Source organism: Plectropomus leopardus, chromosome 4, assembly GCF_026936395.1.
Source record: "Plectropomus leopardus strain MGB_pleo_1.0 chromosome 4, ASM2693639v1, whole genome shotgun sequence".
In the NCBI taxonomy this organism is placed as follows: domain Eukaryota; kingdom Metazoa; phylum Chordata; class Actinopteri; order Perciformes; family Serranidae; genus Plectropomus; species Plectropomus leopardus.
This window is the reverse complement of record NC_142179.1, coordinates 13,273,276-13,483,000: the sequence shown is the minus strand read 5'-3', so window position 1 is coordinate 13,483,000 and position 209,725 is coordinate 13,273,276. Positions and strand designations below refer to the sequence as shown.

At 40.4% G+C, this 209,725-nt stretch overlaps 1 protein-coding gene and 1 long non-coding RNA gene across 7 annotated transcripts; one reads left to right on the top strand and one right to left on the bottom strand.

Annotated features, from left to right (window-relative positions):
- Nucleotides 1-23,508: 23,508 nt before the first annotated feature.
- Nucleotides 23,509-160,825, top strand: sema6a (sema domain, transmembrane domain (TM), and cytoplasmic domain, (semaphorin) 6A). 3 transcript variants are annotated; one of them, XM_088076600.1, is made up of 20 exons: nt 23,509-23,895; nt 81,199-81,355; nt 82,245-82,362; nt 96,155-96,215; nt 97,635-97,697; nt 98,315-98,416; nt 106,560-106,650; nt 108,866-108,985; nt 109,497-109,585; nt 113,233-113,450; nt 117,877-118,008; nt 119,889-120,044; nt 123,632-123,805; nt 125,440-125,580; nt 125,803-125,880; nt 132,934-132,992; nt 133,830-133,850; nt 134,064-134,084; nt 137,814-137,993; nt 155,766-160,825. In XM_088076600.1, the coding sequence occupies exons 2-20, from the start codon at nt 81,256-81,258 to the stop codon at nt 156,923-156,925; spliced, it is 3,084 nt and encodes a 1,027-aa protein (XP_087932726.1). In that variant the 5' UTR covers nt 23,509-23,895; nt 81,199-81,255; the 3' UTR covers nt 156,926-160,825. The 3 variants fall into 3 exon arrangements, with proteins under 3 accessions (XP_087932726.1, XP_042343808.1, XP_042343807.1); XM_042487873.2 differs by lacking the exon at nt 134,064-134,084 and having other exon boundaries at nt 23,510-23,895; XM_042487874.2 differs by lacking the exons at nt 134,064-134,084; nt 137,814-137,993.
- Nucleotides 133,005-196,664, bottom strand: LOC121944542 (uncharacterized). Of its 4 annotated transcripts, XR_015776416.1 has the most exons (9): nt 196,255-196,664; nt 195,676-195,751; nt 194,792-194,860; nt 193,486-193,581; nt 192,740-192,920; nt 190,805-190,899; nt 190,406-190,476; nt 144,194-144,268; nt 133,005-133,286 (listed from the first exon to the last, which is right to left on the bottom strand). It is a non-coding gene; the product is annotated as an uncharacterized LOC121944542 (long non-coding RNA). The 4 variants fall into 4 exon arrangements; XR_015776415.1 differs by lacking the exons at nt 133,005-133,286; nt 144,194-144,268 and adding an exon at nt 182,548-187,314 and having other exon boundaries at nt 196,255-196,659; XR_006105915.2 differs by lacking the exons at nt 133,005-133,286; nt 144,194-144,268 and adding an exon at nt 182,548-182,760 and having other exon boundaries at nt 196,255-196,657.
- Between the last annotated feature and the right edge of the window lie 13,061 nt (nt 196,665-209,725).

The following is a 209,725-nucleotide window of genomic DNA, read 5'->3' as shown; positions in this document are numbered from 1 at the left end:
GTAATTTAACCTTTGGGGACCCTTACTTTTCATTCTTCATTTTTTCAAAATTTTGGTTGTGTTAATGCAAATGGCATGAACTTCTATTTAATCTGTGAATTTCTAGCTCAGCTCCTACAATAAGTCTTAAATACACTGCAAACAAGTAGAAAAGATGCGCCATTGAAACCCATTCAAGCTTAAAAACATGCATTGTGTTATTTCTGAGTGTCTGCACTATCAACTAACTATAGCATTGCACCACCATAGTTAGATCACATAATAATGCTAAGCAACAGTCACCATATCCTACAAAAACTAAAGAAATGATTGACGGTTTGATTGTATTTGCATGACGCCTAGTCTTTTGAAATGAGGAAAAGGGAGCAAAAAGACATAACACTGTGAGCCTATGTTGGTGCTCAACAGCATAAACAGTCACTCACTATGGAGAGATACAGTGCAGGGGCAAACTAAACAGTTCTATGCCTTTAAGGTGTGAGACGGGTCTCAGAGAGCCTCTGTTATCTTTTTATTTAAAGTTCAGTCTTTTGGCTGATGTATTCAAGCTTTATGAAAGTAGGAAAAGCATTATATTGGTATCGCTATTGACGATTCTGGCCCTGTATTACTGGGTATCTGATCGAAACCTAAATTTTTCACACCTATCTGAGAAAAACAATAGCTGTTCTAAGGTGTAACCACACCCAGCAGCAATGTCAGGGTTTCACTGACAGACCATCAGGTACACTTCTACATCACCCCCAGCCAGGCGAGAAGTCAAAGCCCTTCAAATGTTTGGAACCACCTGTTATATATTTTTTTCTACTTTCCTTCAGTAATGGCTATTTTAAGAGCAATTAAAACAATATAATTAGGACACCAAATTTATTATTTACATTTGAAATAGTTTTTTTCCCCTGTAGAGGAAGAATGAAATGATTAAAAACTTCAATTTAGTGAATGTTTCCAAAGTGTTTTTTCCCCTCCAAATATACTTTGATTTTGAAATTGTTTTTCAGTCCACAAAAGTGTATGTGACCCTTGATAATTACTGAACCACAGTGGTGCCATTTAGCTCTATTTTGCAAAACTGTCTTTCTTTGGGCCCTCTGCAGTCAACTCAGTAGTTAGATTGGATAGATTTAAACTGTGATATGTCAGTTCTGATACCCCCTGTGTAAATCCAATGATACTAGAATAATTTTCTATTTCTGTTGTAAAATTTAAAGAACAGTTTTGGTAAAGCAACATGCCTGTTAATTTCACCTTGTCATAGGAATTATTGTGCACTTGACACTGAGTCAGGCACCTGTTCCTAATTAAATCTGTCAATCTGTGTTTTAAATCACACTTTCTACAAAAGCACGAAAGACCATTCAAAAGTATAGAGTGCTCTCAGCCATATGACTGTTTCCAATCAGGCTTTTGTGACTGCTGATTTCAAACTTTTGAACAGCAGTATATGTCGCTGTCTCTACTTTTCAGCTGTATTATTGCTGTGTGACACACTGTTTGAATGTGCTTTGCGTCATGTTGAACATTGAGTTGTTTACTATTCTGTTCAAGTGTTGTTGGGGTTTTTTTTATGTGCACTGTCACGCTCTCTTGATTTCTTTCTGAGGACCAAGATATACTCGTCGCTGCTATACCAAGGCCATTGAATCTATAAATTTTAACTTCTAATTTTATGATGTTAAATATATTCCACAATGCTGGTTTTCATGAGTAAATTGAATCTAAATTGATATTTTATACGTCATCCATGTCTGAGTTGAGGGGCAGGAGTCTGGTGGGGGGTGTGAAGCCCTCGCATTAAGCTCAAATAACCACACGGTGTCACTCTTGCTCAATATACTGGACTCCAATTTACTTTGACCAGTCCAAATGGTGGACTTGGACTATCACTCCTGCTCTTACCATTTGTTTGTGTTCTTTTCCTTTCCTCTCCTTTCCTTTTGTGGTATTTTTAAATATATTTCTCTTTTTTTCTGCAGGTGGGCATGTATGAATACTAAATAAAAACAAATTTAATTGTTTAGCATTTTCTTGAGGTTATTTTCTTGTTTGTTGAAAAAGGCGGGGGGGGGGGTCTCTTTATTTTAGGGTATTTTTCTTCTAACCTTTTATTAATTTCTTGCAAATGTTCGGGCCATTTCTTGTTAAGTTGCTCAATACCCTTTCCCCATGGTTTTGGAAAAAAATTAAGCCGCTAAGCCAAGTTGTTCAGGTTTCAAAGGGTTAATGCAAAATGATGTTTAATGAACACTGAATATACAGAGCATATGTGCTCTACACAATATTTGCCTGCAGCTCACTTCTTAATTTCTATTTGCACCTATTTCCACACATTCTGCTCAGGCTCCATTGTAATGTGTAAAACACTGCTGAATTGGGAGATGGATAAGGATGGGGGGTTGGAGGCTTCAAACTCAATTAAAGCATGTGCAGATAAATGGGACAGGCAGTCTCCATGAATAATTAAAATGGCTGACATGTCAGTGACATTAGGGAGGGTTGGCGACATTTATCGTCATGGCAGTTGGATGGTGGCGATGATGAAACTGTTGACTTCCCAGTCAGGAAGTAGGTCACAGCATTATTAAAGATGTAGCTCTTTAGTATTACTGCGCTAAATATTACATTGCTTTCATTTTTAACACAGCAACATACGTGACCACTGTATCACTAGAGGTTAAATTTATTTGCACTAGATGTAAAAAACTGACATGATAGTCTTGCACACAGGCTTGTGCACACACCTATAGACGCACATACACACACACAGTTCTTCCTGATGTAATAACATCACCCTATCTTGCTTTACCATCTCAGTTTTCTACCAGTGGGTTTGACTTTGAACAACAGCCACAGAGAAAATAAAAGAGAATTTTTTCGTAGACAAACTCTAGTCCGTGGTGTATAAAGGATATTGCTGTTCAGTGTGATATTGAATTCTCTGAGTGTGTGTGTGTGTGTGTGTGTGTGTGTGTGTGTGTGTGTGTGTGTGTGTGTGTGTAAAAGAGGGCCTCGTTCTTTGCCAGCAACAGTTTCTTTTCAGCACAGACACCTGAAAAGAAAGAAGGAAAACACTCTGTTCCACTCTCGCCCCTTTGAAACTAGAAATAAAGTTAAGTTTAGGTTAGTTTAAAGAACCCTCCTGTGTCAGAACATGGTCTCAATGACAACAGATGCTGATACTGTTACTGAATTACTGAATTACTGACTAAAACTATTGTGTTGTATAAAGCGCTTTTAGCTACTGTGAGCCATTCTTTCAGCCTTGGCTGTTATTTCAGTGGCAGGGCCAGAGAGCTAAAAGTTAGAAGAGGTCCTAAAAATATCATCTGTGTGCATGGTCCAAGATAAATTTGGCAGCAAGAGATGACTGATACTGAGAAGAAGAAGAAGAAGAAGGAGAAGAAAATGGGCATCGACATCATTCTAAAATAATGACAGTAAAAATAGACTGTGGACAGTACAGAGGCTGCACAGTCCATGTGATTGTTGATGGACAGGTGACTAGTTATACTGTTAGAAATGTAACGTTTCTTTAATTTTCTAACAAATGTTTTAAACTTGGCAATAAAGTCAAAAAGTCCAACAAACATAAGTGTCTAGCCTAAATGTTTCACTTAAATTAGTCTCAGTGGCTTTGCTGTCCTGTGTTATCCTAAAATAAGCCAAAGGAAAACATTCCCGCACAATGAAATGATGCAAAGCAACATAAGGAATGTTATATTCTACATGTAAGGTATGAAATTGCACTTTTTCACCTGCCAGCCCTCACACCATACTTAGTCTGTATAGAGACCCTCCAGTTCCCAAGCAAGTTCCCACAGACTGAGCCACTGTTGCCAACTCTTCACACCTGACACTGACACATATTGTATGAATGAATTATAACAAATAGTTTTTAAACATTATTCAAATGCTTTAATTTCACCAATATGAATGCAATAAGTAACTGTATATCATGCTGCTGACTGCTTTTACAGACATGCAAAGCAATACCACTTGCAACTTTGCAGCTTCCCTGCCTTTCCTAATTAATTTGTGACTTTTGTCACAATTTTCACTCGTGGTTTATGTGAACAGTATTTGGTACTTATTAATTTTGTTTTTCCTTATTTCATTTTGTGTATTGTTAATGCTCATGATGTGTACTAATTATAAAAAATCTAATCATTTTTTGATCAATACTCAGATGAAAAGAGTGTCTGGTACAGATAATGTATTTTTTTGCAAGTATCATCAAAATAAAATGTGTCAATGTCTGTACTCATTTGGGTAAATGTGTCCAGCTCTTATTGTTGTCTAAAGCTCAGTCCTGAGGCTGTTCTGTAATTAGTTTTCTGATAAATAATTAAAATAACGTCTGATCAATCTATATCAATTTCAAGTTTCAAATGACAACTTCAGATTAGACACCACCCATTTCTGGTTTGATGCACACCTATTTCCAGTTTAAACTGCCCGTTACGAGAACAGATATGCACACAGATAGTTTAGTTGATTGAACAGATACAAACACAGATACAGATAATGATGTACTTGCTCATTCCTAGAACTAAAAATATAGGGGGAAAACAGATAGCTCCTTATTTTTTTTTTAATCTTTTTTCATTTTTTGGGTGTGCAAAATGGTCGTATTTTGATATAACTGCGACATTAAAATAATATAAAGGAGAAAACAGGAAAGAGCACAATTTTGCATTGAAAACACAAGACACAAGAGGGCAGTATTGAAACATAAAAAATCTTATGCGGCCAGGTTGTCCTACCTATCAAGTGGCTGCAATTTAACCTCATGACCAAATACACACTTGACTGCTGCACAATCCTATTGTTACATGTGAAATAAGCTCATTGCAAATGCAAAACACAGGCTGGTAGAAAAAAAAAAGAACATGCCAAACCACTGGCCTGCTCAGTTTTAACAATCATGTCAGATTTATTTGCAAATTACACCAACATAAATCTTGATTATCAAGTTTGGGTCTCGCTCCAGTTAACATGAACTGCGCCCCAGCTGCTTTAAAAGGTTGATTCAGTCCTTCCTAATGCATAATCCATGAGTTTTTATTTTTCCCCTTGAAATGTGAGTTGTCTCTTTGAAGTGTTTTGTGGTATTATTATAATGTGGTTTGACGAGTAATAATGTTGATGTCTTGTATGAGCTGTAATTACTGGATCTGGAGGTAGGAGGGCAATGCCAAAATGGGCTTGAAGTTTCAGTGTGGCCACGCTTTGATGTTCTGTGGGCGGGGAGGGGGAGTATGGCAAGGCGAGGCTCGCTTTTCCACAGGAGAAAATACCTACAAGTTGCTGAACTTTGTCTGACAGGGACGGGAGCAACTAACCATAATGAAGCATAATGGCAAATAAAACAACTGTTCTTTTGAGGAGACTAACAGTTTAACATTTGGCTTCGGTAATCACAAAATGATAAATACTCTCATTTCAGGTAATTACGAGTATCCTTTAAACACTCATCAAATGATAAGCTGTCATTTTGGTATATACGTGTAAAACTGCACTGAGAGGGATAATGGGCTTTGTTTGCACTCAGTAAACCAAACCAGCTGCACTGCACTGCATGATAATATTGTTTTTGTTGGTGCCATCTCTGGCAGATTTTGTGTTTGTAATCCTTCCTCTTCTGTACTATAATTTCAACACTGTCCTCCAGTTCTGTGTAAAGCAGTGACCTGAGTAAAAGCGTCCTTGGCTGCAATGTTGTTGAGTCAACTGGAGGTGTGTTTGTGTGTGTGTTTTTGGCTGTCAGCATTTGCTGTACCGGCTGTGTATCCATCTGAGCGAGAGTGCATGTGAACATGTGTGCGTCACTGCACGAGGTGTCTATGAGTGTATCTCCTGTGTGTGTGTTTGTTTTGAGCTTCATCCTGCAGAGGTGACTGTGAAACGATGGGAACAGACACTACGGTCGGAGGAAGAGGGGTTAGCAGGCAGGCGGGCAGGATATCCCATCACATTAGGGCTTCTGCTGCGCCCACTTCCTTCAACTCTTCCCAGGAAGAGGTCGTCAGAGGTCAAGCAGGCTCCTCCCTCTGTCATTATCCTTCCATCACCTGCCGTCTTCTCCCTGCTGACAACAGAACTTTCTCTTCTGTCTCTTCAACCTTTCCTCTTGGAAGCAGCTTTAGCTCTTTATGAGCGCCCGCCCCCTTTTCTTTCTGTGCTTGTGTGACTCTGCCTTTATGATTTTCACATCTTTTTTTCCTCTCCATCTGTTCCCCAGCTCTCTTTTATTTGCCTCTTTTTGCTCTTTTGATAGCCCGACATCACTCCCAATTTTCCTCTGTCATTTGCTCTCACACAGCTGGAGAACTCAGGGGTCTCTCTTTCTGAGATCTTTTGTTGAGTCTGCAGCTGATCTCTAGATTGCAACAGAGATACGAAACACCCACTGCTGCTTTCACAGGCAGACTGGAGATTGAACTGAATTCTGTCAGAGGAGGATCTCTGGTGAGTTTTTAGCAAGAGGGGAGAGGAGAGAGGACTGCCTGTGTATTGTGAGCCTGAGAGCACAGCCTAAAGTGTGTCAAAAATACAGCTAAAATCTGGGGCAAGTGGTAATGCAATATAGATGTTATGTCATCATGAATATTTCATGATACACAACAATGTACCGTAATAGAATAATGTATGGGTATTGACTTAGCTGAGCAACAGAGGTGATAATTTGATGTCTTTATACTCTGTGTCATGCAAAGTGAAATCTTTCAGTCGTCTTAGCATGACAGCTGCCTGGAAACTTAATTTGCCAAATCCACGTTTTATGATAATATTGACAGAATGTCAATATTTTCAAAAAAAAAAAAAGTTAGGTTTGCCACTCAAAACCCCAAATTAATGAATTGCATCTTGCTTATCGGATTTGAACTCCATAAAGTTGTTCACATCTTTTTACCGCAGATCCCTCCTTGTTTTTCGAGCACTAAGACGCACCGTGGTTCACTTGTATTTGAGCTATATTTGCCTAGATGTGTTTTGACTTTGTTTGAGCTCAGGTCTCTTCATCATCAGATGCTTTGGCATCATTCTTTGTCTGCCTGCTTGCCTCCTGTCTGAGGGAATGTGGAGTGAACTTGCTTAATGAGGAGACAAGAATATTTTTCCATGATTTAAACAGAGATCACAGAGCAGACGTCCAGAACACATCTCTCTCAAACAACACACATCTGATAACAAATCAGATACAGTGTTGAGTCGTGGGATAAAAAACGCTTAGCACAGGCATTACTCTGTCTTCTGTCAGAGGAAACTAGACTCACATGCCCAAATTCAGCCCACAAGAAAAAGGTTGCAAATTTCTTAACATTTTGTGGCAGCTTCCCTTAAATTTAGATGAATATCGTATTACTTAATAAAATTCACTCTACTTGACCTCAAATCTAGAATTATATCATGTTTAAACACTAGACTGTCCATTTTTTCAACAACATCAAATTATCTGTGAAATGTGCAATCTGGCATTAAGTGTTGATGACAGATTGTTGAGTTATGGCTGTTAAATATACCTGTAATGGCTCCGGTTGGGTCATTATCCTCCATGATATCTGGTTATTATGCCTGTCTGATTTATACCGCTTCTGTCGACCCTCACCCACGGTGACCTACATTCACTTTCATCTTACCCATCAATCATTTAGCAGTTCAAAGCAAAGGTCTGTCTGTGGAGGAATGCAGCAGGTTTGATCATAATGGCATTAATTCTCCAATGGCACGATGAAAAAAAGAGTCCAATGTTATGTATCTAAAGGTGCTGTCGCCAGAGTGCTGCAGATAAAATGGAATACAAACTACAAATACATCAAGAGATGGTCAATGGGAAGCAGGTGGTTTTGATGACTTAGTAAGCCATTATCAAGGCTTGTGGGAGATGCAAATACTGTTTTTTTCAAGGTCAAGGTCCAATTTAAACAAATTCTTCTCCTCCCTGTAATATTGACCCCTTCATCCAAACAACCACAGTGCAGAGATAATGCAAATAGAAACAACCCCTGCAGACTCTTAAAAATAAAAGAATGACTCAGTGGACAATAGTGATGACTGAATATGTAGCTGAATGCAGTTGGGTGGCATTAAAACAGTCTATTTACACACAGCAAGGGTCAGAGAGAGATGCTGAGATGGATGGATGGGCAGACAGAATGGGAGTAAGAACGACAGAGAAATGCAATGGACTGAAAAATAGATGAGCACTATGGGTGTGTAAGGCTGGATGACTTATTCAGTAGGGACTGTGTGTACATGTCATTAAATCAGCTACTACCCACATGCAGCCACCCAGGTGAAGTTAAAGCTGGAGCTAAGTGAGACAACTGAGACACTGGGGTTGAATCTCGATCTGGATTTGGATCTGCATCGATGGGCCGGGATGGAGATGGGAATAATAATATGCAATGTCAGGGGAACATCTGCTTCCACTTTGTATGCCATTGTAGTTCTCCTGAGCTATACTGTGCTAGGTGGCATCATTTCCCTCATAAAATCAATTCAACTCAACACCTGATATGCATTCATAGGTGCAACAAGGTAAGGTGAGGTTCACTGTACTCCCATGGTGTGTACACAAATATCTTGCCAGCTCATGTAGCCAGAGCAAGGAGACAAAGGTCAGCAGTGCCTCCTGCAAAAATTTATTTTAGGTTGTAAAAGCTGGGCAAACATTTCAAATATTCTTCCCAAAAATCAGCAATAAATCATGCTGTTGCATTTATGCGTTTTATACATGTATCAACATTACTCAAGTGACATAGAATATGAGCTGACTTTCTCATCAGGAAGTGGCCTAGATGGTGAATAGCGTGCCAGCAAGGTGAGACACCTACCAAGCCACAGACCACTGGAGACAACTACTTCAGACCAACAAATAACAAAAGTGGTTATTTTTCAGTGAGTCATTGCTGTTACTAGCAACTTTTCAGCCCCCAAAACATTGGTGTTTTTAGTAACCCGCAACGCTTTCTCCATCGGCTTTTTTACACCCAAATATGGGTTTGTTTTAGCAACCCGCAGCTGTTTGCCAGTGTCTTTTCAGCCCCCAAATATGGGTGTGTTTTAGTGACGTGTCGCTGTTTTTCCATGGTTAGTGCCTTAAAAAGTAATTCTGAGACACTGCTGCTTTCCAGTAGCAATTGTGCTCCCAAAACCAGGTATTTTAAGCCAAAACATTATTTTTCCTAACCATAACAAAGTGTTTTTTGTGCCTAAACCTAACTACATGTTAATCACAGCAATGTTAAAATGTTAATATATACACAACACAATAATGTGCAAAAGTAACACATCTGAGGTTTGCAAAAACATACAATGCCAACATTTTTTCGAGTGTTTGGGTTGGCTATAAATTGACCTCCAAAATCATCTTACCTTCACGCTACTGTTGTGGTAAAATTAACAATAAATATACTTTTACCTTTATTTTATGAAGAGTAAGACGTATTGTCTGAAGTTATGTCTTACTGCACGTCTTACAATGAAAATGGGAAAACAGTGAAGTGTGGATGGATGAGGCTGTACTGAAGAGTTGGTTGGAGTGAGGACTGTCTGGCCTATACTCTTCACAGCTTGTCTGGTCTAAGGTCATGACTCTGGGCTTTGGCTTGTTGTGAGAAGAAGGCCTCCAGGAGCAGGGCCAAGACATTAGTGTCAGCTGGTTAAAAACAAAAGGAAAAAAAAAAGAAAGCTATTTAACACATGAATTTAACACAGTATTTTACAGGCTTGACACATGGCAAAAAAGGCAATTTAAGTAACTAATTTTGTAAATGTTTCTTTTGGTGCAAGAACTCCCCAAACCAAGAAAGTCATAAAGGGAAAAACACAAAGACCCAGATTCTTGAACAACAAAAGTCAAAACAAGATATTTCATCATAACAATGCCTAAACGCTGCTCAGATTCAGAGACACATCGGTGTTTACAGGTGATTTTGTGTTGACAGCACCACCAACTGGGAAGCAAATTACAAATGGAGCCCTTCAGGATTGTAGGAATCCAAGCAGGCAGGCATGAGGAGTCCCTGGTGGATTTTCAACGACAGGGTTTTTTTTTAACCAAAAAATGAAAAACAATTTACAAACATATGTTCTGGGCCAATAAAATGTGTGAACAGAAGAATTAGAGAACAGGCTAGAATAACATAAACTGAACAAACTGAATGACCACAAAGGGGAATATATATATAGATATATAGATAGATAGATAGATAGATATAGATATAGATATATACACTAGCAGATCAGACTTTTTTTCATTCCATCAGTATACATATTGTTATAGCAATCAAATAAAACCAAAAGACCAAAAAACTGATATATATCTATATATGTGTAAATAAACATAACCCCCACCCCCCATAATAACGGACACTTGGTACATTCTGATCGGCCCCTTCCTGTTTAAAAATAGCGCCAGGGTTTAAGGTGCGCATCTGGCGATTACGCTCAGCCCGGTTGCGAGTTATCATTAAAAAAAAAAAAAAAAAGAAGATAGAAACAAGAAGTTGCGCATCTTTTGCTTCGGCCTGGAAAGATGTCCCTCCAGTAGCAGCGATCTGCAGCAGCACAGGTAATTCAAAGAAATACAGTTCATTAGAGATGGCAATTTCGGCACCAAAGTTTGAACTGCTCATGTCACGTGATCATTTCAAATCCGGACAAAGGGTTTTAAACGAAAGGACCACAGGGAATGCTGGCGTTTGAGGTGTTGTGTTGTGTTGTGTTGTGTTGTGTTGTGTTGTGTTGTGTTGTGTTGTGTTGTGTTGTGTTGTGTTGTGTTGTGTTGGTCAAACTGAGAGAGATTTGTGAGGGCTGTGCTACAGTTGTCAGATATCTTGATAAATAGATAGATAGATAGATAGATAGATAGATAGATAGATAGATAGATAATTTAATCCTTGGTGACCCTCACTTTTCATTCTTCATTTTTTGATAATTTTGTTTGTGTTAATGCATATGCCATGAATTTCTATTTAATCTGGGAATTTCCAGCTCACTGCAAACAAGTAGAAAAGATGCAACATTGAAGCCCATTCAAACTTTAAATTTTTGATCCTATAGCCATCAAAGCAACAAAACAACAACAAAAAACATGCATTGTGTTTTTTTTTTCCGGGTGTCTGTACTATTAACTAACTATAGCATAGGACCACCATCGGTCACGTAATAATGCTAAGCAACAGTCACTATATCCTACACTACGGCTTCTGCCTGTGGATGCCAATGTTGAGCGAACAGGTTTTGAGACGTTTTAAAACATTGGTTTGAAAGTGTTGAAATGTTTCAAAGTTTTGAATTTGCCATTTCTACAATTCATAAACACTGAAGTCAAACTTATCTAAAGACAAACTAAAGTGAGACTGTACAGAAGTTCACGAAATGTGTGGGCTACAAATAGAAACTAATGTTCTGCCAACAATGCAAAACTGTGAGTGTGATGTATGAAACAAAAGCTGTGTGTCATCAGTTATCTGTTTGTGCGCAATGTGCATGAGGTTAAAAGATCGAACTCATGAGGAGAAAATTAACTTTTAAGTGTAAGCTGTTGAGAAAACTAAAGTGTGTGAAGGAGGGATACTAGCGTTTAAATTTTTAGTGTGTAAGGGTGGGATATAATAGCAGAGATTGAATATAACATAATAAGTGTGTTTTCTTTGTTGTATAATCACCTGAAAATGACAATCACTGTGTTTTATTACCTCATCTATTTAAAAAGGGAGCGTGTTCTTGTCTGTGGAGATCTACATGTTGCACTGCTGTGTTTCTTGTTTGGGGCTTTTTGCCTTTATTTGATAGGACAAATAAAGCATGAAAGGGGGATAGAGAGGGGATGACATGCAGCAGAGGGCCGAGACTGGAACTGAACCTATGGTAGCTGCTGCAATGACATGGCCTTTGTACATGGGGCACGCGCTCTACCTGGTGAGCTCTGGGCACCCTTGCTGCCATGTATCCAGAACAGACAAACTAAACACTGGCTCTAGATTGGGCCATTCACGTTTTTGTGTCAGCCTCTGTAGTTAGCAGACACTCTGTGATGAAAAAGTTTGCCAAAACACATAGTTTAGTTTAACAGGAAACTGCTGCATTAATTGTTTTTACAAGTTGAAATGATCAGGTAGGTTTCTTTGTTTTTTAGGGAAAGAGACCTCTGCACTGAATTTGGCTCCCTGTAAAAAAAAACAACAAAAAAAACCTGAACATCTTAAATTATCAGAGAAAAAAGGTGAGCAGACATTAGCAGGTGCTGGTTTAGCTGCCTGTCTCTGTCATGCTGAACAGTGTCGGAGAAACCTGAGAATGCTTTATTCAGTGTTTTAACTGTTTTTGGGTTTTGGAGAAGAGGAAACTTCTGTAGATAATTTGGCTCCCTGTTAAAACCTCCTGAACAATGAACACTGAAGGAGTTTGAGCTGGGGGAAGTTTCAGCTGGAGGCAGTCATCAATCTTCACCACTAGATGCCAATAAATCCCTGTAAACGTTCCACAAAGGTCCTTCAATCTGCTGAGTGGTAACAGGTCAGGCCATCAAAAGGATGGATAGAGCCATACATATTGTAAGTAACCTACATATGAGCAAAAAAAGAATGAATAAGTCATAAGTCAGGTTTAAAAAAAAATGATTTTTTTGAGGTCTCTCAGTGAAATTTTATCCAGCATATTGATATCCCAAATCCAAAACAACACTTAATAGACAATCAGAGACAACAAAATAAGATTTGTGCATGGGGATTCATTTTTGACTTTGCAATACATATCACTGTAACTATTTCTGAACCAGAAGTGATTTGGGTCTGACCTCCCCATATACAACCACTAGTTATCTGAAATTGCTTCCGCTGGATGAAAATTGAGTTTAGAATATTTCGTCCTAGATAAATGTATAAAAAATAATAATCCAACAATATCAGCGTTTGTTTATGTGATGACCCACTTTGTTTACCTGAACCCTCAGTAATATTCCCGCTTTACCTTATGGCTCCATTTGCAGCTGACGTCAAAAACCTCTTTCTCTCGTCTTTCAGACCTCATCAGCAGGTTGACGTCCATTTGTGTGGTAGATGAGGGAAGGGGGAGAACACAGGCTCACGTGCACAAGCACTCAGCCCCCCCACCCACGACACACACACACACACACACACACACACACACACACACACACACACACACAGAGTCCCATCTGAGATTAGAAAGACTATGCTCTCTAACTGTCACTCCTAGTTACAGACCTATCATGCAGAAATGCTGACTTATTCATGGCTTTCATGCAAACCTGGATGCACAGAGGAAACTGAAGCTGGCTGGGGCGAGGCCCGGCGGGGTGTCGGTTTGTATGGTGTGTTTTATCGTACTATGATTTGCTTACTGTACCTTACTCAGCCTTGCTTTACATCATTTTGCCATTACAGGTAAAGCACACATACAGTCAGGATATACTGTAAATGCTGACGTAGACGCCTCTGGCTCATGCTCTGAGCCAATTTGTAATAAGGCTAATAATATTTTTGGCAACCGTTGACTACATATTGATGACAGGATAAAAATACAGTGTTGTAGTAAGGGAGAATCCATTTTATCCCTGCATTATCTCGTCACATTTTCACATCACTCTATACATCACTCTTTCTGATAGTTTATAATTATTATTAATAATTAACGCAAATTCAACCAGTCACCCTGAATTCTGCGTGACCTTGCAATTTATCCAATCAATGCAACTTTAGAACAAATGTGACTGTTTAAAACAGGTATAATCTTATTTCATTGTAGAGCTGTGGACAGTGTATTGCCCAACTGGCAAAATATGACGTGTAGGGATGAGATCACGCTCTGTGTTAGGTCAGAGCAGCTCACGGAGATGGTCCTTCAGTGCTGCGTCGAATGCCTTCAATGGCTATGTGATACAATTTTGTAATTCTGTGGAAAACACTGAATGCTGGTGATAATAAGTTCTGAATTTGAGACAGCAGCACAACTATTTTTGCAAATTTCTCTTGCCTTGCAATGTCATTACAAAACTGCAACATACATCGCAATTATTTTAGTAAAACTGCACTGAAATCAGACACCTCACACCACAACAATCCCAAAAACAGCCCTCAAAATCTGGATAGTAGGCTACCTGAAAGAGTAGCCCTCAGATGATGGCACCTAGTTGGTTAAGAAACGCCTAGATCAAGACCCTGTTAGTAGCCTGTATGCATAGCAGCAAATAATTTACCAGCAGGTTAATTATTATTAATACCAATAAAGAAAAATTAAAATGGTTTAATGAACATTCACACATACTCACCAAGCCTATACGTGTCACTGTTTACAGGTGAAAATAGTGATAAGTGGCTGTTTTTTTTTATTAGCCTGTATGGAAGTTCAGCAGGTATCAGTCATCTCTGAATACAAATCAGTTACCCCAAACCTTTCGCGCCAGTAGCAGAGCTTTTTGAACTTGTAGAGCTGAAAAAAATCAGTCAGCTAGAATTTTCTTAGAGACCAATTAAAATTGTGTGAAAGCACCAGTTGCTTGCCAGTTGATGGTGCTAAAATATGTGAATGCTCTGCCTGTGACACTGGGTGATTCTTATTTCCTGTAAGTCATACTATTGCTACTAATTATCATAATATATAACCACAGACACTATGTGTATTTGTACTGCATATATGTGTTTGTGTGTGTGGGTGAGGGATCTTTACAGCATTGAATACATAACTAGGGCATCCAACTGTCACTCTACAAGGGTTTTTTATGATATATTCCAAGCTCCGCTTACAACTGCAAATACGGTATACATGCGTTGTGTGAGTTAATCTGTGTCAATGTGCACACAAACATGCATTTGAGTGCATGTCTGAGTGACATCTCCCTGCCTGAGATAACTAATGATCATTATTCAGCAGCTCAGGGGCAACAGTATCTCGGTTTAGTCTGTTATTTTTCTAGAAACTGACAGTCCATCATGCAGGATCTGTTGAATAGTGCTGTCTAGTTACCCACACACGTAGGTTAAAATGTACTCATGCACGCTGGAAATACACAAATGAATACACAGAATATCTCCCAACAAGTTCTTACTTTAATGCAGTTTATTTTTTTCTGCAACTTTAGTTGATAGGAAGACTTGTAGCTGGATCATGTAGACAGATGTGGATGTTGTCTGCTATTGTAAATATATAACGGGGCATCTGCTTTACCTGGTGTAACAATAGTTTCTGATTTGGCTTTGGTTGCTGTGATACAATAGCTTTTCCAAATTGTGCCCATGTGCCAAAATTGTTTAAAACACCAGTCAGAACATTCTTAAAAGGACAGTTCACCCTGAAACCAAAAATACAAATTTTTCCTCTTACCTTGCCATTTTGCTATTTATCAGGCTACATTGTTTTGCTGTGAGTTGCAGAGTGTTGGAGACTTGCCCGTAGAGATGCCTGCCTTCTTTCCAATATAATGGAGCTAGATGGCACTCCACTCGTGGTGCTCGAAGTGCCCAAAAATACCTTTGGAAAAACTCAACAGCAATGTCTCTTTCCCGAAATCATAACCCAGTTACTAAAGATTATTCCACTGACCTTGTTGTGAGCAGTTTCATGAGGGAACTATTTTCTGAACTACACCCAGCAACCATATCACTGCACAGAAGGACGCCAGCATCTTCTGCTCTGCTCTGCTCTCGTAGCACTGCTGAGCTATTCAAGTGACAGCTCAGTGAAACGGGACGCGATTCATGTTTACATCTCGTTGTGTTGTGTCTTCGTGTTGATACAGTTGGCAGGTATAATTTGGTAGTTCGGTACAAAAAGGAAGAGTTCCACACAACAAGTCCTGTGGATTATTCTGACTATCAGGGTCAAGATTTTTGGAAAGAGACATTGATGAGTTTTTTTTTGAGTGCCATTTAGTTCAATTGTAATCTACAGAAGACAGACATTTCTGTGACCAATATCTCAATCTAGACTGATAATAGCACTATGGGTTAGAGAAAAATATGTATTTTTTATTTGGGGGTGAACTTTTTTTTAAAAAAACTTCATTTCTAGCTGTTTATACACTCATGAATTTTTAGAGTTCAGTTTATTCATTAGTTTACTTTTGATTCTGTTTGATGAACCTCTGCTGCAAACAGACTCGAGGGTTTTGGAGTGAATAATGTACAGTGACAACAGCTAAATCATTTCCTTCTATCAAGCCTAAGTGCCTAAAATACAGCTGGGACACCTGTGTACACCGCTGAGCAAAGTGTCTAACTGGAACACACGCTTTATTTTCCTACCCTCTGTGCAGTTTGTACAATTAATTTCAAATTTCATGGGCTCTACAAACAATTTTTTCATGATGAAAAACTGTGATCCTTATACTGTAATATTATTCATTTCACTCTAGAACATTAAATTGAGTGTGGGGCTTTGTTGCCACACTAAAAACCAACACATTTAAATGGCAATTTCTATAAAATGTCCACAGTATGGGACACTTTTATGCAAAATTACATTTGAGCATGGGTGGATTAGGAGACTGCAACCTGAGCGACATGCACCATCTCGATAGTTGTTTTGCGTCTCTTTGCGTCTGTGGGTTTATCTCTGTTGCAGTTTTGTGTCTGTTTGTTTTGCCCCCATTTGTAGTCATTTTGTGTCTTTTTCTGGTGGTCTTGCCACTACTTGTGTTTGTTGTGAGCCTTTTTTTGTCTCCTTAGGGTCAGTTTGTGTCTTGTTGTGGTTTTTTTGTGCTCTTTCTGGTCATTTTGAGTCTCTTAATAATTTCTTTGTGTCCCTTCTCAGCTATTTTGCACACCCTTGTGGTCATTTTGTGGTTTTGTGTCTATTTGTGGTCATTTTGTCTCTGCATTTATTTTTGGTCTATTCGTAGTTTGTTTTTTCTTTTTTTGGTCATCTTGAGTCTCTTGTGGTTTTTCTGTCTCTCTGTGACATTTAGAGTCTCTTTGTAGGTGCTTTGCATCTCTTTGTGGTGATCTAGTCTTTTGTCTAATAAGCTTGTGTCTCTTTGAGGCTGTTTTGCCTTTATTTGGAGTAGTTGTGAGTCTCTTTGTGTTTCTATGCAACTTTTTTTGCATTTCTTTGTAGTCATTGTGTGTCTCTTTGTGTTCTTTTGAGACCCATCATGGTTGGCACATGTTAATCTAAGGGACATTGTGCAGATGAAGGCCAGGGGGTCCCTGACACTTTGAGCCCGTGCCCATCCATTTATCCATACATACATTTGGTCTTTGGTAAACTGTCTGTAAAGTGCTTTGGTTTTTTATTATGATTCCACATGATGAAGTGAATGAGTATTAGTATTAGAATCAGAATACTGGCTATTTCCAAGTAGATTTTCACACGCAAGGAATTTGCTTTGGTTTTTTGGTGCTTAACATAAACGCAGCAAGAGAAAACTGAAAATAAAAGCTTAAACTCATCTCTGGTGAAAGAGCTCCAGGTACTGTAGCAAAACACAGAATTAACAAACAAAACAAGAATAACAGAGCACACAAACACACCCAGGCAGCCATGCGTGCTGCTTACTTACAGTATTTATGATATGCACTTCATTATCTCCCAAGGGGGAAAAAAATCAATTCATACTTCAAAATTAACCACTGAGATGGAAGCAATTAAATCCCATTGTTCTTGTTATTTTCTGATTTTACAGTAGTTAAGCATTTCTTGTGGAAATGCAGTTTGAATTTGAAAATTGTAGCTTTTGGGATACCAGCTGTTTCACTTAAAGATTTTGTTCCTTTTCCTTAATAGTCTAGTTTAGTTTAGTTTTTAGTTACATTTATTCATCATGGACCATATACAACAACATAATGTCACATAAGAAGAAAAGAAGCATCCTGCCAGATTTCCCTACTCCATAATTCCCATCTGTAGTCTACTTTGTGACATATTACATTTAAGCAGATGGATTTTCTCAACTGTACAGCTGTCTAATATCATCACAGACTTCTATGTTGATAAATTGGCCTGGTGCCACTCTCAGTGAACAGTCCTATTAGAAATGCACATCAAACATTAATCTTCTGCAAAGAGTGTACATTTCCCCAATTTTATTAGACTTCTACCGTACTTTAGCTGTAGTAAAATGAATACCCGGCAAAATAAAGGAGCTTCTACTTTCATACAATACTTAAGTCCCTCTAATAGGAGCGCAGCAGACTCATAATACAGTGGACTGAACCTGGACCATGTTTCCAAAAACTCACGGTATCACTTTCAAGCCTGTGGCTGTTTACCAGTGTTGACTGAATCCTTATAATCCCCACTTTCCTGTCTGTTTTCAGCATGATCCAGAAGTGAGTATCAATTATGAGATGACAGAAACAGCAGAATACAGTCTTTGCTGTAAATGTGGCTACAGCTGTTGTGCTCCCAGAAGTCACATATGGAAAAGTTTAGCAATCAGCAGTATGTTAGCCACAATTTCTAGATGTTACTACATGTTTACTCTTTTCCACTTTACACCCTTTGGGGAAAATAAACAAGCTGCGGTGCCCATTACCAGTACTGAGAGGAGCGGTAGCAGACAGATTCAGTGATTGGCCTGCAACAGTACAATGGCAGTTACCACTGTAAATGGGCTCTGTTCCTTTCTCAGCTGTCGGTATGATCCACAGGTGAGCAGCAGCCATTAGGGCTCTGGCAGCAGCAGTGGTGGCAGTTTTAACAAATGATGCTCCTCCAGTGGTCCAGCTGTAAAACACACAGCTCAGCAGGCTTTGAATAGACATCCCATCACCTATATCATATTGTGATATAAAAGCACAACAAAACACCTGCGACTCCAGTGCTTCAGCAGACCCTGAACCTGCCGAGTCCCACAGACACACTGCAGGCTGTCTGTGGGTTTGTTATTTCTTAACAAGCTTATTCTAAGGTTTTCTTTTGTGTGTGGATGGAGATTGTCAGTGTTTGTATTTAAATTATGTCTTATTAAGTAAAAATGTATCCCCAATGGTAGAATGCAATTGTTTACAAGTTCTGTTTTTACAGAAACCTCAAATTTTGAGGTGTACTTTCTTGAGTATTTCCGTTATGCCACTTTATACTTAACTTCTCATTCACTACTTCTTTAAAAGGAAATTGATTTACATCGAAAGAAACTCATTACATGTACTTAATTACTTAAGTGACATTTTAAAGTACTTCTGTTTAATTGGATTATTTATATATCATGTTTCTAAATACTTCTACCCAAATTAAGTACTTTTTACTCCACTACATTTAGTTGACAGCTGCAGTTAGTTTACAGATTAGCACTTTGGCAACATTTTCTGTGACCCTCATGTATGCGATGCATTATAAACCTACTTATTATGCATTATATTTGACTTCTAGCACTGTATAATCATAAATTACAAGCACTAATAAATGTTTTTAAAGCATTACATATTTAATGACTTGTGAAATTTCAGTGAATGATCAGCAATTATGAAATGCTTGATAATTGTTATAAAGCATTTTGCATATTTGAGTGTTTATAACCAATAATATACATTGCTCTAGGCCAGTTATGACACAATATAGCTTTGTTTGCAATGCATTAAAGACAAGGGCTTGCAAAACAATACAGCAAGTTACCAGAAATTATGTAGCGTTATGATACTTGAGCTTTTAAGTCATTTTAAAATGTTTTATAATTTGCTATGATTGTTGTTATAAAACAAGCATTTTATTATAATATAATTATACACTGCTATTAGCAATGCAATCTAAGGCATTATTAGTATGTTTATATATTATAGACATGGGCATTATAGTAAGTGCTATCAAAATTTTATATAAAATTCAACACATTGAGATAAAACCAATGTCTCTCAACTTTATTTTTAAGCAACACTGAGTTGAATACTCTTCACATTTCACACACATGTTGTGATTAGTTCCATCAGAGACATTTTCCCATCTTTCCTGTCTAAACTTCTAAAATTGTGTACTCAATATCTTCTTCTCAGTGTGTGTCTAAGGCCCTAATCACACCTTTAACAAAAAAGCAAAAATTATTTTTTAAAAAGATGTAATAATGTCATGTGTAATAATCTATCCAGGGGGCGTTTATTTGCAGAAAAAAATGTTTGATATATAAAGTATATGTTGCTGATTACACTTTCATACTTTTTTAATGTATGGTTTTGAATACTGGACTTTAACTTGTTATACATTACTTTTTCATTAATGTACTATCACTTGAGTTTAAGATCTGAGTGCTTCCTCCATCTCTTGTGTGGGGTGACAGCTTCTCATCAGTAGGAGAAAGGAGGAGAGGAGGTGTGAGAGATGCAGGAAATTGCTGCATGTTGTGACAAAGATTTTCATTGTCTACAGGAAGGTGGGCGCAGCTCCTTAAGTATCCTCTCAGAGCAGCACAGAGGTGTGAATCAGTTGTGGGGAATTACTGGAGGCCAGTAAAATGAGCAGATGTGTGTGACACTGGGAAGGTAATATTCAGATCAAGATCCAGGGGTTACAGAGGAGACAGGCAGGTTTAAGAGCTGCTGTTTAGTCGAGTAAAGAGATGGAAATAAAAAAGCTCGGGTTTGGAGCTGAGCTGAGTCCCTGCTGGTGTGTGCCTGCTGTCTGTCCCAGTCGGGGATGTGATGGTGGCTCTATTTCAACTGCCTCCCCTCCACACACACACACACACACACACACACACACACACACACACACACACACACACACACACACACACACACACACACACACACAGTCCTAATGCGCCTGGGACAACTTTAGCAAGATAAGCGAGATAAGCTCTGACACGAGCATATTTCCACAGTTCAAACTAACTGGTGTGTATCTTGACATTATTGAGCTCGAATTATACCCTGCCCGCCTCCCACACTTAGCAACACTTCCACTTCAAAGTGTGTGTGTGAGAGCGTGAGAGAAAGAGCGAGCGAGAGAAAGAGAGAGGGAGAGAAAGAGAGATTAAAGAGTTGAGTGTGTGAAATACAGGAGGGTTGTTGTATGTAGTTTGTGTTGGTTAGAGGCTCTGCGCATTTGCATTGATGTTTGCAGATCAAAATGCTTTTCACATCTGGTTTTGTGTATAGTATCTATAATGATAAACCTGCATGTGTCACCAGCACACAGTTACTCAAATACATCACTCACACAGAATTTTAATGAAGCCTGATGTACATTATACTGTAAAATGAGATGTATGATATATGAACGCACTGCAGGCACTTAATTGCCAAAGAAGTGCTTGTATTTGCATATGCCTCAACCACATTTTAACTTGTCTGTTTATAAGATATGTTTTCAACAAACTGCACAAACAGAATCCAAATCTGCCTGAGAGAAACAACAGAGTGATTATGTTTCCTGCATAACGTGCACAGCCCTGCCTGATGCCTCAAGTGCATGATGGTAAATGACTTTTGCTTTTAAAGCAAATTAAATGATATCAGATGAGGAAAGGATTGGCAGGCATGAGAGCATTAGTTTACACTGAAGAACTACAGTATAGTGTTTGGCATCAGGCCTGTGGAGGCAGCACTGTACAGAGCTGTTACAGTAACAAGACAGCAATAGTGCCTGACAGGCCACTACTCAGGAGCAGACACACACACACACACACACACACACACACACACACACACACACACACACACACACACACACACTGCTGCTTTCACAGGTGGCCTGTTATATAATGATAAACCCAAAGACTCACACACATTACCTTTGTCCCTCTGCAGCTTCTATTGCTGTTTGATTTAGAGGGTGTAGGTTTTGTTTCAACATTGGTGGGTCTCACATATGAAATATCCTCCACCAGAAAATTTTTACATTCAGGCAAAGACTTTCCTGTATTATGGTGAATTTTTGTGCACTAAGACATGCCTCTCTGCATCAGTTTACAGTGTATATGTCTTTCAAGTTTAAGTGTGTAGGATATAGGCTATATTGATAGAAATTGAAAAAAATATATAAATGTATGTTTTCTTTCGTGTATAATCACCTGCAAATAAGATTCACCTTGTTTTTGTTACCTTTAAATGACCCCTTTATATCTACATAGAGAAGGGGTTCTTGTCAACAGAGTCTGCCATGTTGGACTGTAATGTTTCTACAGTAGCCCACAGCGGACAAACCAAACACTGGCTCTAGATGAGTCCATTCACATTCTCACATTGACCTGCAAAAACAGTTTTTTTTTAATGTTAAACTGCTTTATTCTGTGTTTTTACTGGTTTAAATTACCAGTTGTTTTTGAACAGAAAATACCTCTTGCAGATAATTTGGTTCAAGGTAAAAACCTCTTTAATGTCCGGATCTTAAATTGTTATAGAAAATAGGCGAGCACACATTAGCAGATGGGCTACCGGCCTGTATGCCATGAGCCAAAGAGAAAAATTAAAATGCTTTATTCAGTCTTTTTACCTGTTTTAAAATGACCGTGTGCATTTATTTTGGAGAGGGAGAGACCTCTCGCTCCCAATAAAAACCTCCTGATTGATAAACACTGAAGGAATCCTAACTGGGAGTTCACACTTGGCACATGGGAGAAATTTCAGCTGGTTGCAATCTGCTATCCTCACCACTAGATGCCACTTAATCCCACACACTGCTCCCTTAATTTTGTTAAATATGAAGTCCTCTTCTACTTTCATGTTTTAATTGGTGGTGGGACAAATGCACATATTCTAAATATTGAGAGGGACATGTGTCCCCCTAAATCTACACCTATGATGTCCACACAGGTGTGTGCAGCGCTGTGTGTGTTGCGTGTTTGAGAGCATGTGCAAGAAAATTTGTGTTTTGTGGCAGGCTTGCAGTTTTCCATCAGACAAATTGGTGTTGGTTTTGGCTGGGTTTAAGGAAAGTAAGTGTGCATGTTTGCATGTGAGAAATAAAGTATGAGGAGTGTGCATTCCTGACATCAGATTGTGGCCTAAATGTACCATAAAGCAACCACGTTTTTGAACTTTGCTGTCGTTTTCAGGCTTCACCTGGTGATGCCCTCTGATGTTATCAGTGCCAAGGAAAGTAAGGGCCCATTTGTTAAAAACTGCAGAGCATGTGTTCCTGTGTGCGTGCGCGCGTGCGTGCCAGCCTGGGACCACCAGGGACGAAAGGTCCAGTCCAGAGACCAGAAAGAAATGGACAAGAGAGGCTTTGAACCTGATCACATTCCGATCCGCATCGTCTGCACACAAAGCCTGAATCTTTATTGTGTCTTCAAAATCATCTCTGACAGGTTGCATGACATAGAGTCAGTGAAAGGCTACAAAACGCCACTTAATCTTATTAGAATTTAAAACTACCCTCTGAACATTTTTCTTTTTTTCCCTTTCCATGTCAAAACTATTAATAGCGCCCAGGCTTTCTCCTTCTTCAACGCGCATTCTTATGAAATGCCATTGCGTAAAAATAGAAATACAGTTGTCCATAACTGGCACCCATTGACACAATACCTCCCGTTCCAGGGCCGTAGCTCCTCCCTATGTATGTGTGAGAGCGTGTGTGTGTGTGTGTGTGTGTGTAGCGGGTGGGTGACAGCTGGGCTCGCTGCGCTCCGCTCCAGTCTGGTAAGAAGCTTCATCTCCAAATAGGATGACCGTCGGCTTTTGTGGAAGGGACTGCATTCAGCTCCGTAGCTAGTTGGGACACCCGGTTCGCCCAGTTGTACCTGAAGGGAGTTTAAAAGCCAAAACGTCGCTTATTTCTCTTCTAGAGTGGATTTCCGATGGATATTCCGATTTGAAGAGGTGTGATTTGAGCGCGGCATGTAACAAAAAGAAGCGCATGAGAGAGAAAAGTAGCGCTCGTATTGTTATTCCGAAACGAGCACCGTCTGAACTGCTTTTGAGAGCCGTACCTCATGGATTACTAAAAGACAGAACTGTAAAACCACTCCGAGGCATATCCATTCATGAGCTGAAGGTAAGATTCCTTTGTTTTTTTCAAACTTTAGGTGCGCTTAGAGCCTGTACCAGTCTTCCTCCAGCCCCGGAGGCTTGTTTTCTGTACAGCCAGGCTGCCGGGCGACAAGTGCACACGCTTCACACGGGTTACTTTAATAACTCTGTGTGATTTCGCGTATTTATACAGCAATTTGAAGTTAGAAAATAACCATAAAGTGCTTATTTTACAATTCAAATTAGATCGGCGATGCTTTCTTGCGAGGTAAAACACCTTCTGGTGATACAAACAGAGCACAATTTCGTGCGTAATCCCTTTTATGCTGTTTACCCATATGGAATAAAGAAGTGTCAGTCTCAGAGGATCAATTGCGGATCACATCTAGTCTAAACGCAAGCAAAATAATAACAGTATCATCTCGGGTAGCAGGTACATGAACGGCAAATAAGAAATGTGCTTGTGGGAACTTGCTCGGACCGACTGTTGTCCTCTTGGTGCTCCGTCTAAAGTGCTTTTTCCACCCACGTTGACTCTTAAAGATGTATTAAAACTGCAGAAAAAACAATTAAAAATAAAAACGAAACATTGCAGTATTTATATACTAGCCCAATAACATATTCATGCCTGATTTAAAACGAAACACTGAAGTGGTTGCTCCATTATTACAGTGCATGATGGGATTTTCATTTGCCATTAATTTTCACATGATTGGAAATTCTGAATTAGAGCAGCAATTTACATGTGGACTAATGATGCAGCCGGTGTTTACAGTCTTCCTCCCTGTTTTCATTCTTTCCATAAAACTAATCTGAAACAGAGATGTGCTGTGAATTAATTGGCCATTTTACATGCAGATTTTAATCGTTCTTAAGTGAGTTACTCTGCAGACTGGAGGCTTTCTCTGTGTTTTTCACACACACACACACACACACACACACACACACACACACACACACAAACACATACACACACACACTGGCTAGGGTGTGTTCAGGGATATCAAGCTACCGTGAGGCGGAGTGGTCACCATTACTCTGGTCCAAAAGATCAATCAAATGTTTGTAATTCTGAACCGGGAGACAAAATTGCACCGGTCTTAGAAGTGGATTTGCTATTAAATGAAGTGCTGCTACACATTATTTCTTTAACAAGCTGGGAGAGGAGATAGAGGCCTCACAAACCACATCCAGCAGCCCAACTGCCAACACCCAGTCACTCCCAGTGGTTCCTCTCCTCTCCTCTCCTCTCCTCTCCCAGTATGATAGACCCCTTTCCTCCAGAGGCACAGGGGAAAAGCTGGAAAAAGGATTCAGCAACTCTAAATGTAGGTTATAGATTACCAAGTGTGCAAGGAGTGATGATATAAATGTGTGAATCTAAGGAGTATTGAATGCCCACAGCAAAATGCATTTCTTGTTAGCTGACATAGTGTTTTGGAAACATGATTCTAGTATCAGCCTTTACAAAAAAAAGGAAAAAAAGAGAGATTTCAAGCCAGCTCTGGGAGGAAAGGCTGTTGTTTTTCATCTGTTTTTTCCTGAAATCGTGAAAATATTTGGTGCTCCTGTGCATATTATCTTCATCTGTGACCTGTGTTTATTGCAGTCAGCATCCATACTATGCTGGGTATAACACATAGATCTCGAATGTGAAATAACAGAATTTCACCGCTGCTCATTCTACAAGATCAGCCTGAAGGCATTCAAATGTCCTGGAGGCATTTTTTGAGATGTTGCCGGGGCTGTAAATCCCACCCCACTGTTTCATAAAGGCTACAACACCACAAACCAGAGTGCTAATCCTGCTGTTAACACATTATACATTGACATGTTGTGGTGCTGCTGATACATGAATTACAGCATGATTACCTTTGTCACAGCCGCCCGCCTCTTCTCCTCCTGGAGAGGCAGAGTGGAGCAGAGTTGTTGCTTGTATTTGGAGCAATGCTCCGTGGAGCATTTGATCCGCCGATCCCTTAACAATAGCAATGGGGATGGCATTGTGTGTGACTGATGTGGATTTGTCACACTGCATGTGTGTGCGTGTGTGAGAGAGGGAAAGAGAGGCAGAGTTAGTATTTACCTTTGCCAGTTAAAGACAGATGCGATGTGAATACAGTAGGTTTGAATAATTGATGAATGGCTTTACTCCCAAATTGGCCCTCTATTATAAACAATGAGAGCGGTCAGCTGCTGTTAACCATTGCTCCTCATTCACATAGTGTCAATACCCAGCATTCAATAGTGTGTGTTTTTATGCATATTTTATAAAAGCCATGTTTTATTGATGCTTGTCCTTGGTGTGTGGGCTGGCTGGTGAGGTTTTTTTTTCAAACAATTAAAGTGCGAGAAAGCATCAAACCACTCTCACTCATCTGGATGTGATTTATTGATGCTTAACCCATTTTCTAGATTCCGCATCTTTTCTAAATTGCAGTTGCTTCAATTATGCCGCCTATAAATGACAAATGCGCTCTAGTCTAGTGGAACATTTTAGAAAAAAAGGGATAATCACAAGGTTGTGTTTTAGCACATTTCGTTTCAGGTCAGCGTAATCAAAGAATTCTTTAATGGAGCTGTCCATCACAGATGTTACATTGCACATTTGCTGATTTTAGCTGCGCCCAAGTTGGCTCTCCTGGCAGAGTCAGTGGGAGTTTGTTGTGATTCAGAAGGTGAAAAAAAGAAACAGGAAGAGATTCTGACATGCTATAACAAATTACACAACTTCCTCTCTGAACAAACATTTTACTTAACCTTCTGCTGTTCCATCTCTCTTTTTTTTGGTTTTGATTTCCCTGACCCTCTGATGTTGAACCCATTATTTGATAAATGCTTTTCATTTCATCTGAGAAAACATACTGAATGATATTACAGCGGATCAGAGGAGATGGCACACCTACATTCAGATTTCCGTGCTTTGTTTATATATTTGCGCCAGCTGTTTATTCGCTCTATACCCACCATCCTTTCAAGTTAACTTGGAACATATCGCCCCCTTGTTTATAGCAGATGATAAATGATACTCCCTAGACCTAGACTTAATATATCTCACCGTGCTGTATGGTCCGGTGTGCTCTAGACACAGCATGGCTCATTGAAAATGTAATCACTCGCTGATCACTTGCTTCAGCCTGTTGTTTCATGCTCTCTCTCAGACACACACACACACATGCTCGGATGCACGGTGCTTCATTGTCTTCTAACTGGCTGCTTCCCTCCACTTAGCCTTAACCCTTCCGGCTCCCTATAAATGACTCTACTGTGCATCCATTGAATTAACCGCCCATGTGTTAAACACTCTTCATACTTGTTACATTAGCATAATTGATTGAGTGTGTTGTCTATGCCAAGAAAGCCAGAGGCATGAAGAAATGGGCGCAAAGGCTTATTTGGGCCAGGCGCTGCAAGTCAGTGGTAGAATTGGCGCCGTGTCTGTTGGTGTTTTGGCTGTTGCTCCTTTGGCAAAGCGTTGTTGTTGGAAATTAAGTGAATTAGAAAGTGATAGCCAGCCCATCTAGAGGAAGATTGTTGAGGAGCCAAACTTTTACCACGTGCGTGCCAAATGAAAACATTTAAAATCAGCTTATAACATCAGGTTTCTCTTCATGGGAATTTTAAATACTTGGGACATTAACGCCCAGTAATACCTTTGTTGGAGCAGAGTTTGGTCGCCTGTCATTACTCAAATGGAACAGATAGGAAATGCATTTGCAGGGATAATCCAAAAGCAGCAGGGCTTTGTGTGATTGCCTGGGAGATGGATGAATGACTGGCCTTGAAAAGAGCCGAGTCTTGTACTACGGATCAGATGATGTAAATCGCAGCACACAGCATTAAAATATGATGTCCTAGTTCCTGTCCTGCTGTTGTGCTTTTACAGGTGAGAGCGGCCAGCGGTGAGTCACAGAGGGAGCCACAGTCTGTTAAGACTCATTAGGGCTGCATCCGCTGCTGAGGGCTGTGGTTATTTCTGCGGTTAGTTTGCTTGTTGGAAGCCAATAAGGAGGCATGAGGATGTTAAACTTTTCCTTTTGCTCTTTTAGCCCTGCTGATCACTTGTGTGTCAATGTGTTAAGTCCTTTCCCATTTTCTGTGTGTATATTTCCACAAAGCACGCAGGGTGGCTAATGGTTGGGGGGTTTGAGTGTGTGTACTCAGTGTGTGTGACTCTGTGACTAAGCGTGCATGTTTGCGTGCCGTTGTTCGAGTGCATCTGTCCCTCCTCCCCAGGCCCCTGCGATTGGCACTGCATCTCTCATCTATTAATCATAGAGAGCGCTTGCTCTCTCATTCCGTTGCCATAGTTTCAGGACCTGAGACAGTGTTGGGGTGCCTGGCTGCCTGGAGAGAGGAGAAGTGAGAGGAAGAGGAGGAGGAAAGGAAACGAAAGGAAAGGAAAGAGGTGTGACTGTGGAGGAAATGAGGATGTAAACAGTGTAGCGAAGGGGGAAGGCAGTACAATTGAAATAGAACAGAGGAGGAAAAGAGGAGGAAGTGATTGAAAGAGCAATGGTGGGCTAACGCACCGAGCAGGTCCTTACACGGTGCACAAGTGTGTTTCAAGAACCAAAATGGATTCCATTTTTATCTCAGCAGTGAACCCTCTGTCTCCTTCTGTGTGTGCATCATCTTTCTCTCTCTCTCTCTCTCTCTCTCTCTCTCTGTGCTCTCCTTCTTAAAGAGAGCAGAAGAATATTTTCTCAGTAGGCATCATCTTGTGAATAGTGTGCTCGTGGGGCTGGTGCATCTCCAGTGTGTTACAGTACATTGAGCGGCTGTTATTTCACCTTGCTTTACAATGGGGAGAGCTCTTTCACTGAGCTGAGATGGAAGATAGGCCTCCTGTTTCATGCTCAGTTGGATGTGTTGATGGTAAATCATGCTGGATTCATGTGTTATTCAATGATGGATTACCACGGAAATAAACCACAATGGAAATTTCCAAGGCGGGGAACACCTCTTGCTGTCAGGCCATGTCTCTCCATCTCTGTCTCTCTGTACTTATCTGCCTGTCTTTCTCCCCTTTCCTGTCCTGTTTTCTTTCTCTCTTACATTTTTTGTTCCCCTCCGTGCAGAAGGAATACTGAATACACAGTGCTACTTTCAGAGAACAGCGTCTTGTTTTGGCTGTAGGCTTTGTACCTCCCATATGACCTCATAATCTCATTTGGGTCTTTTAATGGCTAACCATGCACTAATGTGGTGGTTGTATTATCGCCTTGTCTCATCACATCATACCCTGCTAGTGAGCATTTCCAATGGGAGCTTTTGGAGAGCGGGCAGCACTGTAATCATGGGATACTCAGGGCACACACACACACACACACACACACACGCAACCTCTTCTCGCTCAAACGCGTGTATACACAATTACACAAACTTGCTCATATGCACACAAAAGACACATGTAAGTGCACACATATTCGCGCACTGGGGCGGTTTCTTTCATGTCAGAGGAATAAAAGAAAGCTTGTCATTGTTGCAGTGGTGCACAGTGAGTGCCAATGGGCAGAAACCCAAGAGTACCTGATTGTAGAGTGTAATTCTCCCTTCACTGTGTATGGACTTTCTGCAGGGGAATTACCATTAGGGAGACAGAAGGACAAAGGAGGAAGTGATAGGGTGCGTTTGCTTTTTTGTGCTGATGGCACCAGGGTGCTTTTGTGCCTTTGAAGTGATGGGATTGCAGGTGACATCATAGCGGTCGCATTCTCAGGTGCAGCAGGTGAATTAATCCAGGTGGGGGGATGAGGTAAAGGTGTGTGTGTGTATGTGTGCAAATCTGCCGTGGTAATGCTCTTGAGTATCTGTGGAAGCAGGCATGCATGACTGTGTGTATGTGGATTTGGATTTGTGTGTGTGCATCAGTCATCAAAGCAGAGGAAAGCCAGTGTGTAAGGTGATCTGTATGCTCATGGCAGAGCGGCAGTCATACTCTCCCAGAGGCTATAAGCCTCGCTGAATGTGGAACAAGCAGCTTCTTCTTCCACCGACCCGCTGCTGGTTTCCACGTGCTGGCCAAACAAGGCTAGACAGACCTAGTTTATTATCCATGTTTCTGGATTTCCTCCAATGCAACATTTCTTTTCAAATTATCTGTCAGCGGGGATGAAGTTTCACATAATCTAATATTGCTTTCTATTTGGTGATGCAAACATTTATTAGCTGGCCCTAAACCTGGCAGGATGGGCTCGGCTCGGCTCAAGCATTAACTGATATCCTAGACAGCAGGTAATTTGTAACAACTGTCCCAAGCTCATTTGACACACTGATGATGATGATAAATGGCTTGTAATTGGCCCCTGGGTGAATATTAATTATTTCCAGGTGACTGGTAAATCGTTACAATGACCTGTAGTTATTCTGACACATAAACATGAAACGTAATAAGGAAAGAGTTTCACATTGAGACATACGAAAGCAATCAAAAGAAATTTAGATGCATTCAAGTTAGTCACTAAAATCTGAAACATTACAACATTATTAACATTATTTATATTTGCAGATTTCCTTACAGCTAAAAGACAAACACAGTCTACATGTGTTTCTGCAGTTTTCCTGAAACCTTGTTAAGAAACCAGTCTTCTCCTGGTCACAGTGGCTGGCAGACTACAAGTGATTCCCCCGAGGGTCCTCTATTTCAGAATCCAATCAGGCAGAACTCGGAACAATATTACCTCTGTGTGTGTGTGTACATTTATTACATAGCTAATGAACAAATTGCAGCCATGTGGCATGGCCTGGTGGCGTGGCCGCTGAAGAAAAAAAGCAGGCTCACACACCACACACACACTGAAGTCCCCAGCCACTGTCTACCCCTTTCCCTCTTTTCACCACAACACACACACACGCCCAACCACAAGGCCCCCAGTGTTCTTGGCCTGTCTGTCCATCAGCTCATGCGGAGCGCTGGGCTGGGAGTACTTATCATCACTCTGCTGAGTGGAGGCCTCACAAAAGACCAACTCACAACACAGACACACACACAGACACACACACACACACACACACACACACACACACACACACGCACACACACAATTCAGTCAGCACAGGCAGGCTGCTCGATGTAGCCAGGGCCGCTGGACTGATTAAATGTATGGTGTGACAGCTGCCTGAGCTGACACTGGGAGGAAAGAGGCCTGATAGGCAAACTAGCAGGTAGACAGGTAAAAGGGCAACCTTATCTCAAGTGAAATACATTTCAATACTTTAAATTTGCTTGGCCAAACACCTCATAGAGGAAATGCAGTTGCTGTATCAATTGTATTTACTGGTACTATTTTCACAGTCCAAGGAGTGTAACATCTTCATACCAAGCAGAAGTCACATAGAAAAGGTCAAGGTGAATGACTGGTATGCAAAACCCAGAATAAAATTGTGGTTTTGGTAAAGTTGGCTTGCACTCTCCACATCTAAGCCTCAAGTCAGCATTGACCTTTTCAGTTTTAAACCAAGAGCACACTTTTAACCTTAAGCCCTTTGAGTTGCCTCAACATAACTCTAAAAATGTGAAAGGAATAATTTGACATTTTGGGAAATAACAATTTACTTTCTTGCAAAAGCCAGGCATACACTGAATGATTTGAGCCAATTTTTGAACCACATGAATCATTTTAGAGTCAGGAAGAATTTTAGCTTCATTGGTCTTCGTTGGACGCCGTTTGCTGTAGTTCACAGTGCAGAGTACAGAGAGGAGCAAAAAAAAAAAAAAAAATCACAGAGCAGCTGACTGCTTCTGACTGGTCATCTGATGTTCGGATGTTTCTCTGACATATCAAGTTTTGGTCAGCCGTCTTCAGGCTCTAACACAGCAGAGCCACCAGTCGATTCCCCAAGATCAGTGCCTTTTTTTCTCACTGCAAGATTGACAAGTAGAGCGTTTGAAAGTGCCATGGCGACAAGATACGGCATGTGGATAGAAAATATGGAGGCGAAGTTAGTTGAGTTGTGGCAACAACAAAAATGCCTCTTTAATGTTTCCTCCTCCACCTCTCACGACCTATTTAAACCAGACATTATTGTGAACCATGCTGCCATGACATTATAGACCTCCACTAGCAAACATGCTTTTACCTGCCTGAAGCTTTCAAACAAATCTTTATTGATCTATTCATAAATCTAAAATTTCAATAGCCAGAACAGTTCTCAGGGGTCGACTTGCACAGTAGAAGTTGAAATTAAAGAAAAACATTTCTTCAACACCGTTAAATCGTACAGTGTGCACATTTTAAGAGTTAGACAAGAAAAACGTTACCACTGTTATGTCTGTCTGGCAAATATGAAGTTATAGCCAGTAGATAGTTTGTTTCCAGTCTTTGTTTGCACAAAAAGGGGGCTCAGTCTGAAGTTAAAAAAATAAAGTTTATCCATAGTGTTAAAACAACACATTGTGGTTTTATGGGGGTTATGTGCCAGACTGTTTTTTTGGCTAGAGTAACTTCCCGCAGCAGACACTTAAGGAAGTTCCCCGAACAGAACACTGTAAAACCACAAGGTGTCACAGGTTAAACACACAAGATATTAAGTAAACCTGTGAAGGTGCTAGGCGGATTTTGTTACTTTTGGACAAAGCTAAACGAGTTGTTTCACCTGTTTTCCAGTCTTGATGCTAAGCTAACTGGCTGCTGGCTGCAGTTTTATATCTACCATACAAACATGAGAGTTGTATCCCCCCCAAAAAATTGCAGTTTTATGGTATATGGTACAATATGTTCAATATGAACATTTCCTCTTATATCAGTATGTTTTCTTGAAAATGTGTTTATGTACAACTGTAGTTGTACAGCCCTGTGCAAAAGTCTTAAGTCTCCATAGATTTGTTGTTTAAGCAAAGTTGTAATGAGGATATTGACGTTTATGTCTTAGTCTCTTTTTGAAGATACAAACAAAAAATACAGAGAGCATGTACAATGCATAAAAACACTAAAAAATCAGAATAAAATGGATTCTTCAGACTGAAGTTAATATTTAGTGTGAAACATGGAATTGTACAACCGTAACAAAAGGTGGCTCAGGCAATCAATACTGAGCTTTGGACATGTCTTGAACGCAACTAGGTGTAAATACACCAGATGATTAGTATTGTATATCTCATATTGTCTGCCCAAGAGAGTTTAAGGCATGTTAAGTGGAAAAGGAGGTCACACTAAATACTTGCAACTTTAGCCTGTTGAAATTGTTTTTTTTTTTTACTATAAACTGTAATAAACTGTAATAATAAACTGTATACAGTTTCCTGTGCTTGTTGTATTTTAGTGACCACTAAGAAATAAATATGTATAATCATTAAAACCTTACTAAAATAACAACGTTTAAGATGGCCTAAGACTTTTCCACAATATTGTAACATTTTCAGGAAGCAGGAGGAAACATTTTGGAAAAGCTGGGAAAAAAGACAGACGGTGATGGAGATGTTCAGGGGTTAGGGGTGTGTAGAGGAAAGCCCAGACTCACAGAGGTAACTGGGACATTAAAACAGACAGGTAGAGAGGAAGGCTGCCTGTCAGACAGAGTAATAGAAAGAGGCTGGACGGTTAGCAATGGAGGCGGACGATTGGGTTTTTAGGCGCAAAGAGCAAAGGAACTCAACACATCTCCTTTTCAAAATGAATTCTTGTGAAAAGAAATAATATTTCACCTCGCCCCCATCCATGCCCCTTTAATCTGGACAAAAGGTGCTCTGTATGTGGGCAGGTAATCAGCCGAGCCGCTTGATAGGCAGGAAGACAGACAAGCTGTGAAGCAGGAAAAGAGAAGTTGTGCCTTGCATGATAATGCATTCATTCATCCCCCACTCTGATAATGTTCGCAGCATGCTTGGCTTGATTCATTCATCACAGTCTACTGGGGGCCTTTTTACATTATTTGTTAAAAAGCCTCTTTGCTTTTCTAAACCTGTTAAGGTTTTGATTTGTGCGCTGACTGGATTAATCAGGAGGTGATTGCTGCTGGCTTTTGTGAAGGTGTGTAAGGCTATGTGCTATGTTTTTAGCTAGAGTCTTATTTGTGTATGTATGCACACTTGGTGCATAAATTGGTGTGTGTAGAGACTGAGATTTCTGCAATGAGGCCTATTTTGGTCTCTGAGTAGTTTGGTTTGATTGGGCAGCGCAGCAGCTGCATACTGAAACGCTGTGTCTTTTGATCTACTCCCATCTTCAACTAATCTGGGACCGTCTCATCTGTTTCACTGATAAGTTCTCCGTGATTGTTTCTTGTGGGATCTGTTAAATTTCATCCAAATAACCAACAAATCCTCAGTTTTATTGATTGTAGTATTATACTGCAATTGAACCCTTGATTATTTAATTGGGTTTGGAGTCTGAGGAAGGAGGCATGGCTATGCGCCCAGCTTCTCTGAAGAGAGTCTGATGAGTCAAAACTGGTCAGACATCATCAAAGAGAATTATTCCTGTTTTTGGAGATTATTAGACTGTGTGTGTTTGAGTCCTGTTTTGCATAAAGGCTTGAAACTGCTGCTCTCAGCTGTTGGACAGGTAGGAAAAACAGAAAACAGCCAATTCATTAGCCGCCCCCTCTTCAGTTTCTCACCTATCTTTCTTTGTCCTTCTGCATGTTTGTCTTGGAGCACATGGTCTAGTAATGCTAGCTAGTCTAGTAATGCTAGCCTGGTAACTAGATAGGAACTCAGGACAGCAGGTGAGGCGATGTAGACTCACATCCGTAAATCATTTACAGCGTAGCTGGGTGTTACTTTTATAACTTTGCACAACTAAGTTTCTTTAGGTTATGTTTTGTCTTTTGTTTTTAATTAATATCCATATCAGGAGATTTTAACCATGTTTTCAGCTATTTTTAAATGTGAATTAGAAAACCACAATTTGTCCATGTTTTTCAACACCATTTCTTAGTTCCTCCTCTGTGACTCGGTTATTAGAGAGAGTAGAGTTGCTTCTGTCTTGTTTTCATCACATGATTCCACCTCGTCTCCATCTCGAGTTTACACTGCAAAGTTACAGTATGTTACATCACCTCACATGACAACAAAGAAATCAGACGGCAACGAAAGGAGGTGGGATGAGTCTTCAGAGGTGCAGCTCTGACCTAGATAAGATTTTGAGTTTGGAGCGCTGAGTTGATCCTGCGGTGTAGGCCTATTGTTGTCATTCAGTCTGTACCTGACTTTCATCTTCATCCTTCCCCCTGTGTGGTGGATTTGCGTCTCGGCTCGGTCCTGTGAGGCGCAGTCATCCAGGGCCGGCTGAATTCCCTCAAGCTGACTGGTGGATTGTTGCAGACTCTATCTAGAACAAACAGGTTTTCATGCAGCCAGCTGATAAGATGGGACATAGTGGTGTGTTCACACTGGCGCCGCTGCAGCAGTCATTTGTATCACACATTAACAGGTGAAGGACTTAGTGTGTGTTTGTAAGTGTGTGTGTGCTCTTGTGTTACTCAAGCTGTCCAACTCTGGGTGACCCAGACTTTGGTAAATGAACAGTCACAGATAGCACAGAGCACTCAGACAAAGATATATGCTGTCATTACAACACTGCGAAGAATGAGTATGTGGTTACAGATTATTAGATCACTTGTGTACTTTACTAATGACATGTACACAGACAGTGGAGGAAGTTGTCTCTCTTTATTTACAGGAATACTTCACCCACAAAATGCCCATTTGTATAACAGTTAGCCATGCAGTGTTACCTTGAATAGATGAAGGAAATCTGTGATTCTCACATGCTTCCACAAAAAACAGCTGACATATTAACTCTCCCACAACTTGTGCACTATGATCCAGATTATCCAGACATGTGCTCAGTACTTCCCAGACACATGCATGTTCACTAAAACCCCATTGTTTATAACTGTGCTGAGAAAGAAACTTAAAAGTACCTCGAATTTGTACTTAAGTAGAAGTCTTGAGTAAATGTACGAAGTTACATTCCAACACTGAACGCAGATCTACACAGTTCCTGCATACCGCTGCATACATGCATGGATTACTGAATGGGTCCACCAGGCACAGGCCCAGGGGCCCAAAGTGTCAGGACCCCCTTGATCTTCACCTACAAAATTTCACTCAAATTACCAACCAGGAATAGACTCAAAATTATCATAAAAAGATGGAGAAAGGCCACAAAGAAATACAAATGATCTGCAAAGAGACACACAGCAACTACAATAACAAGCAAAAGAATCACATATAGATGCAAAACTACAAAAAAAAAAGGAAAAACCACCTCAAAGTCTGTGTCTTGCACCTGTGTAGGAGAGGTGGTGGGGCGTCTTGCATGTCTGTGCCCAGGGGCCCCACTGTCTCAAAATCTGCCCATGCCTGCGTGTCCTGACATGCACACGTATGCACACAAGCATGTATAAATTAACACAAACACATGAACCACACCCATCTTCACTTTTTGCACACTTATTGGCACATTATTTAATCTTTTTATTGCTTTGTTTCTTTGTTTCTGTGTTTCTTTGTGCGCTGTACATACTGTACATATCTTTAATATTATTATTGTTATTTTATTTTATTCTATTCCATTTTATTCTATGTTAAGTGGCCTCCATTGTACATATATTTGTATTACTTTGCCTTTTTAACAAATATTTTATTCAGTTGCTGCTCTCTTATTTGCTGCTGAAACAGTTTCCCTCACAGGATTAATAAAGTATTTCTATTCTATTCTATTCTATTCTATTCTATTCTATTCAGCTGATAAACCTGTCAGCTGAGCAATTAAATGATAGGTTTGAAATACATCTCATAGCAGAATGTAGTGCGTAGCTGGGATTCCACCTTTTTATGGCTACCTTGGTTTTATGTGCTTCTAGTACATGTTCAGCACAATTTTGTACAATGTATATGGTTGCTTTAAGACTAAAAACTGAGATAAGCTTATTTATGAATAATTTGTCAGCCATTTCCAAGCATGTTATTTAAATTTCATCGAGGCAAGTCACTCACCTATAGTGTAACCCACTCATAATTCCCCGATTTCTAATATTTGAATAGTTCATATTGCAGTCTGAGCCGTGAGATATGTTGATTACGGAGGGCAGAAAACTGCGGGGCTTCAGCTATTTACATTTCCACTTTACACCAGCGTCTCAGCCTCGTTCAGGGTGATTGTCTGTTGGAAGCAACCTACGTGGCCTCAATTACCTCGGGAGGCTGTATTCCTTACCTCCACCACTTGCATAATAAGGCGTGACTTTCTATTTGAGTGCTCTCATTGCCTGTCCCACCCTGGAGGCAGTCAGATAGTTATTCCTTCATCACGGTGATTTCCATGCTTGTAACACTGGGCTAATTACTATAGTAAATACCGCCTGGGCTGCGACTACAGCAACAACTGAATGGGAAGGGTGAGCACAAGGGAGATGCATTTAATTAATTGATTTTTATTTGGGATCCTCTGCGAATGATTGGAGTCAGTCTGACACAACAGAGGAAGAGGGGCGCTATTTTTATCTGAAGCACCTCACCGGATGGCAACAGAGTGGGTTTTTTAGCATGGGTGAATCAGTCTCTTAACATACTCTTGTAGTGTGCAAACTTTGAATAGGTAGTAGGATGTACTGGCAGCGCCTCAGTCAATTTGGGATAACACAAAAGGAGCAAAGTCTCCCATTTTGTTCAGGCTGAGCAATTTCTCATCCGCTTTTCATCCTTAATTCTTTGTGCCACTATATTGAGATTAAATAAAGATTGTGGTTGGGGGAGATATCGATTTTGGTGGCTGGAACGGTAGCTGATTCTCTGGAGCTTTTTATAGCCATTAGCAATAGTTATTCATTCCCCGGGATGCATTGTGTTACATCAAAGGAGGGTGTAGGAGATGATCGTGCGATTGTAATCAATAGAAGCATTAATACTGTTGTCTTTCCTCTTCTCATGACCACTGCCTTCCTTCCTCTTTTATACCAAACTGCTGCTATCACGAGTTCAATTTATGGCTCAAATGTGCTGCGATATCGTCATCATATGATATGGTCATAAGAGTGCAGTAACAAAACCATTGCGGGAAGGTTAGTCATTGGAACAGCTTGCTGACTACAGTAGGCCTGCCATATGCCTCAAGTAAACAAAGCTAAAAGGAGATATTATTCACAGTGGGATGTAATGAGGAACTGAATGCAGAGAAAAGAGGGAGACCCGACAAGTGGAGAGGCTTTGGTTACCCCTTTAACTGATGGCTATCTCTCAAATGGACGGAGAAGAGCACACCTGTATTGCACCCATTTGTATAAGAGGACAAATAGTGTATTTCATTACCTGCTGGATGATGGAACTTTATCCTCCTCTGAGGGGGTTTTATGATTTTGATGAACAAATAAGTGTGAGAGATAACAAGCTTTAGACAAGCTTTTATGGCATTGTGACGGTTGGCTGGAAATTCTAGATGATGTGCATTCAAGAGTGCACGCACACATGCATGCATGAGCGCACATATGCGAACACACACACTCAGGCATGCAAGTATGTGCACACAAGCAATCGTATATCATAGATAGAGCCTCTCAATGTCACATATACATTGAGAGCTACACAGATATGCTATGGGCTTGGCTGCATATGTATCCCTCTCTGGTATCTACTCTCAGGGTTTTGGGCTGGGTTCTGTGTATCAGGTGTCTGTGAGTCGGACATGTGCTCGGGGTCGGATGACTCTGTGCTCAGATGAAGATCTGATCCGTGAGAAGCTCCATTCTCTGACTCAGGTTTTCTTTGTTTTGTTGGCATCAGATGAACACATTGAAATGATGAAAGAGGTGAGTCAGAACTGAACTGAAACCATTAGTGGATTAATTGACCAGGTGATCAATGGAAAGTTAATTGAGGAATATTTTGATAGCCAATTAATCATCTAGAAAATGCACAACTCTGTCCAGCTTCTCAATTATGAAGATGTGGTGTTTGTCTTTGTCATATATGATATTGAACTGAACATATGGGCTCTGGAAAATTATATTGGCTATTTTTCAGTGACAAAGTGATAATCTCTAAGGTAATAATCATTATTAGTATGTCCTCAAAATCATTAATGCATCATGCAATCACGCATCTTTTGTTTACACTTGGGACACAGGGGCGATGTCCCCTCAACTTTTTGAAAATACAATTTGTTAAAAATGTTCTTAAAAAAAAAGTTTACACAAAGACGTAAATTAACAATTATTTTTGTAGATTGAATTGTCACCTGGCACCTGAATTTTGTGGTTTCCAGCCATGAATACTGGCTTGAAAATTCACCAGAATACAGGAAATGAGGTGTATGACGGTCACTTTTTCCCACTGTAATAATGTACTCTGACCTCATACTGATCCCTCCATTACATAGCCTAAAATCACCCATGCTGAAGACCATCTAACAAAGTTTTTTTTTTCATCTGGGCCCTTACGTCTCTACCACTTTCTGACACAAAGTGTCGCCCTTCTGCAATCATCACCATCCTATAAAATAACATTTATCAAGGTAGAACATTTTATCCATATTACCCGCTCATAGTGCAGGACCGGTATCTAAAATGTAATCAATCTAATGCCTCAGTCACAGTGAGGATGGTGAATCTCGAACATTCAACACAATCAGAAGATTGTTCTGGCGGATGGTTTTTGGCACCATCACTCCCTACAACTCAGCTGGGAGCACTAAGGTATGACACAATGCTGCTGCATAATATAACACTTTGTCACACCATCTGTTGTTCCCAATTTCTTTCAATTACAATATGTTCGCGAATTTGAACATCAAAGTGCGGCCAAAGAAAGAACACTGAGTCATGGTTTGAAACAGCATGACAATTTCCTCAATTACAGCTTTTGGCAATGCGGTAAATATGGCCTTTCTCCCTCTTTTGTGATGTGATGAAAAGACATGTCATGGTGGGTGTAGGTAGATCTGATTGCAGGGTGCATTTTGTGTTTCCTGTATTGAAACATACCATAAATCTGATATTTTCATGTTCAGAAAGAGAAGAACACGATTCCTTTGAGTGTTCAATCGAACCTATCTGGTTGTGTTTCTGCCCACCCACCCTGCGGCCTGAGGATGTAAGCTATAGCGGTCGATCACAAAGAGCCATTCAAGAAACTTCCTCCCCTAAACAGATCAAATGTATAGATAAGAAAAACAAACCGGCATGATATTTCCTCCTTCTCTCTGACAGTCGATACGGCCGTTCTTTTGTATGTAGCACGCCTGTTTTCTTGGCTTTTAAGGTATAGAGATGCAGAGGAAGGTATCGAGTCGCGATAAAAGCAGATCTACCTTCCTGCAGGGTGTGAATTCCAGATTTGTCACCACAGGAAACATTACTCACATTTACCGTTTGCCCTTGCAGATATTTTGTGTAGGAAAGACAAGACAGGAACATTTAGCTTTACTGTATTTGAATGAAAAAATGTAGATTGGTCTTGTTCTTGTCTCATGCTAATTGCGCTGTTCTTTTTCTATTTTTTCTATACAAACCTATTGTCAGAATTACATCAACTGTGCACAAGAGGATGCTTCCAAGAAAAGGTCCGAATTCCACTGGGTCCTTAGAAAAGCAAATGGAAAAAGCTTTCACGAACAGAGCAGCAGCTGAATCACAATTCTGTTGTGATCAGCAATGATAGCAAAACAAACATCTATTTACATGAGAATGTCTGCTTGAAAATTGAAAAAAAAGGAGAGCAAGAAGTACCTGTTCTCCTCCCTCTTAAAGATTTCAGTTGTTGACATACTGTAAGATTTGAAGTGTTTCTGTGAGGAGGAGGTGGATGAGGAGAGAAGAGAAATAGATCTGCCTTTGGTGGAGGTTGGCCTCTCAAGTGCACAGTATGGTGCTCTTGTAGTTGAAAGTGTGTGCGTGTGTTAGTGCAAACATGTGTGCGAGTGTGTGTACATCAAACATTTTTTTGTTTCATGTGTTTTCTCTGTGCGTATGCCCGCCCCACTGTGAGCTTGTGTGTACTTAGGTGTGTGTAAGCGAGCGTCTTTGCTGCTCTGTCGACCCCCCATGAAGTAAATATTGCGGCTCTGGGAAAGCAGAGCCAGGCAGACTGGGCCGGAGCAGCGGAGCAGCGGAGCAGCGGAGGCAAAACAGGGCAGACAACCTGCACACAGACCCTTCTTTATACCCCATTAATAACACAGTTCCACGAAGGACAGCCTGAGGCCAGAGAAGGTCTGTCAAGGTAGTTCATTGTGTGGTAGGAAGTGAGTTGTTCATATGGTAATAGCTGCTGGAGCGGGTTCCTTCAAAGCCCGTTTGTTTTAGTGAAAGTTGTAGTCACTCATTGAGGGGGACTGGATGGAATGTGACAGGGTGCACTGCTGTTTAGTTACTGTAGCTTAATTGACCCTGAGAAAGGCGAGCGAAGGCGGGTGAAGGAGGAGGAGAGTGCAGAAAGAAGCAGAGGCAGAGGAAGAGGGAGGGAGCGAGAGAAATGGTCGGAGCAGTGGGGGACAAAAAGAAAAAGGATAAATTGAGAGAGACAGACGGAAAGAAAGAAAAGAGCGAACGCTTCATTATGGCAGAAGCAGCTCTCTGCTGGAATCTGTTTATCTGTTCAGTCGACAGGAAAAGTCTTATTGGTGAGCGCACAGCACAATGAGATGGATTCCTCTGAAGTATCTTCTGCTAATGAGCCAACTTGTCCAGAATCATCATCTTTCTAATTATTTACTTCATTTTTATTTATGGTTCCATTTATGCTTTTTCTGTTTATTGCATGCTGATCCGCTTTTTTATTTTCTGGGTCAGGAAAAAGCTGAGTCTTGTCTTTTCTCATTAAGCTACATTAAGATAACAGTCAAAAAGATGCTGTGGCTCAGCAGGGAAACATTTTGAAAGGTTTTTGGCAAAACAGAGATTTCTATGGGATCATGGACCTGTACTTATAGTATGTGGAGGTCTCCTTATTCGGAGCATCTCTTCATGGGGGTATTAACTGTACTTTAGGCACTTTAAAGGTGCCGACTGCTGTACTTTGGGGCGGCTGTGGCTCAGGCGTACAGCAGGTCCTCCTCTAGCCACAAGTTTGGCAGTTTGATCCTCCAGCCAACCTATCTTAGGTAAGATACTGACCCCAAATTGCTCCCGATGGCTTTTCGATTACTTTGTAAATGTGTACGTATGGTTAATAACTGAGTAGCAAGTGGCACCTTGTATGAAAACCTTGGCCACCAGTGTATGAATGTATGCATGAATGGATGAATGTGACTTGTAGTGTGCGTTAAACGGACATTTCCATGTATGTACCACATGTGTACCGTTAACTAATTTGCATTAATTAACCTCCCAATGATTGGCTAGTGCTTGTTGCCTTTGATGGTTGGTTAGGTTTAGGCTAGAGGAGTAATATTGGTAAGGGTTAGGAAAGAATTTCAGGATAAGCCAGTCAGAGGCAGTGTAAGGCAGACCATTCCTTTGTGTTTCCAGGAAATGCAAATTTGTGCTAGATTTTGTGATAATCTATCCAATACTGGGCGACGTCTCACTCAAAACCACAATCGTCAAATGGTACAAGGTGAAAAGTCAGAGGAGTCATTGGGATTATTCCTCTTGGGAATCATAATTGTCTGTACAGAAACACATGGCAATCCATCTAATAGTTTTTGAGATATTCCAGACTGACTGACATCGCCGTCATTGCCCAGAACGACACCGCTAGCATGGCTAAAAACAGAATTTAAATGTCCAACCTGGCAATCTAGCTGAGTTTAACTGAACTATTATTCACAATTTTGTGATGAAAGAGCCGTTACTGGGACTGCCGTACCCACTGAGATCATTAAAGTTTAATCTTAATGTGTACTCAGTCTCAGCTGCACCAGTCCCCATTGGAAGAAGCTTTGATAATACTTTATTTGTCTAAGCTTTCATATTCAATGTCAAGCTGTTTCTTTTCCTAAAGAACACAAAGTGTTAAGTGGACAGAGATACTGTGTGTGTGTTTTCTGTGTGTGTGTGTGTGTGTGTGTGTGTGTGTGTGTGTGTGTGTGTGTGTGTGTTTATGTGTGTGTTTATGTGTGTGTGTGTGTGTGTGTGTGTGTGTGTGTGTGTGTGTGTGTGTGCATCTGTGTCATCATCCATCACATCTGTCAGATTAGACCTACCTAGTAATGGCTTTAGGGGAATGTCAGACAGCTAAACACACACACACACACACACACACACACACACACACACACACACACACACACACACACACACAATAAGTCAATGCATGTGTATGTGTTTGTGTGTGTGTTGCACTGTCACCTTCCACCCTGATCTTTTACTCAAATGTTCTGCAAAACAGTTCAAAAAAGACTGTCAAGGCCGCAGACAGAGACAGAACGAGTCACATAATCAGTCCTGTGCCATTTTTCTATCACCTTAGTGTGAAATCTGTCTTCTGTCTCCACTCTACCCCGAGGTCATGAGCTAATCAAAAATGTAGACCTCCACAGACCTTGGTCAGCCTCCCCATTATTTGGGTTAAAGCTGAGCTGCAATCGGCGGAGCTATTTTAAGGCGCCGGCTGCTGCTTGCCCTGTACTTCCTATATCTCTCAGTGGGAACACGAAGTCATTGATCTATTGCCTCGCAGCCCTTCTGCACCCCCAGCCCCTCCTCCTTTCACTGAGAACCCACAAAGCATCTCTACCCTGCAGCTTTCACCTTCAGATGGCATACCAGCTATACTGTGAGGAAACAAAATATCAGTGTGAATAAAAAATCAGCTGAAAATGCGTTAAGTCCATCAGCCTGACATCACAACACCATGAATGATGGCTCTGCTTAGCGTTTGCAACGCTTGCTATGAATTGTAGTTCATAAATTATAGACCCTGAGACCTTTGCTCCATGCAGCGTCGGGGAATAGAAAAGTATTCCTCAGGTATGTGGAGTGAAACAAAGATAAAATGCTGCCTGACTCTCCAGCCAAGCATTAAATAGCCTGGCCGAGCACTACTGCTGCTGATGATGAACAAAGAGCACATGAGCCTCTCTGTGAGAAGTAGATATTTTTTGGTTTCTGTTTTTACTGTATTGCTGCTGTTCAGAGGGGAGCTGCTGGCTGTTCTTTATTATAAAGACTTTTTGGAGTGGATCATTTAACTGAAGAGTGACTACGCACATTTTCTGCATTGGATAACCCTTTACAGAGCTGCGGATCTGAAGCTGTGTCTATGGAAAATGCACAGTGAAATTACTGATAACGTCATAAGCTTTGGATGAGCCTTAGCACTACAGTCAGTCATCCAGATGTTGTGCAAATTTAAGATGAATTTCTCAATGCTGTAGATGACAATAGGTCATTTCCATTCCAGTTACGCTATATTAATAACATTTGGAAAAAACATCATGGTTTGGCTTTAAAAAAGTACTTTTCTTCTGAACATGATAATTCCTTGAACAGCCACTTGAGGCTGGCTCCAAAAGATGGTCAATCCCCATAGACACCCATGTTAAAATGCACAACTTTACAGCAGAAATAAACATGTTTGCAGCTTGGTAAACATGGTTTCTACAGTAAACTTTCCCATTCATGACAACTGTACTTGGGGTGAATTTTTTTAGAACTCACCTGTTTAAATTTAGGGCTTAAAATTACACATAATAAAGACAGCGGCTGCCTCGAATCTGCAAAAACTGTGAATGAATGCGTGGGAACATTAGGTGTTGAGGGCATCTAGATTAACAGCCTGTGATGCACATTGTCTAGCTGGGTGCCATTAAGCCACTGCAGAAGAAGGTGATCTAATTAAAGAGCACATTTCAAACCTCAAGTTATGGTAAACTGTAGAAAACCTGAGAGCAATATAGCATTTATGGTTATTTGAGTAACATGATTCATGTACATAATGATTTAGGCCCTAATTTCATTTCCATCTCACGTTGCTGCATTTTGTTTTCATTGATGCATCAACTTTTTGATCTCAGACAAACATCAAAACTTTTTTCTATCCTGTTTTTTTAGTGAACTAATTGCAATTGCACATAAAATTCTCTATAAATGTCACAATAAACGTCACAGTGTTTTTTTCCAATGACTTGTAAAGTTTATGTGACCAGGTATGAGGTCATTTTGCAAGCTTCACCTGTTCTGGCTTGTTGGCACTCAGTTTAGTGACATTGGGGGAAGATGGGGGAGCAGCAGTAGAAAGGATCCCTGCAGAAAATTAAGGCCCGCAAATATCCTATATTCATCCTCCCCTCTCTCTCTCTGTCTGACTCTTTTCTGGCGTTACGTTCACTGAGCTCTCTGCCTATGGTGAGTCTAGGAGGAGGTGAGGGGAGAAAGTGGCATAGTACATCCTGAACTGTGTGTGTGCAAATGTGTGTATTAGTGTCCTTAGAGAAGGTTGGTTCCAAACTGTCTGCATGTAGCTCTCACTCCTAATATCTCATATAAATAGTCAATAGAATCTGTTTTTCAAAAAGACAAGGAGACTTAAGGGATGTCTGAATGTTAAAATAGTTGAAAGGCTCAAGCTAAGTCATTCAGATGAAATCCTCTTGAGTCTTAGTCGAGACGTAATGGATCATTTTGACTCATGAAAGCATTTATCCAAACTACAGACGGGGAGAAATTTGCTTTTTCAGTGAATGCTGATATTGAAATAAATATAATCAGATGGCTTTCAAAAACCCTTTCTTCCCCTTAAATGCTAATCCAGCTTCAATCAGCGGTGGGGGAGGGGTTAGCTGTGGTAATGCAACTATTGAGACATCTCGTCACTTTGACATGTGTTTTGGTTCACCAGCAATCGTGCAAAAGTCCCCCCTGCGCCTCCTCAATCACCACTTTAGTTTACATAGCCTGTTCCTCCGTCTGCAGACTCTCCTGCTATGTCTTTGTTTGTTTTGGTAATGGATTCCAAGTTCCTATTGTTGTTTATGTCACTTGGTGATTGATGGGAAAAATTCACCTTCTCTTAACCCCCTCCCCTCCCAAAGCCATCCTTGTATGCCTTCCAGGATGAACACAGTGAGAAGAACAAGTTCCATCCTATTCTCCCGACAAAGTGACTCACTAGCATCCGGATGCTCGCTTTTTTGGTCCAGCGGGCCGTGCCTTTAAATCAAGAGGGAGACCTTTTCTGAAAACAAGGTTGAATCTGTGTGGCGATGACAGCGAAGCCTCCAAAGGGAAGGTTGAGATTATATGCGTGGACGGTTTGGAGGTCCCTCTATTCATCGGCCATGTCACCCCATGGGGGAGGACTAATTGGTGGCCCCAAAGAGCCCCCTGTTTTGTCCCCAGTGCTCACAAAGGCGTCGGGGTGCGGTCGCACACAGGATGGGGGTGGAGGGGGGCAGCAGCGGGGACGGAGAGAGGAGCAGGTTTCCCATAGAATACTTGGCTGGGATGAACCAGAGGGGGGCCTCGCCACTGGGTTGCAAGGGGACACGACACACTCATTCACTTGCTCATTCACGCACACACATATACACACTCTCAGTGGGGGACTCTGGTGCCAGTTGCTGGCCTCCTCCTCTACAAATGATCCAAGGCTGACCCACATAGTCAGCCATGTGTGAGGCTTCCCTTTATCCCGCAGCCCAGTTGAAACATTGAGTTATGGGTGTTCTCTGGTGCTCCCTGCCTTCTCGGCTGGGACTGCACTGGGGCCCCATGTGGGCTGACATTGTTCACCCCGACCCAAGGACAATGAAGCTGTTGGCTGGGCAGAGAGAGAGAGAGAGACAGGGAAGGGAGGGGGGAGAGGGAGAAAGAGATTGAGATGGACTGAGTGAATAATTGAGAGAGGATGGGAACGGTTGCAGATGGAGAGATAGAAAGTGTTTGGGGTAAACGAGACAGAGAGAGATTGCATCTTTGGTAGCGGAGGGGGACGAGATAAGAAACTCAGATGACAGAGGTGAAGGGTGAGCGAAAGATAGGTATGAGAGATAGAAAGAGTGAGACAGATGGTGAGATGGACAGCAAGCAAAACGGCTGGGCCGCTATGAGAACATATCGATTGCAGCGTGTGCTGGGTGTCTTCAGCTGTCGTAGCTGGATCCAGAGCGAGGTCGTTAGTGTCTGCGAAGCATGGAGCCACGGACATTAGTGGCTCTTTAACAAACTCTGTATTGATTGAGACTTAAAGGAGGACTTACATGTATACCATGGGATAATGTCCTGTATGTGATTAGCACCATTGCTCCAATAGTGACATTGCACAGGACATAGTAAAAGGACGAAACCATCAATTCGAATCAGAAAGATGTAAAAAGTAAAAGCTTAATTTCATAATTTCTATCCCAGCCAGTTTTTATGAGCCTTTTAGCCTGTCCGCCCTCACCAATATTCAATCAAGATTCCGGTGTTTTTGGCGGTTAAAAGCAGCTGATGAAGCTGATACTGATAGTTTATCTTAAAGGCATAAAAAGGATAAATCAGGGAATGGGAGCAACGACTGTATCAAGGATCATTTAACACATTCTCATTCTCTCCTCGCTTCCACCGTTTCTCCCTCTCCATTTGACCATGATTAGTGACTGGCCCAGCTCTCAAAGAGAGCAATATAATTGATAAATGACTTCAGCTAATCAAGTGATTGTGGTGATAATTGCTGAGAGAAAGTGTTACCTCATATGCAGCTCAAGCGCACACTCAATTAAAAAGTGCATATGCAGTGGCGCCCCCAGAAATTTATAGGGGTGGCTGGATGGGGCCACTGAAAATCTTGGGTTGGAACACCAAAACCAAAAGCCATTACTGAATTTAAGGAATCCTATACTGCTATTTAAGTATATTACTCATTGAAAACTATGTCAGTGTGAGAGTTAAGCAACCGTATACTTATAAATGTTATTTTCTTACAGTTTTACCCTTTTAACAGTAAGTATTATGAATAAGCTGATGTGCATGGACTAATACCGGTACAGATAATGTTTTGAGTTCCAAAACAATCATGTTTTAATGAGTTATGCATCTGTACATGTTTGGTGATTCATCGTTCTGCACAAATGTTGATTGTCCTTTTCCTTAAAAAGGCAAATAGCTCTAATTTAAAGGAGGACATTGATTGTTAGCAACAAAACATTTATTGGGAATAGGCCCGCTCAAATGTAGGGTAGACATGGGGGTACCCATTGAACCCATTTTCATTCCGATATCTTGAGGTGAGAGTTAAAAGGACCCCCTTAAATATAGCAAAACAAGTTGCTCCCTCACCAAAATTTAGTTTAGTTATCCAGTCCTGTTACCAATAAGCTATGCTGACATGGTTGGTACTAATGGTAGCTGTAGGGCTAATTTATACTCTCCCGTTGTACAGAAATAGATGTTTGTTCTGTTTCAAACTTTGTAAATGTCACTGCGTTCATACATTTTTTTTGCCGGCATAGATACAGCCGATAGATGGCACAAGAAGTCAGAGCCAAAAGTTTCAGGCAAGAACAAACGCGGCAACGGTGTAGGAGGTTGAACTAATGTACCTTTTAAATGAGGCAGTGATGTAAATGGCGGTGGTCTTTGAGGCAATTAAATACATAACATATGGACTGGGATCTCTTTTCACTATGTTATCATTTTGTTCTGTTCTGTCAATTTTTTAAATGTGTTCCTGCTTTCCTGGCCCTACCTTGCTTGAACTACGCTACATTGCACCCACAATATCCTGTGTCACTGCTCTGTTTCATTCGCATATGTAAGATTTCAGAAAATATACGTTTGTACAAAATGAATGCACAAGAGGCCCCATCTGTGTCCTTGCACGCATCTTACATTGAGCATAAATGAGCCCTTATGTTGTCTAGTTTCACAAGATACCACTGTCTTTTCACTTGCTTAAAAATTACCATGCCATAGTCTTTTAAAGATAGTAAAATTGCCCCATATTGTATGTATTTCATTATGTTCTTGCATGCATGCACACACTTACTGAAATAGATGTTTACATTACCCAAGGCAAACAAATTTATCTGTCAGATCTCCATTTCTTGAAGTAGTCCCTCCGAGCTATTTGTTTTGACGTTTTGCAGCATTGGTGTCCACAGTTATAGATGAAAAGATGGTGCTGAAAGGAATGATAAAGGCTTCTCACAGGCAGCTGATGTATGTCAGCTGTCATGTTTTTAGGTATATCTGTAAAGATCAAACGCTTGTTCATGTTGGACAGTAACGACTTTGTGGAAGCGTTAGGTGGCATCTTTAGATTATAGTTTCATATCAAAGGCGTTGTTGCAGTTAATTGTTTGTAGCGTCGAAGAAAGTATGGCTAAGTATTGATTTACATGCTTTGTCTGCTTCACTCAGCAACACTTTCATGTTGTTTCGTTAAAGCTTCTTTTCTTGGCTGATGTTCTTGCTTTTCCTTGACTTTTTCTTTAAAAACAAAGGATTACATGGTTCTGACCCAGTGTGTCATTGTGTGGGTTATTGTTGATGAACAATCTTCATATGCGTCTTCCAGCACACACACAAAACCAGTAGCATGTCATCAAAAGCTTAGACTTAAGCGCTGTGTGTGTGCTGCAAGCTCCCTTCTGCAACCCATTTTAGAGTGGGGTAAAACCACATGAAAGGTCTGCCCCTATCCTTCCGCCCATACCCCCATCCTTCCATCTCTTTTTCTTTTACCCTTGCCTGCTTCTCTCCACTGCTGTTAGAAGATTAGACAACTTTACTGGATCTTATAATCAGAGATGTCAACCACAGATGAAAATGCCCAGACAAATGCATTTTGATAGCTCCCAAGAAGAGGGAGACATATGCAGGCCATTACGCTTTTTCCTCAAAGACAGCTGCTGCCTCTGGATCTCAGGACTCCCTGAAAGTCTCTGGCATAAATGGAAGGTAATTACCATATCAGAGATCAAGACTCTGGGCTCTGACACCACTTTTTCAATTACTCAGAAAGGTTGTTAAGATGCAAATTCAACAAAATGGCTGAAACCCCCAGAGAGGGATACAGTTTCACACCCAAAGCTGCTTCTTGAGTTTCTTAGCTCATCACATTTTGACAGACAAAGAGAGAGAGGAAGAGACAGATAGAGGGTTGGTGGGGTGATGCGGGCTATCTATAATTCATTCTCTTCGTTAGCATGGCAACCTAACATCACATTCGAGCACAAACTCCTCTCAACTGAGTATTCTTGTTGGTGTGTGACCTTATTTGCATTGAAAATCACCTCATTCAACCTTGATTCAGGTCTAGTTTAGTGTTGGTATTATGCGTAGAGTATGAGATTGGGAATCTGGCATGTGGTTGTTGGTTGGTGCTTTTTTTGGAACCTGAACTTAAAATCTGTCCTCATGATGAAGTGGCTCATTCATAAAATATTCACAAGAAAGTTTGTTTGTCCTTAAACAAAGATCTGTGTCTTTTCCTCGGCACTGCTATTCAGAAATCACCTCATTCAAATTTAATCTGTAAGTTTGTTTTCAAGCTTCTAATATTTAGTTTCCTTGGATGATACCTTGTAACGGAGATGAATTATGCAGCAGCAATGTACAGAACGGTACCGTGCGTCTCCGGCCATAGTTATGCAAATCTTGTATTCTGCCTTCAGCAAAAGCTCACAGGAAATGATTTATATACTGGAAGATGCTAGAGAGTTAAATTACACAGACTACATGCATTCATGCTGCTCAAACCGCACACAGATGAAAGACAAATGTTTGTATTGGAGGACAAAAGATAACAAGACAGCTACTCATGCTCCTTCTTAGAACAAAAGAGCTCGAGCTGACCGCCCGACTGACCACGTAGCCGGCAGACCATCAATAGCAACCTTGGAAAAAGCCAGTGCTCTTCCTTCTGACCGACAGTAGAAAGATATGAATGGCATGAATGACGAAACTGGCATCGCTTGCCCTTGAATTATTTTACAGTTTCTAGGTAGTTAAATAAAAGTAGAAATCAAAGATATTTTATGATGTGCCAAACATGTCCTCAGGAGATATGACTGGACACTCTACTTAGTGTTTTATGTCTCTCGGTGGAATAAATATGAATAGAAGTAATGGCAGTAAAACAGATGAGGGCAGACCCAGAGGGAGCCAGTAGAGACAGTAACTGAAAGATGTGGAAGAGCAGCCTGGTTTGACTGGTGCTGCCAGGAACGCTGGGAACACTGTGTGTGTGTGTGTGTGTGTGTGTGTGTGTGTGTGTGTGTGTGTGTGTGTGTGTGTGTGTGTGTGTGTGTGTGTGTGTGTGTGTGTGTGTGTGTGTGTGTGTGTGTGTGTGTGTGTGTGTGTGCTTGTGCATGCACGTATTTGTGTGTTTGTTGGTGTGTGTGAGTGAGTGTGCCAGGGCCTGGAGGAGGGAAGTCTCTTGCTGAGGTCATGCCATGTAGGCCTCTACACTGGGGCCCACCCTGCCTGGCAGCCACAACCACAGACACACGCACACACACGCACACGCACACACACACACACACACACACACACACACACAGATAGAGACTTTAGGAGACTCCACAGCTCTGTGGTATGAATGGCTGTTTGTTAACTCTGTTGCCCTCATCATGATGGCCTCATTATGATGAGGCTGAATTGTGTGTGTGTGTGTGTGTGTGTGTGTGTGTGTGTTTGTATAATTGCAATTGAGAAAAAGCAAGAGAAAGGCAGATACAACGACAAAACCCTTCATCTCCATGTGTGTTCATGTGCAGCATGTTCATTCAGTGCGTGTGTGTGTGTGTGTGTGTGTGTGTGTGTGTGTGTGTGTGTGTGTGGCCTTGCTACTGGGGTATTCCTATGTGCAGGAGTGCTGGAGTGTATCATCAGGATGTTTCTTCTCAGTGAACTCTTATAGGATGTCTTCATAAGAAAGAGGACTTGTACAGTTTCTACGAAAGCACTAAAGGGCTTATATAATAATTCATCAGGACTACATATTATGCACATATACATGCAAGGTTGCTTGCTTTCCATTGTGCACAATTTTCCCTTGACAATCTATACACAGAACTCATGCATAATGCAGATCGCACAAGAGGACTAGTTTTCTGTGTGAGGAGACAAAAGTATGACTCCATAGTGGATTATTACAGCACACAATGTTGTTTACACATTCTTACATATTCAGAAAGAAAAGGCATGCAATGATTGGAGTTTTTTTTTTTTTTTTACTTCTCCCTCGCCTCCCTCCATCTTTCATGCTGCTTCTTAGACTTAATAAAAACACTTTGGTTGCGATGGGGACATGTTTGCATTTCCATGCCATGCTTTTCCGTGCCAGTCTTTGTTTTCCTTTAAGTACACATGAGTGTATCCTGTGTGCAGGGCCCTCTCTTCCCTAACCCCCTACCTTCACCATCCCTCCCTCCACCTCTCCAGTCTAGCACTTATCTCATTACTCCCTTGTGTAGATTATTTGTGGCGCCTCCTCACTTCACCCCCCACACATTCATAAGAAACCCTTATATTTACAACCGGTTCTCTGCTCCCTCATGCCCTACTTTCTCCTCCCTCTTCTCTCAAGTGGTGTCATCCCCCCTCGCTCCCCTGTATCCCATGAGTGCGCTTTCCTTCTTTCTCGTCACCCATTTGTGCTGCTCCCCTGTGGACAGAGCCCCCATGGCTCCTCGTCTCCCATTCACTCATTGGTGCCATCGTGGCAACTTTTAATCGTCAGTCCTCCCTTAGCTCACAGTGTTTCATTATGGCCTTGGCTGAGCTCCCTGCACAGGCGATCCTGATTGTTGCCGGAGCCGCTCTCAGCGAGCTTATGCCGGCCTCCTACTTGATTAGAAGAAAAGAGAGAGTGAGGAGGGAGAGTGAGTTGAGAAAGATAAAGACTGAGCAAAAGATGTGTTTGCTCTGGGAAGAGTGCAGACGAAGGAGAGACAAACAATCAAAGAAGAAAAACGGCGTCTCACACAGCGTTTGAGAGCGTTTTCCGGGCTGCACAGCGAGCCTGCAATAGACGTCACCTTTGCTTTTAAAATAGTTAATCTGCTCCTGAAGGGACAATGACTGCTTTAAGTCCCTCTCCTCTTCCCCTCTCCCTCTCTCACTCTCTCACTCTCTCATAAGTCCCTCCCATGAGCTAAACCCCTCTGAGGCACATTGCTCGGATTAGCTTGTGTTGTTGTTGCATCTCCTCAGCTCTACAGCACCAGCTCGAGATGCAAATGCAGCAGTTATATATACTAGGAAAGCAGAGCATATGAGGGTAAGATGCTTATCTGTGAGTTGAGTGTGGTGATAATCTCGGGGTGTGCATAGACAGAGTGAAAAGAAAACATAAATCTGGGGACGTTTAAGCTTTTGGCTAAACATATATTGCTTTTAAAGGAGCACACACAGCTTCCTCCTGCCTCATGTTACACTTGAGTGAAAAGCAACAAGAAGTTGAAATCACATTTTTATTGTAATCTGTGGATCTATCTCATGCTGAAGTCAGCCACCAGGGCTCTCTTAAAAATAGTATTCAGTGTTGCAAATAAAAGTCGCCCAGTGATGTTCTCTGGCTGCAATTTCTATGTCATTTCCCTCAGACTGTATTTAGGCTCTTGTTGGGAGGGTAATTTTACCCTGACCCATCTGAAAAATGTAAGGCAGATGTGGTTGGTTGAATTCTGATTCACATCTTACTGTAGTTTCACAGCACACTCCGCTGCTTGTGCTGTCATCTGAGAGACTGTAATATCATTGGTGATAATGAAATGAACTGTACTGACATATCCTGTGTTTTTGAAAGGGCTTAAATTTCACACAGCATCTAGATTATCCTGTCCATTTGGATTAATGCGATGCACTATATGCATTTTAATGATGTGGTCACACATTTATAGAGACACATGTAAATACACATAGGCGCCGTTCAAATCATGTTCTGACCTCAAGTGGCCCTCGTCCAACCCTGTCTCCTCCAAATTACATTTATTTAGTGCTAATTTATTTTTCCAATTATGCTTTGAACAGAAACGTAATTGCCGCCTGGATTATGTTTCCTGGCAACCCAAGTGCTACCTTTACGTTCTGCATTCAAGTGATAGGGGGGTGGTCAGGGAATGTTGCTATTAGGAGGTATTGTATGCAAGAGCCGATTTTACAAAAGAGCAGGGAAACAAATGAAAGTTGTCTTTGTTAATTAACAAAGTTTCCTCATTATGGTAATACAAAATGGATATGATATTTCTTTCTGTTGCAGATAAATAGTATATGAACATAACATTTCCAGAAGGCACCAAAATAAATAACCACAACAGGGCTGAGAGTGCGTATGAGGGTCATGTAGATACAATGTTTGACATTTACTTGCAGTGGTGGAAGTCGTACTTATACCATTTATGGTAAATGGACTTGTACTGGTATAGTGCCTTACTAATCTTCCAGCCACTCAAAGCATGTCACATTCACCCATTTATTCACACACTGATGGCCAAGGCTACCATACAAGGTGCCAGCTGCTACTCAGTTGAGCATTCACACTCAGTCACAATATTTGCAATTTTGGTTTTCAGTATCTTGGCCATGAATAATTTGACATGCAGAAGCTGGGGATCGAGCTGCCAGTCTTTCATTTAGTGGACGACCCACTCGACCTCCTGAGCCTCAGCTGAGCCTTTTTCTTGAATAAAAATAGAAGTACTCTGTTAAAAGTAAAAGTCATGCATTTGAAATTGTACAGTAAAATTGCAAAGTATTATCATCAAAATATAGTTATCAAGAGTAAAAGTACTCATTATGCAAAATGGCCCAATTCAGATTTAATACAGTAATGGACTGTGATTATTGATGCGATAAAAATCGCTGTGCAATAACCTTTCATCTCATATGACCCTATGCACTGTTTTTAAATACCTTGTGTAAATTTCCACATTGTTACGTTCGTTATCCTGTTTAAGTTTATCTCAGCATCTTTGCACTCCTTATAACGGAACTATTACGCACACAGACTCATATATATTAGCTGAAATTGTTTAATTAGGACTTGTACATACGTAAATTTAAAACTATAATTTTCTGTTTTTATCTGTTGTGATTTTTTAATTTTTTTATATTTAATGTTTAATTCCTGTACATTGAGAGCAAAGCGAACCAGATAAATAAATCCTAATTTATTTGTTGATTATATTTTGTATTACTAATCTAATTTACTTGTAACTAAAACTATCCAATAAATGTAGTGGAGTAAAAATCACAATTCTTTCTTAATAACTGATTATTTATGTTTAAGTATAAAGAAGCAGCACATGGAAATACTTGTACAAGTACCTCAAATTTGTGCTTAAGCCTAGCACTTGAGTAAATGTACTTTCCACCAGTTCGTTTTGGCTCATTTAATATTAAACTATGGTTCTTCGTATGGTTTGACCTCACAGTGAACTCTTGTGAGGCAAAAAGGTTTACATAATAAAGGTTAGAAGAGAAATTTTTAAATTGTCCCTTTATAAAACCATGCTACTTAAATGTGAAGGTCTCCTATACTTGTAGCAGCCTTTGTTTTTAAAACTTGTCACCTTTGACCTCTCTCCTCACTGGACCCACCTCCAGTGAGTCAGCTGTGTATCCTCGTGGCACGCTCTCCTGCTATGGCACGAGGGGATTAGCTGCTGCTGCCTGTTGGTGTTGTCTTGTTCACCAACAGATTTCATCAGCCAGTCAACAGACACCAAGGAGGCAGCAGTGGACTTGTAGTCGAGCAGTCCTGAAGGAGCATTTGACTTCACACAGACAGTTTTGACAGCACTTCAGTTGTCAGCTTCAGTCTTTTGACAGATGTAGAAATGGTGTCAAAGGGCAAAGGAGATGTCTGTGTGCTTCTCAAAAACATGCCAGAAGCAGGCATACCTGTGTGTCCTGGACTGTTTTTGCAGAAATTGCTTAGAGTCAGCATTTCAAAAAAATCCAGTGTCTTTTTATGTTTCCCTACACCCCAATAGAGGAAGTGCTTTGACCAAGTTTTAAAGGGTAACTATAAAGGGTACATTTTATAATGTGGACCCTATTTTCACTTGTTTTTGTGTTTAAGTGACTAATATGAACAACAATTTTAGAAATTCATCCAGTACAGAGTGAAGCCACAAAACAGGCTGCAATGTAAGCATTCAAGGCATGTTCTTATGATGATTTACATCCACTGAAAGTGCTTGTTTTTGTCACTGCCAGGCTCATATTGTTACTTTAAGTATCTGACAACATGATAGAAATGATCCCTACAGAGGTAGACTTTTTCTGAAGAAGAGTACGATTTTTTTTTTAACCAGGAACAGCCCAGAAATCATAATCACCAAGGCCACCAGACTCCAAATAAAAAAAGAGCAATTTTATCATCGTAAAATACACTTTTTTCAAAGTCAGCAGGAACAGAATAAAACTCACAAAAGTTGTCTTCATTCATCTTTTCGCTGTTCCAACTATCACCAATGCTGGTTTGGTTGAAATATACTTTTATTTCACCCAGTTAGATGTAAAAACGCACTGGCTCTATAAGCTTTAAAATGACAGTTTATTTAAATGGAGTCTGGTGCATTTGGCAAAATAATCAAAATAATCTTGCTCTTTAACAAAAATGTGTTTATGTATAGGGACACTTTCCAGTCCCTAAGAATAACAATCTGAGCCAGTCTGAGGCAAATAAATAAATAAATAAAAATCGCTTCTCGTGGACAAAAGAGGATGCTTATGTCCTGAGTTCCTGAGTGGCTACATGCAGTCTGTTTTGCAACATATGGCTGCAGCCTTCTTGCTCAGTCCTGGACCAACTTCAAAAATTGTTCCCATTAGTCACTTAGACACAAAACATGGGAAAATATTGTCCAGGTTGAAAAATACAGAAGTTACCCTTCCTAGAAAGATGCTGGCCACACAATATCCACACCAGCCTGTACTGTAGATAACATTTATCATGACACCAACTCTAATATACAATAATATTCCCTGCCGATTAAAAATATTTAAATGTGTAGTGTTTAAAGTTGAACTCCTTCTGCCAAATCCACCTGAATACTTCCATTAAATAAATCCTCATAACCATCGGTAGTAATTGTCTCTTAACCTGTCAGTGCCTGATTTTAATTCATCACATTAATATGCCACAAGAGAGTGAATCTCTACAGCATCATTTCACAGATGGCTTATCTTTGCAGAGGAAAAATGAAAATGAAAAATGAAGTCTTCTGGAAACTTAACACTGAATTTGTTCCTTCAGAAACTGCTGAACTGGTACGGATTAACAACCCGGGTTGAGAAAGAAACAAAAGATAGTTAATGATCAGGCACACAGTACATTAAATGTTTTTAACACATGATAATGAATTCTGTCAAAGTTCACATCTTCTGCAGTGGTGCTGGTGTATTTTGGACAACCTGTAAAATCAGGGTTACAGCTGAATGACATAAAATACTTTGTAAAAGACTAGTGGTTGTATTGTTACTATTAAGGACACAAAAGTGATGTTCTCTATACTGTTGCTGCAAATTCGGAGATTTTAATGAGTTGAGGTTTATATTCTAAAATTGCACACATGCAACACATGACACGTTTGGCTGGTCTTATTGCAGTTCTGGTGTTATTTATACTTAAGACCCTCAATTTCAATGTTTTAAGATGATATAATATTGGAACTAAATATAGTCAAAATCACTGTTTGTTTACAACAACTTTCAGTTAGAAAACCCCTGTGTCAAGTATATAAACCAAAACAGTGCTGAGCAAACAATGCATCAGTTGATTAGTTTTTTTAGCATTCGGATCAGATGCCCAAACCACCTTAGCTGGCCCCCTCGTGAATTGCCACTGTAATGTGGTGGAGGGGTTTGTGTGCCCCTGTGATTCTGGGGGCTTTAGGTTCCCCCAAGGCAAAGTGGTCCTGGGGGAGGGGCCAAACTAAGAGTAGTTCAGAGGAGATCATGTTCAAACGCCGTTTTCAGGATGTGGGTACCTCGTCCAGCATGGGGTCACCCCCAGCAGTATAGTGCTTCGCTTCCATGTTGGCAGATTGGGTTTATCATAGACACAACGCAGTACATAATATTTTCACAACAGAAACGTCTGGTAGGTCGCACCACCGTGTTTAAATATATATCTTCAGACGTTATGGTTATGGTTGAAAGTGACAACAGAAATCAACAAGTTTGTTGATTTTACAAATCTCTTTAATTCAAAACAATGGATATGTGTGGAGTGTTAGCACGACGTCATGATGATTCGGATTGAAAAGGTACAGTAGTACTGAGCTGTGTGAGACAAAGTCTAAAAAACCTCTTAGTTGTATTGCTAATTATCCCATTGTTGTACTATCCTCCATTTACAGATTTAGTTTCCACAGAGGCTTAAGATAGAGATAATAATCCGCAGATCCTCCTTAAACAACAAAGAGACTGGATGCATGTGGAGGATCCGTATGGCTGCACTACAGCTTATAAGTCAATTACACAAAGACAAAGTTTGCCTTCAGAGTAAGAGGCTACTCTTGAGTTTTGGTTTCAGGGAGCTTTTAGCTTTTGAAGTCCTTTTGACATAGTGGAAGAAATACACAAGAAAATTGCAACTTTATGACTGCTTGGTTTGTCAAAGTCCCTTTCACATAAGTAGTCTTCTAAATTCTGCCGGAGTATTTCCGTTAAGCCAGCTTGATCAGGGTATTAAGCCCGAGCATTGTCTGACAAGATAGCTCCTTTGCATTGTTTTCCATTTAAAAATTGCATGTCTTCGGAATTAAATGCACAAACAGTTAAATGGTTTAAGTTACCGGATGAGCAATTTGATCCTCTTATGTCTTCAGGGACCCTAACTCTGTCAGTAAAGCGCAGATCTCATTGTTGCAGCTAGCAGACTGTAAAGAGCTGTCTTGCAGGCTTTCTCTGTGATTGCGTGCACGTGAAGGTGCGTGTGCGATGCAGTGGGCGCTGTCCTTGGATTAGAGATGGTGGTGGTGCTGGTGGTAATGGTTTGGATGGGATCATATCTGGATGGATGAAAGGGAGGATTGGAGGGATGGATGGAAGGGAGGGGCAGGTTACCCCAGGGAGGGACTCATCAAAAAAAAAAAAAAAACAGAATGAGGGAAACAAGAAGAAAGGGGAAAAAAAAGAGGACATTGCCTATCCTCCCTTTTTTTCTCTCCAAGGCCGGTGTGACAGCAGCTGAGGCCTGCGTACTGTTTCTGCCTTTTAGCTGAGTGGATATTTGAACCCTGAACAACCCTCTCCTCCTCTCTCCCTTCCTCCCTTCTTCATTTTGTGTCTTCAATTCCATTAAGTTGATTTACATTATTCAGACAAACTCATTAATCACATTTTCCCCTGGATATAATCTGCTTGTCAATCTGAACTGCAGCGAGGGCGAGGGGAGGGAAGTGAGAGAAAAAAAAGCACGATTGAGGTAAGGAAAAACGAGGTAGACAGATGGATTATGTTCTGCCGGAGGGTCGCTCGGACTAAACAGGCAAACCAGCGCAGTTCACCGTGATTACCCTCATCTTTATAGATATTTTGTCTGCGTGAGGAGAGCCAGACTTTGTGTTTATCTCAAGAGCCAGATGGACATGAGAGAGATAGAGAAACACCGAGAGAGGAAGCGAGAGGTAAAGACAGAGAGGGGAAGCCAGAGACGGGGGCAGAAATGGGAATAGTGAAAGAAAGTAACAGAGATAGAGAGAGAGAGAGAGTGAGAGATGTGGAGTCAGGGGAGGCTCCAGCTAGAGTCTTTCAGTCGATGATGATGAATTACTTTGACAGAGACAATCAGGATGAAATGTTAATGCGAGTGTGCCAGAGGATGCAGTCACAGCCAGACTAAGTCTTCCTATGGGGAAATGAGATGGTTAGTTACAGCTCACAAACACACGGAGGACGACGCACTCAGACGCACACATGCTCGCCCAGATATCATGCAACAAATCACTGAGGAAATGGAAGTTATATTTGCTGTCTGCTTGTTCATGTATATATATTGCCGCAGTGAGGGATGAAATGTATGAAATGCCACTGCTCCGCTGACCTTTGTGCACAAAGTAGGTGTGTGTTTGTCTGGACAGTGTTTGCTTCTCGAGCTAAGAGGAGATATTCACACAGTGTACCAGAGACTGCGTGGGCTGCTGGCCTTACGTGCAAATCCATATTTTCAAATCTCAGGATATGCTGTCACAAAACAAAAGAAAACTTTTGGGCACGCTGTTTCCTTTCATTCGATCTTTTTTTAATGATGGGAGTTTTGCAGGAGCCTAAAGTCAGAAATAATGGCTGCATGTTTTCTCATGCCTGCTGATTCTTCTAAACAGGTTATCACTAAATAACCGCAGTCCAGGCCTGGACCGGGTTACTGTATCATCCAGACCCATGACCAATTTCTATTAAATTAATGATAATAAATGATCATCTTTTTTTTTTTTCCACGGTCGTGGCTATAGACCATGGCCACAGCTAATCCAGTTAATACCTTCACTCAATTGAGCCAATCAAATCAATTGTTTACCGTGCAAAGACAGTTCACTAGAGAGAACAACAGTGTAAGAGAGATGTGAGAGATGACGGCATGGTGTAACTGACCCTGCGACTTTGTGGCTACACACTGTGTTTCCTGGTCAAACCAAAGTAGCACCTTGACCATGTTTGGATTGATTTACAGCTGAGAGTCAGCTTTCTCCGCTATGAACACAAAAACATCAAGTACTGTTCCAGGATTACCTGATGGGTGTGTACACATGTGCATGAGAATGGCACAAATTCAAGCATTCAAGCCAAGATTCGAACAACAGGCAGGGCAATCACATGCACATTTCTCTCTTGAGAAAGGGAAGAAAGAAAAAAGAGGCACTTTACATTAATTTTATTCAGAGGATTGTCTCGTTTCATTTACTTGAAATGTAGGCCTTAAGTTAATTGTGGTAGGACTGATTTTATTTATGACAAGCTACCAGTATTTGTTTTCCATGCAAGTTCAATATGTCTATATAACAGTTTTCTCATATGAACGCCACACGTCGTCTGTAAAATCAAGTCCGGATCTTGTTTGGACTTTCTATTTCACACATGAATGCAGCAAACAGGCGATTGTCCATGACAGAAATGTTCTAACCAACTGGAAGAACTCCGTTAGGTGTTGGTGAGAGATGACGCCTCGGCAGACAGGACATGACGTAGATTACACCGCGGTTATGTAGCTTGTTCCCAGTTTATTCATAAATAACAGTGTTTCTTTACATTTCGTGAACATGTCTGATGATTTCAGCTTTGGCCGTTACCAGCAGAAGTTCCTAAACCTGGTTGGTCAGTTGGTTCAGACTGAAATATCTCAACAACTATCTGCTGTATCACTATGACATTTTGTACTAACATTCATTAAATACACCAAATTACTTTGAAGATCTTCTGCCTTTTTCTGTCTTTTCTGTATTTGACGTTTTGAGAGAAATATCTCAACAACTATGTGATGGATTGCCAAATCTGGTGTAGACATTCAACAAAACAACAATCATCAGTCATCTATAGAAGAATGTACTGCAAAATAAAGGTGTACAGACCTGCTGCTGCAGTCATATATCAACATTTTCTGGCTTTCAGTCATTCAGGTTCAGAAAGAGTAGCTGTTGTGTTGTCTCTTTCAAAAACTAGATTGTTTGAGACAAAAAAGGGGGCCTCCTTTTGCATGATTCATCAAACTCTCCTGAAAAGTGGACTGACATGACAACTCTTCATCCACTGAATAAGCAGTTATGATAGATGTGTCTGCTTAACCAAAAAAGGCAACTTTTTTTGTTGCTTTCTCTCTCTCACTTAAATCCGCCCCTTCTCTTGCACACTTCAGCAACCATTCCTTAACTTCTCTTTAAACTCTCTCTTCAGATCTCTCCATGAACCGCAAGAGCGTATAATTAAGAGAAGCCGGTTTAAACCATTTTCATACCTGACGCACTGTAGTTTTGTTGTCTGGCAGACAGAGCAGGAGACAGACAAAGAGAAAGACAAAGAGGCGGGCAGACAGAGAAATAGCTTGATTTTTTTCATGGTTTTGATTGAAGGGAAGCAGTAATCTTGGCATTAGCCTAACATCACAGTGAGTGGGCCTGACAGGCTCCGGTTTCCCCTCTCTGTTTGTAAAGCTTGGGAGCTGCAGGTAGGCACACGCCCACCATCTGACCGACTGACTGTAACAGAACACCTGCAAGGGCAAGCACATAGCCACATGCTGGATCGCAAAACAAACCATCACTGCAGTCTCTCTCCCGAGTCTTTTCACACTCCATCCTTCATTATCACTCAGACTGAGAACAATAGGTCAGGGCTGAGGCTCTCGCCACCTTCCCGTCTGGCTCCCTTTGCTTTCTAACCCCCCCCCTCCGTCCTTATGCTGACAGGAAGTTGTAAAAGCAGATCTTTAGATGTTGCCAGAGTAGGGTAACAGAAGAGATTAGAGGGTTACGAGGTTAAAGATGAAAGCCAGAGGAATTGAGTTTTTTTGCAGAGGTCTCGTGTGTGGTACAAGGCCGGAACCATGGAGTCAACATTTGGGGTGGGGATAGGCGCCAAGGGATCTGGGAAAAAATTCATGATTGGGAAAACTAATTTCCAACTTTATCATACTATTTATCATAACTTCGTTCGGCTATACAGTACACCATAAAAATATGCAATAAATAAAACTACTACTGTTTACACAAATTACATATGCAGTGCACCATAAATAATTGACACTTTACTCAGACTTAATGTGAGCTATCAGACAAATGTAACAAAATAAAGATAGCAACATTAGTTGAACACTTTGTGAGCCATGTTCTGCTGAGGTATGGCAACCCCACTAGGACAAACCACACACAAAAATATCAGCACATTCTCATTCCCAAATCTTCAAATATTGCTGCTTTGGCAGTGATTTTGGTATCAGACACAAATGCAAAAGGGTGCCTTTCACGGTGGTGTAATACGCAGCCTGGCAGCATGAATTTATATTTTCTGTGGTGGCATGATAGGTGACTGGGCGTCATTGGTTTATAACATGGCCGGACGGCACCTTTCCTGGCAGTATGATGCGCCACCGCTGGCATCAGTTTCAAACGCCATCAGTCACAACATAATATAAGGAGCCAAAAGGTCCCAATTGGGTGGGTGGAATGGGAGGTGGACAGGTCTAACAAACCCCGGACTTTGATCCAGGAGCCTGCTGTTGGCTTCCCATCTGAGTGTTGAGCTAAGCCATGATGTGTTTTTCTAAACCTAACCACATGCTTTTGTTGTTGAACAAGGAAAGGAACAGAAATACGAGATGAAGTGTATTTTGAAACACCACAATGCATTTAACGTAAGTTTAACGGCGTCCTGGAACGTCAACAACAGATGTTATATGTAGACATGAAATTCCAAGTGCTGATATTTGAATAGTTGGAATGAGAATGTGTTAGATCTGCAGTTCACCATAATACTAGATATGGTAGCAGTAAAGGCAATTTGGTAAGTTTATTGCTGATAATAATTAAATACCATTACTGTATTATTTATATTTATGTGTCTTATCAATATACTGGGAGAAATTTTAAGCATATTTAAATATTTGGCGGCATGTGCCCACCCAGTATATGTATAATTATGGCTTTGGTGTGGTGTATTCATATAAACTCTTTGTCTTCTGGCCGGTGGCTGAAATAAGTTAAAAAATAAAAAAGTAATCAGGATTTGTAAGCGTGAAATGGGAGGCTGTGAAAGCTTTTATCACTTTGGAGGAACAACACTTGGTGAGTTATGGTGTGAAAAAGAGAAAATAGATTAGAAAGAATAATTGTGTCCCCCACCTTCCAGATTGCAAGTTTTCAGCAATTATGCAGAGTTATCATAAACTGTTAACAGTGCTTTCTTCCAGTTCATTGCTCACTTGCACTCTGGAAATTATACTAATTCTGCAAAGTCCATTATCTTTGTTTAACTATTTTAAAAGCACTAGTTGTTAACTCTTGACCACACATATTTCTCAGTTGTTGGGTGGCAATATTACATTTCTAAAGTGTCAGCCATGATCAGCAAAGAAAAACAACCTGGTGTTCTCAAAATGCAGTTTATTTGAATGTAACTGGTATTAAAGGTTTATCTGATGATGAAATTATCCTAATCTTTTTAATCATGCAAGTGCTTCTCAATTGAAATCAGAATATGAAATTTTAAAAAATGCAGCTGGCATTCTTTTGTTTTTCATGAACCAGAAACAGCAACAAAAAAGTGTTTTTCTTTTCTTGAAGTGTGTGGGCAGCTTTTGTTTTCTATCTTTAATTTTTTGTGTCCTCTCTGGATACAAAGACAGCAGTGAGCTTTAAACACTCCAGACGGAGTCCTTTCATATGTGGCCTCTTCCTTGAAAGCTAACCTGGTTTGGCTTGGCCTGGTCCGACTCAGCCCTCGCAAGGGAAATTTACAGCCGTGATGTATAGCCGTAGCCGCTGAATTAATGCAACATTTCCATTAGAAAAATTGCATGACACAGCTGATATAAGAAGTTAGCGATCACAAAGACGCTGTGACACAGCATGGAAAATTACTTATCGGAGAACCGTCATCTGCGCTTTGCTGAAATTTGTGACGGGAGGCAGAGACACAGACTGCAATGTACACGTTCCTGTGGAAGGGCAGAGCCGAGGGAGCGAGATGCTGAGAGGGATCTTGTAGCTTGTAAAAAGTCTCATGTGACACTTCAAATAAAATTCAACATAAATGTCAATTAGGTTCTACATATTCTAACACTTATGAAATCCAAAGAAGTGAATTGGATGTAATTTCATCCTGCTCTCTACCAGTTTGTTCGGGACTTTGAAGTCTCTAAAGTACAACCAGTGCTCATTGAAACCTCACACTGTAATTATAGCATAATTACCGTGCACATGAGACACATTTCAGTCTCAAACAGCTGTTAAACAAACAGAAGGTCAGATTCTCTTTGTTTTCTCACCATACTGTACTATCTTTCTTCATTTTATAAAACGTATCTTTGTGTCAACTCTGAGACCTCAATGTTGGTCTGTTTCAAAATGACGCTCCTTAAGAAAACAACATGTATTTTTAGTTGTCACATGACTGTACAATTATAATTAACATGTGTGCATTTTGCTCATGCTACCCAAACAGCCAAGCGTTTAAAGTGCTATAGGCACTTGCATTACATCGCTTACAGTAGGCAGCAACAGGACGAACATATGGAGAATTGTATTTCTTTTCCCCATGCTGATCACATAACATTTTTTACTTGATTTACTTTTATCCTGGGGCTGTCTTTTACACTGCTGCATAAATGAACTGGTGTTGCTGCAGAGCTGCTTCTCTGTATTGATTTTGTGGTCTCATTATAGAGCACGTACCTCTCTTGTGGCACCAGTAGGCTATTCATACAGCCCATTACATAAACCTGTTATTCAGTGTTTATTAACTTATGCTTCGGTGCCAGTCATGCATGTAAAAACTCTTTGACATTAAAAAAAACATCATGTACTTTTTTTAACTTGTTTGTTGCAATGCTAATTGTAGTCAAATGAGTGCATGCAGGACCCAGAGTGCTGCATGCACAGCAGCCATAAACACATCTTGAGTTAACTGAGGTTAACTCATAATCCAGCCCCATGTACGTACTACCTAAAGGGATTTTGTTGCAGGCTCGTAGGTAATTGTTAATGGATAATTAGCCTATGCTACTAAGAAGGCTTTGTAGTTAATATGTTCAGCATGTTGCATATAGATTTGACTTATTTATAGCTTAATGGCTACTCTTTATGCTTGCTCATGATGTATTTGTAACACAGGTCACTGGCATATTGAGTTCATAAATTGCCTACTTTCAATGTATTGACAACATTTTGGATAAGAAAACTGCATTTTTTGGCAACATTAATATATCTGTTGCCTTTTAGAGACAGTTTGGGAAATACATTTTACTAAATATTTATTAAAATTGTATTTCCGGAAGAGAGTGCCCCAGTAATGGGTCCTAAAATGCAGAAATAAGTTAGTATTTCAGCACTTCCAGTTACCTTGTCTTGAAGTCAATGGGTTTTTTGAATGAGTTTTAGTTAGATGGCTAAACTAAGATCTATGGTTAAGTAAAGTTTAAGAGACTTTCAACATAAAATACATAAAATATCCAAGAATATTGTAAAATACCCCATTCATGAACTTTGAAGCTTTTATATGTCTTAGAAAAAGCGGTGGCAAATAAGTGGCTAAATGAGACAGACATAACATAATTGCGCCGAGCTGTGCCGAACATGGCTGTATAGCCTTGTTGTGGTGGCAATGTTAAATCATGTGACTGTAGTGTATTTGTTTATTGCCTATGTCTGTTGTGACAGACTATGAAAATAATAAAATAGAAACTATCTTACTTTGGCGATTTCATTTAGGCTTCAAAAATCTTAAAAGCAGCATTCATTTGTGCAAATGATCTTGCTGAACAAAGTGAGTAAGAATCAAAAATGTTTGTTTGACAACGAACTTATTTTCTACAAAAATCCAAAAATCTCACAGGCTTTTTGAAAAGAGAACCAGAGTGACATTAACTTCTTTGTCGGCCTACAAAAAAAACATCATCCCTGGGGCACCTTTATTTTAAAATATATCATTGTAATTTCACATGTATGAAATATTCCCGAATGATCACTTTAACTGTGTCTAAATAAATCATTTGAAAAGCGCATGGATTGTCAGGTTGGGCCATGGATCTTGTATCAGTAGGTCGGGCTGGGTTGTGGTACTAATTAGTCATATGTGTGGTTTTGGTAGGGTTGGCAGAGTGAGTCTTGATCAGACCCGTGCAGGACTCTGGCGTGGGGCCCTGTGAACATCTAGTGACACAATGAAACTGAACACAAGTGGTCAGCTGAAGAAGCATGACACAGGTGTGAACGCCGATGTGTCTTGGCTGTCTGCTTGTCTTCAGATAAGTGGAGAGCATTTTAAAATCAAGTGTAAACAGGGTGTGAGTGTGGGCTTGGCTGTATTCCTGTTGCCATGAGAAGTGACAGCTAGCTAGCAACACTCATGCTAGTCTGCAGCATTGTGTGTACAGAGACACGACTTGTCTAATTGCACTGATTGGCTTGGCTCTAATCAGGTTTAGAGACAGAGACACTGGTTTCCTGAGGGATTACGTGCTTATATCACTTCTGTTATGTGTCTTTAAAGGAATCTTTTTTAAACCTTGTCCCTCTGCTTCCTTCCGTTTCTTCCCGCCTCTCTCTCCTCCACATCTTTCCTCTTACAGTGTTATTTATTGGCAGTTAAACCAGCCTTCAAAAGTATTTCCCATGTTGATCACTTTGCTTCTTGTGTTGTGTTACCTCATCTTGTTGTGACATAATGGTAATGACAATCACCACTCTGCTGCAAACTGACAACATTTATTTGCACTGGGCTATACAACGCTGTGTAATACATTTTCTTTTCATACATTTTGTTTTTCACATTGGCGGGGTGTCTCGATGATCTGCCTGCCTGAGCATTGTCATCTCGTTCATTAGTTTTACAGCTGGATGCGAGCTGCATCACTCCTACAATATGGTCCGCGGAGATAACAACATTCAGACAGATTCATTCTGTACATTGGCAAGACAACAGCTACTGTGGTACAATGTGTTGTCAGTCAGTGACTGTGGCCCTGTGCAGCGGCGGGATTGAATGTCCTGGTTTATCGGAGATGATTCATAATGCTATTGGATATGATGCACTAACAGAAAACAAGATACTCTGTTATCAGTATCACAACATCAAGGGCCAACACAGAGCGTAATTGTGTTTAGTTTATTCCATCCTCCATTATAAATATATATATATATTTCCTGTCATAGAGGGAAATGGAGAGAAACGGAGTCTGTGGGATGAGGTTTTATTCCATTCTGAAGACGTATGCGGTGTTTAGCTGCAGGGTGAGGGCAGGGGGAGCTGAGAGGAGGAGGAAGAGTAAGAGAAAATGTAATGTAAAGAGAAGTGAATAAGCAAGAGACAGACACTAAGATGGAGAGACTGAGAATGTGTGTGTTAGTGGTGTGCTCCTGCTCTCTCCTGACCCGTGGCCAGCACATTACCTTAATAGAGATTAGCATCATGCTCAGTCAGATCTGATAGGCCCGTTGCTGTGGAACCGAAGGCCAGCTAGCCAGTTATCAGCGAGGACACAGACTCAATCACTTAGCATAATGGAACCTGCATCAAATGAACTGGTAGCTCAACAAGAAAAATGCCATTAACAGAGCTGAAATGATTTTCTGTGATGGCGAAACAGCCAACGAAATCATGCTGCATTTGCAGACTTTATGACCGAAACAGATGCACATGGTATCCTGTGTTATCAAGGAGTGTTACTCACAAAGTAACATGGCATTTTTATGGCCTTTTTTTTTGGTCACAAGGACGTGTAAGTAATGACGTGTACATGCTGATGTCTCTGGTACGCTCCTCGCTGTTTGCGGCATTACATTGCTAATCGTGCAGTTACAGGATTGATGGAAGAGAAGTGGCACAGTTCAACGCACTGCAAAGCTAGACGAACAGCAACGCAGAGAGGGTTGCATTAGGTACACAATGAGGCACAGATAGAGATTGTATCACACCTTGTAAAACTCTGAAGCACACCTATTATGAAGAAGCAGGCGGCTGTGAGATGTGAAAAACTACACCAGATGGATACAACGACAGAAAACCATCACACCTCTTATTCAATCCCTGCAGGCCACCCGCATACATCCTGTGTCTGCTTTTGCAGTTTAGCTGCAAGGAGAGGAAGAGAACAAAACAAAAAACAGCTGCATAAGTTGAGTATTGACGGTCCAGTGTGCAGGATTCAGGGGGATATAATGGTCGAAATGGAATAATGAAAGTTAGTAAGCATTTTTCTTTAGTTTATATCACCTGGAAATGAGAATAGTTTTGTTTTCGTTACCTTTGACTAAACCATTTCTATCTACATAGGGGATGGGTCTTTATCTACAGAGATTGCCGTATTGCACTGCCACGTTTCTACAGTAGCCCAGAATGGACAAACCAGTCACAGGCTCTAGATAAGGACACTCGAGTTTTTACATCAGCTACCGTAGTGAGTGGCCCCTCTGTAACGAAAGTGTCAGAAAAGTGTTAGAGTGACATTGCTTTTTTTCAGTGGTTATACCAGTTTTAATCACCTGACCTGTCTGTTTTGGAGAGAAAGAGACCTCTGTCAATGATTTAGCTTCCAGCAAAAACTTCAGAACACTGGGGGAATATAGTATATGTATGATTTGGAGGCATTTAGAGTTGGTGCCAGATGTCTTGACAGAACTGCCACAGAGTTGTACTGCAGCACAAGGTTAAACACAAGTGCTCTTTTATCATCAAAGCCTCTCTGCCTCTGTCCAAGAACAGAGGTCATGTCGGTTACAGATACTGATGTATATAATTTCCATGCCTTTATACATACATGCAGTATTGATTATAACTTTATGGCTACTTAGTCAAGGTCCTGCAAGGATAAAAAATTCCATTTATTTCCTCCAAATCTCCTTGAGCCTGTTAGATCCATAGTAAAAACCACTTAGTGAGCCGCTGTCGAATATTGACTTTGAGACTTTTCTCATTTACAGTCCGGGTCTGTCGAGGAAAAGGGTTTGTAACTATTAGTAACTCTTGAACCAGACAGCTATTGTTTTATTGATTGCGCATCCTCTTTTATTTGTGGGGAAAACTACCCCAGGAACACAGTGTCCCTCAGCTACTTCTCCCATACTTCTCTAAATACCCAATCTAATTTCTGCCATGACTCAAAGTACTTATGCATGAACTGCTGCAAGTCTATCAAGCTTTTCCCTCTTTCCCGCTAGCGAGCCAGGTTTTTTTTTTTCTCCTCCTTCTCCTTCTAGAAATTACATAAAAAATCATTTTAGGGCTCATGCATTTTGAATTTGGAAATACTTAACCAGAGACCCACAGAAATGGATTTCTCTGTTATGCTTCTCTCAACTGATGGCTTAGCTGATGTTTACTGAGGAAGAGACCCTGGGGACGTTGTGCTTAACCCCTTGAAGTATTATCTGGCCCTTCATTTAGTTCCTCCTGTACTGGACACACATTTCTAACCACACTGTCATATGTTTTCAACCCCAAGCAGCCTAATTTAAAGCATTAGTTGACTCACCAACCTTACAGGCTGGGAGTCCCAGGTCTGTATCATGACTAAGCATAGCATGGCATGGCACAGCATCGCCTGAAGGCACCCCGCAGTCGGCCTTCGTAAAGTGAGTTTCCAAGTAAAATGTGCATTATGCCGTGTGACAGTTTCAACACCCCCATCACTACTCCACAGGGCGCTGAGCTTCAGTCATTCCACCATCTCTCTCTCCGTGGAGTTAATGTGGCATTTAGCTCAGTGACATTCTGCCATTTTTTTACTGCTATTTCTTCTCTGCTGCACCACGGGAGAAACACAGTCTCAGTTTGTATCCTCCAGCTCCCTCTGCTCTTTTGACCAGGGTGAACACCAGACGTATGATCTTTACGCAAAATGACCAGCTCCTCTGTGGACTGACGAAAGTTTGGCCTTATGTTATGAGGTATATACACAGAATAAACAGAGTGATGTCAAACAATAAGAGAGGCAGGCGGAGTGCTGTAGCATCGGACCAAAGAGATAATTGGATCAAAAGAGAGACAGAGAAGGCCATGTGCTACCAAGCATGTCCTTATCAGCAGCAATTTTCTCTGCCTTGCCCACACAGCTCTGTATCAGCTGCTTCCAGATTGATTAAGTTGCCCCGCTTGTATCATAGCCAGCGATGATTGACAGGCCAGGAAAAGGTTCTGATATTTAAATGCAACCTTGTTCTTTTTTTGGGGTCAATCTCTTAAGCACCAGTTGTGTGTGTGTGATGTGAATTGGGCTTTGTGTGTGTGTGGTTGAATGTGTGTCACAGAGTGGGGGCTTGTTTTGATTCAAGCTTTTTCCAGACAAAGCTAAGAAGTAGCCTGCACTTTTACTTCTTTGCTGCCATTTTCGATGAGATTGAAAAGAGAACTAGGGGGATGAAGAGAGTAAAGAATGGCAGTAATGACAGTGATGATACCATAATGAATGTTTTGATTAAGTCTTCTGGAGGTAGAGAGGGGACAAATGGCTATGTGGGCCTGGTAGACAAAGAGTAAATGGGAGTAAGAGTCTACGGTGAGTCAAGAAGCTCTGGGAGGTTGTACTTTGGCACTGCAGTGCTTTGAGTTAAATGCTAATGTCAGCATTTTAACCTGCTGGTGTTTGACCTAATCATGCAAAAGATGGAAAGATAAGGGATCACTAAACTGATTACAAATTATCCTGGGAGAAGCATGAATGTCTTTATCAAATGTCATGGCAGCATTTATTGAAACATTTCACTTCCCCCCCTCCAAAAAAAATCTCAACCTTAGTTTGATGGAAGTAGTTCTGGGTATCGGTACTTGATACCTTTAGGATATTGAGTAAATCAACTTAGTACTAAATAGTATCAGAACGTCTTTAGTGAAACAATCCCTGCATGCAGTCTTTTACTCCCCACTGGATCAACAAATTTTCTGTTGCTGAAGTCTCCACTCTGCTCGGCGAATGGTCAGTTCATTGTTTGACCAGTTAGTGTGCGCTAACAGAGAAGCAGCAGCTAACATCCAACACCAAACTGTTAAATGGTCCCAGAAAATGTCTCAGGAGCTGCCATCCTTGGAAAACAGTCAATTCAGCGCCTGCCGGTTAGCATGAATTAACGTAGCAGCAATGGCTTAGCCTACATCCAACACTACAAATTCACATCAGCGCTAAACAGCTCACAAACAGCTGTATGCTGCTAATAGTAAAGCCTGTCACTTTGTGTGTCTGTGAGACACGACTGTCCTTATTGTGGAGCTCGCACTCCTGCAGCAGCAACTACAACCCAAACAGTCCGCTTGAGCGCAGTGGATTTGACAGAGCTGTCAGATATGAGCATGCCAGTATGCCACCAAAACGTTTGAAAATATGGCTACAAGCCACTCCAAGGGTGAACACCCATTGAGTTGAGCAGAAAAGCTTTGAAATAGAGCACTGGTTCATATTCAAGAATATTCTGCAGGTATAAAGGCATTAAAAATTCCCTTTATTCTTTGTTTGATTTGTTGAGTACTTCTTATCATATTTTAGGATAATCTAACTCAGTGTAATATTTTTAGTGTAGTACCTAACCTTGTAGCTCTAAGAGATTTTCCAGAGTCATTTCGGAGGCTCATCATTGCCCCAGCAGGCTAACAAGTTCTTGACCTACTTTCAAAAACAACGTAGTAAGTTCTAGGTGGTTATCTCCTCTCATCTTTCTCCTCAGTTGATTTCTGCTGGTGGCAGGGTTGGTGTGATGTCAGTTTACTTTGGATCATTCTCAGACAGAGAACACCCATAACTCCCCTCCTCTTCCCGTCTCTGCTCTGCTATCTTTTCCTCTGCTTTCCTTTCATTTCTCTCATCTGTTTTTGTCCTTCCAGTTCTTTTTTTTCCTCTCCTTGCACACTTTCATCCTACTTTTTTACTCTCCTCATTTCTAAATCTATGGTAATTTGCTACAAAGAGTGTCCCTAGTACATCCTGAAAAAGGATATCCATTGCTTTGCGACAGATAATTGTTTTTAATGATTAAGAAGCACAGAGGCATGTCCAGGCCTAATGGCTTTTAGATCACAGAGGCAGAGTTATAAAGATAGCAGCTTATCTCCAGTCACTGAATCTCTTTGTTAGGTTGCCGTTCTTCCAAGTTGGCGCTTTGCCTCTGTTCTCTCGCTGTTCTTCTGTCCCTCGTTCCCTCTCGTCTTTTTGAGTCGTCTTTGGCCCGCTTCCAGAATCAATCCGTCACCTCTTTAAAGGGAGACGTTCTTGCATTTGGGCTTCTGTTTCAGTGAAGGCCCTGCAGCGACAGGGTGCCTCATTCATGTCCACTTCATTGTCTTTTAATAATCAAACCATGATGGATTACCTCTATACAGATATCCATTCAAAAACAACATCCAAGGGTTGGAAAATGGGAGAGGAAAAGGGAAAACACCAGTATGCTTTTTGATAGCTGAAGGGCTACTTGTGGGAGTGTGTGCATGTGAGGGTGTGTGTCTGTGTCTGTGTGTGTGCTTATATTGGATGCTAGTTTGGCTCTTGTTTTCAAAAAAGACAGGCAGGTTCCTCCCTCCTGCTCCCTCTCCATTCCCTCCTCTTATCATGGCCTCCTGGGTTCAAGCAGACAGCTCCTCCTGTCTTTTCTCTCTGATTTATCAGGCCTGGGCTGACAAGTGTAAACACCTGCCAGAGGATCCTCCCCATTTGGGAGCCCTAGGTGGTTGGATGTGTTCCATTTTTTATCCCATATGGTGGATCAATACATTATTCTCACCTGGCTGTCTTTCTAACCTTCTCTGTACAATCTTCTTCTCTTCTGCTTTTTCACCTCATCCAAAACATCCTTTCCTCCAACCTGCCTGCTAACAGGTGTTACTATGGATGGTGGTCTAAAGCAGTGTTAGTTTTAGCAGTATGGTATTTATGCGGCTGAGTTGTAAAAGTGTACACTTTTAGTGTGGTGTGGCGTGCCGGGTGTTGTGTTCACACCCGCGTGTAAGGTCTGCTTCTGCTCTGTAACGCTGTTAGATTGTCACACAGCAGAAACTGAGTTGCTGAAATTCCCCTGCTGTCATTCATCCACCTGTAAAATCACTTTCCCTTTTATTCACTTCCAGCAATCATGAAAAGCAATACACAGGCAAACTACTCTTTTCTCTCAGGCATGCTTTTTACTGCTTTTATTCATGTTTAAAGCATCAGTTTATCACTTGTAGTATGGAGGCATACTGTGAGTTTAAATTGTTTTTGTCAAGGTTTTGCACTATCCCTTATTCCAAACAAACTCACTTGAATTGCAAAAATGATTACAAAAATTACTTAAGAACTTTAGGTTTGTTTACATGGTGCCCAATAGTCCAGTAATTGTCAAAATAATTGCCCAGTCTCACTTACACACCTCAAATGGAAAGACTGGTCTGACTGGATGGAATTCCCAATCTGGTTGAGAGGGGTGGTCCAAATCATTGATAATCCTTTCACCAGGAAAATATTAACACTTAAAAACCATGTCAGTAACAGTTGGAATCAATAAATTCTTCCTGGGCTTATTTGCCCCATGTTAGGGTAACATTAGGTGACATGGGTGTGTGTGCGCCACACGACGTGGCAAAAGCTTTTTTTTTTGACATGCCTCCTTCTTCTGACTTTGACATAAATTTTGATACATTTAAAAAATATTCAAGGCTCCGCTAATGCTATGTCCCTATGTGAAGGCTTTTTCATTTTTGAAATAGTACCCTTTTTAGAGATGGAATTGTCACTGGACATAACAATCGTCTTTTTTTTTTGACATGCCTCCTTCTTCTGACTTTGACATAAATTTTGATACATTTAAAAAATATTCAAGGCTCCGCTAATGCTATGTCCCTATGTGAAGGCTTTTTCATTTTTGAAATAGTACCCTTTTTAGAGATGGAATTGTCACTGGACATAACAATCGTCTTTTGGTATCAGTAGCAGTAGCCTGCAAATGAGACATTTATACATTATCGTGTTTACCCATAGTCTGCATGTGAGGTGTTTAGGGCTTATCTGTAATTTGTAGCTACAGAAAATAGCCATATTGCACTTACGTTACTTACTACTTCATTGTATTAACAGGCCACTTCTTCTCCTTATATACTTATTTACTGAAGGAAACTTTCTCAATATGGTTAAAAAAAACAACCTCTTTCTTCTTCTGTTACATTTCTGACAGATTAGATGCTTCACTGCCAGTGAAACTTTGCATAAGTCAAAAGTTACAGTCTGATTAAATTCTTTGGGGGTGTGAACACATATCTTATCTGAAGTAATATTGTCTAGTTAAACACAACTTGTGTCTTGATCTACCACAGAACATGTTGTCAGCAGTTTTTATGGAACTGCTTGAAATGAACCTATTGACAGTGATGTCTGTGGATCATCATGAGTAACATGGAAAAATATGTTTCCTCATAATTTGGTTCAAACCACACTTTTGTTAGCACACAAAATCCATGAACTGAAGCAAACACATAAACACTCTTTATGGTACTCCGCCTGCGTCATCTATTACAAAATTCCAATTAAAGATACAAATAGCAGCACCTCCTCCACATTTGGTCACTGGCCACAACTACAACAGAGCATTGCCAGTAAGTCACCCTTTCTCTTTGGCATTCCTGTCATCTGTAAACCCTTCACCACCAATCTGCGGACATTACCCAGACTGCCAAAAATAAACACAAGCAGGCTGCGCTCGTATCGAAGCTGTCAGACAGCATTTACAAGACGCTGCTACTACCTTTGGATTGAACACTTCCTTCCAGATCTGACAAGTACAAAAAGGACAAATCTCTGTTATTTTAAATAGTGACAGTGACATGTTCTGAGGACATTGTGTCCACTTCTGCACAATTTGATCTCGTGGGATGCGACACAGCAATGTATGAAAACAGAACATACAGTACGACTGAATGTGTCCTTAACCAACAGGTCAACTATTCCATACAGCTGTGCTATGTAAATCCATGTATATACATAGCAGCTATTCAGAACAGAACATGTGACAAGGACATAAGTATAGACAGATGGCCATGAAGCAAACAGTGATCAACACACAAACATAAACACTTGAGAAGTCCTCCAAGTTGTAACTGCCCTCCAGAATAACACTCAATCCACTGTGCCCATTGTCTCCAAAAGGCGTGCACTATTCAGAAGGTCAAAGAAGTGTTTTAAAAGGGCCATCTTCAATGCTTTAGTAACTTAGGGTACCAACACCACAAAGCATCAGCAAGTCTAAGCTGAGGTTCCAGATCCTGTTCCCAGTTTGTTGCCCTGTGTCTCAGGTGTGGCTCTACAAGTATCAATACAAAGTGAAAGGTGCTCTGTGACATACAAAAGTGATACCACTACCCATCTTCATCAGTATTTTTGAGGACCTGCTCACAAAAATCTGCCATTATTTACCGCATGCTGTACACGATGCATGTCGCTGACTGACACATATCCTGTACGTCACAGTACACGCCACTGCTATTGTGTTAAATTCAAATTTGTCTCACCTCTTTTGTTTCCGGGATACTGGCATACTATCTAAAATCACACACTGGAGCAGCATGATGCTGCTGTTTGTTGGTTCTGTGTAAAAATGCTAATGTATCATAAAAAAAGGGACTCTGTAGTGGCCCTACAGAGCAACCTCTGTGGACCATGGACAGGACTACATAATTAAACAGAACCAGTGAATCACCATTTTAAAGAAAATGGAACCATTGTCTGGTTTTACACATGTATGGTTGAGCTTTGGTTAGGTTCAGTCTCAGAGATGAATTGGTCAGGGTTTTAATAGAACAGCTGTCAGCTTATTAAAGTCTGACTTTTCACTTACGCATCCAACCACCCGACCTCCTCCCTCTGCGGACTTTGTGGCTGCAAAACCAATGTCACACTACTTCCTCTTTTCTTCCTGATGGACAAGGCAGCTAGATGGCTTTGTCATTTCAGCGTAAACATATGGTGTCTTGGGGAATTTGCTTAAATGACTCATGCTGACACTTTTCCTGGGAGAAAAGTTTCTCAATCAGAAACATCAGTCAACAGGTCTGCTCTGTTATAATTAAATGGCAGCCTCTCACTTCATTGCGCAGTCTGATGGCTTGCACAGTAGGGGCCGTCAGGAAATGAATAGCTTGGACCTTCTTGAGGTTAACTAGTTGTGAGTGTGTGTGTGTGAGTATGTGTTGCCTTACGAAGCTTGATTACTTGTGTCTGAACCTGTGTTTGTTTGCACACTTACCTAGGCAAACGAAACGTCGGTAACATTTCCTTCCTTTCCTCACCTGAGGCCCTGTGTTAGTGTGTATATTTAAGCTCCCACCACTCATAGTTAACGTGTTGATGCTACTGCAGCAATAACATCATTAGGCCTGATAATGTGTTTATTGTTAAAGCTAATGCAGTTTGGGGCGATTGCCCCCATGGGGCTGCTCCATCTGGGGAGTGAAAGTGGCTAAGTATGTGTGTGTCTATGTGCGTGTTTGCGAGTTGAGTTGTATGAATTTGTTTAATAGAGTTGTAGTTTTTCTGTGTTTTCTAGCTGCATTGGCTTCTTACAAGGATACAAGGTGACTGAAGAGTGTGTGTGTGTGTGTGTGTGTGTGTGTGTGTGTGTGTGTGTGTGTGTGTGTGTGTGTGTTCACATGCGTGTAAAGTTATTCATAAGATGGCGTGGGTATGTAGAGGAATTCTGGGGGGTCCTTGTGTTTTTATTACCTGCTGGTGGCCTCCTGCCAGCATCTAGCTTGATTAACTCTCCTGTTTCTGCTTCGACACACACACACACACACACACACACACACACACACACAAGTGCGCGTGCACGTGCACGTGCGCGTACACACACACACACACACACACACACACACACACACACACACACAGTACCAGCTACTTTATCACAGAGTGTGCGGGAGGTGTAAGGGAATAGCAGCTAAGGTTCTCAAAATGTTATCTATTAAAAGCCTGAGGAGGAGGCACAGGGCTCCACTGTTACGCTTTATGTCTTCTCTTTGGTTTCTTTTCAAGGAGAGCTTTTACAAGAGAGGAAATCCACACACACTTCCACCTGCGCAAGTGTGGTTTTTGCTAGTAGGTAATTTATGATTGAAGTTAGAACACATGCAAGCCTTGATTCCCAGATCCCAGTGTTCTCAGTTTGTGTGCATGTGTTTAAGCATGCAGTCTACACTGCTATGTAAGAAGTAGCAGTTTAGATAAAGCTTTAACACACACACACACACACACACACACACACACACACACACACACACACACACACACACATACACACAGTCACTCACACACAAGGAGGCAATTTGCTCTTCTACAAAAAGAGCGTAATTCGGTAAAGACAGACTGCGTCTCACTCCCTCCTGTTACCCATGTGTGGCAGCTGGTAATGAAAGGGCCACTGGAAGGCTTAGGAGTTTCACTTAAGTCGTTTTGTGCTCAATTTATTTCGTGTATCACAGGAGGCAGTGTGAGATGGATCGGCTAACAGTTTTTAGCATCCTATTACACTACATTGATATAGATGGAGGATGTGCCTCGCCTTCAGCTGCCGGCGACTCTCAACACGTGCGAGATAAATGTCTGGAGTGCGATTAATCCCATGAGACTCATTTCAATGACACTACAGCGACTGAATTCACATGGAAGACACAGCTATTATAGTGTCACATTTGATTCTGACATAATCAAGTCCTATCTAGAAATATAATTACAGAATAATTCCCGTACAGAGACAGATCACATTTTGTTTTCATGCTCAGTGCAACCCCCATCCGTCACTGACTGCGTTAGCTCCTGCAGGACAAACCTCCCTGCCTCATGCCACTTTCTGCTCATCAATCAGTCAATTACTGGAGGACTTCCGGGTCAAGGTTCAGGAAATAAACAAATCCTCTTCAGAGGTTTACTGTACTGAATAGAAAAAAATAATTATTCACAATTTGTAGAAAGTTGGAACGCACAGTGTAGCTGGGTCAATCTTCGCTGTATGATAAAGATGAGGGTGAGGGAAAATCCATTTTAGTATTTTTCTCTTCATAAAATATAGAGTGCTGAGCAAAAATAAAACAGTGTAAGGATAAGAGGAGTAGGCCAAGCAGGGAGAAAGGAGGGAGGAGAACGGAGCGGCTTGCGAGATCAAGGTCGTATCCAGGCTTTAGTATTGGTATTCTCCTCAGTGTTAAAGTGATTCTCCCAGTGAATAGTGTTTTCATTCCTCTCCTGAATGAGATTCACAGGAGCAGAGAGAGAGAGAGAGAGAGAGAGAGAGAGAGAGAGAGAGAGAGAGAGAGAGAGAGAGAGAGAGAGAGAGAGAGAGAGAGAGAGAGAGAGAGAGAGAGAGAGAGAGAGAGAGAGAGAGAGAGAGAGAGAGAGAGAGAGAGAGAGAGAGAGAGAGAGAGAGAGAGGAGACAAAGAAAAGAGAAAGTAATTCCCCCTCTCTCTCTCTCTTCCTCCCCCCGTGTTCGTTCCCCCCTCGGACATACAATAGTGAATGAAAATACAGCGTGGGATAAACAACTTTTATCAGACTGAAGCAAATGAAATCGACTATTTTATTCAATTCTTCATCCCCGAAGCATCCCTTACTCTATCTACCTGGCAACATCTCGCCCCTGCAGCTTCAACGGAGGGGAAAAAAAAAGAAGAACGTGCTTTATGCAAATTAAATGCTTTATTCTTGATTAGATTACAGACGCAATAATTGTCTAGGATGATTTATGGGTGTAATTTGTTTGCCACAAACTGCAGTGGAAAAAAGCTCAGTTGCCATGGTGTGTGCAATAAAGACATTACATCAACACAATTTAGGACATCTGCTATAAAATCCACTTCAGGTGGCTCATACATATTACCTTAGAAAATTAGCTTGTTGAGAACACTGTTTGTTATCGAATTTAAAAGTAAGGAATCAAGAAAAAAGCTTCTGTTTTCTGTTTTCTATTGAGTAAGGATAAATAGTCAACAGTTGGTGTTTAAAGGTCCAGTGTGTAGGATTTACTGGCATCTAGCGGTGAGGTTGAACTAACTAAAGAACTAAAACTTCTTACATGTGCCAAGACTGGAGGTAAACTACAATGACTGACACAAAAATGCAAATGGCCATATGCAGAGCCAGTGTTTGGTTTGTCCATTCTGGGCTACTGTAGAAACAACACGGTGGACTCTGTGGGAGAGGACGTGCTCAGTATGTAGATATAAACAGCTCATTTTAAGGCAACAAAACACAACAATTCTTATTTTTGGATGATAATACACTAAAGAAAACATAGTTATAGAAACATAGTTATGAATATTATTAACCATTTTAGCCAATAGATGTTCCTAAATCATACACAATGGACCTTTAAAGGAACAGTGTGTAACATCTATGGGGGATTGATTGGCATCTAATGCTGAGGATTGCTAATTATAACCAGCTGAAACTTTCCCTGGTTAGAATCTCTTCAGTGTTCATTGTTTAGGAAGTTTTTACTGAGAGCCAAATAATCTGCAGAAGTCTCTACCTCACCAAAACAAGCGGACGAAATGATTAAAACTGATGAAGACACCTAATAAAGCAGTTTTGCATGACAAAATCAGTGTTTTTCCTAGAGTCAAATTGTTTAGGGGCTGCTAATTACAGTGGCTGATAAGAAAATTCAAATGAACCTATATTGAACCAGTGTTTGGTTCTACATAGGGCCATGGCAATGCAACATGGTGATCTCCAAAGACTAGGACCTGCTTTGTAGATACATATGGCTCATTCTAAGGTAACAAAAACACAATGATTCTTATTTCCAGGTGATTATATACTAAAGAAAACATTGTTATTATATTCAATCTCAGCCAGTATAACCCCCTAAATCACACACACTGGACCTGTAAAGACATTTACACCATGACTTGAAGCAGAAAGACAATTAATCGGTGCATAAAAATTCACCAGAATGCAGGAAAATCTGGCGTTTCATCTGTGTCCTCCCAAAAGTTGACACGGAATCTTTGCCCTTAGTAGAGATCATATATACGTATGCCCCCCTAAATCCCACTCACTGAACCCTTAAGGTAAAGACTGAGTGCAATAAGAAATGAGATTAAAAAAATAAATAAATAAAAATTAAAGAAAGAGAAAAGCCTGCAGGTGGTTCTTAAATCAACGCTGTAGTAAATTGGTGAGTTTAATAGCCAAACTGATGCACCATATCAGCCTGCGGTAGTCATCAGCCTGTAGGAGTGAAGATGTGGGATTGCTGCCCTTGTAGGAGACTGACAAGTGGGAAATTAGGTACTTGCCACACCATCCCGCTCCATCTCCAGGTACTGCTGATGCTTTACAGCAGGCTAATCTCAACAAGAGCTCTCCCACTTCACTAAGACCCTGTCACATACAGAGAGAGAGAAGCACAGAGATCTTCTCTGCCTGACATCGATCTATGACGTATATTACCAACATAATCCAATTAATTCTGTTTCGCTTGCAATGCGGCTCACTTGAGTCATCGAAAATGCATATATAAATATATCTCTGACAGATTGCAACGAGCCGTGCAAAATGCACAAACAGCTAATTCAGGTGGACTTGAATTTATTTGGCTAACTCCTTTCTTTTTCAGCCTGTCCTCGCACTCTCCCCCCTCCTCCCGGCTTCTGTGTTTCTTTGTTTCACACAAAGAATGCAAAAACCGCGGAGGGAAAGTAATTGAGAAGGCAGTCAGGTGAAAACACATTTGTTTGACGAACTTTGTTTTTTTTTCTTCCTGTCTTTTCCCCCCTCATGCTTTCCTCCATCTCTATCTCTTCATCCCTCTCCATCTCCTTCTCGTCTCCCACTTCTGTCTCTTTGAACAGGCTGAGGTAAATCTGTAGCAGAGGACCAGCAGCAGCAGCAGCAGTGTTGGTGCGACCATGAGGTCAGAGGCCTTGTTACTCTACTTCACGCTACTGCAAATAGCCGGGGCAGGCTTCCCCGAAGACAGCGAGCCTATTAGCATCTCACACGGCAACTGTAAGTATATCGTCTTTCTTTTTTTTCTTCCTTTCCCGCCTTCTTTTTTTTCTTGCTGTCTTGCTTTCTTTCTCCCTTTCCATTTTTCTTTCTTCCTTTCCTGCTTTCATTCTTTCTCTTCTTGTCCCTCCTCTCATTACAAGTCCTCTCTCGCTCTCCCCTTGCGCTCTTTTCGCTCTCCTCTTTGTCTTTCCCCTCTTCAGTATCTCTCTTACTTGTTCTATCCTTTTGCTTCTCCACACCCCTCTCAACCCTTGCTTCCTCTACAAACCCCCCTTCCCCCCACAGCTGAATGCATTTTGGTGGCATAGAGTGTAATTTGGCGCCCAAGGATAGGCCCTCTACACACACTAAAATGAAGGACTTAAAGCAGCATTTGAAACGGAGCCCACCCCACATCAAAGGATAATCCGCTATTTTTCTGTTGGGCTTCTAATGCTGTGTGTGATAGCGTAAACGCTGTTGCAGGCTACAAAGATACGGTCATTGTTTCCTCTGTTTCTCTCTGTTTCTCCTTCTGTCCTGCCTCGTTCTACTCTCTCTGGGCCTGACGCTGTACCCAACACTGCTGGCCAGGAGAGCTGAGCCAGAGCCAGCTCACATAGACCTGCTACTCTATCAGAGCGTCTGTTCAAACCAAACGCTTTCATCCAAAGCCACCAACAATAGAACGATTGCATGGTACGGCGCAGAACAGTTTTAGCCTACAATTACGGTCGCAAGAGGAGCTCAGCCAACAACTGTGGTGGCGTTTTTCTCATCCAGCTGAGACACATGGGTTGACATTTGACCTAAAACCCACAAGACACACTAAATGTTGTTATTACTGCAATTACTGCAGTTATAAATGCAACACATGCAAGAATTCATTTTTGTCCTCTCCTTGCAGACACAAAGCAGTACCCAGCGTTTGTAGGCCACAAACCTGGCAGGAACAACACGCAGCGGCACAAACTGGACATCCAGCTCATCATGATCATGAACAGGACGTTGTACATCGCCGCCAGGTGGGTGATAAGAGCTAATTGTTTAGATTTTTATGCCTCTGCATTGATATGGGTGAAGGCATGATTTTTTTTGGGCGGTCCATCAGTCTCCTTATTTTAAACACAATATCTCAATAATGTCTTGAGGGAGTTTCTTCAAATTTGGCACAAACATCCAGTTTGATAAATGGTTTAACTTACCTAATTTCAGTGGTCGAAGGTCAAAGGTCAAGGTCACAGTGACCTTGACCTTTAAAATTTCCATGTGGACTCAAGGATGAACTGATAACATTTTGGTGGTCAAAGGTCACTGTGACCTCATATATCACGTCTAATAAGATAAATTGATTAAGTGATGACATGTTGTATTCAAAAGGTCAAAGGTCAACTTCACTGTGACATCATAATGAAAACACTTGTCTGGCCAATACTCAATGTCAAACCTCAGGAACAGAAGGAGCGATATACTGAACTGGTTACCCTAATCTTGGGTGTCCACCGTGAAACTGTGTTGATTGCATAGATCCTCTGTGCTGTCGTGTTGAAGATGTGTGTGAAGCATCCATGTTTTAGAATTTGTAGCTTCTTTGCAGCAGCGTCCATGTTTATCAGAGCATTTTCTACTGTCATGGCTGCATGAGTTTGGACAGACATGAATGTAAACAGCAACTTAATTGGATTGTGAAGGCATACAACCATCAACCAATTCTTGCTCTGTTCTCCACACCAAGACAATACTTAAATACTGTTACTATTTCAGGCAGACACTGAAAGACAGATGTAAATTCAAGAAGACACTCCAAATTGCAAGTTTTACTATATTTCTTTGTGAAATAAAAGTGTGGGCCACTGTAGATTGGGATGAATTTAACTGAGTTCTAGCAGGATTATTGAATCTGTCATCGTCTCATTTCATATTACACTTGCTGATTGAAGTTTTAGCTCTGAATGATTTTCATCAGTTGTTGCCAGTTGAGCTTTGTGATCCTGTTTTAACGTGATGATAGCTGAGGGCAGCAAGATTCACAGAAGTTGGGTTATCGAACTGAACTTTGGAGCCCTGCTGTGCTGTTTTCTTTCAGAGTTTTTGGATCAGGGGGGACTAATTCGGAGCAAAATGCTGAGACTTTAAACACTTTGCAGTCTGGACTTTTTCTTCCATTACTCGCAGTCTGCCAAAACCCCCTTTACCTCGTACGATGTCCCTGAAGACTTGAGGCCTGTTTTTGCTAAACACCCAGGCAGACGCCTGCACACATGCACTTATATAGATGAGTTAAATACTAATATCAAAGAAAAGACTGCTTGACATAATCCACATGTAAGATCTAAATGCAATTTAGACAGCCTTAATGCTGTGTTGTCGATAAACAGTGATACAGGACCAATACAGAAGTTTTGAGTCTATTTGTTGGCAGCCCGGTTGCCCTCGCAAAATCGATTCTAAAAAACTCTCTGATTCTATGTCTGGCTGCTTTTCCCCTTCGACTGTCACCTGCCTTTATTGCTTCATGTCTATCCGTCAATGTGTTTTTCACCTGCATGCCTTTAATTTTCTGTGACTCATCTTTCAGAGATAATATAGCTCAATTCCACCATCTGGAGACATGGAGAAAACCGATATTGATTTTGTCTTCTCTCCTGTCTTAATTATTTTAGAAATGTTCATGTTGTTTCACCTCAAGGCAAAGCGAGGGAACTGTAAAAACAGTCAGGTCCACATCCAAAGCATCAAACAGGCGGATTTCCCTTCAAAGAATGTGCAGTATAATATTACAGCAGCATTGAAACAGCCTTACTAAAATGGATCCTTTTCTGTTTGTTCGGTGCCGTCCATGGCTAATTGAGTGGCAGGCTTGATTGGATACTGTTAAAAGCCACAATGGGGGTCTTTCTTTGTTTTTCTCCCAAGCATGTCAAATTAAGTGGCTGAGGGAGGCTGCTGCTTTAAGTGGCAGAGCTTTTTAACATATCTGTGGTCATTAAGAGGAGGTGTGTGGAGAGTGGAAAAGGAAACGGAGCGAAAGAGAGAGCCTGTGTTTGTGTGTGTGTGTCTGTGTGTGTGTGTTGGGGCGCCGGAGACTTTGGTCTGCCTGTCGCCCACCTGCTCCACATGGGGTGTCAGGGGCCTGAGGGGTAGAGGAAAGAAATGAGACAGAGGGTTTATTGCAGGGGTGTGTTTGTGAGAGTGTGCGTGTGTTGGCCAGTTTATGCCGACCAGTTGTTGCATGGATTTAAAAGTGATTTCTTGAGTGTGACATGCGGCTGTATGTTAGCATATGGAGGCACTTTTAGATGGCAAACATGTGTCGATGTGCCAGTTGGGTACGACAGCCTGTGATTGTGCCTCCAGTGTGTTAGTGTGTGCATGTGCGAGGTCACCTGGTGCGTTGGTGCCACACTTGCATACTTGCTTAAAGCAGACAGGAATGTGGACACATGGCCCGAGGTATGTGACCCCTGAATAACTGGAATGGCTGCCTTAGATTAGACCGAGCCGGACGACCGCCATTGATCCTGACACAGAGAAGAATGTCCGAGTCAATAACATGGACCCACAAAATGACAGCGAGATCCACCGTGGCTAGCAGGATATCGATGAAGACATGTAAAAGTTGAATGACAAACAGTTTAAGGCAAACAGCGGAGACAATCACCACTTCAGAAATCAATGTGAAAGCGTGCCAACAGTCAACCCAGCAAGTCCAGAGCTACGAAACAACGAACAATGCTGCAGAAGAAAAAAAAACTAGGCAACATCAATAGTTGCTTTTATGATGGTTGTCCAGTCAAATGACTTGTTTATTCTGGGGCCAGCATCACACAGCTTTGCCATCATGCCTCTAGACCAGTGAGCCTCAGTTCTTGGTGCGCAGCAGCTTGCAGATGGCCACTGTGAACGCAGTCCAAAGCTCAACACTGTTTCAGGCTGTTTTTTGAATGGCTGCTCAGTGTATTAAATCCCTTTGGCTCCTGTTTTGGCGCTGGCAATAAAATCACAAGATTTTTAGGCTGTGAGATGCATACAAACACAGCAACTGATGAAATTGTAAATAGACAAAAGTGGCTTAATCCATAGAGGGAAAGAGGCAAGTCTTTGGCAACGGGAGGAACTCAGCAACAGATGCAGTGATTGATAATTCATCCATGGGTTTGAGCCTTGAATGAAATGTATTGATTTGGTGAAATCAGGCACTCTTTTTGCAGTCCTGTGTTCAGCTATTATACGCGGGCAGTTATAGAGGAAAATGGCCTCCACTGATGAGGTCGTGGCTTTTCCAATATGTGTAAAATATCATTAGTTCTCTTAGATTCATATATATTGAGCGCTGATTATGAATTCAGTACATGAATAGTTTAGTTCCTCAATATTCTGATTCTTATTCCATGACTCACTTTCCATCAGGTGCGTTATCCAGAGGGACAGAACAGCCTGATAAGATGTCAGACAGCTGTCTTTTCATATGCAGGCGATCAAAAAGCCTTTTGTTTGTTCCGTTTTAACAAGACAGGCATCGGACTGCTCAGCCCAGTGTTGATTTCTTTCACTTTTTTTTTTAAATTATCAAATGTCGGCTCTGAAAAAGAGCAATTCATAACAACTTCTTTATATCACAGATGCAGTCGCACACAGAGAAAATAGTTATGAATCATAGAGTGTTTGTGAAGTCGCTGATGAACATGAGGTTCAACCTTGTTACCAAGTGGGCTTATGTGCAGCTGCTGTTTCATGCAATTTTATGGCAGTAATCAGCTGTACATTACCCATGATAAAATGAGACATGATGTGTGTTAAAGTATGGGTAATAAACATAAAAAACTTCTTCATGTATAAGCTCAGTGCTTTATGTGTGTCTGCTGTCATGCGTGTTTTAGGTGTTTAGCAGCAGAGTCACGTTCAGTAAAAGCAATAAACTGTTCTTGATGCAGTGAGAGATCGACGCAGGAGCATTCCTATCCCAGCAATCCATATTTCATGGTCAGGATACACTATATACAGCATTCAGAGGGAATTCATCACAGTGCAACGGGAGATTTATCATTCTGATCTCTGGAAAATATCTGTGTGTTTGAGTGTGATGAATATGGGCGTGAAGGTGTGTCTTCAGCTGAGACATAGCTAGTCATGTCATGTCCCTCTTCACTGTGTGTGCGCAGCCCTGTCACCAGAGGAAAATGTTGACTTTGTAGATTTCTGCAAACCACGGATATGTTACATTTGCATGTTTCATATGTATCATATTGACATTTCTGAAGTGAGATAGTATACGACCTGACCTTGTCGTAGGAAGTGGAGGGTATGGTAGACGGTGTGACACTGAGGCGAGACACCTAAGATGTAGACCGCTGTTCATGACCACCAAACAACAAAATCATTTCTGTGTTTCCTGTGGCTGATTTGATAATCCATTAATGAGTGTAAGTATTTTTTTATGAAAATCAAAATTCTGTGATTCCAGCTTCTTAAATGTGAATATTTTCTGGTGTCCTCTATGATTGTAAACTGAATGTCTTTGAGATGGTTTACAAAACAAGACATTTAAGGACGTCATCTTGGGCTGGAAACATTGATCAACAGTTACAGTAACATTTTATTGACCATACAAGTTATGAATTATCAAAGAAATAACCAACAGATTAATAGACAGCAGAAATAATCATGCACCCCTACTGGGGACACGGCTGCATAAAAGAGTCAAGTATTCAGCCAATCAGATGAGTTGTTAACAAGACAGTTGTTTCACCATGTTATGATAATCAATAATTAAGATAATTTGGTGCACTCAGATGTTTACAATAGAAAGATTTGGTAATCTTTCTTCTCTAAATACATTTGGCTTACATAGTGTTTTTATTTTGTTTAAACCATCATTATCTAGGTGAGGAAAAAGAGAAATAGTGGTTGCTCTGTATAGTCAATCATACATCAAAACATAAGGTTGGGTGCTCATGGAAAATGGGGACCAGTAGATACACAGGAAGGAAATCCAGGCACTCCAAAAAAATGTAAACGAGGAAGGAAATATTAAAAAGTCATTCTTATAATAGCTAAAACATTGTAAGAGCCAAATGTTATAATCTCACTGCACGTGTTTCTCTTCTTGTTTGACTTTTTCTCACACAATGTCACCACGTTCCAGGATCTCAGCAGCCTAATGTTATTGTTACAAATAAAAAAACCCAGGTTGTATAAAACTAGAAATTCCATTTAAGAGGACATGAAGAGAATGAGACAAGCAGAAAAGGAGACGGACACTCCTACATAATTATGCATGTGTGTGTGAATGTGTTACTGTATAGCCTGGCTAGTGAGCATGCCCCAGGTCTCTCCACATGCAGGGCATAGTCGCCATTCCCGGCCCTCAGTCGGTCTTCACCATGGTAACACCAACCACACTCTGTTTACACCCCTCTATGAGGCTGGGAAGCATGGGAACCAGAGAGAGAATGTGTATGTATGTGTGTGGGAGAGAGAGAAAGAGAGAGAAAGGGAGAGAGAGGAACAAAATTTGTGGTTGCCGTTAGTGCTCACACAGAGACACAAACATCGCACGGAGAAACACACACTCAAATATCCAGATTACCTTCTTCTCTCAGTTGAGTCCTCTGGAACAGTCGAGCTGCTGTGGCCACAGTTCTTCCCTGTCGGGTCTCTTTGGGTCTCGCAGTGGAGGCCACTAGAGTCTCCATTATTGTAGCTGCACCAAATCCTGTTAAAACCCACTAATGACTGGGATTACACGGTTGCCTCCTCTCCCTCTCCTCGCAGCACCAGCGACATCCAGCCACGTCCACACTCTGAAACAAAGCTTGCAGCTCCAGTAGTCGTAATCACCTGAATTAAAAGTTGGAACAAGTTTCCATTCAAAACCTAACTCTGAAAATATGTAAAATACCGTCTTTCTCTGAAGGTTTTGACATTTTTAGCAATTCATCCAGAGAAATGTTCTTATTATATTCAGGCTCTTGAATTAGTGTGAAGTTGTTGTAACAGCAGGAACTGAAGTTACAAGTTGTTGTGGCTCCGGTTAGTTAGAGAGGAGCACTCAGAGTGTTTGTGGCAGGCTAGATGATGTGTTTTGATATCGAGATTCCGATACAAATACTTCTTCTTCTTATACATACACATTGTTAGGTTATTGATTTTTTCCCTCATATACTTGAGACTTGCTTTCATCAGGCTGTGATTCTGTAGTTTGGCTGCTATCAGGACCTAAAACAGTAAAAGCTGTCAAGCAATGGACAATCTCATCTAAATATCAAAATGTATATATACTGAGGATATTGTGCATTAAACATTGTGGTCTAATCTATTACATCCCTTTACCATGAAATGGAAAATGTTAGTATTGCTTAAGGGCTTGTTCAGTTAGTTGTGGTGCACATAATTAATTCATTATCACAAATTAAGTTATTTAAACTCTCTTCGGGCATTGATTATACTCTTAAAAATTAATCTCTGTTCATCAAAATTACATGGACCCTATTTAGAACTTTTTCCATGAAAAACATCTTAAAGTTTCTGTATGCGACTTTCAGGACATTGATATAGTAGCAAACCACTATTTGCTGTGTAAAGATATAGTGGTGTTATGGTGTCCTGAGCAGATAACTTATTCACGCTACCTCTGTTTGTGTGCATCAGAGCGTCATTGTTTGTTGTTGTGGTAGAGTTTGTGTGAGTATGTTGCACAGGATAGTTAATCGCCGCCGTTCTGCACTGTGCTTTTATGGCAGTTACTGCCATCCCGGCCCACGGTGTTGTTGTGGCAGTGTAGTGTCCACGACAACATTCATTGCTAGGTTAACAGCATTAGCTCTGTTAGCAGTGTTGCCATTGTTAGTGCTGTTTGCATTGTTAGCACAGATAACTGCTAGCCGCCAGCCCAGCTGACGTCATTGGTACACTGCAGTTTCAAGAGGGAAATGCTCAGCCATTGCAATATTTCGCTCATGGTGCCTTGTAGTGTTTAAAAAAAACAACAAAAAAACACTGTATAGACATTAGACAGTTTAAATTTAATTTCAGGGGGGTCTTTAAAAGCACATATTATATATTGAGAGCATAAATTACTCATTCCCTTACTTACTGGGCTCTTTAGCACCCCACCCCAAAGAAGAGATGTGAATAATATTTTAAGACTAATGGATACATTTCAATCAATAAATGTAAAATAAGCCACCTTTTTACACGGTTGGTATGCCCAACTGTGCTAAGTGTGCATGCCCCTCACCCCACTGACCCAGCTACACTAAAACACAAATACAAATACACACTCACACACACACACATACACACACACACACACACACACACACACACACACACACACACACACACACAAAAGGAGATGTGGAGAGAATGTAAAAAAACGTAATGAGAACTTCAGCCTTCAAAAAGAACAACCTGCTTCGGCGTGGGGGTGAGTGAACTCTGGCTTGTTGTATTTCATGCCACCACATCACCGAGGGCCTCTCGGTGCCCTCAGCCCATTCACAACCTCAACAACTCCCTTCACAGCTCAAAGGTGCCTGCTGGCTTCCTCAGTTCCCTCCCATACACTTTGTGAAGAGGATTTGAACCAGGGAAAGCCAAAACAATGTACAATGGACCCTCCTCTACCTCCCATGATCCAGTTATGAAGAGAGAGGAATATGGGTGATGAGAGAGAAAAGGGGTGGGAGGTGGAGAGGAGGGTGGACGTGCAGGCATTTAGTTTGTGGAAAGAGGGGTGGTGGCAAAAGGTGCCGGGTGCATGCTAATCGAGTTCCTCTCCTTTCTGCTAAAAGAGTGCAAGATAGTTTGACAAAGGACCAGCAGATGGACTGAGCTGGCCCGTCGTCACCCTAGAAGAAATGCGCTGTTATGAGAACGACATTCTTCCACACAAAGCCCCTGTGTTCTCTTGGCTATGCATGGCTACATGTCCGCCAAAGACCCTCCATGTCACTCAATCTCACACACTTGCCCGCACTCAGTTGGTCTGCTGTCTTGCCTTGATCATTCAGCCCTTTCTCTCTGTCTGTACCCATCCTTTTACAGTCACTCCATATTTGTGTCTAACAGGATATTTGCATACCTTCCACCCTACTCACACATTTTTGTCGCAGAATTTCGGGAAATGTGGGGCCAACGCCAAGTGATTCACATTGTCAACCAATGTTCTGCACTCACTGGCTGTCAAAGGCTTTCATTTAATTATTTTTGTTTGTTTGTTTGTTTTTTTAGAATCTCATGGTGTTTCGATTTTTTTGTAGCAGACACAAAACAGTACACCCTTATGTTTTGTATAAAAGTGCCGTGCCATCCTCAGAGCATGTTTGATTCATAGTTTACGGTTGAGAGATGATGGGAAGGAGAATAATGACGAGCAGCAAAACATCTTCTAGTGAATTTCAGTAAATGAAGTGAACAGTGTCCAAGTAAAGGCCTGGTCACACCAGACAAATTCTTACTGTAAATTTGAGTCTGAGAATGATTTGAACCAATTAGATTTGGGTCCAGTCCAGTGGTTGGCATAGATCAGAGGTTTTCAAACTGTGAGGCTCCCCAAGGGAATGCTGGAGAGTTGTAGGGAGGGTGCACAGGGGAAAATCTGATGTCCCTTCCAAATTAACGTCCATAAATCTGCTTAAAGTCATTGAAGAAGATGCTCCTTATAACTCAGGAACATGCCTGAGAATCATTACATCCTTAAAGAAGTATTTCACCGCTGGAAAGATGGTCTTTTTAAAAAAAACAGGCTGTCTATGCAGCTTTGAAATTGTTGCGACATGACCAGAGAAAACAGAGAAAAAGGACTGTGGCAGAAAACCTACCAGAATGTACTACACTGCACCAATAAACACTCTTGCTGGTAGATGACGCAATGAAAGCTTGTCTGTTTGTAGAGTAAACAATATGGCAGCCAGCTGGTAACAGATGATCTCAAATTACAGTTACAGCTACTTTGGCATACTTTTTTAGTGTTAACTTGCCAAAATACAAATGAATGAATGAACAAATACAGGCTAATAAAAATGGGATTGAAGTCGTAGCCCACTGCTCACAGAGATGGGCACAGTGTCACACTTATAAAATCCTTTTATAGATGAATTCTGGTGTAGTTTGAATGGGTTCAAAACTACACAAATAAGATTCCTGATCATTTCTGATAATTTTGTTGGATCTAGTTTTACACATATGGTGTGAGTGGTTCAAAATTCACAGGTTGAAAGAAAGGAGGAACATAATCTATTGTTAAAGAGGTGCTGACCACACTGAAAATAGAGGTGTGAATGAAAATAATCGCACACTCGTAGCCATGATGCCAAAAAAGTATTTTAATTATTGTGCTTTATTTGCAGAGCACATCTGTGGCCTTTCCCTTATTTAACTTTGTTGAGCTGTAGTCATATTAAAATGGTAAATTAATAAAAATTAAAAAAAAAATTGCACTGTGGCTTTTTGCATTCACACAGTAATTCAACTGTGATGGTAACTCAGGCAGTAGTTAGAGGGAGTTATACTCATAGTGAAGGGGAAATGTATACATGAACTGGCATTTACAACTATTCTTTAACTCACGTATATACTGCATAGTATAAAGATTCCCAGCTCATCTTGTTCAGCACTTCATGAGTTATAACACAATTTATTCAAAGGAATTCACCTGATCTAAAATGCTTGGGATAGTCCCCGTACTATGCAAAATTAAATGGAACTCTCATACACCATTTTTCATCCTCATAAATCATTTTACAAGCGAAATTTAAATGTGCACATTGGTGATGTAAATGGATTCTCCTCTAGGAAACAATAAACAATAGAACCTTATTTTTATATTCACACTGAACTGCTCAGGGCAAATGGAAACAGGCTGCTACATAATAGAATTAGGTCGTGTCATTACTCTTTGCCATAGTTTTGCCCCAAAAGGATGACAGCTTTTCCTCAGGCCAGTTGTTTAGTCTGAACTGTTCTCAGTGGCTAAGATCTGCCTTGAAATCTGACCTCGCCTTTTGGCTGCTTGGTCAGTAGGATGCCTGTGTTATTCAGGTTTTTAAGACTCAAAACAAGACACTATTTTATTTTCTCTCTCTCATGCTGAACTGATCATAATTTGACCAACAGCCCTCTGAAATGCTGCTTTTACATGTGACACGATATCTTAAAAAAACTAAATAGATGACTTTCACCTGGGGGACCCCAGTTTGTGTCCTATGTGAAACCAAAAGTCATTGAGTTATCTAATGTATGTAGCCTGCTATGCTTGGAACATATGTCATGTGATGTATTTCACTCATGTCACCTCGTGTTTCGTGGCGTTAATGATGTTTTTCCTTAACCTAACCACATGTTTTTGTTGCCTAAACGTAAAAAAGGGATTCCCCAGCGTATTAGTTTATTTAAAAAAGAAACAGTGTGCATTTAACAAGCAGAAGCTGTACATTTATTATGAAAATGGAATTTTATTTTGGAAGGACACAATGCATGTATTGAGTGTTAATTGACACATAGTCCCTGAACGGGCAGTAGAGGGGTACCAAAGAGTCATAGTTTGCCGTGCATCTGAGATGGGAGTGAGATTGTGTTGATTTGACTGGCAGAAAATGAATCCATAACTATTTTAACAACTGATTAATCATTTCAGGTTGCAAGCAAACATGCCAAATATTCTCTTGTTGCAACACTTTCAAAGCGAGAATCTGCTGCTCTGTTTTCTCTAACCGTAGATTGAGTATCTTTGTTTCTTTCCGCTATAATTAAAGGATTATTCAGTTAGTCAAGACAATAAAGATTAAATAAAGTTATTAGTTGCAGCCGCAGTTTCATCATCTAATAACTCCAATAATGACAATGATAGCGTGTGAATGCAAAGCTTTTTGGTAAAGGATGTCAGATCATACCTCATAACTTTGCTGGGAAATAAAGGCAGTGAAGTGTTGGATGTGATGGATCATGTATTTCAAGCAGGTTTCAAGTTGATTTTCAAAGGTTATTAAATAAAAGGAAACCACTGACTGCCTGGAAGGTAGGAAGTCAACTTTAAAACTTCAGGTTTGCTTTGGAAAATGGTCTGCAATAATTTTAACTATGTTCCATTCGTAGTTAATGGCCTACAACATACAATACCACCAGTGTGGTCGCTGAAAGACCCTGCCTTTGCTCTCTGTCCTCTTTTTTTCTCACCATGAAGTTAGATAGATGTGACTCACACACCAGAGGGCAGTGAATATGTGGTAATATGAGTTCAGGTGCAGTGGTGAATAAGGGAAAGGGTGCGTGTGTGTGTGTGTGTCAGCATGTCTGAGTAAAAGGAGGAGGGGGGAGGGGGGGGTCTCCTTGCACATGTGTGTGTTTAGAGAGCTGGTGTTGACACAGACACAGCCGCTCCATTGTCCTTCTCCATCTTCAGCCAGGATGTTTGAGGGACGCCTCATCGCTTGGCTCCCTCTAATCTCAGCTGGAACCAAAAACCCTGCGGCTGGATGGCCTCTGCCCCTCGAGGACGCTGTCAGCACCAGGACAAGAGAGGCACAAGACAGGCAGCATAGCTGGGAAGGTTACTGTTGAAAATTATGGAGCAGTCAATTGCAGATTAGTCATGAGCTGTTTTAAAATTGCAGGCAGTAAAATAACCCACGGGATTACACTAAATCCGCCAAGTAATCCACTGATTTAATAGCTTTTGATTTAGTTTTGTCTTTTTAATATAAAGTTTGAATGTTAATATAACGATATAAATGAAGTTCAATTAACAAGTCGGTGAACTTTAGGAGCAGAACAATTACTATCCATCACTGTTATCACCCATCATCTTTCTTTTACACTTAGATGTTTCTTCTTCTCCGTCTTTCCTCTTAAATGTGCCATGGATCTTTTTTGTTTTTCATCTTTGATGAATTACAGTTGCCATTTTAGTAATCAGATTTACTGTAGCCACATGATATGTATCCTCTTACCCTGGCAGCAAGGTGAAAGAAACACTGACACACAGAAGGGCCGTTCAGGAACCCTGGAAATCCAATCCAGATCAATTAGCCAGAGTAGTGAAATGGTAGTGCGACCAGAGAGTCTTAATGAAAAACATTTTGCAGCACAGTTTGAGGTTTAAGCCTAAAACTCTGTATTTTTAGTCACGGCAGACTGCACAGTGACAGTCAGCATCTGGCATCTGGTTGAGCAAGTGAACTTGAATCTAGGAAGGACATGGCATGCATCGCAGTGACCTGAAGTTGACCTCCGTCTTTCCTTTTTTTCTGCTTTTGTGGCTAAATTATGCATGGAAATGTTTCTAAAAATGAGAAAATAATTTAGAATTATGCGTTTTGGATTTAAAAATTGATAATCAGCCTATTATCCATTTATGGATTAAAGGGACAGTTCACTGTAGTGAACTTTTTATTAATCTACATTGTTTTGCTGTAAGTTACTGAGTGTCTGATTTTATTTAAGACATTGTATCATAGGTAGAAATTCCAGTATCATGACAGAACAAATATGTACGTAGTATCTATGTGTAGTGATCTATAAATCACATGACTGATCAGTGGACTGTACACCAACCTGATGAAGGCAAGATTGCTGAAAACACTGGGATGAATTAAACACAGTGCCCTGCAGAAGAGTTGTGTGATGTGCAATAACTTTGACAAATTTGAATCCCAGTGTAGACGTGGAAAGAAATGACAGAAAACACTGCAAAAATTTCACAGAGATTTCGCCCGTGGCCTCACCGGAAATGTGCTGTCTCTCCCACAGAGAAAGCAGTGCTGTTTTCTTAATTTCAACTGCTCTCAAAGATTAATTATTCAATTTAAGCGTCATGGCTGATAATGTACAGTAGACTGTGTTTTATCCTGGAGGAGATGGCGGTGGCCCCCAGGAAAGCGATATAAGTGGATTCATTTCAAGATGCCTGTTCCTCCAAAGACTTTATTAGATTTAGTTAATGAGAGAGCAAGGCAGGCTGACTGGCTGAGCGCAGGTTGGGGAGCTGGAACGTAATTAAGCTGTGAGTCTGACGATGCCACTGTTACACACTTTGATTAAAAACACGTTCAACAGCTAATCTCCAACAAATTAAAGCAGTTACATCGTTTGGCACGGTCACCTTTGGCTCTCCCCTTTTCTTTGCGCCTCTCCTGCTCACAAGTTCTCCCCCTGCCCCCCAACAACTTCCCTCTCCCTGTCTGCACCCTAATTCTCCACGGTAAGTAGGTGTAGCATGGTCCACCAGCCGGTGCGTCTGTCTGAGATGTAGTTAACCCTTGTGGGTTTTATGTCTTCCATATGCCCTGCTGGGGCCTATATGGTCGGACTGTGTAATACAGGAGAGGTCTGTATATTTCCAGGCCAGCACACACAAGTCTTCTTGTCTGAGCCATAATGAGTGTTAGTATAGATTTCCTGTGGCTCAAACACTAGGCTTAATTGACCTGAACAGCTCTGAGTGACTTGGCACCTCCCGTCTCAACCTTCCCCTCCTCCCTCAACCTCCCCCCCCAAGACCTTTCTCTGGGACAAAGAGGCTTTTGTCCCCGGGCCTGCGCCACAGCGCTCTAAACCTTTGTTGACTGTTTCTGTCTGACAGAGCAAATAGCTCTGGCCTCCTTTTGTTTATTGTCATTTTTTGAAGTTTGAACAAAGTTTATACAAAGCCCCATTTTCTGACGTTGTTTGCTGCCCGCAGGGAGAAAACAGGCAAGAAAAGAAATGGGTTTATTGTTTGTTGAATTTTTTGACTGTCTGCTGCTGTCTGACTCTTATCTTCTCATCTCTCTCTCCTTTCTCCAAACCTCCCCCTTGCCCTCCCTCACCTGCTCACAGGGATCACATATACACGGTGGACACAGACACTGCCAACAGTGACGAGATCTTTTTCAGTAAGGTGAGTGAGACGTCTGTCTCTTTGAGGACGTGTTGTTCTTGGCGTGCAGTGATTGACAACGTAACCCTAATAACCCGGCTCAGAGTGCCACGGTGTGTTTGTGTGCGCACGTGGGTGTATACGTGTGCCTGCCAGCAGTCTTACTCACCCGCTCACCGGTGCCGTGCTCGCCGTGCTGACCCCGTTAAGAAGATTATCCAATCAATCAGCTAGGCAAACCGCTTGCGTCATCCACGCTCATCAGTGGGACAGTGGAAGGACTGATGGGTGTGTAACGGAAGCTGAGAGGACAGTAGAGGAAGTGAGGGAAGAAGGGACAAAAAAGAGGGTAAGATGAGATGGATTGCAGGCGGGCGAGAAACACAAGATGGATGCAAACAGGAAGAAGATCCCATTGTGTATTTTCAGATAATTCGCCTCATATTTACATCGGCCCTCAGCTGTAATAACCCACTCTCCATTCCATTCCAACCACTCCTCGCTGGCATCGTTTGCCCTTAACATAATGCATGCAAACAGAATTCAAACAAGGCCATTCTCGTGTATGCACCAACCAGCCGTCTCTCCACCTCATCCACTTCAATGTCAAAGCCGGCCGAGTGGGTCTTAATGAGCGCAGGCTGCAGATGAAAGGCCGATGGGAGACGTGCAGATTGATTGATGACTGAGGGTCTTTAATCAGTGGCCGAGCTCCAAACATGTTGTACAACATTGGCGGGCTGAAGCAGCGGCTCAGCGCTGACCCTCAGGCCACAGAAAGGGGGGGCAAAAATGGTGAATGTGTGTGTTTATGTGCATTGCTGGATATAAGTTAGTATGACTGATAAGTGTGTGTGACCGCGAGAGAGGCCATTTGTGTGTTTATAGTTGACTGGCAGGTATTGGCTTGCGCTGACCCACAGGCCAAGGCGAGGTGTGTGTGTGTGTGTGTGTGTGTGTGTGTGTGTGTGTGTGTGTGTGTGTGTGTGTGTGTGTGTGTGTGTGTGTGTGTGTGTGTGTGTGTGTGTGTGTGTGTGTGTGTGTGTGTGTGTGCGTGTGTGAACACGAGCTGTGGCCACAAGGATTGCCAGCTTATCAATCCACAGAAATGAGCTCCCAGCTCTGAGGCAGGATCTGTCCTTGCACACACACTGTTCTGATCCGGGGTCAGTATCGTATTTCCTCCTCCCCCGGCAGAGAATTAGAAGTTCAAGGAGGTAAACTGATCTCCAATCAGCGCTTAGAATAAAGTTCACCTCAGAGCAGGTGCCTCATTAGGGGAATCAATGACGGAGAATCTCAGATGATGATTATTGATCACACTATAGATTAGTTATTGAGCTCTATAAGGCTTTCTGTTGTTTTTTTTTCTTGTTTACTTTCTGACTCTCTCTTTCTCCATCTGTCATTCACTCCTTTACTTTACTATTTTTTCTCCAGAAAATGACATGGAAGTCCAGACAGGCGGATGTGGACACTTGCAGAATGAAAGGGAAACATAAGGTAGAGAACACACACAAACCTGCCACCGCTGTGCCTCCACCTTAACTTCATTTATAGAACAAATGTCACCTAATTCATCACAAAACACTTTGCTGATCACACATTATGCATCGCACACAAGCTGTAACAGATGTAATTTCTCACAGTCTATCTGTTGCTTTCTCTCCCTAACACGAACAAATGCACATTACCAGACATAGCAATCGTACAGGTGCAATAACACACTTACTGCAGGTTACATAACAATTTGATATCACAATTTATATTCATGAGAATCTTCATAAGAATTTCTGTACCTTCTAAAAACTGAAAAGGTAATAATGATTTTATTATTGCTATTAAAAGGTGCATTTTAACTGTGAATATGTCCTAATGTACTGAGATGAAATGCTTAATTTAATGACTCCACACCTGATTGTTTGTTACACATGTAGCTCACTTGTCTGTAAAACAGTCCACGCTGTACTTCAAAAGACAGAAAAGAAGGAGCCTCTTGTTTTAAAAACCACATGTGGCTTTCAGTGTAAAAGTGTGTGTTATAAAAGACTCTAATGTCACCATGAACCTCCTTTCTTCTCTCTTTCTTTCTTTCTCTCCTGCCCTGCGCTCCCCTGAAGGATGAGTGTCACAATTTCATCAAAGTCCTCCTGCAGCAAAATGATGACACCTTGTTTGTCTGTGGAACAAATGCTTTCAACCCCTCCTGTCGAACCTACAAGGTAGAAACTCACACACTCACACTCATAAAAACAGCTCTTTTCTGCTCTTTGCCCTTTTTTGACCTCAATGACAGGCAGTCATGATATATACTGTGCTCATATGGTCTCTTAAAGCGCCTCTCTCTCTTTTATTTATTCCCTGTAACAAACTCAGTGACATATTTTTTACATGTGACCCCAACCATGCAGGAGTTTAGGGGGGGATGGTTGAGCTATGAAGCGTTGGACATAGGTGGATGACTTTCACAATTCAGCAGGTCCTCCTCCTATGTCTTTATCTCCAGGTGTACTTTGACACGCTCGATTTAGAAGCAGAGAAACCCAACCATACCTTCTTGCATACATATACACACACACATACTGAAGGTGCTGTCCTGAAATTCGATTCAACCTCCCCCTTGTAAACAGACACCTGCCTCGCTGTTCATGCGGGCATGTCTGGAATAGTTTCAAGATTCCTTCAGGAGAAGCAAAACCACCTTACAAAGATGTAATGACCAGTCAAGAGTCAAGAAAGAGAGCAGGTAGACGTCAAGATTGACTTGATGGACGTAAATAGAGATGTCAAGACAAGACAGACATGGAGAGGAAAAGTAAAGACTTGAACACAGAGAGGCAGATGGACAAATAAAAAGAAAAACAAGCAAATAAAATGGATTTTAAGGCATACAGGTAGACAGAAAGACAAACATAAAAAGCAGACAGGCTGTATTCAAACTGCTGCTAAAAATGTCCCATTTTTTTCCTCTCCTAGTGACATAAATCTGATGTTTTTGATGCCTTAATGTGAAAAGTGAACCGCATGCCTTTACAGTACATTGAGTAAATCTTAGCTCATTCACGCGACAGTTTTAAATACTCCTGCAAGCTGCAGCAGCTGGGATGATCTCGTTTTGGAACAACAAAGCATGCCACTGGAAAGACATAGCTTAGTTTAATTGGTAATCACTGAAATTGTAGCAAACAAGGGTTGAACCAGACACTTTGAGGCTTTGATTTTGCCATGGCAATCGATGTCAAAATCAGTATTCAAATGCATATATATATATATATATATATATATATATATATATATATATATATGAATTAACCCAAAAATCTCAAATAGTTATCCAACACTATTATTTATTCATCAGCATTTTTGTATTCTCAGACAGGAAAATGGACAAAGTTGGGAGTCCTACTCTCATCTAACGTCAGTTCAGTTACTGAAACTTAACAACACTTTGACCATATGTCAGGTTTAGTCAAGCATGTGGAATAGTTTCAAAATTTGTGAAGACCCCCAAAAGTCCAGTATCAGGTATGTCAGAGAAAACTGGTAATGTATGTCACAGATAAGCTTGGCAAACCACCTGAAAACGGTAACAGCTCAGCTGTTTTACAAAATATTATTTTTTTCTAGCTATTATGGCCAGTGCGTGATCTGCATGCTAACAAAGTGGTTACTGACATGTTATTTTAGGTGCATTGACTGATCTCCGCACCTCAAATTACCCCCTCCACCCTCCTCGCGACTTGGATTAATTGTACATATTTCTCATTGAGGCTTTAACACCCAAAAACTGGTATGCATGATGGCTCTATAGCAAACTTCAAGGCACAAACTATGCCTGAAATATACTCAAAACTAACAAAAGTCCTGGAAATTGGGTTTCAACATTATTTGCATTTCATTCAAGAATCAGGAGGGGTGATATTGTAGAGTAACTATGAGCTGTCATCCAGAGGAATCAGATATAAACATCATCATACAGGCAGACAGGAGGACAAACAGAAAGACTCAGTCCTGAAGGATGTTATTGTTTGGTTTGTGAGGACGTGATGCGATGGTCACGGCACACTGAGATGTTATCTCGGTGGCCTGTGGGGAAAACTCTCCTTCTTTGGTTCACTAGATCTGTTTACCAGAGAAACAAGACACCTCCGCTCCGTTGCCTTTGTGGCTCAGCATGCTAAGCACACAAGAGTGGACATCCTTCAATTCACTGACTTCGCCTGCAGGGAAAGTGGAATTTATGTCTCTGCATTTATCAGGCGTGGTTAGCTTTTATAGCCCCTCCGGTTATGGATTCAAGGTTTGTGTTTTAGCTGTTACTGCACTGATACTGCAGCTAGTCTGGTGGAGTTAAAGGGAGGTGTTGTAAAACACATTGAAGCTTGATAAAATGGCGATGCACACACCCGTGCACGCACTATGCAAACATAAAAATCAATGCATGTTGTACATAAATCACTGCACATGGTGGTTGATGTTAATCTAATGTTTGTTAAGGAGAACATTTTTTAACTTTGTGAAAGCACAACATCTGCGGAAAGCAATGTGATGCAAAAGAACTGTTTTATATAAGTGTTCTTTAAACATTTTTCCACATTTCATATTTGCTGAGCCCAATTAGTGCTTGCATATTTAAATAAGTCAGTTAAATGTGCTTGCAACTGCTTCTTAACTTCAAAAGTAAATCCACTGACTACATTGTAATTATCTAAGTTGAATAAAATAGCCATTTTAGTTTGAAAATAACCAAATCAATGTGCTACAAAAAATCAGATTAAATGTAAAGGCTGTCAAAGGAGATATAATTTGTTGGCATTTAAACTCTTGTACTGTCAGAATAACCTCCGATGAGTTCACACAAACATACAAATGCGCATACAAATGCCTGGGCACATGTGTAGGGAATAAACACAAGTGTGTATGCCCCCATGCAAACACTGACAACTGTGCAAACAGGCAAACATACAACACACACATTTTACAAAATCAGCAGACACACACAGGCACACTGTACTGCAGGCAGGCTGGCACACTCTCCGGGCAGATACCAGGCCTTTGATGGTGTGCTGGGCTCATCCACTCTGCCTGGTCAAAAGTGTGTGTACGTGAGTGTGTGTTTGTGTGTGTGTGTTTGTGGTAAAATCCACCTTGGCCACAGTTTGCCTCTCCATCTCCCCAGTGTGACAGCGCTGAAAAGAGCTTCTGTTTCGGGGCCAGCCTCATCCCACATTAATCAACAACGCTGCAAGGGCGAGCGGGAGGGATGGAGGGGGAGCCGAGGTGGAGGGAGGCAGCAGGAGGGTGGTGGGGGGCAGGGGGGGAAGGGAGGGCTCCTGCCCAAACCAGCAACACCCTATGCTGTCTTTTCTTACACCTTCCCTGCCTGGTTACCTCTTTATTTTTACCTTTGTCTGATTCACTTTTTTTCTACAAACCCACTAATTTTCTCTCTTCATTAGCTTCATCTCATTATCCGCCCCTCACCTTGTTGGAACTGTCAACACAAGCACTTACACACGCATGCATGCATTCAGAAAAAACAAAGACAGACACCTTGGCAGCTATGGTACAGTCCTCTCCCTGGGCACCACACAGCACCCAACTCCCTTCTTCTATTCATCCTCCCTCTCCTGCCAGCCTTAATTCCTCTCCCCCTCCATTGCTCCCACCACTTCGCCATCTTTCCCTCTGTTGCTTTCTCCCTCTGTCACTCCCTTGCTGTGTTGTAATAATAAACACCCCATCCAGCTGGGCTGATATATGACTGGAGTCAGTTTCATCGCCTGTTGCTGGGCGAAGCGGGGGGAATCAGTGGGGAGGCTGGGAGGCAGTGGGTCCCAGGTGATGTGTCCTCGACTTGATACTGGTGGACTGAGGTGCACTGGGAAATAGCATCTGTGCCAAGTCTTTGCATTTGAAATATGATTAATGCACACGGAGGGATTTATTGTAATCAACAGGGTGAAAATACACCCACAAGCCTTTTTTGTAGTACAGCTTTTCAAAAGGATTTACATAACATTTATTACAAAGAAAGACATAGCACACAGTGTAAAAGGTAATTAGGTAATTGGTCCATTTATTGTCATAGATTGCAGTATTTGTTCACCATTATTCTTCCAAAAGATCAATCATTTTTGGAGTTGAAGGGTCAAATAAATCAGGTTGGTTAAAACAACACGTTTCTTTCAACAGCTGCAAAGACTCCAGTTTTGTGCTCTCGTGTAAAAAGTGGTCAGGGAACGGGTTCATCCTCCCAGGGCTCAGAAACAGGTTGCAGAGAAATGGGCCATGACTATTAATCTCCCAGGGAGATATGTCCTTGTTTGGTTTACACAAGCACTCCTGGCCCAGGTGTGAACTCGTGCACTTGACCTTATAGATGGAGAAGGTTGTGCAGGTGGAAATACAAATTGCATTAAAAGAAATATACTGGGATTCAACTCGGCTGTAAACTACAGGACACTGAACAGAAAATGTATTAACATGCAGGATTTTAGTTTTCTTCTGTATTTTGATTCATCTGTCTGTGGATGCCTTTTCTGACACTAAAAATGAGGACAAACTCATGTACCAGGTCAACGTATCCTCACACAATGTTTTGTGTGATATTTTGTAAAAATGCACATACTACAGTTCATAACAATATTACTGCCTCACAAATGACATTGTCACATTACATTCTTAACTTGAACTTGCATAATGAATGTAAAGTCACATGAGTTCGGTTTAGGAAAAAAAAAAACATGGTTAGGCATTGTCTTGTTATGTACTTGGCGCAAAGCAACATAGGTTTGGTTTAGCAATGTTAAGTTACGTAGGTTTGATTTAGGAAAAGAAACTATATTGCCATTGTCATGTTACATACATAACTTAAAGTCACAGTAGGTAGGTTATTTTTACAAAAGTTAAGTTGCCTAGGTTGGGTTTAGAAAAACTATCATGGTTGTGCAACATCACATTACATACTTAAAGTGAAGTAACTGTGGTAGGTCTAAAAAAACCAAACAATGTTTGACATTTTCACATTATGTACTAAAAGTAAATTTATGTAAGTCTGCTTTAGGAAAGCAAAGTTACTTAGGTTAACTTTACAGAAGTTAAGTTGCTTAGGTTATTTTTATGAAAGTTATGTTTCATAGGTAAGGTTTAGAAAAGTAAGGTTTTGTAGATTAGATTAAGGAAATCAATCATGATCACATTACATACACAATGTAAAGTTATGTTGGTTAGGTTCATGAAAACAATTGTAATGGGGTGTTGCTGCATTACGTACTAAACATAAAACTACATCGTTTACAGGACTTGGCATCATAAAATGATGACTTACCTAAAAAAAACTCAAAGTTGACTTAGTTTTGAGTACCAGTTTCCTGTGGGAAAGTCTTGTGTTTGTTTGACCTGTCCACAGTCCTAAGCTACTACTTTTTTTGTCCTGTCACCCGCTTTACAGCATTCCCAAATACGTGGGCTTTTTACGTATGACGGCCTCATTATTGCATGGGTTATATATGAATTGTGGTGCAGGAGAACAGCCTGACCTGGTACGCTCCTTATTAGTTTTAGAATCCCTGAAAACTCGATTTGCACTTTTCCATGAAATAAACAAGAACAAATTCAAGCAAACAGTTAATAAGTGGGACAGTGGCTCAGTTTACCCTAAGTTTGTCCTCACTAAGACTTCATAAATCCCTCAGCAATGATAAATAAAGCCCATAAAATCGTCCTCATCCAAACAACAGAGACACAGAAGCCGAACATGTCCCTCACCCCTAGTGCTGAAGCCGATGCTGAACCAATTATAACACTCCTGATGGGCATGTTTTGGATCTACATTGTGTTTGTCTAATTAATTAGCATATAGCCTATGGAAAGCACCGTTGAGCTGTTGAAGTAATTAATTCATAGATACACTGCACCCCGAGCCAAGGTTACTGTACATTTGCTAAGTTACAGTAAATCCCAACACAAGAGAGTGTTGTTAAGGCAGTGCTGACGAAGTGTGACAGCGCTACAGTTCCTCTCCCATTACTTTGAATTGTGCTCTTACAAAGCTGAAGCACTTCTCTCTTTTTCTGCAGCTAGTGGAGTTGACAGCATAATAAGGTTTGCCTGGTAAACAAGGTAAAAAAAAATCCATCAGGCTGTTTAAACATCAAATTTCTTTATGGTAATGTTGAAAAATGTTGTGGTTCCTCGTGGCAGTTTTATGGATTGCTATTGCCCATTTTTAAAATACTGGATATCGCTTTGGACAAGTCATGCAAGTGAGCACTCTGTTGTTCCTCCGCTCATGCCAACCTGACAGGAGAGTGGAGTGGTACGCGTATCAGCAGCCGGGCTGGGAGTGTCTTCCTCTGTTCAAAAGGCAGGAATAGATCAGTGACAGCCAGCCAGGCCCAGTAGACAGAGGTCACTGCCTCAGTGAAATCAACTGAGGAGACGGAGGGGTGGGGGCAGTTGCCGTGGCGTGAGAGATACGCAAGTGTGTGTTTGTGATGTGTCAGAGGAGGAGGCACTGCTTGTGTTAGGTGGCTGACACAGAAGCTGCTGACGTTTCAAGCTTAACTGAGTTGCCCCTTCGCTCAGTGTGCCCAGACACTCCGATTCAGTGGACGCACCCGACCTTCAGCCATTCACGTCCCTTATGATTAACTCAGCCTAATCTATAATTACAGTCTCCCCTGTCTAATAACAATATATATCTTCAAACCAGTGCGTCTCCATTATCCTCCTATAATTTCTGAAGAAACAGAAGGAATGAGAAATCGAGAAATGCACTGCTGCTGTTGCTGGTTCTGTGTTTATTGTAAAAGGTCACTTGTAATTTTCCCTGCCAAATCAGCCTCAACAATTTCTCTGGCAGGCTTTTCCAGCATTGCGCCGGAGTGTGTGTGACCTTTTTAGTGGGCAGATGATAACCGTTTCCGCCGAGACAGGAATAGAAAACAAAATGACCTGTTTAGAGACCAGAAAGGGCGGCGTAAGCAGTTTGCAGCCTTGGCAAGCTATGCCCCTCTTTGTCGAGAGAGAGCGAGGGAGAAAGTGAGGAAGTAAGGAAGTAGAGTAGTGATAGAAACAGAGATAGAGAAGAAAAATGACTATGTATTGTGAACTCCGTAGGCAAACAGTGTGTTCAGTAATCTTCCCTGACCCCGGCCTCTGGCCAGTGCAGCATGGCTTTTCTTCTCTCCTCTCTTGTGTGTGTGTGTGTGTTTGTGTGGATCGCTGGTGTTTAGCTGGGATAGGAGAGTGTCCTTAGGCGTGCTGGGGAAGACAAGCCATACCATGGTGGGATGATACTGACCTTTCACCCACATCCCATCATTCGCCATGCCCTGCCAGTTGCAGTGTAACAAAACTGGGCGCGAGAAAATCATGTCTAAATTCCAAGTCACAGACATCATCCCACTAAGCTCTAAACTACACCAGTGGTGCTTCCTAAACAATGAACAAGACCTCAAAATAGCTCATGGAAATGGGACTACTGAGTGACGGAATGACAAAATTAGCAGAATTTTGGATAAACTACACTCCCAGTGCTAAGAAAAGACATATTTTCCATTGTCTAGTTGCAGAAATAAACCAGAATCTCTCCTGAAATATATCAGGGAACCAGTTTTGCCCAAGGAAAAGCTCTCAGCACAAGACAAAGTATAAAATAATGACTACTGTATGATATACTATTTAAAAACTACTGTGGTTTAGTTGAAAATTCTCACGTTTCCTGCTCAAGGCCATGCGCTCACCCATTTTTACTCTGCCCATTTATTTTGTCTTCACAGCAAAAGTACAAACTTTATAAATCAGGGCAGAGGAAAGCACAGCAGTACATGAGTTAAAGATCCATCTTGAGGGTTGTTAAAACTCTTCTTTAACACCAGTAAAGCTGAAGGATAAAGCATGGCAGGAGGAAGCAAACCACATCCACCCATGCTGTGGAACATGTCGCTGTGGAAAATGTCAGTTTTTGGTAATCTCCCTCCATGACAGTTTCTCAGATACTCCCAGATGGGCTGCTTTGACAGCTCTCAGAACAACACCAGAGTGGCATCCGCAGGATATTAGTTCAGGTCAGAGTGAGATGGACACACTCTTGGGCTGGTAACACAGCTTTTTGGTGACTATTTTGTTGTGACTCACACCACATTTCTCCACTTTATGGCAGTATTTTTTTCAGCAGTGCCGTCAGATTGTCATTGTTTTGACATTTGGGCTCATTTCTCATTTTCCTCTTCCAGATCTTTCCCTCCAACTGCGAACCAACACTTCCTGCCTTAGTTGTATTTTAAGACCATTGTTGTGTTTGACAACCCTACATTGTCTTGACCCGTTGTTGACCTTTCACCTTGTTTGTGACCCTAGATGGACACCCTGGAGGCTCTGGGAGAGGAGATCAGTGGGATGGCACGCTGCCCATATGACGCGAAGCACGCCAACGTTGCCCTTTTTGCTGGTAAGGTCAAATGCATTTTCAATGTCATTTTGATTTGCTTTTTGATAACCCAACAACCACTGATGGGTAACTAAACTGTTACATTTTAAGAAAAAAACAAAAAAAAACACAAAATGATATGATAAACAAAAGGCTTTTTCCTTTTAGTCCAGGGCTTCATTGGCTCAGTGAGCTTTAGCACCACACTTCAAAGCCCTATCCATTTAGAAGTGGTGAAAATGTAATATTTTGTGATGTACATGTCCTGCCTTTTGTTTTTCTGTTGGCTTTATTGACAGAAAGCCGGGTAGCTGCGTTCACATAGAAACATATTGTCCACTGCCCACACTGTAGTTTTCACTGATTAGCCAACATTGGCTTTGGATGCCGTTGCCATGGATACATGAAGGCCAACCTCAGGACTCCCCCTTCATTTTGAGTGGCAGAACCTGTTTAGCATTGTTAAGTATGTTAGCACGACTGGCCATGTTGCAACTGGTAATGGTGCTAAAAGGGTCAACAGAGCTAACAGTGCTAAACAGGGTTTGTGGCTCAAAACTGAACCGCTCACTAACAGGGGCAGCCTGGGGGGAGAATGGAGGGTGGGAACTATGTTTATTAGTTGTGAATGAAGTGAATGAATGACCCTCCCTACTCTCCGTAAATTTGGCTCGAAGACATTGCCTTTGTTGAATGGATTGGTTATTTTTAGGCAGGAGGAGTGCAATTGGTAAAGGTTAGGTTAAGAATATCAGAGTAAGACAATCAGAGGCAAAGTAGCAGGGAATAGTGTGTCCGCAAATTCATGACCTGTGAAACTGGAGAGTAGCAAAAGTAACTAATAGACCAACATGCATAACTGGTCAAAATGTTCTTGATGGTTAACTAATTAATGATAAACCACTGACATCTGTTTGCCAAAATGACGATTAATTCATCTGTTTTTGAGGTATTTGATTACATTTATCATCACTGTGGTTTTCAATTCCCTGTCTGAGGCTTAACATGATAGAAACTCAAGTTTCTGTGAGGTAAAAATAGATGAAGTATATGTGATAGTGCTACTACTTACTGACTGCCATGAGGCAGAAACATTAATCCTAATTTTCTCCTATCTGCATGTATTAAACATTGGAACACGTTTAAGCTAGATGGGAAAGTTGAGTCTATTTGAGCGAGGGGATTAGTTGCGGTTGTATTTAATATTGTTCTTAATACCCTGCGGTTTATTCTAATGGCAGTGCTCCGACAACATGTCAAGAATGAAAGCCAGTCTGTGTTACATGCACCAGAGCAATTTGCCGAACTTGTGGCCACATTCGCTCTGCGTTAGGAATTTGCTGCTTTTTAGAGCCTGTTGGAAACACATCAATAGTACTGTGGTAACGGCAAAAGCAGAATCATCTTTCTCTCGCTTTTATTGCACTTTCCTGCCGTCCTCTTTGTCTCTCAATCACTGTTTTTTAACATGCACAAGATTAAAAATAAGTCACAAACTGATGGGACCAGAATGAGTCAGCTTTCCGTTGGCGGCGTGAGATTCTTCTGATGCAACGGACTGCTAAAGACATTCAGTCCCCATTCATATTTGCTGTGAACCGATTTATGGCGGTATTGATGAGCTGTCCGGGCCTGTTTAAAGCAGAGGAGGAGAGTAAACGCCTTGCTTGACCAGTTAATGTGTAGCAGAGCTGCTTGCAAGGAGCTGGAAGCACTGAGTAATCAAGAGGGTTCCTCTGACTCCTATCCTTTCAATTATGTAGTTTGAGTTTCCACTGTGGTTATAGCCAAGGCAGGCTGAGGTCATGCTAGCGGTGGATTGTGTTTGTGGAGCGTGTGTGTGTACGTACGTGCATGCACGTGTGTGAATGTGGGGTTGAAAGACTGTGTGTGTGCATGCAAGGCTTCATTGTTTGTGCCTTTCAAGTCAAAAGAATTACAAATGTGCAACATGCTTAAGTGTGTGTACAGCCTTGTTTGTTGTCCATCAGAGAGTCTCCTTGGTTTGTGTGATTCATTCATTTTCCAGGTCTGAGCCATCTGAAATGTTTTTGTGTATCCAGCCACAGAGAGCAGGAATCTCTGAGTGGCTTTTTGTGTTTTTCTTTTAACTGAACTTTGCTCTCTTCACCTTTTTCCTCATCCTTCATGGCCATCTCTTTCTCTTCATTCTTCTGCCTTCTCAATCTCCTTCATCCCTCTTATTGCTCTTTCTGTCTCTGTGTTCCCTCTCCAGATGGCAAGCTGTACTCGGCCACCGTAACAGACTTTCTAGCGATTGATGCGGTCATCTATCGTAGCCTAGGAGACAGCCCGACTCTGCGCACTGTCAAACACGACTCCAAATGGCTGAAAGGTGAGCAGTGGGGACACACAGACACAAAGTCTCCGTGGTTGGAAAGCACCAAGCTGACTGACAAGTTAGAAAACAAACTTGTGTTTTGACATGCATGCTTGACCATGTGTTTGTGATTTATGACTTGTGTATATGCGCCTCAGTGTATGAATCTAGGTATGAAGAGCAGGAGCACTTATGCTAATGCTGCACGCTCTGTTTGACGCAGTCATTTTGCCAACCTGCCCTGGTACAGTTGATGTAGCCAGGAAATTGCTCTGCCCTGGGGAGAAACAAGCACAAGTCCAGCCTGTCAAAACTGAATAGAGAGATCCTTCTCTCCTTGCATGCAAAGTGTTTCGCTGATATGATGGATGATAGATTGAGGCACTCAAGGCTCACAGTCGGTGCTTTTCTGCATAATATGACAGATATTCCGGCTGTTTACTGTGAAATATGGTGTCAGAACTGTTTCGTCATGTTAAAAATGTCACTTTGACTTATATTTTGTTTTATTTTTCCCCTCCTGCAGAGCCCTACTTTGTCCAGGCAGTTGATTACGGAGACTTCATCTACTTCTTCTTTCGGGAAATTGCCATGGAGTACAACACAATGGGGAAGGTAAGTACAGGCCCTATTCTTCTGCTATTGTTTGAACCGTAATCAGAGGTGACTTCCTATTTACCGGGAGAATCAGGAAGTGCCTTAGGAAACTAACAGGATATGGGTGTATCACATAGCTGGAAGGAGGCTTTCAGGAGCTGTAAAGTGGCCAAACATTTTTCAGTAATAGATAAACACTGGGCAGGATGCAGGACCTAAAATAGATCCAAAAAGAAAAATCTGTGGATGTCTGGAGATCCCATTTTGAAGTCTAAATATATCGCTTCAATTGTACACCCGCATCCGACCAGCAACGCTCCCATTTGACCTATCGTCTCAATTTTTTCCCAAAAGGAATTCCACCCATGTCTCTGAGAGAAATGAGACGGACTGAAAGAGGAAAGGTTGATGCCTTCAACCTTCCTCAGGTGTTACAGTAAAAGGCATTTTTCTATTAATCTTCTCAAGTCAGTTTTGGACCCTAGGAATTTAATTGGATACCAGGTAGGAGAAAATCTGTTATGAAATGAATCGCTCAATATGTATTCTCCTGAATAAATTAAAGGAATCACACAAGAGAGTGTGAGAATGAGAAGGGACGAGAACAGAGCAGAGGTAACGAGAAACACAGAAATAATGGATTCTCTGCCAGAAGTGACAGGCATGTGTTATACAGAGCATGAATACAGATCAGGCCTCTCAATCTGCTGGGTGTTTTGAAAGCAGTGTCAGTATAATTATGCATGTGGTGGTATAACTGATGGTGCAGAGAGCAATTTAACATTTAGTGAATGATATCGCTTCATTATTATAAAGTAGATTGGCCTTGCCTGACAATGTAAGCAATCATTTGTGCTTTATGGCAAATTGATCAATCTGCTGTGGCAGGTTTGTGTTTGCTTTAGTTTTAATGTTGGATTGTTACTGTTATCTGGAAAACACAGAAGGATAAATATTTCATTACACAAGTGAATTAACAAGCCTTGGGTGAGGTATTTGTTCAGTGTGAGTGATCTGTGTGTTTGTACTCATTATGTATGTGTGTGTGCAGGTAACTCACAGATAAGCCAGTATCTTTAGCAAGTAGAAATGTGAGAAACTGAACTGTTATGTGTACAGCAGACACAATTCCTTATTCGCCTTGACAGTCTCAGATGTTGTGTGTCATACATGATGTCATCTCGATGCTCTATAATCACACAGTGTGCAGGCCTCTGTATGTGTATGTTTGAGAGTATAAGTGGATGAATGTGTGTTTTCTGCATGCATTTTTGCATCGGTCGGGATGTACGCACGGGTGAGGGTGTGTTTATGTGTGGTCGTCTGCACTCGCGCGTGTGTGTAGAGCTCTGGTTTAAGTGCATGTTCGCTCCCATTCACACTGTTTACTCTGGGACACAATTTCAGGTCAGGGTTAGATTTATTGCTGTTAAGTATAGTGTGACAACAACTAATTACAATGCTCACTGTGTGATGTTACAGCAGAGATGTAATTACAGCGCCGGCTCCCATTTGAAGCTGTATACTTTAAATTTTCTGTTGCCAGGTACTGACTCTTTAACAGCATATCAAACACATCAATTTACTCCTCTGTGTCTTTAATTTGCTATAAAGTGATGAAATGTTAGATTAAGACACTGTGGTGTCTCCCAGTATGTTTCCATGATTTTTGAAGCAGCATTTGAGATAACAATCTCACAATTTAGTAGATGTTATGCAGCTTTTGATCATATCAAATGATCTTCATTTCAAGTAGGAGTTTGCCCAGTTGTCATGGAAATGTGCAAACTTCCATTCTTTTTTAACTCAAGGTTCAGTGGGCATCTTTTATTAAAAAAATGTGTTGTCATTAGGGCTGTCAAACAATAATTTTTTAAATCATGTTTAATCACAGAATTTCAGCAGTGAATGGTGATTAAGCACATTTTTTAATCACATGTAATAAATTCCATCATTTTGTTTTTCAAAGCATTTTTGAAGTCAACAATGACAAGGTAAAGCAATCAAATGACAGAAAAAATGCATATGACTAGCATAAAGTGGGGAAGTCTGCACAGAGAAGACTCATGGGTACCCACAGAACCTATTTTCATTCAGATATCTTGAGGTCAGAGGTCAAGGGACCCCTGTGAAATGACCATGCAGTTTTTCCATTGCCAAAATTTAGCCTAATTTAAGAGTGTTATTATGCCCCCGACCTGCCGCGAGCACCACTGGATTCAGGTCTTCAGGTTTCACATGATACCAGTTTCACCACTCTAGCCTTAAAACTCAGCCCAGTACAGCATCTTTAAGACAGAAATGTTGCCTGGCAAAACAAAACAAAAAAAATGTATTATCTATACATTACAATTAGCATGTTAACACTGACAGCCCCAGTTGTCATATTTTCTGAAACTCTCATTATATCCTGACAGTAGTAAATGAGACAGAAAAATCAGGCTCCTCCACCTCTTCCCGCTAAAGGCATTTGCAAGAATCCACCGCACCTGAACAACAACAACCAATCAGAGCCAGCAAGAGTTTCTCACAGAGTGTCAGTCACTGTATTGCCAACTATTGGATACATCGACAATAGGGTAGATCGACAGCAATTACTTCAAAAATTTTGGGGAAGTTTCCACAAGTTGCACTGGATGCCCCTGATTTGCTAAAAGTAACCTGACCTCAACTTCATGCAGTGAACACAGACACAGTGAATGCCATTAGAAGCACTTTGAGGAGCAAAGGAGCCTGATTTTCCCCAGTTTATCTGTCTTATTTACTATTGTCAAGATATAGTGACCGAAAAGTTCTGTTTATAAAAGTTACCTTCTGAACCTTTAAAGACGCCTTGCCCATGCTGGCATATAATCTATCAAGCAGCATGTGTAACTGGGCAATCTGCTGTTGAAGAACTTGTGATACCAGATGCTCACAAGGTTTAGAACAAGTGCTTAACTGTGGTGAAATTGTTTTCCCAATGTTACTGCCTCATAAAATGCCAAGTGAAAAATAAAAGGACAGTTTAGTGTGTGTGTGAAAACATTTGTATTTAGGAAATTATGGTCCTATTATGCTTACAACCCCTAACAAAAAAAAGAGGTGTTGCATAAAAGGACTTCTTTCATATCCAAACGATTGCAAAGTGTGAATGCTGTGGTCACAGTGTTGTTAAATCAACCACTGGCCTTACAGGGCAACTCACATCAAAGTCTGTTTACAGGTCTTGGGGAGCATGACTGCTTATGTGAAAAAAGTTGTGTAAAGCCTTGCTTTTGGTCCAGAGGGAACTACGTGAAATATAAGTGATGTTGCTTGGGGCACAGTCGGTTAAAAGTGAAAAAGTTCTGCTGGTGTGGACTTAAAAAGCAGCGAGCCTACAAAGCCTCTGCAGTCCACACCTCATCTCTGCTTGAGGCTAGCAGCTGCTATTAGCACAATGCACTCCAGTCTCAGACAGAACTGTTGGCAGTTGAGTTGCATTTTGGGTATTGTAAGTGCCAAGTTTGGACAAAGAAGAGGAATGCATGGTGCATCAATTTTGATTCTTTTCTCTCAAGCAGTCCATCGAGAGTCTGACATTTTTATTGAGTGAGGTGAGAGAGACTGGAGATGTGTCATAGGTGACTCTTGATGTAAAACTGAGAGCTACTCGAATGTAACGTTTCAACTGTCTTCATCAGGTGGTGTTTCCTCGGGTGGCCAGGGTTTGTAAGAACGACCGAGGCGGCTCACCCCGTGTCCTGGAGAAGCAGTGGACCTCATTTCTCAAGTCTCGCCTGAACTGCTCCATCCCCGGTGACTCCCACTTCTACTTCAACATCCTGCAGGCTGTGACGGATGTCATCCACATCAACGGGAGGGACGTAGTGATGGCAACCTTCTCAACACCTTACAACAGGTAACCTGAGGCACAAGCAATGATTTATATCACTGCACCGATTTATATTATTTAACTAACTTAATGAGGTGACGGCAAATAAGCAATAACATCTCTCTATAACTGCGACCCAGCCAGCCTTCACATGCAGCACTTCTGTTAGGGAGAAGGTTTGTTCAAAAAACAAAAGGAGTGAAGTGGCAGCCACTAAATTTTCTCCCAGGTGAAGCTAAACTGAAAATACTTAAATCAGCAGGAAAAACAAAACAAGATTGGAAAGGTACGGCTCTGTACACCCAACAAACAGCTCTGTCCATGCTCCTGAAATTTTAGCAGCCCCATCTATAACATCTCTCCTGACCCAACTCAAACAAAATATTTACAAATTAATTCATCACACCATGATACACACCATGAGATGCACGGAAATGTAATAATCCATACAACAAAAATTAATTAGTAAATTATACGCCATATACATAATTCAACATAGACACCCCCATAGCTGTGAGACATGCTGCTGCAATACACTCATGAAGAACACAACATAACAGTGACTGCTGCCACCTGTTAACAAGCCACACATGTTATAAAAGGCTACCTAAAGCCGTTCCACACACGCACACGCACACAGCAACCACACAAGTGCACACAGTAAAATACAATCAATTAAACATCAACACGTAGACCACACAGCCACTAAACAAAGTGGATTTGTTTTTTACTCACCACAGTTAAAGGGGCACTGCTGGAGGCATGAGGGAAGTGGAAGTCACACTGAAAGAGTAACATTACTCACTTTTTGTTGTTTAAATCGCAGGTCAAGGGATGCTAATGAATAGACATGCATTGTTTTTCTCCCAAAGATGCTTTAGTCCCATGGTGTAATTGTGTAGTCAGTAGGGTGGGACAAAGCGGGACAAAGCCTACACATGTGCAAACAATTGGCCCCGACTGTACACTGGTGTACTGGTGCTCGAGCCTTGGAGCACCCGCAGAATCGGCGCCCATGACCTGAGGAATGGAACATTAAAAAAGGCCTTGAGAAATCAACATGTATTGCAACTTAAGAGGTTTGAGGGTAGCAACAGATGGAAGTGATTTATTAAGGTTATTTTATTCGGCTATCTTTTTCTTCCTCATCTCAAATGAGTTCATGTGTGTCAACAGCTGTTGTGCACTTTCCATTTATTAACTCAATCATCTTTCTTGGTTTGAAATGCTTTTAAAAATGCCCTCAATTCATCAACATCCTGACAGTGTGACCTTTGTTAATGTTAGTAGCGTGTGCCCCTGCTGTGCCTCTTGGCAACTTGTAATTCCAGAGTCTGCTGGGTCAACATTTACATCCTCTGTCAAAACAGTTGTGCTGCCCTTTTGACATGCAGGTGTTTAATCATATTTTCCCCTTTTTACAATTCATATTCAGAGCTGCTTTCATATTCATAGGCAGGGGGAGTTGTTATCTAAATTGAAAATTACCACAAAGCCATAGAGCTTGGCTGATAGCTTGCACATATTGTAATTTTCCATTTTATGGCTGCTTTTTAGCAGATAAGACAATTGCTTGTGACAATGCAATTGAGCATGGTTAATGGACATTAAAACCCAATGAAGCAGTGCCTCTGAAAATTTCTATAAGCGCCGGTTTTGATCCTGGCATTAATTTTCCATTTCATAGTCAGGGGGTGAAATTAGAGGGAGCACATTCAGACTGTAGGCACTTGCACTCAGAGTTTGTGTCGTTTAATTGTCTGTCTGTCTGGCTGGCTGGTTGCTGCCTGGCGCTTGCTAACTGGCTGGCTCACTCACCATCTATCTGCCTTGTTAGCAGATTGAAATAAACAGACATATGACTGTCTAACTCTCTGTACATATCCAATACAGCGGGCAATTACTGTAATTTAGTAGCTAAGCCACGAATTAACAACCCTCTGACCTTGCGCTCTATAATACCGCCCTTGTGTATTTCGTCTCCCCGATGTCTACATGAGTTTAACCCATGATGCAACCACCAGAAAATCCAGCCAGCTGAGAGACATTTCTCTTTTAAAAGAATAAACAATTCCTAGTTTCAATACGAATTCACTAGCGCAGATGCATGAAAATCAGAGGAATGACTCAGCAAACTGTTATGCATTGATTCCACACAGACGGAAAGAGGCCAGTGGCTCTGCTGCTATCACAAGATGGGTGTTTTTCCCCTTAACTGAACAGCAATAATAAGAAAATCCGTTGTATTTCTTGCCCAACAGTGGACTTGTGATGAACTTTGATGCCTCGAGGCCTCTGGGGAAACCCGGTTTTTGAGGGAAAGGTTAGGGAATGTGTGTCCTCATGAGGCTTGGCAGGCGCAGACACTGTAGCTCATAGACTATTGAATGACTATTGGACAGCCAGAGGTGGGGGACTTGAGGCATATGACTTGACTAAAGTCAGACTCAAGTTGCATATTTAAGGTCTTGAGACTTGCTTGGTTAACAATTATTAAAAGATTTGGACTTGGTATTAAGGACTTGAACAACAAATTCTCACTACTTGCATTTTCTCTTTTCAAAAATAAACCCTGGTCACCACTGCTAATGTGTGAGGCAGATTGGACACAACATTGATATTTGATGAATCAGAAGTGAGACTAGGTTGGACTTGAGACTTGACTAAAGCTTGAGACAGAAGATTCGAAAGAACTTGACTATATTTTAAATACTTGCATTTTATGTTCTTTAAAAACATGATTGGGGGATTTCTAGTAGCGTAGTAGGTTTACACGCATTTTAGAGTGCGTGTAAACCTGGTAACCTACTAGGATACAGCAGACCAGCAGAAGCCAACGCAAAGGGCTGCCATCATGGAGAGGGCTAGTCTAATAATAACAACTATTCAAAGATTATGTACAAAAATCACAAAGATACGTGAATGCATTTTTTTAGCTAACTAATTAGCCTATTGCAGACTTGTCCAAAGACCTGCCCAGGGGCCAATCATGGTCCACAGACTAATTTTAAATGGCCTGCAGCTTGTTGTTCAAACTATACTACATGCAGGCTACCACACAATACAGGTTAATTAATCAAGAAAACTTTTTTCCATTTACCTTACGATGGCAGGATACATCATACAATTTGTAGACAAGTATCAACTACGCAGATTAAACTAATGTGTTTTCGTAGAGAAGGCAGACAAGAAAAAAAACCAGTTACATAACAGCAGATATTTCCTGCTTGAGGGCAGACATGGCCATAACCAAGATGTATAAAGTTGACAGTGAGGGCAAGTAGAATATTTTTTCACTGAAATGAAACAGTTGCATTTTTTTATAACCCTTATGATGCAAGAAGCACCTGACCCCCGGGGTATTTTCACATGATCCATTCTCATTATTCGAAAATACCCTTGGCTTATTGGCTGACACATCAGAATTTCACATTTGACTTATGACTTGCTTGACCTGAGCAATGACGTCCTGTGTCGTGGTTGCCTTTACAGCCAGTGGAGTCCCCATATATATTTGATATGGTTGGTCGGATGGGGCCATTGTAAATTTTTGGGTGGCAAACCAAAACTAAAAGCCAAAACTGAATTTGAGGAAGTCAGTTATGCTATTGAAGTTTAAAAGCTAGTTGAAAACCATGTCAATATGGAGATTTAAGAAATTGCATACGAACCATAATTCAAGGGACCCCATTATAAATGGCCATGCCAGTTGTTCCCTAAAATTTAACCTAACTTTGGAGTGTCATTTAGCCCCCTTCCTGACACACTATGCTGACATGGTACCAGTGAATGTCTTAGATTGTTTTACAAGATACCATGACTTATCCATTACCTCAAAAAATTGCATGCCACAGCCTTTTAAAGACAGAAATATTGGCTTTTAATTATTTTTTCCAGGCGGGCAGCAATAGTATCAAGGTGGCCATGGCCCCCACCTGGCCCCACATTGAATTTACCACTGCTTGTAGCAGGGACTCAAATTGACTTGCTTGATTCTCACCACAGTAACTTGGGACTTGCTTGAGATTTGCCTGTGACTTGCACCTGTGTGACTTACTCCCACCTTTGGCATACGCACTTACATAGTAGTATTTACATTGTAATAAATCTATACACAGCAACAACAGGTATTAAAACAAATAATCAAATCTGTTAAGAGAAACTGAGGAAATTGCAAAGTCCTTTTGAATAAATGCAGATAAAAAACTTGACATTGAAACTTGACACACACTGGCAAGTCCTCGACGACATGGCGAACTGACTGTATCACCCAATGTGAACATGCATCAGCTAAAATTAGCCATCCTCGAGGGATTTCACCCCTCTGAAAGGGGATTGTAAATCCATGTTTCTGTCTCTTGTCCAGATAGTCCAGACTTGGCAAGGTGTTTTTTTGATATGTTCAGTTAAGATGATTGTTTATGAGATTTTTTTCTTGTGTGTGTCGTGGCAGTATTCCAGGCTCGGCGGTGTGTGCCTATGACATGGCGGAGGTGGCCAACACGTTCACAGGGCGTTTCAAAGAGCAGAAATCCCCAGACTCCACCTGGACGCCTTTTCCTGAAGAGAAGGTTCCTAAGCCAAGGTACAACAGCAGTTAATTAACCACAGCACAGTCACACACTCATGGGATATAACAGTCGCACACGCATACAGTGCAGTCGCTCTCTTCCTCTCTTTCTTCTTGCTCCTGACACACACACACGCAAGATATATGGCCCCATAATAAATGCATAACTTGCTGAATTATGTGTTAATATCACCACATTTTTATCTCAAGTTGCGTCAGTTTTCAGTACATCCCTACTGTTGTTTCCACTAAGTGATTACAATCCTACGTTAAATTGTGTCACACCCGCTATACTGTATGCACAGATACCACCTCTTTTTCGCAGTTGCACCCCCTAACCCATTACCTCACCTCTCCCCCACACGCAGCTTCATCAAAGAAGGGCTCAGTATCAACAAATGAAGCATGAGATCATTTTACAGATGGCTGGCTAATTCCACAAATGCACCAGCCTGATCAATCTCCCATCTATTGCTTGCTAATTAACGTACTAAGAGCTCCTCTCCTATCCTCCAGAAAAAAAAAAGCAGATTTACTACAAAGATCTGGGCCACGATAATTGTTAGTACCCTGCGTCTATGTGTGTTCCCATATGGCTGAGAAGGCGGTTCCTCGACTAAATAGAGCCTGTCCTGTACTCTCTTTGCATTCATTAGTGTATATGTGAGCGTTCCCTCAATTAGCATGTAATTACCTGTTTGTGTTCAACAAGGTCAGGGCGCAGCGAAGATCCGATTGTCTCTGCAGTGTTTGATGTGATTGATTTTATTTCTCATCCACGGCTGCGTTCAGACCTTTTATCTGCAGGCAAACAGACGGGGAGTTGTAACAATGCCACCTAGGTCTGGCCCCGCAGCAGACTGTTCTTCCATGTGTTAGACGCTCATACTGAATCATTTACAGATTTTCGTATTTAAGAGATGTCTGTTTCCATTCTGTTCTCCATATGTCGGCTGACATAAATGTAGCTACAGCAAAGAAAATGTTATAGGGCTGGGTGTTGCTGCCTTTTTTTTTTTACAGTGACAAACGGTTCTGCAAATGTTGGCCCTTTATTTAACTATCAATTTGAAGGTCAATTAAACATTAGCAGCAGATGACTTGAACTCATTTGTCAAAGGGAGTTTCTATAGAAAGTGCACATTGAATACTGAGAGCACTTTACTTTGTCTTGCAGGATTGAAGGTTATTATGAAATTAAATCAAACTACATTTTTATTTGCGATGCTGTCCCCTCCTTGTAAAGGCATGACAGTGATGGATACAGGAATGCAGAGAAGCTGAAGAATTTTTTTTAATTACTAGATTCCCTTTCTACTCATGCCTACACACCACTACTTGAAAAAATATGAATCTACATTTCTCTTGAGCAAACAAGTATATATTTTAAGGGTTTGGTCCTTGCATGTTGACACTGTCAGATATTCAGTGGCCAGCTGGCTAATATTTCTAGGACCTGGTGTGGATTATGTAGTGTGGCAGGGTATCAAAGACCACGCAGTAAAGGGATTTTACAAGCTCTCAGAGGTGAGATGCCTGCAAAGGGGATATGCTATCAAAAGCAGCTTCTCTTTTACAAGCAGCTCACCAACTCCCTGTAAAAGGATCAGATAGATAGAATGTCTCAGTGCTTTACCCCAAGTCCAGGGAAAAGAAGACATCTTGTGTCCTCTGCTCTGACCAAAGCCTCCTGGCATGAGAGTTTAGTAATTTAAGGCTGCACTCTCATTGATTTTAGGGAAGTAGAACTTTTTTTTCGACAATTGGTGCTCTGTCCATGAAAAATTGCTCATTCGCCCCTGGAGTCAATGCAGCGGTTACTTCTTTTGTGCTTTTTCCTCCTTCTACTCACCACTTTTTCCTCTCCCATCATCCCTCCTCCTCTCCATTTGCAGGCCTGGCAACTGCGCCGGCACTCCATCCATGGAGAGGTACAAGGTATCCAACGAGTTCCCCGATGACACTCTCAACTTCATCAAGATGCATCCTTTGATGGACGAGGCTGTGCCCTCCATTGCAAACAGGCCCTGGTTCCTCAAGACCATGGTCCGGTAAGTATTACACACTCCAAAGACCGTCGTCATGAGAGGTCTACAAGCCTCCTCAGCACAGGACAATAATTACGTGAAGTGCTGCTTTGAGAGTCAGGCTCATTAAAACACAGTGGTACTCCACCACAAACCAGCCGCTGACCTATTTTCGCTGTAGTAGAGGAAACACTGATCTACACTTTACTATCTCTCTCCCAGAGTGACCACATAGTGATGCGATGAACACATTTCTCAGTGATTTTTGTCTTTATGCGTTAGTCATTTCATATTTACAGGTCCAAGCCCTTATTAAGAATTATAGCAATGCTCAGTCTTTGTTGCAAATTGCCTGTTTGGATCAACTGAGGATATTTCAAAGAGAGAATGCTGGTGAAAACTTTTTTTTTTTTGTTCTGATGTTGGCTTCTCTCCCTAGCTCCTGGAGTTGAGCCCATTTCCCAAAAGCCAGTGCACTGTGGCTGATGCCGTTTGATCATAAAGGTCTGTCTGGCTTTTAGCTACACTACGCTGAGACATTTCAGCCAGCCTCTGGGGGGAATACGACAGCACACTGCCATCCCATCGGCAAGGCAAAACTAGCTGACAGAGCATTTGGTAAAAAGTAAAAAATCTAGCTTTTAATTTGGACCTGCTTCTGAATTGTGGCTGCTCAAGATTTAAGGTTGCGACTGCTTGCCAGACCCTTGACAGGCCTCAGCGGTGGTAGCATCACTTTAAAGATGAGCTATAAAGAATTCCTCATAGGTTTTGACAAATGCTTTGCATCGTATCACATCTTGCTGCTACTTTGCTGAGGTCTGACCTACATACCGTGCTGGCTTAGTCAGAATACGAACAGCTTTCATCAAGGTTATCCCTACAACTCCCTCTGTTCATTAGTGCGCCATATCATACAGCCATACTATGAATAACACATTGTTTCTGTCTTTACATAATCAGCAATCAGACTATTTCATTTGATTTGAAACGACACCACAGTGAGCAGAGCCTTGCATGCAAGTCAGAGGTAGTTAAAAGCATTATGTAAGCATCACGAAGGCATACGGGGTGGAAGAGGAGTGAGGCCTTTTATGATATCTGTCAGAGCCTCGCTGTTCTGTAATATCATTTTTGAGCTGAAGTCGACTGGAAACAAAGTCGGTAATAGGGTTTGATCCTTGTTACACCCTGGAGAGGACACCCCAATATCCAGCAAGAGCTTTTGCTGCAAATTTGAAAAAGCTTTCTGTCCTGAGACTTGCTGTGCAGTGGCAGAGACCTCAGCTGGCTGGGCACAATGAATCAAATGGGGGAGGGGGGACACTCAGAAGAGCCCCCTCTTGAGATTTTTATCATCCTGAATAGGAAAGACAGTGAATGTCTTGGTCCTTGAGATTGTATTATTTTTCCAAGATCAAATCCCATTGACACAGTCCTTGGGGCTCCTGTTAGGCTTGAATAGATCAAAACCACAATAGACCTTCAGACTGTTGTTGTTTTTGATTGGATAAAGCTGGTGACATGGTGCATTTTTTAGAGATATTTAAAGAAAACAGAGGGAGAGATGGGATAAGAGGATGTGTCCTTGTTATTTAAATGGGCTCATGGTGTAAACTACTCTTTAGTGAGATTAAATTTCCATTCATGGCATCCAATATAAATTCTGGCCCATTTTTTTTTAAACCGTTTTTACAGACAACCATCAGAAAAAACATTAATGAGGGTAAAAGTGGACTTCCTAGATTTCCTGATACGCTCTCATCTTTAATCTTTGAATCTCATCTCCTTCAATTAAAAATGAAAACAAGCATTTGCATAATACACACTGATGTGCAGATATGTACCTTTTTGATAACTTTAAGAGTTTCTTGGCCCTGAAACTAATTGAGAGATGGATACCGGCATCTGTGTTGCAATGAAATCAGATGGTTAAAGTAAATAGCCTCAAGAGGTATTTCTTAAAACCTGTTCTTGTTAGTTGATCACAAATAACTCCTGCAAGCACAACAGGGCAGCGATCCAAAACACACTGACTGGCAGGTGTCTGATTAGCTAACTTGAATCTGAATGGTCTTTTTTTTTTTTTTTTTTTACAAATTATGAAATGAAAATTGAGTTTCATCTGCCTGGTGCTCTAACTGTGTGAGCAGCAGCTGTCAGTTAGAAAAGAAAGCAGAGCTTGCAACTGTTGTCTGTTGCTTTTTTATTGTTTAATGACCTGACGTGCCCTGTGGCAATCTGATTGAGTTTCTAATGAAATAACAATCAATTAATGAGATTATTAAGACTGCGTCATCTCCCCTGCTGTTCCTTATTCTCTTTTTTAGTTCTCTGACGTAAATGATGATGGGTACATGACTAGATTAACTGACTATAAAATCATTATAATTGGAAATCATTTTCACCATTTTTTATTTCTTTATTTTGCTTTAGCAGCTAGAATCTTTTTATTAACACAAATTTAGAGGTGGCCTATGTTTTCAAGCTCTGACGTATACGTGCACCCGCATTTTAAGAGCAGTCAATAGGAGTACCCTCTCTTTGAAATGACCTGTGACTGACCAAAGCCTCCCATCACGGGCTGGATCCTCAAAAGATTAAAAAGAGAGCCAAGAGTTGGTCCAGACATCTAGTTTTCTATCAGACCATGCACTAAGTTTGTTAAGAGGATTTTTGCCAAATTATACCATAAATTAAGCTGCCTACCCCAGCTTTAAAGAGGACCTGTTATCCTTATTTTCAGATTCATATTTGTACTTTGGGTTTCTTCTTTACACATGTCTACATGATTTAAAACTATTTCTTTTCCTTAAATTGTCTGTGCTGAAACACCTGTATTTACACTGTCTGAGAAGGCTCTGTTTAGCGCCTGTGTCTTTAAGCCCCCTCCCAAAAAGCCCAGTCTGCTCTGAATGGTCAGCATTTCCAGCTATTCTGTATCTCGTGTCTGAATGGTGATTGCAGCGGGGGGTGACTGCAACAGAGAATAAGCGGCACTTTCTACAATGAAAAATCACTATTATGAAAGCTTCTTAAACAAAATATTCTCATCCAGACTTGTTCCAGCAGGAATATGATCCAAAATTAAATCCCCAACGCTGGCATTTAGTTACATGTTGGAGTGTAGGCTACGCAATGTAAACACTTTCAGTAACATGCCTTTTGAAAAATCCATCAAGCGCTGATGTCAGCTTGTCTTGAAAGTAGAAAAAACCAAATGGAAACAGAGCATTTAGAACGGTCTGAAGCCACAGATGACAACTTTTTCATATGTTTACCTTATTATTTGAAATTAATTATCAAATCAATCAATTATTATTATATTATTTTAAACAGTATATATATATATATATATATATTATATATACATATATATATATATAAAACAGAAATTTGGAAATAAGTCCACATTAATCTCAAGTTTTTGAATGTGGTCCAGTACAAGGAGCACTGTGCTGGGAAAGAGTTCAAAACATTTACATTGAATCCCTGCTGGTGTTTTTCATCACCATCTGTTGCTCCTCCGATTGGCAAACTTGTTCTTCTATTGGTGGTAAAACTGACTAATTAATTGGTTGATTTATTCCGCTTGGTATTCATTCTCCCAGGTATCGTCTGACTCGCATCGTGGTGGACAACGAGGCGGGCCCCCATAAGAACCACACAGTGGTCTTCCTGGGATCTGAAAAAGGCATCATCCTCAAGTTCCTGGCCAACATGAACAGTGGCTTCCTCAACGATAGCCTGTTTCTGGAGGAGCTCAACGTCTACAACCCGGACAAGTATGTTTATAGCTCTGGATGTGTATGTGTGAGAGAGATGAATAGAAATAGAGGAACACATGGATACAGTTGCTAAAAACAAAGGAAGGTCAGTTATTGCATATGTGTGTGTTATAGAGAGAGCGTGTGTGTGTGGTTTTCTTTCCAACCATCTCCAGACTTCGGCCAACCCGCCAACCCACCAGCTCCATCAGTACCAGTCAGTTCCCCCGACCCAAGCTATGTAGTGAAGCCAGCCAGCCAGATGGCTACTCTATCATTTAAAAGAGTTTTATCAGGTTACACTGTGCCCAACCGCAGCTACTAAATTAAAGACATAGACCCTAAGGCTCTGGATAACGTAGCGCTGTGGTTCCCAACCTCAGCGGAGCCCAGCTCCTCCAAAACGTTGGCTGATTAAAGGAAACACACACGCTCGCACACACCGAGGTCTGTGTTTGTCTTCAGAGCCAGCCTGGGTTCCCTCGCTAATACATTACACGGCTATTTGGTGCATGTATGGATGTGAGTGCACTCACTGGGTACAGCGGGGTGAGCGAGTAAGCGTTGTTGTGTATTTGGAGTAGAACTGAATAAGGAAAAATCAGCCACAGTATGACCCTGCCAAAGCAAATATTTAGTTGAGGGGTAATGGATGAGGGGGAACGAATGGCAGCACAAACAGAGGAGGGAAAAAGAACAGAGGAGAGAGGCCCGGAGAGGAGAGATGGAAAGAAGCGCAGCGGAGAATACGTTATTGTGTTGGACAGCTGAGGAGAAGAAGGGAAGGAGAGTGAGGGCTTGACAGGAGGGCTTTCAAGGTTACCGCTGTTTGTTATCCAACATGCAGTGGACATGTGACGAGGCACATGGAGGGGATGAAGGGCAGTCTCCTGTCCAGTGTCTCCTTCTTGCCTCCTCACTGTATCTCCTCTTCTCTAACTCTATGGCTTGGGCTGAGCATTCGTCGGCTGCTGGCCATCTGGCTTTAGTCACATATACAGTAAGTGACTTTGCCCGCCTGCTTTCCTGCCCGCCTGCCTGGCCCGATTGCCGTGCATTACCCAGTGTAGATGGACTCTAAGCCCTAATTGAGAGCGTTAATGCGGGACCAGAGCACTGCAAAAGGGGAGATTAAATCCCAGGAGCTGGATGGTGGGATGGAGGGAGGAATGGATGGAGAGAAGGGATAGAAAGCTTGACACGCCCGGAGGGATTAGAGTGTGTGCTCCTAGGAGGCCGAGTAGACAAAGACTAGCGGGGATGGAGGAATGGTGGAGTTGGGGGGGTAGTGTTAGTGGGTTTTACAGTTAAGTGCAATGTTATTGCTGACTGCTCACAGCGCCCATCTGTCTCTTTATCTGTTGTATCTATATCACCCCTTTCTTTATCTCTCTTTATCTCCCACTTTATTCCTGACCCCATGTTCTCGGGTCCGGCATTATCTCTGTTCTCGCCTGACCTTGCAGTTTGTCTCTTTTGCCACATCTTCCTCTTTTAATCTCTTTAAATGAAGTGTTAAATCTCATTTTATGGCCTCTTATACTCTACTCACCAACTTTTTTTTTAAGACTTTGTCCCTAAACAACCAGGTACTCAAAGGAAAGCCGGAATAATTTATTTTTTATCCTCTTCTCTGCCTTCTTCTCCTCCAGGTGCAGTATAGATGGTGTGGAGGACAAGCGCATCATCGGGATGCAGATAGACAGCAAGAGTCATGCTTTGTGGGTCGCTTTCACCTCCTGTGTGGTTAAAGTGCCGCTGTCTCGCTGTGAAAGACACGGTAGATGCAAGAAGTAAGTTTGGTGCTTGGACATAAAATTTTTATTTAAACACAGCTGAATAGTTTTGATTCCCTCTGAAGAGGAAAGCACTATTCCAGTTCACAATATGATAGGGATAATTGTGTCTCTGTGTGTGTGTGTGTGTGTGTGTGTGTGTGTGTGTGTGTCTGTGTGTCTGTGTGTGTGTGTGTGTGTGTGTGTGTGTGTGCGCGTCTGTGTGTGTGTTACATCCAGGTCTTGTATAGCCTCCAGAGACCCGTACTGTGGTTGGGTGTCAGAGGGAGCCTGCAAACAGGCGGTTGGCAACAGCAAGTAAGTAACATGTCAGTTATTGTCATCACTATATAGGACTCTGTCATGGACCGAGACATTTCGACATGCCACAGTTTGAAAAGCGCAGGCGCAAAATATAAAATGAATGATGGCTCTGTTCCATTTAGCAGCATGACTGGTTCTCAAAAACAAAGTTGCATCAAATAATTTAAAAGGGCAGTTCGCCACAAAATCAAAGATACATATTTTTCTCCTCTTACCTGTAGTGCTATTTATCAGTCTAGATTGTTTTTATGTGAGTTGCTAAGTTTTTGAGATATCAGCTGTAGAGATGTCTGCCTTCTCTACAATATAATGGCACTAGATGGCACTCAAATTGTGGTGCTCAAAGCGCCAACAAAATATATATGAAAAACTCAGCAGAAATGTCTCTTTCCAGAAATCAATTACTCAAGATAATCCACAGACCTTGTTGCTATTTTCTTTCTTTCTACCGAATTACACCCACCAAATGTATCACTACGCAGAAGGAAGCGTGCAACTACTGCCAGCACCACTGAGTTTAGTAATGTTACAGCTCAGCCAAGGAGGATGACATTAATATTTACATCTCGTGCTGTCACAAGCACGAGCTTCTCATCCATGAATAGATCCATGCTTCCATCTGCAATGTGATAAGACTGGTTGGTATTGTTCTGCAGAGAGAAAATAGTCCCTATATGAAACTCTTCACAACAAGGTCCGTGGATTATCATGAGAGGTCGAGTCATGATTTCTGGAAAGAGACAGTGCCATTGAGTTTTTCAAACGTTTAATTATTTTGCTTTGAGCACCACATACCGAGTGTCATATAGTTTCACTATAGTCAAGAAGGGCAGACATCTTTACGGCTGGTATCTCCAACACTCTGCAACTCCCATTAAAACACCTGACATTGAAATATAGCACTACACGTGAAAGGAAAAATATATAAGTATGTGTAGTAAATATGTATATAAAAGATGTATTTTTTTTTCAGGTAGATTGTCCCTTTAAACTGTGAGGTGCAACATAAAGGTGCAGACTCAGATTCTTATCCAATACACATTTTGTCAAATTTATTACATATCTCCTCATGGCCTCATACACAGCCCTGGCTCTGTAAATGGGAAAAACAAGGTGTCTCAAACCGAGCTACACACCTGCTAATCTTGCTTTTCCATGTCCTGCCCATGAGGAGAAGAACTGCGCCATAATAGTAATGCAATGTAAACAACACCAGAGTTATTACAGGAGCTTCTGAAGGAGCACTGACAGGAAGGGTGTGTTTGATTGGATGCTGAGTTCAAACATCAACAATCTTTTGACAATCTTTCTCCAGAATCCCTGACTCCACCTTTATGAGGGAGTTTTGTTTAATTATCCAGGATACTGCAATGCTTCTATGTTTTGGAACAATTGGGATTTCACGAAAAAGAAAAATTCCAAATAAGAATTTGTAGAAAAAGAACCATCAGCTCCTCCAATTTCTCAGCTGTGAATAGCCTTAAATTACTTTAAGATATGTGGAATTAAATCACTTACTTATAAAAATCAGTTTGTCCCTTGAGGCTTGAATTAATTTTGAAAGATCTCCCTTAACAGTTACGATATAGTCAAACACTGTGTTGTATATCTGAGAGATGTCATTAATGATGCTGGTCACTTTAAAAATTCTGAGGCACACGTGTTTTTTCAAGCAACTTTTATAAAACACTATTCCACCGTCTCTGTCATGCCTGGTGGCATTCCTCTCTCGATTTGTCGTGTCTGTGATCTTTCTAATTTTATGGTGTGTAAGTGCAATTTCCTCCAGCTGAAAGGGCTATTGGAAGGATGAATGGAAGGAAAGTGTTGTTTGCCCCAGGCTCGGGGTTGGGTACGCTGGGCTGGGGAAAGCTCGATGGTCGCGGTAACTATAATTTGTGGCTGTAGTTATGACACAGAACCAGATTATGCTTTCTGAACAAACAGCATATGGAGTTTTGTGGTGGGGAAAAACATTTTACAGATGAAGTCATAACAAAAGGACCAGTGCTCCAGTGGCTATTTGACGTTGAATGAATTTGATCCCCCCTGCTGCAAAATGATTGGTCTGGCACGCCAATGCACCAAAGGCACACGTACCCACAAGTACACACAAAACTTGTCCTCGAAAAACACACACTGAGAGCTATCCTATTATTATTCCGTAAAGCTGCAGTGGACTGTTCTGATTGAGTTTCCACTTTGGAGCTGAGGCCGACACAGAGGCATTAAAAGGGCAGATGACCTCCCTCCTTTACTGTACAATATTTCTAAGTGAGAGGGGAGGGGGGATTAGGGCCGGTAGGATCTATTGGTCTGTGGTGAGCTATTCAAAGCATTTGCCAGGCAGGACAGAAGGAGGGATGAAACAGGGGAGAGGAGAGTCAGAGGCATTTTGGTGTTAAATAACGAGGTTTGCTCATACAAACAGGTCCCTGCAGAGGGGAGACTAAGCTTTCTTAACAGCAGTGTCCCTTTCTAACTTTTTTCTTTTCCTCATTAAGATAAATGCCCCTGTTGCAGAACCTCTTCCTTGTACATTTGTCAAGCTAGCAAGGATCCATTCTATCTTCTTACCTGCCCGTCCCTGTCTGTGTCTATTTTTATCTTTCTTTTTCTATCTTTCCTCTGACATATTCTTCCTCTCTTGCATGCCTCCCCTCCTTTCTTCTTCCATCTGGCCTCAGCGCGAGCGTGCCAGCTTTCCCATGTGGAGTTATGCCTCTCATACCTACTGCCCATATACAGCTTGCACTCTGGTTTCCTGCAATGTAGTCCCCAGTCACCCCCCTTTTTCATGCATGTATTTGTATACATGATTCTTTTTGTCATTATGTAAAGTACGTACATGAGTGTGTTTTACTGACAGCAGATAAGCATGTTCATATGTATTAATTAATCATTTAAAGGAGCTCTATACAGTATTTAGAGTTTATCTATGATTCAGAGGTTGTCTGCACACGGCCATCAACATGGAGGTGTCTGAACCGGGGGCTTTCAGCTAATGATACTAACAGCTTAAACAGTGTTAAAAAAGGCAACAGTGCTGACCAAGCTAACGTTGACAAAGTGGAATCAGAGGGTGGGCGCTACACTTTCCAGGTGACGTGAGACACTTTCCACTGTCCTGATATCATCGATATTTTATGAGCGCAGTGTAGTGCGGTGGCGCTGAGCTAGTTAGTGCAGGGACTTACCAACCTATTGCACCACTTTGTCAGTGCTTTCTGCATAACAGCAAGACATAAGGAGTGCCACTGCACTCATAGGACAGGCGGGAGAGAGGGTGGATGGGTCAGTCAATCTCGGACCCATTTGAATGTGATATTTTTTTTAACACGCTACAATGTGCGTCCTTTCCCTAATAATCACCATACATGATTCTGTTGCGTAATCCTAACCAACCGTGCCTGCATATGTGCTTGTTGACATCCTGGCATTGCTTGACATGTGCTGGTGTTGCCTTAACATAACCACGTGCAGCATCATCCCACTATGTGCTTGTGTTAATATCATAGTAGCAGAAACCTGCAACATAATTAGCAGAAGCAATAGATACCTAAAACATAATATTTAGACGTAGAAGTCCACAGCAACGCTGCAATACGTGACGACTTGGGATGAGAACGTTCATGCTAGTTACCTCTTGGCTGTAGTCTTAACAGTGTTCGATGCAACTTTTTGGCCAAGACACAGGCGATGAGAGGCAATGCAACAGTTAGCCTTCCTTGCCACTGGTTCTTTGATGTTGGTTTGGTGTGTTTGTGTGCCTCAACAGAGAAGTAGCGTTCGTTGATTCTCTGCTCAGGACATTTTTACTTCATTCTATCTTAACACAGCAAATATGACTGCAGGTATATTAATGCTCTGAACATCATGTAGAGCTTCTTAAGGCCACTGACACAGCTGCTTGCCTTGACTCTTATTAAAACACATTAAAAATGCTTACCTTTACTGACTTATTACCTTGTGAAACCCTCATCAATAAAAGCAAAAGTTTACTGCAGGTATTCCTTTTTAATTCAAAGCCATGAAACAAAATGAATGGGCCACTTTGAGGAAGCGTTACTCACCTTACACTGGTATGTACTGTATATTAGGTCCCTGGCCGCCCATTCACTTCTGGTATGAATATTTAATAGTATTATGCCTGACCTGCATTTCAGCAACCAGTCCCCTCAGCGCAACCACACATCTCACATAATAATCACATCTGATGCAAGATAATATAAAATGCGGCCGTAGACTGCCTCCAGTTATGTACAGTGCAATTTGAATCTGATTTAAATATGCATCGTGCGGTTGCAGTGGGATCTTAACCCTGAGCTGAACCGTCTGTAGTGTCACATTGGAACACATTGCAATTCTGTTGCTATAATGCAGCCGCTCTGGGACCTGAACCCTTTAACCGAAGGTTCATACTATAGTTCATTCGCTTTCACATGTGCCAAGTACGGCCTCGATGCTGCATCTGTAGTGTGACAACTCATTGTTAATTCATCTCGAGACCAGTGGGATTTAAACCTTGTAATCTTCATCTCAACGCAGTCTCACCATAGACTGTAATGTTATTATCAACCATGGAAACCATGACCACAAGGTTGCCAGTGTTTTGGTGTCAAAGAGGCCAAACAACGTTGCGTGGCAGGGTGGTACGAGGTGGCAAAGTCTGTGAAGAAAATCCGGCAGATACTGAGTGTGCTTGGGCGGCATTTGTGCTCAGACAGGTTTAATTGTGCAACTCTGCGTCTGCTTTGTGATTATGACTTTGTATGATAAGCAAATCAGATAAGCAGATTAAATGAACCCCCAGATATGAAAAGAGGATGCTGGTGTTGTTGTTTGTGCGGCTGTTATTGTGGTTGCTTTTGAAGGGAAATTAGTTATCAAGAGGGCAAAATTTACCATCTCCGTCCTAATTAAGGTTCTGTGGAACTGGAGGGAAAGACGAATAGTAAATAAATGGATACATTACATTTTTCAATCATATCCAACATATAAATATACATGAAGGAGTGACTTTGACTTTGTTTCTGATCTGAGGAAAGAAAAAGCAGAAATTCAATCGTATTTTCCTCCTGAAACTCTCCTGTCCTTGTTGTCAGGTTCACGCTTTCGACTCTGATCAGGGGATAAGGGGTGGTTGATGCTGTTTTGGAAAATCATTCTTCTTCATGCTATAATTGTGACCAGTGGAGGGTGAGGAAGATGAGAGGCGGGTGGACAGGCAGGAGGAGGAGGGCTAGTGAGGAGGAGGGAGCTGAGGAGGACTGTGAAAAGCTGTCATGCGTGACTGTGATCCTGGTTGACAGTTGGTCCGCTCTGTTTCACAGATCTCCTTACTGCCTGCTTGGTGGTCTTTCAGGAAGAAAACAGGTCTCCGTGCAGATTGCATCAGAAAATAACATCTCCGAAACTCTCTCTGCCCACTCTTCCTCCCTTCGTGTCATATGATGGCCCTCAAGCATGGTTACCCCTCACTGCCCTGGTCTTCGTCCATGTGATTGAGACTACAGCCTCATATCTCTACTGAACTGTGATGTCAGATACTGAGAAACAGGAGAAAGAACTCAACAAAGTGAAGTTCTCACAAAAGCAGATTCACTTTTCTGTACATTTCTTTTGTTATTATTATTTTTTTTAAGTAAAAGCTCACCACTTTGGAAAATCTGCTTATTTACCTCCTTCCTAAGATTAAAACCACATTAATGCACAGTAAATATGAAGCTGGAGCCAGCAGCAGGTTCACTCAGCTTAGAAAAAAAACACAGGAAACAGAGGGAAGAATTAACCTGGCTCTGTCCAGCTGTAACAAAATCTGCCTAGCAGCACCTCTAAAGCTTACTAATAAATAAGTTATATCTTTTTAAATCAATCTTTTTTTTGGCACTGCTGGCTAGTACCTCTACTGCTGGCAGCTGCTTAGAGCAAAGTAATAGTAAAGCATTTCTATTAAATGACAGATTATTGTTTTTACACTTTGGATACTGATTAAACAGACAAATTACTATATGTTAATTAGGGAAGACTTTGTTACCTTCAGATAGAGCCAGGCTAGCTTTTTACCCATGTTTCAGGTCTTTGTGCTGAGCTAAGCTAACCAGCTGCTGGCTTCATATTTATCATACAGGCTGCTCTCACCGAAAAACGACCACATAGGTTGACTGTGCAAGCCTCTTATTACAACTCACTGATGACTCTGAGACTAATGGCTGTTGAGTATGATGACTTTGCGAAGACTATAGGCTGAAGTAATGGGGAGGTAGAGGATTTGCACAACTGCAGCATGAAAGAACTATAGGCAGAAAGCGAACCACATTCAAAAAAAGAAACAGTGAGATGATAGGCTGATAGAGAAGGTGTGTCGCTGTGCTATTGGTTAGCTGTGATCAGCTGATGTCTCGATCGACAGCCGCCGACAATGACAGCAAGAAAGTATGAGTGAGCATGTGTGCGAAGAGTGAATGGCAGATGGTATGAGAAATAAATTACAGACCCAGGGATGCAAAAGCATAGTCTTTCTGATTGAACTTTTGCTAGGGCTTCATTTTGGAAATCAGGGGATATGGACCTATTCTGTCATTTAGATATGAGAGAACGTTGTTATCATACTGTCATGAGAATGGCATTAATCTTATCCAACTCTCAGTAAGAATGCAAATGAGCACATTTCCCAAAATGTCTACACATTCCTTTGTGGCGATACAACATAAGATGACAATTTGTATTACAGTCAAATAAAACATGAATCTATTTATATCAACACTTCTGGCAGCGAGTCTTGTGCCAGCTATGGATTTACCAGCCTGCCAGCATTTCTCATAACCACTGATTTAAGGCCTCCAGGGCACCCGCTAGGTGTTCTTTGATTTTGTTCCAGTATCGGGCTTTCTGCAGCCTACACTGTGTGCAAGCATAGGGTACGCTGTGTTTGCGGCTGTTTTTGTAGTTAGCTCTCCTATAGCTTTGTTACTTTGTTAGGTGTGGTGAGCCTGCATGGCCTGGCCCGTTTTCCTCCGCTGACCATGATGTCTCTGTTCCCCGCAGATCAGCCTTTGAGCAGGACGTGGAGCATGGTAACACAGATGGCCTGGGAGACTGCCAAAGTAAGCAGGCCCTCTTCACTCTTATCTTTCCTCCTCTTTCTATACCCCCCCACTATCATTCCTCTCTTCTCCGTTAAGTCAGCCTCCCTCTTCTCTCGGCCCTCCGTTTCCTTCCTCGCTGCTGTCACCTTTTTCTCCCCCGTCTGTTTGGCGCTCACAATTCTCTCTTTCAGCCTCTTCCATCCATCTGTCCCTTTCGGCTCTGGTCCTCTTCTGTCCTCCCCCCGCTGTTTCTCTGCTCCCCCGGTCAATAGAGTGTTGTGTCCACTTGGGCGAAGACTGGGTTCCTTCTTGCTACGAAAACACAAACATTCAGCAACACACAGGGAAGGGATTTGATTTGTGAGCAGTCACAGGGCTCATGTTGAAACACAGAACAAGTCAGCCTCAAAAGTCTTGAAAGGCCTCTTTTTTGCTACAATGTATATTTGATCTTTTCATGTCCAGAATAACTGTTTGAATTCATCAAATGTGATTCTGTGTTGATGTTATACTGAGCTGCTCGGTTTGCGAGAGAAACTTCAAAACAATTTGACCTCAGATCACTCATTTTAGTCCATTTCATCTCAATTTCGACTGTTTACTCAGACTAAATGAAGGCAGCGCATTTTCCCTTCAATTTCATCAGTCTGTTTAGTCAAGGGAAGCCACAGCGTTGAACCTTCATTAGCTGTAGAAGCTATAGATCACCTCTGATTTAAACTTGGGGAGAATATCGAGCAGCTAGTCGATTCCGAATTATTCTAAAAGTCATGGCTTTTGATCATGTTAAAGCATGAGCTCTCTTTACCGCAAGCAATAACACATTTCCCCTTGTTTCTTTTCTTCTCCTTCTAGACACCTTTGTGGCGCTGAATGGTAAGTATTCCACATACACTGTAGAGGCAATCAAATAAAGGATAGGAGCCGCATTTCATCTCCCCTGACTGTTTAACTTCAGACACACCTCTTCATCTAGTCAATCAATCATCTGCTCTCAAGGAAATGAAAACTCCTCCCACCTGTGTAAAGACGGGTTATTAATGACTCGTGGTTTTAACTGAATTCATTTCGTCCCTTTCTTTTTGATAGACGTTCCCTCCAGTTACGAAGGTAATGACACAGTAAAGCACGGTCGGTCAATTTCATTTCTTGTAGTGTTCCCAGTCATCCAGCCCCCTTTTGGTGTTTAGAATTTAAAAAAAACATAATTTAAAAATCTAGAATTAAATGCTATTAATTCCATTAGCTCTCCTTGTTCCCACTGCCCGTTCCTCCTTATCCCCTGTGCAATGCCATCGATTAGCCCTGACCTTTGCTTGGCTAATTGGATAGATCTGGTTGTTGGTGGTTTAAAGCCTTGATGGTGAAGAAATGCCTCAGTGTGCACATTAAGCAGGACATGTGTGAACAGAGGGAGAAAGAGGGAGAGATTAAACCAGCCTGTTTAGAGTCAGGAAAGATCAGATATGTTTCTGCCAATTGCCACCAAGCATGTGGAGCTGGCACCGACTCTCTGCGCACTCAAAGGCTAATGTAAACATGTACAGACATACAAAGTGCTGGCCTCTGCCCGCAAATACTCTGCTAATCACATCACAAACTGATAACATTTTCATCACTCGAGTCTTTTTATAGAACGATAGACGTGATTAGCCCGCAGCAAAGTCACTCCTATCCGTAGCACCAAAACATCCACCTTATTTTTATCTAATAGGAGTGCACATTAGTTTTCAGTCTCTCTCTCTTTCTTTCCCTCTCTCCCTCCCCCTCTCTCTCTCTCGCACACACACATGCACCTATACCTCATAGCTGCCAGATCAAAACAGTCAGATCCATACAGAATGACAAGAATAGATATTTTGAAGTCTTTCCAGAAAGCCCAACTCACTCTCTCTCTTCATCCCCCCTGTGGTTGCTACCCCCACTGTGATCCCTTCCCTCCTTTTGGAGATCCAGGGTCAGAAAAAGGCAACTGTGTTGGTGTACACCCCTATAGTGCTGAATATGCTCCCACAGGCTTGGCTGTGTGTTATGAGGCGCACACACAAACACACACAGACAACATCCAGTTTACAACCCCCCAAACAAAGTCTCAGCCATTGCCCCAGCCCCTCCGTCTATCTGTCAGTGGTTGATATGGATTTGAAGATAAATAAATGCCCCCTCTTCATTCTCCTCTCCTCCACTCCAGACTAGACATCCTCGCCTCTCTTTTAATCTGTAGAAAGAGAGGGATGTGCATCCGTCGGCAGTTTAGGGCTTTTTTTTTTTCCTGATCCGTGGAGGAGCTCTGAGGCTCCGAGCTCCCTCTCTATGTGTGTCATCTGCCTGAATTGCACTTCCCCTGGCGGTGGGGGAATGAATTATAAAATAGGCCTGTCACACTAATCTCTCAGCCTTGGGCCAATAGTTAAATAAATCATTTTAATGATTGCCACGCCACACGGAGGAGGAGGAGGCTCTGGGTGGTGGTGTTGTGTGTGGGTGTCTGCTGTGCGTAGTCTACCAGCAGCATCAACGTTAGCCCCCCTGAAATGCCTTCCCCCTCTTCAAACACAAGCATAAACACATATTGAAAAGGCACTTGCACATCTGCAAACACACACACACACACAGGGCTGTCACCACCTCCATAGAGAGAGCGTGTCAAAATGGGAATTGGGGGGTTGAGCTCCACCGAAGCTGTTGATAAAAGTGTTGTCACTCTTCATCTAGGGTGGATTTTTTTTCTTAAACATGTGGCTCAAATACATTATGTTAAATACAGTACATGGCTGGTGCAAAATTGTGTAGGGTGGCTTTAAGTGTTTGCATGTGGGATGGTAATGTGATTAGCATGGTTCAAAAATAAACAGTCAGACAAAGCTTATGCACAAACTCTGCTTATAAATGAAAGTGATTTCTTTTTATAAAAAGGGGGGACAGGCAGATGCTGGAAAACACATTGTTTGAGAGACGTGCAGTGATAGACGGGGAGGAGATAAGTATGATCCATCATCCACAGATGAAAGAGTACTTTGTTGCAGTTGTCACTTTAAGGTGTTGGAGCACGCACAATGCCACCGAGAGACATCCTGCGTGTGCTGTTCTTGTTAAAGTCTCATCACCAGTGTGACTTCCTGGCTGTGCTATGATACCCTCTTCAACTGTTGGCCAGTAGTTAATTTAGCCATTAAGGGATTTAATTACAGGGAGGAGTCAAATCAGAGAAAATTCATTAACTGTTAATGACATATTTCTGATGATTGATCTAGTCATGTTGCTGAGAGCCTTGCTAAATAAAGATATCAGGCTGTGCGGATATGAAAGGTTTCTTGGGTTTAAAACAAAGAACAATGGGAGTTCGTGGGAAATAAGAGGAGACAGAAGAGGAGAGGAAGGAAGAGAAGAGGGGTTGAGAGAAGACAAGAGAAGTTGAGGACAATGAAAAGTAAAGGAGGGATGAGAAGGGAGGACCGGAGAAAAAAAATTAGGGGCCCTGACACACCAAATTGACGGCTGGCCGTCAGTCCATGTCAGGCTGTGGGTGAGCCTCTGTTGCCGCAGTTTTTTGCCATGTGTCCTACACCAGCAGCATTTGTCAGCATTTTTTGGTATTCGCGTGCTGTTTTTCAGCTGATTCAGCATGTTGAATCGGCCTCGAACCTGGCAAAGCCTGTTGGTGAATGAAATCAGTCTGATATGCACGTTGTGCTCTTTAGCGGAAAGGGTTTGAAATTGTTTGGTTTATTGTTTGCTGGGGTATGGTAGCAAACGTCGCTTCAGCACCGAGTTGTGTTGTCAGTGTGCTAACCGGCTAACTAGCATCTTGAATCTATCCTGTCAGTCTTCCAGTTTTACTATTTTAATGCCGACAACAGACTACCACTGCCTGCTGGTGCAGAGTTATTTCCTGAAGCAGACACAGAAGGTACATGCTAATTGGTCATTGGCTGTAGTCTTTGCGATATAAGCAAGCATAACTTACTATTCATTTTCTGAATTGATCAATAAATCATTTAGTTTATAAAATTTCACAAAAATCACAAATTTTACTGCCCACATACAGGCCAAAACATATTAAGTTAAATGTCATATGAGACGAAGAAAAGCAGCAAATTTTAACAGTTTAAGTTTCTTTCAATCAACTTTCAGCTTTAAAACAACCTTCATGAATGAAAGTGAATGGTATACATCAAAGTGAACTGAACATTGCTCCAAAATTGATTGAAAAAGTTAGATTTAAAGCAACAGAATGAAAAGTTAGACTTAAGTAACAGAAAGCTTGAGAAGCAGGAAAAAGTGTAAAGAGAGACAGAAGCGCTTTACAGTTGAAGAATAGTTACAGGCAGCCTTCTCAACAGGAGCTATGGGAAGAAAGTTTGTCTCTTGTCCTTCATATCAAAGGTAGGCACCCTATGGTGATCGTGGAGCAATGCGATTGTACTGTGCTCTGCACTGACAGGCCCGACGGAGCTTTGACATGTCAGTCAGAACAGGAGGGGAGAGAGAATGAGAGAGAGAGGCAGAGAGTGACAGACAAAAAAGAAAGGACACGTCTATCCAGAGAGACAGAGAGACACACACACACATTTGCTAATGAGTTGCCCAGGGTCACCAGGGAGAAACACTTTGTTGCCTCACACAGCCCAGCAGCTGTTCTTGTGTGTGTGAGTGTATCTGTGTGTGTGTGTGTGTGTGCTTCAAAGGAGAAATAAGTGTGTGTGTGTGTGTGTGTGTGTGTGTGTGTGTGTGTGTGTGTGTGTGTGTGTGTGTGTTTGCGTGCGTGCCCCTGCTGGCCTGTGCCCAGCCTGTCCTCGTCTGCCTCAAGCATTGGTTAACCTGTGTTGTGTCCGGCAGGCCACCATCACCGCCACCATCACCACACCCTCTCACTCCCCACCTCGGCCCTACCCGAGGCCGCCGAGGGCCCACTGGGGCGGGGCCGTATGGTGGAGCGGAAGGACCCCCCCATGAGTTCAGACAAAGGGGAGGACCCCTACATAGCCGTGCCCTCTCAGACTCAGCCCGAAGCCAATGGTAAGCCTTGGAACACAACAGTGCGCAGTCAATTTGGTCCATTGTCACCTGTGGCAAGGGAGGGAGGGGAGGGGAGGGGAGGGACAAAGGGGGAGGGAGGGTTCTGTGTAATTGAGATTTACGGCCGCCTGGCTGCTTCCAGCTGACGAGGTGTAGAGATAGTGGATCACTTTCTCTCTGGGGGACAAATTGCCTCACACTGTGCACGTAACCCCCCCACAGAAACGTACGCAAACACACCTACACGGTGCATACATATGCAGACACATACACATCCTGCACTCATTAAGACACATGCACACACACAAACACCCATGCACACACTCTGTAGGATGGATTTATTATCCGTGGACCGTAATGTCCCACAGGAGATGTAATATCCAGACCATTACACTCTGAAAAGGAAAATGGCGATGTATTTATTTCCTGGAGAAGATGGCCCGGGTGCCGGCTCTGTCATGCTTTGCGACACAGTGACATGACATTGAACGCCCTTTTCTCCTGTGTTAACAACCTGCCTAATGCTGTAGTGCCTCAAGGTTGGCTCACTGGATAAATGAGACGGAGAGGAAAGGAGAGAAGGGAAGGAGACGATTAGGACGACACACATCAGAGGGGAAAGTAGGAAAAAAAAGGTCACTGCAGTGCTGCTGATACATGTTTGTCCCATAATAAAACAGATAGACCTATTACAGCTCCCAATAAAACAACATGCAACATGTGCCCACTACATCATAGTCCATGCTATTAGAGGCAGCGTCACCGTGGCCTTGAGGAGATATTGATTATTAATAATAGTGATTCATCATGAGTGCTGGCATGGTGGGGACTTTCTATAGACATACTGTATATAAAGAAAGAGAAAGAAAGAAAAACAGAGCAGCTAGTGAGTTAAGACTAGAAGATTTTTGTCAATGAACTTGCCATAAAAATAATAAATGTGCTTCAGTGTGTTTTTATGCGATAAACTAGCCTCAGTTTGTGATTTTCTTATATGAACAATACATTCAAGTCACAGCACCAATTTGCCAAAAAATATTTACCCAGTGATTTTTGAAAAAGCCAGAGTCATTTGGCATCATTTATCCCAGTCACCAGAAGAAAACATTGGCATTGCACATTTCTGTAAACCACAAATATGTCACATTTGTGTGTTTTATATATATCATATCAACATTTTTAAAGTGATGTAGTGTACAAGTTGATATATTAAGTTTGTCAGCACGAGGTGGAGGAGATGGTGGATGTCGAGACACCTAGGCGAGAAGCCTGCCAAGCTGCAGATCACCTTAGATCACTGTGCTGCTGTGTTTCCAGCAGCTTTTCAGCTAAATGTGGGTGTTTTTAAGCAAACTGTGGCTGTTTCTCCTGCAGTTTCTTAGCCCCCAAACCTTGGTGTTTTTAAGCATCCTGCGGCTCTTTTTCCCTGAACTTCTTTTGCCCCCACATCTGGATTTTTTTTTAGGGATCCGTAGTGTTTCTTGTGTTTCCACTCTAGACCAAAATCTGGGTGTTTTTTGCAGTCTGTGGCTGTTTTTCTTGCGGCTTTTTTAGCCCCCAAACCTTTTTTTAGCAACTTGTGGACGTTTTCCTGAAGATTTGTAGTATCCAAATGTCAGTGTTTTTTAGCAACTGGTTCCTGTTTTTCCAGCGGGAATAGTTCAGTGAAAAGCTGCTGTTTTTTAACCAAGACAGGGCTGTGTTTCCTGCTAGGATAGTGGAACTGAAAGGGGTTGTTTTATACAGGGACATTGCTGCTTCTTCAGCAGGGATTGTACCAACAAAACTGGGTATTTTAAGCTAAAACACGATCTTTTCCTAACCATGCCAAGGGGTTTTTGTGCCTATACATAACAACACATTAACCACAGAATTGTTAAAACATAAAGTTTCAATATATAAGTCACATAAATGCAAATATAACGTATTCGTGGTTTTCAGAAACATACATGATTTTTATTGGTGACTGAGTTGTTTGAAGGTACTTCCAGAATTTTCCTAAAGACCCCTTCTATAACTTGAATGGAAAAAAATGTTAATTGCAGCCTTTAAAGATTTTTCAACACACCCAGATAGTTAAAAGAGTCTTTGAGGATGTTTAAAACACCTGCAGAACAGCAAAAAGTGTTGACAGGTATATTTACAATATCAGATACACAGTGATGTGACTCACACAAACTACAGCTAGCTAAAAACATACCGTCTCGCATAATTACAAACATTAGAAAAAGGTGGTTCATTCTGTCACAATACATACTCCAGTACCTCCTGTCTGTGGAATAAACAGAGGCAGCGACTGCAGTCGATGTCAGCTGGAAGCAGTAAGGCACCAGTGGGTAGATCCAAGCACAATGGTGGCAGAGACTTCAGACAGCATGCCTACAGCCAGCATCACAACATGCTGTCGCTCCCCTTGTTGCCTTTACCTGAGCAGGTGTAATATACCCTGAACCTCACAGGGAATGGTGAGGAATGCTAAACTTTCAGATTCATACATAACAAAAGCTTAAAGCTGTTTTACAATCATAAAAGCTCCGGGTGTATTTTTCTTATTTGGGGGGGGGGGTCCAAGCTCAGGTAACTGCAACAGGGCTTCACATTTCAGAACAATGCTTCCTGCTGTTTTTTCTGTATGATTATTATCATTATTATGATTTTTATAAGACACTTTTGCAGCTTGTTTCAGTATTTATCAGTTCTATTTCAATTCCAGCTCAACAGTCTTTTCTTTTTCCTTTTCTATATGCGAGTCGGTTCTGATGAGATTTGTTTAATTTTCTTGTGTTGGTTTCTTGTGAGCAGTTCTTGATATTTTGCATGGCTTGGTCTGAGATCGTGTTTTTTTTCTTTTGCTATTTATATATTTGCCTTTTTCCTGTCTTTGATTGCTTTGATGGTATTAAGCACAGTTTTGCCTCCATGCAGCTTAATGCTTTTCAGCATGGCAAATTGAGCACCACAGTCAACAGTATTCATTTCCCGCTCCACCCATCCTGCCTCCTCTTCCTTCCTGTCGCCCTTAGTATTACTGGCTTCAGGTGTCAACTGTACTGTGCAAACTTAGCAAACTGCGTAAGTGAAAGTGGAATTGGAATCAATATATGTGAAATGATTACAGAGTCAGGAACTAAGAAAATGACGATTTTTTTCCCCTGCATTTTAATGCCAGAGATAAATCCATGCAGCCCATTTTACAGGAGAAAAAACATTTAACCATACCATCAATCTCTCAAATTAAGTAAAAAAAAGTTTCTGCTTGAGTGAAAACGCATTAGCTCATATCCAAAGTCGTTTGCAAGCTTGTTTGTGATTTAAAAGAAATTACAATTACTCCCCAACTTTTTCATTTGCAGTTGAGACATTGTGGAATCTTATCTGCTAATGAATATTACAGTGCTGCCAATATGTATTAGCCCGACACCACCAGAGTAATTAGAAATGCTGCAAAGTGATGAGTATTCACACACTGATGGTATTTAGCACCCAACAGCATCATTATCCGGTATTCCAGTGGGACCATCGCAGTTGCCAGGTGGCCGCTTGTGTTTCACAGTACATTTGAGCTTGGTGTTTGTCTGTCTGTCTGTCCGTGCCTCATCTGTCTCTGTTATATTTTCTTCCACCCCTGTCAACGTACCATACACCTCTCCCCCTCTCCCCGCCTCCCTATTGCTCACCCCTGGCCCTCCCTTCAGCCCTGCCAGTTTCCACCATCTGCTGCCATTGTGATCAGTCTCCCTTCCACAGGACCTCTCATCTGACTGGGATGGCATGTTCCAAGGCTATACCTTACCTAGTGCAAATTAATTCCTGAAACCAATTTATGGAACCTCCTCCCCCAAACGCCCTTCCCCCCACCCCTGCCTCTCTCTGTCTCTCTTCCTCCTCCATCTCTGCACCTCCTCCTCCGTCTCTCCCCTTGTAGTCTGTCTCTTTTCCAACTGGAGTCATATCTCTTCCCCTGTCTGCAAGAATGAATCCTTGCCCTGCTTCCCCCCTCGCTCTCTCTCCTCTTTCTGCCTCTTTCTCTCCGTCAGGCTCAACTCTCCCCCCCTTACATTCACCCTCCCCCCTATCCGACCTGTAGCCACCGCTGTGTTGCTCCAATTTATGGGTTCATTACAGCAGCTATCCAGGGTAGAAGAAAAGGGGAGAGGTGGAAGAAAAGAGGAATGAAGAGAGACAACAGAGGAGAGACATGGGAAATGAGGGAGGGGAGAAGGGAAGAGAGAGAAAAGGAATACACATGATAAAGATTTATTAAACATAACAGAACAATAATGTAGCAGTGAAGGTTATAAGTAAGGTAATACAGAGATAGGAGGGAAACAAACTGGCTGAAAGGCCAAATTGAACAATGGAAGGAAGGGGGATAAGAAAGGATATAAGATGGAGAAAGATATTGTAGCTAAGCAGAGCGAACAACAGTGTTTCTCTCTGTCCCTCTCAATCATTTGTTGTCAAACTGGGACACAAATGTAACCCTGAAACATCGCCGTCCTGTATTTATGTTTACCCAGCTAACTCAACTAATCTTGGCTGTAACAGTGTCTGGTGCAACTCTGTGTCCTAGAACATTTTATCAGGAAATGTATGTACTTTTTGCTCGCAATAGCAAATACACTGGAAAGGAAACACCAGGAGTAGTCTTTTTTATAACATAATGAAGATGTTGACTTGCAAATCAGAAAATGTTGAGCATAACAGTAAAACATTCCTTGGTGAGGTTTTGTTGCTCAGGTTTCAAGATGTGAGCCTCGGTCTCTGGTGTCAAGGCCCTGCACGTTGTACGCCCAAAATCCACCCCAAACACCTCCAAATGACTTGTATGTTGCATATATCCATCATAAACATAAAGTCTGCGCAATGTTGTATAAAGATGGAAGTCGTCCCTGTGGGTTCGGAGGGAGGGGTGGTGAATGGGTCCAACAAACACAGGACTTTAATCCAGGAGACCTGTGTTTGTGACCCAAAGTCAACATTGACCTCTTTTGAGAACAATCTATCGTAGCATGCTTGTATGCGTAGCATACTATGCTAATAACATATGTGAAGTGTGAGATCTGTCACATGACATATGTGACATTTTGTCAGTAAAAATGGTACTTGTTTAAAGTCAAACAATGTTTTTTTCTTCAAGTGGACACCAAAAACTGCAGTTCCTTGAATGGCCACTTGAGGTTGGCCCCGAGAGCAAGTTAAACCCTATAGAGCCCCTTGTTAAAATGCCCCCCTTTAAAGCAGTAATAAAAATGTTTACAGCGTGGTACAAAAAACAGTTTTGGTCTCTATAGCTAATCTTTCTGTTTATATCCTCATTTTATGAAGAATTACAGTTGCACATAATAAAAGACAGAGCACTTTAAGTGACAGGCTCCCTGCGAGGTGTCATGGCAGTCTATGATTCAGATGCATCCCTTTGTTCCTCCAACCTCTTCACCAAATCTGGTCACCTCTGGCTCCAAAAATCCAAGATGACACCGAAATGCCAAACTCAAAGCTTTACATTTATTTTACACAGTGTAGCCTATATGTTTTTTTCTACACCTAACCACCTAGTTTTGTAGCATAAATGCAACTGTTTCAAAATTTTTGTTGTTTAAGAAATGTGTTGTTTTGGAAGTCATGAGATACTGACCTATTTTGTTGTTTAAATATGATAGAGTGATAGAAAAAAAAGTTGACTGTGAAAATTGTCCAGCAATTACGCTTTTCACTCCAATGCAATTGTGAAAGAAAATGAGTGTTAAATTAGGGAGACATGGTTTTCTAGTGGGATGGTTTTGTTTTGTCATACTCATTCAGATACGCAGGAGGAGTATTCACAAGTGTCAGTTGCCTGAAGATGATGCTGTGGTCTTGATAAACAGAAACTTGTTTGTGAATTGAAGTCTTAGGAACTGCAATGATTTTTCTCTAACATCATGTTTCCAAAACATTTTGATGATATTTGCTATTTAGATGAGAGCTTCTGAAGTTTATTGAGAGGTATGATTCCCCTTCATGGATTTCATGGTAATACCAGCTGCCTGACAGCTGCTCTGCCCAGGTTATTTTCAGCTGCAGGCAGCTTTCTGACACCTGTGAGCCAAGGTGAGGCTGGTATTATAGAGCGAGAGTATGACCCCCGCTCACACTGGGATGATGCGCTATTTTTTTTCATGCCAAAAAGTCTTGATAGCCTTAGCATTTCACTTTACCTCAATTTCTGGAAGGCAGCTGGCAGGAGATTTCACCATCGTTATTGGGGGTGCCGTGTCAATCTGGAATGTTACCTGTAGTTATGGGGGGGAGAAAAAAAAACTGTCAAATCTGTCCAATGCTAGCAGAGAAAATAGCATTTTTGTGCAGGCAAATTCTGTTTTTCTTACAATGCACAGGATGTTCCTAGAAGAGCATAGGATTGTAGGCTTGTCTTAGCTTTTCTGGCAAATGTGCAAACATATTTTGTGCTGTTGAAAAGCCCTAAACACCACAAAAGTCAACTAGTGTAGTTTGGAAAGGTCAGTTTAACCAGTGATTTATCCCCATTTTAGCTCTGCAAACTAAACCAAAACAAACAAACAAGTGCCAACATGAACAAGAGAGCATTTCGTAGCCATTTCTTTTAAAAACAGTCAGTATATAACTATCACACATTAACTTTCAGCATATTTCTTCTACCACTAGTGAGCAAAAAAAGGCCAGAAGAAGGATTTCTTGGTTGTCTGATTATGGAGACTTCTCTCCTTTCAAATTAGCTATCCTTGGAAATGAGCCGACAAGATTAGACGCTTTAGTTTAACATGAACTCTGCTCACTGTCAGATGATGCATTTGGCTGGGGAAGTTTTCCAGGAGCCTGTGAGGGGGAGCACATTGGGTAATTTAATGTTAGTAGTTTCATATATCCTTGCAGTAGAATGATAGGATTTAGGTTAATCCTATAAAAAAAAAGGCTGATAGGATTTAGGTTAAAAGTTGGTGAGGTGGTCCTTTAAGGCAGGGCGAGTGAGCACTGTAGCAAAGAGAAAAAAAAAAAAGTAATTGTTTAGTCATAATCCTACGACTCATATTCCTGTCATTGTAACACCTTCATTAGTGTATTAACAGCAGGATTTGTTTCTCACTGGCCAAAGATTGTGATAGGCCTTTGTGAGGCAGATGAATTCACTGTGGCTCATTGTGAATCATAATAGAAACAGTGGCCTGGATGTTTTCCCGACGTTACGCACTTCCTTTACTGACGTCAAGCTATAAGCCATAATTTCCTCCACTGATTAGCTTATTGTTCTCTTGCCTGCTTTTATTTTCTACACACATTTGCTGCTCACTTTTACATTTTAATGCTTTGATTATGCTTTTCAGCAAGACCACTTGCCATTGCTGGTCCACACAAAAGCTTTGCTTTGTCTTTTTGGCCATGTGAGACTGAATCTCATATCACGGCAGCTCATCCTTTTGTGCTTTTGAAGCTTGTCTAACCCACATTCAGCTGTCATTATTCTGCTTTGAACTGATTTTAAATGGTCACGTTCACGATGTCCATGAGTGAGTCTCTCATCAAATCGATACAAGCTGAGTCTTTGTTCTGTGGAGAGACGACATGGGATCTGTTTTATGCTAAAATATTTCTGAATGATAATTCCTGCATTTAAAACGGGATGAATTACAAAACATGTTGCTGGGAGATGTCAGAAGAGGTCAGAAGCTTGCCACACATTTTTAGCCATCATAGCGTGATGGGGGTTGCCACCTTCCTAACAGTGATTCATCATGACTGAGCACAAACAATAAGTTGTCCGCATGCACTTCTGTTACGTATACCTAGTAAAAGTAATGCACCACAATTTGCATATAAACCATGTAATCATGAGCCCGTAATTTATGCATATCCCACATAATCAGGAAGGCTGCGATTACATGATTGATGCACTGACAGGAGTAAAGAAGGACGTAGTATAAAGAACGTAACTCTGTGTAGGGAGGTAGGTTGGAGACCTGTTAGGCTTCAGCTATATTGTGTCTGAAGTCTACAAGCCCCCTAAAAACCGCACCCATGACCAGTACAAGACAAACCCACCAACACAAAGGTAGTCTGAACCCTGCAACAAGGCAATGTTGTAGTGAGTACATATGAGGCGTAGCAATAATCCACGTTATCTATTTACATTTTTCATTATATATGAAGCTCTAATTCTCCATAACGTAACCTAACAAGATCTTATGCATACCCCAACCTTAACGGCCTCTGTTTTAACCCAATACTTAAAAGCTTGCTAAACCCTAGCCAAGCTTTGTTTTTAAGGGATTCTGCTTCTGGACCAAGGAGTAGAGGGGGCTGATTGTCTATGGTGGGTGAGTCATGCAGCTTGTGAGTACTTGGCAGGTTGGGTGTAGATGGATCAAACAACACAGGACTTAACCCCCGGAGACTTCTGTATAGAACTGTGTGAAACCAAGTGAACTTTAAGTTATTTTAAGAGTCGTTGATACCATGTGTCTTTTCCTAAACCAAATTCAAGGAACTTTATTTTCTTAAACTGTAACTTTACACTTGCATAATGTCTATTGTGGGGCAGCAATTGTCTAAATATATAATGAACTGTTATGTGAGGATACGTAGCTAATAGCTTCTTTGCATACTCATAAGGCGGTGCGCTGTCAAGATGGAGGGCAGGCAACTGCTGGCAAAAGCTACCAGTGCTGCACAAATGCCTATGATTGGTTTATAGCTGCTCCAATCCATCAAATTGGGAAAAAACAAGGGTTACTTTGAGCCCTGAAAAAAGTAGGAGGTAAATTAAAGGGTTCAAGTAGTCAAGAAAAAAAAAAAAAAAAAGGAGCGTAACATCAGTAACACTAGGAGACCTGGAGGACAAGGTCATTTGACCTTTGCATATCTACACTGGGAAAGGTGGCTTTTGGCCTAATATTTTATGCTGAAATTTCTAACTAATGGGCCGCATTTGATGTCTTCGTAATGAGAAAAGCCTGGGTTCATCTAATCTTTCTATGTAGTCTCTTCCCTTTATATCTAATTCCCAAAATTAAATTAATATAGATTAATCACTTCCTGCCCTCCATCTTAATTTTGTACGTTTTAATAGTCGCGTGATTGCAAACAAGCTAATAAAAGGAGTTAACACTAAAGAAAAAAGCAAACATTTTTCCACATTTGCACTAAAGCTGTGTTTTCAGGAAGCTGCCTTTTTCAATATGTCAACAAGGGAGAGCAGTGAGATTCAGGAATAAATTGGATTAATTGTATTAGCTGCTTTATTCATGGGCAGCTCTTTTAACAAGTCTATTCCACATTAATACAAACAGCACCGGTGTCAATTTAAAGCATCAAACAGCTGATGAAAAGTGTTCCCGGGGACCTGTAATTCAGGTTGATTTCCTCTGAGTATTAAATACTACAGTTTGTATTCAGAGAGGTGGATAGGTTAGTACATCGGTGTTAATACCTGAGGTGCAGAATGATATAATTAGGCCTTTAATTATATCTTAACTGGCTTATCAGTATGCTGTGCACTGACTCTCGATTGTCTGATGAATGCTTTAATATTGAATAACACCATTAATGCGAGTGCTTCTTGAATGTAAACATACACAAGACTTAATGGGATAATATCCTAACTGGGGATTAAATAGAACTTAATGAATTGCTGTCATCATCTAAACAGTAATGTCCTTTTTCAAAAGATGACAACAAGCAAGTCCATGAAAGCTAATAAGAAATTTCTAAAGGTCTGGCTGCTGTTGAGGCGGAGTGAATGTGAGGCAGTTAACATTTTCTGCTCCTCTCCTACCTCCTTTTCTTCTGCTTCATTAGTTGTCAAAGTCCGCTGTTCTGCCTTTCAACAAGTGACACGTCAGTGAGTGCAGTTACGTCTGATTAAGATTTTTATCATTTAGCAGGCAGTGTCTTGCAGTCAGAGGTTAGAGCCCTCTCTGTAACCCCTCTGTGATGTTTAACTACCTTTGAAGTTTCCCCAACACCAACACAAAGACAAGCTCTGTGGGCCTAAGTCAGTTGGTGCTTCAGAAGAGATTAAACGAGTGTAAGGGCGCCTATGTGTGTCAGACCGACTGAGAGAGAGCATTCACGAGTTCCAGTCACAGCAGATTACAATGTTTCTGATTTACAAGTAAGTGTTGCCGACCCAGGCTGTTTTGACAGCGAGAAATATCTGAGATATGTGTTTAATATCTGAATGTTGAGGCCCGAGGCGGTGTGAAATTCAAATCAATTCAACTGCTGAGAGAAGTGTCGAACTGCAGGATGCCTTGCGATGCATTCTGGGGGCGAGGCAAGAGTTGAAACCAGACGATTTTAAGTCACTGTACAGTCAGAACCTCAACAAGATGAGACTAAAGCAGAAAATCCGTGGGTTTTAGCAACACTTTGATAGTTTTCAAGGTCACGCTATGAAAGTTTTGAAAAGTTTTGCCAAAATCACAAAACGGGGCCTTGGAAACATGAGCGGCGTAGCCACCTTGATTCAACACCCTGAAGTTCTGTGATTCGACAGAGGCAGCTCCCATGTCCTCTGTGGCTACTTACATTCTCTTTGATGTTAGGATGAGAAACAACTCCTCACATGAAAGATGGAAGTCCTCAAAGTTTCCTCTTTTTCTTTTCTTTTGTGTTTTACCCAAGGCCTCAGGCTAAGTACCCTCCGGAAATGAGTGTGTGAGACACGAGTGATGGATGGAAGGGCAGAAAAAGTGAGAAAAGAGTGAAAGGTTTCTTTATTTTTTAAAAAAAAAGCAGACAGGAAGAACCATGCAGTGCAGGTTAAATGGGGCTTTAACCTCGACTCTCGGACCCAAATAGAAGACAAAGATCTCGCTCCACAGTTCGCCTGCTTCACCAGAATGGACATTGGTTTGCTGGTTTGGCTCTGCTCCCCTCTGTCTTTGTTATTCAATGTGAAATCCAAATCCCCGGTCGAAGGAGGTTAACCTTTAGCCGCGATAAATTCACTGTCATGAAAATTCATTACAGTTTTGACTCACTCTTTCAGCATGTAGACTGAGATATATGAATGTATTTACATTTAACAAGGGTTATGGAAAAAGGAGAGATTTGCCAAAGTATTTGTTTATGCCTGCACTTTCATTTTCTTACGTAAATGGTTTTTGGAGATTGTCAGGGCTGCTCACCTCAAGTGAAGCTGTATTCCTCTTCCTCTTTGTTTGCAAAAATGTTTTACCCGGTGGCTTTCAAATGCCACCCGTCACCACTGTCATCTCTGCCAAAGGATGATAACTCACAAAGACCACAAGGTTATAATTACAGGCTTCCCAGTTTCCACTGAATAGGACACTTGCCATATGGAGGCTAAACTGTGTGAGAGAAACAAGAGCAAAGTCAGAAATGTGATTCATTGTTTCTGTAAAGGAGAGAAGTAGCAGAAAGTGGGAAAAAAAAGATCTAAGTGCAGACAAAATGAAAGATAGCAGTGAGGAAACGTATCTCTCTCGCTCTCAGAAGTTACTGTACGAGATGGGAAGCAGATGTTTCATCAGACAGGCCGGCTGTTTGGTCACACCAGTCCGCAGCATAACACATGTCAACCGTTAATGCCTCACTGCAGATAGCACTCATCTCGTCTCACAGTATCTACACAGCAGGGCACGTCCCTGATAAGAAGCAATTTTGGCCAGAAGAGACGTTTCTCAACCTTTTGTTTAACATTAAATGAGTTATGGCTGAGCTGCATGTTGTCAGCACTCTATTAAAGAGAAAGGTGAAGTTTTGTTTTTGCAATCAGTGAGGAATGATCTGAACTGCTCGTTTTTTTTTTTATTCAAGTTGAGATTCAAGTCAAAGCAGAAACGCACTTGGTGCTTTATTTCAGCTAGAAAAACGTGATTTAAGTCCTGTCATGTGCAGTATGTCTGCAGTAAGCAAGGATTATGGATGTTAATTTAAGAGAGTCTGGATTTCAGTTCCATGAGAACAGATTAACATGTTGTCTCTGTGTCTGTGTTATGTCTTGCTGAGGAGACACAGAAAGAAGATATTCTCCAAGCGCGTCCTTGGTGACACAGATGAGCTGAAAAACCTAAACACGATTACCCAGCCCCTTCAGGATTTTACAGAATTATTGCAACTAACACTTCATTTTGTGGAATCTTCTTTGGGAAAATTACAGAGCAAATTGAAACACTTCTATGACAATCAGAAAGAAAAGTGATGTGACTCAGAAACAGAAAAAATCTGAAAGGAGAAAATTGCAACAATCTGTTGACTTTTTTTTTTTTTTATTTCTGTGTTGTTCTTTACTTTGATTTTTGCAGCACATTCAGAGGATTTTTTAAATGTATTTGTCTTGTCAATATCCTGTGGGCAAACAAAACAAAAACATTCAATGTCATGTTCTCTGTTGTGTATTTACATACATTTCCATATCTGTAGTATCATTGGTCAATACAGTAGGTCACTTTTCAAAAATACAATTCACTTTTAAAAGTGACTTTGTTGATACGATCAGACATAAACAAGGTAGTCATGAAATTTTTTTTTTTTTTTATATATATACAAATCAAAAATCAAAAACAGTCCTTGAAGGTCCACTGTGTAGGAATTAGGGGCACATATTGGAAGAAACTGAATATAATATTCCTAATGATGTTTTCATCAGTTCATAATGGCCTGACAATATTTAGGGCCTGAGCACCTATGGTGCAAAGACCCTCTTGGGATGCAAGGAATTATTATTATTTTTCTGCCAAATGAATCACATTTTTAGAGGTCTAAACATGCTCAAAAGCTCATGAAACTTGATCTTGAACTAATTTTTGGCGATTTCCGTCCTCATGCTTTTGCAAACTTGTTCTACTGGTTTAATCCAATCGACTTCAAATTCTGTATATCCAATCTTAACCCCTTGGTAATGAAAAGTCATCCAAGGTCCGCACAATACTTTTACAGTGTTCCCGTGGAACAGCGTAACATTTTTATGTTAGTGATGGTACTAGTGATAATGAGCTAAAGGGGACGTCACTAACCTAATATACTGAATACTGAATTTTCCCTGCCAAGAACTTAGCTGATTATGGGCCTGACTCATATATCAGTCCAATTTTCTACAGCTGTCACTAGTGATAATGAGCTAAAGGGAACATCACAAACATGTAACATGTTCAGAGGTTTGGCTCAGTGGGTTAAGCAGGTGGTTAATGTGTCTGAGGTTGTGGGTTCAAGTCTTATCTGGGACAGGTGATGTTTGACTTTTATGGAATAAATAAAATATCGGCTGATATAGCTCTCTGCTCTGCTGATATAAGTTATTGATGACGTACCTTGCAACTAACTCTTAAAACTGTTAAAAAACACACAATTGTCTCATAGTCTCCTGAATTTTCATATACTGAGTACTGAATTTTCCCTGCCAAGAACTTAGTTGATTATGGGCCTGACTGATATATCAATCCAGTTTTCTACAGATGTCACTGCTGATAATGAGCTAAACGGATCGTTACAAAGAGGCCATGTGTCCAGAGGTTTGGCTCAGTGGGTAAAGCAGGTGGTTAGTGTGCTTGAGGTTGTTGGTTCAAGTCTTATCTGGGACAGATATTTTATTCTATTTATGCCATAAAATATCATATGTCTGTAGATTCAGACAGTTTAAACACTAATTATGATATAGAAGAAATTAAGGCACGTAAAGTCAAGTGATATATCCCTTTGGCCGATGAATCACTTTAAGTCGTTCAGAAACAGGTAAAACCAGTATCGGTAGATGCGTCTGTCAAAATCAAGGAATATCGGCCTGATATCAGTCAAGTTTTTGACAGATGTCACTGCTGATACTGAATTTTGCATTTCAACACCATATGACCCTTATACCAGGAGGGCGGACAGATATATCAACCAATATTTTATTTTATTTATGCCTGAAATATCATTTGGCTGTAGATTCAGACAGTTTAGACACTGATTGTGATATTGCAGAACAAATTAAGGCACGTAAAGTTGAGTGATGTATCGTTTTGGCCAATAAATCAGGTGAGGTGGTCCCGGAACAAGTAAAACCAGTATCGGCAGATGCGTCTGTCAAAAATCAAGGAAAATCGGCTGGACTCATATATCAGTCTAGTTTTAGACAGACATCACTGCCAATACTGAATTTTGCATTTCAACACCATATGACCCTTATACCAGCAGAGCAGACGGATAGATCAACTGATATTTTATTTTATTTATGCCGTAAAATATAATTTGTCCATAGATTCATACAGTTTAGACACTGATTGTGATATTGCACAACAAATTAAGGCATGTAAAGCTTAGTGATATATTGTTTTGGCCGGTAAATCAGGTAAAGTGATCCTGAAACAGGTAAAACCAGTATCGGCAGATGCGTCTGTCGAAATCAAGGAATATTGGCCTGAATCATATATCAGTCGAGTTTTCGACTGATATATGACAATACTGAATTTTGCATTTCAACACCATATGACCTTTATATCAGAGGAGCAGACAGATATATCAGTCGATATTTTATTTTGAGTACTATACTCAAACTTCCTTTCTCTCAACTCAACTTCCTGTCTGTCAACTTCTCTTGTTGTAACTTGACTAACCTTCCTGTTACTCAACCCAACTTCATGTTTCTCACCTCAACTTCCTGTCTCTGGACTGTCCTTCCTGTCTCATAACCCAACTGCATGTATTTGTTGTTCCCTTTAGCTCTGTGTTTGCTTTGAGTTTAGCTCAGTCTCCAAAATTCACCTGTCCCAGATAAGACTTGAACCAGCAACCTCAGGCACACTAACCACCTGCTTTACCCACTGAGCCAAACCTCCAGACATGTCATTGGTTCTCGACATTCGCTTCAGCTCAGTATCGCTAGTGACGTCTGTCAAAAACTGGACTGATATATGAGTCAGGAACATGAACATGAACATCAACTAAGTTCTTGGTACAATGAGACAACTGTGTGTTTTTTAACTGTTTTAAGTGTTCATTGCAAGATATGTCACTGATAACTTGTATCAGCAGAGCAGAGAGATATATCGGCTGATATTTTATTTATTCCATAAAAGTCAAATGTCACCTGTCCCAGATAAGACTTGAACCAGCAACCTCAGGCACACTAACCACCTGATTTACCCACTGAGCCAAACCTCCTGACATTTAACCTGTTTTTGACCTTCTTTTGAACTTAAACTTGCATTCTCACAGTTTATGAGTAAGTGTTTTGATAGGTCAAGCCAATGCATCTGACACTTCACCTGTGTTTTACCTTGAATATAGCTCTTTGCTTTGGACAACTGAAGTCACTTGTCCTGGGTTAGGTTCGAATTAATGATCTCATAGTCTGCAGACAACCCCTTTCACCAACTGAGATAAACCTTCAGACTTTTGACTTTGTTTTAAGTTGCGCTTCAGACTCTTCTCTGGGGAACGGCCTATAAAACTTTCCTGCCCTGGATATGGTTCAAACTCAACATTCCAAATAGGGTTTTTGTTTAAATGTTATTAATTAATTAATTTACATTAAATTTTCATGGTTTGGTCTACAAATGATGTACACCAAGATTACGTGGAATTTATGGGCCCTTCAGTGCCACTGGAGTGCCACTGGAAGTAAAATATCATATGAAATTTTTCACTCCAGGGTCCATGATAAATAAGTAAATAAAGTTTAACTGATGCCCTTAGGGTTTAGGTTGGGGTTGGAGTTGCAAGAGAGAGAGAGAGAGCAAAAAGTGAACATCCAACATTCAACATACCAGTGATCTGCACATATGCGTGATATCATCAGATGTTCATTAGCATGTTTGATGTGTTTACATTCACATGCCTTACAACAGTGGAGCAACTTGAAACACTGTTTTGAGGTGTTTCATTTGTGCTTGCCATAGTGTGATAACTCAGACACCAATTCACTTTTTGTGCTGACCTCAGTTTTAATGGCAAATGCTAAAGCTCATTTATGGGCAGAACTTGCACTTGGGAACTTTGGTTCCACATTTTGTGTATCAGTCTACACACTGTGACCGGTTTGGCACAAATGCACAAAAGATAACAGCTCTAATTATTTGTGATCAAAATAAATGTTGCTAAATTATTAGCGAGCCACATAGATTTATAATTTTACTGCTTTCATGGGAGTTTGGACTCCTCCTGGCTCCCACATAACTCAAACCCTGGCTTCTTGGACATGATGTGACATATGAAACCCTGGCTGTTTGAATTTGGCTGTTGAGGCTGTTGACACTGTTGTTAGTATGCTGCAATTCCAATGCAGAAATACTCAGTCTTGGCGTTAACTGCTTATTTGGCTCATGACATGTCTTGTAGCATTCAAAAAACGCCATATGGACATGTTAACAAGGTTAAAAACTTGATTTTCACTGTGAAGGCTTCTTTTAGAAGTGAAACAAATCTACGATACAGTCATAGCTATTTTCATCTATTCTTGCCACCTTTTATGTAAATTCCTAGTAAATGAAAAATGATTTCTGAAAGCTGTTATACAAATCATATCACCCACATAGTGCTTATTTTAAGAGCATAAATTCACTGTAAACACACCTCCTCTGTAGAGCAGACACACATAATGGCATAATGGTTTGTATGAAGTTGAATTACATTCATACATATAAATATCAGGTTATTGTCTTTAGTTATATCACTCAGAGCGTCCATATTTTTGCATTTTTAACATGGTTTTATGATCTTGGAGTATTACAGAAACCTTTTACATGTTTTGTATGTGCTGTACAGTGAATAATATATATAACATGATATGAGTCCACACGTGTAACTGAGTCACGTTATCAAGACCAGCGGTGCACTATGGGAGCTTTTTATGTGATAGAGCCCACCTGCCTAATCCTCTGTCTCTGGTAACTGATCTGTGTTGGCCACAGGTCATGTGTGAACGCATTATAAATCTCTCTGCTGTGGACTGGTGTGTTTAACCCAAGGAACAGAGCGCTGCATTAGATGTCTACATTCATCAACAGGCTGGAGGTTATCATCTGTGTGTGTGTGTGTGTGTGTGTGTGTGTGTGTGGGAGGTGCACATGTCCACACTTGTGTGTATGCGTGCGCGGATTGTTGTTGACCCCATTTTATTACTCACAACCTGCTGCTCCCACTCTCCCACCGCTAGAGTACTTCATAGCTGCTTTTATTGAATTATCTTTTATTTGGCCGTATCGGAGCGCTTCTTTGCCAGTCTTTGAAAGTGGCGCTTTCATAAGACACTGATGACACAGCTCATTGGATTTAGTGCCTAATCAGAGGCTTTTTAATGCATTCTCTGTGATTCATGAGATTGGATCCAAGATTTATGAAAAGTCTCCCATTTGCATCTCTGAGAAGAAAGGGTTTGGGTATTTCAGTTCCTTTATCTGTGCTCATATCTTTTTTCATTTCAGCAGAGGGTTTTATCTAGGATTTAAAATGTGAATCATAATCAGCCCTCCAAAACACATTTTCAGTCTAAGATTGGATTTTCGGGAAATATTGAATGTTGCTACTTCGAGCTTCCATTTGTGCCCATATTGAAAAGGTGTTCCTCGTGATGGGATAAACCCAGCTTCATTTGCATGTATTTCATGAAATGATTTAAATCTTTTTATCCAGAAAATGTCTTCTGATTATTGTAATTCAATATCTCTTTCTATTTTTTAGGTAGTCTAATAATAGGCATCTCTCCCAACAGCTATATTTTTTATTAGAAACAAGTTCCCACAACACAGACAGCATCATCATCTTCTACTAGTCTGCCAGACTGAATGTCATCTTCATGTCTCTCTACAGGTGTGATCCGTGAAAGCTACCAAAAGGGTCGAGACCAGCTTGTTCCCGTGACCTTGTTGGCAATCGCTGTCATCCTTGCTTTTGCCATGGGCGCCATCTTCTCAGGCATCATTGTCTATTGTGTCTGTGACCACCGGCGGCGAGACATAGACCTGACAGGCCGCAAGGAAAAGGACAGCCACCACCTCCACTCCCGCCGGGGCTCCATGAACAGTGTGACCAAGCTGACCGGTCTGTTTGAGACACAGGCCAAAGATGGCCGCCCAGAGGCGATCCTCACCCCTTTGATGCACAATGGGAGACTGACACCGAATGGGAAGATGCTGATAAAAGCAGACCAGCACCACCTGGACCTTGCTGCTCTGCCAACACCTGAATCCACTCCTATGCAGCCACGTCGGAAGCCAAGCCGGGGCAGCCGGGAGTGGGAGAGGAACCAGAATCTCATCAATGCTTGCACCAAGGACATGCCACCAATGGGCTCTCCTGTTATCTCTACAGATCTACCCCTGAGGGCCTCGCCAGGGCACATTCCCAGCGTGGTAGTCTTGCCGCTGCCACAGCATCAGCACCAGCTCCAGCCTCATCTGCAGCAGCACCAGCAGTCTTACCAGCACGAGTACGTGGAGCAGCCTCATCATAGTGACCTCAGCATGGGTCACAGTGTCATGGACGACCAGGGGGCCACCCTGGAGTACAAGACAGTCAAGAGCCCCTGTCACAATCTCAACATGGTGGATCCAGATGGGGTGTTGCCGCCACGTGTGCCCCAACGAGAGGCGTCTCTCACTATCCCTCCGGCTGTCCCACAGATGGGCAAACGTCTGGAGGTCCACTCGTCAGTCTACGGGCTCCGGAAAGGATCGGCATCTGGTGCTTCAGGATCCTCCGTCCTCAAGAAGCACAACACCAACTCATCTAACTCCTCCCATTTGGCGAGACATCACAGCTTCAGAGTGGAGACACCGCCCCCTGCACCTCAGAGGGTGGACTCCATACAAATGACAGCACAGGGCATATCTCTGTCACGGCAGCCTGGAATGAGCTCCTACGGTTCACTGCCTCGAACGGGCATCAAATATCTCAAGCCTGATGTCCCCCCTAAACCCTCCGTAGTCTCACTCTCAACAAAAGTCAAGTCCAGTGACTCGTGTACATAGTCAGCTAGTTAGCCAGTCAGTCCAATGTGAACAGACAGTAGTGAAAGGTTTTTTTCTGAAAGGGAGAAAAAACAGGGAATACTGTACAACTTGCATCTCCTCTTAGTGTCTTTTCGTTTGTTTGTTTTGGTGTACAGTACAGTGAAAAATGCAACACCGTTTTGGTTTTTTTTAAAAAAAGAAAACACTTTCTTTTTATATAAATATGTAAATATTCTACAAATGGTTGTCGTCATTTGTTGCCGTCATGGAGCTCACGCTCTGGCTGGCACCCAGTTCCTCTGTAAACACACATGGGAACATGTGCTACTGAAACAGAAGATGCTTTGTCCTGAATATTTCATCCAACGGCGCCCTGTAGCATCCAAGACATCAGCCCTCTTGTTTGTGGTGTCTTTGGCCAACGGGACTCGACTTGATACTTCATCACGCTGGTAAAAAAGCACACAAGGAGACAGCACCGGGGGTTTGGAGAATAATCGTTGTACAGTACCTTGCGGACTGGGAAATCTGAGCGAGGAAGCACTCAGAGAGCTCAGACTGAAAGGACAGACGGCTGATCTGAGTTCTGTCAGAAACTGTGAAAAAGCCTCTCAGTGTTACAGCAATCAAGTCCCGCCTGGGTTTGACGGAAAGCCTTGGAAAGAGGAATCTTCTACTGTACTGAATAACACATGACTGTTAATACTAATAGCTTGTTGTATTTATTTTTATTAAGTGCTTTTGAAAAAAAGAGACTGACTTTCTAGGCTCAGAGAGGGAGAGGGAGGACAGAGAAGAGATCTTTTAATATTAATTAATCAAGTGTGAGGAAAAAAAAAACGTATTTAAAGTCATTAAACTGGAGCCCGTAGAACTTTCTTGATGAATAAAGGTCCAATAGGTCTTACTGTGCGCTCAGTGGGACCCGCAGCTTGAGATATATGTGACCTCTGGGAAGAGGAGGAGATATTTATTTAAACTGTGCCAGACAGGGACTTTAACCTTCATAGACCAGACTTTCCATTGTTTTAGACCAATCATAAAAAAGACTTCCTGAATCTTTCCCTTTCACTCCTCCAATGAGCATCCCCCCCTCCCTTTCCCTTGCCCCTAATCAGCACTGTGGTTATGTGTGAGTCAGTAACATTTGTCCTGATTGGTTGCTGGCTTACCGGTGCCATCAAAGCTCACTGTTGCATGTTGCAAAATATAAGAGAAGCAGCTGCAGCAACAGTACGGGAATCTACACATAAATGAAAAGAAGCTGTAAGTGACGCTGCAAGTAAACGGAGCGATACGCCTCCATCTGGTAACGTTTTCTAGCAGCGCCACGCAGACGAGCAGGTGAAAAAGGAAAACTACAAAAACATCTGTATTGCCTGCTTCTTTTTTCCACATGTAAATTTGTGCCTTACACCCTAAAGTAGTGACAATTTTTTCTTTAATAGCTGTTAACTTTGTCTCCTTGTAGTATTTTTTTTTATTTTTTCTTACGTCATGATATTTCCCTGGTTTGATAAAAATGCAATTAAAGAATGTAGGTGTTATTGTTGTAATTCTGGTCCCTAGACATAACACACTTACAGTCCAGCGGGAGGAGAGGAAAGGAGGGTTTCCCTTTCTTCTTTCTCTCTTGCTCTCTCTCTCACACACACACACACACACACACACACACATACACAAGCACACACACATACACACTCATATTTGTGGTTCATTTCTGATTGTGCCATTAATGCGCTTAATTAAAGCAACCCTTTTTGTTGTGCTGGCAGTGTCGATGAAGACGTTGTGAGTGTTTTTGATTTTATATTTTATACAATTTAAAGTCCTGGTATTGTTTTTACTTTATTTGCTGTCTGTTGGTTTGGAGTGATGATTGATTGACTGATTAACTGAACAATTAACATTTGTTACTTGAGAAGGCCAGTGTATGGGTATCTTTCTGGTGCACTGCAATAATAATGCAACACTAGCAACAAACAGTGTTGGATACACATAAGCATTCAGAGGTGCACTAAGGCACCTCGAGGCTTCTTGTGTACATCATCACACTCAGATGTTAGGCGGTTGCATAAACAGGCTGGTTCCTGTAAAAGAAAGTTGACATTTTAAAACAACAATTTTAAAAAAGTACCTTATTTAACCCCATTTTTGTAAGAGAAAACCGTTTTTATTTTGCTTCACTAACTCTCCTTATCAAAGCCTTATGGATGGCTGAGAGTTCAACTAATCTGACCTTTTCACTTCCTTGTTACTTGAGGATTTTTATTGACCCCCCCCCCCCCCCAACACTTAAATCAACAGAGCACTCCCTTAGTGTTGTATGTGTAGATAGGTAAAAGATTTCTTGATATCAAGCAATTTTCTGTTTTTCAAACGGAGGAAAGCCAACTATGTCTCAATCCACAGCTGATGTGAGAAGGACCATGTAGGATCTGTGACCTGACTAATGTGTACATAGACGCTTGCAGGTTTTGGTTGCAAATGACAGGGTCATTGGCAACAGATTAGGTCAAAGCAGGAGTCAGGAGGAGAGTACCCCTTCAGAAACATGGTTTGGGGTCAGCTATACAACAGTTATCCTCGTGTTTACTTAAAGGAGCAGCGTGAAGGATTTAGGATATTGGCAGCAATGGAATACAATATACAGTAATAAGTATGTTTTCTTTAGTGTATAATCATCCAAAAAGCGGGACCTCATCCATGGTATCTGCCAGTCGACCACTGTTGTTAACTTTCCCTCTGCGCCTAACCAAACAGCATTGGAAAATTACAGTTGTTTAATGTAAAACTGCTTAATTCAGTGTTTTTACTGGTTTTAATCACCAGGTTTGTTTGTTTTGCAGAGAAAGAGACGTTTCGGCTCCCAGTAAAAACCTCCTGAACATCTCGAGCCTAAGTTATCAGAGAAAAAAGGTGAGCACATGTTATCAGGTGCTGGTCAAGCAGCCTGTCTCCGACATGCCAAACAGCATTGGAGAAATATTGTTTTGTAATGATAACTCTGCTTTTTTCAGTGTTTTTACTGGTTTTAATCATAGGGTCTGTTTATTTTGGAGAGCAGGAAACCACAGATTATTCAGCTTCTGGTAAAAATCTCCTTAACAATATACACCGAAGGAATGCTAACCGAGAGTTCTTGCTTGGCAAGAAGTTTCAGCTGGTTGTAATCTGTAGTCCTCACTGCCAGATGCCACTAAATCCTACACACTGCTCCTTTAAAGCTGTGATCTTAAAAATGCAAATGATCCATCTTTAGTATGACAAGTCATGTCAACTCGGCACCGCCACTGCATTGTAGACTGGTTACTGAGCTCCACAAGGTGGTATTTAACACCCTCAATTGTTTTGAGGAGTGCATGACCCAGCAGCTTTCCAAGGCATGGAATAATGCTGATCAATGACTAAATACTTCTTGTCCTGAAATGTTCAGAAGTGGCAGCTCTCACCTCGGAGAATTGCTCAAATAAAACGTGAACAAGAAAATCAAGGTCTGTGGAGGTCAGAAGGTCAAATGTTTACATCCCGTGTAGACGACTAAATTTAGCTGCGGGTGCATTTAGGATTCTGTAACATCAAGTGTTTGATGTTAGTGGGGTTTGAACATTTTAAATGACTGGACTGGGTTTGACTGTGAAGGCTGCTGTGGATAGTGAGGTTCTTTGGTGTGTGCCTTTTTTGTCTTTCACCCTTGTTATAACACACTGCTATTAGATGCAAATCGACTCTCTTCTCAACCTTTTGAACTTTGTAAGCTTGTAAGATATTGTGACGTCACAACGTTTTTTGCCCTACTCTCTCCACTTCCTTAACATCTGATTCACAGCTTAATGTATGTTGTAAAGAAAAAAAAACCTCTTTAATTTAATGCAAAATGTAATTAAAAAAAAAAGAAAATAAAATTCTTGTCATGAAGACTGTGATACACCCTTGACTTTTTCCACTTGTTTCTCTGCCTGAGGTGGTTATATTTATTCTAGAAATAGCTTTAATTGTTGAATTTTGAGCAACGCTGTTTTGGGAAAACAAGTTTTACACAGGATTTGAAGGTCCTTTCAATTGGGAATCCATTTTCAGGAAGATATTGTACTTGTGACCTCAAGTACACTATCCTTCTTTGCTTGTAAAACCTCCCCCAACCCCTCAAGGTCCGAGAAACTTTTCTCAGAATAAGATTCTGAGTCTGATACAAAGCATGTTTATGTGGATGAAAGTACTTTAAACTGAGATGAAAGTGATTTCTTCAACTTTACATCTAATAAGTGAAAATACAACTAGGTTATGAGGGGAAGATATCTCTATTGTGCTATTGATCTTGTCGGTTAAATGAAGCAAACAATTTGATCGAGATTGGGGGCAGCTTTCTGTAGGCCAAGTGATACAGGAGGCATTGGAACACCTTTTAAACTACAATACATAATTGTCCACAGAGGCATTAGGAGAAGTGTAGTGAAGGTTTGGGGCAATCCATTTAATTCCGTATAGGAAATCAATACACTATTCTGAAGTAAACTGCAAGACAAAGGATGTGAAGTTTCTAGCAGATGGATTAATATGGGTCACCATAATACCAAAAGTCACTTCATTTTGAAGTTGCGAAGGTGATACTGAACAAATTACACTTGCCATGTCAAAGCATCTTTGTCTGTCTTATATTGAAATGCTATGACTGGACGTCTTTGTCAAACACAGATCTTTAAAAGAAATATCATCGTCTGCAGACCATCAGTGCTGACTAACACTGACCAGAACAGCTTCTGTATCAAATGAAGATCTCCAGTTTCATACATTAGCACATCCTTGGTATCACTGTCTCAGTAAATGTGGTTTTGGCAGGTAGTTTGATTACTCAAGCTTTGATCTATGAGGTGAATCACAAGTTACAAGCGTTGGTACAAGTCAGCATGGAGATCAGATAACCAGGATGTGGTGCAGCTAATGAGGCCTGTCGCTGCCTTCACAATGCCGCATTGTGTGGCCTCTATTCAGGCAGTGTGTGTTGTTGTACAACTCAGAGATCAAGATTCAGATATTCACCACCAAATCACTGCTAACATGACAACAGCACAATCACATCCAGTGGTGACTAGTGTAGTTAATCACTGTGGCTTTGTGACCTCAAAAGTCAGTGTGTAAGGGGTCATATCAGGTGATTAAGACTATAGATTTTAAACTCAATACACATGAAAAATATTGAGTATTACTCCTCAACAAAAAATTCCCCAAAACCCCAAAACATGTTTGTTTGAAAGAAATCATAGTGGGTTATGAGGAGAAAAAAAAACATATTTTTTGATAAAACCTTATACAAAATCATGTTGAAATACTTAAAAAAAAACATCAAATTATTACGGTGGCTGACAAGGGCAAATGCGCTGCATATAGAGAAACAAGTGGCAAATGATGAAACTCGCTCATTTGTTTCTTCCACAGTCATTCGTGGGTCTTTACTTCACATGCTGGAAAATTATGTTTTCGGACAATTCGTCAACATGCTTAATCATGGCGTCTTTGGCCTTTTATGCGACATTGTATGCTATGACACAACTCTACAAGCTATAAGAGGTCGTTTTCAGACATTTTTTGGCTTTGTAGACTGTTCTTGGATATTTTTTTCAACACTGTATACCATTACATGCCTCTACATGTCAAATGAAGTGGTTTTCAGCTGTTTTTTGGACATGTCAAATTTTGTCATTTTTTCAACGTCCTATTTTTTGGGTTTTTGGGCTGTTTTTGGACATTTCTTTAACACTGTATGACATAACATGCATCTAAGTGTCAAATGAAGTGGTTTTCAGCTGTTTTTTGGACATGTCAAATTTTGACATTTTCGCCCTTACTATAGCCTTACTTTTTTGGTCATTTTTTCAACGTCCTATTTTTTGGCTTTTTAGGCCATTTTTGGAAGTTTTTTTTAGCACTGTATGACATAAAATGCATCTACACTCTAAACTGAGTGGTTTTCAGCTGTTTTTTGGACATGTCAAATCTTGACATTTTCGCCCTTACTATAGCCTTGGTTTTTTTTTGTCATTTTTTCAATGTCCTATTTTTTTTGGCTTTTTGGGCCGTTTTCGGACGTTTCTTCAACACTGTATAACATAACATGCCTCTAAGTGTCAAATGAAGTGGTTTTCAGCTGTTTTTTGGACATGTCAAATTTTGACATTTTCGCCCTTACGATAGCCTTGGTTTTTTTGGTCATTTTATCAACGTGCTATTTTTTGGCTTTTTTGGCTGTTTTTGGACGTTTCTTTAACACTTTATAACATAACATGCCTCTAAGTGTCAAATGAAGTGGTTTTCAGCTGTTTTTTGGACATGTCAAATTTTGACATTTTCGCCCTTACTATAGCCTTGGTTTTTTTGGTCATTTTATCAACATGCTATTTTTTGGCTTTTTTGGTCTGTTTTTGGACGTTTCTTCAACACTGTATAACATAACATGCCTCTAAGTGTCAAATGAATTGGTTTTCAGCTGTTTTTTGGACATGTCAAATTTTGACATTTTCGCCCTTACTATAGCCTTGGGTTTTTTTTTGTCATTTTTCAACATCCGATTTTTTGGCTTTTTGGGCTGTTTTTGGAAGTTTCTTCAACACTGTGTAACATGACATGCCTCTAAGTGTCAAATGAAGTGGTTTTCAGCTGTTTTTTGGACATGTCAAATTTTGACATTTTCGCCCTTACTATAGCCTTGGTTTTTTTTTTGTCATTTTTTCAACATCCGATTTTTTGGCTTTTTGGGCTGTTTTTGGAAGTTTCTTCAACACTGTGTAACATAACATGCCTCTAAGTGTCAAATGAAGTGGTTTTCAGCTGTTTTTTGGACATGTCAAATTTTGACATTTTCGCCCTTACTATAGCCTTGCTTTTTATGGTCATTTTATCAACATGCTATTTTTTGGCTTTTTTGGTCTGTTTTTGGACGTTTCTTCAACACTGTATAACATAACATGCCTCTAAGTGTCAAATGAAGTGGTTTTCAGCTGTTTTTTGGACATGTCAAATTTTGACATTTTCGCCCTTACTATAGCCTTGTTTTTTTTCTCGTCATATTTTCGACGTGCTATTTTTTGGCCTTTTGGGCTGTTTTTGGAAGTTTCTTCAACACTGTGTAACATAACATGCCTCTAAGTGTCAAATGAAGTGGTTTTCAGCTGTTTTTTGGACATGTCAAATTTTGACATTTTCGCCCTTACTATAGCCTTGCTTTTTTGGTCATTTTATCAATGTGCTATTTTTTGGCTTTTTTGGTCTGTTTTTGGACGTTTCTTCAACACTGTATAACATAACATGCCTCTAAGTGTCAAATGAAGTGGTTTTCAGCTGTTTTTTGGACATGTCAAATTTTGACATTTTCGCCCTTACTATAGCCTTGGTTTTTTTTTTTGTCATTTTTTCAACATCCTATTTTTTGGCTTTTTGGGCTGTTTTTGGAAGTTTCTTCAACACTGTGTAACATAACATGCCTCTAAGTGTCAAATGAAGTGGTTTTCAGCTGTTTTTTGGACATGTCAAATTTTGACATTTTCGCCCTTACTATAGCCTTACTTTTTTGGTCATTTTTTCAACGTCCTATTTTTTGGCTTTTTAGGCCATTTTTGGAAGTTTTTTTTAGCACTGTATGACATAAAATGCATCTACACTCTAAACTGAGTGGTTTTCAGCTGTTTTTTGGACATGTCAAATCTTGACATTTTCGCCCTTACTATAGCCTTGGTTTTTTTTTGTCATTTTTTCAATGTCCTATTTTTTTTGGCTTTTTGGGCCGTTTTCGGACGTTTCTTCAACACTGTATAACATAACATGCCTCTAAGTGTCAAATGAAGTGGTTTTCAGCTGTTTTTTGGACATGTCAAATTTTGACATTTTCGCTTATACGATAGCCTTGGTTTTTTGGTCATTTTATCAACGTGCTATTTTTTGGTTTTTTGGTCTGTTTTTGGAAGTTTCTTCAACACTTTATAACATAACATGCCTCTAAGTGTCAAATGAAGTGGTTTTCAGCTGTTTTTTGGACATGTCAAATTTTGACATTTTCGCCCTTACTATAGCCTTGGTTTTTTTGGTCATTTTATCAACATGCTATTTTTTGGCTTTTTTGGTCTGTTTTTGGACGTTTCTTCAACACTGTATAACATAACATGCCTCTAAGTGTCAAATGAATTGGTTTTCAGCTGTTTTTTGGACATGTCAAATTTTGACATTTTCGCCCTTACTATAGCCTTGGTTTTTTTTTTGTCATTTTTTCAACATCCGATTTTTTGGCTTTTTGGGCTGTTTTTGGAAGTTTCTTCAACACTGTGTAACATGACATGCCTCTAAGTGTCAAATGAAGTGGTTTTCAGCTGTTTTTTGGACATGTCAAATTTTGACATTTTCGCTTACTATAGCCTTGGTTTTTTTGGTCATTTTTTCAACATCCGATTTTTTGGCTTTTTGGGCTGTTTTTGGAAGTTTCTTCAACACTGTGTAACATAACATGCCTCTAAGTGTCAAATGAAGTGGTTTTCAGCTGTTTTTTGGACATGTCAAATTTTGACATTTTAAGCCCTTACTATAGCCTTGCTTTTTATGGTCATTTTATCAACATGCTATTTTTGGCTTTTTTGGTCTGTTTTGGACGTTTCTTCAACACTGTATAACATAACATGCCTCTAAGTGTCAAATGAAGTGGTTTTCAGCTGTTTTTTGGACATGTCAAATTTTGACATTTTCGCCCTTACTATAGCCTTGTTTTTTTTCTCTTGTCATATTTTCGACGTGCTATTTTTGGCCTTTTGGGCTGTTTTTGGAAGTTTCTTCAACACTGTGTAACATAACATGCCTCTAAGTGTCAAATGAAGTGGTTTTCAGCTGTTTTTTGGACATGTCAAATTTTGACATTTTCGCCCTTACTATAGCCTTGCTTTTTTTGGTCATTTTATCAATGTGCTATTTTTTGGCTTTTTTGGTCTGTTTTTGGACGTTTCTTCAACACTGTATAACATAACATGCCTCTAAGTGTCAAATGAAGTGGTTTTCAGCTGTTTTTTGGACATGTCAAATTTTGACATTTTCGCCCTTACTATAGCCTTGGTTTTTTTTTTGTCATTTTTTCAACATCCTATTTTTTGGCTTTTTGGGCTGTTTTTGGAAGTTTCTTCAACACTGTGTAACATAACATGCCTCTAAGTGTCAAATGAAGTGGTTTTCAGCTGTTTTTTGGACATGTCAAATTTTGACATTTTCGCCCTTACTATAGCCTTGCTTTTTTTGGTCATTTTATCAACGTGCTATTTTTTTGGCTTTTTTGGTCTGTTTTTGGAAGTTTCTTCAACACTTTATAACATAACATGCCTCTAAGTGTCAAATGAAGTGGTTTTCAGCTGTTTTTTGGACATGTCAAATTTTGACATTTTCGCCCTTACTATAGCCTTGCTTTTTTTGGTCATTTTTTCAACGTCCTATTTTTTGGCTTTTTGGTCTGTTTTTGGACGTTTCTTCAACACTGTATAACATAACATGCCTCTAAGTGTCAAATGAAGTGGTTTTCAGCTGTTTTTTGGACATGTCAAATTTTGACATTTTCGCCCTTACTATAGCCTTGGTTTTTTTTTTGTCATTTTTTCAACATCCTATTTTTTGGCTTTTTGGGCTGTTTTTGGAAGTTTCTTCAACACTGTGTAACATAACATGCCTCTAAGTGTCAAATGAAGTGGTTTTCAGCTGTTTTTGGACATGTCAAATTTTGACATTTTCGCCCTTACTATAGCCTTGCTTTTTTGGTCATTTTGTCAACATGCTATTTTTGGCTTTTTGGTCTGTTTTTGGACGTTTCTTCAACACTGTATAACATAACATGCCTCTAAGTGTCAAATGAAGTGGTTTTCAGCTGTTTTTTGGACATGTCAAATTTTGACATTTTCGCCCTTACTATAGCCTTGCTTTTTTTGGTCATTTTATCAACGTGCTATTTTTTGGCTTTTTTGGTCTGTTTTTGGACGTTTCTTCAACACTGTATAACATAACATGCCTCTAAGTGTCAAATGAAGTGGTTTTCAGCTGTTTTTTGGACATGTCAAATTTTGACACTTTCGCCCTTACTATAGCCTTGGTTTTTTTTTTTTATCATTTTTTCAACATCCGATTTTTTGGCTTTTTGGGCTGTTTTTGGAAGTTTCTTCAACACTGTGTAACATAACATGCCTCTAAGTGTCAAATGAAGTGGTTTTCAGCTGTTTTTTGGACATGTCAAATTTTGACATTTTCGCCCTTACTATAGCCTTGCTTTTTTTGGTCATTTTATCAACGTGCTATTTTTTGGCTTTTTTGGTCTGTTTTTGGACGTTTCTTCAACACTGTATAACATAACATGCCTCTAAGTGTCAAATGAAGTGGTTTTCAGCTGTTTTTTGGACATGTCAAATTTTGACATTTTCGCCCTTACGATAGCCTTGGTTTTTTTGGTCATTTTATCAACGTGCTATTTTTTGGCTTTTTTGGCTGTTTTGGGCGTTTCTTTAACACTTTATAACATAACATGCCTCTAAGTGTCAAATGAAGTGGTTTTCAGCTGTTTTTTGGACATGTCAAATTTTGACATTTTCGCCCTTACTATAGCCTTGGTTTTTTTGGTCATTTTATCAACATGCTATTTTTTGGCTTTTTTGGTCTGTTTTTGGACGTTTCTTCAACACTGTATAACATAACATGCCTCTAAGTGTCAAATGAATTGGTTTTCAGCTGTTTTTTGGACATGTCAAATTTTGACATTTTCGCCCTTACTATAGCCTTGGTTTTTTTTTTGTCATTTTTTCAACATCCGATTTTTTGGCTTTTTGGGCTGTTTTTGGAAGTTTCTTCAACACTGTGTAACATGACATGCCTCTAAGTGTCAAATGAAGTGGTTTTCAGCTGTTTTTTGGACATGTCAAATTTTGACATTTTCGCCCTTACTATAGCCTTGGTTTTTTTGGTCATTTTTTCAACATCCGATTTTTTGGCTTTTTGGGCTGTTTTTGGAAGTTTCTTCAACACTGTGTAACATAACATGCCTCTAAGTGTCAAATGAAGTGGTTTTCAGCTGTTTTTTGGACATGTCAAATTTTGACATTTTCGCCCTTACTATAGCCTTGCTTTTTTTGGTCATTTTATCAACATGCTATTTTTTGGCTTTTTTGGTCTGTTTTTGGACGTTTCTTCAACACTGTATAACATAACATGCCTCTAAGTGTCAAATGAAGTGGTTTTCAGCTGTTTTTTGGACATGTCAAATTTTGACATTTTCGCCCTTACTATAGCCTTGTTTTTTTTCTCTTGTCATATTTTCGACGTGCTATTTTTTGGCCTTTTGGGCTGTTTTTGGAAGTTTCTTCAACACTGTGTAACATAACATGCCTCTAAGTGTCAAATGAAGTGGTTTTCAGCTGTTTTTTGGACATGTCAAATTTTGACATTTTCGCCCTTACTATAGCCTTGCTTTTTTTGGTCATTTTATCAATGTGCTATTTTTTGGCTTTTTTGGTCTGTTTTTGGACGTTTCTTCAACACTGTATAACATAACATGCCTCTAAGTGTCAAATGAAGTGGTTTTCAGCTGTTTTTTGGACATGTCAAATTTTGACATTTTCGCCCTTACTATAGCCTTGGTTTTTTTTTTGTCATTTTTTCAACGTCCTATTTTTTGGCTTTTTGGGCTGTTTTTGGAAGTTTCTTCAACACTGTGTAACATAACATGCCTCTAAGTGTCAAATGAAGTGGTTTTCAGCTGTTTTTTGGACATGTCAAATTTTGACATTTTCGCCCTTACTATAGCCTTGCTTTTTTTGGTCATTTTATCAACGTGCTATTTTTTGGCTTTTTTGGTCTGTTTTTGGAAGTTTCTTCAACACTTTATAACATAACATGCCTCTAAGTGTCAAATGAAGTGGTTTTCAGCTGTTTTTTGGACATGTCAAATTTTGACATTTTCGCCCTTACTATAGCCTTGCTTTTTTTGGTCATTTTATCAACGTGCTATTTTTTGGCTTTTTTGGTCTGTTTTTGGACGTTTCTTCAACACTGTATAACATAACATGCCTCTAAGTGTCAAATGAAGTGGTTTTCAGCTGTTTTTTGGACATGTCAAATTTTGACATTTTCGCCCTTACTATAGCCTTGGTTTTTTTTTTTGTCATTTTTTCTTCATCCTATTTTTTGGCTTTTTGGGCTGTTTTTGGAAGTTTCTTCAACACTGTGTAACATAACATGCCTCTAAGTGTCAAATGAAGTGGTTTTCAGCTGTTTTTTGGACATGTCAAATTTTGACATTTTCGCCCTTACTATAGCCTTGCTTTTTTTGGTCATTTTGTCAACATGCTATTTTTTGGCTTTTTTGGTCTGTTTTTGGACGTTTCTTCAACACTGTATAACATAACATGCCTCTAAGTGTCAAATGAAGTGGTTTTCAGCTGTTTTTTGGACATGTCAAATTTTGACATTTTCGCCCTTACTATAGCCTTGCTTTTTTTGGTCATTTTATCAACGTGCTATTTTTTGGCTTTTTTGGTCTGTTTTTGGACGTTTCTTCAACACTGTATAACATAACATGCCTCTAAGTGTCAAATGAAGTGGTTTTCAGCTGTTTTTTGGACATGTCAAATTTTGACACTTTCGCCCTTACTATAGCCTTGTTTTTTTTGGTCATTTTATCAACATGCTATTTTTTGGCTTTTTTGGTCTGTTTTTGGACGTTTCTTCAACACTGTGTAACATAACATGCCTCTAAGTGTCAAATGAAGTGGTTTTCAGCTGTTTTTTGGACATGTCAAATTTTGACACTTTCGCCCTTACTATAGCCTTGGTTTTTTTTTTTTTTTTTCAACATCCGATTTTTTGGCTTTTTGGGCTGTTTTTGGAAGTTTCTTCAACACTGTGTAACATAACATGCCTCTAAGTGTCAAATGAAGTGGTTTTCAGCTGTTTTTTGGACATGTCAAATTTTGACATTTTCGCCCTTACTATAGCCTTGCTTTTTTTGGTCATTTTATCAACGTGCTATTTTTTGGCTTTTTTGGTCTGTTTTTGGACGTTTCTTCAACACTGTATAACATAACATGCCTCTAAGTGTCAAATGAAGTGGTTTTCAGCTGTTTTTTGGACATGTCAAATTTTGACATTTTCGCCCTTACTATAGCCTTGCTTTTTATGGTCATTTTATCAATGTGCTATTTTTTGGCTTTTTTGGTCTGTTTTTGGACGTTTCTTCAACACTGTGTAACATAACATGCCTCTAAGTGTCAAATGAAGTGGTTTTCAGCTGTTTTTTGGACATGTCAAATTTTGACATTTTCGCCCTTACTATAGCCTTGGTTTTTTTTTTGTCATTTTTTCAACATCCGATTTTTTGGCTTTTTGGGCTGTTTTTGGAAGTTTCTTCAACACTGTGTAACATGACATGCCTCTAAGTGTCAAATGAAGTGGTTTTCAGCTGTTTTTTGGACATGTCAAATTTTGACATTTTCGCCCTTACTATAGCCTTGGTTTTTTTTTTGTCATTTTTTCAACATCCGATTTTTTGGCTTTTTGGGCTGTTTTTGGACGTTTCTTCAACACTGTGTAACATAACATGCCTTTAAGTGTCAAATGAAGTGGTTTTCAGTTGTTTTTTGGACATGTCAAAATTTGACATTTTCGCCCTTACTATAGCCTTGGTTTTTTTTGTCATTTTTTCAAAGTCCTATTTTTTGGCTTTTTGGGCTATTTTTGGAAGTTTCTTCAACACTGTATAACATAACATGCCTCTAAGTGTCAAATGAAGTGGTTTTCAGCTGTTTTTTGGACATGTCAAATTTTGACATTTTCGCCCTTACTATAGCCTTGCTTTTTTTGGTCATTTTTTCAACGTCCTGTTTTTTGGCTTTTTGGTCTGTTTTGGACGTTTCTTCAACACTGTATAAAATAACATGCCTCTAAGTGTCAAATGAAGTGGTTTTCAGCTGTTTTTTGTACATGTCAAATTTTGACATTTTCGCCCTTACTATAGCCTTGCTTTTTTTGGTCATTTTTTCAACGTCCTATTTTTTGGCTTTTTGGTCTGTTTTTGGACGTTTCTTCAACACTGTGTAACATAACATGCCTCTAAGTGTCAAATGAAGTGGTTTTCAGCTGTTTTTTGGACATGTCAAATTTTGACATTTTCGCCCTTACTATAGCCTTGCTTTTTTGGTCATTTTATCAACATGCTATTTTTGGCTTTTTGGTCTGTTTTTTGACGTTTCTTCAACACTGTATAACATAACATGCCTCTAAGTGTCAAATGAAGTGGTTTTCAGCTGTTTTTTGGACATGTCAAATTTTGACATTTTCCCTTACTATAGCCTTGCTTTTTTTGGTCATTTTATCAATGTGCTATTTTTTGGCTTTTTTGGTCTGTTTTTGGACGTTTCTTCAACACTGTATAACATAACATGCCTCTAAGTGTCAAATGAAGTGGTTTTCAGCTGTTTTTTGGACATGTCAAATTTTGACATTTTCGCCCTTACTATAGCCTTGCTTTTTTTGGTCATTTTGTCAACATGCTATTTTTTGGCTTTTTGGTCTGTTTTGGAAGTTTCTTTAACACTTTATAACATAACATGCCTCTAAGTGTCAAATGAAGTGGTTTTCAGCTGTTTTTTGGACATGTCAAATTTTGACATTTTCGCCCTTACTATAGCCTTGCTTTTTTTGGTCATTTTATCAACGTGCTATTTTTTGGCTTTTTTGGTCTGTTTTTGGACGTTTCTTCAACACTGTATAACATAACATGCCTCTAAGTGTCAAATGAAGTGGTTTTCAGCTGTTTTTTGGACATGTCAAATTTTGACATTTTCGCCCTTACTATAGCCTTGCTTTTTTGGTCATTTTATCAACATGCTATTTTTTGGCTTTTTGGTCTGTTTTGGACGTTTCTTCAACACTGTATAACATAACATGCCTCTAAGTGTCAAATGAAGTGGTTTTCAGCTGTTTTTTGGACATGTCAAATTTTGACATTTTCGCCCTTACTATAGCCTTGCTTTTTTTGGTCATTTTATCAACGTGCTATTTTTTGGCTTTTTTGGTCTGTTTTTGGAAGTTTCTTCAACACTGTGTAACATAACATGCCTTTAAGTGTCAAATGAAGTGGTTTTCAGCTGTTTTTTGGACATGTCAAATTTTGACATTTTAAGCCCTTACTATAGCCTTGGTTTTTTTTTTATCATTTTTTTAACATCCGATTTTTTGGCTTTTTGGGCTGTTTTTGGAAGTTTCTTCAACACTGTGTAACATAACATGCCTCTAAGTGTCAAATGAAGTGGTTTTCAGCTGTTTTTTGGACATGTCAAATTTTGACATTTTCGCCCTTACTATAGCCTTGCTTTTTTTGGTCATTTTATCAACATGCTATTTTTTGGCTTTTTTGGTCTGTTTTTGGACGTTTCTTCAACACTGTATAACATAACATGCCTCTAAGTGTCAAATGAAGTGGTTTTCAGCTGTTTTTTGGACATGTCAAATTTTGACATTTTCGCCCTTACTATAGCCTTGCTTTTTTTTTTATCATTTTTCAACATCCGATTTTTGGCTTTTTGGGCTGTTTTTGGAAGTTTCTTCAACACTGTGTAACATAACATGCCTCTAAGTGTCAAATGAAGTGGTTTTCAGCTGTTTTTTGGACATGTCAAATTTTGACATTTTCATTTTACTATAGCCTTGATTTTTTTGGTCATTTTTTCAACATCCGATTTTTTGGCTTTTTGGGCTGTTTTTGGAAGTTTCTTCAACACTGTGTAACATAACATGCCTCTAAGTGTCAAATGAAGTGGTTTTCAGCTGTTTTTTGGACATGTCAAATTTTGACATTTTCGCCCTTACTATAGCCTTGCTTTTTATGGTCATTTTATCAATGTGCTATTTTTTGGCTTTTTTGGTCTGTTTTTGGACGTTTCTTCAACACTGTGTAACATAACATGCCTCTAAGTGTCAAATGAAGTGGTTTTCAGCTGTTTTTTGGACATGTCAAATTTTGACATTTTCGCCCTTACTATAGCCTTGGTTTTTTTTTTGTCATTTTTTCAACATCCGATTTTTTGGCTTTTTGGGCTGTTTTTGGAAGTTTCTTCAACACTGTGTAACATAACATGCCTCTAAGTGTCAAATGAAGTGGTTTTCAGCTGTTTTTTGGACATGTCAAATTTTGACATTTTCGCCCTTACTATAGCCTTGCTTTTTTGGTCATTTTATCAACGTGCTATTTTTGGCTTTTTGGTCTGTTTTTGGACGTTTCTTCAACACTGTATAACATAACATGCCTCTAAGTGTCAAATGAAGTGGTTTTCAGCTGTTTTTTGGACATGTCAAATTTTGACATTTTCGCCCTTACTATAGCCTTGGTTTTTTTTTTGTCATTTTTTCAAAGTCTTATTTTTTGGCTTTTTGGGCTATTTTTGGAAGTTTCTTCAACACTGTATAACATAACATGCCTCTAAGTGTCAAATGAAGTGGTTTTCAGCTGTTTTTTGGACATGTCAAATTTTGACATTTTCGCCCTTACTATAGCCTTGCTTTTTTTGGTCATTTTTTCAACGTCCTATTTTTTGGCTTTTTGGTCTGTTTTTGGACGTTTCTTCAACACTGTGTAACATAACATGCCTCTAAGTGTCAAATGAAGTGGTTTTCAGCTGTTTTTTGGACATGTCAAATTTTGACATTTTCGCCCTTACTATAGCCTTGCTTTTTTTGGTCATTTTATCAACATGCTATTTTTTGGCTTTTTTGGTCTGTTTTGGGCGTTTCTTCAACACTGTATAACATAACATGCCTCTAAGTGTCAAATGAAGTGGTTTTCAGCTGTTTTTTGGACATGTCAAATTTTGACATTTTCGCCCTTACTATAGCCTTGCTTTTTATGGTCATTTTATCAATGTGCTATTTTTTGGCTTTTTTGGTCTGTTTTTGGACGTTTCTTCAACACTGTGTAACATAACATGCCTCTTAGTGTCAAATGAAGTGGTTTTCAGCTGTTTTTTGGACATGTCAAATTTTGACATTTTCGCCCTTACTATAGCCTTGGTTTTTTTTTTGTCATTTTTTCAACATCCTATTTTTTGGCTTTTTGGGCTGTTTTTGGAAGTTTCTTCAACACTGTGTAACATAACATGCCTCTAAGTGTCAAATGAAGTGGTTTTCAGCTGTTTTTTGGACATGTCAAATTTTGACATTTTCGCCCTTACTATAGCCTTGCTTTTTTTGGTAATTTTGTCAACATGCTATTTTTTGGCTTTTTTGGTCTGTTTTTGGACGTTTCTTCAACACTGTATAACATAACATGCCTCTAAGTGTCAAATGAAGTGGTTTTCAGCTGTTTTTTGGACATGTCAAATTTTGACATTTTCGCCCTTACTATAGCCTTGCTTTTTTTGGTCATTTTATCAACATGCTATTTTTTGGCTTTTTTGGTCTGTTTTTGGACGTTTCTTCAACACTGTATAACATAACATGCCTCTAAGTGTCAAATGAAGTGGTTTTCAGCTGTTTTTTGGACATGTCAAATTTTGACATTTTCGCCCTTACTATAGCCTTGGTTTTTTTGTCATTTTTTCAACATCCGATTTTTTGGCTTTTTGGGCTGTTTTTGGAAGTTTCTTCAACACTGTGTAACATAACATGCCTCTAAGTGTCAAATGAAGTGGTTTTCAGCTGTTTTTTGGACATGTCAAATTTTGACATTTTCATACTTACTATAGCCTTGCTTTTTTGGTCATTTTATCAACATGCTATTTTTGGCTTTTTGGTCTGTTTTGGACGTTTCTTCAACACTGTATAACATAACATGCCTCTAAGTGTCAAATGAAGTGGTTTTCAGCTGTTTTTTGGACATGTCAAATTTTGACATTTTCGCCCTTACTATAGCCTTGATTTTTTTGGTCATTTTGTCAACATGCTATTTTTTGGCTTTTTTGGTCTGTTTTTGGACGTTTCTTCAACACTGTATAACATAACATGCCTCTAAGTGTCAAATGAAGTGGTTTTCAGCTGTTTTTTGGACATGTCAAATTTTGACATTTTCGCCCTTACTATAGCCTTGGTTTTTTTTTTTTATCATTTTTTCAACATCCGATTTTTTGGCTTTTTGGGCTGTTTTTGGAAGTTTCTTCAACACTGTGTAACATAACATGCCTCTAAGTGTCAAATGAAGTGGTTTTCAGCTGTTTTTTGGACATGTCAAATTTTGACATTTTCGCCCTTACTATAGCCTTGCTTTTTTTGGTCATTTTATCAATGTGCTATTTTTTGGCTTTTTGGTCTGTTTTTGGATCGTTTCTTCAACACTGTGTAACATAACATGCCTCTTAGTGTCAAATGAAGTGGTTTTCAGCTGTTTTTGGACATGTCAAATTTTGACATTTTCGCCCTTACTATAGCCTTGGTTTTTTTTTATCATTTTTCAACATCCGATTTTTGGCTTTTGGGCTGTTTTTGGAAGTTTCTTCAACACTGTGTAACATAACATGCCTCTTAGTGTCAAATGAAGTGGTTTTCAGCTGTTTTTTGGACATGTCAAATTTTGACATTTTCGCCCTTACTATAGCCTTGCTTTTTTTGGTCATTTTGTCAACATGCTATTTTTTGGCTTTTTTGGTCTGTTTTTGGACGTTTCTTCAACACTGTATAACATAACATGCCTCTAAGTGTCAAATGAAGTGGTTTTCAGCTGTTTTTTGGACATGTCAAATTTTGACATTTTCGCCCTTACTATTTCTTTGGTTTTTTTTTTTTATCATTTTTTCAACATCCGATTTTTTGGCTTTTTGGGCTGTTTTTGGAAGTTTCTTCAACACTGTGTAACATAACATGCCTCTAAGTGTCAAATGAAGTGGTTTTCAGCTGTTTTTTGGACATGTCAAATTTTGACATTTTCGCCCTTACTATAGCCTTGGTTTTTTTTGTCATTTTTCAACATCCGATTTTTGGCTTTTTGGGCTGTTTTGGAAGTTTCTTCAACACTGTGTAACATAACATGCCTCTAAGTGTCAAATGAAGTGGTTTTCAGCTGTTTTTGGACATGTCAAATTTTGACATTTTCGCCCTTACTATAGCCTTGCTTTTTATGGTCATTTTATCAATGTGCTATTTTTTGGCTTTTTTGGTCTGTTTTTGGACGTTTCTTCAACACTGTGTAACATAACATGCCTCTAAGTGTCAAATGAAGTGGTTTTCAGCTGTTTTTTGGACATGTCAAATTTTGACATTTTCGCCCTTACTATAGCCTTGCTTTTTTTGGTCATTTTATCAACGTGCTATTTTTTGGCTTTTTTGGTCTGTTTTTGGACGTTTCTTCAACACTGTATAACATAACATGCCTCTAAGTGTCAAATGAAGTGGTTTTCAGCTGTTTTTTGGACATGTCAAATTTTGACATTTTCGCCCTTACTATAGCCTTGCTTTTTTTGGTCATTTTATCAACATGCTATTTTTTGGCTTTTTTGGTCTGTTTTTGGACGTTTCTTCAACACTGTATAACATAACATGCCTCTAAGTGTCAAATGAAGTGGTTTTCAGCTGTTTTTTGGACATGTCAAATTTTGACATTTTCGCCCTTACTATAGCCTTGGTTTTTTTTTGTCATCTTTTCAACATCCTATTTTTTGGCTTTTTGGGCTGTTTTTGGAAGTTTCTTCAACACTGTGTAACATAACATGCCTCTAAGTGTCAAATGAAGTGGTTTTCAGCTGTTTTTTGGACATGTCAAATTTTGACATTTTCGCCCTTACTATAGCCTTGCTTTTTTTGGTCATTTTATCAACATGCTATTTTTTGGCTTTTTTGGTCTGTTTTTGGAAGTTTCTTCAACACTGTATAACATAACATGCCTCTAAGTGTCAAATGAAGTGATTTTCAGCTGTTTTTTGGACATGTCAAATTTTGACATTTTCGCCCTTACTATAGCCTTGGTTTTTTTTTTTGTCATTTTTTCAACGTCCGATTTTTTGGCTTTTTTGGTCTGTTTTTGGACGTTTCTTCAACACTGTATAACATAACATGCCTCTAAGTGTCAATTGAAGTGGTTTTCAGCTGTTTTTTGGACATGTCAAATTTTGACATTTTCGCCCTTACTATAGCCTTGGTTTTTTTTTTTATCATTTTTTCAACATCCGATTTTTTGGCTTTTTGGGCTGTTTTTGGAAGTTTCTTCAACACTGTGTAACATAGCATGCCTCTAAGTGTCAAATGAAGTGGTTTTCAGCTGTTTTTTGGACATGTCAAATTTTGACATTTTCGCCCTTACTATAGCCTTGCTTTTTTTGGTCATTTTATCAACATGCTATTTTTTGGCTTTTTGGGCTGTTTTTGGACGTTTCTTCAACACTGTCTAACATAACATGCCTCTAAGTGTCAAATGAAGTGGTTTTCAGCTGTTTTTTGGACATGTCAAATTTTGACATTTTCGCACTTACTATAGCCTTGGTTTTTTTTTGTCATTCTTTCAACATCCGATTTTTTGGCTTTTTGGGCTGTTTTTGGACGTTTCTTCAACACTGTGTAACATAACATGCCTCTAAGTGTCAAATGAAGTGGTTTTCAGCTGTTTTTTGGACATGTCAAATTTTGACATTTTCGCCCTTACTATAGCCTTGCTTTTTTTGGTCATTTTATCAATGTGCTATTTTTTGGCTTTTTTGGTCTGTTTTTGGACGTTTCTTCAACACTGTATAACATAACATGCCTCTAAGTGTCAAATGAAGTGGTTTTCAGCTGTTTTTTGGACATGTCAAATTTTGACATTTTCGCCCTTACTATAGCCTTGGTTTTTTTTTTTTTGTCATTTTTTCAACATGCTATTTTTTGGGTTTTTTGGTCTGTTTTTGGACGTTTCTTCAACACTGTATAACATAACATGCCTCTAAGTGTCAAATGAAGTGGTTTTCAGCTGTTTTTTGGACATGTCAAATTTTGACATTTTCGCCCTTACTATAGCCTTGCTTTTTTAGTCATTTTATCAACGTGCTATTTTTTGGCTTTTTGGTCTGTTTTGGAAGTTTCTTCAACACTGTGTAACATAACATGCCTCTAAGTGTCAAATGAAGTGGTTTTCAGCTGTTTTTTGGACATGTCAAATTTTGACATTTTCGCCCTTACTATAGCCTTGCTTTTTTTTGTCATCTTTTCAACATCCTATTTTTTGGCTTTTTGGGCTGTTTTTGGAAGTTTCTTCAACACTGTGTAACATAACATGCCTCTAAGTGTCAAATGAAGTGGTTTTCAGCTGTTTTTTGGACATGTCAAATTTTGACATTTTCGCCCTTACTATAGCCTTGGTTTTTTTTTTTGTCTTTTTTTCAACATCCGATTTTTTGGCTTTTTTGGTCTGTTTTTGGACGTTTCTTCAACACTGTATAACATAACATGCCTCTAAGTGTCAAATGAAGTGGTTTTCAGCTGTTGTTTGGACATGTCAAATTTTGACATTTTCGCCCTTACTATAGCCTTGCTTTTTTTGGTCATTTTATCAACGTGCTATTTTTTGGCTTTTTTGGTCTGTTTTTGGACGTTTCTTCAACACTGTATAACATAACATGCCTCTAAGTGTCAAATGAAGTGGTTTTCAGCTGTTTTTTGGACATGTCAAATTTTGACATTTTCGCCCTTACTATAGCCTTGGTTTTTTTTTTTGTCATTTTTTCAACATCCTATTTTTTGGCTTTTTGGGCTGTTTTTGGAAGTTTCTTCAACACTGTGTAACATAACATGCCTCTAAGTGTCAAATGAAGTGGTTTTCAGCTGTTTTTTGGACATGTCAAATTTTGACATTTTCGCCCTTACTATAGCCTTGCTTCTTTTGGTCATTTTATCAACGTCCTATTTTTTGGCTTTTTTGCTCTGTTTTTGGAAGTTTCTTCAACACTTTATGACATAACATGCCTCTAAGTGTCAAATGAAGTGGTTTTCAGCTGTTTTTTGGACATGTCAAATTTTGACATTTTCGCCCTTACTATAGCCTTGGTTTTTTTTTTTTATCATTTTTTCAACGTGCTATTTTTTGGCTTTTTTGGTCTGTTTTTGGACGTTTCTTCAACACTGTATAACATAACATGCCTCTAAGTGTCAAATGAAGTGGTTTTCAGCTGTTTTTTGGACATGTCAAATTTTGACATTTTCGCCCTTACTATAGCCTTGGTTTTTTTTGTCATTTTTTCAACGTCCGATTTTTTGGCTTTTTTGGTCTGTTTTTGGACGTTTCTTCAACACTGTATAACATAACATGCCTCTAAGTGTCAATTGAAGTGGTTTTCAGCTGTTTTTTGGACATGTCAAATTTTGACATTTTCGCCCTTACTATAGCCTTGGTTTTTTTTTTTTATCATTTTTTCAACATCCGATTTTTTGGCTTTTTGGGCTGTTTTTGGAAGTTTCTTCAACACTGTGTAACATAACATGCCTCTAAGTGTCAAATGAAGTGGTTTTCAGCTGTTTTTTGGACATGTCAAATTTTGACATTTTCGCCCTTACTATAGCCTTGCTTTTTTTGGTCATTTTGTCAACGTGCTATTTTTTGGCTTTTTTGGTCTGTTTTTGGACGTTTCTTCAACACTGTGTAACATAACATGCCTCTAAGTGTCAAATGAAGTGGTTTTCAGCTGTTTTTTGGACATGTCAAATTTTGACATTTTCGCCCTTACTATAGCCTTGGTTTTTTTTTGTCATTCTTTCAACATCCGATTTTTTGGCTTTTTGGGCTGTTTTTGGAAGTTTCTTCAACACTGTGTAACATAACATGCCTCTAAGTGTCAAATGAAGTGGTTTTCAGCTGTTTTTTGGACATGTCAAATTTTGACATTTTCGCCCTTACTATAGCCTTGTTTTTTTTTGTCATTTTTTCAACGTCCTATTTTTTGGCTTTTTGGTCTGTTTTTGGACGTTTCTTCAACACTGTGTAACATAACATGCCTCTAAGTGTCAAATGAAGTGGTTTTCAGCTGTTTTTTGGACATGTCAAATTTTGACATTTTCGCCCTTACTATAGCCTTGCTTTTTTTGGTCATTTTATCAACATGCTATTTTTTGGCTTTTTTGGTCTGTTTTTGGACGTTTCTTCAACACTGTATAACATAACATGCCTCTAAGTGTCAAATGAAGTGGTTTTCAGCTGTTTTTTGGACATGTCAAATTTTGACATTTTCGCCCTTACTATAGCCTTGCTTTTTTTGGTCATTTTATCAATGTGCTATTTTTTGGCTTTTTTGGTCTGTTTTTGGACGTTTCTTCAACACTGTATAACATAACATGCCTCTAAGTGTCAAATGAAGTGGTTTTCAGCTGTTTTTTGGACATGTCAAATTTTGACATTTTCGCCCTTACTATAGCCTTGGTTTTTTTTTTTGTCATTTTTTCAACATCCGATTTTTTGGCTTTTTGGGCTGTTTTTGGACGTTTCTTCAACACTGTGTAACATAACATGCCTCTAAGTGTCAAATGAAGTGGTTTTCAGCTGTTTTTTGGACATGTCAAATTTTGACATTTTCGCCCTTACTATAGCCTTGGTTTTTTTCTCTTGTCATATTTTCGACGTGCTATTTTTTGGCATTTTGGGCTGTTTTTGGAAGTTTCTTCAACACTGTGTAACATAACATGCCTCTAAGTGTCAAATGAAGTGGTTTTCAGCTGTTTTTTGGACATGTCAAATTTTGACATTTTCGCCCTTACTATAGCCTTGGTTTTTTTCTCTTGTCATATTTTCGACGTGCTATTTTTTGGCATTTTGGGCTGTTTTTGGAAGTTTCTTCAACACTGTGTAACATAACATGCCTCTAAGTGTCAAATGAAGTGGTTTTCAGCTGTTTTTTGGACATGTCAAATTTTGACATTTTCGCCCTTACTATAGCCTTGCTTCTTTTGGTCATTTTTTCAACATCCTATTTTTTGGCTTTTTGGTCTGTTTTTGGACGTTTCTTCAACACTGTGTAACATAACATGCCTCTAAGTGTCAAATGAAGTGGTTTTCAGCTGTTTTTTGGACATGTCAAATTTTGACATTTTCGCCCTTACTATAGCCTTGGTTTTTTTTGTCATTTTTTCAACGTCCTATTTTTTGGATTTTTGGTCTGTTTTTGGACGTTTCTTCAACACTGTGTAACATAACATGCCTTTAAGTGTCAAATGAAGTGGTTTTCAGCTGTTTTTTGGACATGTCAAATTTTGACATTTTCGCCCTTACTATAGCCTTGGTTTTTTTTGTCATTTTTTCAACGTCCTATTTTTTGGCTTTTTGGTCTGTTTTTGGACGTTTCTTCAACACTGTGTAACATAACATGCCTTTAAGTGTCAAATGAAGTGGTTTTCAGCTGTTTTTTGGACATGTCAAATTTTGACATTTTCGCCCTTACTATAGCCTTGGTTGTTTGGTCAAGCATTCATTTACTGTCGCTGTTGTCACTTTTGCAGCCATTTTTTCATGATTTACGATAGGCTCGCAGAAGCTTGAGGTGAATTGATTGGGTCAGGTGAATTTAAAGAGGCATTGGTCCTGGTATGGAAGCAGCTCAGAACTAGAGCTGGAATATATAAAAGAATAAGAGATTACACTTTCATCATATTACATGACAAAATGTGAAAAGCCACTTTGTCAAAAGCCCGCAGCGCTAGGATACAAAAAACAAAAGAAAAACAATGCATATCCCAGGTATTACCTATAGTTAAGACTGCATCCCAAACACCTACTTAATCTGAATATGAATGCTTTTACAACCTCATCTAACCACAGCTATTATTACAGAGAGGAATATAGTTCTCCTTATATTATATTATATTATATTATAATAACAGTCATCTTTTACTGTCAGGAAACCAAATAAACCCATCTGGTCTATAATGAAAAAAAACTTCTAGTTCTACCAAACAGTTTTTCTTTTCTGTTCTCTTTTTCTTTGTGCATTTGTTTACCAATGGAAGTGTTGTTGATCATGGGGCCCTCAGCTTTTGTATGATATATCTGAATTGCCTTTTTGCCTTGCCTTGCTTTTTTTTTGTCATTTTTTTCAACGTCCTATTTTTTGGCTTTTTGGTCTGTTTTTGGACGTTTCTTCAACACTGTATAACATGACATGCCTCTAAGTGTCAAATGAAGTGGTTTTCAGCTGTTTTTTGGACATGTCAAATTTTGACATTTTCGCCCTTACTATAGCCTTGCTTTTTTGGTCATTATTTCAACATGCTATTTTTTAAAAGGTTTTTGGGACGTTTTTGGATGTTTATTTAACACTGTATGACATAACATGCCTCTATGCTGTAAACTAAGTGCTTTTCAGCTGTTTTTTGGACATGTCATATTCTAACATTTTTTCCATACTTTAGCCTTGCTTTTTGGTCATTTTTTCAACATGACTAAAAAAATCACTATGATGTTTTCTGTCATTTTTTTTCGACACGCTATATTATGATGTTTTTGGAAGTTTTCGATATTCTACACTATCATGTTTCTTTACATGCTATACTATGTGGTTATCAGCTGTTCTTTTACATATCATATTTGACATTTTTCGACATACTATACTATGTCATTTTTTGGACACGCTTATCATAATGTCCTTGTTACGTGCAAGGCAGGATGAGGACCCAAAATGCAGAGCAAACAAAAAGGGAGCCAGAACTACAAACTACAAGCGAGCTTTAATGCTGAAGTTTATCCACAAAGAACCAACAGGTGAACAAAAATACAAAGTACAAATAAAACATGAACAAAACTAGACTGAAACAAACCAGGTTGATGAAAAGAACTAGGGTGAAGAACAGGGCAGGAATATGGCAGGGAGAGCAGGAACGAAACAGCAGGGACAACAGGGACGGCAGGGACAACAGGAACACTGCGAGGAAAACAGACAAACTGTCAAAGGAGACAGGGAAACACAGGTATATATTCAGAAACGGACTAATCAAGACAATGACACAGCTGGGTAGGTGGACACAGGAGCAGGAGGGAAACACAGGGACTGCTTAACTAAAGAAGGTGTGACTGGGAACTCTTGGCTGGAGCAAATGAGACTCGAACAGAGAGAGGTGTGCAGGGGATACTGACAGGGAAGGACAGACAAGACTGATAAAACAGGTAAAACAAATCAGGGAAACAGTCAGAGGGACACAGAATCGGGGAAACACAGAGACAGGGAGAGAGACATAGAGACACAGAAAGACAGAGAAAAAGCACGGTGATACACAAGGATTAAAATTACAAAATAAAACAGGAAACAGAACAACAGTAACTAGAAACAAGGAAAAACTAGAAAACAGAAAAACCCAAAACAAAGTCCAAAGTATAACAAAACCCCAAAACCATGACTGCTTTATTATAGCATGTCTCAACATGTCATATTTTGACATTTTTCAACACATTATACTCTGTTGTTTTCTGTAGTTTTTTCGACATGCTCATTATAATGTTTTTGGCTGTTTTGGCTGTTTTTTCAACTTGCTATGAAATGTCTCAAAATGCGTTTTCTCATGTCAAAGAAGTAGACTTCTTTGGACCATTTTTTCACATGCTATAGTATGGCAATTTTCAACATGCTATATTATGTTTTTGATGTTGAAAAGTCTACTTTTTTGGACCATTTTTCGACATGCTATACTACAGCATTTCTCGACATACTTCTCAAAAAGTTGACTTTTTCATATAATTTTTTGAGGTGCTATACAATGGTGTTTTTCTACCATACTATGATGTTTTTTGATGTTGAAAAAGTCGACTTTTTTGAACCATTTTTGACATGCTATACTATGGAGATTTTCAACATGCTATACTTTGACATTTTTCAAAATCAAAAATGTAAACTTTTTTTCGGACAATTTTTTGACATGCTATACTACGGCATTTTACGACCTGCCATGCTACACTATACTATACCATACTAAGAACCTAAGGTTGTTTTTTGCATTTTAAAGCTACTCATTAGGGCACTGTATCTCATTTTCCCCACTGGAAGTCACTCCAGAACCCTGCCGCCCCCGTGAGTTTACCACAGAGGAGTTGTTTTTATTATATCCACTCCATTTATATTATATTACATTAATGATGGTAGAGTAAAACAAACTAAAGCCTACAAAATAACTATGAAAGATAAGCACCATCTTGAAACAAACACTGGACATAATGATCTTTATGAATGTGGGATTTATAGAAATAGTTTTACCATAATTCATAACAACCACAAAGAGATGCAACAGAACTGCAGAGAGACACAAAAAATCACAGACACAAAATAACCAAATGAGACACAAGTCTTATTTGTCTCAGAGACAAATTACTCAAAAATAAACATTATCTCAAAGAGACACAAAATTACCTCAGAGACATAAAATTAACTCAAAGAGACACAAATTTAAATAAAAGGGACATAAAATTACTTTAAATGACACAAAATTACCTAAAACAAACACAAAATGACTACAAAGAGACATAAAACCACAAAAAGATGCAGTATATAACAAGACATAGATGCAAAACAATGACACAAAAGGGGACCAAACAGTTATTGTGTGTTAATTGCTCCAATGTAATTAAGGTGGGGTGGCCTTTTGTATAACTGTGCCCAGGGGCTCCTAGTCTAATAATCCACCCCTGAGAATACCTAAACATTTGGTAACTGATTGCACATTATTTGTGCAGTGTCTCAGTCAGAGATGCAGCTAAGAGTTTTTGAGAGAGAAGAGAGAGAAACCTAGCATTATTTGATAAATTGAGGTTACTGTACACTCTCTATTTCCTGAACTGAATCCAAACGAGACAGCTGTAATGTTTCTTTGTGGCTGCATACACTAATACCTTAATGTATCTGATAATCTAGAAGTAAGTATGAGTTGCTTTTTAATTAGCAGTTGTTGTAGAAACACTGTGTGCTGCAAATCTTTCTGGTGTAAAGCAGTAGCAGTCACTCATGACCCAATATTATGACCTGTCGATCCAAGAGCTCGACAGCTCTTTTTCCTGCCAGCAACAGTTACAGAGGGCAGCCTGCCAGAATTTCAACAATCCTAGCAGCCACCCAGTCAGCTAACCAGCTAACCAGTCATCCAGGCATTAAACCCTCTAGCCAGCCTTTAAGTAAACCATGTAGTCATTCATGCAGCCCCTGCCCCCACCAATCCAACACAGCTCTAATCTACTCTGGCCGGAGCCCGGCAGTGCTCATTTAGAGTGCCCTGCAATCTGTGGTCACAACAAGCTTAGCCAAGCGCTAATCCTCGCCGTCCCATCATTATCCCTGCACTGATACTGATACTGCTGCTGCTCTTAATGGCACACATCCTAGAATATTTTTATGCATTTTTTTCTGCGAAAAAAACTGCTGCAGCTACAACGAGACAATAAGGATGAAAGAATAGACAGAAAAACAAATGGAAAAGATAATTACTTGCCTTGCAAAAAAAACAGATTCAAGTAAAGTTAAAATACAGGGACACACACACACACACACACGTGCACACATATAACACGCACCTACTGAGTAGGTGGCTCTCTATGAGTCATTAATGGAGGTCAATAGGCCTCTTAATGGTTGTTCACCATGTTGGTTGGTTAGTCGTTAATGTGTCATCGTTTAAGCACATATGAGCTTGATAGTGGAGTTTTTGTATCTGTTTTACAATCATGTCATTGTGTGTGTGTGTGTGTGTGTGTGTGTGTGTGTGTTGGGTGGGGGTTGTAGGTGTGTTTATGTGTGTTAGTCAGTCTATACGGGGTGCAGGGACGTAGCTTAATATTTATAGATTTACATGAAGTGTATATTTTATTAGATAATTCCAATATTTTTCGACTGCTAAAATTATAGCACTTTAATGCCAGTAGTTTATTTCTGGCAAAGTCAAAAACACATTTAGGCTTTCATTTAGGGAAAAAGAATTCGAAGAAATAATGTCAAATTATTACCTGACTTCACACCTTTGAATCTGCCCACTCCACTGAGTTTGACCTGACTGATTTTGGCCTGGCATCATGATATTTTTGAGTTAAAAAAATAAAACAAAACAACCAATCAGCACCATGTGCAGGACTAATGCTGTTGTCAAGAGGTGCGCTGGAACCAATGAGGAGTAATAACAACAATGACACGGAGGTAAGACAGATGCACACTGCGATGCGCTGACAGGGGTGAACAAGGAAGGGGCCTGAAAGGTTTTGTAAATATGCCGGTTGGGGTGGTCGATGAGTTACAAAACCTCGGACTATACCATGGAGTAACATGTTCGGAACTGAGTGAACTGTGTGTGAACTTTGAGTCAATTTAAGGCACATCCTCACCAGGTTTATTTTTTGGGGGGATGGGAACAGAGCATAATGAGTTGAGTATTCTGTCTGATATCAGGCAAGTCAAATAACCCTTTTTAATTTTTTTATCTTAGATTATTTTGTGAAACAGAACTATAAAGTGTTGCAACAGCTGATAAAAGCTGCCCGCGACAGTTATGTTTCAGTCAACAATTGTAATGAGAAACCTGAGCTTGTCTTTCTCTATCTGATATAAGGGACACATGATTAAAAAACTATTCAGATGGTTATTGTGAACTGCATATGTGCAGTGCTGGAATAGAAAACTTGACTATTATAGCAACAGTAACTAATTGGGGTTGGGCTTTGTTAAAGGTCAGTTGGGGAACTCGTGACCTCAGTATTGCAATGTTTCTAAAATCCTGACTGTGACCCTGACAGTGCATCTGTCTGTCTGCCAGGTTTTCCCTAATGCTGTGTGACTGTGGATGCTCACTAGTTCTTTCTATAAATGCCTTTAATCCTCGACTCTGAGGGAAAACAGTCTTCCTGGGGAGATGCATAGCTCATTGTTGCTCTAAACCCGCCTCAACAGACTGCTCTTCACAATGTATTAGAATATTATAAAAAAAAACAAAAAAAACACGGGATTTAATTTAGCCAGCGTTATTGTATTGACACTTTTGTTAAGTATTATAATGGTCTACAAAGCCAAACCTCTGTTGCAACTTGCAGTTAAATAGTGATTTATTTCTAAAAAGTCTGAGCTCATAAATAACCACAGTGGTAATCTTTGCATTGCCGAGGATCTGTGCAGTTTAACGGCCTGCAACAATCATTCACACCGCACCGTATGTCTTGTCCACTCAACAATATCTGCTCCACTTCATATTAAGCTGATTAGGTCTTGCGGTAATCTGGACGTTGGCCAAAATTCAGTGCAGAGCAGACATTATTGCCTTGTCGAATACATAAAGGCACACTGGAGACATTTTATCCTTGTAAGAAGCACATTAACACAACCCAAGCACTTAAGCTGCACTAAATGTACCTTTAAGGCATTTAGGTGGCCTTGCTGTGAAGTGGAGAGACCCGTAAAGGTGTAAACAATGAAATAGGCCTCCGTGCTGCTGCTGCCGTTATTGAGTCATGAAGCCTGGCAGCCACAGAGACAAAGACAAATGTAAAATTCAGAGAGATTAAAATAGAGAGAGGGACTTAAATTATGACATTATCCAGATATAAAACAGAGCGGATTAACCAAAAAAACAGAGTTAATCACTGTGTATGTGTGATTATGTAAGTGTATTTTCATCCATGTTTCTGAGAAATATAATACCCACATTCATACAAAACTCAAAGTGTCACTTCAAACATTCCATTAGCATTAAATCTGCATTTTTTTTCCATGAACTTTAACCAGGAATCCATTCAAATTTCCTTGAATGGTTACGATATGATGGCTCGCGGAGGGGACACGGAGCACACTGAACACTGTTGTGGTGATAACAACCTATCCTTGTATGATTTTGAAGCATGCATCATTCAGCTCAAACTTCTCAGAAGCCGAGAAGAATCCAGCTGAAGACTCTCAGCGTGGATTCACAGGAACAAGGGCGAGAGCAACTGTCTCTCATGCTCTGAAAAAAAAAAGCCTTGGGCTGTGAAGAAGCAGCAAGAGGAGTATACCTCTGAGACTTCTGATGGCAGAGTGAGCAGGAAAAAGAGCCAAGCCTTGTTCTGCCGTTATAAGCCCTGTGCTGCATATATAGACGAGCGAGCAGGGGAGAAATTGGCAGTGGGAATAAGGGCAAGACGGTGTAAATTTGGAGCACAAAAGGCTTAAGGGGGCACTGTGCATGCATCCCTGTGGCCCCGCACACACACATACAGTGCAGCATGCACGGGGCTTAAGAGGTGGCTGAGGAGAATGACTGGCGAGGAGATCAAAACAAAGCCCACGGGTGATGTTGGAGGGGAGCTCGGGGACTTGGGACGGAAGTTTGCTCCTCATCTGCCGGTCACATGCACATTTGGACGTGCACAAGCTCACACACATATTCCAGAAGTCTAAGAGCATAATGACCATACGAGAAGGAGAGATAACCCCCCCCAAAAAAGGACTCACCACCAAGAGAGAAAAGTCAAACCCACATGCATTCATGCACACATACATACACACAGCATGAGGCTCTAACTGGCTGATATTGCCAGGAGTGCAAGGATAATCCTGTGAAAGTGTGTTTGTGTGGAGAAAGTTAGTTTCAGTGGCCAGGAGAAAACACCCTCCAAAAAGTTGAGAGAAGATGCCAATCAAGTTTACACCACAATAATCTGTGACCTGGTTTCTGAATGCTGTCAGCCTGTTTGAGGGCTGAGACTCACAACAACACATCCAATTACCTACGTTTCAGGGCATTTCAACATTTTCTGTAAACATGCCTACTATTTTCATAGTCACAGTTCAGAGCTACAATTGGCCCAATTCGTACGCCATATTGCTGTATATATGGTCTGGAACAAATAGTGTGAGTAGATTTTGCAAAAGGCTTCAGTGTGTGATGAAGTCTCCCTCCAACAGCGTAGGTGCAGCGAGTAGCAGGAAAATGTGGTGATAATTTACTGAGAACCAAAAAGTCAGAATTTATGGGAGTGCAGCTCTCAGTAATGGTGTCATCCCATGAGGAGCCCAGAGTCACGACTGGGGCGACAAAGATATAAATGGTAAATGTCATCTGATTTATGATTTCGCATATGTTGTTAATTTTGCACAGGACAGACTAATCAGTGCGTTTGAGTATAAACAACTCCCTCCCAAAGCTGTAAACCCGAGTGGCTCGACTGCTCTGTTGCTGTGGCCTTCTTGAATAAAAGTGACTACAGAAGTGATTTTGTGGAATTGACAGTGGCTATAAAAATACCAATTTGAAAGCTATTTTGAGAGCTTTAGCCTGGCTTTCTATCTCTCAACAAGATGAAGCACAAAAGAAGATATGGGCTTGTGTACAATATTTTCTGAAGTCTTCAGTTCCTATATAGTATTATACTCCTCTTTCTACTGATATATATGTTTAACCTTTAAAATGGCACAGCAAGCTACTCTAAAAGTCTCACTGTGGTCCAACTCGTGTCTGTCCTCAGAGAGGGTGGGGGGTGCTGCATCCAACAAGTTCTGTAAACCATAAACTGTATATGAAGATGGAGAATGCATCTTCACCTTCTCTCACTTTACAAAAATGAAGGCAACATATCCCAGATATAGGCGGTGCTGTCTTTGTAACCACGTTTGGAGCCACGTTCAGGGAAGCAGTAAGGAATGGAGCCACATTCACGTCTGACCCAATCCTGAGCAGCACCATCAACTGACCCTTCTCCAGTAACTTTTCCATTTCCTGTTTTCTGTATTTCTTAGATACGCTATGTGTTAGGCTCTTCTACAATTAAAGAAAATCACATTTTGAATATGGTTAAGAGATGTGGTTGGGGGACCTGTTAAAGCTACACTTTGTTAGTGTCACAAACTTCACAGATAAATTACCTGGTATATCACAGCTTAAGTTATCTAGTGTTAGCAAACCACTGGCCGTTAGCTTAAGCATAAGTTTGCTACATCAAAAGGAGTAAGCCTATCAGATCAAAAATGTCAGGAAGGTTTGTTTGTTCCTTATTTCTGTGGTAATGTTAAAGATGATTAGAAAGGACAAAAAAAAGGCTAATGCTACTTTATTTATATTATTTCCACGTGGTTATGTGCTGCCCCAAATTATTTTTTGTATTATTTTTTTGGATATAGCCTAAAGGACATCTAGCAACCCACTGGGACTATATCCTATCATAGGCTGTAGTTCTCGCGGTTGACTTCTTGAGTGGTTTAACACCATGTTTCATTTTGTCAAGTTTGTCAGACCTAGCAACAGTAACTAAGGGGGGCAGGACTTTGGACTTTTCCATTTTACAGCATAAAATTATTTCTATTAAAACTTATGGGAAAAAGGGAAACTTAAACAAACATCAGCGTGATACAAAGCACCTAAAATGACAGAAACCATCTTCGGGATCATTTTATTTCACGTGTACTTTGATTTTGTAGAGTGGTCAATGTTCTATTCACTAAGGGGGCGGGTTTATGAGCTATACTGTAGCCAACCGTCAGGGGGCAATCGAAATGTTTAGCTTCTCTTTTAGAGAGCTGTCATGTCATCCATCTTTATTTTGGCTGAAACCAACAACCCGACATTAAAACCCACCTCATGCAGTTGTTGCAGACTTCTCCGTCAAGCTCTTCTCTGTCACCTTTTCATGTGCAAAACGTGGTTTCCTTTAAAGAGAGATTTTCCAGAGGTCATTTTCCCAATAAACACAATAATCATGTCTTATTGCTGAGCAGCTTTTTCATTGGAACAGCTCTAAACACTTTTGCCCTCAGAACAGGTGGTAGTCTCTCTGAGACCCAAAATGTTCAATTTTACTTTGATAAATAAATCATCATAATCCACATTATAGACTCTCGTAATCCATGGCTTCTGGTTGTGGAATAATTTAACTGTCCACATATCGACCACCATATGGTCACTTCTCATAGCTCCCCTCCTTCACACTCCAGAGTCCTCTACTCCGTCAGATTGGCATATAAAAAAAAGAGTCACCTGGTTGTGTAGATGTGTGGTATCCTCTCATATGAGGAAATCTTTATCAGAAGAACTTCCCCGATGATCTTGACCCAGAACTTGTGACGGTGTGCCTGCAGTCATTAAAAACATGAGAGGAGGAGGAGGAGGTCAAAGGAGTAGTGTGTTAAAAGTCTCACCTCCCTCCCACCCTCTCAGGCCATTGTGACAGGGGACAGGAGTGACAACATGTTTGTGTGAAAGCTGCCACAGAGCTGTTAATTTACTGACAGGGTTTTATCTATCCACTCTGAAAGAGGGAATCGACTTAGTCATCTTATTTTGCTTTTCCATTGTGCGGAAATGCAACATCTTAGCTACGTCACCTAAGAAGAGAGCTGCTTTGTTATGCTCTGTCTGGGTTTATTTTGGTCCTGTCCTTTCTCTTGATTTTATATAATCTTTCATTGTATATTTATTTTAGTACAGCCCTTGCCCTTGCTGTTGCGTCAAAGAGGTTTTTGTATGGCCTCCAGATTAACACAAGCGTGCAAAATTAATGAGTGTGCCATCAGCAATAGAGATTCATAAATGTTTACTTTTTACTCTTCTCCATAAGTGCTGATCATTTAGGAGAGATGGTAACGAATGTATGATGTTGAAAAATAAGCAAAGGATAAAAGGGGTCTGTTCATTATATTTGGCTGATGAAGTGGTTTCTACAAAACATTTATCGTCTTCACTGAAGACCATTTAAGGACAGATATTTTAAATGGACAAATAAATTCTCGCAACAAGGGTACAAACAGTTGTACACTCTGAAAATGACTGTACATACGCATCTGACTTGGAACTTATGCAGCGCTACACTGGGAGGTTTTACTTTGCATAGTGGAGCTTGAAGCTTAATGGCAATGTCACCATGCTAACATGCTCACAATGACACCTCAGGCATGCTGATGTTCAGCAGGTATTATGTTCACCATGTTCATTATGTGGAGCCCACGAGCAGATTCAGGCAGTCAACTAGAGCTGCACTGACTCACACACATGCATGCCTCACTCTCCATATTATCTGTCTGTCTGTCATCAGTCTTGCTTTCAATTTTTCCCAATGGCCACTCGTGGTATTGCTGTGAAAACATGGTCAATTATGACTCTTTCTTCTAAGAATTGTTGATCCATGGTGGTTTTCTATTGGTCAAGCTTTCCTGGAGCTGAGAGAGCAATTTAAAAGTCTGTGACATTGTCACAATGTAAAGTCTATGAGCCGAGCGGGAACTCACGGGAGGAGCCAGTGAGAGAAACACGACTGTGCCAAGGGCATAAATATAAACGGTGCAGTTTTAGTTTCATCATCACTCCACAATATCTCATGTAAATAAACTCTAACTTTTGATGTGTAACTGTAACTGTTCTGCTGAGGCTGATGAAAATGTTAATATTGCAAGTATTTGATGAGAAGCAAACTATTAGATAAATCAAAACTTTGACCCTACAATTGAAAAGTTTGAAAATGACCCTTTGGTCATTTTCAAACTTTTTATTACAGTTCATCCTGTGGGAACATGAATTGAATAAAGTTTCATGGCAATTCGTCATTGTTGAAATATCTTGAAAAAAAAATCCACAAATGACAAATGTCTTCAGGGGCACTAAAGGAAAAAGGCGATCACCATAGTCATTTGTTTTTTTCCTCTAGTGACCATGAATGTCTGTACAACAATTTGTGCCACTGGAGACAGATACTCCTACACCAAAGTGATGTACCGTCAGACTGGCACTGCCATCCCTGGAGCCATTCCACTATGTGCCCCAAACTATTTTTTCTTTCTTTTTCCTGCGATCAGCCACTGAATTTTAAAAAGTGCTAAATTCCAGACAGTTAAAAAGACAGAGACATCTATGGAATGAATTGCACCAGTGGTAACAAAAAATGGACCCACATTTGAAAATGAAAACATGTCAACTTACCAATGATAGTCATCATCCATCCATCTCACAGGCTGGTCATTCAACCAGGACCTTCACTGACGTGGCGCCTGATGGCTGCTGATAACTGTTGTCATGGGGGATTGTTTGGACTCGTTGGACAACAGTAAGGAGAGACGTGTTGCTTGGTGAGTGTGATCGCGCTTCTCTTTCAACAGCCACCCTGAAAACAAGAACATCTAACTGAGATCACAGAGGGATCTGTGAGCATGTTTTAACATTACCAGTTACCTCTGACACTGGGTGGGTCAGATCAAAGATAAATGTGGACACCACATTGACTGTGTCAGCCTGCTATGATACGTCGCTGCCATTAGAGAGAGCAAGACTTGTCTGTTAACAAATGCAAGCAATAGAGTACCCCTGGAATGAATCCTAAAACCCAGACATGAATAAGCATTTTAGCTCAGGTGTTTGATTAGAAGCCTTTAATAATGTCTGTGGCAAACACCCCATTAGCACATCTTGAAGCTTTATGTGTCTTAAAAAGGCAGTAAAAAGGCTGACAAGTGGCTAAATGAGACTATAGAACGTCATCAACCAAACTGCGCCAAACATGGCTTTATAGCCTTGTAGCAGCGGCGAGGCAACTGTAGTGTAGTTTGTTTTAGCCTAGCAATAGCTTTTTACTTCTGGTGGTTGCATAGGCTTCAAAAAATACTGATAGTGATGTTCATTCGTGAAGATTATCTTGCTGAACAAAACTTGTAAGTATAATAAATGTTTACCAAAGAGCTCATTTTCTGCAACAATCCAAAATCCAGTGGAAAATCCCATTGGCTTTTTGATGAGGGAACCAGGGCGCTGTTAGCTTCCGGGTCGGCCTACAGAAAAGAGCAGCAGTTTTTTCTAAATTAAAATCCAAAATGATGTTTACAACTGAATTCAATGAGGAACTAATATAGGGACGTCTCCACAAGTATTAACCAATTAAAGAAAACTGACCATGCTTGAGAAACATGATTTTTTACAATTTCTTGAGACAAACTTAACCACATAAGTAATTCAGTTCATGTAACAGCAGTGATTAGTCAAAATGTCTAGATTTAACTGAAGACAAAATAAACTTCTACTCCACATAGATCATAAATCCTTGAATAGAGAGACATACATATATATAATATCATTGCAATCGGTTGAGAAATGTAAACGTTATGATGCTTTTTATTCCAGAAAAAAACAGTGCTCCCCTGTTTACTTGCATTTGTTTTCAGGCAAGTCTTGCTCTCGTCGATATGGCTGCGATGCTGATGTAGCTACAATCGAGCAGTCAATAAAGCATCTGTGTTTCTATAGCCTTTCTATGGGTCAGATCACCCAGTGATGTTAACCTAGTTTCTCCAAACTATTTCATTAACGAGGATCATGAGTGTCTGACGGTTTTTATATTGCTTCAGATGTCTAAAAGCTTGAAGAGAAAACTGTCTGACCTCATAACACCTGTTGTTGTCTGAGGAGATTGTCTGGTTTGTGTGATTCAGACATGCTGGCCTGCATTAGATGGAAGTGAAAGACTTCATGTGATAATCATTTCTGTCTGTCTCTATATCTCACCAAACCTTTCACTTTCCTATCTACAATCAGCTCAAAAAGGACAGCCTTGACATGGAGATAGATAAATAAATACTGTATCAAGTTTATCTGAATCTGCAGCATAGGCAGGTGGAGGTGGATTATAAACACATTGCACATCATCTGTTTTTTTGTAGTGAAGCCAGATGTCAGCCTGTGTACAAAGTAAAACATCCATACAATAGTATTATCTGTGGCTCAGTGGAAAAATGGACCCAGAAGGTTGAATTATTTTAAATGTGTCCTCAGCAGCTCACATTTGAATGGAATTAGAGCTAATGGAAGAGACAAGCATCACCAGCTTTGTGTATCAAAACAGCAACAGGAGTGAGGAAAAAAATCACTGTACGTGGGAAGAACGGATGCTTGTATAACATCTTTGGCTCTGACACAGTCAAGCAGAGTCAGCCTCGGACTGAGGATTGAGGTTGCGCTGAAACACGCCCACAAGATTGCACTTACTTTAATGAAAGGAGAGGAGTGCAGAAGTCGTCGGATGTTGTTTGGCACTAAGAATCTTGAGGTGAGCATCTGCAAGAGACGAGTGAACCCAAGTAGAGAGATGTCATATGATCACAGGTAAAGCCAGAGATATTATATTGCAGGTATAGAGTGAAAGCAAAATCAGTGCACAATATAGAGTGCCCCAGGGATGATGTTTTTCTGTAGGCCAACGCAGGAGCTAACTTTGAGCTGGTTCACTCATCAAAAAGCCTATGGGATTTTTCCACTGGTTTTTGGATCATTGCAGAACATAAGCTCTGTGGTCAACAAACATTTCTGATAGATAAATGTTTTGATCAACAAGATAATTGTCACACATTAACACCACTATCAGGATTTTTTAATCCTAAATGTAATCGCCAGAAGTAAAAAGCTATTGCTAGCCAAAAAAAAATAAATAAAAAAAACGTTGCGTCACCACCAGGACAAGGCTTTAGAGCCGTGTTTGGTGTGGTTCAGCATTATGATGTTCTGTAGTTTCATTTAGCCACTTGTTAGCAACTGTCTGTAGCGAGGTCTTCATGCTAAGAGTTACTAATAGAGTGGAATAACTCAGGAGACTCCAGGGACTGAACAGGAGGAACTTGTATACTGATGGGCAGAATTAAATGAAAACCCAGTACACAAGTGTGATGAAAAGGTACCAGGTATTACTGAGATCAACAGAAACAACAAAAACACAAAACAAAAGCAATTGAGCTGATCAGTTCAATTCCCTTCCACAACAAAAATGGGCCGTCCAAAAATATGTGTGTGTGTGTGTGTGTGTGGGGGGTGCGCTGGTGTTAGATTGAGCAAGTGCAAAGTGGGGGGCTCAAACACTCAGTTGGGGTAAATCCTACCACGTAGGCATTAGAGTTGCGACTGGTTTGGTTCATCGATGGTTTTTCGGATTCCTCTCACTCGCCATCAAGGTTCCTTAGTGAAAAAAAAACAGCCTGTTAAAAACAGAGGAGGTCAGCTTTAACATATATCGCTCTGTTTTCATTAACTAAAGACTTCCCAAATACCTCACAGCTGTGCTACTTAAAAACAAAACAATATTCAACTCCCAAAATATCAATTTTCTATCAAAATACGGTACTGTCACAGAACAATTATCTAAACAACAAACATGATTGACATATTTACGTTTTATAGCAAAACACTGCCACAACGTCATTTCCGGTTAGCAGACTAGTGTTAGCCAACATGCTAACTAAACCAGCGTTAGCCGCCAGGCTAAAGAAGCCGGCGGTAGCCGCTAACGCAGTTTTTATCAATATATTACAGTCCCGGAGCACAGTATTCATACAAAACACCCTCTTTGCAATGTGTGGCTAGCAGTTAAATAACAACACGTGCAACCTTTACGAAGAGCAAAGCCAAGGCTAAATCATAAAGAGCAGCCTGCTAGCAACAATAGCGCTATCGCAACTCACCAGTTCAAAGATGCAGTTTTCTCTCGCGCTCTCTGCGCAATGGCTCCACGTCCAGGGACACATCTGTAGACCGGCATCAAGAGACAACCTATGCAGAGCATGTTTGAAAGCACTGAATGGCGTTAGTAAGCGGTCTACTATTTTCTGATAGCAGTGGCACTGTGCTCTCGCTGCTCTCGCGTCCATCCTTCAGTTTCCGATGCGTTCAAGAGCGTCTCCCCGCAGGCCTCCACTGTGAGGACACTTCCGGTGCAGGCTCCGCTCTCAAGTCACCTCCACTGTCAGAACAGGAAGTAACACAAAAAGTACAAAATAAATGCACGGAAAAAAATCAAAATAAAATCGTATAGACACAGGAGGCGATGTTTTCTTTGATGAATCTTTATTTAAATAGTCAACGATGTGACATGAAAACCATTATTCCTCAAGTGTAGATATTGATTTTACATTTTGATTTTGTCTATTCTGCTCATGTAGAATGTAACGTGGGGATTTATGCCAGTGTAGCAACATATAAAGATTAAATCATTTTAAAAGTAAGTAAGTAAGTTATCTTATTTACATGCGCTATTGATTTATTGGGTCAAAATGGGACATAAACTCCGCCCATACAGCCAAGAGACATTAGTTCATTAAAAAAAACATTTTGCACAATTGGACAATAATTGAACGATCTCTTTCTCTCTCACACACACACACTACCCATTCATAATTTCCAATTGGAGAATATACGACGGCATTTTACTGCAATCAGCTTAATTTAATATGAATTGATAACTGTGGGTATTTTATATGACACAAGAAGCTGATGTGTCTATTTGTACAGGTAATGGTGTAGTGTGGTCTAACTCCCGTGAGTGTCCTCTGTAACATCCACGGACAATAATAATACACGGACACGAGACTGTTGACGGAACCTTTAGTTGCGCCGACATGAGCAATCGAGCCCTGATCACTAGATCACAATGGCCCTAGTCTACAGAGCATCGAGTGCTCGATCAAAGTATATCATAACCTGTCGATCTACTAAAGATCAACAGGTTCACTGAATGTATAGCCAACACATATCGACTAATTGTGTCATATAAAATAGCCAGTTATCAATTCATATTAAATCAAGGGGATTGCAGTAAAATGTCGTCTTATATTCCTCAAAGGGAAATTATGAAGGAGTAGCGTGTATGTAAGAGAGATTGTTTAATTATTGTACAGCTGTTGAAAATGTTGTTGTTGTCGTTGTTATTGTTGTTGTTTTTTAATGAACTGATGTCTCTAGGCTATATGGATGGAGTTTATGTCCCATTTTGACCCAAAAAAATTAATAGCACATGTAAATGAGATAATGTTACCTTTAAAATTATTGAATCTTTATACTTTATGTTGCTACAATGGCATAAATAACCACGTTATGTTCTACGCAAACAAATTAGGCAAAATTAAAATGTAAAATCAATATATACATTAATGGATTTCATCTTACATAGTTGACTAATTAAGTAAAGATTCATCATAAAAAACATTGCTTCCACCATAAGTGTCCATTGTTTATTTATTGAAATGTTTATTTTAAAATTTTTTCCATGCATTTATTCTGTACATTTTGTGTTATTTCCTGTTCTGACAGTGGATGTGACTTGAGAGCGGAGCCTGCACCGAAGTGTCCTCACAGAGGAGGCCTGCAGGCAGACAACTCTCGCCCAATCTATGGCCCGATCCATTCTGCGGATGCCGATTTATAATAGATCCATGGCGCATGCCCAAGCAGTCCACCATCTTGGACAGCTATCTATGGCAGCCTCACTTGGACAAACAGGTGCATCAGTACAGTACTCAGTACTGTACTCAATCAGTACTCCTACCTAATGAGAAATTATGCTTGAAAATCGGTGTCCATTTTATGGGTGCTTTTGGAGGCTAGGGATAAAACACCTGTTTGTCAAGTGAGGCTGTCGTAGGTAGCTGTCCAAGATGGTGTACAGCCGGATCAGGCAGGCCGAACGGCTCGGGTACTGACACACCCTCAGCACGGCAGCCCATCATCAAACTAGTCTGTTGTTGCTACTGCCGGTTAAAGCCCTGTGGCTGCTCTGATTGGTCGCCTTAGTCTCATGGTATTTTTTGCACAAGATTAGACAGGTAAAGTCACATAATGACACTGTAAATTTGGCCTGGGTTATATGTCTTTTTTAAGACACTTAAAAGCTTCAAAGTCTTGCTGTCTCCAATAGCAGCAACATAGACTTCTGGGTTTTAGGACTCATTACTGAGGTTTTCTATTGTGATGTGATGCAGATTACTCAGTTTGCTGCCAGCAAGTACTGTATGCACATAAAAGTTGAATTTCATAGCTCAGATTTATTGAGCATATGAAAAAATGATGTGGTAGAATACAAGATGATTGTCTCCACATTCAGAATTATGGATGCTTTTGAAGATGAGTCACTCCTATTTTTCTATTCTTCTTAAGTATATGTGCATATGGGACAGTTTTAGTTTGTGTCAGTCAACAGTTTTCTTGAACCACAGGACTGTGTAAGCACTTCCTCTCTGCCAGATGAGCCTCCTCCCATATCTTCACACATTACAGCCTCTCTGTGGTATCAGCCCAGCATTCGGTCTGTGAGTGAATGCAGGCGTAGCTGTGTGTAGTGGTGGCTGTCGTCCTAAACTGCAGTTCTGATATGAAAAAAAGGGGATATCTTACTGAGGCACAGATGTGGCCACTGAAAGCAGTCTCTGTGCTCCCCAGAGGAATAGTTTTTAGAAAATCCTGCAGAAGTATTGCAGCACTAAGAAATGTGAGAAGACGCTGGCTAAGCACTTGATAGCAGGTGTGGAGAGGGTACAGAAGTTACAGAGAGACCCATTTAACAACAAATTACTGAGCTTCCTGTTATATACAATAAACATCGATAATGACTTTATTTTTATCACACCTTTCCAGAAAAGATGCAGCTCTAAGTGCTTTGGGTAAAATGATTAGATAGTAAAAGAGGCATCACAACCACAATTATCAACCCATTTACAATGAATGGGCTAAAGAATGGATAGTGTAAGAGCTACTACACTAACGGACAGATGTATTGCTGTTTTCAAGCATTCAGTTTTACATTAAAAGCTTCATCAGAAGTTGGTCGACGTTCAATAGCCAAGGTGCCGGCTGAATGTTCAGTTGCATTATTCAAAGCTCAATGTTTATGGTTATTTTGTTGTAAACATTTTTGCCTTGTGCTGCCACAGGGACTGAGCTATAAATGTTGTGGAAGGCCCATAGTACAGAAAGCAAAAGTTAGGAGGTAGATTTATTAGTCTTAGTTTAAAAAATGAAATTACAATTCATCCTTGATCCTGCTACATCTTTGGAGTTGATTAAAATCACCAGCTACTATGAAATTTCAAACCAAGTGCTTGGGCATGTTGCTGCTGATGGCATCATACAATTCCTGAAGTGCATTTTTTTCAATTTGCATTGGAGTCTTGTGTCCTGTCGGCTCTGAACAAGGTCCACCCATCCAGTGCAATTGCTTGATCCAGAATGTTAGGGGTTAACCATGTCTCTGTGAAGATGTGCGCAGAGCAGTCTCTGATTTCCCATTGCTGAGTGATTTATGTAATTTTTTAAATATATTTCTTTAATTTAATATTAAGCATCTAACAGTTTAACACGTTTTTTGTTGTTGTTGGGTTTTTTTTTTTTCATTTTTGGGCAGGGGATTATTGTTGTATTTGTGATTGTATAGTTCCACTGTGGGAAACTTTAATTAAAAACAGTTTGATAAAAATAAATAAATAGATTGTTGATGCCATGGGACTAAACAGTGTGTAAGATTGAACACATACACCCATAGGTTTTAACAAATGCCAGCGTTTTAGACCACTATTCAGAGCATTTTGTATGTATGTACCCTTTATATAGTAATGTAAGATGACCTAGAATTTACTTTGATATATCATTGGGGTGTTTTTGTATATTGTCTGCGAACTATTGTCTTTTTCAGTGTTTATCTTCAACTTAATTTGGGTCCTCTTGCCGGTTTACTTAATCGGGAGATTATTCAGAGTTCAGTTTTGTCTCTGTAATTAGCATCACAGACGGGATATTTGAAGCGATATACAACAGAACTTCTGTGGCTACAAAGTATGGAAGTAAGTCACTATTTTTGCCTTTTTCCCAACATTAAGAAACGAAAAACTTGAAAAGTTTCATGCTGTGATTTGATATCAAAATACTTTTGACTTTTGGAGATTTTTTTAAGAATTAGATTTTTGACATGGTGCCATTGGATTTCTTGATTCTTCTACTCTCACATGATAGCAGTATCATCACTCTAGCTTCAAAACTCAGGCCCCAACAGCCTCTGAAAGTCAGTTATGTCGGCTGAGGACATCGGTGACCTAGCAGAGTGGAAGAGGTTGAAGTAGCACCATCACTATCATGCAATTTTGGCATCTTACAGTCGCTGCTGATTGGTTCTGGGTGTGTGTGTGTGTGTTTGGTGTCAGCGTGTCTGAGCTGGCTCAGTGTCCTCTGCTCTCATATCAGCTGGGATGAAGAGCTGTGTACAATCCATCAGCTCACAGCTGTGACTTACAGCCTGCTGGCTGGTCAAGGTCGCCTGACACACACAGTCTCTCACGCACACACATGCCGTCCTTGCCTATACATCCTCATGACACATGCAGCATGTCTGTGTTGTAACTGTGCATCACTGAATCCTGACATGGCAAAACAAAACACACGTGACAAAACTCATTCCCCTTCATGACAATTCAAAGAAACTAAATCATGTAAATTTGAGTTGAAGGAAATCACCTCTGGGATGTCCTGTTGGCACGCTGATTTATGCACCAGTAACATTAAAGGTCATGGGGTCACATGTGGTTAATGATTCATTTATTTCCCTGTTTCTCTTGTGTGTGCTCATTCTCCACCATATGTTGTCTAACAAAGCATAAAAATAGCTGTGGAAAAGTAGATGAACATGTCCTACTTTGAAGCAAACAGCTGCATGTTTTGTTTGGTTGTGAGAATGTTTAATGTGTCGTCTTTTTTCTGGAGTCAGAGGACACAATCACCTTTCAAGAGGCCACTAAAGATTAAGTGATCTCAAGTGAAACGGATAATATTCAGTCAGAGCATGTATTCCCGCTGCATAAAAACAGAGGAATAGCTGAATCCAGTCTGAGGATGCCCCCAGTCTGAACAAATTGATTGCTTGTCATAATGTCCGTCCAATTAATTTACCTTTCACAGCTGAGGCTTTGTGGAGAGGTTGGCTAATTGCTGCTCCCTCCATCAGAGCCATCACAGCGCTCTGCAGAGAGGAAAGCCAAACACTGAGCCAGAGTAGGAGCGGCCATCTGGAGAGACTTTTTTAACAGGATGGTCAAATAGTGGGGCAGTGGCGTTTTCACAAACACTGATATGAAATAAGCCCCCAAAGTTCCATGCTGCTCGATAACTTGGCTGTAGGCCTCCTCTCAAGAGGCCAGCATCATATTTGCCAGGACAAATTAAGCCCTTTTTAAAGATTTATGTGTAAAAATTTCAAAAGCTGAAAAACTTTTTCTTTAAAGGAAAAAAGGATAAAACAACACAACCTGAACTGCGCTTGAACTGTTCTTAACTTTGAATGTACAACTGATTTAATTGAGTTCGATACTTCTAAGCTGTTATAATTGTCTGTTTCACAGGAAAAACAGATGGCAATTCGATTCTAGCACTAAAATAGTTCTCATTTATGCTATTTGTTTGCTTTTGTGAACACCTGGAATGCGAGGGCAGTTCAAATGTACTCCGTTTAGAGATTTTAACGCATAATGAGGCATGTTCTAAAAATAAAATCACCGCTATTTTCCCTCACACATGCAGGTTCACCTTTATCCCTGCCCATGCTGACGTTGTGTGGTCCTTGGTGGGGCACACACACCCTGCTGTTGTTGCCATGATGCTGCGTCTCTATATTTAATTCAGACCTCACAACTCTGTGTTGGTAATAATTGCAAGGATTACCTGCAGCCATAATCACATGATGTGTGACGAGGAGAAGGTAAAGCACGAGCCATCTGGTCTGCCTGGGTGCGGCTGAGCCAACACACACACACCGGCACATATTGTATGTATAAGGGCCAGAAGGCAATACACAAACACACACACACACACACACAAACACTGTTAAAAAGGAAGGCATACCTAGACAACAGGCAGGAGCAGCATTATCCTGATTTAACCCGTATTAACTCGTAAATTAACCTGTAAATGCACTTTGAAAACATGTACATCATGCCAATAAATCAAGCTGATGGTGACAGTTTTTTAAAAATCTATTAAATAATTGGCTTCTGTTCATTCAATGTCGTGCATTAACATCTCAAATTCAGGGACTAACTAGAGGGGCACTCAGAGAGCGCAGACCTCTGCCAAGGCTAAGTGCCCTATGTTGCAATGATGAAGGTGCAATAAACCACATTAGATCATTAATATAGCAGCAAACAACAATTTGCTATGTAAACATATTTTAGAGTAATGGCATCTTGAGCAAAGAATGAAGTCACACTCACTCATATCCCCACTTGCTAGCTAATCACTGCAGCTCTGCTGTGTGCTGTAAACCAATGAGCGTGGGAGAGCAGTTCTTATATGAAGATTACTGCGGTGGGGGGAAACACAGAGCGACCAATGTTTGCACTGCCAGCCATCGCCATTTTGGCTCAGGCACCTCCACGTTTGCTTGTGACATCTGAGGTGAGAGTCCAAGAGCATAGGTTTAATTTCAACTTTGGAAAGGGGAGACATAGGAAACTAGGGGGTTGGGGGATCTTCCACCAGGAAATTTTAAGCCTAAAATGAAGCAAATTTTAATGCACCAATTTGCGTCTTTTCCTTATGGGGTCATGGTGTAAATGTCTTTGATTTTGTCAAAATAAAGAGTCCTCTACTACTTTCATGTTTTATTGGGGTAATCGAATGCACATAGTTTAAATATTGAGGGGAACATGTCCCCTAAGCCCCCCACCCCCACGAAATCTACACCTATGTGAGTGAAATGAATGAAAACTTTAATGGGTTCTTTCAGTGACCATGCTATACCTTTCCACCAAGTTTCATGAAAATTAAGCTGGTTGTTTTCTGTAATCCTGCAGACAAATAAAAGACATGCAAACAAATAACACAGAATACATGATTTCCTTGGTAGAGGTAACAATAATGTCCTGATTTCATCTATATACACTGTAAATCAGCGGTAAAACCTACAGAGAAAGTGCGCTCTTTGCATTCTTTATTTATTAAATTAATCTTTTTCTTTAATGTCTTCTTTTTTGTATTCTGTCTTCATTTTAATTTACCCTGGCATGAATACGATTCTTATGAAATACCCAAGATTTAAGCCTAAAATTGTAAGTGTTGGCTCTCTAATACCCTTACTGTTCAAGCTCCAACATATACCACACATTATGCATATACTGTAGTAACATAAACATAAAGATAGCAGCCTGTAAATGTCCTTCAGTGCTCGTTTTTCTCGCCCTTCACCCCTTAACAGTATCTACCTCCTTTGTCTCTTCCTCCCTCCTTACCTTCCCCCACCACTGTTGCATCATCTCACATCTTCTCTCCTCTCCACGCCCCTGCACCCTGCTATCAAATCGTTGCATCTCTCTCCCCCTCCTGCCTATCAGCCCAGCCACCAACCTGTCACTTAAACCTCAGAGCTATGGGACACAGCTGCCGGATATCTCTAACCTCTATGCATACATATACACACACAGACACACACACATGAGATTGTCCCCTGCTGCCTCTCTGGACTATAATCAGTGGGGTCTCAGCTGCTGGTCTGACCGTCTCTTCTCCGAGGGCTGCAGAGATCAGTCGGTCCTCCAGGGGAATGAGTTCTACTGTGTGTGTATTTCTGAATTTTCAAACATTTGGGGACAAATTTGGAATTTAAACCAGTTGATTGGGGACGGCTTGTCTAATTAGTGACAAAACTGGTGCCCTTAATTTGTTTTCAGTGCAGCTGCATTCAATGAGAGCTTAAACTGTTTCGACCTGTGGGACATCAGTGAGTGTAAGCAGCTGAACAAAATGGTTTTACAACAATGTGCAATGATGTTTGATCTCACATCAGACCGCCCGGCTGACTCAATGAAGTGTGTGTGGCAGGTAATAAATTAACCACATCTCATGACCTTGCCTTGCTAAATTTATGTAAATTTTGCTTTTTATACTGTGCAGTGAGTCGATTAATAAACTGTCACTGATTTAACCAAATGGATCAACACAATGTAACTCAATGAATGCTGTCTTTAGGGGCACATTATCAAAAACACAATAAATCAATATAGAACAGACATAAGAAAATAAACATAAAGAATGGTGTAAATGCCGAAATAACACATTTTCAATGATTGTTATCGCCCCATTCACACTGGAAAAATCACCTCCAACACTCTTTTGCTCTTAATGGGAAAGATTAGAATCAGTATTCTCAGCCGGGTCAAATGCACCTTCTGCAGTAGTTTTGGGTATTTATCATTTCCAGCTGTGATTGGTTTTGATCGACAGTAATGGAAATACAACACCCAGGTGGATGTGCTCATTTTAGTCCCTTTGCTGGTACAATGTAATGATATGCCCCACAAAATACCGTACATCTCCATCCAAGCAGCGCTCAAACATGATTCGAAGTTTGTTTCTTCTACCTGGTTCTTGTCCCCTTTATTTTTATGATTTGTCTTGTTCTTATTTTATACAATCTTTTGGCGATCTATGTATCCTTATCGGTTTTTTTTTCTTGTTCTGTCATCACTTAAGTGCACAATAAAAAAATTAACCATTGAACAACAAAATTCTAAACTTAGTCGGCACTAAATTTGAATAAGTAAGAACTATATTTTTTAAAAAGTTACCACCATAACATTTTTACCAGCCTCCATGATGCTTTCTAAAGTTTACTAACTTGTTTTCATGCCTGTCAATGATGTCAAACGTGACAAAACAAAAACAAAAACAAAACCATAAAGGCATATTCATCTCCTGCAGAGATGTGTACACGTTCTGGTACTCGCAATGGAAGAGAACTCTCTTGCCTATTTTAAACAATTGTTTGTGCTACTTAAAAACCCATACATGACTAAATTTTGGTGGAAAAAAGGTTTACCTTTAATTTGAACCCATATTAACTTATTTTTTGGCCCAGAAGCAGAAACAGCACCACAATACAACTCTGACAAATTGTCCCCTTTCATTCATTTGGAGTCGTGTTTCTGGCTACCTGATGAATGAAGGTTCAATATTCACTGTCTTTTAGCGCTGTATTTAGTTCTGTTTCTGCAAATTCCTTGTGCATGAAAACCTACTTGGCAATAAACCAGATTCTGGTTTTCTTTTTTAGCTCTACCAACTCCTGAGAAAAATATTTAGCCTTTTGGCTGCAAAATGATCCACCAGTTTTTCCACCAACTGTGTCTGTCTGCCATTTGGTGCTGAGCAGGTACTGTTCAGTGCTTTTTTCCTTTTCTTTTTTTTTTTTTACAAAGAAATCCATGCCTGCTGCAGCAGAAAAGCAGTGAGATTAAACTAAAACAGTAAATGAGCTGAAAGATTATGTTTCGTAGAGCAGATTTGGTTGTCAATCCTCTGAGGTTTCATTGCGATGAGCGACCCGTTTCTCATACAAGTAGTGATGGTTCTTTGTTGATATATTAATAGGAAAAATAAGCTTTTTTAAGATAAATTTGTAATAAATGTGTCATCTAAGAAGCACATGAGAAGCAGGGTGTAGGGGGGTGTAGGAGGGAGTATCTGTCAGTTATGGATCGGTCAGCGTCTATTTTCACTTCCCTACACTAGCATGTATGCAATGGTTAGGTCCACAGAGAATTAATTTATAGGTCAGTGCAATGCCCCCAAAGGAGACTTAAACCAACAGTATATTTGTATCTGTATGTGTGATTGTGTGTCTGTGTGCAAAAGCAGCTCAATAATCGGTGTGTGTTTATGTGTGTGTACCGGATATTTGTCAGCCCAACCATCATGTGTGAACATGTGCCAGCTGTTGTGCATATGCTGTGCTGTATGTGCCTGTGTTTGTGTGTGTGTGTTCTCGAAAGCCCTGAAGGTCAGCACTGAGGTGATTATACTTCAGCTGCATCCAGGTTTGGAGCACAATCTGCTGCACTTCCACATTGATTTCCTGTCACTCCAGATGGAAATTCATACTGTACTGAACTCCCCTCTCTCTCTCTCTCCCTCTCTCTCAAACACACACACACACACACACACACACACAAACTAATCATCCTCAAACTGATGAATGATTCCAAAGTTAGCGGTTAAAAGGTGAGGGATCAGGCTGTGTTTTTGACAGGTCACTGATGGTTTCAGTGAGCGGTTGGAAATGTATTCTCTGGGATCTGGACGAACTGTCAAATGGGGTTATAGGAAAAGGTTTCATCTGGAATTTTAATTCTCAAATTTAAAACGCCCGACATGTTATTGAAATTCAAATGACCACCTCCCCAGTTTTCTCAATCTTACTGCATGAATATGAATGGAGTGATAGCCTCCATCTGATTCTTCCTTAATATGCATGAGAGGAGAAGACTTGATGAATAGCCTAAATCTGTGTACTGATCTCCATTTGCGATTATTGGACCAAGAAACCAATTGTTCCATAATGAGAAGCATTTACGCCGGCGCTGGATGGACTTTTAATGTTATATGGGTCTGGCCTTGTTACACAAGGGGTCAAGGGTCGCACATCTCGTGAAGGGAGCATCCGTCACACTTGACATTTTGCGTTGACCTCTGCAGCGAGTGGAAGCTGTGAGGGTGCTGACAGTTCATCAGCAAAGGTGCAACGAATGGAAACGCACTGAAACACAAGACAGGAAGCATGTTACATATACACACACACAAACACACACACATACACACATATTCACACACCCTTGCCAATTTCACCCCACACTTCCCCCATCCCACGCACACATTTAAAAAGCTTTTTATTTCAGGCAGTGATTGCTGGCTTTGAGCATTACTTGTGAATGGGGACTACCATTAAGGCTTGTTCATTGCTGTGCTAACAGCCCCGCTGCCAATGACAGGTCAGGGCTGCGGAGATGGAGTCACATGAGTGATGACATCAATGGCTGGTATTTATGCAAAAAGCTGCCACAAATGAAAACCATAATCTGGCGCAATGCCATGTGATGGATGTCAACCCACCACATTTGGCCTGTACTTTATATTTCTCTTTATTTTCTGATTATTGTATGACTCATTCCTACTTTCACAATCTTTAAAAGCAGCTGTGCCATTTTGGATTGAAGAAAGTCTTCTTTAGAACAAAATCAGTGTATTGAGCTGTATTTGTGTAATTTTACTTTATTTTACAATGCATTTTAGAAGAAAATATTGTAATTTTTATTCCATTACATTAATCTGACAGCTAAATTAAGTAGGTACTCTGCAGATTAAGATGTTAAAAACAAATAAAGAGCATCTAAAATATGATGCATTGCTATAAAGTAAGTTATGTTCTGTTGAATAAATTAAAAATAGCCTTTTCACTTCAGCAAGGTGCAACATTAAAATGCTGCTCTATAAACTCAGGATGGGTACTATAGGTTTATATACAACTAATTTTGAATAAGGACATGTAATGCCAAGCAAATGACATTTCCATTATAATAATAAGGAAATGTTGCTAACTAATATATCTGGCAAGTCACAAAAATGTTGACAAGATATTTCACTTGTTTTCTGCAACCACAGGTAATCTTGCAATACACATCACATCTACTTGCAGGGACATGCTCTTACTTCTGTAAAATTTGGAATTAAAATTGGAGTATTTACTTGTAACACAGTATTTTTCTCATTTTGGTATTACAGTACAACTTTTACTAAAGAGAATTATCTGAGTACTTCTCCCCTAATGCACACAATGGCAAATGTGTACTACAATTCTATTATCTGTTGTATCTATGCTGTAATTTGAAGTATTAACCAAAGAATGAGTTTAATAAGATAGATGAGTGCATTTGTGTCTGTGCAGAGAGTGTTGGATGAAAATCACCATTCCTCGAGCTTGTTTTTCCAGCTGCACGAATATTTTTTTGCTGTCTCCAATGCACGCACACACACACACATGCTCTCTCTCCCTCTTTCTCTCTGACACACACACACACATACACTTCCATAATTGATGTGGGAGATGAGGCTCCCAGGGGTCATCTCCTCTCTCTTCATCCCTCCCATTTTCCCCAGCTGTTCGTGGCTGTCTCCTGCTCACCTTCTCCTCTCCTCCTTCGTCTTCCTCCTCTTCTTCTCCTACTTCGTCTTTCATTTCACCCCTCCATCCCCTGCCTTTCATCTTGTCCACCCATTTACATGCCTGCTGGCCCTCATCCATTTAATGTGCTGACGGCGCTGGGGGTTACCAGCTTGGTTCCAGCAGAGCACTCATAGCGAGATGCCTTTCTTTTGCACCTCCTCTCCGCTTGCCCTCCTCCTGTGTGTCTCTGTATCTATATCTGTATCTCACTACAAATTCAACCCCCCAAACACACACACACACACATACATACACACAAAGCCTCACTTTGCAATTTGTGCACACTAACACACCTTGTGCTCTGCCTCTCTGTTGCTCTCTCCCCTCAGAGGCTTTTATCACAACGTACCTGGGTCCCTCTCCAGATGTTAAGTGTCTTCCTGGCTGGTGGAGATAGTAAGGAGAAAGGACGCACACACACACACACACTGGATAGAGATGTACCATGGTGGGAGAAAAGCTGAATTACTCTGAGAACATCTAAACCCTTTTAATGAAAAGTCACACTTTTCCACACACTACGACATACATTCATATAAGCTGGTCACCCTTTGGTAATCTTATATTCTAATATACAGTACAGGCATTATATTTCGCCCCACATAACGAATTTACATACAGCATGTTCCAATTTATCAAACATGACACTTGTTCTAGGTAACTGTAGCACAATGTGACTTTATGTTGCATTAAATTCATTTTTAGTGGATTTATTAACTGGGTTACTGAAATGGAACGTGTTTTATTGCTGAAGGAAAAAAAAGCCTCTTCATAAAATCACTCCAACTGTCCTATGAAAGAGCAGGTCTTTAATACTCTTTGTGATACTGAAAAATATTTTGTTTTACAACCCATGCACAGACGCTAATCAAATGTCCTGATAAATGCAAATCTGTGTGAGACCAGAAATAAGTTTTGGGAGATGCAATAGCATCAAATTCGAAATTAAACTGATCAATTTTCAAGGGACAGGAGTGATTAAAATCATGCTATCATGACTTTTACAAAATGACTTTTTAAGGTCTCTAAAAAAAAAGCATGATTGGTAAAGTTCAGTAAGATAAGAAAACACTAAGACCACTTTCCCACTGCAAAAAAAAATAAAACTCCCTAAAGCATCTCTCTTT

Bases quoted from the DNA above. Each gene is read 5' to 3' on its own strand.
- sema6a (XM_088076600.1), top strand. From the start codon at position 81,256: ATGAGGTCAGAGGCCTTGTTACTCTACTTCACGCTACTGCAAATAGCC. The intron at 97,698-98,314 runs GTAGAGAACACA...GCTCCCCTGAAG, and splicing joins GAATGAAAGGGAAACATAAG to GATGAGTGTCACAATTTCAT. The intron at 134,085-137,813 runs GTAATGACACAG...TGTGTCCGGCAG, and splicing joins CGTTCCCTCCAGTTACGAAG to GCCACCATCACCGCCACCAT.